General features: G+C 44.9%; 7 protein-coding genes across 26 annotated transcripts; 5 read left to right on the top strand and 2 right to left on the bottom strand.

The window, feature by feature from the left end:
* The first annotated feature begins 6,107 nt into the window (after positions 1-6,107).
* On the top strand, positions 6,108-9,112 carry LOC148165116 (uncharacterized). Its single transcript, XM_088023300.1, is given in 5 exon segments — positions 6,108-6,233; positions 6,235-6,373; positions 6,376-6,629; positions 7,350-7,353; positions 8,994-9,112. Coding segments are annotated over 5 exon segments (642 nt in total).
* Positions 9,113-17,635: 8,523 nt separating this feature from the next.
* DNASE1L3 (deoxyribonuclease 1L3) lies at positions 17,636-39,034 on the bottom strand. The gene is made up of 8 exons (XM_028110474.2): positions 38,756-39,034; positions 31,636-31,724; positions 28,329-28,418; positions 27,444-27,556; positions 24,777-24,889; positions 21,658-21,815; positions 18,393-18,489; positions 17,636-18,089 (listed from the first exon to the last, which is right to left on the bottom strand). Exons 1-8 carry the CDS (start codon positions 38,894-38,896, stop codon positions 17,976-17,978), a joined length of 915 nt encoding a protein of 304 aa, XP_027966275.1. The 5' UTR covers positions 38,897-39,034; the 3' UTR covers positions 17,636-17,975.
* A 15,947-nt stretch (positions 39,035-54,981) lies between these two features.
* On the top strand, positions 54,982-104,512 carry ABHD6 (abhydrolase domain containing 6, acylglycerol lipase). 4 transcript variants are annotated; one of them, XM_028110443.2, is made up of 10 exons: positions 54,982-55,025; positions 65,630-65,694; positions 72,636-72,787; positions 84,628-84,784; positions 87,167-87,280; positions 88,486-88,618; positions 91,817-91,974; positions 95,093-95,147; positions 95,366-95,466; positions 103,396-104,512. In XM_028110443.2, exons 3-10 carry the CDS (start codon positions 72,669-72,671, stop codon positions 103,570-103,572), a joined length of 1,014 nt encoding a protein of 337 aa, XP_027966244.1. In that variant the 5' UTR covers positions 54,982-55,025; positions 65,630-65,694; positions 72,636-72,668; the 3' UTR covers positions 103,573-104,512. The 4 variants fall into 4 exon arrangements, with proteins under 4 accessions (XP_027966244.1, XP_027966246.1, XP_027966243.1 ...); XM_028110445.2 differs by having other exon boundaries at positions 54,990-55,396; positions 72,644-72,787; XM_028110442.2 differs by having other exon boundaries at positions 54,990-55,396.
* Positions 104,513-113,467: 8,955 nt separating this feature from the next.
* RPP14 (ribonuclease P/MRP subunit p14) lies at positions 113,468-122,150 on the top strand. 3 transcript variants are annotated; one of them, XM_028110480.2, is made up of 6 exons: positions 113,468-113,504; positions 117,126-117,223; positions 117,317-117,401; positions 120,757-120,833; positions 121,309-121,387; positions 122,065-122,150. In XM_028110480.2, exons 2-6 carry the CDS (start codon positions 117,126-117,128, stop codon positions 122,119-122,121), a joined length of 396 nt encoding a protein of 131 aa, XP_027966281.1. In that variant the 5' UTR covers positions 113,468-113,504; the 3' UTR covers positions 122,122-122,150. The 3 variants fall into 3 exon arrangements, with proteins under 3 accessions (XP_027966281.1, XP_027966282.1, XP_027966280.1); XM_028110481.2 differs by lacking the exon at positions 113,468-113,504 and adding an exon at positions 113,540-113,606; XM_028110479.2 differs by lacking the exon at positions 113,468-113,504 and adding an exon at positions 113,740-113,914.
* A 71-nt stretch (positions 122,151-122,221) lies between these two features.
* On the top strand, positions 122,222-123,659 carry HTD2 (hydroxyacyl-thioester dehydratase type 2). The gene has a single exon (XM_088027864.1). The coding sequence runs from the start codon at positions 122,222-122,224 to the stop codon at positions 122,726-122,728; it is 507 nt and encodes a 168-aa protein (XP_087883990.1). The 3' UTR covers positions 122,729-123,659.
* Positions 123,660-130,929: 7,270 nt separating this feature from the next.
* On the top strand, positions 130,930-206,436 carry PXK (PX domain containing serine/threonine kinase like). 15 transcript variants are annotated; one of them, XM_028110359.2, is made up of 19 exons: positions 130,930-131,148; positions 155,435-155,485; positions 158,018-158,065; positions 166,752-166,938; positions 173,662-173,739; positions 174,276-174,349; positions 175,081-175,155; positions 177,786-177,890; positions 178,454-178,555; positions 179,907-180,068; positions 180,506-180,623; positions 181,883-181,961; positions 184,884-184,932; positions 190,705-190,782; positions 191,536-191,622; positions 192,272-192,341; positions 195,020-195,079; positions 203,843-203,879; positions 205,150-206,436. In XM_028110359.2, exons 1-19 carry the CDS (start codon positions 131,047-131,049, stop codon positions 205,340-205,342), a joined length of 1,755 nt encoding a protein of 584 aa, XP_027966160.1. In that variant the 5' UTR covers positions 130,930-131,046; the 3' UTR covers positions 205,343-206,436. The 15 variants fall into 15 exon arrangements, with proteins under 15 accessions (XP_027966160.1, XP_027966159.1, XP_027966153.1 ...); XM_028110358.2 differs by having other exon boundaries at positions 195,017-195,079; XM_028110352.2 differs by lacking the exon at positions 203,843-203,879 and adding an exon at positions 201,270-201,304 and having other exon boundaries at positions 195,017-195,079; positions 205,150-205,229.
* A 666-nt stretch (positions 206,437-207,102) lies between these two features.
* On the bottom strand, positions 207,103-212,248 carry PDHB (pyruvate dehydrogenase E1 subunit beta). Its single transcript, XM_028110464.2, has 10 exons — positions 212,173-212,248; positions 212,040-212,093; positions 210,622-210,729; positions 210,468-210,530; positions 210,330-210,365; positions 209,908-210,193; positions 209,385-209,495; positions 208,781-208,872; positions 207,928-208,069; positions 207,103-207,643 (listed from the first exon to the last, which is right to left on the bottom strand). The coding sequence occupies exons 1-10, from the start codon at positions 212,212-212,214 to the stop codon at positions 207,498-207,500; spliced, it is 1,080 nt and encodes a 359-aa protein (XP_027966265.1). The 5' UTR covers positions 212,215-212,248; the 3' UTR covers positions 207,103-207,497.
* Positions 212,249-233,987: the final 21,739 nt, after the last annotated feature.

Genomic DNA, 233,987 nt, shown 5'->3' with positions numbered 1-233,987 from the left:
TCCCTGCTCCTTCCTTCTGGGAAGAGCTTGTGCCTGACGTGTGCTTCGGATACCTCCCCCCGCCCACCACTCACCCTCACGGTGCCCGTGACCCCACTTCGCAGTGTTGATACCAACTCAGGTGCTGAACGACATGGCGCTCGGGGCAGGCCCTAGGCCTTGGCCTTTCTGTCCCCAGAATGGAGGCTCTACCTCCCTGGTTATACCCCTGTGGGAGCAGGCAGGGCACCAGGAGCCCCCAGATGAGCCCCCGGAAGTCCTTGCTGGGCCCCTAGCCCTCCACTGGGGGTGAGGGGTGGAGGGAACGTCAGGGAAGGAAGACGGGCTCCTGTTGTGTGTCTCTTCCTGTCACCTCCTTGATCGGGATGGAGGCTTGTTTACCTCTGAGAGGCGGGAGGAAGGCGGGAGGAAAGGAGGTTTTCCCTTGCCTCTCCTGGAGGGAGCTCCCTTATCTGCGGGCCTGGGACGGGGGTGACTGTTCCTGGACTCCCTGAGGGGTTTGTGGCTTGGGGGGCTGCCCAGGCTCTGCCTGGTGATGCTAACCTTGCCCAGAGAGGAGCCCAGGGGCACAGGTCCTGGTTTCAGTCCTGGGAAGTCTGGCTGGTTTCCGCTGGGGAGGCAGCACGGCTCTGTTCCCAGCTGGACCTGGCCATCAGGTAGAGTTGGAACGTGGGCTTGGCTGCTCGGTGGCGGAACGGGCCTCGAGGAGGTGGCCTCCCCTCTGAGACCGGGCCTCCCTCAGGGTGGTGGTGAGGAGCGCACGAAATCTCCCTGGGAGCTGTGAGTCCTGGTTACTACTGTCTGTGACCGACCCCTGCCAGGGGGTGCCATTCCCCATTCAAGGCCGCACCTGGGGCTGCCCTGGCGGGCCCCTGCCTGTGACATCACCCACGACCCAGGGGAGTCAGGGCACCTCCCAGGTGGCCAATGGCTAGAGCCCCAGGGCAGCTCTTCTCTGCATCTGGACTCACTGCCAAGGGAATGGGACGCTGTTTGTGCAAACACCTCCATGACTTGAAACTCGACCCTGAACAGGTACCAGGCCCTTTCTGACTTTACCAGTTGACTTGGCCCCCTTCCTACCAGGGGCTGACTGAGCCACCACTCTTTGGGGGCCGACAGAGGTTAAAGCAGACGGTGTTGGCAGCTGACCCGCAGCGATCCTCGACCCAGAGAGGCCCGGTTTCCTTGCAAGCGCTGATGCGTGCCCCTCCCTCGGCCGGCTTCCCTCTGCAGCCCGCGGAAGCCCTCCGCGGTGCCGCCCAGAAGGAAACAGATTAACGTGTCTGTTTCAATGCACTTGGAGGCGTGTGGGCCCTTGGCCACATGTCTGGTCTTCAGACTTCAAAGGGGCCTTGAAAGCCACATCTTGATGAGTTTGGTGTAAAATGAGTCAGGCACTAGGGATTTCATTTCCCCTAAAAATGGCACCGCCTTAAAAAAGTAGCAGAATAAACGTAAATGGCAAAGTGAGTGGTTGATCCTTGTCACCACCACCCCCAAGTTTGTATTTTCAGATGGGGAACAAGCTCATTAATTTAAGTGCTCTTTGGGCTTAAAGCTCCGTGTGATGGAAGCAGGGTCTAGGAAAGGAATGGAATCTTTTCAAATCCCCATTAACTTGGAGAGGGAGGGGCTTTGTAATTATTCCACTAATGAAAACTCTCGCCCAGAAACACATCTTGTTTAGCTAATTTTTTTTTCTCCTCACAATGGCAAATCATAACTCGAAGAGGGAGTAAAAATGTCACATGGCTCAAGGCAAACCTGAATTCAAATTTTTCCCCTCTGGCTTTGTCCTAAGGATGCTGACCAAGCACAAGGGTGGGAGGAAATGTGAAACAAAGGGATCCTTTTTGCTTTGTGATAAGGCTTTTGTCTGGGTCCCTGAGCCCACAGGGGACCAACTCATGCAAGGAATTTAGGGTGGCCCACCCCACACCCCTTCTCTCTTCCTCAAGAGCTCTCCAAAGCAGGCAGGCAGGAGGTGGGGAATTGACGAGCCTGACTTACGGCTTGTGTCCAAGGGTGTTTTGGACTTGCTTATCTCCCCAGGACAAAGCTCAAAGATGAAAGAATATTCGAGCCTTGTATTGCCCACATTATTCCCTCTGCCATAACCACCGCCTTCCCAAGGCATCAGGATGCCTCTCCCAGTGCAAAGCTAATGCTGAACCCTGGAGGCGGCGGGGGGGTGGGGGGTGGGGGTGTGGTGTCTCTGAGAAAGAGGAAATCTTGGCAGAGGCACCACACCCCAGAAATGCCAGCCTCGGGCCCAGCTCCAAGCATTTGGCACCGGTAGCTGCAGAGTAGCCTGGTGTGTGAGAAAAGCCCAGAAAGCAGCTAACTCCAAGTTCAAGTCTAGATTCAGTCCCAGCTCTGCGGCTTACCGGCTCAGAGAGCCTCTGGCTCTTCATCTCCCCAAATGTCCCAAACTTCTTCATAGCGCTCATTTTACAGCAGGGAAGACTGAGGCACAGCAGGCAAGTCTAGACAGCCTTACCCTTTCTTGCCTTGCAGACTGGGAGTCCCAGTATGGAACATTCTTCCTCAACTCTGCCTGGCTAACTCATGTTAATAGTACAGGGCTCAAAGGGCACCTCCTCCAGGAAGCCTTCTCTGTGCCTCAGTGCCCTCATCCATAAAATGGGAAAGTGGGAAACTTCCATTCTAAGATTAACCTCTAGAAAGATCTCCCAATGCATCCATCCTCCAACTGGCTGGCCAAGTCCTTCCCCACCCAGATCTGCTAGAAGAGGGGCTGCCTGTATGTTGGGGAGACTCAGTTCCCCAAGGCAGAGTGGAAGGGGTACCTCAATGAGGGGAAGGGAGCCTGTGGAGAATCTATTAAGCATGGTGGTTCAAAACATGGGCCAGCGGGTTCAAATCCTGCCCAGCCATGAACTCCAACAGATCATTTACCCTCCAGAGACTCTCACAGCCTCTGTTTTCTCTCCAATGAAGTGGGGTACCAGAACCTACCCTAAATATAGTGTTTGGGGTTAACTGACAAAATGAATGTAAAGAACATACCACAGTGTCTAGTACCTGATAAGCCTTCATAGAATTACTACTGCTGAGAGGTGCTTAAGAGGATTCTTCTATACGGAGAGCTTAAATTCAGGGGGGGCTACTTTAAGGACACAACCATAAATAGGAGAGGCACTTGGGCTGGAGACAGAGCCCGGGACTGGAAACTGGCGTGGGAGTCATCAGTGGGAGTGGATGGGGTGGCCAATGGCAGTACTAGGAGCAGGGTGGATCCCTGGTGGCCCGGGGGCGTGGCCAGAAAGGTGGGAGGAGAGCTAGGTGAGTCAGGTGCTCCGGGGAGAGCCCTAGCTCACCTCCCAGCCTCCCCTGGTTTCGCCTTCAGTGACCCCTTTCCCTTAGCAGAAGCTTAGGCCAGAGGCAGGCCTGGGGCTGCCCCCACACCTTCCCAGGGGTTGCGGGATGGGTTTGAAGTGAATAAATCTGGAGAAAACAAAGTGTAGTAAGTAACACTAATGCTAGGCTCTGAGTCTTAACAATTACCCCCATTTTTTTTACAGGGGCATTTCCCAGGGCACAGAGAGGTTAAGTGACCCGTGCAAATGTAATGGTCAAGGCTGCGTTAAAAGCCAGAAAGCCTGAATTTAGGGAGGAGGCCATGAAGCCGTGCCCTGCACGCAATAGCCTCGCCCAGGTGGGCGCTTGGAATCCAAAGGCGACTCTCCTTGTGAGCCAACCTCTGTCTCTGAGCCCGTTGGAAGGCAGTACTTTTGGGGCGCCTTTCTTCACCCTTCCACCCCACTCCCTCTTTGGGGAGCTTGTCCACCCCTCAGTGCAGCCCCCATCTGGCCAGCTGCCAGAGCCTGTTGTCAGGAGGACTGGCGTTCCGACTGTCGTTGCCGTAGTGGCCGCCAGGGGTCGCCGTGGGCGCGCGAACTGCGGCACCGAAGAAAACCCTGCGGTCGGGAGGGCACCGGGTCTTCCAAGGCCCAAAGGAGCACACCCACCTCTGCGCTCCAGCTCGAGGCCCCGGGCCTTACCTGCCTGGAGCTGGGGCGGTCTGGGTCAGGGAGGCTTTCTTGAGTTCCGGGGTCAGACCCCGCCCCACACGCGTCTGAGACCAGGTTCCTGCCACCCCCAGCCCTCGCAACTCCGACTTACCTCCATCCGTCCTTCCTTCCCTAACACTCCCGGAGGCAACAGAACGGACGTGCAGTCCGCCAACTCATCCTTTCCTTGAGCGCTTTTTTGAGCACCAACTGTATGCCAGACAATACCCCCGGAGGTACTGGAGACGCGAGGTTGAGCAGGACAGGATCCAGAACGCGAGCTCTGTGAGGGAGGGAGGGTTTGTCAGCGCTGTTCACTTGCAGCTCCCGGCACACAGAAGCCCTCAGTACCCAAAGCATGTTTGGTGCTTACAGCCTGCTCAGAGAGCCTGGATTAAAAAGGTGATTGCACAATTAACCGATGACCACTGTGAGTGCTCCAGACGAGCTATACCAGGCCCAGGCTGTTTTACTTAACGGGCTGGCTCTTAATCTTCCCCGATGACCCAAACTTCATAGCCCTCATTTTACAGCTGGGAAAACTGAGGCACAGGCGTCAGTCTAGACAGCCTTACCCTTTCTTGCCTTGGGAGTCCCAGTTTACAATATTCTCCTGCTACTCTTTGCCTGGCTAACTCACGTTCATAGTTCAGGGCTCACTCAAAGGGCACCTCCTCCCGGAAGCCTTCCCTGATCATCTCCCCAGTTCCGTGCTCCCCATCCACCTGATTATGGGTCTGTCTCCCCTTCTGGACTGTGAAACCCGAGGGTGGGAGGCATGTAGACTCCGTTCCTCCTCATCTACCTTTAGTACCCAGCTCAGTGCCTGGCAACAGAGTCAAGAGCGAATGAATGTTTGTTGAATGAAGAAAGGAGAGCGAACGGAGCAGAGGGTGGAAAGGTGAGTGGCCCCAGGAGGTTATGGGTAACCTCCTCACTGGTACTTACGCTGGTCACCCCTGCAGGGCCCCGGTGGGAGAGGCACAGGGTGTGAGGGTCCTGGGGGCTGATGTTATGGTGCTGCTGGGTGACCGGTGGGTCCTCCTCTGCCCGCCCCCACCCCCTGCCGGGCCTCCCACAAGATGCTGTCGCGTTCGATGGGAGAGTTCTGTGTCTGTAACGCAGGGGTGCGGGGATTGGCATCCATCCCCGTGTGACCAAATGAACATTGCTGAGCCTCAGTCTCCTCGTCTGGGAAAGCGATGGCAGAGAGCTTGTAAGTGAGTCACCGTGAGGAGTCCACTGGGTGGAATCACTCAGGAAAGCCTCCAGCGCAGGGCCTGGCACGAGTAGCCCGGGTGTGCCTGGGGCTGGCACCGAGTTCCTGCAAGCCTCCCTTTTCCCACCCGGAGACGAGGCTTATGGGAGCCCCAGCAGCTGAGGAGGGTGGTTTCAGGCAGACGGAGCTCAGCACAACAGCCGGCACCGGGCGGGTCCCCGCGAAACGGCGGCTGACGTTTATGGAAGGCCTCCTCCATGCCAGGAGCTATTCTGAGTTCTTCTACCCTGGCCTAACGGCATTCTCTATCCCAGCAGTAATCCCCACTGTCATTCTGACGTTCAAAGGACACCAGGAAGCTATCAAGTGTCGGAGCTGTGTTGGAGGAGTCGGAGTCCAGAGTTTCCATGGCAATCCCCCAGCCACGTGTCCAGAGCTTCCTGAGGGTGGACACCAGGCCTCCCTTTGGACCTCCCTGGGTGCCTGGTGCACAGTAGGTGCGCCTCAGGGTTTGCTGAATGCGCTAGAGGCTACGGCACCCCTTGCCTCTCCCCGGGACCCTCTGAGAGTTGGGGGGGAGCCTTGGGCCCCGAGTCCCTCTGGGGCAGAATACAGCCTCCTGCCAGGCACCGTGGGCGGGTTGCGGCCAGTCTTTGCTCCCTTTTCCAGCCCCGTCTGTCCTGTTGCCTGCGAGTGGCCCGGCCCCCTGAGCAGCCCAGGCCCCCCCTTCCCCCAAGCAGGGCCCTGGCAACCCAGCCCTCATTGGCTGCATGTATCCTTGGACACAGGCACCAGCAGAACAAACGGGCCACAAGCCTCCCTCCCTCCCCGCCCCTCCCCCCCCCACCGCCATGAGGGATCTGAGCACCACCCAGAGCCAAGCCTGCTGGCAAGAGCACATCCAGAAGGAGACGACAGCCCGGGTCGCCTAGAAGATCAACTAGGGCCGCAAGTACCTGAAGGAGGGGCCCATGCCCACCCAGGAAGCGGCTCCAGCGGGCTCCCCTCAGGTTAGCCTTGGGAGCAGGGCCCTTGGCTGTCACCAGCTCCCCTGAGAGCAAGGAGGTACAGGATGGACGGCCAGAGACCAAGGGGGTCCGGCATCAGCTGTCCAGGGGAGTGGCGTCTAGGGCCCCCCGCCCAAGGGAGACAAGGTCTGGGAGGCCCAAAGAGGCCCTCGGGGGCCAGCAGTCCAGACCAGGCCAGAGGGCTTAGAAATGCGGCAGGTCCCCCCCAGCACCCTGCAGCTGCTCTTCCAAGGCATCTCCCACGACGGCCAAGGCCGGGCCTCATACCCCCGCGAGCGGCATCGGCAGAAGCCGGAGGAGAAGTTTCAGTACCCGATCTTGTCATGCTGGGAGTACGGCTGGCACGTACGGCTGGCCACCACTGTCTTGCCACTCCAGGCCTCTGCGGGCAGGCCCGGCCTTCCCTGCCCCAGCCCTGTCCTTAAATCACCCTGCAGGCACCAGCCTATCCCTCAGGTGCACCCTTCTCCGAGCAGGCCCCATGCCTTCAACACCTTCAGGCCTTCGCACATTTTCAACCTGGAATGTACCTCCTGCCTCTTCCTCTGCTCGCTAACTTTCACATGTCACCTCCTCTGGGAAGTCCTCCGAAAGTCCTCCAGGCAGATTTGAGTCCACCCTTGTGCTTATGCAGCTTTTTTCGTCTACAAAAGCACTGGGCCCACTGTGTCACCATTCCTTGAGTATCCATCTGGCCTAATGAGCCCGTTGGGTTCCAGAACTCCTTAGTTAATTTTATTAAGGCCCTCCCAGCCCCCAGCTTGGGACTGGTACTCTGTGACCGTGGAATGAACGAACAAATGAATGAAGGCAGACCTAGAGAATGAGGCTTTGGTCTGGAATCAGGAAGTGCAAGTTCAAATCCTGGCTCCTCCCCTTGGGAGCTGTGTGAGCTCAAGCAAGAGGCTTAACTTCACTGGGCCTGTTTCCACATCTGAGAAATGGGACAATACTAATACCTGCCTTCCTATGTCACAGAGTTTTGGGGAAATCACATGGGAAAGCAACTTGAACAGAAATTTTCAGCACCTTGAACAGAAATTTTCCTCACAAAAGCCTCACAAGGTGGGTGGGACAGACATTCATTCATTCGACATGTGATGCTTTCACTCAGGACAGCCCAGGGAGGGAGATCTGGAGTCACCAAATCCCAGCTCCGCCCCAACATGAGTTAGCGAATGAACAAGCACGGAAGAGGGACTCAGTTTGAAATTAGGGGGCCTGGGTTTGGATTCTGGTCTGTTCATTCGCTCATTCAACAAGGGTTTAGTGAGCACCTGATACATGTCAGGCCCTTTGTGTCCCTGGGGATACGACAGGGAATGTGAGTGTTGAGGCTGTAGAAGGAGATCAGTCAGGAAAAGGAGAGGAAGACCCAGGGGCTCCTGGGGTAGACAGGTGGTCAGGGAGGCCTGCTGGGAGGGGATGCTTGAGCAGAGGCCTGAGGTGTTTCCACGCCATCAGATTCTCCTGAGGAGGGCCTGACTCCCTGGGCCCACAGAGCGAGTCTCAGTTCAGGCGCTACGCCCTGCTCCCTGCCCCCTCCCCTCCTCCAGCCTACAGGTCTGCGCCGCCTGCTGGGGAATCCACTGCAGGGCAAGGGCCGCCACCAGACGCAGCAAATTAAACTACGGGATGCCCGTCCCATTTGAGTTTCGGGTAAACAATAATCGTTTAGTCTAAGTATGTCCTAGATATGGCATGGAACATTTTTAGACGGAGAAATTATTCATCATTTATCTGAAATTCAAATGTAACTGGGCATCCTGTACTTTATCCAGCAACCCAAACACTGGAGCCAGGGGAGCTGCTTCTGGATGCCTCCTGTGTGCTAGGGCAGTGCTAGGTTCAGGGCAAAGACTGGAAGACTGTTTTCCTCCATAGTGGTTCTGCTTAAGGTCCCAGATGCCCCTAGAATCTCCGGAACATTCTGTAAGCTTCTGGCCTCATGCCCCTAACCCGACCAGTTCAGGGGCTAGATGAGGAACAGTTGAGAGAACTTCTCTCTCTGTGGACCATCTCTCCCCGTTCCCTGACCCGGTTACAGACAGGAGCTGCATCATCCCCGGGGGTGCAAACAGCCATGGGGAAGTGGGGTTGAAGGCATTGTCTGGGCCCCAGCTGGATCATTCCCAAATTCCCCTTTACACACAGAAAGTACCGGTCTAGCGCCTGGCACATAGTAAGTGCTCAACAAATAATAATTATTACTATTGTTATTATTATTATTAGTTCAGCAGACGGGACTTGCAGCCTGTGAGCATTTGGGAGCTAGTTCAGCCTTGGCCAGGACCCCGGAGGTTCTTACTATGAAGCACTGGGATGGAAGGGCTCTCACTAGACAAAAGGGAGAAATGTGATGAGGTTACCCCTCGTAGGCGTGGCATAGGGATGGGGTCAAAAGAGTCAACCATTGGAGTGACTTGAGTGCCTATCACCCATCGGGGCAGATCGTGGGCCCAGAGCCAATGCAGGGTCTTGAGGTCCCCATGCTACACCAGGTGTACCGTCTGGTTGCTGGATGCTAAGAAGGAGTTGGGGGAGTCAGGTAGAGATCAAGAGGCACAGGGGCAACCGCTGCTCCTAACTGTACTTCTAACCAGAGTGGTTGCAGCAGGTGTCCCCACTGACCCTCAGCCCTTCCGGCTGGGCCAGGGCTGGCGGGAGGAACGGCGGGCCTGGCTCAACCAGGCCTTTGCTGTGTTACAGGGGACACCATGAAGGACGCCAGGGCTCCAATGTATGCCAGGTGCTGGCCCATCTCAAAGACCTTTTACATCAAAAGTAGTGTCTTCCATTTTCCACAGCGAAGAGACCAGCTAAGCTGAGCTCACTGGGGGTTCAGAGGTGGCTCCTGTCTTTTTCTGTAGTCTGTCTGGACCCCCCACCTGCTCCCCCACCTTGGTCCCATCCAGCCCTGCTCCTCTGCGAAGTGTGGGAGGACATGAACGCTTTTCTCTACCTCTGGGACTCAGGGTGGCCCCCCTGCTGCCTCTTGGATGTCCTCAGGGACCTCAGCTCCTTGCAGAGCCCTGGCCTCCACCATCACCAGCAAGGTGCAAGATCCTAGCTGCTCTCCTGGGGGAAACGGTGGAGTATCCAAGTGCTCCAAGAGCGGAGCTGGGGTGGCGGGGGCCGGGGCGCAGGGCTCGCTAAGATCTTACTGTACTAAGTGGAGGAGGGGAGCATCTCCCTGTGTTGACTGTCTCTACATTTTAGTGAAGGGAACCACAGCAGAATTGCTTGGTCCCGGTGTATCTCACAGTTTAAGGAGGAAGCAGTTTCCATGTTTACTTACTCTTTATCTCACTGTACCCCCACGCCCTCCCCCAAGAACCTGCATAAGTCAGGTTTGCCTCGCTGTTGTAACAAACAGCCACTACATCCCAGTTGCTTTAACCAATAAAGATGTATTTCTTGCAGCACAGTGCACTCTGATGGTCAGCAGGCCACCTCCCACACACTGACCTAGGGAGCCGGGCCTCTCCTATCTGGTGGCTCTGCCATCTCCTAGGGCCTCAAGGTCCTTCCCTGAGCCCTTCTACATCCAACTGGGGACAAGGGAAGAGACAGAGAGTCTGCAGAGAACACACCCACTCTTAACCGCCTTGGCCTGAAACTGACAAATGTCGCTTCCTGTCATGTTCTGTTGGTGAGAACACATCCCATGACTTGTAGGTGTGTGAAGGTTGGGAGAGCTGTGTCTCTTCTGGTCTGCCTGCAACTTCACCGAAGAGCTAGGCCACCTAGGGCTGCAATTTGAGCTCATTTGTCTGGCTTTCCCTCATCAACTTTGGGAAAGTTCTTGAGTGGGAAAAAGCATGAGGCAGAGAGTGTAAGCGAGGGCCAATGGGTGCGTGTGATTCTAATGGAATTCACACTACAGCCTTGCACACCAGAGGTGCTTGGCCAGAACCTGCTGAAGGTAATCAAATACCAAATAACCCCCTGGATTCCTCTAGGGCCATGTGATTGACTCTAACAACCGTGGATCTGACAGCTCCTGGGGGGTCAGGCCTCCCTGGGCTCCTGCGGAATAAGGGACCACATCTTCTTGGAGCTCATAGCACAGACTGAGAAGGGCTGGGGTGGGGGAGGGTGGGCGCTTTGGGAGCACAGAGGAGACACTGAAGTCCGCATGGGATCTCGGGGCAGGCTTACTGAGGGAGGTCCCTGTTATTTCTGGCATTAAAGGAAATAACGCTCAGAAAATGCCTAGCAAGTGCCTGTCTATATTGAATTATATTAATGAGGATGACAGTGATCTCTGTCAGCAGCAAGTCTGCAAGCTGCTTACAAGAGGACGGACTGCCGCCAGGGCAGGCTTTCTCAGTTGGGATTTTGCAAATAGATCAAGCCCTACTGAAAATGATTTAAGTGACGATTTTCTCAGTTCTCTCAAGGAGGGGACTCCATAGCTAGCATCGTTCTAGAGGCATGGGAAAGAGATTCGTGACAAACAGAGGATGTCCCAGGATGTTAGGGCTTACTTCTCCCGGGGAGTTTATTTATGTACGTATTTAACAAATTCCAATGTGGTATTTGCTATGTACAGGCATTTTTCTAAGGCTGCCCTGTGGCATTCGGTACGCATAAGCCACACGTGTCCACTGAGCACCTGAAATGTGTTGTAAGTATGAAAGATGCATGAAATTTTGAAGATTTAATATGATTAAAAATGTAAAATATCTCATTAATAATTGTTATATTGAGTTACATGCTGAAACAACCAACTTTGTACATGCTAGGTTAAACCAGTGATTGGCAGGCTTTCTCTGTAAAGGACTAGTTGTATTTTCCACTTGCGGGCCATCCAGTCTCAACTCCGCAGCTACTCAACGTAAAAGCAGCCATAAATAATACATAAACAAACGGGCATGGCTGTGTGCCCATAAAACTTTATTTAAAAAAAATAGGCAGTAGGTTCGATTCGACCTACAGGCTGTCATTTGCTGACCCCTGGGTTAAATAAAATATATTATTAAAATTATATTTACTTGTTTGTTTGTGTTTTTTTTGCTTTTTTTAATGTGGCTATTAGAAGATTTCAAATTACATTTGGCTCACATGCTCTTCCTCCTGAACAGGGCTGATCTAAGCACTTTATGAATATTTACTTGAGGGATAACTGTTAGTCTGACGTGGGAGAGGGGGGCGGGGAATGTGTGAATTCTGCTGACAACCTAAAGAAAGTGCATAAATTGGCTCTTTGGCCTGGCTCCCCCACTGCTGAGTGTGGAGCCCAAGAGCAGATTGGCTTGCGGCTGCTTCCTTGGGGGATATCTGAGTCTGTACCCTCTCTTCTAGGTTCATCCTTTGACTAAAGGGAAGTCCCCAGAAAGACCACCAGGTGGTGCTGTCGGACCACAGAGCATGGCGGTCGGTGCGCTAGAGACCTACCTGCCTTCTATGCTGGGGGCTGCCACACATTCATTTGCTGTGTGGTCTTGGACCTCAATTTTCTCACCTGTAAAATGGGGGTCAGACTGGCCTAGTGAAAACATGAACTTTTAAGACAGACTGACCTGATTTGAGCTTTGACTCCACCAGAGCCATGTGATGATTTTCATAGTCCCCAGGCATTTTGCCTTCACGCAATCCTTCTTCCATAAAAAAAGATATTAAAAGTTATATTTTACAACTCTGTTGGTATAAACACAAATATCTTAATAACATTATATACTAAAATTTTTTCTTCAACCTAAAACTTCATCTTATTCCTTCTTATTCTGAAAGAAAACATTTCTATGGCCCTTAAAAGTATCATGAGCCCTAAGCCCCTTGCCTCCTGGGCCTCATGGAAGAGTCACGCGGGGCTCCACTACTCACCAGCTGTGTGATCATGGGCAGGTTATTTAACTTCTCTGGGCCTCATTTTCCTCACTTATAAAATGGAGATGACAACAGACCCCTCCTTTTTAGTGCCGTGGTTGGAATTTAGTGAGAGAACCTATGCCATGACTTCTTAGAGCAAGTCCTACAAATGGCTTTATTTCTTCTTATTATTATTTATCATCTTTAAGGATATTTTTAGCTCTAACCTCTATGAAACTATTAAAATATTTCAAACAAGTAAGAATCTCAAAATACGTAAAAAAATAAATTGAAATTTCCAGGCGCCTTGATGGGGGAAGTAGAAGAGTTTTCTGGAGAAGAGTATATCAGCAGGAGTTTTTGCAAATGGCAAACACAGATTTTTTTTCTCCTGCCATCAGGGAACTCATGAGGTAGGAACATGGACTTGCACCCATCAGCTGGAGCCTGGGCCAGCTGGACAATATGCATCAGGTGGGCAGGTACTTGGGAAAGATGTGTGAGAGCGTGTGTGTGTGTGTGTGTGTGTGTGTCTGTCTGAAGGTCTGTAGCATTCATCTTAGAGAAACGGAGATGTTCATGGAGTTTTGAAGCCTATGGAAGCCTCAAGCCTATGGGGACAGGGACATCATGTCTGCAGGGAAGGGGGCAAAGAGGGGAGGGGCGCATTAGGCTGAGGGAACAGTATGTGCAAAAGTTGGAGGCAAGTTCAAGGTGAGGTTTACCTTTCTTTAGCTGAATTTTAGTTCTTGTATCCCTGGTGCCATCCAAATATTCTTTGATAAACTTGAATACACTAGAAAGCCCTGTCAATTTTTTGTTGCTGTTGTTTTGGTTTGGTTTTTTTTGTGTGTGCGTTTTTTAAAATTTTATTTATTTATTTGACAGAGAGCGAGAGCATGAGCAGGGGTGCGGCAGGCAGAGGGAGAAGCAAGCTCCCGGCCGAGCAGGGAGCCCTTGATCCCAGGACCCTGGGATCATGACCTGAGCCGAAGGCAGACGCTTAACAGACTGAGCCCCCCAGGAGCCCCTCAGTTTTTTTTAAGGAGGCGCCATGCCCAATGTGGAGCACAGCACGGGGCTTGAACTCACGACGCTGAGATCGAGCCCTGAGCTCAGATCAAGAGTTGAATGCTTAACCGACTGAGCCACCCAGGTGCCCCAGCACTGCAGTTTTTTTTTTCATTGCAACTTTTTAATCTCCAATTTGTACCAGCTGAAATCACTCCCTAACTCTATAAGTTAGGTGTTTCCATCTGGAAGTCATTCTTTTTTTTTATTTGACAGAGAGAGAAAGAGTGAGCACAAGCAGGGGGAGAGGGAGAAGCAGACTCCCCGTGGACCAAGGAGCCCAGTGGGGGGCTCGATCCCAGGACCCTGAGATCATGACCTGAGCTGAAGGCAGACACTTAACCAACTGAGCCACCCAGGCGCCCCTGGAAGCATTTCTAAAAGAAAAATTATAATAATTCTATCACCCGATGTCTACTACTTTTGGCTCCAAAAATATTTTTTTAAAGGATAACTTATGTAAAGGCTTTTGCCTTCGCCAAGATGGCACAGTAGTGCCCCCTGAGTTTCATTAACTCCACAAAAACTTTGTGAGCAGTGACTAAGAAGACACAGCTTTGCCGTCATAGAGGCTGTAGGTTGGGGGTGTGGGGCAGACCTTGAACGACTAGCTACACAGGTGACGAGGGTTAGGAAAGGGACGTGGAGAGCATCGTGGGAAGATGTAGCGGAGGGTCCAGAAAGACTGGGGGAAGCTAGTCAGAAAAGGCCTCCCTGACTGAGATTTAAGCTGAGTTTTGAGGAATGAGAAGAAGTTAGCTCAGCAGATGGGGGAGAAGAGTGATGGGCCTGTGCAAAAGCCCGAAGCTGGGGAGAGCATGAAGCACTGAGGAACTAAACGTGGCTAGAAGGTATGGATGGTTGAAAATGAAGTTGGAGAGGTAAGTGAAGGCCAAGAAATACAGGGCTTTGTAGGTCATGATAAGGACTGGGGTATTTACCCAGAGAGAAATGAGGAGACATAGAGGGTTTTAGCAGGGGGGCAATAGCAGGAGATTTGCATTTTAGGAAGTATATCCTGGTTGTTGGGAGGAGACCGGATCGTAGCGGGGCTAGGGTAGGAGTGGTGGGACCCGGGAGGGGGCTGCTGATGCCATCCAAGGAGGGGTGATGGCTTGGACTACGGCAGCCCCCTTCGCCCCTGGCCCCATGAGGCCTGGTGTTTGTCTGCAGCTCAGTCTCAGCTACGTGGAGACTTTGGGAACCAAGCGATCGTTCGGCTAGAAAATGTTCCGTTGTTCCAGCGTTCCGTTCAGGGCGAGCACTGTTTCCCAGCCCATTTTCTCAGAAGAGCCGTGCGTGTGTGTGCACGTGCATGTGCACGCGTGTGTGTATATGTGCACAAAGCTACATGCACACGTCCTTATGTCCTCGAGGACACATGAATTAGTTTTATCGAATTCGGTAGCTTTCCTGAATCCTAAAGCTTGGAACCACTGGTGCCAGAATCCAGGGAGCATGGTTACCCCTTCCTCCTCCAAGCTGTGAGCTGCAGGTAAGTGACAGGGGAATGCGGGCTCCTCCTTGTGCCTCCGCCCGCAGCACCCTTGGGGTGGATGCCTTGATGGGGAGACTCGACAGCTGATGCAGGTGGAAACGTCTCTCACCTGCACACCTGCCTTGGCCAGGTCCCTTTGCTCCCTCCAGGAGGGAAGAGGCATGTGGCCTCTAGTCTGTCACCTTTTCCTTTCTTGGTTTGGCACTGTCCTTTATACTTGCCTCCTCCAACCCAAGGGAAAGATAGGAGCCAGGGCTGCTGAATTAGAGAAGCTCCCTGTACCCCCCAGCCCCCACCCACAGGGACAGGATGAGGAACAGTAAACACTAACACAGAACCCTAAGGAGGTGTTTGTGTTTGAGGCAGGAAAAGGGTGTTGAATAGAAAGAGATAATAACAGGGCCTGGACAGAGGGGCATCTCCATGTCTCAAGACTCACTTGCCGAACTGCTTTTCGTGGTCAAAGATAAAGAAATGGAACCTTGATTTGATTCCTCATATGGCAACAATTCAAAGCAGTTAAATGAGAGACCTATGTACCCGAAGACTGAAGGTGGGCCATTCTTTGAAGGAGCAAGTCCTATTAAAAATATAGCCTCCATTTGTGGAGGGCTTACTAAGTGTGAGGCACATATTCGGTGTTTTACATTCATTACCTACTTAAACTTCACCTCTGAGGTTCATTCTCTTATTATCCTCACTTTACACAAAAGGGGACTGAAGGCAATTGGGCTGCTCAGCATCCCAGGGCTCAGAGGTGGTGAAGAGTTTGGCTCCAAAGTGAGCCTGAGTCCTGCATCACACTAAGCAGAGCTGGGAGAGTGAGTTCAAGATCTGGTCCCTCAATAAATAACGAAGAAAAGCCTCATCCTCAGGTCACCTGAGAGCTTGTTAAAAATGCAGGCTCCTGGGGCACCTGGGTGGCTCAGTCAGTTAAGCGTCTGCCTTCCACTCTGGTCATGATCCCAGGGTCTTGGGATTGAGTCCCATGTTGGGCTCCCTGCTGGGTGGGGAGTCTGCTTGTCCCTTTCCGTCTGCCCCCCACCTGCTCACGTGCATGTTTTCTCTCTCTAATAAAATCTTTTTAAAAAATGCTGGCTCCTGGGCCCCGTCCCCCCAAGCTTCTGAGACAGACTCTGGGAGCCCTGGGGCCTGGGCATCAGCATAGTAACAGGTCCCTTGGGATTCTGGTGCACACAAGTTTCAAACCCTCTGGACAAAGCCAAGGCTGAAAGGGTGTGTACAACCAGGGTGTACCCTCCTTCCCCAAAAGGCACAAGACCTGCTTGCCCCTGGCAGACCAGTTGACCCAGAGGGATGGGAGCATGTCTGTGGCTCTGTTAGGTTGTGACCAGAAAGAAGCAGCCTCACTCTGTGTCTTCTTGCCTGGCAGAGTTTGCCGGGAATGAGAGCTGGCCGGTGCTCTGCTCCAGCACAGGGACAGAAGGATGTCTTGTCACCAAGGAGGCCACAGGGTGGCCAAGACCAGCTCAGAGCCATTGACAAGCTCACTTAGTGTCTGGTCCACTTGCCTCCCCCACCGAGCACAGAGCTCTTGTCTCCACCATGCTGCTGGCCTTTAGGGCAAAAGGACGATCCTTTCCTCTAGAATAAGCTCATTTGGGAATTGCCTGCTTGACCATTTTGGACCTTGGAAACTGGACATTTTCCTGGGCCAGTGAGCCCTGCTCAGAAGAAGGGGGACAGAAGCTTTACAGCCTTGCCACCTCCCCTACCAATTCCAACAAGACCTCTGAGGTTCATTGGCTATTTGGAGGGAAATGGCTTCCCCATTTAAGCAGGGCCCTTTTGATCTTATTCCCTTGGTCAGATGTAACCAAATTTCAAAAATCAAGCTTTTGGTCTCTTATATCAAAAGTCACATCTTCCTTGATATATGAAGGAAAATAAGTAAGGAGTGGGACCCTGCATAGAGGATGCTACTACTCTGTGTTTCAGGGTTACGTATGGTGCTGATTCATCCATAGACTCTCTTGGAAGAATTCATAGCTGGTAAGAGGTGTTGCTTCTGACACAGGAAACTAGGGGGTGGGTCCCAGGGCAGCATTCCTTATCAGTGCTTATTCTTTGGAACACCTGCATATTTCGCCATGTACAGGTACTATTTGAACGAAAGAAACAGTGTAAGAGAAAGCAAAGCCAAACAAACAAAAATGGTCTCCATGGATACAGGTAAAATGGTGCCTCTCGACAGAACTCTTCTGCAACACTTTGGTTGCAGAATGATAACAAAATCCTCGAGTCTCTGCCAGCCAACTGGCCTCCCCAAAGCCCAGGAGGAGGGACGCTTGGAACATGCAGGGAAGGGGCAGTCCTGCGGAGCACAGAGAGAAGGTGGGGCAAAGACGAGGCTGACATGATACCCCAGAAAATACAGACCTTTGTAGGCATCCAAAACCTCTGGGCTCTCCCCAGGTGGATGACAGGAGCCCCTGAAGGATTTAGAGGCAGGAATCCCCTGAAGGATTTAGAAGCCCACCAGAAGTGGGCTGAGGTCAGAATGGACTTTCCAAGGATGACACTGGTAGGTCCTGGGCTGGCTGAGTGGGAGGACAGTGTGGAGGCAGGGAGACCAGGAAGGATAGCCTTCCTTCTTCATCCCCGTGAGACACGATCACCATCCTGACCTCAGACAAAGAGGGGCAGATTCCTCAGAGAGTGAAGCGCCCAGATCATGGGGTGCAGTGGAGGCCTTGGCCTTTCTGGTCATTTCCTGTGGACTCGGATCCCCTCTGTGAAGACTGAAGGCTGACGTTCTTCCTCCTCCTGCAGCCTCTTTCATGGCAGGGCTGAGCAGGGCCTGTGACAGCTGATGGGGCTCTAGCTTGGGATATGAAGACGATCCTTTAGGACTGCAAAAGCCCCCAGTTTCCTTTTAGGTAATTCAGGGGAAGTATGAGCCCAAGTAGGATAGTAGAAGACTCTCCTCCCAATTTGACTCAGGACAGAATTTTTTAAAGATTTTATTTATTTATTTATTTGCGAGACAGAGAGAGAGAACACAAGCAAGGGGAGGGGCAAAGGGAGAGGGAGAAGCAGGCTCCCCAATGAGCATGGAACCTGACGCGGGACTCGATCCCAGGACCCTGGGATCATGACCTGAGCCAAAGGCAGACACTTAACCAACTAAGCCACCCAGGCTCCCCCGACTCAAGACAGATTAAATTCAAGTTGAAAATGAAAGCAGTTGGATCAGTCTTGTTTCCTGAGTGCAGGCAGCAGCTCATACCTCTTAGAGCTGTTTTATTTAGAGGCAAGAAACAGTTAATATAATGGTGCCCTTTTATCTAGGAGCGACGGACCTTTTTCTTCTTTGGAGAGAGAGATTTCTTGCTCTTGGTGAAGACCCTTGAAGATTGTAGTTTAAACTCAACTGGAAAGTGGTCGCTGACATCCAAGGCCTATCAAGAGAAAAGGGAAATGAATTTGGGAGTTAGGAGACTGTCATTTTAGTGATGAACAAATTCAGGCTCAAGGTGGGAAGATAAAACCCCTAAAGTCATGCAACAGAACACACACTAGTGAGCATCATCCTTGGACCAGCTCAATCAGAAATTTAGATAGGTCTTCAAGCCACAGAGTCATTGACTTTGAGACTCAGGGACCAATGGCCCGATGTTGTATCTCCAGTGGTGGCCTCAAAGGATGACACCTGCCCATCTTCCCAGGACAGTGGCACAGAAAGACAAAGATGGCAGCCGTACCTCCTTTTCGGTCAATTCGTAAACTTTCTGAAAGTTAAAGGTGCTGTTTGATTTGGGAACAACAGAGCTGATGATCTCTTGTCCTCTAAGCACGATCCTAGAGAAAGGGAGAGAAGACCATCCCATTAATCCACCTTGTTGATTTCTGAAACAAATCAAGTTTCCTGTTTGACATCTGGAATTGACTGAGGAGCCTGGCCGTTTCGTGTGATGTTCAAAGCCCAGGCCTGGTTCTGTGATCCTTAGGACAGTATCTAAGACTGGGGAAATTAGATCATCCCCTGTTGGGGCCCTGTGGGCCCCTGCACAGCGTTTCCCTGTGTGGGCAGTAGCCCTGAAGGTGGAAGAGAAGATTTTATATGAAACATGGACACCACACTGTGGAGCAATGACTTACGTACTGAGAATGTTGTTCCCTTTGCAATTATTTTTCACTCTTATTATAGAGAAAGGTGCTGGCTTATCTCTTTTTTTTAAGGTTTTATTTATTTATTAGAGAGAGAGATTGGGAGTGTGCATGGGGTGGGGTGGGTGGAGGGCAGAGGGAGAGGGAGAAGCAGACTCACTGCTGAGCAGGGAGCCCGATGTAGGGCACGATCCCAGGACCCCGGGATCATGACCTGAGCTGAAGGCAGACACTTAACCCACTGAGCCACCCAGGTACCCCTGGCTTATCTTTAATAACCCCCTAAGCTCCCATTTTGACCAAGACAGAGTATGCTACAATCACCAAGCACTCTGCAAGCAAGATAATTAAGGTAGAATTTAACATTGTTCGGTTTTCACTGGGCTTATTTTTTTTAGTTATTTTCGATTTATGACTAATGATGCTATTTTCTTACCTTAGCATGAAATTTCCTTTAAAAATTAATTTACTTCATTAGAAATGAATGAATTTAAAGACAAATACAAGGAAAAACCATAGTACAGTGCTTTGTAGCGACAGCAAAGATTGGGAACATGGTAATTAAATGAGTTTTGGAACCATGGACTCTAACCTATCCCAAGTGGAGTGACACATTTGGGATCTGCATGGCCCCAACGGACTGAGTGAGGAAGGACAAGGGGAGTCAAACTGCCAGGTCATGACTATCCATTGAGCTTTTCCTGATTCCAACTGGGCTGATTTGCTTTCCTGTGTTTGCTACCAATCCCACTGTGGTTAACTCTGAACTCAGTCCACAAGTAAACTCTTCACATTTGCTTGGAGATTTCTTCAAGCCATCCTTCAGACCCAGAGACTCAAGAGCAACATAGTTAAGGCTCCCCCGTTTCTGACTCCTAGGGACGTGTGTGGGCAGCTCAGCTGATGGTTGAAGGCTTTCCTGAGGCTGCTCCACGCACAGGCCAGTTCTTGCCATCTTTTGTGTCCAACAGCGAACAGCTCATGGGAGGTAAATAAATATTTGAACACAGAACAAAGACTGGAATTGAGACCACTTCATCTTACTCCCCTTACTAGAAATGTATATCCCTTTTATTAAAAAAAAAATTTTTTTTAAGTGGGCTCCATGCTCGAACTCACACCCTGCGATCAAGAGTCGCATGTTCTACCAACTGAGCCAGCCTGGCGCCCCAGAAATTTATATCCCCTTTAAAAAAACATAAAAGAGGGATGCTTGTGTGGCTCAGTCAGTTAAGCATCTGCGTTTGGCTCAGGTCATGATCCTGGGGTCCTGGGATGGGGCCCTGTGTCAGGCTCCTTGCTCAGAGGGGAGCCTGCTTCTCCCTCTGCTTGCCGCTCCCACTGCTTGTGCTCTCTCTTTCTCTGTCTCTGACAAATAAATAAATATATATCTTTTAAAAAAAACGTAAAAGATATGTGCTGGTCTGGAAAACAGAAAATCCAGAGCAACAAGTGAGAAATTAATCTTTGAAAAAATCACAGGTAATCCTGCCACCCTTTGGCATATGCGTCTAAACCCGAGGTTCTTTTAGTAAATATCTTTTAATCTGTTCCCCCACCCCACCTAATCTACTGTGAGCATCCTTCCCGGTGATGCACTGTTCTTCTGCTTCATTATTTTCAATCGCCTCTCCCTTGCTGGCCAGGGGAGAATGGGGCCGCAGAAGGGACTTGACCTGCCCAAGGCCACACACACAGCATGTGCGAGCAGGCTAGTGGGTGAGTGGCTGGCTGTCTCCGACCCGCTCTGCTGGCAAGCCCTCAAAGTCAGAGGGAGAGCGCAGGCACCGGGGAGCCCAGGCTCCTGCCTTCCTGCCTCCTTCTGCTTTCCCCAATGCTAGGGCACTTTTCACTCTCGGGAGCCAGAGCAGAGACTTCTGCAAAGAATACATCAGCCCTGAAAGCTCCAAGAGGAACAAAGGAGGTCATGGGATGGAAGTGAAAGCCTGACCTCAAAACTAGAGAAGTGAGAACAACTGTCTTCTGGCAGAAGCCATCTGGTGCTTCCTTGGAGGAAGGCCGAGCTCTGGGAACCGCGGCTGCCGCAGGTTCTGCTATGGATGGGAAGATCAGGAACATTCACATGCTTTGAGTGCCTCCCACACCTCCTGGTTTAAGAAGCAAAAGTGAAAGCTGACTGAAAATCCCCAGGGAGATTTTACAATACTGTTTTTTTTTTTTTTTTAATGTAAGCTCTACAGCCGACGTAGGGCTTGAACTCACACTCTGAGATCAAGAGCCGCGTGCTCTGCTGACTGAGCCAGCCCGGTGCCCCGAGAATGCTGTTATTTAAAGGTATGTATTTGCATTTAGGAATGTATAGCAAAAGCTTTAAAAGTATAAATACTCCTCTACTGGTCTCATATGGAATGTCCATTTCAGCAGTGTTTATGCTCGCAAACTCTTGGCAATAACCTAAGCTCAGTGACAGGGGGCTTGAGTGACTAAATTCTGGTATGTCTTCATGATGAAATAATTGACAGCCGGTGAATGTGCGGAACACTTATCATCTGCCAGGCATTGTGTGAGAAGACATATACTACTTCATCTCCTCCTCCTCATGGTTCCATGAACGAGGCTCGACTACAATCTCCGTTTTACAGGCCAAGAAGCAAAGACACACAGAGCTTAAGTCTCTCGGTCACAGACCTGAGGTGGTAGAGGCAGGATTTGAAGCCAGGCCTACACTAGCCACTGCTAAGCTACAATGCTCAGGGCTCCCAGTCCTGGTCATGCAGGTTGCACACTGCACAAGTACCCGATGCAACTGGGTTCTTCCTCCTCCCTGAGGGGGGGCGCCTTTTCTGAGGCATGTCAAGCACCACACGGGCTAGCCTGAGTTGGGCAGATGCCCCTTACCTGTCATATGCGCAGCTGGTGCTCCCCTTGACCGTGGTGTCCTCTTGGTCTCCTATCAGCCAAACAAACCTGGGGTCAGTCCTCAAGCGGATGTTCTTCCAGGCCTTCTTGGGGACATAGCTACAGCCAGCGTTGAAGTCACCCATGAAAATGAAATTCTGAAAGAGTTATTTAGAATCGTCACCTTCTGGGTATTATTGTCAAATGCTTTTCCTTAGAACTGCTAGGGATGACTCCACCTCCCATGCCCAGTAAACTGTGGGTTCTGTTATGGGCTAAATTGTGTCCTCCCCACCCCCCCCAAATTCACATACTGAAGTCCTAACGCACAATACCTTATGTGACTGTATTTGGAGAGAGGGCTTTTAAAGAGGTGGCCAAAGTAAAATGAGGTTATATGGGTGGCCCCTAATCCAATATGACTGGTGTCCTCATAAAAAGAGATTAGGACACAGAGAGACACAGAGGGAAGACCAAGGACTGAGGCTTCAGGAGAAACCAACCCTGCTGACACCTTAACATTGGACATCCAGCTTCCAGAGCTGTGAAGAATACATTTCTGTTGTTTAAATGACCCAGTCTTTGGCAGCCCTGGCGAATTAATACAAGATCTTTCTTCATTTCTTTTTTTTTTTTAAGATTTTATTTATTTATTTGAGAGAGAGAGAGCGCAGGCCAGCACAAACAGGGGGAAGGGCAGAGGGAAAGCAAGCACCCCGGGGTCATGACCTGTGCCAAATGCAGAGGCTTCATCAACTGAGCCACCCAGCTACCCTGATTTCTTTTTGGTTTTTAAAGTTGAAAATGGAGTCACAGTTTGGATAAGTATTTGACAGGCGAGGACGTACAAGGGAAGGTGTCGCCACTGGGCAGGAGGACGTTTGCTGTAACCATTCCAACCTGTTCTTAGTCACCATGTCCGTATCATTCAGCACGCTAAGTTAGGTGGGGATAAAATAATCCAGCTCATTTATTCCCTCAAATCTTTCTGGCTCAAACTACTGTAGGGTATAAATATATGAATGAATCAACGCCTTTTGTTTCCAAGCAGGAAAGATGAATTTGGGTGGTATGACAGCTTTGGCACCATGCTTTCTCTTCTATTGTTTGGAGGTTGGGAACTTATTCCTGTGGAAATTCTGTCTACTGAGGAAGTGGGAAGAGCCTGAAAGGGAGGGGGTGATAGAGTGAGTTGTCCACCCCTGCCCTGAGGCCACCAACAGAACCTTCTATCTTAAAAGTGTTTTTCCCTACAGAGCTTTTGGAGCAAAATTTTAATATTCCTCAACCCAGAGGAAGTGTCAGATTTCCTTGTTGGTGCTATTGTTTGGGGCTCTTGCTGACTTTGGAGTTTTCTTCAAAAACATTTTATTTTGACCTCAGAGATCATGGTTTTCCCTGAGATTGATGGGTGCGGCTGAGGACAGAATGTCATCCTTAACCCGAGTGGCCACCAGCTCCTATTGTTATAGCCACGATTTACTGAGCATGCACTATGTGTCAGGCTAAGCATTAAATGTTTCATAAAGTTGAGGCGCCTGGGTGGCTCAGTCAGTTACACATCCAACTCTTGATTTCAGCTCAAGTCATGATTTTGGGGTCCAGGGATGGAGCCCCACGTCTGGCTCTGTGCTCACCATGGAGTCTGCTTGTCCCCCCTCACTCTGCTCCTCCCCTCCCCCATGCTCCCTCTTTCTCTCAAATAAATAAATAAATCTTAAAAAAATGTTTCATAAAGTTTAAGTTAAATCTCACAATAAACACTAGGAGGTAGAATGGACGTTTAATCCCCGCGGAAACAGGATAGAGGGATAAAATGACCTGCTCTAGACCACTCCACTTATTGGCTCAAGTGGTAAAGTCAAGAATTCAATCCTGATCTGCCTCACTGAAGGCCCTCAGCACAAGAGTAGTCCCCCTTATTCACTCTTGTGCCAGCAATGCCTCCCTAGTGCCTGACATTTAAGAAATGCTCAATAAATTCTTGTTAAATGACAATTCAAAATTTTAGGAATGAATGAGTCTTTCTCTTGCCTGGCTTTTTACAAATAAGCAATGAATTACACACCTTGTGCTCTCCATGTCCTAGCTCTGTGTCCCCACTTTACTTGACTCATGTCACACTCTGAACGGTGGAACTGAAGGGGGGTGGTGTCACTGGAGTCACATCCCAAAAGGAGGAAAGAGGAGGTAGAGCCCTCAGGAACACTTCCTTATTTGCCAAGAGCTTTCACAGACCCTCAGAGCCGTGGAGGGGTGGCATCGCTGTTTTCCAGATGAGGAAATAATTGAGGTCAAGAAGGACGGTGGATATAGTCCCCTAGAGAGCACCTCTAGATTCTTGGGGAAACCACTTCCCTCCTTCACCTCAGTCTGTAAGGTTGGGCTGAAGCTCACACAGATTTAACCAATCAGAGTTTCTCAACCCCCTTGATCACAGAGGTTGGTTCAGGGATGGACATATGACCCAATCAGGGCCAATGGGACTCCACTCTGGGGCACTTGTTGCATTATGTGGGTGGGCTGGAAGCTGCTGGTGGCCATCTTGCCATCCCAAAGGTGGAGGCCGCCCAGAGGAAACAAGGGCTAAGAGATGGAAAGAAAGAGACAAGCCAAGCCCTGATTACCTTGCCTAAGCCCTGCATCCAGCTATGCCTGACCTCCTCCTGGACATTTTAGTTACAGGAACCAATAAATTGCACCTCCCTTTTCAGGAACCAATTTGAGAGTCTGTCCCTTGCCATGAAGGACTCCTGACCTCTGTGGGTCTCACTGTTCTCATTGCAAAGAGAGAATGATACAGGTAGTTAGTCGTGGGGTTATTGGGAGCATTAAACGAACTTGTCCATGTTCAGCCTCAGCATAGGGCCTCGCACCAGCTACCCACTCAGTGATTCGGAGCAGTGTATGAATTGCCGAGACCCATGTGGGCGGTACCCAGGCAGATTTAGCAAGAGGGATATTTAAGGCTGAGGTAAGGCCTAAAATGAGGCTCTAACAGGGTGGTGGGCTGCACATGTCCTGCCCCCACTCGCCCTCCCGGGGAGTTGCTCATCCCTTCCCAGAACCGGATTCTGCCTCTGCTAGATGGGAGTTCAACAGACAGAGAAGATCATCACCTCTGCCTTCCAACGGCGTTTCACGTCCCAGTAGACATCAGCCAGCTCATCAATCTCTTTCACGGAGTTCTCAGGGGTGGTGTGCAGGGGGACAACCACGAAGTCCTTGACAACTGAGGAACAGGAAAGAGGCGGAGGTCACACGCACACTTCCCTGAACAGGGGCAGGTTCCATGAACACTGCTCCTGGGAAACGGGCTGTCCCCCCAGCCCAGACTTCACTGTCTGGGTCTCCTCATTTCTAGAGGGTCCAGCCGGTGGCTGAGATGTGAATGTTCTTGGGACTGTCAGGCCGCTCTTCTCAGCACATGAAAGCTTCTTTTCGCCCACTCAACTGCCTGGCTAAGAGAAAGCTGGTAGACAGGTCTCCTTGCTGACATTGTGGGTGTTTTTCTCGTTTTTTGAAAAATGATATTTTCTACTTTTTTAAAAAATAAGAAGCCTCTTCGGCTTTTGTACTAAAGAAATATGTTTTTTCTGATTAAAAAAAATATCGAGGCTTGTCAGTTTATGCTTCTTGAATAATCTGGAAAAAAAGCCCTTCTAAAATTATGGTTGTTTTTTTTTTAAAGCAGCTTTTTGTGAAATATCTGAAAACCTCCCCCCACCAGGAGGGACTGAGAAAGCCTGCATCAGGGAATGTGGGTGAGCCTGGGAACCGTGCCTTGCCCACCTGCCAGGGGCAGCTGACGTGTTCTGAACGCCTCTTCCCTGGGCTTTCCCTCGCCCAGTGCCTGGGTCCCTGCTCCTACTTAGGAGCTGAAGGCTGGTGGGGGATCACTGCTCAAGTCACACAGTGGGGAGTCAGGACTCAGATCAGGAAGCCTGTCTCCAGGACTCCACACTTACGCACCAGACTTATCTCCCCCCGCTCCTCCTCAGGCCTCCACTCCACTCCCCATCCTCTCTTTGGTCCCCCCCAAACACCCCCACCCCTTCCCCACCTGTGAGCTTGTGTGTGCTCACTGGGATCTCCCCCTGGAATGTCCCTTCGCCCAACTCTCTGTGACTGGCTTCTTCAGGTCACAGCCCAATGTCACCCTGAAGAGGCCATCTGTGGCCTAGCCCATCAAAGGCAGGCTCCTCACCCCACCATGGAATGCACCCTGCTTTTACTTCCTTTGTGCTCTGAAATTACTTGCCGTGCTTCTTAGTTTGGCCCACTGGAACCAGAGCTCTGTCTTGCTCACCCTCTTGGCTCTAGCACTTAGCATAGCACCTGGCCCATGGGAGGGACTCAAAAATGTTTGTTGATTGAATACATGATTGAATGAATGAATGAATAAAGGAAAGAAATGACAAATGAATGGCTAACTCAAATAGAGGGGACATAAGGATGTTTCCTTGCACAAGAGAGAAAATTCCAAACAGGGCATGGCTGTGGTGCCATCCTCGGGGAGGAGGGGAGAAGGGTGAAAAGGTGGATGCTCAAGACAAACAGGTTTGTTTAGCAATGTTTGGCTATGCGTAGCTGAAGACTCTCTTCAAGAAGGTGTGGGGTGCTCTCCAAATACGGTCTGGTCAGCCAAGTGAGAATCGTGTGCACGACAAAGGTGATTATTACACATGCTCTTTGAAGTGCATTTCTGCCCTAAACAGCCCCCACCTCCTTCTCTTTTTCTCCTGGAAATTTCCTCCGCCATTCCTCCGTGTTTTGTTTTCCTGAAGTACTAATTAGGCCAGGGCAGAAATAGTTACCTTCCTCGTGCAGGCTGTTTATATCTGTGTAATATATATGTGGGTGTGCATACATACCGCTCTGCGGGTATTTATTTGGGCAGTATCTGTCTTGCCCACTACAACATAACTTCCCTAGGACAGGGACCTTGTCTGTCTTGTCCAGTGCCTGGAACAGAGCCTGGCATGTGGTAGGTACTGAAAAAAATATTTGATTCCATATAGCTCCAATCTGTAAACCAAATTAATTCTTGACTTTCCATTTAGAGACGCACAGTGGTTAAGAGTGTGGACGCCCAAGATAGTGGCTTGGGTTACAATCCTGCTCATTCATTTCAAGAGCTACTGAGTGACCTTGGGCAAGTTACTCCACTTGTTTGAACCTTGGCTTCCTCAAATGTAAAGTGAGGATAATCCTAGGTCCTCCCCTGCAGGATGTCGCAAGGATTACAGGAACTTAACACTAATCAGGGATCAATAATTATTGGTGGCTTATGCAAGTGTAGTTGTCTAAGTTCAAAGGTGCAATCATTTGGATTTCCTCTCTAGACCCAGTCTGTGGAGATTGGAGGGGGAGGGACAGATGGAGGGACAGGGAGGCTCTAGGTTGGGGAGGGAGAGGGAGACTCCAGGTTGGGGGTTCATCTCTGCTAGCCATCACTGGGATTTTTTTTTAATGACGTTGTATTTGATTGGGACTGAAGAATTGTGGTAAATAATTTCCATCAGCCTAAATGCTCCAAAGAGAGTGGAGTTATCACCGATTTCAGAAGGTGGGTTCCAGGTTGAGGAGGTCTTGATTCATGGCATTTTGAGAAGCCAGGCTACATTCTCAGCATTCAACTATTAGACGTTCTTAATGGTCATCTCCAGTCTAATGCCTCCCTAACGATGCTGTGCAAACCCTGGGACCCCAGCTCACACTCGGGGCTACTGTCCATTCGTGCAATCACAGGAAGATCATGCTCAAGAGGGGCTTGTGGGTCTCACCGGTGTGGGGTGACTGGAACCAGACCACAAAGGGTTCCCTGGAAAACACATCTGCATCTCCAGCCTGATAGTCATGGTAGAGGTAACGTTTCTTCACAGAAACTAGCTTTTCCCTAGAAATAAAAAAAGGGAAGCCCTTCCAGTTGAGTCAGTTGTCTTCTTACTTCATTCAAGAAGCAGAGACATAGCCCATGGTTTTATTAGCCCCCCAGGCAGGTTCTTGCCCTGCAAGGGATCTTTCGCTCGACAACAAGTTTCTGTCAATTCTTCTCAATGGCCAGAGCCCTTTGAAAGCTGGCGATCTGAACAGTGCCAGTTATCTGGGGCACCCACAAGTTAATGTTCAGACTTAGAACAAATTACTGTAGGAAGAAGATAAGACAATGAAGTTTCAGAGTCAGCCACGCTGGGCAACTCAGGTCTCTATCCCTCGGCTAGGACTTGACTGTGAAGGATAAAGAACTGACCCTGCAGACCAGACAGGCCCTGAGTTTCCAGTACTGTAATTACACACTTAGAACAAATTACTGGTAGGAAGAAGATAAGACAATGAAGTTTCAGAGTCAGCCACGCTGGGCAACTCAGGTCTCTATCCCTCGGCTAGGACTTGACTGTGAAGGATAAAGAACTGACCCTGCAGACCAGACAGGCCCTGAGTCAACCAACACATTTGGTGTCAGGAAGCTGCTTGCACTTTTTAGTTTGAGGAGATAATGCTTTGCTTTGGCCTCAATTTGACGGCAATTATTTTGATCAATGTTGAGAACTGGTTAGAGATCATTAGAGATCCAAATTTGGTTTTGAAGAAAAGAGATGCATTTTGATTCAATTCACAGTCATCATTTATAAGTGAATCATGTCCCAGGAAACAGAGATTATACTTACTTGTAGAGAAAGGCATACTGTTCTTTATATGTGTTTCTTCCAAGCCGAGAGCTAATCACATAGTTGTACATTATGCTTCTTCTTGAGTTTCTAGAAAACATAAAGATTTTACATTGCATCTTAAAAAAATAAGCATTCCCCTGCTGCATGCTCCCCTCTCTTCAATCTGTGTCCATATCGCCAATGGCATCATGAAAAAAGGCTGCCATTCATCACAACCTTAGAGTCTAATGAGAAGGGCCACCATCGACCATGAATGTGACATCTCTCAGGATCTTTACAGCCATTATCTCTTGCCCTTAGGAGGTGGGTAGTATTGTTACCCATTTTTTATAGTTTGCAGGTGCAAAGCTGGGATTTGAGCTCAGATCCTACATACCCCAAATCCACATGCTTTGGCCTGCACCTGTGGGACATTATTGAGACCATAAAAGATTCAGTCAGAATCAGCCCCAAATCCCACTCTGGCTCATGGCTGGGGCTGACCTCATACTCAGGTTACCCTGTCCCTGCACCACCCCTGAACATTTCTCATAGGCAGGATTCCTAGTACCATTTTCATTGGACATTCACTCCTGCTCTGAAAACCCCCAAACAATTTTCTCACGAGTCCTGCAACTATGATTTCAAATCAGCTATTGTTTATGTCCTGGGGGCTAGAGATACAGCTGTGAAGTCCCATTAACTCTATCCCTCATTTATACCAGGGTAATGGACTCTCCGTGTGTTTGCCAAGCCTGCTGATAACTCCACCCTGGGCAGAGCCTGACATGGTTTTACTCCATTCACACACAAAGATCTAGGGCATATCCAAGCTGTGGCATGTTCTCAGGTTCGGTTGAAAAATAGCAGAAGGGGTCTTTAGGAGCCAAGTGAGGCCCTACCGAAATTCCTGGGAGTGCAGATACATCTTCTAAGGCAGATCTGGCCACTGGGGCCTGAGAAGTATGGACAGTGGATTCTACTAGGCTTCCAGTTTGGGAAGGCTGGCCTTGTTCCGAATCTCGCCTGCCAAATTTTGGGTTGGCAAACTGCTTGCAATGACTCAGCTGTGAGGCAACTAAGGCCCCTCCTGTCTCACGGGGGTTAAGGGGACAAACAGGCCTGCATCTGCCTGGAGTCCTTGGCACAGTCTAGGGAGGTTGGGGAGAACTGAGAGCAGGGAGGGTGGGAAGACCCAATCCAGGCTGGCTGTGGGGAGGGGCTTGGAGCTCCCTGCTCTCCCATACTTCTGAAAACTGACCAGAGCCCCTCTGTGGAAGACTGAGGAGGGTCAAATAGAGCAACAGCTTTAAAGTCAGACAGGACCCAGGTCCAAAGGTAAGCTCCACCATTTATTGGCTGGGGGAACTTGGGCGGGTCCCTCCTCTCTGTGCCTCAGTTCCCTCAGCTATAAGGGAAGCATTAATAGTACCGACCCTACAAAGTTGTTGTGGGAGTAAATGAAATAGCACACATAAATTGATTAACAGGATTCCTGGCATGTAGTTAGGGTATCGATGGTAGCTGTTACACGTGGCCCTCTGGACCACCATCTGCCATCATAATTTTCCTCCTTTTACTCGTAATAGACACCACCAGCACTTACTGATCCCTACTATGTGCCAGGCATAATCCAACCAGTTATATGCAGGATTTAATCACTGCCACATCCCAGGAAGATGGGTTCCATTATTAGCCAGGGAAAATGAGGTACAAAGAGGTTGAGTAACTTGCTCAAGAGCAGAGCAGAGCCAAGATCCAAACACAAGTGGTGTGAGACAAGTGTAGGTGCCTAGCCCTTGTGCTAAACTCCCTTTTCTATTGTCAAAGATCAGATCTAGAACCACTGAGGCTAAAACAGATTTTTAGAGGAGAAACTGAGGCCCAGAGAGGGGTGAGGCCAGCCCAAGAGGCCTCTGTGTAAATGAGAGTGTCCAAGGCTGGACACTAATGAGGCTGGATTGACCATTCATTTATTTTTTTTTAAAAATGCGAGTTTTCTTAATTATAAAAGTATAATGATGACCAGGTATACTGGATGGTAGATTACATGGTTGTTTGTTAACATTTTCTCTGTGCTTTTAAGGATGTTTAAAATGTTTCATAAGAAAAAGGAAAGGAGGTATAACATTCTCATTGTAGAACACCTGGAAAATATAGAAAATATATAGAAGACGTCACATTTAAATTCCTTGTAATTTTTACTCTGAGATAGCCTTGGTCAACTGTTTGGTTCACTGCTTTGGAATCTTTTAAATTTTGTTTTGTTTTGTTTTTCTTTTGACATAATTGAGTTACTTGGTACATATTATTGTAACTCTAGTTTGTGGTGTAATCTTACCGCACATGTACAAAAGAAACATTATATTAGAAGTTTTTAAAAACTGGAGTGCATCAGAATCACCTGGGAAGGTTATTTAGATGAAGCTTATTCTCAGGGATCCCACAGACATTCTCATTCAATAGACTGGCGGTTCTTGGATGTGCCTTTTTAACTCACTTTGGGGTGATTTACAGGTGGGTGGCTCTGCGGATTATTCTTTGAGAACGAATATAAATCATAAATATAATCCAGTGTAATCAAAGATTATTTGAGGACATTATCTTTTGGGGTTTTTTGAAGTTATAAAATCAATTCAGACTTTTTGTGAAATATTCAAGTCATATAGAAATATATAAAGTAAAAAGTAAATGTTCCCCATTTCTTCACTGACCCTGTCCACAGTGGTCTTACAGTCACACCCACCCCCTGGCCCAGAAGTAACCACTGTTAACAGTGTGGAGTGCATCCTCCCATGCTTTCCTCTATGCCCATGCAAACTCCAACACACTCTTATTCATGCATAGTGTAATGCGAGCACTAAAATGGGCTACTCTACCTACAGTTCTGAACCTGCTTTTTTCAATATACTGCAGCTGTCTTTCCATGCTGGAATATTTAGCTCGAACCTATTCTGTAGTGAACATGGTTTTTAATGGCTACATAATATTCCAGCCTATGGACATAGCATAACTTCATATCTGTACTCAATATTTTCCTTGTGACAGTAATTCTCATTTCAGCCTCTTGTCTCTTTCATTTCTCTCTCTGTCCTGGCTCCTCATCTGTTGCCTCTATTTTGCTTTATCATATTAAAACTAGCCAGTCAAAAGTTCTCAGGACTGCAGCTAGTTGGAGCTGGGAGCCTGGGCAGTGTTGGCCATGTGACCTGGTGGTCAGGGCGACTGCTGGCTTTCACACTAGTTTCAGTTCCCCGGGCTTTTCAGGTGCCCTTGCACTTGAGCCTGCAGGGGGTCCAGCCCCCCGGCCCCGCCCCATCTTTACCCATTTAGTCTCTCCTTCAGTGTGGGACAGATCATGTTGTTGCTGTCCTTGATTTCCATCAGGAGTATGATATCACAGCGTTTGATGACCTGCAGAGACAGAATTCCCAGATGTTTCGGGCAAATAATCTACAGATAATAAAATCTTTTATTGGGCACTGTGTTTTAAGTATAGGATTGGTGTTTTGTTAAAGTCATTAACTTCATTGCTGAAACAAGTGAGGAACTTCCTGAAGTAGGTAATATCGTTATGTCCTTTTTATTTTATTTTATTAAAGATTTTATTTTTAACTAACCTCTACGCTCAACGTAGAGATTGAACTCACAATAGTAAGATCAAGAGTTGAAAGCTCCGCCAACTGAGCCAGCCAGGCGCCCCAGTTATGTCTATTGTAAAGATGAGGAGCCTGGGGCTCCAGGGAAGTCGAGTAAACTACCCAAAGTCACTCAGCTAGAAAGTGGCTGAGACAATGCAAATCCAGGCAATCCGAATCCAGAGCCTATGATCACATGACCACACATCCTATACCTTGGCTTTGGCTTGAATAATCACAATCAATAATAAATATTTATTAAGCTCTTAGTGAGAGGTATATGGCTGGATATGGGTCTCCCCAGTTCACCTGGCAACAAAATTATAATAATCAAAATTATAAGGGCTAACATGAGCCTACTCTGAGCCTCACCAACTCTGTGACATGACTATGATTATTAGCTCGCTAAACATAGGAGGAAACCAGGCTCAGAGTGATTGAGTGAAAAGTTTGAAGTCACACAGCCAGTATATAGATAGCAGAGTCAGGATTTAAATTCAGGTTCATGTGACTACAAAGCCCACCACGCTGTTAAAATACCAGGGAGAGCTGGGTCTGGCCACCAAGCCAGCCTGCTGATTTAGTCACTTGTCACCGTCAGACCTTTCTGGAAGGCACCTTAAAGTATATACCTAGGGGTGCCTGGCTGGCTCGCTTGGTGGAGCACGTGACTCTTGATCTCAGAGTTGTGAGTTTGAGCCCCACGCTGGGTATAGAGAGTACTTAAAAATAAGTAAAATCTTTTAAAAAAATACTCTTTAAAGTATCTATCAAAAGCCTTAGAGAATGTACTTACCCTTTGGCCTATTTTCCCACCTCGCGGAAGGTCTTCTATTGTAATGAAATATCTACTATTTCTCGGCATCTCAGTGTCCTCATCTATAGATTGGAATGATGATAGTTATTCCCTCACAGGGTTGCTGGGTTACTAAGAGCAGTGCCAGCCATATAAGAGGCACACAATAAATTATTATTGCTATTATTATTACTTGTACAGATCAAAGAGGAAGATGTATTTTAACAACAACAACAACAACAAAATTGGAAACAATCTAAGTATCCCCAAATAGGAAAGCATTAAATGAAAGATAGCATAGGGCATTATATAGCATTAAAAGTCATGTTTATGGGCGCCTCAGCGGCTCAGTCTGTTAAGCGTCTGTCTCTTGATTTCAGCTCAAGTGATGATCTCAGGGATGTGGTTTCAAGCCCCATGTCAGGCTCTGCGCTGGGCGTGGAGCCTGCTTAAGATTCTCTCTCTCCTTCTGCCCCTCCCCCCTTTAAAAAAAGTCATGTTTTAAAAGAATAGTAACAAAATAAATAAAAGAATATTAACAACATTTGAAACGCTTCTGATATAAAAGCAGGCTATAAAACTGATGATATAGGGTAGTCTCCATGCTGAAAAACAGATGCAAATTTATGTATTTATTTTTGCATAGAAAAATGCCCATAATGCCCCAAATGCCAATAGCTTTTATCTTCCAGTGATGGGATAATGCTTCTTTATATGTTTCTATATTTTCAAAATAATCCCTGATGACTATTTTTTACTTAATAAAATTAATTTAGAAATTATAAATTTATAATTTTTAAAAATTATACCTTTCTAATTAAAAAATATTAAAGTGTTATTTAAAAAAGAAGACTGTAGGGCGCCTGCGTGGCTCAGTCAAACAACTGCGTTCAGCTCAGGTCATGATCCCGGGTCCTGGGATTGAGCCCCACATCGGGCTCCCTCTCCCTCTGCTCCTCTCTCTTGCTCTCTCTTTCATGTAAATAAATAAGTAAAGAAGAATATAAAATTCCTGGCCTAGAGCAGGTGCTCAGACACGAGGCCCTGTAAATATTACTGCCCTGAATGTCTGGGTTTGGGTTTCACTGCCTGCTGCTCCCCCTGGCTGTGCTCTCTGTGTCAAATAAATAAATAAAATCTTAAAAAAAAAAGTTAGCTTTTATCATCAACTTATTGAATTTTTATAATAAACCTTCGATGCAGGTTCTGTTATTATCCCCATTGTGTAGCTGGGGACTCAGGCTCAGCGTGGCTAAGTAATCTGAACATCATGTGAATATGAATAATGGGATCCTTTACTACAGAGCCCCTCTTGACCACTATGCTCAACAATCAAGGAAATCACCATATTCCTGCAATTGTTCCATCTCCCTTTTCAATGAAATCCCTAGGTGCAGGGCAAAAATGGACAAGGGTTCAGACTCCCTTTCCTGAGCTGAAGGGTTAAGCTTTTAGGTTCCCTGCTTACAACCCTTTTGCCCACACAATGAACACTCCAGAGCCCCACATCTCCAGCAGTTACTCTAGCAGATTTCCACTTCCCTTGGGTACTTGCCTCTGAACCTCTGGGAACATTTCCTGTAGATTGGAATCTACACCGTGGTGAGCGATGGCTCAAGATCTCATCATCAGAATTCTCCTGGGGATGAAACCTATAACTTTAACTGGTTGGCCCTTAACTATCCGTCCAGCCTCCCACCCGTCTATCCATTCATTTGCTTATCCATCCAACAAAATTTTATCAGGGGCGTGCTGTGTACCAGACAACGTGCTAGACCTTGCTTTACTCCCAACTGTACAGCATCTGGCATGAGTGAAGGAGTGAGGGGAGGGAGGGGGAGGGAGGGAGGGACAGGGAGCCATACTGGAACCAGTTGAGCCAAGTTTATAAAGCACAAATACCTTCCTGTATTTAACTCTTCTTTATGGCATTGTAAAGAAAAATGGGAATAAATTTCCTAGCCAGTCCTTTAAAAAATAATTTTGTTACAGTTTTCTTTCTTTTTTTTTTTTTCAAGATTTTATTTATTTATTTGACAGAGAGATAGCAAGAGCAGGAACACAAGCAGGGGGAGTGGGAGAGGGAGAAGCAGGCTTCCCGCAGAGCAGGGAACCAGATGCAGGGCTTGATCCCAGGACCCTGGGACCATGACCTGAGCCGAAGGCAGACGCTTAATGACTGAGCCACCCAGGCACCCCTACAGTTTTCTAATTATAAAAATAATGTTGCTTATTATAGAAAATTTGAAAAATACAGAAAAGACTATAAAAAACCACCTGACGACCTGTAAACCCACCACTCAGACCCTTTTCACATGATTTCTCTACTTATACATATTTACAAAATGACATCAAAATAACTAGGCTGTTAACTGAATCAAATGGCCTTAGATTCATATCTTGACTCTATTGCTCACCAGCTGTGTGACCCTGAGCAAGTCACTTAAGCTCCCCGAACCTGCCAGACTCCTTATCTGTAAACTGGGGCAATATCCTCCTCATGGGGTTGTCATGGGCATTAAAGGATATGATGTATGTAAAACATTCAGTTCAGTTCCTGGCACGGAAAAGATGCTCCACCAACAGTGGCAATGTTTATGACACAGTTTGGGTCTTGTTGTTTTGTTTGTTTGTTTGTTTGTTTCCAGCCTCATGTGATGTTGTGAGCGTTTTCCCCACAGTGATTAAATACTCACTTTTCAGATCTATAACTGATACATCTTTTCCCTGACCCAGTATCAGGCCAGGAAAAATATATCTCCCCTGACTCTATCTCTGCAGAATGAGGCTCCAAAGATGGGAGGCCCCCAGAAGGCCCTCCCAGACCTGAAACTCAAGATTTTCCTGACTCTGTTCACAGAGGGAGGGAGTAGAGGCTGAGCACAGCCAACAGTGAGGGGTTCCCGGCAAGCGGCGTTGTGTTGTGTGTGGGCCTGGGGAGAGCAGAAGGGACAGTCTAGAGAAGTCTTATGAAGACTCTGGGGCCAAGAGCGGCCTATAAAACCCTCTTTTGTGCCTCTAAACAGGGGGCAGCACAGCATGGGAGGGGAAAGAGCCCAGATAGGGTCAGTTAGGCCTGGGTCCCCATCCTTACTCTCACACTTACTGGCTCCATGACCCGGGACTATGTCCTCCTCTCTGAACTCCACTTGCCCATTTGCAAAAGGTAATCCGAGGGGTTATGAGGCTGAACTTGGATGCTGCACGTTAAAGGCTTGGCCCACAGTAAGCACTCCTGAAATTATAAGTACAATGTGCTGTGGGAGACAATGCTTATCACGTCCACCCTCATCTCCGGTGCCTCGGGGCATCTGGCACATGACCTACCTTCAATGAGTATCTGTGGGATGAACGAATTTTGTACTTTAAGGACACAAACTGAGGGAGGGGACAGAAGCAGCCTTGCCCAGGCAGGGTTTGGCATCTGGAGAACTGCTCGTGGTGCCAGCCAGCAAACCCAAGATGGAGAAGACAGACCTCCCTCACTCTCCAACCTCCCCAATGAAGGTCATAATGACAACAGCGTGATGAAGCTGGGCTCGTCTCTGGAGTGATCAAGCCAGTATGGAAGGGTGGACAAGGCATCTTCTCTAATAGGGTTGGGTTGTATGGCTGGATTCGATCCTGGCTCTTCCGCTTACCCACTAGGGAATCCTGGGTAAGGCACTTCACCATTCTGAGTCTGCCTTCTTGGTTACAAAGTGGGGGCAATGCCACCTATGCCATAACATTAAATAAGTATTAAATAAGAACATAGGGGCTCCTGGGTGGCTCAGTCAGTTAAGCGTCTGCCTTCAGCTCAGGTCATGATCCCAGGGTCCTGGGACTGAGCCCCACATCAGGCTCACTGCTCAGCATGGAGCCTGCTTCTCCCTCTGCTCCTCTCTCTTGCTCTCTCTCTCACATAAATAAATAAGTAAAGAAGAATATAAAATTCCTGGCCTAGAGCAGGTGCTCAGACACGAGGCCCTGTGAATATTACTGCCCTGAATGTCTGGGTTTGGGTTTCACTGTAAGTGCCCTCAGTGGCTCTGGCAGTGTTTGGGGATGGTCTCTGTTTATGGGATGGTTTTGCAGCAATGGGATTCGGTAAGGAGTCCTTGACGGAGACTTCCCACACACTTGGTGTTTGGTGTGATGGGCCGTCCATCAGTCCGCCCTCTAGGATGCGGCAGCTCAGGGGACGTGTGAGTGTAGGGCCCCAATGATGGAATCTCCAAGAACCAAAAGACAGCCTCTTAAGACTGTGATGACTTTTCCTGGGTAGAATAAGTGAGGAAGGTGATGGGCACTTGGGAATTCAGAGGTACCCAGGCTCCATGCGCCCTTGTGCGTGGAAGCAGGAAAAATAATTTCCTGGTGCGTCAGAGCTCCCTGTTGAGCCAGGGAGTCTCGGCTCCCACAGGTTGGGCATGGCTGTTTTGGTTAAACGACCAGTGCTGGAAAGCCTTGGGTACCATCCAAAGGGCAGGGCCAGCCAGGGGGAGGGCAGTCTGAATGAGAACAGAGCATGTAGTCCTTGCTCTAATCCATTTCGTGTATTAATACCAACAGTGGTGGTTCTGTAATCACCTGCCCGGTCCCAGGCTCTCCTGGGGCCCCTCCACACCTTGAGTTCTCTCTGCCAACTGGTGCTACAGGTTGTGTAAGCCCCACTTTCTGAAAGGCTCAGGGAGGAGAAGGGACTTCCTGGGCTCACTCACACAGCTGCTGGGCAGGATCTGAACCCAGGGCTCCTGGGGTTCCCACCATACCACGGTGCCCCCAGGGTTTTCTAAGGTGATAATACCCAGACAGAGCCCCGGGAAAGGTTTCAGCTCCCAGCATCATCAAAGATAAATTAACCTGTCGGGTAAAGAGAGTCAACTGACTCCAGAGAAATGTGAGCAGTGACTCCAGACCTTGGTCATATTACCCAAGGGAAGTTTTATCTAAGTGGAGAGAAAGATTAGAATTGGTAGTTGGGAAAAGGTTGATGGGGTGGAAGGTGGAGAAGGAGGGAGAGAGGGGGCGGAGGGAGAGAGAGAGAGGAAGGAAGGAAGGAAGGGAAGGAAGGAAGGAAGGGAAAGAAGGGGAAGAAGAAAGGAAGGAAGGAAAGAAGGGAAGGAAGGGAAGGAAGGGAAGGAAGGGGAAGAAGGAAGGAAGGAAGGAAGGGAAGGAAGGGGAAGAAGGAAGGAAGGGGAAGAAGGAAGGAAGGAAGAAAAGAAGAAAGAAAGAAAGAAAGAAAGAAAGAAAGAAAGAAAGAAAGAAAGAAAGAAAGAAAGAAAGAAAGAAGGAAGGAAGGAAGGAAGGAAAGAAAGAAAGAAAGAAAGAAAGAAAGAAAGAAAGAAAGAAAGAAAGAAAGAAAGAAAGAAAGAAGGAAAGAAAAAGAAAAGGAAGGAAGGAAGAGAGAGAGAGAGAAAGAAAGAAAGAAAATGAAGGCGGGAAAGAAAAGAAGAGAAGAAAAAGAAAAGAGAAAGAAAGAAGAGAAAGCGAAAAAGTCTGTGCTGTATTGATGGATAAAAAGACCAGGCTGGGCTCCCCTCCACCCACCCACCCACCACCTACGTGAGGTCACTACACCTTTTGTTGTTCATCTCTTCGTGGGGGATAATAACCCTCCTTCTCAAGGGTGATGACATGAAATCGTGTATTTGTAGTGCCTGGCAGGGGCATTCAGTAAATGGTGATAAACATTATAGTAGCAGCCAGCCCTTCCCTGGAGCTTACTAGAAGCCAGATACTGTTTTAGGAGCTTTACATTTACCAGCTCACATATTCCCCCCAAACGGTCCCACAGGGGGATACCGTCATAGCTCCTGAGCACCCCTCATGTTCAGAGGATGACATGAAGCCCAGAGAGGGGATGTGGCTGTTGGTGTTATTGCTGTCAGGGTTGTGACCGAATGCCAAGTCAGCTGCTACCTAGAGACTAACTTCGGTGACATTTCTCCCAAGTCTCTTCAAGTCTGAAAGCAGAGAGTGGGCGTGAGGGGTGCCCAGCGCTCTTTCTGACAGGAAGGGGGTCTCACCTTCATGATGACATCCATGGCATTCTTGTTTTCCTTCTTGGCTTCCCCAAAGGACTTCACGTTAAAGGAGCAGAGCCTCAGGGCCAGGGCACTGGTGATGGAAAGGAAGAGAAGCAGAAGGAAGGCCGGCAGCCGAGGCATCCTGGCTCAGCTCAGGCTTCACGAGAGGACAGCGGTGTCTGGCGTGCGCGGGCTCCGGGCCACCTCCTCGGGCTCAGCTGACTTATAAAGCCTGCAGATAACAGGAATGACTGGATTCCGTGTTGCTACTTTCACTTCTCTGAGGAACTGAAGATCGTGGGTTTCATTCCCCAAGGAAATGCAGAAAAGGGAGCCCCTTTTAGAAGCCCCTGTTTTTGTCACTCTGGTGAGGAAATCGGCCTGTGTAATTGAGGGACCATCCCCTGCGAAGTCTCTCAGATCCCAACCGGGAACCAGCTGTGACATCTGGTCATCAACCCTGAGGTGGCATGCCATGTGCATTTTCCTGAGAATGGATAACTCGGAAGTGGTCCACCCCGGAGGGCAGCTGGGCTGAGGGCACCTTCTCAGCAGGGGTGGGGCGGGGATGGGGAGGCAGGGGTCAGTGGGAAATCCTGCCAGGTTTTCTGTCCTCACTGGGATTTAGCAACCAGCTGTCCGCTGGACACACCCAGGTTCCGACCCTCTAATCGCACTGGTGGGCGTAATTAAGGTCAACTCTGGTTTGAGTTACATAATGTTTTAAGCAATTTTACCATTTACAGTTTAACACTCCAAACGCTAGCGGTGTGTTGCCAGGGAGAGCAATTTCTAGTCTGCTGGAACAGGTTGGTAAAATGTCCTTGGACTCAATGGACAAAGAGCCAATGAAAGCCCCTGGAGAAATCCACGGTTCAACCAGATATTATCTTAATGTTTGTGAGAAATAAATGACCCCAAGAAAGGAAGGTTTTTCAAGAACCGTAGGGTTTCAACCCAAGTGAAATGAGTTTTAGAGAGGTGAGCATGGAGATGGGATGATCTGAAATACAAAATCCAGTCAAGTCATAAGCCCTTGGTGAGATTTGCAGACTTTCGCAAGGAAAATTCTTCTGTGAAGTAGGTGGGTAATGAGAATAACTGGAAGCCAGCATCGGGATCTCTGGGCCACCCCCTCTTGAAAAGATGGGCGGGAAAAGGGAAAAGCACACATATATCATTAACACAGGCAGCATCCTGGCCAAAATCTCTGGTCAAACACACTCAGGCATCCTAAGGAGATAACCCCAAATAGCACAGGGAAGGAAATAATGGTTTCCTGAGTTCCTATGAGATGCAGCTCCCTGGTGCCGACGACAGGCCTTTCTGAATCTCCGGGGAAAAGGGTGATGATCGTCTTCCTTGGCAAATCGGCATCTCCCAACCAGAGGATGATTTAGAATTGAGCGTGGTACATGCTTTTCGTGCCCTTTAAGAAGGAATTTGTACATATGCGCATTTTATGAACTTGTAATATACGAGAGATTTTAGCCTATTTAACTGACAATCTTGTAACTCCAACATCAACTGTGTAGTTAGGGAGATTGATTTAGATTTGTGACTCTACGTTGAAACCTTTCTAAATTCATGCACAGTTCTGGAACATTTAAAGAATTTTGGGTTAACAGTGTTTTAGAAGTTTAATTTATTGGGGCACCTGGGTGGCTCAGTTGGTTAAGCATCTGCCTTCGGCTCAGGTCGTGATCCCAGGGTCGTGGGATCGAGCCCCACATCGGGCTCCCTGCTCAGCGGGGAGCCTGCTTCTCCCTCTCCCTCTGCCTGTTGCTTGTGTTCCCTCTCTCGCTGTGTCTCTCTCTCTCAAATAAATAAATAAAATCTTAAAAAAAAGAAGTTTAATTTATTAAAATTACTTAGTATTTAGGCCTGACAGACTCAGTCAGTAGAACATGGGACTCTTGATCTCAGGGTTGTGGGTTTGAGCCCCACGTTGGGTGTACAGACTACTTAAAAACAAAAAATTATTTTAAAAAAAGGAATTACTTAGTATTTTATTTTATTTTTTTAAGATTTTTTATTTATTTATTTGACAGAGAGAGAGAGAGAACAAGTAGGCAGAGAGGCAGGCAGAGGGAGAGGGAGAAGCAGGCTCCCCACGGAGCAGGGAGCCCGATGCGGGGCTCGATCCCAGGACCCTGGGATCATGACCTGAGCCGAAGGCAGCCGCTTAACCAGCTGAGCCACCCAGGCGCCCCAGGAATTACTTAGTATTTTAAAAGGTGGCTTTTTTATTAGTTCAGATAACTAAAGACATTTCCAAGGAGATGGGGTATATTAAAATTATAAAAGTAGTTTAAGATGTTTGTAAATGGGTCTATAACCCCTTAAAAGTAATTATTTAAGTTTGCTGAATGTAGGGTTGGTTAGATTTAGCAAATAAAAATACAGAGCACTAGGTAAATTTGACTTTTTAAAAAAATATTCATTTTTTAATTTTAGAGATAGACAGAGAGCAAGCAGGGGGAGGGAGATAGAGAATCTGAAGCAGACTCCCTACAGAGCCCCATGGGGGGCTCAATCCCAGGACCCTGAGATCATGACCTGAGCCAAAATCAGGAGTCAGATGCTTAATTGACTGAGCCACCCAGGCACCCCTAGGTAAATTTGACTTTAGATAATTCAAATTTAATTGGGCATCCTATCCTGTGTTTTATCTGGCAATCCTACCTGGATTTATAAAAAGAATAAACACTTTTATAAGCTGAATTTAGAAGCATGACATTTTCTAAGGCAGTAATAATCCTGTCAGGGTCCTGGAATAGGGTTTAGTTCCCAGCATCAAAAGTAAGCTAATCTGGGGACACCTGGCTGGCTCAGTTGGCAGAACATGAGACCCTTGACCTCAGAGTTGTGGGTTCAAGCCCCACGTTGGGTGTAGAGATGACTTAAAAATAAAATCTTAAAAAAAAAGCTAACCTCCTACATTGGGGAAAAAGCAAAACCCCTTTGTTAGAATTACTGCACACGTTTATGAGAAAAATATTTTTTAAAGACTAGCATGGTACAAGTGAGCAAAAGAAGTTGGTCAGCTTGACTATGGAGTGGTGGCAATACTCTCTGAAACTTTCCAAAAGACTATGAGCTGAACCTAAGCTCCCTTGGCATCTGAACAGACATAGGAACATGGAATTGCCATTTGAAAACTGTGACCAGATAGTCTGGACCTCAGAGGCATCAGCCAGTGGTCCTAAAGCCATTTCAAGTACAAAAACTGTATTGGGACTACAGTTATATAAATTTGAAAATTAAGTGTAACTTTTCCTCTTTTTCTTTTTTAAAGCATATTTGTAAACTCAAAGCTGAGCAGAAGTGACTTTACTTTCTCAAGTTCGATACTGATTTGACTGTGTCCCTTCCTTTACCACCTTGTTGTTCCCCTTACCTTCCATAAGGCAAAAGTGAACAACTTAAGTTATTTTTGCTTCAGAAATGTGAAAGAGGGCGCTTGGGTGGCTCAGTCAGTTAAGCATTTGCCCTCAGCTCAGGTCATGATCTCAGGGTCCTGGGACTGAGTCCCACATTAGGCTCTCTGCTCTGCCGGGAGTCTGCTTCTCCCTCTGCCTCTCTCCCCGTCTCTCATGAATAAATAAATAAAATCTTTAAAAATTTTTTTTAAATGTGAAAGAACTTCATGCTGTGAATTTTTTTGCTTTTGCAAGACAGCTGTTATCCACCTTGTTCAAATGTAAATGTTCCCTTATGCTTTTGAAATAAATTTCCTTTTGTAATTTTGAAAAAAAAAAAGCTAACCTGTAGGATGAGAGAGTCGACTACTCTGTTTTTTAATTTTTAACTTTGATCATTTGAACATTAATTTGAAAAATAAAGTAAACCTCTGTATAGTGGTTTCTGCATATAGAAACTGCCCTTGAGGACTTAAAAAAAAAAAAATCACATAAACAGTCTGAAGAGACTGACCCCATTCTGTAATTAGCACATTCAACTGCATGGAATTGGACTTAGGAAAAAAAAAAGTATCTGGATTCCAGAAAGAAAATGCTACGCCTCAAATTTAACTCAAGTCAGCTAGGTGCAGGGGCTTTGCTGAGTGCTTTCTGTGTTTAATATCACTCAGTACTCCCCTAGGTCCTTCCTATGCTTCCTCCATTTTATGGATGAGCAAACTGAGGTTTGCACCCAAGGATACACAGCTAACCCGTCTCAGCTGGGGCCTGAACCCAGTCCCTCGGACCCCAGACCAGCCTTCTTGCCTGCCAAACCAGGCATAGCAAAACCTTAATAAGGAAGAAACACTGTAGGTGGGGGATGGGAAGGAGACCAAAGGAGACTTTGACTTTTTACTGTTAAACATTTGGGTATTGTTGGATTTTTTCATTTGTTTGTTTTTACAAAAATATGTACTTGTTTAGTAATTGAAAAGGAAGATAAAAGTACTAAAAAGCTTTTTATTTTTTAAAGCAGATTAAACAATACCCCTGCCAACATGCTTTCTTCGACTGAGCCAAGCGCAGCTTTCAACCAGCTCCAGGAGTCACTGATAACACAGAGGGGGTCAGGGACATGAGGCTATACTGCAGGCTCAAGGAGAGCAGAAAGCCCACACTCATCCATCCTGTGCTGGGAACTGGGGGTTTGAGACAGTTCCTTCCAGGAGCCCAGAGTCCAGGCTGGGAAGGAAGGGCAGACACTGGCCTGACCCACACTGATCACTTTGAAGTGTCCTTCCTTCTGCCACTTAGTGGCTTTGGATGATGTTTCCTGGGGCATGTACTTCTGAACACTAGTCTGTAAGATGTTCCTAGAAAAAAGGACAGATTTATGTCACTCCCTGGAGATTTATAAAGCACATTAGCACGTTAAATGCTCTGAAAAGTCCTGCAATAAAGAAAGCTGCTTCAGTGTGTTGAAATAGGGTGTCCGGACTTTATCGTCCATAGAACCCTTTCTTCCTATAAGTCCTTTCAATATCTTGAGCAACAGCCACCTTGAGAAATACTGTCCCATTTGGGCAGGGACAGTCAGGTCCCTCAAAGCCTCACTAAACCCCCACGGAAGAACTCTTGGAATGTCATAGGAATGGGCAGAAATGAGGAGCAGGCGTTCAGACACATGGTCCCAAACATCACTATGAGCCACAGCCAGCCACCATGGGCCCTGGGGGGACAGGGGTCAGTGGGGGCAATACACTGGGGCAAAGGATGCCTCAGAATTGGAGAAAGCCACAATGGGGATTTCAGGGGGAGTGAAAGTGCACAGGCTGAGTAGCAAAAAGAAAGGAGCAAAAGGAAACAAAGGGCTTGTGGGAAAATCCCCACTACTGACGGGGGAGGGGGGGCGGGGGGGGCACAAGCCGCCTGACCCAAACAGGTGTTTCCAGTGACCGATGTCACTCTTTGTCTAGTAACAAATAGAGCCATAGCAATAATCATATAATATATGAAAATCGCTCTGGTTGTCACGGTTCAGAGCTAGCCTCCCTCACCCCAGCCATGAGATGAGTTGCCTTACCTAAGGTTGCTTAGTTGAGATCAACCTCACCGTTGTGTGATGGTTTCCGGGTGATGAAGCAGGCTCTGGGTTTTGGCCTCACACAGCATCTTCCACGCAGGACCTCAAGCAGGTTGCGTTCTGAAGGACTGGCCTCGGCGCGTCACTGCTCTGATCAGAACTCTTCAGAGCCCTTCATTTGACATAAAGACCGAGCTCCTTCCTGTGGCCTCTACCTACCTGCCTCTTCAAAGGAACATTGCTCCTTTCCCTTCTTCTTCCCCCACTGGCCTCTCCTCACACTGAGTGGCTTTCAGTGCCTACCTCAGGGCCTTAGCACAGCTGTCCCTCCACCTCCACCTGCAGTGCCCTTCCTCCCTCCCACCTCCAGGTCTCAGCTTAAATGTCACTTTCTCAGGAAAGCCTTGCTGCACACCCCAGCCCATCAGTGTCTTCCCTTTTATTCTCTTCCATGGGGCCTATGTCTTTTGCTTCATGGCATGTAGCACAATGTATAACTATGTATGAGCCGTATGTTGTCTGATGTCTGTTCCCCCCTAGACACCTCTGTGGGGACAGGGACACCTATGTGTGTCCGCACGGCCTGGGATAAGGCCAGCACATAGCAGGTAAATCATTGTTGAAAGCATGATATGGTGCTCTGACTGACCCCAGAGCCCATCTCCTCAACCATCGTGTGAGGGGGCTGAGCCAGGGGAACTCAGGTCCCTGAATTATCAAGAGAATCCAGGTCACTTAGACAAAAGAACTACAGCAACCACCTCCACATAGCATCTGCCTTTCAGGGAGCCCCAAGTGCTAAGTCCTCATATAGTTCCCCAATCTCAGCAGGAGAGCAGGGAGCGGGCTTCTCCACCTCAGCACTGCTGACATTTTGGTGCAGATAATTCTGTGCTATAGGGGCTGCCCCATGTATTGCATGATGGCTAGCAGCATTCTTGGCCTTCACCCACTGGATGCTAATAGTACCCCCCGTCGTCATGACAACGAAAAGTATCTCCAGACATTGCCAACTGTCTCCACGGGGATGAAGATTGCCCCCTCCCTGTTGAGAATGCTGCTGTGGAGGTTAAAGCATATGCACTTCTACTTACAGGCTGTTCAACCTTGGATAAGCCCCTAAAGCTCTCTGTGCTCATTTCCTCATCCTCAAAAATGGGGATAATAATAGCTCTTATATGGTAAAGCTGTGACCATTTTATGAGTTTATAAATAAAGGGCAGACTCAGCACAGTGTCTGGCCCTCAGGAAGTACTCAGTTGAGTGATAGTCTGCCTGAAGAATGAACGGTGCAAAGGGATTGTGATCTCCATTTTACAGATGAGAAAATTCAGACTTAGAGATAATAACGTCAGGCTCCAGCCACTGACTGTAAAATGACATTAAAGGCAGGAGTTCAGGTTTTTAGGATTAATTCTCTTAGCCAGCCCTTTCTTTATGGTACAAAAGGGCCCATCAACTCCAGACCTCATCTGACCAATTGCAAACTGAGCTGCTGATGTTGCAGTTAATGGGTTTGGGACTAGGAGGCACTGGCCTCGGGTGCAACATTTAAGGGGGTGACAAACAACTCACTAATCAAAATCAGTAATATTTTATTGCAATATTTTCAATAATTAATCTTGAGTAATTAATCAAAATTAATGCAGAACATCCACAATGAACAAACTATCACATCTTAAATGAAGACAGAAGCCAACCCTCACTTTCAGGCTGCCGCCTAATTCACCTGACCCTAATCCTGCCGTGGGATCTGCAGATCTGTGAAAGCACACCCAGAGTGGAAGTCTGTTGGCTCCCAGCGTGATGCGGGAGAAGAGCGCGCCCTCTTCTGGCTAATAGTGGGCACTGCTCCTCTCCTGGGGAGCCAAATTCACCTTCTTGCGGGGATCAAGCAGCATCTCAGTGCTAGAACAGTCTCTTCTAGCATCAATCACAGTGCTTCACTCTGCCCTTCCTGAAACACCTAGGTTAAAAAGCTGCAGCCAGGCCAACTGAGGTCATTGGAGGCCCCCTCGCTCCACCCCTTCCCACTGGCCACTGCACTGTGCTGGATCCATCGCCTTTCTCTCCTTACCGCGGGTGCAAACAAGCCCGGCACTTGTCCCTGCCACTACGGCGGATTCTAAAGCTGCCTGTTAGTATACAGCTGGCCTTTCCAGGCTGACCATGAGAGGGGACGGTGAGGAAACAGGACCAGGAGGTGGAAGGCTTCTGACAGCTGCTGACTGTTTGCCTAACTGCAATGTTTCTTCTTCTTCTAAAGGTTTGGTGGTGTATTTTATTTTATTTGTTTTAATTTTTATTTTTAAATAATTTCAAACGTGCATAAAAGTTGCAAAAACAGTTTGAAAACTCATATATACCCTTCACCCAGATTCACCAATGAACATTTAGGCACATTTGCTTTTTCATTAGTTTTCATACACACAGATTTTTTTTTTTCCCCCTGAACTGCTCAAGAGTAAGTTGGAGGCATTCGGACCCTTAACCCTAAATACTTCCAAGTGATTTCTCAAGGACAAGTAATTTGCCTATATAACCACAGGACAATTATCAAAACCAGAAGGTTTAGCAACGATAAAATATTATTACCTAATCTACAGACCTTATTCAAATTTTTACCAATTACTCTAATAATGTCCTTTACAGCAGTTTTTTTTTTCTTCTGGTGCAGGATCCAATCCAAGCTTACGCATTGTCCTTAGTGGTCCTGTGTCCTCGACTCCCTCTAATCCGAGCGCTCCCTCAGCCTTTGTCTCCCATACCCTTGACATTTTTGAAGTGTACAGGCTAGTTATTTTGCTGAATTTCCCTCAGTTCGGGTTTGTCTGGGACTTCCTCATGATTAGATTCAGGTGATGCATTTTGAGTGGGAATACTACTTACGTGTTTCACAAAAGTTCTTAAATAAGCTTCTCCTGGTATTCACAGAGAAGCTGGGTGACTCAGACACAGGAAGTAGATGATGATTTAAAAGCTCTTAATAACAGTTGCTAACATTTATTGAGTGTTGCTGTTTGACACTCCCTTCTGTATTTGTTGATTTGAGCACTATTCTCTCTCATATAGGGCACTGATGTTGGAGAACAGTAATAAAACAACAATAGCAGCTGTGGGTATTGAGCTGTATTCAGCCCCATATCACACATCTTCTTTTCACAGACGAGGTCAGAGAGGGGGTTTCTTGCACCAGGTCTCACAGCTACCTAGAGGCTAGGGCTGCTTGACACTGGAGTATGAATACCTGGTTAGTCCCCCATACCACTTCTTCTCTGGCACGTAGCAGTGACAAAAGCCCTGTCAGTATTCCAGCTCAGGACATTGAGAACAATCCATGTCCCACCCCCTAGACTCCCAGCAAGTGGGGATGTTTTCTCCCCATAATCTGAACTCCCCTGCTTACTCCACACGTAAAGAGCATGAGAACTTTGGGAGATACCCCATGCTGTGAGTAGGGGACCTCAGTAGGTTGTGTGGTGTTCTCCAGGGGCCGATATCCCTCCATTGAAAACGCTATCAGTCCCAAAGTCAGGGCGAGGAGCGCAGCTCCGAGTGGGTGTCAAGCCTTAACCAAACAGTGACTCGTGAATGATTCTTGAGGCAGGAATCCCACTGTAGGATAAGATTTTCCCTCCACAGGCCGAGCCTGCTCCAAAGTCATCCCAGAACCAGATTTAGTTGCAGGCTGGTGTCATTCATAATATACGACCTTAAGAAGTCAGCCCTGGAGATTTGTTGGCACAAGGAGCTCCCAGCCTGGGACTGGGGATCATTTTACATCGTGAGTGTTTTAGGGGATTTGTTATTCACTCATTTAACAGTTAACCTACTAAATGTGGAGAGAGATACAGAGATGAATAAGGCAGCTCCTGCCCATGGAGACTCAAAATTAGATTAATAGGACTTGCCTTTGGTTTCTGTCAGCCTTTTGGTTTTCTGTGCCTCTGAGCCTTCATTTGATATCCAACAGCCTGAAAACTGTTAGGAATATGAATGACCAATGTAAATCTTGGACTCAAACCTTCTTGAGCCCCATTGGCCACCATTTTATCGGGCCCATTATGACTTCTTTGACTGAGGCGTTGGGAAGGGCGACCAACCATCCCAGTTCGCCCAAAACTGAGATGGGCTTTCAATGCAAAGACAAAGAAAGCAAACTGGGATGAATTGGTTATCCTAGTTTAGTTGGGAACAGGGGCAGCAGGAAGGGAATGGGTTAGTGGGCAAGGAATAATAACAGTCAATACCTATTTTGTTTGAGAATTTAGTAATGGCTAGAACAAATTCATGCAGTAAGTATACTATATTGCCCCTATTTTATAGAGGTGTAAACTGGGACCCAGAGAAAGTAAGCAACTTGTCAGCAATGTACACTTGGTAAATGGATGAGTCAGGCCTGTCAGGGAGCAGCAAATCCTGTGTTCCCAAGCATTACTCTGCACTGCCTCAGAGCCACATGTGTAAACGTGGTGCAGATAGTCTTGAAACTATATTTGAGATGAGTTCTCAGAGATTGGAAGCATTCTCCTCTGGAAGCTGTAGCCAGTGGAAGTTATGTTTCCATGGAGACCTACTTATAGGCAGCCAGGCTGCGTTCATAGGTAGCCATAACAGTGGAGAGCTGCCATCACTCAAATGTTGTGGATTTCTTAAGAAAAGACCCTCCATAGCAATTTCCTGAGCTTCCCCCAACGCCCATTCTATCATCCAAGACTTGCGATGGAGTTTCCCTGGCAGCCTGCAAAATATAAGTCTTACGCAAGTCCTAGGAGGTATTTATTGAGGACAGTGGTTCAGAGCACAGATCCAGGAGACATGTCTGTCTCTGCTCCATCACTTGTTGGCTACATGAGCTCCGTCAGGTTACCTAATCTCAAGCCCGGTTTCCTTGTCTGTTAAATGGTGGAGGTCATAACCTCCATACTCCAGAGCTGTTGTGAAGATGAAAACAGATGGTATAATGCACGAAAAGCACAACTCCTTGTACAATGTAGGCAATGATGAATTAATTAACATCTGCTCACCCTATATCTTTAAATGAGAACAATCCACTTGAGAACTGACACAAAGGAGCAGGAGTCTATTCCGCACAACTGCCTTCTCCCCCTAGCTTCCTTCATCTGCCCCAGCCACTTGTGTGCTAATGGAAAGGGATGACCAAACTTGGTACCTCCTACTCCTGGCCCATTGGGTACCTAGTATCTCCAGTCCCCAGAACCCCAACTGGGGCATCAGGACCACTGCCTGAAGGAGGACCAGACTATAATCCACCCACATAGATGTGTGATCTGTCTCCCCCACATGACCTCAGGAGCTCACAGAAGAGACACGATAAGAACAAACGAAGAAGCATTATCTTTTTGACAAATCAGACTGATAAGGGAGCATCATGATTTAGATGGCATAACGTGATGCACATCTTTGAAAGTTTCGTTAAAATGTTCATGTCGAAGTGGCTACCCAGTGGGATGCTTAAAGGCCCCAGGGGAGACACCAGGGACAGCTAAGAGGGAGAGGTCTCAGTACAGTACAGGTATGGATGTTGAAATGAAGCCTGTGAGGACCTTGGAGAAAATGTGTGTTTTCTTAGCAAGAAGAACTATGCACTATACACACGCACGCACGCACACACACACACGTGCTGGTAAACTTCACCCATCGATTCCTAGTTCACACTGAGGTCTTCATAATCTCAGTTCCCTGACTGACCTTCGACTGTTCAAAGACAGTTTTTAGGCCCCTCTAAGAATGGGGCGAGCCCAGTGAATGTTTGGTGTGTGAACAGCGATGATGCTGATAGCTGATATTACACACACTTCTTTGGTGCCAGGTGCAGGGTGAATCTGTAAACACATTATTCAGCTTGATCCTGTCTGCAGCCCGATGAGGTTGGTCCCATCATCAGTTGCTCATCATCCCCTCCTACTTAGAGATGAAGAAACTCGGGTTTACATGGGCAGATAGCTAGTAAGTGGCCGAGCTGGACACACCATCATCGCCTGAGAGGTGCTCCAGTGACTCACACACTTGGAGCTTGTGTTGGCTCATCTGTCCTGCTGGCTGTGGTTCTTGCCAGCCCACCCATGAGTCCCAGTTTGGCACCTGCATCCCCAGTGTTCTTGGGGTGCCAGCTCTCCGCTAATCTCAATCAATGTGGTTTAGGTGAGGTAGGAAAGGATTTCTTAAACAGGACATAAAAGCACTAAACACAGAGGATAATTCAACTAAATCAAAGTTAATGTTTGTCCAGAAGCACTAAATAAAGTGAAATGATAAGCCACAAACTGGAAGACCTTAGCCACACATATAACCACAAACCATTAAGACACAGACAATTAGTTGGGAAAATGACACAAACAGGTATTTCACAGACACGGAAACATGATGGCAACTAACTATATGCACAATTGCTCAAGCCCATTCATGACAGACGTGAAGATTAAGATCACAATGAAATACTCTTTTATACCTACTATATTCAAAGCAGTCTGATGGAACCAAGTGTTGGCAAGACCCTGGAGATATTCTCCTATGTTGTCCTTCTAAAAGTTTAGTTTTGCCTCTTATATTAAAGTCCTCAATCTATCTTGAATTAATTTGGAGGGGGGTGGGTTGTTAAATTCCATGTTTTTCTATATGAATAATCGATTGTCCTAGCACTTTTTACTGAATTGTCCCTTCTTTCCCCAGTGATCTGAAATGTCACTTCCCTCATAAACCATGTTTCCCTATGTGCATTTGTCTGTTTCTGTGATTTTTATTGTTTTATTAGTGTTTTTATCTGTCCCTACATGAATACACACTGTCCAAATAACTATACTTTTTTAACAAATCTCAATAACTTCTTTTTCTTCTTCACTAGGAATATTTTTACTTTTCTTGGACCTTTGCTCTTCCATATAAAATTTTAGTTTTTTTAAAGATTTATTCATTTATTTTAGTGAGAGAGAAAATGAGCAAGTGGTGGGGAGGGGCAGAGGGAGAGAGACAGTCCTGAAGCAGGCGCCCCCCACTCAGCCCATGTCGAGACCACTGAACATGGGCTCCATCCCAGGACCCTGAGATCATGACCTGAGCCGAAATCAAGAGTCAGCCACTCAACCCACTGAGCCACTCTGGTGCCCCTTCCATATAAATCTTAGAATCAGCTCATCATCTTCCTTGAAAAGCCCTGTTGGGATTTTGATTTGAACTGTTTTTGATTCTTTTTTTTGGAGATTGTATTTATTTGACAGAGAGAGAGAGCACAACCGGGGAGAGTGGCAGAGGGAGAGGGAGAAGAAGGCTCCCCGCTGAGCGAGGAGCCCAATGACATGGGGCTGGATCCCAGGACCCTGGGATCATGACTGGAGCCGAAGGCAGTGGCTTAACCCACTGAGCCACCCAGGCACCCCTCAATTTTTATTCTGAAGGCAGCATTTCTAACTTTTCATTATTGAGAATATTTGCCATAAGTTTTTGGTAGTTGCCTTTTAACTATATATATATATATATTCCCCAAGAATATATTTCCTAATGTTAAACTATCCTGGCATTCCTGGGATAAACCTATCTTGGGAAAGATGCATCATCCTTTTTATGTATTGCTGGACTTAATGTACTAATATTTTATTTAGGATTTTTACTTCCATGTTTCTGAGCGATTTAGGAGTAATATTTATCTGATCTTGCTTGGTATGGGATTTAGACTGGCATCATAGAGTGAGTTGGGATCTGCTCTCTCTTTTTCTATTTTCCGGAAGGGCTTACGAGAGAATAGTATGATCTATTCCTTGAAAGTTTAGACTTGCTTCTAGAACCATCAGGCTTAATGTTTCCTTTGACTAAAAATTTTAACAATTTCTCTGATATTTATAAAATTTACGTTTTTTTAAAGATTTTTTATTTTTTTATTTGACAGAGAGAGAGAGAGACAGTGAGAGAAGGAACACAAGCAGGGGGAGTGGGAGACGGAGAAGCAGGCTTCCCGCTGAGCAGGGAGCCCGATGCGGCGATCGATCCCAGGACCCTGGGATCATGACCTGAGCCGAAGGCAGATGCTTAACGACTAAGCCACCCAGGCGCCCCCATTTGAAAATTTCTGATATTTAACTGATGAGTTTAGTTAAATTACTATGATTATTAGTATATCAGGACTTTTTTTTCCTATCTTTTTTAGGGGGAGGAGTCTCACTTTTTCTACATGTCTTTGGGTTGATTAGCATTTGGGTTTTTTATTGACTTACGTCATTTCCCCCGTTCTACTGGTTTGAAAGTTATACGTTATTTGTATTATTTTAACGAATACCATTGACACTGTGCCATGCATAATTATAAAGGCCAAAGTTAATATCTTATTTTCCCTTCCCACCCCAAATGCAAAGGCATTGGAACCCTTTAATTTTGACCATCTCGTTCCTAATTTACTGTTGTCCCCTATTTTTGTTCTGACCTTGTTTAAACCTATAAATTATGATTATTCTTGTCATCGTTATTGTTTTGTACTGACAATTTTGTTGAGATTCACTCTATTTGCCCATTTCTTCACTCATTATTCCTCCTTTCACTGCTGTTCTTAATTGGGTTGTTTTTCTTCTTTCTGAGGTATATCTTAGAAGTTCAGTTAGTCAAATTTTCCAGTTGTAAATTCACTTATGTCACCCTCATTCCTGAAAGGCTGGGGATCTAATTCTCAGGTCTTTGGAGATACTCTTCAAATCTTTTAGCTTCCTATGTTGCCATTCAGAAATTTGCTGGCAATCTAATTCCTTCCTTTGGGAATGAGCTGTCTTTTTTTTTTTTTTTTTTTTAATCTCTAGATGCTTTTAAGATCTTTTCTTTGTTTTTAGTATTCTGCAGTTTCACTGCAATATTTCTTGGTATGGATTTCCTATTGTTTTTCCTGCTTGGGATATATTATGCTTCTTAAATCTGCAGAATTATATCTTTTTTCTGCTCTGGAAATTCTCACCCATTACTACCTCAAATATGGCCTCTCCTTTCTTCTCTCCTTCTTTGATGCTGCTTAAATGGATTTTAGATCTTCTCAGTCTATTCTACACATTTGTAAGGTCTTTCTTTTCATATTTTTCATGTCGTATCACTCTTTGTTGCATTCTGATTAATTTCTTCAGATTGGTCTTTCAAATCACTCTATTTGGTTAATTATGATCTATGAGAATCCTGAACAACTTTCTCTTTGACCCTGAAGCTCTGAGAACAATTTGATGAAACATGTCAAATGCAACTCTTGTAATCTGAATGATGAGGTAGTCAACATCTTAGAGAAAGATGCTCCAGTCCAAGCCAGGGAGATTGTCCTTAACTCTGAATGGATTCCAGCAGCCCTGACAGAGGCTGGTTTTACAAGGTGGCCTCAAAGATGTTCCTTTGCCACGTCTCTGAGGCTTCTTGTCCATGACCCATTCTTAAAATTCAGGCCCCGCCCAACTCAGCCAGGTTCTGCCAGTCTGGAGGGTTTGGCAGGCAGTAGGCTGCCTACCAGTTCTGCCAGGCTGGAGGGGTGGATTTAAATACCAAGAGAGTCCTGCTGGGCACTGGTCCCACCTAGGTGTAGAATAAGAGGCAGAAAAGGAAGCCATGGGTTCAGGTTAGCAGAAGATATCAAGCCCCAACACCCCACCCCACATACTGTGCTCACCACATAGTAAGTGCTCTGTAAATATTTGTTAAATGAATGAATAAACACTTTGATGGAAGAAGTCCATAGAGCACTGTGGGCCCAAAAGGGACTTAAGGAAGGTTTCCTAGAGGAAGTGACATTTATTATTTTTTTATTTTTTATTTTTTTTAAGATTTTATTTATTTGACAGAGAGAGAGACAGCAAGAGAGGGAACACAAGCAGGGGAAGTGGGAGTGGGAGAAGGAGAAGCAGGCTTCCCACCAAGCAGGGAGCCCAATGCGGGGCTCGATCCCACGACCCTGGGATCATGACCCGAGCGAAAGGCAGACGCTTAACCGATTGAGCCACCCAGGCGCCCCAGGAAGTGACATTTAAATTGAGGCATGGAAAAGAGGAAGTAGTCAGGCCAAGCAGAAAAGGAAGAGTTCCTGGTGGAGATGGAACAGCTCATGCAAAGGCCAAAGTGGTGTAATTCAGCCTCGGTGCCCTGAACACTAGATGAGGCTGGAGTGGGAAACTGAGGCTAGATGCTCAAAAATCCGGGCTTTGTGACAGATAAGCTAGTCAAACAACACCGTTTGAATTCAATGGGTGATAACTTTTATGCTCCGCTCCTGATTTTTTTGCCTAATGAGGTTTAACTGTCCTTAAAAAGAAGAAATGACCATAGTGGGGATTTAACCAGTGGTGGCTTAAAGTCTTTCAACACTGCCATTTTGCCCCCAGAGTTGGAGCCAGGTGCAGGGTCTAAATCCCCAATTCTGTCCTTTATAGGCTGAACCCATGGGCAAGCTCCTCACCTTTCTTCTGAGAAAGGAAGCCCATCCCAATGCCCACCTCATAGGATTAAGAGACAACATGTGTAAGACAGCGTTGCTAAGCTTTCCTGTGAACCTGGGCCTGTCCCTCTGAGCCCTTTGAGAGCAGAGATCCAGCCAGAGTCACTTTGACGGCGCCGGCCCCACAGCACCAGGCACATAGTAGGTGCTCAGTAAACAATGAACCAATGCCTCGACGAACTCTGGCATCGAGTGGTGGAACTGTGGCTCCTTGGGTCCCCATCTCTTCCCCTCGCCGAGATTGCTCTTTAGGGGCGGGGCGGGGGGCGGGGCGGAGCGGCCGGTTCCGTCCTCTGCACTTGGCGCTGCGCGAATGCAGTAAGTGTTGGCCCTCTGGCCTGGGCTCTTGGATGCTTGGAGACAGGTTGCCGAGGTCTGGGTGTGCGAGGCGCTAATCTGCCCCTCCGGGTTTAACGCTGTGAGCGGCGGAGCCGAGGAGCTGAGGGTTCTCGTGCGGGATCAGCGGTAGACCCGACCAGGCAGCGGCGGAGCGGTGCGACGGACCGGGGCGGGCGGAGCCGGCTTTTCTGTCGGCTGACGCAGGCCGGCGCGCCGCGCCTTTAAGGCGTCCAGCGGAGCCCGGCTCCGGGAACTGAGCGGCGCGGGCACGAGCGCTGCTGCCGGACGCGAGCGGGGCTGGGGCCCGAAGACGGGCGTCCGGATCCGGTGGCGCGACCCAAGCGCCTGAGGTCAGATGGAGTGTGCGCCGGCGGGGCGGGCCGGGGCGGGGGATGCGCACCTGAAAGGGGGGCTGGTGTCCGGGGTCTCTCCCTTATGGCCCCGTGACCCATCCTCCACTTCTCGAGTCAGGGCTGCCTGGCCTCCCCGCAAGCGGCACGCGGGGCGAAATGGGTCGGGGACCTGCATCTCTCTTTCTACTCGGTTCCCTCGCTCCGGCATCAGCCCTTGCGCGCGCCCCTGCAGTGCCTGGACAGGTTTGACATTCCCGAATCCCAGGTGACCTCACTCCCCGGGCTGCCTACCGCCCTAAGCCCAGGGACAAGGTGAAGATGGGTCAGGGACCTGCACCCTCTTTCTACTCCGCCTCACGCCGCTGGCTCCGGCACCAGCCCCTGTGCGCCCCTCCTGGTGCCTGGATGGTTTGGAGGCTCCTGTACCCCCGTTCTAACCACTTACTGAGTTCGACCACCCAGCTAATGGCACCTACCCCCGTCCCGCCCCAGATATCTTCGCCCCTCGGGGCCTCCCCCAGCCAGTACCAACCCCCAGCAGCCTTTTAGCTCACCTGGGCCCCAATTACCTCAGCCTCATGCCCTCTCCTCCCGGCAACCCTGAGTTAGGATGCTGGTCCAACCACCCTGACAGCCCGGTGCTGCCCCACAACCGCCAGCATCCCCCGCCTACACCTTCGCTGCCTTCCTGGCAGCCTCGGAAATTGGGATTGTGTAACGCAGGCTGCAGGGCAGAGCACATGCAAGATTTGCACCCCTGTCCCCGCATTCGAGTGGAGGAGGCCAAGTTGACAGAGTGAATGAAATAGGGAAGGAGGAAGAGGTTGAGGGGAGGGTCTAGAGGCTGTGCAATCCGGGATATGTACCTGGAGACCTTCTTATACCTCAGAGTCTGATTGATTAAGAAGAGGTCTCAACTTGGACTGGAGGTCAGCATTTGCCTCACCTCTCCCTCATGGCTAGTCTACCTGGCTGGAAGCTAAGATTTTATTATAAGTAATAGCTGACATAGAATAAGCAAGGACTGGCTGCCAGATCCTGTCCTGGCACCTTTAGATTACCTGCTTTACTTCTCCCAACAGCTCTATGCGTGAGGTAGGTACTGATGTTATGCCCATTGCTCAGAGGAAGAATGTGTCCCCTTCCCAGGACGCACGGGGAATCTGACATCAAAGCCCCCGATTCTGAATCACTAGACTTAATCTTTACCCAATTGTAACTAATAAATTCTTATCAATATTTTTATAATATAGGAAGTTAGAAATAAGATAAATCAATAACCTATGTTCGTAGCACCAATTTTTCTAAAAGTAGGTTCTCAGACCAACAGAGGGTCCTGGGTGTCCCCCTGAAGGAGACTGATGCCCAAAGAGAAGGGATGTGCTGGAGGCCACACAGCTAAGAAGTACCAGGGTTGGTATGCTAAACATGTCCTGGGTTGCTCAGTCGTTACTTCCTGGGCTCCCAGTTCTGCCCCAACCCATCAGCCTAGGCCCCTGGAGATTCTCTTCCAACCCCCCTCCCTGTTTGCCTCCTGATTTTCCCCTTCCCCCTCTGCTTCCTTTGCTATAACCCAGGCAGGTGAGCTGCTGCCTTTGCTTAGGCTGTCCTCTCCTTTAGGAATGCCCTACCTGGAATCTCTGATGTCTCAACTTTACCTACCCTTTAGCTCCAGCTCAGCGGTCCCCTCCAGGAATGCCCCTCTGATTCTTCCCTGCCCCCAACTGAAAGCAATTCCTTTCTCCCCTGGGATCCTTACCTTCCACCCACATGATGGCATTTGGAAAGTTCTATCTGCATGTATCTGCTTATGCTTTCTGGTGCATCTGTGCTGGCAGGATCAGAAGCACTCCCCAAGACCCCTCTAACCATCTGCCTGGTGAAGCCCCAGGACAAAGAGAGAGAGATAGAGGTCCATGGGGGTACGGTGTGGTTTCTGAAGTAAGGATAGGTTCAGAATTTCTGAATGCCGCAACACCAGACTCCCTTCATTGAGCTACGGCCTGGTCATGGGAGAATGGCTCAGCGTGGTACCTAACATTATAATTACATGTTTGTTTTTGCTCATAACCCAGAGGATTCCCACCAGAAAATCAGAGAGGCTTGGGTCCTAATCCTACTGCTGCCACTGCTAGCTGTGTGGCCATGGGCCTGTTACCTAAGCTCTCTGAGCCTTAACTTCTGGTAATGGCACCTGGCAGTGATAAGATTCAGATAAAATAAAGTACAAGGCCCAGCAGGTGGTGAGCACTCAGTAAGCACCGGCTATTATGAAGAGTCAAGGTTGACCCCTACTTTGAATTACTGGAGACATATTAAAATCACTACTAAATGACTCACACTGACTCTGCTTAGAGGTGGGCCAAAGGAATCCCAGCCAAGGAGAGGAAAACATTTTTTAAAAAAGATTTTAAGTAGTCTCTACATCCAGCGTGGGGATTGAACCCACAACCCCTCGATCAAGAGTCGCACACTCCACCAGCTGAGCCACGTAGGAGCCCTGAGGTAAGCATTTTGTGTGTGTACTCAGAAAGGCCTGTGATGCTTTCTTAGACTCTAAACCATCCATTGCCTTGGCAAAAAGAATCGCCTTTCTGTTTTTTAGCTTTAAAAAAAATCTATGAGCTTTGAGTTCTGTGAGGCTCCACACACCTAGAATGAGTGTGTGAATGCAGTTCATGAAATTGTAAGTAATTGTGAAACTTACTGATACGAGAAAAAAAAAAGCTTGTTCTTAGAGGTGACCTTGGTTTGCCCTGTGTGTTGGTTCAGGCTTGTCTTGGGAGCGAGAGGTTTGAATCAAAGGTTTACTTTGGATTTGGAGGGAAGGAAAGCTGGGGTGAGTGTTTTTCCCTAGTATGCTAGTAAGCAGCTCAGAGTAGAAATCAACTTCCTATGTCATATTCTTTACCAACTCCTGGTTATTTTGGTGATTAGATCACTTTTTACAGTGATGAGTGCTTCAAAAGTAAAGGGCCAGGAATGTCTCCCTCAAAGCTAAGTGTTTGGAATATGTGGGGAAGCCAGCTCTGCAGGTTGAAAAAATATATATTTTGAAATTCTAATTTGATCATTAGGGTAAGTTAGGTTTCCATTTGATCATTTTAAGACTGTTGAATTTAGATATTCTAAGACATATATTTTTGTAAATTTTCATGGTTCTGTGGCATTTAGCAGGCTACGGGACTTTATTTTTGTGACCCCGCAGGGACACAAATATTTTTCATGCTATTAATATGGTGGCCATCAAATTCAAATTAAATAATTTGAAATTCTCTTTTTAAGTCACACTGGCCATATTTCAAGTGGTCGATAGCCATGGGTGGCCAGTGGCTACTGTATTAGGGAGAGCAGATAGAGAACATTTCCATCTTCCCAGAAAGTTTTATGGGAAGGCACTGTTTAGATCAATAAAGCCATGGGCAAACTGCATGATTATGGGGTTAAGTTCCATTCTTTCTAGCAAGTCATCTGCAGGCCAAGAAATGGAGTGTGCCGAGGATGTTTCATTGTCAAGAATGAGGTTGTTACTTAAATCCCCTTAGCTTCATTTTGGTTTTCTGGTTCACTGGCTTTTAACACTGCCAGATTCAAAGGATGGGGGAGATGGAAGCACATGGAATGTCTTCCGGCAATGCTTCTCCATCCTGGCTGCATGTTAGAACTGCCTAGGGAATTTTTAAAAAATATCCATGTCCTGCCTCTGCCCCAAGCCCAGTGAATCTGAATCTCTGGGGGTGGTGTCCCGGAATCTGTATTTTTAAACTGCTCCCTGGGAGATTCTGCGTGGCCAGGGTTGAGAACAACTGCCTTCAAGACCGTGCAGTTAGAAAAAAAAAAAATCCCTGAGCACTGGAAGACGTCGTTTTAAGGCAGATACGGTGAGTGGCTAAGAATGTTCCTCATTGATTTACTGCAGCCATAAATCCAGGGTTGGAGTTGAGTGGGCTCACTTCCTCCAGAAGGGCTCTCAACTGAGGGCAGCTTTGCCCCCCGGGTGCATTTGGCAACGTCTAGAGACATTTTTGCTTGTCACAACTTAGGGGTGGCATCGAGTGGGTAGGGGCCCCCGGATGCTGCTAAATATCCTACAGTGTATAGGACAGCCCCCCACAACAAAGAACTAGGGAGCCCAGAATGTCTGTTGTGCCACAGTTGAGAAACCCTGATCTAGATGCAATTTTTGCAAACCCAAGTCCTCTCTGACCTTGGATGTAGTTGTCTCTTCAAAGAAGATCAGGATATTCTCCTACACTGGGCCCTCGGAAACCCTGTTGATCATCTTCCACGGTTTCCAAACCCAGAAGCCACGGAGGGGGTCGCTGCCTGTATTTGGATGCATTTGGGGCTGCAACAAGGAAACTGCTGATTCAGGGGGACAGGGCAGCCTGCGAAGGTGTGGGCAGAGGTTCTTACACTGCTGCAGGTTGGGATCCTATTCTTTTTGTTAATTATCTAAAGTAACAGCAGCCTTTGCCTTAGGCTGTTTTCCCGAGGCTATGGCTCTGTGGCTCTTGGCATTGGGTGTTTGCCTTGTGATATACTCAGAACAAGAATTTTAAGCCTTGTATGTGATAAAATTTGGCAACAGAGCTAGGGGGGCCAGCCTCTGGGAGTATAAAGATAGCAACACAGACATGTCCATAGCCTCAAGCGTCTGAGAGCCCCAGGCACGGTGGCACTGCAGGGGAGGGAGGGGTGGAGGTGTGGCAGGGCTCCCTCCCTGGGCCTGCAAGGGCTGGTGAGATCTTCCCAGCTGTCCAGAGTGAGCACTTGGTATGCACCAGGCACTGCGTTGAGCAGTCTCCATGCACCCTCTCATTTCGTCCTTTTACCAAGGCCCTAAGAGGTAAAGTGACTTTGCCAAGGTCACACAGCAGGTCAGTAGCAGAGCAGAGATTTGAACCCGGGTTACAGACCTGCAAAACTGAATCCTCAGAGGAGCATTTACGGACTGGGGCTGTGCTTCATGGCCAAGACTTGTGGAATGAGCTGGAGCTCACCAGGCAGGAGGGAGAAAAGGCATGCGAGGGAGAATACCATGTGTGCCAAAGGCTTGGAGGTGTGAAAGAGTATGACATATCAGGGATTGTGGCTCACTGAAGGAAAGAGATGGGTGATAGAAGAGGATAATGCTTGAGAGACAGGTGGGTATTAAATCCTACCCTCCGTAGCCTTGTAAGTCATGCTGAAGGCCACTGTGAGCCACTGGTGGACTGGAGGCAGAGAAGAGCTGTGTGACATTGGACAACTTGCTCAACTTCTCTGGGTCCCAACTGCCCATCTGGAGAAGGCCTCTAAGACTCCGCGCTCTGATGAATGTTCATTTTGTTGGTGACCATCATGAACAAAGTGAAGGAACGGCCTGCGGTGGCCCTAGTGGGCAGCCCTGTTGATTCCTGACCTCCTAGCTTATCATTTGGTATTGACTAAGTGCCCTCCGAGGGTAAGGCACGGTGTGTCCTCAAGTGATGTGGCAGATGCAGAGATGTAGTTAAGACTTGTCTTGGAGATTTGCAGCCTAGTGGAGGGTACAGCTGGTGTTCTCACGGGTCCCGTGCTTAAAGGCACAAATCACCAGCGCCATGAGAGAGAAGCATCCCTACAAAATATCTGAGGCACGGAGGTTACAAATGGGGGGTGGGGCTGCTGAGGGAAGGTACACTGAAGGAGATAACTCCTAGCTCTGCCAGAAAGACTTGTAAGGGAGAATATAGGGGTAGGTCAAGGGTATCCTCCGGGGAGAGAGAGCAGGGGAAATGGAGAGAAATAAAAAGCCAGTTCAGGTACAGTCCCCAGAGGGTCAGACTATCAGCATCTCTGGTGTCTGATTCCCCACAGTTTCCAGGTCACAGAGGGGAAGCAGAAGTCATCATTGCAGGAAGATACTCAGTAATGGTCTTGCCACTTAGAAACTGAGGTCTGACGCCATCCTCCCTCCCTCTGTTTTCAACCCTGTTGTCTAGCCGGGCTCCAGGAGCATCCATGTCTTGGTCATCTGTCTCTCCCAGCTCCTAGGACGTTTTGCAAATAGGTACAGGACAAAGAGTGGAAAATGAAATTGTAACTCTTGTGGGAGAGGCAGGATTTCATGAAATCAAAGCAAGCGATATTGGAGACTGCTTAAATGACATGTCAAGGCAGTAATAGATGAGGATCTGGCAACGTGAGACCCGATGAAGAGAAGGGGGAAAAATGAATTCAAAAATCAATTCTTTGAAAATCAAAGAATTAAGCCCTTGAGAGATCAATAAGGTATGTTTGTAAAAATAGCACTGTGATAACCAAATGCTAACCAGAAGGATTCATCATACTCTAAGACAGTCCACGTGAGACTTAATTCTTTGTTCTAAGACTTAGCACAGGATTGCTGTTATGACCTCATTTTCATTTTGTTCAATATTTACTCTTGCTTTTTAAAATACATTTGATTTTTTGGGTTTTTTTTATTTGGATTAAGTTCTAAACCAAACTGTGTTTTTTTTCTCAACTGTGAACTTGCCCATGTGGCTTCACCGCAGGTCCCTTTTTCGGATGCTAATTCTCCGGGGTCACAGAGATCTCCTCTGGGAGGAGACTCTGCTAGATAGAAGGTGGGGACCAGCTCACAAAGGGCCCTGAATGCTGAGCCTCTGCTGGGAGCCAGAAATCTTGTCCTGATAAAAAACCTCCGGGCTCTTACTAACAGAGCTCCCTTCTGTCTAAGGCTGACTTTGTTCCTGCAGTTAGAAAATGCTACCGACCAACTTCACTTCCTTTAGAAATGACAAAACCCTCTTTAATCTCCTTGCTTTTCCTTTTATTGGTGAAGCACAGATTCAGCAATGGGAGACTGTGTTTTGGGTGCTGAGGTTCTATTTTAGGCCCTGTGCCATTGCGTACCCATATAGAGGGCTATTTTAATTCCTTTCAGTCATGTGGAAAATAATCACTTAAGTGATGCTCTTTCTAGCACTTTACCTCTGAGAGGTGACCTCGGCTGATGACAGTGCATGCATCCGCACTAATCCGCAGGCCAAATGCTGGAATCAAAGCCACGTCTGGGCTCCCTGAGAGCCTGAAGACGTTGGGGTCTTCGGAAGTGAAAGGTCAAGTGACTTTGGCGCTTTTTTGATCCAGCAGGAAGACTGGCTTGTATTTCTGGAGGGTTTTCTTGTTTTCAACATGATTTCAAGCAGGCAGTTAGGTCAGACTGTCATCAGCCTAGATCTTGACACCCCCCCACCCCGACCCAGGCTGATATTTTGAAGGTGCTCATCTAGGTCAGGTCACGTGCTATGTATTTTATTGCCTTGTTTCTTGGCCAATACAATTTTTTAGAAGATATGCTGCCAGATACATAAGCCACTTACCTTCCAGCTGAGCCCCTGATTCAGCTGCCTGCCCCCCCACCCCACCCCGTGTCCTTTCTCCAGGGAATTGGGTAGGAGGATTATCTGGTTATCTGGTTCTCTAATTCTCTGCCTACAGGACCAGCCTGGCTAAGCTGAGTTTCCTTGCCCACAGAGCTGCCCCAGGTGGTAGAAGCAAAGGAAAGGGGCTATGGGCTTGGCTGGTTCTTAAGCAAGAATCCCCAGGGGGAACCAGTTGCTAGCACTTTGGCACCAAGTGGGACCAAGGGACCTTGGTCTTATCAGTACCTCTCCCAGATTATGCATTTCCAGTTTGTGCACACGTATGGTTGCAGAATGGAAATCCTTATCTTCTTAGAGTGCTGGACTTTGACCTTAGAGGACTGAAGTTCAGATCAAACTGACTTAACCTTTGGGTAGTCACACAGGGCAGGAACCTTCCCCGGTCTTTGTTATCTTAGTAGGCGGCCTGGCCTTTTAGCTTGTGTAGAGGAAGAGGGATTTGTAGGCTAACAGCCTTCACATTTGTAGTTCTTCGCTTATCATGCGAAACAATTAAGGTTTGGTTTTTGCTTGCTCACATGAGCCATTTTAACTAACATAGAGTCCAGGACTGCCAGTTGAACTCTTTGTGATGATGAAAATGAGCTCTATGTCTGCTGCCCAGTCTGGTAGCCACTAGCTACCTGTGGCTCTTGAGCACGTGAAATGTGGCTGGTGCAGCCGAGGTACTGAATTTTACATTTTATTTAATTTCAATCGATTTAAACAGTCACATGTGGCTAGCGGCTACTGTCTTGGACAATGGGGATAGACCATTCTATGTGAGGATTTTATATTTTGTCATTAAATAGAGAAAACCTTATACATGCACATAGTAGCAATGCAAAAGATACAAAAGGGTATCAAGTGACAAGTCTCATTTCTGTCTCTGGTCCCCCTGTTTCCCTTCCCAATGGCAGCCCTGATAACCAGTTTCTTGTGGTTATCTTATGGTCCAGAAACATTTCATACATATAGAACCATATTTCTTTCTCTTTCTCCGTTCCTCCTCTCTTTCTCTCCTCTATTCCTTTAATGCAAGAGGTGTTATTCTACCACTCTCTATTGTTTCTGGGGTTTTGTTTGTTTGTTTGTTTGTTATAGAGGCAGGGAGGGGTAGAGGGAGAGAATCTTAAGCAGCTTGTCTCCACACCAGCACCGAGCTCAGAGCCGAAAATCAGAAAGAGTTGGACGCTCAACCGACTGAGCCACCCAAGTGGCCCCGTTCCTTGTTTTTTGAGTTAACAACGATCCTTGGAGGTCATTATTTTATGGCTTACATTTAATTTTATTTGTATTTAATGGCTATACATAATAGTCCTTTATAAAGTTATACCATCATTTACTTAACAGGCCCCCTTAGAAGTGAGCATATGAGTTAATTCCAGTCTTTTGATAAATACTACTGTAACAAATAACTTGCGCAAGCATGATTTCACATGTTAGGTATAAACACACACTCTTAGAAGTGAGACGATCAAGTTGAAGGAATGTATGCTTTACATTGCCTCAGATTTTTACCAGATTGCCATCCATAGATAGAGCTTGTTGATGGGACTAGAAGTTGGTGCCTGTTCCAGCCTCAGCGACAGTCTGTTAGTGAACTTTTTGTTCTTTGCCAGTACAATAAATCACGATTGCCATTACCTTGTAGATTTAATCTGCGTTTCTCTTATTATAAATGAGATTGAGGGTCTTTTTATATATTCAGGAGTCATTTCCTTTCTAGTAAATTGGCTACTCAGATCATTTGCCCATTTTTCTATTGGATTTCGTTGTGGTTTTAATTGATTTGTAGGAACCTTTTATACATTCGGGAAATTAGTCTGTTTCCTCTGATTTATATTGACAAATCTTAATCTTGTTCATGGTCTCTCTTTCCCTGTGGACATTTGAAAATATTTTATGCGGTGAATGTATTAATCTTTTTGTTATGGCCTCTGCGTCTTGTATCTGACTTAGACCTTCCCCATGGAGGTATTTTCAAACAGGTCTCATGTTTTCTTCTAGAACCTCCATGGTCCCATGGTTCCTCACTGACTCCTCTGAAATAGTTCAGGGGTTTTGTGGATTTTACCTTCCCTTGCCTGGCTCCTCATTCTCCCACCGTGGTGCCTTTGCCAGTGGCTTTCTGTCCAGCCCTGGTCTTGAGCTGTGGGGTGCCCTCTCACTAGCCACTCGGGGAGAAACATGATCCTCATTTGTCCACTGGTTGCCACCTTCTTCTCATTCCCTTATCTCTTTTTAAAATTTTTTAAAAAAACTTTTAAGTAATCTCTACACCCAACATGGGGCTCAAACTCACAACCCTGAGATCAAGAGTTGTGTGCTCTACCGACTGAGCCAGCCAGGCGCCCCTTCTCATTCCTTTCTGAGTACAACTTTGAGGTAAACCCTAATCCCAAATGGAGAGGGTGAGATTCAATCTTTATTTGGGGGTCTTAGTTACATTTGTAGGTCCCAGAGTCCCCTTTTGCCTCAGTATGCCTGATAACCCCTACCCCCCTGGTTGCCTTTCACCCCACTGCAGCCCAGGAATCACCAGGTCACTCCCTGTTTTGTCCTCTCACTGCAGAGCTCTTCTATGACCTTCTGCATGCCTTCCTAGGCCCGGCTCATTACCTTACATACCCTTTCCTTTGTGCGGGTTGCTTAATTGGGATGGGTGACTTGAACAAGAGGTGGCTATAAAGCCGCAGGATATTTGTACTCTGCCTGTGCCAAGGAGGAGAGCGCTCCGCCTCCAGCGAAGGCAGCAGTTTTGTGGCTGTTAGCACTTCATTCATATTCTCTAATATGATTTAATGCTTTGTCATTTTCTTTCTTGTGATTCCAGAATCTCATTTTCAGCTTCTGCCAGAGCCAGTAGCAGTTGGGAAAGAAGGCTGTGTTCTTTGAAGAGTGAGTATGGATTTTTAACACTGTTGATTACAAAAAAAAAAAAAGCAGCCCTCAATGAGCTTGGGGCTCCTCTGTAAGCTTCCCCCAAACCCCTCTCCGGGCCAACTTGTGGTGGGTGATTTCTCTGGTTCAGTTGGTTTGGTGGGAAAGGGTGTGGGCACCTGAAAGTCACCTACACGCCCCAAAGCCCCCTATGGACAGTTCTCAAAGCCTGTGCCAGGAGAAAGGCTCTGAGTTTGAAGGGAGTCTTTCGGAAGATCTGAGCCTCTGGGAAGGAAACAGGATGCTTTCCTGGTGAGTGTGGTGCTTGAATTAGCCCCAAAGGCGGAGAGGAGTTCATCTAGCAGCCAGGTTGTGTTCCACACGAAGGGAACAGCCTGAGGAAAGACAGAGCGTGAGGCTGTGCAGGGCGGCATGGGGACGGGAGTTGGTCATTCGGGGTGCAGGCAGCGATGTGGGAGTTGGTCCAGGAAGCTGGGTTGGGATTGTATTGAATGGTTCGAGTTCACATTCGACCAGGGCAGCGTAATGTATGGGTGGGAGTTGTGAAGATTCCCCTGGCAACTAGTGTTAGGGCTGAGACAGAATGGGAGCAAGAAGAAATGAGGACCTGGACCCAGTGTGGTGGCTGAGGTAGCTGTGGTCTGACTCACACTTCCTGGGAATTTGTCTTCCTTCCCAACAGTCCTAGGATGTGTTGGACATCAGCCTCAGGAATTGGTGGCAAGAGGCTTTCAGGGGTATAAACCCCCTAAAACTATGCTCCTCTTCCTGTGTGGCCCTACCATGCACTTAAAATGTGACAGATGTGACTGAAGCACTGAACTCTGAATTTTATTTAATTAAATTTAAATAGTCATGTATTGAACAGCCTCGTTTGTCTAGACTCACATAAGTTGGCTCCAGTGCTGGTGCCTCTCCTGCATAACAGGAGTGGGAAGAGTGAAAGGTATATCGGCCTCTGGGAGGCTAGACTGATGGGGAGACTGTCGGCAGAAATGAATGAGAAGGGGGAGAGATGTGTCTGGGACATGGTAAGACTGTTGAGTCATGCAGGTGGTCAGGCAGGCTTTTTAGAAAAATCTGGAAGGGGGTTCTGGCCAGGCATGTTGAGTTCTGAATTTCCTGAAGGAGGGAATGGTGGAGGATGTAGGGATGGAGAGCTTTCCAAGGAAGACTGTGAGGAGAGCATGCTAGGAAGATCAGGAGAGAGAGGAGAGCATCATGGGAGTATCGAGGGGGAGAGAGTGAGGAGAGCATGATGGGAATATCAATGAGGAGAGAGAGGATAGCATCTCAGGATCCAGGTCAGGTGTGCTCATTTCAACAGCAGGGCTGTCAGGGGCACTTGGCTGGCTCAGTCAGTAGAGTGTGTAATTCTTGATCTCAGGGTCATAGTTGAAGCCCCACATTGGACATGGAGCCTACTTTAAAAAAAAAATTAATTAATCACCAACAGGGCTGTCAGAGCTGCAAAGCACAGAGGAGGAAAGGGCTCAACCAGACTGAGGTGAGGACAGTAAGACAAGAGTTGGGCACCTCGCAGCAGTAATCCTTGGGGCCATGCCACACTTTCAGTGATGACTGAGCAAGCTTAACTGCTTATTTGGAAATTTCAGTGTGATTTTCTTCCATGATGGAGATGATAAGAAGTTAGAACTGCACATTTCTTGAGGTGCCTGGCTGACTCAGTCAGAAGAGCATTTGACTGTTGATTGTGTGGTCGTGAGTTCGAGCCCCACGTTGGGTGTAGAGATTACGAATTAAAAAAAAAAAGAACTTCCCATTTCTTGAATTATTATCTCATCAAGTCCTGGGGCTTCCACATACGAGAATCTTACCATCTTTGTATTTTTTCCAGCTGTTAATCATTAGTGATAGTTTTGAGGGATTGGTTTATCTTGACAAGAACCTAGTTTCAAAAAGCAGTGTTGGGTGGGTGCAACAATATTTATAATATTTAAGGGCTTGGATATTATACTCAGATTTTAGGAACCTAGCGTTTTCCTTGTGGAAAACACTGTAGGAAGAATTTTCGGCATCCAGTAGTTACTCCATAGATGGAGGTTGTGACTCTTACATCTTTGGCTGTGGTGGTGGTGGTCCTGGTTATTATCGTTGCTACCATTGTTATAGTAATCATTATCTTGAAGAGACCAGGACTTAAGTCTGTCAGATATGATGGTATATGGGTAAGATATCTAGGGAAAGGCAAGATTCTTTGAAAATGTTTCACATTCTATTTTTTCTTAGAATTTTGAATTATACCCTAAGATGAAGGTACTGGAACTCAGGATTCCCAGTTTTCCAAAATCAGTGAGTACATGGAAAGACCATCGTGATGCATTATGCCTTATTCCCCCCCCCCCCAGACTAGGGACTTGGAGATGCCATGTGTATGTGGATCCACTGGTGTATCCTCTATCCAATTAGTCTTCACCCCTGTATTCAGAGATAATGGCCCCAAATGCACAGCTTGGACACTAACGGGAGGAGGCTGGGTGGCAGGCTCCAATCTGGGATGTGAGAGTGTGTTACTCTCCCTGGTGTCCCAACAGCCAGCTCTCTTCTTCCTAAAGTAGCTTCTCTTCACATTGTGCCATGAGGCCACGGAGATCATTGTCCTTAACCCTGGGATGCCTCGCTTTTACTCAGCAGATACGTAAAACGAGTGCATTTTTTCCCCCTCTTTTTCAATCTTCTTCAATAATTCGGGCAATATGCCTTATCAAGCCACAGATATTTGCCTGGTACTGTTTTAGGTTCTGGGAACATGCAACAAGGAATAAGATTCTTGAGGGGGGCAAACCAGATCCTCCTCTTTAATTGCCTGGCATCATTTCAGAAACATTTTAAGTCTTCAGAGTAGGAAAAGACCAAAGAGGTGATTTGGATGAATGTTCTTATTTAATGGGTTGAGGAAACCAAGCCCTTGCAGCTGGTGTGTGGAAGAGCCTGGTAGGAGAGAACCAGCTGGAATGTTCCACCTTCAGCCGGGTTGGGGCCCGGCCCTCACTCATGTGGATCCACCCCAGGGGCAGCCGTTGGTGTTTCACAATTATGATTGTTGCAAGACCAATATTTCGCCTAGTTTGCATTGTTCTTGAAATTGACTCCTTTAACTTAATTTTAAAAATTAATTTGCATCCCTACTATAAATTGGAAATCTCTCTCTACTTGCTAGACGGGATGCTGCTCCATTCATGAATGGCTTAATAAAGACAATTAGATCTTCAAAAAAGAAAGGAAGGAAGGAAGAAACTGTAAAATCAACACAAAGAAACCATGTTATTAAGTAGCTAGGGACTGTTGCTCGCGGGAGGGGAAGGCTTAGAGAGGTATCTGATAACACCGTACTGAGAGTTCCGTTGACCGAGGCAGAGCGGACAAAGAATGGGAAGCCGACTTCTCAGTATGGGTGTCAGTGTGATGTTACCCGGTTAGTGCTGTGGAGCCCTGAGCATTATTTAGTATCCTCCGGCTCCCTAATGTCATCTTGCAGGGCATCAGCTCTTTGGGCCCCATCCTTTGGCCAACTCCTTTTTCCACCCTAGAGTTGATTTTCCATCGTTGGTGGCTCCAGGTTCACAAGGGTTCCATTTTCCTGTCTCCAACCTCTCCTCTGGGTACATAGAGTATCTATAAACAGACCTCAGCAGGGTAGGAGAGCTGCCTTTTTAAAGGAAAGCTGGGGCAACTCCTTTTTCACATGAAGGATTATGGGACGCCTGGGTGGCTTAGTCGGTTAAGCGTCTGCCTTCGGCTCGGGTCATGATCCCACGGTCCTGGGATCGAGTCCTGCATTGGGCTCCCTGCTCAGCGGGGAGCCTGCTTCTTCCTCTACCTGCTGCTTCCCCTGTTTGTGCTCTCTCTCTCTCTGACAAATAAATAAATAAATAAATAAATAAATAAATAAATAAATAAATAAATAAATAAAATCTTTAAATAAATAAAATGAAGGATGATGCAGAGGTAGGGATAGTCACCTACTGCTTATGCATACAGAAAACTCGGGGCACCTGGCTGGCTCAGTGAATAGACCATGCACCTCTTGATCTCGAGGTTCTGAGTTTGAGCCCCACGTTGGATGTAGAGAATACTTAAAAATAAAATCTTTTAAGCATTTCTTTTTAAGATTTTATTTATTTTTTGACAGAGAGAGAGAAAGAGCAAGAGAGGGAACACAAGCAGGGGGAGTGGGAGAGGGAGAAGCAGGCTTCCCGCCGAGCAGGGAGCCCGATGCGGGGCTCGATCCCAGGACCCTGGGATCATGACCTGAGCTGAAGGCAGATGCTTAACGACTGAGCCACCCAGGCGCCCCTTAAAAATAAAATCTTAAAGAAGACAAGGGAAAACTCAGAAAGCGTTAGTTTCTTCGTCCAGGGCCGGTCTTCATTTGACCCGGTCAGGGAAAGTATGCAGGCTTCTCTGTCATACGTCCCAGCCTTGCTAAATCAATCATGCTGTGCGAAAGCTCTCATTGAAGACTTCATCCTGCAATGAAACGGAGGGTGGCTCCAGATGAAACCTTCCCCCAGACTGATTGGGACATCCATAGCAGGTGTTGACAAAGCCGTTAAATCTCTTTTTGATGATCATACCTTCACCTTGGGGCCACCGTCTCCAGTGTCAGGGCCTGTGATGTCATGGCCTGTGGTGTCCTGGCCTTAGATATAAAATGCTCTAGTTCCTCATCCAAAGGAGCATCATGTAATTAACTTCCTGCAGCTCAGACATCGGAATTTATGGTAACCCTCAGCAGTTTTTAAGGACTTTGTGTAATGTGGGACAGTCCTCTTGAAGCTGACAGGTCCTGTTCTTGTCGACTCTTTTGTGACCCACAGTGTTCAAACAGATTTGTAAAGTTCTCTTCACTCCAAAAGTAATTTGCTTACCCCTTGACCCTGCGGCCGGTGACTCCTCCAGGGAGTTTTGTAATTACTGAAAGAAAAAGCCCTCTTACAACATCATTGGGAATAGTCGGCGTTGTCCCTAAACAAAGAAGATTGAGCCCATTTTGTAACTTTGCTTTTTGTCCTGGGCTCTTCTTGGCACTGAGAAAGAACACAGACTACTGGCCGTACCAGCAAGGAGCTTTCTAGAAGGTGAAATAGGCCAGTGACTTAAGTGCGCCGGAACATGTTTATGGTGACTGAGATATTGAGAGGACAGTTAAATCAGAAGCACACACAGTGCTTCTGCCCCTGAGAAGACTTTCATTCCTACAGATTCAACACTGTTCCCAGATAGAGTGTGTGTGACCCACCTATACGTGCATCTGTATCCCCCTGCCCCCCACCAAGGCTGTGAGGGGCTTGTTCACCAACCCCTTTGTAGGGGACAAAACATGTAAATGTGAGAAACTGATATTGCAATATATGTTAACTAACAAAATTTAAATTTAAAAAATTGTAAATGCAAATGTCCTATCTTCATGGAGAAATTAGGAATGACAACGAGTGTGATTATTTAACAGCAAAGAGCTTACAAAGATTGAAAAAAGGCCATTTGGGAAAAAAAAATTTAGAGAAAGTAGAGCTTGGTGCAAAGGGAGTGGGTCTAAGCAGAAACCTGTTTTGTAATCACGACTCTTCCGACTGAGTAACCTTGGGCAAGTTACTTAACCTCTTTGTGCCTTAGTTTTCTCAGCCTGTGGGACAGCATAAAACACCCACCTTGTCTGTTGGACAGGACTCTGATGTGCTATACCAAGCATTGATCACTTACAGCCTGCTGGCCAAATTCAGCCTGCAGCCTGTTTCTAATAAAGTCTTATTGGAATATGGTCACTTCCATCTATTACATGCTGGGTGTGACTGCTTTCTCAGTACAGTGACAGATCAAGTAGTTGTGACAGACCCTATAGGGCGCCCAATGCCAAAATATTTATCTGGCCGCTGTGTTCAGTGACATCAGTGAGGTCATACTGTCACCATCATGAATTCATTATGAAATTGAAGTATGTATCAGTTGACAGAGGTATTATGGGAGAGATCTCTTCATTTCACAAGAAATATAAGGAAGGGCAGCATTTGCTGGATATTAATGCATTTTCTGGAAGAAGTCTTTGTTTTGTTTGGTGAAATGTTGGTTTGTTCTTAGGCATCTGGGAATCTTCAGGTTGCAAAGCTCCCCACCCCCACCCCCCGCTGCACAGGTCCTTGCAGGACTTATTTTGTTGATTAGAGAGGATGATGGGACTTGGAATATTTCTCATTCCATGAGAAAATGAACCGTGTTGTGAACGCCTATGACAGGACAGAGTGGAGGCTATACTGATTCAACTGAGATCATGACCTGAGCCGAAATCAAGAGTCAGATGCCCAACCAACTGAGCCACCCAGGCGCCTCTGTCCTCTCTAACTTTTAATTTTTAAAAATTGCAAACTTACAAAAAAATTGGAAGAATACTTACTACTACCTTGGAACCTTCACCTGGATTCACCAGTGGTTAACGTTAATCATACTCGTTTTAATGTTCTCTCTTCTCCCCTCCTTGCCACATTTTTTTCCCTCAATTTTTAAAAGTGAGTGGCAGAAACAAACACTGAGTAGCAGATATCACTATTCTTCACTCCTTAATGCTTCAGCAGACATCTCCTGGGAGGAAAGATATCCTCCTACATACAAATGTAACCACAATTTCATCACCCCCCCGCCCCCGCTCAAGAATTGTGTCTCTGATACAGTAATATCATCTCATATCTGGTCCTTCCTCAGATTTCCCCACTGGCTTTAACAGTGTCCTTTATAGCTCAAAAAAATTCCAGGATCCTCTCAGGGATTCTTTGTTGTAGTTAGTTGTGCCAATTTAGATTTTTTAAGCACTTGTCCACCTTTATTCCCTCCTGACCTTTACTCTCATTCTGGGTCCTTCTGTCTCCCACTTTGCTTCTCCGCCTCTTCTCTTGAGACAGAGTTTCAGTGTTTACTCTCTTCAGCCCTGCAGGTGTCGGCCAGTCTTAAAGAGCAGGATGGATCTTGACGTGGTTAACATGTTTGTGATCGCGGGCGGGACACTGGCCATCCCAATCCTGGCATTTGTAGCCTCGTTTCTCCTGTGGCCTTCAGCGCTGATAAAAATCTATTACTGGTAAGTTAATTTTATACTGGAAGTATTCAGGAGTATCATAATAGCAGTGTTGTCTTCTCTGCTTGTCCTTTTGGTGGCGGTTTTTCAACATTTTATCGTGAAATATTTCAAACATACAGAAAAGTTGAAAGACATCCTGTCTTGAGTCTGGGGAGTGTTCTTGAAGAATTGGTGGTCGCTCCTCACTGGGTAAATTTCTTTCTGGTTTCTGATCGCATCTTTGCCTGGGAGGCCACCCTCACTCCCAGAGTCACTGGTTCTGTCTTCAGGCAAGGATTGTGCATGGTTACGGGAGCTCCTTTGGTATTTTCTTGGTGGTTGAATTCTGACCCGGTGATGTCCTGACAGGAGCGGTGATGTGCACTGAAAAATGAACTGGAAAGACCAGGGCCAAGGAGATGGCATGGGTGGGACAGAATGGGTGTTAGATTTGTTCTAAACGTGTTCATTAGTAAAGTGACAGAAAGAAAAAGAAGTTTCCAAAATTGTTATTCTTGTACCATCTTTATGAGTCTTGCTGTATCTGTAGAATAACTCTACTTTCCTTTTGTATTTTCTTTAGAGTAAGTCACTCTTTTTACCTTAAATCGATTTAAGAGTGATATAAATATTACTACCTTAAGCAGAAAATTTGTTTGCTGTACTTGCCGTAAATAGTAAATTAATACTAAAAAGTAAAAATGAGCACAATGCCATTCAGCGGTGTTCTTAAATTCTAGCTTACCAAAGACTCTGTGTCTCCTTTCTCTTTGTTACAAAGTCCAGAGAGGTGTGAAAGAGGTAGCAGCCCCGAACAGAGCCTTCCTCATGTGTGGAATCAGAAGATTAACAGTTGAAAGGAGATTAGCTTTCTCACGATGTGCTTCAGTGACTTCATGCCATGGTCCATTTCCCAAATAAAATCACCCCTCCTGCCCCACGGGGTGTGTCCCCTGGTGAAGGCAATCCCAAAATAGCCCTGGTTCCTCTCTGTGCCCCAGGGAGAAGGGAAGCACGTTGAGATTTAACCGGGACTCTGGCAGTTAGAACCGCCTTCTCTGCACGGAGGAAAGAACGCAGAGAGGTTGCATTCAGCTCGTGCCCTTTATCTGCTCTCCTTTCTGGCTCCCTTTTGTTTCATTAGAGTGTGGAATTTTCCACCTGCCAGCCAGGCTCTGCTCCTTGAAAAGAAGCTAATTGAACAGAAGGGAGCTTTTCATCCTCGCTCTCCCGCTCCCTCTTAGAGGGGGGTGGCGGTGGTGACCCTTTCAGAGGGTCACCCAGGACCCACCTCTGCGTCGACCACCTGAAATTCTGGCTGCGTCACTGGCAGCACTGGAAGCTGGAGAGCTTGGGGGCTAAGGCCCCCGTGTGGCCCCTGCCATGGAGAGCCCAGAGTCGTGGGACCCTCGTGGCTCGGCAGAGGCACCATGGCTCTCCACACACGAAAGCCATCTTTCTTAACTCCAGTCAAGGCAGAGAATGCAGTTCGGTGATGGGGCCTGTCACCATGGATATGGCTGCAGACAGAGGTGTGATTATATAAAGGCCGATTCCACCCACCACATGCGGAAACCGACCTCCATGCTGCGTAATCCCTTCTACCCCCAGCTTCCTTGGGCTGTCAAGGAGAAGGCTTTCAGGGTCTAGAGTGTCAGAATAATTTTGACATTTGAGCTTTGAAAAGAAAAATAACCTCATAGCAAATAATTCACCTTTTTATTGAGTTAAAATTCACCGTTTTAAAGTGTGTACTTCAGTAGTTTTAGTATATTCATGGTGTTGGAGCGCCTGGCTGGCTCAGTCAGAAGAACATGTGACTCTTGATCTCGGGATTGTGAGTTCAAGCCCCAAGTTGAGTGTAGAGATTACTAAAAATGAAAACAATGAATTGTGGATCACTACACCAAAAACTAATGATGTATTGTATGGTGACTAACAACGTAATAAAATAAAATTAAAAAAAAGATTACTAAAAAAAAGTAAAAATAAAAACTTAAAAAAAATACACACACACGCACACGCACATGCACACACACGAGTGTTGTGCAGCCATTCCCACTATCTAATTCCAAAACATTTCCATCTTCCCAAAAGGAACCCCCGTACCCGTTTGCAGTTACTCACGGTTTCCCTGTCCCTTCATCACCTGGCAACTTTAACTACATCTTCTTTCTCTTTGGATTTGCCTATTTTGGCCATTTCATATAAATGAGATCATACAATCCGTGGCATTTGATGTGTGATTTCTTTGACTTAGCATGTTTTCAAGGTGCATCCATGCTGTAGCGCGTGTCAGTATTTCATTATTATGGCTGAATTCTAGTCCATTGTGTGGTTATACAACATACTATGTATGTATGTATTTATTTTTCTAAAGATTGTATTTATTTATTTGACAGAGAGAGACAGAGCGAGAGCGGGAACACGAGCAGGGGGAGTGGCAGAGGGAGAAGCAGGCTTCCCCGCCGAGCAGGGAGCCCCATGCGGGGCTCAATCCCAGGACCACCTGAGCCAAAGGCAGACGCTTAACCGACTGAGCCACCCAGGCGTCCCCATACTATGTATTTAAAAGGACATTTGTATTGTTTCCACTTTTTGCCTGTTGTGAATAATGCCACATAGCAAATAATTCACTTTTATTAACAAATAATACCACTAAAACCCTGTGAGGTCCCACAGAGCAGAGCATTCAGTCCCTTATTTAAATGACAGTATAGGGATGCCTGGGTGGCTCAGTGGGTTGAGCATCTGTCTTCGGCTCAGGTCATGATCTCAAGATGCTGGGATCCAGCCCCGCGTCGGGCTCCCTGCTCAATGGGGAGTCTGCTTCTCCCTCTTACTCTCCCTATGTGCACTCTCGCTCACTCTCCCTCTTATTCTTTATAAATAAATAAAATCTTTAAAAAAAATAAATGACCATATAGATGCATGTGATCTTAAAGCCTGCTCATGCCTGTCACTCTGCTCAGAGCTGTAGCCAGAGGACAAACACAGTGTTCTTGATTTTATGAACTCAGGCACACAAGCCAAGAAGAAACCCAGCTGGTTGGAGAGAATGTAAATCCTAGAAAACCTTTTGGTTCATGCCAGGTCGAATTGAGGTCTGAGGGGTTGTGATTATGGTACTAGAACCCATGATGCCATTGCAGAGGGCTGTCGGAAATCCTGTGATTTCCTCCTCCTCCCGCCCCCTTCAAAAGGCACAGCCTGTTTCCCTCATGTCCCTCACTGCAAGTGACATTTACCCAGTGAGGGTCCTGGGATGAGTCACTTATGTCCCTTAACCACAGCTATTCCTCTAAACACCTTTATTTACTCAACTACCCATAATGATCACCATTGGGTTCACTCTGCAGAGCTAGGTGGGGCAGGTTAATTTTCAGGGTTGCTGTGTGAACAGCAATAGACAGTAGAGCTAGCTGGGCTGGGCATTGCGAACACCCCAAGCTGCTCGCCGCATGCCCAGAAGGGTGTGCTATAATCATCACAGCAGGCTCTCTCCTGGACATCTCTCTGGGATCTTCTGAGCCTGTTCTGAGGGAAGAGGAACAGGTGTCCCCAGTAGACCAAGGCTCAGGGTCCCTGGAACATGGCCAGCCTCTCTCCACAGGAATGGGGACCATGGTTGCCCCTATAGGAGGCACCAAACACTTTGCTGTGAGTCAACAGAGAACCACAATTGGAGGTGCTGGGGCCACTGTGGGTGACATCAAAGGCAGCTCACAGGATGAAAGAGACTGGGGTTTTTAAAGATTTTTATTTTCCCTGAAGAAACTCAGTTGTGACCTAAAGGTAAGAAATCATAAATATAAGAGAAAAAAATGGACAAGAATTGAAAAAGAAAACTAGCATTGTTTGCAGATGATTATGTTCATAGAAAGTCCAAAGGAATCTATAGAAAATTTTTTGGAATTAATAAGTGACTTTGGCAAGATTGCTAAATACAAGATAAGTAAACAAAAATCAGTTATATTCTTACATGACAGCGACAAAAAATAGAAAATGAAAAAAATTAATGATACTGTTTACTGTTGTATCAACAAATACAGAATACCTAAGAATAAATCTAAAGAACAGTATGGAAGTCCTCTGGACAGAAAACTATGAAGTGTTAGAGAAATTCTGAAAGACCTAAAGTAGTGGAGTTACAGACAATATTTGTGAGTTGGAAGACTTTCTTATCACTGGGATGTCAGATTTCCCTAAAATGATACATAGTTCAATGTACACTCATTTAAAATCCCAGCAGGTTTGTTTTTTTTAAAGATTTTATTCATTTATTTGAGAGAGAGAGAGAGAGAACGTGCCCAAGTGGGGGGGATGGGCAGAGGGAAAGAGAGAAGCAGGCTCCCCGCTGAGCAGGGAGCCCCATGCGGGGCTCGATCCCAGGACCCTGGGATCATGACCTGAGCCAAAGGCAGATGCTTAACCCACTGAGCCACCCAGGCGCCCCCCCCCAGCCAGTTTTTTTTTAATGGAATTTAATAAACTGCTTTTTAAATTTATAAAGAAAAGCAAAGAGCCAGTTAAGCAAGACAGTTTTGAAGAGGAACAATGCGAGATGATTTACATGACCAGCTGTCAAACCTGATTATAAAGCAGCAGTAAATCAAGGCAGTATAAAATTGGCACAAAGAAGGGCAAACCAACGGGACAGGAGAGCCCAGGAACAGACGTACATAGATACAGTCCCTTGAATTATGCTTTGCAGTGGGGGAAGGGGGCTGTGTCAACTAGATATCCATGTGGGAAAAAGTTCATCATGACCTGTTTGGTAGGCAGAATTACTAAAACACTCCCACAAAGATCTACCTCTGTGATCCCAAGAACCTGTGAGTATGGCAACAAATCACTCCCACAGTCGTTACGTTACATACAGTGGACCTGAAGACAGGATTACCCCAGGAGGCCTGATCTAGTCATATTAGCTCTTAAAGGTGGAGGGGTTGGAAGGACGAGAAAGACTCAGTGCTGTGCCTAGTTTGAAGTCAGAGAGGACCCCGTGAGAGGGAATGCTAGTGGGCTCTAGGAGCGGATGGCCCGTGGCCTGACAGCCAGCAAGACAGCAGGGATCTCAGTCCTAGACCCCAAGAACCTGAATGCTGCTAATAACCTAAAAAGCTCAGAAGTTGATTCCTTCCCAGAGCTTCCAGATCAGAGCCGGCAGGTGCCTTGATTTCAGCTTTGTGATACCTTCAGAAGAGAACTCGGCTAAGCTCACTCCTGACCTACAGAATCTTGAGTTAATAAATGAGTGTTGTTTGAAGCTGCTCAGCTTGGTAATTTGTAACGCAGCCATAAAAAAGAATACGGCCTCATCTACAACCTTGTACCATGCACAAAAATCAAATCCAGGTGGATTATAGATCTAAATGAAACAATAAAGCTTTTGTAAGAAAACATAGAAAAACCTCACAACAAGAGGTTATCCAAATGACCAGTAAACATATGTAGTGGCGGTCAACCTTGTTGGCCATACAGGACGTTTAATAAATGAAAACCACAATGAGAGGCCATTTCCCACCCACCAGGATGGCTTACGTGAAACAGACCAGCAATTCCAAGTATGGGAAAGGATGTTGTATTCATATCCTAGAGCTGCTGTGATAAATGACCACAATGTGGGTGACTTAAAACAACAGATATTTATTCTCTCATAGTTCTGGAGGTTGGAAATACCAAATCAAGGTTTTGGCAAGGTCGGTTCCTTCTGGCAGCTCTGAGGGACAATCTGTTCAGTGGCTCTTCCCTAGCTTCTGGTGACTGTGAGCTATCCTGGGCATTCTTTGAGTTGCAGATATGTCCTTCATATGTAGATGTGGCGCTTCACTGTCTGCCTCTATATGTCACATGGTGGTGTTCCTTTGGTGTGTTTCTGGGTCCACATTTCCCTTTTTTTATAATGGCACTGGCCATATTGGATTTAGGGCCAACCCTAAGCCAGTATGACCTCAACTCAACTCGATTATATCTGGAAAGACGCTGTTTTGTTTTGTTTTGTTTTTTTGGACGCTGTTTCCAAATAAGGTCATATCTCCAGGTTCCAGATAGACATGAATTTGGGGGAATACTATTCAACCCACTATGGATGTGGAGCAACTAGAATCTGGCGTATTGTTGATAAAGTGTAAATTGGTTTGGAAAACTTTTTGTCAATATGACCCCCTCATTTCACGCAATAGAAGTATTTCTGTAGTGTGTGTATATATGTATATATATACACATATATGGATATATATACACACACATATATATGGGAAGAGAGAGATCAAAAGACGTATGAAAGAATGTTCCATAGCAGCTTCATTTATAGTACCTCTGAACTGGAAACACCAGTGTCTGTTAATACCTAATAGATACATAAAGGTGTAGTTGTGCCACTATTCATATAGTATTCAATGGAAAGGAAAGAACTTGTTCTACAACACAAACGTAATATTGAGTGAAGGAAGTCAGAGACAAACAAATACTTACCATATGATAAAGTTCTGAAACAGCAGAACTGTCCTGGAGACGTAAAGGGAGGCAGGGGTTACCTTTGGCGGGTAGTGATGGGGAAAGACACAAGATAGGCACCTGGGATGCTGGTCATTTTCTAGATCCTAATCTGGGTGGCAGATGCTGGATTCATTCGTTTTGTACAAATTCATCAGGCTGTACGCTTAAAATTCATGCCCTTTTTAAAAAAAAGCTACCGTATGATCCAGCAATTTCACTCCTAGGTGAGCTGAGAACACGAAGAGAACTGAAAACATGTCCACAGAAAAAGTTGTACATGAATGTTCATAGTGGCATTATTCCTAAGAGCTAAAAAGGAAAAACAATCCAAATGTCCATGAACTGATGACTGGATAAACAAGTGTGTGTATCCATATGATGGAATATGATTTAGCCTTAAAAAGGAATGGAGTATTGGGCACCTGAGTGGCTCATTTGGTTAAGCGACTGCCTTCGGCTCAGGTCACGATCCTGGAGTCCCAGGATCGAGTCCAGCATCGGGCTCCCTGCTCAGCAGGGAGTCTGCTTCTCCCTTTGACCCTCCCCCCTCTCATGCTGTCTCTCTCTCTCTCAAATAAATAAAATCTTTAAAAAATTAAAAAAAAAAAAGGAATGGAGTACTAATACATCCTATAACATAGACTAACTTGAAAAGCATTATGCTAGGTGAAATAAGCCAGACACAAAAAGCCACATACCAAATGTGACCCCATTTATATGAGATATCCAGAATAAGCAAATCCATAAAGTAAACACAAAGAGACATGAAGGAAATTAGTGGTTGCCAGGATCTATAGGGAGAGGGTGATGGAGAGTGAGTGCTAATCAGTGTGGATTTCTTCTTCTTTTTTTTTTTTTAGGATTTTATTTGTTTATTTGACAGAGAGAGAACACAAGCAGGGGGAGCAGCAGAGGGAAAGGGAGAAGCAGGCTCTCCACCAAGCAGGAAGCCCGATGCAGGGCTTGATCCCAGGACCCTGGGATCATGACCTGAGCCGAAGGCAGATGCTTAACGACTGAGCCACCCAGGCGCTCCCCCCTTTTTTTAATTATGGTAAAACATATGTAACATAAAATTTACCATTCTACCTATTTTAAAGTATACAGTTCAGTCTTGTTTCTTTTTGATGAAAATATTCCAGATATAGATAGTGGATGGTTGCATTACTTTGTGAATATACTTAAAAAAAAAAATCCTCAATTGTATTTAAAAGGGTGACTTTTATGGTATATCAATTATATCTCAATAAAAAGAAAGCTATACTCAACAGCCTAGTCATTAGGGAAATGCAAATCAAAACCACAGTGAGATACTACACAAATTAGGGTGGCTATTATTACATAATTTTTTAGGGTACCTATTTAAAAAAAAACAAAATAACAAGTGTTGGTGAGGATATAGAGAAATCCTTGTGCATCGCTGGTAGAAATGTAAAATAGTACAACTGCTGTGGACAAATTTAGTGGTTCCTCAAAAAAAAAAAAGTTACACTTAGAATTACCTTATGATCCAACGATCCTACTTCTGTGTATAAACCCCAAAGACTTGAAAGTAGGAACTCAAACCGGCATTTATATACTGATGTTCGTAGCAGCATTACTTACAATAGCCAAAAAAAATGAAACTTCCCAAATATTCATTAATAGATGAATGAAAGGTCACCTGGGTGGCTGTGTTGGTTAAGCAACTGCCTTCAGCTCAGGTCATGAACCCAGGGCCCTGCTTCTCCCTCTCCCTCTGCCACTCCCCCTGCTTGTGCTCTTCTGCTCTCTCTGTGTCAAATAAATAAATAAAATCTTTAAAAAAAAAAGATGAATGGTAAACAAAATGTGGCACCTATATACAATGGAATGGTATTCAATTTGTTTTTTTCTTTTTAAAGATTTTATTTATTTATTTGACAGAGACACAGCGAGAGAGGGAACACAAGCAGGGGGAGTGGGAGAGGGAGAAGCAGGCTTCCCGCGGAGCAGGGAGCCCGACGTGGGGCTCGATCCCAGGACCCAGGGATCCTGACCTGAGCCAAAGGTAGATGCTTAATGACATAAAAACTGAATACCGGGCACCCCTGGTATTCAGTTTTTAAAAGGAATGAAATTCTGGGTGCCTGGGTGGCTCAGTCATTAAGCATCTACCTTTGGCTCAGGTCAGGATCCCTGGGTCCTGGGATCGAGCCCCACGTCGGGCTCCCTGAGCAGGGAGCCTGCTTCTCCCTCTCCCACTCCCTGTGCTTGTGTTCCCTTTCTCACTGTCTCTCTCTCTGTCAAATAAATAAATAAAATCTTTAAAAAAATAAATAAATAAAAATAAAAGGAATGAAATTCTGACACCTGCTATAACATGGATGAACCTTGACATCATTATGGAATGTGGAATAAGCCAGACACAAAAGAACAATGTTGTATGAATCTGTTTATATGAGGTGCCTATGATAGGCAGACTCATAGAGATAGAAAGTAGAATAGAGGTTATCAGGGGCTGAAGGGAGGAGGGGAATGGGGGGGTTATTATTTAAGGGTGATAGAATTTCTGTTTGGGATGATGAAAAAGTTCTAGAAATGGATGGTAGTGATGGTTATGTACAACATTGTGAATGTACTTAATGCCACTTAATTGTGTGGTTAAAATGGTGAATCTTCTGATGCATATTTTACCACAAAGAAAGAAAGAAAGAAAGAAAGAAACAGAAGTGTTAAAGTACTTTTCTGCCAGAGGTTCTTGTAACCTAGTAATGCTGAGACTTCTAGGATGAAGGGTCTGGACCCTGGAGGAGTGTAAATGTATGCAGTGGAGTACCCCATCACTCAGCCATAAAAAAGGAAGATCTTACCATGTGTGACAACATGGATGTACCTAGAGGGTATTATGCTAAGTGATATTTCAGTCAGAGAAATACCGTGTGACTTGACTTATGTGAGGAATCTAAAAAACAAGACAAATGAACAAACAAAAAACAGAAAGAGAATCATAAATGCAGAAAACAAACTTGGTGGTTGCCAAAGGGGAAGTGGGTGGGGGGATGTACAAGGTTCCAGTTATACAATAAATGAGTCGTGGAGATGAAAATTAGAGCAGAGGGAATATAGTCCAGAGTCTGTAAAAACAGCATGCTGTTACCTGGTGATGTATCCTGGCAGATGGCAGCTACACTTAACGTGGGGAGCACTGACTCATGTGTAGAATCGCCCAAGCACTGTATTGCATACCCGAAGCTCATAAAACATTGTATGTCAACTATACTTTAATTTTTAAAAAAGATCACATAGTCAATAAATGAATGACCTGGGATATGAATGAATGCATGAGCTCGTGTTAGTAGTGCTATGATGTAGAATTTTGAAATATGCTTGCTTCATCATAAGAGCTTTTAAGCTAGCCAGTGTTGTTTTTACTGTGTTGAACAGGGAATGCATTTCATTGAAAAAGGAAAGCAGTAAAAGTCTCCTTCCTCCCCTGTTCCCTTTCCACCTGCTTCTCACTAGAATCCCCGCCTCCACTCCACATAGTCATCTTAATAGTGTCTGGTATATGCTCTCATGCTTTTTGTTTGCAGATGCAAGTAAATATGAATAAATAGCCTCATTCCCTTCTCCCTTTATTTACACCAAGGGTTAACACTGGTCCGTTTAGGCAATTTGCTTTTTGTAGGACTTGGCTACCTCTCTGGTGCAAAGTGTACTCCAGAGTGAATCTCTGATTGAATTAATTATCTTTCGTCTTAGAGAGATTCTTCATGCAGAGAGTTCAATTTGTTTGGTGGTAATTCTATATTGAAATTGAATTCGGGCCAAACTCCAGCACTGCCAAGTCTTACGTAACCGACAGAAGCTGAACTTTCAACCAGCTGCCGTATGTTGTGAGGAATAAAGCCAGAAGACTGATGCAGATAGTTCCTAAGAGTCAAGTTCTCAGGTGCCTGGTGGCTCAGTTGCTTAAGCATCTGCCTGTGGCTCAGGTCATGATCCCAGGGTCTTGAGGAGCCCTGCTCAGTGGGGAGCCTGCTTCTCTCTCTCCCTCTGCCCCTCCCCACCCCCAACTCGTGCTCTCTCTCACTATCTCCCTCTCTCTCTCAAATCAATAAATAAAGTCTTAAAAAAAAGTCAAGTTCTCACTCTCAAAATCTCTAGGGGAAGAAACCAGCATATATGAATATATATGTAATTAATATATATTTTTAAATACATACATATGTATATGTGTTTGGGAGGTGGCATATGGCCCTTAATTGAGCTTATCCACCAGAGTGGAAATAATGTCTGTATAAAAACAAATGTTTGTTACTATGACTTCTACATCACAATTAAAACCCACCATTGAGTCCACTCAATCAAAATCCACTAGTTCAAAATCAATAGCTTCTTTGAAGCCACAGTAACTCTTAGATAAGGTTAAGACTCAAAAGCAGAAATTTGGTTGGCTGGAAAGCGAATTAAACTTCCCAGTTGCTCAAATAGAATTACAAAAGGACAAAATTGTGTTTTTCGCAGAGATAAGAGTCCGCTGGACTCACCAACACTGGACAGCTGTCTCCGAGGATTTCGTCCTGAGATCGTCAGGAATCCAGGCACCCTTTAGACAGTCATGTGTTGTCCTTTCTCCCCATTCAGAGATTTGTGGTTGTGTGGAGTGACACCACCAGCAGCAATTGTAGCCTTGATGAGAGAGGCTGGTTCTTCCTCTCCACAGAGAGCAGGTTGCTTTACCTGAAGTCTTGGGATGCATTTCCTGCCTGTCAGGGTCCCTCTGCAGTGAGGTACTTACTTTGGGATGGTGCTACACGAATGGCATTCATGGCCCGTCGTCCTAGATTTCAGGTGTCCGTGAATATGGCCCGCCAGGAAACGCAAGCCAGCTCTCTGCAAGGGGAAACTGCCTTCGTCTTGGCCTTTCTGGAGTTCCTCCCATCCTTACCACCAGCCACTTTGAATTCAGCTGCAGCTCAAGCAAGCGAGGCAGAGAAAGGCCAGTCAGACAGCTGGAGAGATCCCACCGCCTACTCCTTCATCACACCACCATTCAAACTGCTAAAAATAGAGATACAAATATATAGATTAACAAAAGGCTATGACATGTCATGCTCCTTCAGAAACTACTCTTTTTTTCTCCTCCTAGTTAGAAGTATTAGAAAAGTACATACCAGAATATTTATTTAAGGTGCTTCCTGGAATGGTTTCACTTAGTGTGCCCTGAGGGTGAAGCTCAGGGGGACTCCAGAGACCTCTGGGAAGAAGGAGGAGGGGAGCTGGAAGAAGGGTTTGTCTTCCCATGCAGTAGGACTGTGAACAGGGCACATGCCCCTCCCAAAGCCACTTCTCTGGAGCTTGCTGATTTTGTCTCGCCTCTATTTTTTCCTCCCCAGGTACTGGCGGAGAACGTTGGGTATGCAGGTCCACTACGTTTACCACGAAGACTATCAGTTCTGTTATTCCTTCCGGGGCAGGCCTGGGCACAAACCGTCCATCCTCATGCTGCATGGGTTCTCTGCACATAAGGATATGTGGCTCAGCGTGGTCAAGGTGCGGTTCTAGGTTCTTCTCTCTCCATAGGGTGGCACTCAGTAAAGAAAAGGGTGTCCACTTGCATGTGATGTCGTCAGCAATGATGGAAAGCCAAGGGAACCCAGAACTGTGGTTCAAATCATCTTAAAACTAATTCAGTAGAGGGGCGCCTGGCTGGCTTAGTCGGTAGAGCATGCAACTCTAGATCTCAGGGGTTGTGAGTTCAAGCCCCGTGTTGGGCATGGAACCTATTTTTAAAACCCCCCCACAAAAAAAACTAATTCAGTATACAGTTAACCCTTGAACAGCATGGGAATTAAGGGAGCCCACCCATGATGCAGTCAAAAACTCACGTATAGCTTTTTTGCTCTCCCCAAATTTGACTACGAATAATCTGTTAACTGGAAGGCTTACCAATAACATAAATGGTCAGTTAACACATATTTTGTATGTCATATGTATTATAGATTGTATTCTTAAAATAAGCTAGAGAAAAGAAAATGTTATTAAGAAAATCATAAGGAAGGGCGCCTGGGTGGCTCAGTGGTTAAGCGACTGCCTTTGGCTCAGGTCATGATCCTGGAGTCCCGGGATCGAGTCCCGCAGAGCCCGCTTCTCCCTCTGACCCTCTCCCCTCTCATGCTGTTTCTCTCTCTCTCTGTCTCTCAAATAAATAAATAAATAAAATCTTTTAAAAAAAAAAAGAAAATCATAAGGAAGAGAAAATACATGTACTGCATTGTATCGAAAAAATCCACCTCTAAGTGGACCTGCACAGTTCAAACCCATGTTGTTTGAGGGTCAGCTGTGTTACTCAAATCCTTTTGTCAGACAAAAGTTACTCAGTTCAGTATTATTTGTAAAACCTGCACCTTAGAAATCATTTCACCATATGAATATATGAATATTCACCATATGAATATTCTTAGGGAAGGTTTCTGACACTCTGCTTCCTCGCAGAACTTGTCATGACTGGGGCACCTGCGTGGCTCAGTCGGTTAAGTGACTGCCTTTGGCTCAGGTCATGATCCTGGAGTCCCGGGATCGAGTTCCACATCGGGCTCCCTGCTCAGCAGGGAGTCTGCTTCTCCCTCTGACCCTCTTCCCTCTCATGCTCTCTATCTCTCATTCTCTCTCTCTCAAATAAATAAATAAATAAAATCTTAAAAAAAAAAAGAACTTGTCATGACTGTCAAGATCAGGTTGAACAAAATCATTTATTCTTTTTTTTAATTTATTTATTTATTTTAAAGATTTTATTTATTTATTTGAGAGGGAGAGAATGAGAGATAGCACAAGACGGAAGAGGGTCAAAGGGAGAAGCAGACTCCCCGCTGAGCAGGGAGCCCAATGTGGGACTCGATCCCGGGACTGCAGGATCATGACCTGAGCTGAAGGCAGTCGCTTAACCAACTGAGCCACCCAGGCACCCTAGAGAAACTGTCTTGATCTGACAGCTTTCTGAGATAGTTTTCCAAATCACTCACTTTCTGTCCTGGTTTCCTTGGGTGTGGCAACGTGCTCTACTTGGTAAGAGTGACCAGGTGGTGCAGGTTGGGCCTGGGAGAGGTCTTGGGAGGGACGTGCTCCAGACTCCCACCTCAAGCAGAACCATGCCTGAATGATTCCAAGTAGGATCTACACCAGGGGGAAAAGGCTCACACATCCTATAGTCACTCCTGTTCTCATTCCCAAATTCCACTGTAAGGACAGTCATCCTCATGCCATAACGAACCTCTCACTTCCTGACCCTCCTCAGATATTTTTGGTATAACTGGTATTTTGTGTATTGATAGCTGATGTTTCTCAGCTTCTGGTTAAAAGTGGCACAAATATAAATGGAAGGTGTTTTTGGATAATAATCATCCCAGGAATTAGACCTTAATGCAAAAAAAAAAGGGGGGGGGTGTTGAAACCAGAATCAGAGTGATCAGACATGGTTCTGAGCTTTGCTCCTGTTGGCTCCGGAGCCTCCCAGGGTTCTGGGAGAACAGAGTCTTCTTTCCTAGCTCCAAGTCTCCCCAAGTCAGTGGCTGCATGACTGGAGTAAGTGTGGAGGGGGTGAAAGGAAAGGAGAGAGTACTTACCAACTGGTATCGAGAAAGAGCGAGACTCAAGCCTGCTACCCCGACCTTTATCCCCCCCTCCCCCCCGCTTTCCACACATCTCCTGAGTCCCCTCCCATCTTTGTATTGGTCTTTGAGGGTCTCTGCTCCCTAGGAGGCTACTAGCAGTACTCACATCATATGTAACTAGGACAAGACCCTGGGTGGCCTAGGCCCAGACATCCTCAGGGATGGCTGTCCAGGTCACTTGGTAAGTGGGAGTGACCTCCCTAGAAGAGTGAGCAGACATGTCCTGCACACCACATCCTGACTCTCTGCACCTGTGTGTCCCTAGTTCCTTCCAAAGAACCTGCACTTGGTCTGCGTGGACATGCCAGGACATGAGGGCACCACCCGATCCTCCCTGGATGATCTGTCCATAGATGGGCAAGTAAAGAGGATACACCAGGTAAGCAGGAGGCTCCGCCAAAAATTGCTCAGACTGTGTCTTACCCACCTTACGTGCCCAAGTCTGGAGAGCACGAAAGACAGTTCCATGCTGACTTGTAACCAGTATCCAGTGCATTCTGTCTGCAAATATTTGCAAACAAAAATGGCATCCTAGTGGTATCATTGGTCAGCTGTGGAGGACCAGGACCTATTGCAGACAGTGCTCCTTTAAGCCTACTTTATTTAGTTATTTCTCAAGAAATATGATACGGACCTTTTTTTTTAGCTCTTTAAAAAAGGAGTTTAGAATTCTCAAGACCATTTCCCTAGAGTCTATTTTTTTTGCTTACCACCTACATGACACAACATAATGATGGCCCCTCTGCCTAGTTGTGGAGGATGGGGAGGGTGCTCTTTGCATTTTGTTCTTTTTTAGCATCTAGCCTCAGCCTCTCTCTCGCAGGGCTTTCAAGGTCATGGGGCTCTTGAATCACTTCAGAATTTAGTAATCTGTAAGTTACAGATTGACATTATGAATTTTCCCCAGATGAGGTTGTTTATTTAATGTCTGTACCCAGCCTAACCCTTACCTTTGAAGTGTGTATTCTGATGAGGTCAGGAACCTTGTCTTTTGGGGTCTTTGCTGTATCCTCAGGAGCTGACCATAGTTCCTTATACATAATAGATATCCAATAAATACATTTTTTTAAATGGGTGGATGGTTGGTGGAACGGTTGGATGAATGGTTAGATGGTTGAATAGACAGGTAGGTGAATCATTATATGAAATGAATGGATGGATGGGAAGGGCTTTTAATGTAGGGTAAGAGTCAGCAAGCCATTGTTGGCTTTCTGTAAGCGAGGTTTTCTTGGAATATAACCATGCTTATTCATTTACATATTAGCTCTGGCCACTTTTGTGCTACAACAGCAGGGTTGAGTAGTTGCAGCAGAGAACATGTGACCCACAAAGCAAGAAATATATTTCTCTTGGGACCTTTGTAAAAAAAAAAAAAAGTTTGCTGGCTCATGAGTTAGGGGAATCCTTGTCGGTTTTATACTTATAAATGACCCTTCAATCACCATGCCAGGTAAAGAGGATTATATGCCACAGGGTTTGTCTGGATAATGGATCCAGTAGATTTCAGAGGTTTTCTGCTGTGTAATCAGTCTTGTTATTGTCTACAGCTATATAACCAAACCTCCTTCTCATTTCCCTCCCTAGTTTGTAGAATGCCTCAAGCTGAACAAAAAACCCTTCCACCTCATAGGCACCTCCATGGGTGGCCACGTGGCTGGGGTATATGCTGCTTACTACCCATCAGATGTCTGCAGTCTTTGTCTTGTGTGCCCTGCTGGTAAGTTACAAGGCTAAAATAAGCCCTGTGTGTGACTTGAACAAATGGCAGTGTCTGCGCTGTCTTGTAGAATCATTTTTTCAATATCTACTTTAGAGATACGCAAGGCTTCAGTGATAACAAACCAACAATAATTGAATAACCGTAATCATAACCATACTAACTGAAAATCTAGAGCCAGCCTTGTTCCACAAAGGATTCGAGGTGGTTAATTTAAGTGTGTCCTAGTACATTACAGCATATAAATACTTTGAAATATAATGATAATATTAAGAGCCAGCATTTTTTTTTTTAAGATTTTATTTATTTATTTGAGAGAGAGAGTGAGCAGGGGGAGGAGCCTAGGGAGAGGAACATGCAAACTCCGAGATCAGCACGGAGCCCAGTGCGGGGTCCAGTCCCATGACTCTGAGGTCATGACCTGTGCTGAAACCTAGTCAGATGCTCAGCTGACTAAGCCACCCAGGCGCCCCTAACATCCAACATTTATTGAGCTCTTACGAGCTAAGGTCTTTATATGGATTTAGTTCTTGCCATATCCTTCTAAGGTGAAAGTACTATTATTATGCCTCTCTCCTTTTTTACTGAAAACTCAGAAATCTTGATACATGACAAGATCTTTTTTTAAAAAAATCAACATACTTTAGTTTCTGTGTTTTTATGTGTATACGTGTCAACTTGAACTGTAATACATCCCCAGAAATTACAATTTGAAGTCAGATTTTTTTTTAAGGATTTTATTGGGAAAAAAAGATTTTATTTTTTTAAGTAATTTCTACATCCAATGTGGGGCTCAAACTTAACCCCAAGATCAAGAGTCACATACTTCACTAACTGAGCAAGCCAGGCACCCCTGAAGTTGGATTTTTAGAATTCATTTTCTTCTATAAGTCTTCAAATTAGGATATATAATGTGTTAGAGAGAAAATCTTAATTTTTCTTTTTCCTTCTCCTGCTCCCTCTCTCTCTCATACTTGACTGGATTATGATTTACATGTAGTAAATTGCCCAAATTTTAAGTATACATCTCAATGATTTTTTACATGGGTAATTACTCTCCAGATCGAGATAGTACACCCATTTTATAGGTGGGAACATTGAGGCACAAAGAAATTACGTTACTGCTGGAGCTACAATAGGAACGGATCCTAGGTTGTCTGACTCTAGAACCCAAACTGTGGTTTTTTGGAAATCCTTTGATGTCCGCTACCTCTTATATGTCACTCTTACCCACTACCTCCTTTATCTGCTAGAACCTGCCGTGAGTCAAACCTTCTACTGAAACCTAACTAAAGTGACCTTTTAAAATCTTTTAGTCACCAAAATCGCTTTCAGGTCTGTTAAGGACATTGCAATTGAAACTCCCAAAGGATTTTCTTTTCTCCTTTTTCCAGGCACTATGTCTGAATTCATTTGGTCTTTTGGTAATAAAGTTTGAGAATCGGAGAAACAGCTCCAATGGAAGTTATTAGATTTTTAATTGTTTATGGAAGGTCAAATCTAACTGACTTTTTTGAACGTATGTTCATTTGCACACCTAAGTTTCAATTGGGAATTTAAAATTGAGATTATTTGGGGGCAGCTGGGTGGCTCAGTCAGTTAAGCATCCGACTCTATTTCGGCTTGGGTCATGATCTCAGGGTCTCTGGCTCTGCACTGAGTGTGGAGCCTGCTTATGATTCTCTTTCTCCCTCTCCTCTTGCCCCTCCTCCCCACTCATGCTCTTACTTAACTGATTGATTGAGTGATTAAAAATAAATAAAATTAAGATGATTTGTGTGTGGAAATGAAAAGATAAGCTTTTTTACTTTGAAATAATTTTAAATTTACAGAAATGTTGCAGAGGTAGTACAGAGAGTCCCACATAACCCTTCACCCAGCTTCTCCCATTGTTAATGGCTCACCTTACCACAGTAAATTTGTCACAGCTAAGAAACCAACACTGGTGGGCGCCTGGGTGGCTCAGATGGTTAAGCGTCTGCCTTTGGCTCAGGTCATGATCCCAGGGTCCTGGGATCGAGTCCCGCATCGGGCTCCCTGCTCCTTGGGAGCCAGCTTCTCCCTCTGCCTCTCTCTCTCTCTCTCTCTCTCTCTCTCTCTGTCTTTCATGAATAAATAAATAGAATCTTTAAAAAAAAAGAAAGAAAGAAAGAAACCAACACTGGTAACAGCACTAATAACTGAACTCTGGGATGAATTTGGATTTCATTTGTTTTTCCACGAATGTCCTTTTTCTGTTCCAGGATCCAATCCAGGATACCACATGACATTTAATCTAGGATTATTTTTAAAGTAAAAGGAAATAGATCATGTAACCTGCCCCATGACATCACAAAAGCCACACGATGCTTGTGCTAGCTTTAAAGGAACTGCTGAATATAGGAAATCTATAAAGTGTGGGTTTCTGCAGCACAGTATGATGTCACTGCCTTTCTTCTGAAACGTAGCTCGTCAGCTAAGTTAAACACCTAGACCTTTGCTCCGTGTTGGAAGTGAAAATTACTTCTACCCTCCCGTGCACATCAGCTCATGTGAATGAATTCTCTCATGTCTTGCTCCAGGGAGATAGGAAATGATGGTCAGTCTCAAAGGCGTCTGGTCTCAGTGAGCACCTAATGCTCTCCTGGAGGAAGAGGGGCTGTGTGGAGGGCAGCTACTCTCTCTCTCCCTGTGGTTATGTATTGACCCCAAAAAAGAGACTACTAAGTGGCTCCAGGCCAAGGGAAGGAGGCGTCAGTCACTCCAGTCCTATGTTCTCTTCCCATCATGTATTTTATCAGCTCTCCTCTCAATGATAACGGATATGAAGGGGCTCAGGCAAGTTGTCTTCTAGACTGATGCTTCTTAAACTCTTTCATACACATGCCTCCCCGGCAGCTTGTTCAAGTGCAGATTCAGAGTCAAGAGACTTAGGAGAGGGACTGAGATTCTGCATTTCCTATGGGCTTCCAATGCTGCTGGTCCATGGACCACAGTTTGAATAACCAGTCCCTAAACCATCCTGAAGGAGTCTTTTTCTGTTTCTCAGAGTGGGGTTTTGACTTTGAGCCCGGATGGTAGTACCAATGAAAAAGAAATCTGGTGAAAAACACCTGAAATATCCTAGCCTCTGGGCTGATATTGGAAGTTTCCTATATAAAATGAGACTTGGTAAGAAGGTAGGTACATTGCCAAGCTGTTCTGGTTTGAATCCCGCAGGCTTGCAGTACTCAACTGATAATCAATTTGTGCAGCGGCTCAAAGAACTGCAGAACTCGGCCACCATGGAGAAGATCCCCTTGATCCCATCCACCCCAGAAGAGATGAGTGAAATGCTCCAGCTCTGCTCCTATGTCCGCTTCAAGGTGCCCCAGCAGGTATTGTGCTTTCAGCAGCAATATGCCTGCCCTCTGCCAAAGGTTCAGCCAGCCTCCTCACGCACCCCTTCCCTCTTGTGCTCCTCTATGTAGTCATTCAACGGCTGTCTGTCCTGGGTCTGTGACGGGTCAGGCATGGTGTTTAGACACAGTGGTGAAGAAAGAAGACAGGGTACCTGGGCAGACACAGGCCAGTTCGGGAAGCAGACAGTTAACAAGTAAATATGTACGCATGGTGATAAGTCCTATGGCGGAAATGAAGATGGTATAGTGATTGACAGGAGGGAGGCGGGGGAGTCTTTGATAAGCCTCTCTGAGGAAATAATGTGGGCAGAGGTGGGGAAAACATAGATAAGTTCAAGACACTGGAAGGAGGCTGGGGCCCAGGCCTGGCATCTATCTAGAGGGAAAGCGGGGGAGGGAGGCAAGGGCTGCAGCAGAGACTTGCTTCTTTTCTTTTCTCTTCTTTCTTTCTTTCTTTTTAAATTTCAGGACTGCTTTACATGCTTAAAAATTGCTAAGAACCCTAAAGAGCTTTTGTTTGTGGAGGTTCTGCCTATTGATATTTACCATATCAGAAAGTAAAACTCAGAAAGGTAAAACACAAGAACATACAGGCACTCATTCCATTAGCTGTCAGCGTGATGACGCTGCCCCTCCACAAGCAGGCTTTGAGACACAGAATGCTTCTGAGAGCATGGAAGTGAAGCAGGCAAGTAACATTTAGCATTACGGGGGAAATCGTTTGGCCTCACGAGCTCCCAGGAGCCACTTGGAGAACCACGGGGCTAGATCACATAGGACTCTACAGGTTATGAGAAGGAGCCTGCATTTCCCCTAAGAGGACTGGGTGGGGGGCACAAACAGAAGCAGAGAACCAGGGGGGTGCTCCTGTGGCCTGGCAGTGACAGTGGTGTAGACGAGGGCAGTGGCAGTGGAGACTAGAGATCCGAGCTGCTTTGGGAGGAGGGATGGGCAGGATTTATTGGCAAATTGGCAGTGGAGGATGAGGGACAGTGAGGACTCACAGGTGGCTTCTGGTACTTAAGTTGGACGAAGGCAGCAGTTTCTGAGTGAGGGAAGGAGAGAGGGAGAAGAGGTCTTGGGGACGAGCGAAGGGCTCCATTTCAGACATGTTCAGGTTCTGTGAGGCCTCCAGGTGCAGACGTCAAGCAGCCGGTTGCATATGCAGGTGGAGCTGAGGGACATCTGGCCCGGAGCTGTGCAGTTAGAGCCGTCCGCCAGGACGCTGTTACTGGTCACGGTCTGAATGAAGCCGTGAATCTGGGGAGGCACTGTGGAAACCAAGAGAGGAGAATGCATGGCTAAGTCTCATAACTGCAACTAATCTCTTCCTAGGGTAGGAACTGGACCCTGCCTCGCCGTGGGGTGGGTCCTCCTAGAAATTGAGGGAATGGGCTGTATGCAGAAGGTGTGAACATGACTCAGTTAAGGGGTATAGAAGCTCCCAGAATCTGATTCTGTGGTACATTCTATCCCTGAAATCCTCTCTTTAGTTGTGAGGTTGCACTGATCCCCTCCCAGCCATGCTCTCTGCCCAGAAGAGAGTGGCCAAACCGTGCTTTAGGAAATTCCATGCTTTGAGTCGTCAGGGATATGAAAACACGGGGAGAGAGTAAGTGGCAACTCTAGAAGTCTTCCCTCCTGGGAGGCAAGGAGCACCCGAGCACTCTGTGTCATGTTATGTTTGTCTGTTAACTTGTCTGCATCTTCCACTCTAACCTCAGTAAGACCAAGGATTTTGTCTTAACTGCCTGCTCTATCCGCAGCCTTTACTAACACGGTGCTTGCGTGAAGTAGGTCCTCAGTATAGATTGGGTGGGTCAGAGGGAGGGAGGATAATGCAGAGATGGAGAATGGATGTGTGAGTAGGTGCAGAGTAGATGGGCACATGAATTGTTGCAGGTACATGCGTAGGTTAGGGATGCAGGAGAGATGAATGGCTGAATACTTGGTTGGATGAGGCTGCCTGGAGAATGCAGGGATGGAAGATGGATGGATTGGTGGATGCAGGATAGAGGGATACATCAGTAGACATGCATGTATGATTCAGAGATGTAGTGTGGATGGATGTCTGCATGAAGGAGGGTTGGAGGATGGATGGATGGATGGGTAGGTACAGGGTAGGTGGATGCACAGATATATGCACACGAGTCAGAGATGCAAGCAAGATGGGTGGCTGGGTGGGAGAGCAGAGGTCGAGGATGCAAGATGGATAGATGTGCACGTGCAAGATCATAGTAGAGGAAACAAAAGGGCTGATGCCGAGCACAGTGTGTTGGACAACTTGCCATTGGCGTCACCTCTAGGCTTTCACTTCCAGAATGGTCAGATTCTAGTCATGCTCCAGAGGGTTGGTTCAGAGCAGTTCTGGCTACATTTTCGCCCTCAGAGTGCATCTGAGGGGCGCAAACCACTCCCAGGGAGATGAGAGGCGTGCCAGTGCTAATGTGAACGCTGTACCCTACTTCAGGGATCCCGTGGCAGGAGGAAGAGGAGGGCTGTGTTCCTTCTTCCCACAGCCAGTCTCTGGATCAGGATCCCAGGTCCAGTAGATCTGGCGTACCCACATTGGCTGCAGCCTTCACCAGCCCTCCACAAGGAAAGCAAAGATAACACTGAATAATAAACAAAGAACTATGGAACCCATCCCAGAATTTTTTAAATAGTTCATCTCTTTATTGTTCAAGAGGCCCATCATCCCCACTAGTTTGATTTTTTTTTTTAGTAGACCTTATTCTGCATTTGGATATTACTAAACAATTCCTTGATATTATTTCTAGCCTTGATTGTATCTTAGGCTAAGCAGAGAATATCTCAAGATAAAGTGGCTGTGAACCATGTCAGGTGTTTTTACATGCTTTGGCTTCCCAGCATTACTCGGGTTCCTTCCTAATTACAAAGGAAAAAGCGTCAGATGACCCTAAGTCCCAATTACAATGCATACTCCGTGGTGGGAATTTGGAGCCCTGGGCCCTAAAACCTTGACACTGCCATACATTGCCAGACTTTATTTCCTTCGTTGTCCCGGAGCCACGGGGGGGCCTGAGGAAACAGCCCGTCTCTTGCCTTCTAACCGTGGCTCACTTCTCCGTAGATCCTGCAAGGCCTTGTTGACGTCCGTATTCCTCATAACAACTTCTACAGAAAGCGTAAGTAGCCGTGGTTAGGCTTGGTGCTTGTGACGAGTGAAGCTCTAAGGGTGGTTGGCTTTTATATTTTACATTTCTGAGATTTTGATCGTTTTCTGGGGCCCCTAAAGACAGAAAGTGGCGGCCCTGAGTCCATGACCGTCCCTGAACTCTGTAGAGTTCTGGTGCCCACAGGCACAGCCCGGCACGCACTCACTTTGTTTTCCTTTTCTGAAAAGTGTTTTTGGAAATCGTCAGTGAGAAGTCAAGATACTCCCTCCATCAGAACATGGACAAGATCAAGGTCCCAACGCAGATCATTTGGGGGAAACAAGACCAGGTATGTAGCTCATCCCTGGGTACCCTTTGCCAGTGTCACCGGCCTCTGAGGAAAAGCAAGAGGTCATTTATCAAGTGAGCCTCACTGGCTGGTTTCTGATACCAGGAGGAGGTAGAACACACCTGGGTCAAGTGCTGAGATTTATGGGGGGCATCATTCTCTTGAGTTGAGAGCAAAGATGTTGATCTTTTAAAATGAAAGGAAATCGGGGCGCCTGGGTGGCTCAGTCGGTTAAGCGTCTGCCTTTGGCTCAGGTCATGATCCTGGGGTCCTGGGATCCAGCCCCATGTCAGGCTCCCTGCTCAGTGGGGAGCCTGCTTCTCCCTCTCCCCCTCATGCTTGCTCTCTCTCTCTCTCTCTCTCTCAAATAAATAAGTAAAAATCCTAAGGGCGCCTGGGTGGCTCAGTCAGTTAAGCATCTTCCCTCAGCTCACATCATGATCCCGGAGTCCCAGGATGGAGTCCGCATCGGGCTCCCTGCCCAGCGGAGAGTCTGCTTCTCCCTCTGACCCTCCCCACTCTCATGCTCTCTCTCTCTCTGTCTCCCTCAAATAAATAAATAAAATCTTGAAAAAAAAAGTTTTAAAAACCTTAAAAAATAAAATAAATAAAATGAAAGGCAATCTTAAATCATTTTTACAAATTACTTTTATCAAAGCCATGTAGTCTCATAGTACAAAAAACTTTAAAGAGGGGCACCTGGGTGGCTCAGTCATTAAACGTCTACCTTCAGCTCAGGTCATGATCCCAGGGTCCTGGGCTCGAGCCCCACGTTGAGCTCCCTGCTCAGTAGGAAGCCTGCCTCTCCCTCTCCCTCCACCCCTCCCTCTGCTCATGCTCGCTTTCTCTGTCTCTCCCGCTCTCTAAATAAACAAAATCATAAAAAAAAAAACCAACTTTAAAGAGTACAAAAAGGGTTGTAACAAAAATTTGATCTTTTTTCCATCCCAGGGTAGCTCTCACTGTCTTGCATGTTTCTTCCATTTCCTAAGGCAGGGATTGACATGTTTTCTGTGAAGGGCCGGATAGCAGATATTTCTCCAACTTTGTGAGTCCTACTACTTCTGTCGCAGTTCCCGAGCTCTGCTGTTGTGCAAAGCAGCAGCAGACAGTAGTACGCAGAAAGTGGCTAGGCAGAGTGCCAGGGAACCTTCATTCCCACAGACAGGCAGTGGGCCGTTGTCTGCTTACTGCCCTTCTGAGCGTACGTGTATCTGCAGAGGTAGTCACATCTGTAAGTTTTTCAAACGTGCGTAACGACACTGTTCACAGTACTTCATATATGTAGGAATGTCTGTATCTTGGAAATCATTTCATACCAGCCCATGTAGATTTATTTACTCCATCTATTTTATATATATATATTTTTAATTTTACTGACTTTTATTAATATGTTTGGGTAAGCTTTTATAGTCATACACAAAAATGACATGACCAGTGGTTAAATCCTGCTTTTTTAAAAGATTTTAAAAAATTTTTACTTTCTCTCTCTTTTTTTTAATTAGAGAAAGAGAAGGAGGGGCAGAGGGAGAGGGAGAGGGAGAGAGAATCTTAAGCAGGCTCCACACCCAGCACAGAGCCTGATGCGGGGCTCGATCTCACGACCCTGAGATCATGATGTGAAATGTGAACCGAAATCAAGAGTTGGACGCTAAACTGACTGAGCCACCCAGGTGCCCCAAGATTTTTTTAAATTTTAATTCCAGTAAGTTAATATACGGTGTTACATGAGTTTCAGGTGAACAGTGCAGTGATTCAACACTTCCATACATCACCCGGTGCTCATCAGGACACGTGCGCTCCTTGATCCCCATCGCCTGTTTAACCCATCCCCCCCTTCCCTCTGGTAACCATCAGTTTGTTCTCTATAGTTTAGGGTCTGTTTTTTTGGCTTGTCTTTTTTCCTTTGTTCATTTGTTTTGTTTCTTAAATTCCGTATGAGTGAAATCATATGGTGTTTGTCTTTTTCCGACTGACTTATTTCACTTAGCGTGGTACTCTCTAGCTCCATCCACGTCATTGCCAATGGCAAGATTTCATTCTTCTTAATGACTGAGTAATATTGTATATATCTGCCACATCTTCTTTATCCATTCATCAGTCAATGGACACTTGGGCTGTTTCCATAATTTGACTATTGTAGATAATGCTGCTATAAACATATGGGTGCATGTATTCCTTGGAATTAGTATTTTTGCATTCTCTGGGTAAATATCCAGTAGTGCCATTACTAGATCATAGTGTAGTTCTATTTTTAACTGTTCAAGGAATCTCCAGACTGTTTTCCACAGTGGTTGTACCAGTTTGAATTCCCACCCACAGTGTAAGAGGGTTCCCCTTTCTCCACATCCTCACCAACACTTGTCATTCCTTGTGTTTTCTATTTTAGTCATTCTGACAGGTGTGAGGTGATACCTCATTGTGGTTTTGGTTTGCATTTCCCTGATGATAAGTGATGTTGAGCATCTTTTCATGTGTCTGTATGTCTTCTTTGGAGAATGTCTGTTCATGTCTTCCGCCCATTTTTTAATTGGATTTTTTTTTTTAAGTAGGCTCCATGCCCAGTGTGGAGCCCAGTGCAGGCCTCAAACTGAGCCACCCAGGCGCCCCGCTGCATTGGCTTTTTTAAACATTCTCACATATCTATCCATTTTCTGAACTATTGAAGTAGGTTGCTTACATTATGCCCTTTTACCCCCAATACTTCAGGGTTTATTTACTGATAGCAAGAATATTCTCTCACTTAACCACAGTGCGTTGTCATATTCAGGAAGTTTAACGCTGGTGCAATGTTTTTGTCTAATCTGACGCCCATATTCCAAATTCATGGGCGGGGGACCTGGGTGGCTCAATCGGTTGAGTGTCTGACTCTTGATCTCAGCTCAGGTCTTAACCTCAAGGCTGTGAGTTTAAACCCCACGTTGGACTCCACACTAGGCATGGAGACTACTTTAAAAAAATAAAATAAAATAAAATAAAATAAATTAAAATTCCTCGGTTATTTCAGTAAGGAGCTACATAGAATGTTCCTGCTTCCCTGAAGCAGGATCTAATCCGGGGTCCCATATTACATGTCACGGCCCTGTAGTCTCCTTTACTGTGGACTGAGACCCCAGTCTGCTTTGTCATTCATGATGTTGAGATATTTGAAGAGTACAGGTCAGTCATTTTATGAAATGTTACGAATTTGACTTTATCAGCTGTTTCCTCATGATTAAACTCAGATTATAGACCAGCACCAGAATAGCTCATAAGTGATAAGATAGCACATCCTGGGACACACGGTGTCCTTCTGCCCCTCCCTGATGAGGTTCATGTTGATTGCCTGGTCAGGGTGTTGTCTCACTCTTCATTGTAGAGGTATTATGTCTCCCTTTGTGACTGATAAGCAGTCTGTGGGAGACACTTTGAAAGATCCTGCTCCTTACCAAACATTCCCCCCTCAATTGACCCATCTGTGAATGATTCTTGCTCCAGAGTTTACATTATCCTCTATAATAGCCGCGTAGTAGTCCATTATGTGGCTCTGCCACAGTGTATTTCATTAGTGTCCTACTGATGGTCATTTAGGTCATTTCCAGTTTTTTGCCATTAAACGATACCTCAGTGAACACCAGCATAGATGTGTGTTTGGGGAGTGTGAGAGCGTACCTGAAGAGTAAATTCTTCATTGTGGACTCACTGGGTCAAAGAGCAGGTGCATTTTAAAACTGTAATAGGTTTTGGGGACACCTGGCTGGCTCGGTTGGTAGAGTATGCAACTCTTGATCTCAGGGTCATGAGTTCAAGCCCCACGTTGGGTATAGAGCTCACTTAGAAAAAAAAATTTTTTTAAATAATAAAATTTTAATAGGTTTTATTAGGTGGCTCTGTATTAGTTTGCTGGGGCGGTCATAGCAAAGTACCACAAACTGGGTGGCCTACACAACAGAAATTGATCATCTTAAAGTTCTAGAGGTTAGAAGTCCAAGACCGAGTTGTCCGCAATTTAGTTCCTCCTGGGGGCTGTCGGAGAATCTGTACCATGCCTCTTCCCCAGCTTCTGGCGGTTTACTGACAATCTTTGTGTTCCTTGGCTAATAGATGTGTCACGCTGCCGTCTGCCTTCATCCTCACACAGCGTTCTCCCTGTACCCGTGTGTCTCCGTGTTTGAATTTTTTTTTTCTGTGTTTAAATTTTTGTAAGGGTGGCAGTCATATTGAGTGTGGGGCCCACCCTGCACCAGTATGACCTCATCTAAACTAATTACACTTGCAGCTACCCTACTTCCAAATAAAGTCACCTTTTAAGGTATTGGAGGTTAGAACTTCAAAATATGAATTTTAGAGGGGGGACACAGCAATAACAGACCCTCCAAAGAGAGTCTGATTTGTATCCCAGAAGCTCCTTTCTTGCCTGCAGTTGTTCTTTAGAAGTCATCTTACTCTCAAAGTTCTTCTTCTTCTTTTTTAAAGACTTTATTTATTTGAGAGAGAGAAGGAGAGTACAGAGGGAGAGGGAGAGGGAGAGGCAGACTCCCTGCTGAGCAGGGAGCCCAACGTGGGACTCGATCCCAAGACCCTGGGATCATGACCTGAGCCGAAGGCACCCCAAAGTTCTTCTGAAGTTTAAAGCAAGAAGAGGGGCGCCTGGGTGGCTCAGTCGTTAGGTGTCTGCCTTCGGCTCAGGTCCTGATCCCTGGGTCCTGAGATCGAGTCCCATATTGGGCTCCTTGCTCAGCGGGGAGCCTGCCTCTGCCTCTCCCTCTGCCTCCTCCCCCCTGCTCATGCTCTCTGTCTCTCTCTCTCTCAAATAAGTAAAAATAAAAATAAAATAAAATAAAATAAAAAAGCAAGAAGAGGCAATGAGAAATGGAGCCTTTATAAGGCCCAGGATGACCCGTGTGGAGAAGCAGGCAGGACTGTGCCCCCAGTGCGCGTGGGGTGGGGGTGGATGATCGCGTCAGTGTACAACTCTCCCCAACTGACCAGGTACAGCTGAGGATGTACAGTGCAGGGATGTGGGCATGGAGAGGAGGGAGGGCTCTTTGCTCCCCTCTGCAGCAGCCAAGGGACTAAAAGGAGCTTTGTGTGCACCTGAGTGGAGAAGCGGACATGGAGTAGGCCAGCAGGGGGTTATTTGATCAGAAATCAAGTTAGAACAATGAAGGCCTTTCTCTAGTCTAAAAATCCCAAAGGTGATTTGGGGCTCTCAGGGACCAGCAAGGAGAGGCAAGGACCCATCACCCTGCCCTGCAGAGACAATGCAGAAGCAAGATCTCTGGGCTTGGACTCTGAAAGTCTGGGTTCCAGCCCTGCCTTTGCCCTCTATCAGGCCATGACCCTGAGCAAGCCACTCAGCTGCTCCAAATCCTGGGTGTTTCTTCTACTACTGGGGTGATGTGAGATTCACGTGAAGTAACACACATGAGGGTGATCTTTCTCCAGTGAGAAGAAAATAAGTTATTTATTATTTATTACTCGTGTCCTTTGCCTCGGAAAGTTGGCCTCTGCCTATGATCCAGAATTTTTCCAGGACTCTGAAGTCCATTTTGTTCTGAAAAAAGAGCCTAACATTCCATGGGCCTACTATAAATATGATCAGATATTCTCTGTGTTCTATGGACCATCTCCAGTGCAGAATCCAAATAGCAAAGGCTTTGGGGGCCCTTTATTTTATGGCCTTTTGCTTCCCAAACATCTGGCTCTTTTTCTGCTCTGTTGTCAGCATTTGATGTCACCAACCCCATGCCTTCCAGGCTGAATTCAGCCTCCCTCTTCTTTGGACCCCTGTAGGTCAGCCACTGTGCTGTACAGCTGCAGGATAGCAGTGCACATTGTTGTCTACATGAATCATGCCCACTGAATTTGGGCAGTGTACAGCCCGCACAACTGAACTTGGCAGCCTTTCCTGAGATTTCTGCACATCAGTTCAAGTATTTCCCCTCTGTGTTTAGTCCACCAGAATGGGGGGGCCTTGTGCAGATATACAAGGTCCCTTCATCCTGCCCCCATAGTGCCTAGGATGCAGGAGACCCAGAGTATGAGTGAGTGAGCAAGCAAGCAAGAAAGTAAATACACTAGCAAAGGGACAAACCAACTTATGGCCTATACATTTAAGTCAGCTAACAGATTTATATTGAGCACCTGGTATGTGCCTGACGCCGTGTTAAGCCCTGGGGATACAGCAGGCACCGAGACAGACAGGATTCCTGAGCTCCAGCAACTTCTAGTCTGCCTGCCATTATAACGCCTGGCAGAGCTTGAACTAGTGTGAGGTCGATCATGTGAGTGCAGGGTTGGATTCTGTCTTTATAATTTTTATATTTTGTTCATGGTGGATCTTTTTGCATTAATGTCTATTTTTTTAAATACTGCATTAAAATCTTCATCTTAATTCGTGAGTTTTTTGGAGGCTGCTTAAGTTTTGTGCCCAAGGCAAGTGCCTCACTTCCGTCACCCTAGTCTTGGCCCTGGCCCGAAATGGGATGGAAGAAAATCGTTTGACCATCTACATGAATGTCCTGCCCAAGAAATAGCTGATTTGGTTCCCATAGATGTGCGTACCTCATGAGGGTCCATCTGGCTATTTCCCATATGTCTGAGTGACCATGGGGAGTGCTGGATTTGACCAGCGTAACAGTGTCAGAGCTAGAGGCTCATGTGGGTATTCTTGAGCTATGGGTTCTGACGTCTCTGCAGGATAGACATTCAGTGTTCATGCTGTGACCTGTTGACTCCACCTGCATTTCCTCCGGGGATTTTTCTACAGAAGCTGGGCTTTATTTCTGCCCAGTTGCCGCAGCAGCCTTCCCTGTGAGTGCGGGGCAGGCAGAGGTGTCTGATTCCTTCACGGGGTGCCCCTCTCACCAAGCTCCCCCCATCAGCTGCTCCTATTTGTGGCCCCGGGAGGTGCTTTGCTATGCTCCGTGCTCCATGCCTTGGCTGAGGCATGCTGCCCCCGACCCCCAACTTCCCAGGTGGAAAATCTTGGTTTTTAATGGTCTGGATTGACCAGAATGGAACTCAAACACAGACAGCACATGAGTTTGTTGGGGGTCTTGCTTTTGCATTGAGGATGAGAGGAGGGGTCCTCTTGTGCAGGATGAGTTGAAGGTAAAAGCGATGACAAACGGGGAACAGATGCAAATCTGACGCTATAGGATGGTGTTGGGGAGGAAACCTTGGATGGGTGTAAATAGCAAGGTAACCCAGGTGACAGATTAAGTGCGTTGTTCGGAAAGGGTCAGCCCTCGAGAGTGGTGCCTTTCTTATCGGAAGAGCATTCTTCATTATTCACAAACTCCAGGGCCCGTGGTCACACAGCTCTGGGGACCCCCAGAAGACCCTCAAGGAGACACTCCCACCTCCCCCAGCTTGGGATAATTCGCCTTCACCTCCTGTGTCTTCCATGTGTGCCCTTCCCAGAGCTGGCCTTCTCTAGTCCAGCCTGATCATGTCCGTCCCTAACACAGCCCCGTGGCTCCCCACTGCCCTCAGTTGGAGGCCTGAGCCCCCATCTCTCCACCACGCCATCCTCGCTCCCTGCGTACTGTCTCAGCATCAGGTTAACTGCCACCCCCTGCCCTTGCCGTGACCTGCCCCCCTCTTCACGAATCCTCCTCCCCTGTGCACTCTCAGCTCCCAGGATGCTCCCCACCCTCAGAGCCCTCATCTGCTGACCAGTCTGGCTTCCCTACCAGACCGAAAAACTTCCTCCTGGGCAGGGACTGTGTGTTTCCACTTCAGTAATGCTGGCAACCACACAAGTTTGGGCACCAAATTGCAGAATAAGGCATGCAGTCACTCCTGTCAGCGAGCCACGTGCCCTGACACTGAAGTAACTTGGTCCTAAAAATCACCTCTGCCAGGCCTGGTCCGGCGTCTGGTCCCCTGAACACACACGGGCTTCGGAGGCTTTTCTACCTAGCATCCTCTCTTGTCCTGCAGGTGCTCGACGTGTCTGGCGCCGACATGTTGGCCAAGTCAATCGCCAACTGCCAGGTGGAACTTCTGGAAAACTGTGGGCACTCAGTGGTGATGGAGAGGCCCAGGAAGACGGCCAAGCTCATCGTCGACTTCTTAGCTGCTGTGCACAGCACAGGCAACACCAAGAAGCTGGACTGAGACCCCACCTGCAGCCTGCACTCACACACAGCATCCACCCCCATCTCCAGAATCAGACACGGCCACCATTTCTCAGGGATCCTGCCCCAGACGTGGTCGGAGTGCCGGCGTCCCTGAGGAGGCCAGTCCCCTGTCCCCGGTCCCGACAGATCCACAGAGCTTTGGGGGCCACAAGGAAATCTCCAAGATATTTTTCACAATATAGAAACTCACATGAGACAAAGTTAAGAAAACCTAGCCAGAGATCTACCCAGAAGTCTTCAAGTCGTGTTGCAAAGCGGCTGCCTTGGGACCGTAATCACCGAGGCCATTTTCTTTAAAACATCCTTCACAGACTGAGACTCGAGGTTTTTCTGCTGCTTCGATGTTCTCCCCTGCATGGTCAGTGGCTGTTTTAGGAGCATTAGTCTCCATCTGCTGAGCCCTTCTTGTTTATGTCTAGTTTAAGTTTTATGTAGAGGCCCCTATGAATGCAAGTCTGTCAGCTGCAAGACCAGGGAGCAAGATGCAAACTATAAACGATATTAGCCCGCGAGGAGGGGTGCGGTCCCACATCTGTGGCCCCCTAGCTGCCGGAGCAGTGGAGAGCACGGGTCGGGGCGCTGATGGGCCCCTACACGTCAGCCCTGTCATGAGGGAGCCCGCAACGGTCGCCGTACGAAGAACAGGGTGGGTTTCCTGGGAATCAGCGATTATTTTTTAAAATAGGACTAATGAAGCAATAATGTTCTGTAATCAGACCTGGATTCCACACACAAGCACCTCGTGGGCATCTTTTCTATCTTGCTGCGCTACTGAAGACCCTTGGGTGTAAAAATACTAGTTTGTTAATGAATTCTGTGAATTCTGTGAACAGTCATGTGATTGAAAATAAGTCTAAACAGCTGTAAAAGTGACCACAATGACATGAAATAAATTTAATAAATCTAGATCAGCAACATGCAGATGGTTTCTGTTCCTAAGCTCCTATTTAAGTACAACGTTGGCAGATTTCCTGTTAGCTTTAAGAAGCGTTTTTTCACGTAAGGCTTCTTCTAAGGCACTGGAAGACCTTATTTGGATGAGTTATTAGTTTTCTTTTAAGAAAATCATGTTTGTCATTTTTATTCAGCTGAAATTGTATATCAGAAACAAAAGGCAGGTCATCAGACTGTTCCTTTTGACCCTTGTCTGTTGTACTGAGGAGCCCTTAAAATTCCCAGAGCTTCAGGGCACCTGGGTGACTCGGTTAAGCATCCGACTCTTGATCTCAGCTCAGGTCTTGATCTCGGGGTTGTGAATTTGAGCCGTGTGCTGGGCTTCATGCTGGGCATGGAGCCTACTTAAAAAAAAAAAAAAAAAAAATCCTCAGAGCTTGAATCCACCAAGTCTTTTTACAGAATCTGCAGCCAAGTAGTTCTGGAAATAAAATGAGATAAATTTTATAGTTTAAATTAAAAACTATAGTTATAGCTTAAACTTTATATTTTAATTTATCAGAGAAGAACAGAACACAGATCTTAAAAACAAGAAGATAGGAAAATGTGATGTCTTGGACAGGCGGGCTGCAGCTAACACAGTGTTCAGAGGGAATGTTAGAGCCCTCGGTACACATATTAGCAAAGAGGAGGGGTGGCTGGCTGGCTCAGTCGGTGGAGTGTGCAACTCTTGATCTCAGGGTTGTGAATTTGAGCCCCACGTTGGGTGTAAAGATTACTTAAAAATAAAATCTTTTTTAAAGAGTCTATCTATTAGAGAAAGAGCACACAAGCAAGGGGAGGGGGAGAGGGAGAAGCAGACTCCCCGCTTCCTGTGAGCAGGGAGACCGATGTGGGGCTCGATCCCAGGACCCCAGGATCATGACCTGAGCTAAAGGCAGATGCTTAACCAACTGAGCCACCCAGGTGCCCCTTAAAAATAAAAAATTTTTAAAAAATCATAAATCAGAAACCTAGAAAAAAATAGAAGGAAATAATACAGGTGAGAGCAAAAATCAATGGCATGGAAAAAAGAGTAGATACTAAACACACTGCTTGTTCCAGTCTTTCATGTTCATTAGGAATTCTGAGTTTAATGCGGTCCTGGGGACAGGGGTCAGTCTGGGTGGGTTTGGGTGATGAGGGACGGTGCCCAGGGTAGCTGAAGACGCCTCCAGCCTGGGGTAAGTCCTGCAAATTGGAAAGCATACTAGGTGCAGGAATTGTTACGCCCTGGGTGAACGGCAGCTGAGGATCACATCCACAGTCGCCGCTGCATTGCACCCACACTGGGCCCATCCAGGCCGCGGTGTGGGCTGCCCGTCCCACCAGGAGGACAGTGGGCAGGGTCTGCAGTGGCAGGATGCAGACCCCGCCTCCTCTGCTGTCACGCGAACGCATCAACGGGAAGTCATGAGCAGAGCATATGAAAGAGTCCTTCGGACAGACCTAAAAACTGGGTTGTTGTGGTTCTCCCTTGGGCCTGCACTTCTGGCCCCACCGTGTTAGGAAGACTTGAAAGCAGACACGCACAGCTCCCCTTTGGCACCCCACGTTTTGCCTTTGTGATTACGAAGAGCTTGCCGGTGACCGCCAGCTGGCTGCCCCCCAGAACAAGGCCCACTGGACCATGTGGTGGCGCCTTTAACAGCAGTCTTGGAGAGAAGAAAAGGGTCATTCAGCACAGCCTTGCCTGAAAGACTGCCAGAAGTTTCTGCAGTCAGATGCTCTACCACTGAGCTATACCCCTGCCAGAAGTTTCTGAAGTGACAGTGGAAAGCCCCGAGAATCACAAGCAGACTCACTACCCCATTTCCTGGAATGGGGCCGTCAGGGCTGCTGAGGATGGACCCTGCTGGGCAGGCACTGAGGGAGCTGAGGCCCAGGCCCTGGTTAGCTCTCAATTTGCCATCAGTCTGGGCTTCTTGTCCAGCACAGACGCAGCACCAGGAGTGACTGAGGCAAGGAACACAAGAGTTTGATGGTGCTGCCTGTGCGTTTAAGTCTGCCTTCCGTTTGAGGCCACATGAGTATTCCCCATCCCAGGGAACCTTCCTTGTTGTTTTTTCCAAAGGAAGTTCCCAGAAGGTACTGGGAGATTATAAGGTGGGTCAGGCCAGCTGATGCTCTTCCAAGTATGTTTCGTGCATCATCGTAACAAGTTCTCACACACCCCTAAAAGGTACATACAACCTGTGCCCGTTTTATTTTTATTTTTTTAAGCTGTGCCCATTTTACAGCCAGACAGCTGAGGCAGGGAGAAGTGAACTATCTTGCCCAAGGTCACACAAATAACAAGTAGAGAGAGGCGCCTGGCTGGCTCAGTGGGTGGAGCATGCAACTCTTGATCTCAGGGGTGTAGGTTCGAACCCCACGTTGGGTGTAGAGATGACTTGAAAATAAAAAAATAAAAAATCTTTTAAAAAAGATTAAAAATAAAAAAAACATAGAGGGGTGCCTGGGTGGCTCAGTTGGTTAAGCGTCTGCCTTTAGCTCAGGTCATGATCCCAGGGTCCTGGGATCGAGCCCTGCATCGGGCTCCCTGCTTGGCGGGGGGCCTGCCTCTCCCTCTCCCACTCCCCCTGCTTGTGTTCCCTCTCTCGTCTCTCTCTCTCTCTCTGTCAAAATAAATAAAATCTTTAAAAAAAAAAAAAAGAGACAGCTTATGATTGAAGGTGACTTTGCAAAAACAATGTTTTCACCGGTTCAGGCAGGAGCTCTCTGGCCCAACTTCCAGTGGAGCCTGGGGCCCTGTTGACTCACCTGCACCAGGCCAGTGTGGGGCAGCTCCAGCCACCATCACTGAGGTCACACGCCCCAGGCCCCTGCTGAAGACGGTGACCCAGTTGTTCACTCAGCAAATAGTTAAGGCTATCCCAGTGCCCAGCCTCCTGCTAGGTAGGAAACAAGCTTACCTACATTCCAGCATCTCAGGGGCCTCAAGGGACAGCCTGCTCATCTTCCAGTCTCTTTAGTAACCAGGACTTGTGTCATGCCCTCCCTGGAAGGGCTCATTCACCTTGTTGATAACCCTCATCTCTCTACCACACTCAGGTGAGCCAACGGGGCCCCAGATCATCAGTGTTCCTTGCCCAAAGGAGTTTTCTGGAGGGGAGGTCTCCTCTGCTTCTTGCCCCTTGGGGTCAGGCTTGGAAAAGCGGTCAGTTGATTTGGCTCTGCTCCTGGCTGCCATTCCAGAAGTGGCCCGAGGCTCTGCCTGGGATCAAGTTCAGGCTCCCTTTGAAGGGGGTCAACTCCCCGGACTTTATACCAGCCAGGGCTTTCCCACTGCCTTCAGAAAAATTTTTAGGTTTTAATTAAGTATAAATGCTGACTTTAGCTCCCTCATTTACTTCCCAAGCCCTGGATATATCGATCTCAGGACAATCATTAGTTGGTTCATGAAATAAACATTGTTCTAAAATGATGGATGCAAATTTTAACATCTGCATGTACCAGCCTTCTGCTTTGGGGACTTCCTGTCTTAGATTGAGAAGTCTTTTATTAAAAGTGGCAATTCACTGGGTCTGTTCCAAAAATGTTTGCTGAAATACTCTTTGGCCAGGTTTGGGATTTTTTTTTGCTTTTGTTTTTGTTTTAACTCTTAGTCTGTCTCTGTCTCTCCTCTACTCCTCCCTCACCCCATCTGTTTCATCACTTTATCTGTCTCCTATCCATCTGTCTGTCTCTTTTACCCATGCACACAGGCACACAGAGACACACACTCCCCTGACAGGTGGGAGCCTGGCTCTTCTGATCCTTCATTTTGTATGTCTTCGACACCACTCCTTGAACCATACAGACTGGGCTTTCTCACCAGCCCCTTCTCTCTCCCCCCGCCATAGTTGGATGATGTTCGTACAACCCCTCCATCCCTGAAAGGAGGCAAAAAAGTAGAGACGGGGTGGAAGTGGTCACAGATGGGGCAGTGGAGATGTGCTCACATTACCTGCTGAAGTCGGGACCAGCTACCCTGGGGCTCTGGAGTGGAGGTCACCAACAAGCGGGCCTGTGGTTGCCTGTGATGGGATGAAGTCTTGCATGACCATCACTAGCCTAGTCAGGGACAGGATATCAGATGGCTCCTTTTAGCAACAGGAAGGCCCTTCTCCCTTGGCTCCTAGAGGAACCTTTCCTTCATGGCTTGCTGGATCTTTGGTCTCTCTATCCTCCAGGCAATGACCAGGAACCTTAGGGCACACCTAGGGGGTGTCCAAGCTCCAGCAGGGGATGGGAAGAGAAGGAAGGATTCTTAGGGGCAAGAAAGAGGCAACTATTGACATGAGTATAGGTCTACAATCCCTTACCAAACCTCCAAGAGCCAGATGTGATTCCAAATTCAGAAAGTTTCCCATTTTAGAAAGGTATTAGGGGGTGTACACCACAGATTATGTAACATCCCCAGTGGGGGCTGGGGCTGCCTTATATGATCAAATGCATTGACATTTCTGCTGTGCAATGTATGAATATCCACAGTAAATGGGACAAAATCTATAAAAATCTTCATCTCTGTTCAGATTAAGCGTTGGGTGCCACACGAAGAAAGATTTGGTTTCCATGTTTTTCTTGGATTTCAGAATTGCGGATAAGGGATAGCAGGCCTCCACTCCCTGTTTCCTCTCTCCTGCCTTGGGGTTGGGCGTTGGGGGAAGAGTTGGGGGGCAGGAGGGGGCACCTTGAGGAAGAGTTGGTTCTTCCAAGTGGGAAGAGAGGCATACAAATGGGTGTGGTCCATGGCTCCCTCTTGTGACTATTAGGAGCAAGTCTTGATTTTTATTTCACAATTTTTTACTTGACAATTATTAAATTATACAAATAATGCCCTGTCACTTTAAAATAAATAAAACAAAATGAATGTTTAAAAATTATGCTTATACATACATATGCATCAACAGAGAGGCCCCTACGGCTGGTTTATTGGTGTGTGTGTGTTTGTGTGTGTTTTACATAAATGGGGTCATGCTGGGCATTACTGTTGCCCACCCCTCACCCCTTGCTTGTTCTTTTCACTTACCTCTATGTCTTGGGCCTCTTATAGGTCAGAACCCACAGATCCCCCAGGTTCCCATAGTGGAGATGCAGAGGCCTCCAGAGGAAGGGGGGGGTACAGTGAGGGTGGACTTCTTTGTAGGAACCTGCTGAATCCCTCAGAAAGGATCTCTGAATTTTGAGAAAACTTCTTGGGCCCCTCCAGAAACAGGCTGCTTAATTACAGGGTGGTTATCCCTTCCTCAAATTCTCCCTTCCTAGGGTCCTAGAGCCTTTTTTTAGGGGAGAAGTTTCTAAGGTCACTTGTAAGGAAAGCTTCCTCCATCATTTAAATACATTTCAGAAATGCTGGATGAAACAAAGTTAAATAGCCTGGCTCCCACTCCAGCCCCCAACACAAGCAGGGACTGACTGGGAAGAAGCAAAAACATCCTCAGAAGGCAGCCAGGGATGGGGCCGGGCAGGGGCTGAGGCAGGGACCAGGCCAATGTGCTACTCCCCTGGATCATTTTGGGCAGGAGCTTCTGGTCTTTTTTACCATTGACTGGTGAGCTGCCTCCCCAGAGTCCTTGCTGCAGCACGTGCTGCTAATGTCCCCTTCCCAGATCCCCGTTACTGACTGCTGCCCCCCGCCACACCTGCTGTGAGGACTGGCTGCTGAGGAAACACACCTGCCCTTCTCCCAGAGAACCACGCTCCGACGACAGGAGATGCCTGAGAGGTGGTGCCCCATTCTCTTCCTCTCACCTCCTGGGGTTACCAGACAAAACACAGGATGCCCAGCTAAATTTAATTTCAGACAATGAACACTTTCTTAGCATGAGGATATCCTATTCACTGTTTATCTGAAACTCAAATTGAACTGGGCAACTGTATTTGCTAAATCTGGCAACCCTACAGCTGGCAGTCAATGACTGGGGGTGGGGGGAGGCAGGTATGATGAAGGCTTGGCCCCCTTGCCTCCAAGGCTGGAAGCTTGCTGGTGTCATTTATGTTCCAGGGCTCCTTGTGGGATCAGCCTGAGGCTGGGCTTCAGCTGAACCCACATCTTTGCTTAGCTCCTTCCCCGGCCCATCCTGCTTTCCTCCTCCCTTGCAGGTTTCCCCTGAGAGCTGCCCCCAATCAATTACTTCCACGAGGATCCCTGTCTGAGGCTTGGCCTCCGGGGACTCAAAAACATGCCTACTTTTCAATTTCCTGTTTGGAGAGGATGCTCAGGGTTGCCTCAAAGAGCAACTTCCGGCCTTGTCATCCATCCCATGGGTTCTGAGGCTTCTCGCCACCTTAGACAAAGAATTTTACCCTCTCTAAACTCCTTTCTTTTTTTCATCTGTGAAAGGCAATAATGTGACATTGCAGGGTAGCTGGGATAACGTGAGCAAGTGCTCTGGCACTTGGCAAGTCTCCCTAAATGGAAACAACAGCTGTCGTTCCACAGCTTTTTAGCTTCTGGTCATTTTCACTCCCTTTGTCCTACCTTCCCAATCTTCTTACATGAGTGGATATGATTCCCATGAGTCTGATGGAGATTTGTGGCTGTAATCCTACTTGGGCCTCTCTCTTGCCTTTTCTTCCCAAGGTTGCGAAAGCACCTCAGTTTTAGCAAAAGTCATTTGGCACCAGTTCACAAGACGGGGGGTGGGGGGAATAAAAGCTCAACACAGCAGTGGGGAGGAAGTGTGGACTCAACTCTTTCTTGGCTGCCATAGCTTCCAGGACCATAAAATACTCGCCGATCTGCCCCAACAACTTTGCTCTGAAATGTCAGAAACACAGTGTCTGGAATGGCCATCTTGAGCCAAATGACTCCACCAATGCAATGCTGGGCAACTTTTATAAAAACTGAGGCAGGTTCGTGTGTTATGTTTTAGAGTGATGTTAAGATACATTGTTAAGAGGGGCGGCTGGGTGGCTCAGTCCTTCAGCATCTGCCTTCAGCTCAGGTTGTGATCCCAGGGTCCAGGGATCAAGCCCTGCATCGAGCCCCGCATGGGGCTCCCCGCTCAGCGGGGAGTCTGCTTCTCCCTCTCCCTCTGCCTGCTGCTTCCCCCCCCCACACACACACTTCTGCTCACTCTCTCTGTCAAATAAATAAATAAAATCTTAAAAAAAAATAAATATTGTTAAGAAGGGAAAGCGCCCCTACCGTATCTCTGGAAGGACACTTAAGAAACTCCTACCCGTGGATGCCCCTGGGGAGAAAGGCTGGCTGGGTAAGGGGTGGGAGGGAGACTTGCTTTACATTGTTTATCCCTTTACACTATCTGAAATGTAGGCCACATGCCAACAGTATCTATTAAGAAAATAGATACCCTTTAACTAAAAAACGGTAGTTATCATTCAAAGGTATCTCTTTTATTCTAAACTGAATTAATGAGGCAACACAGAAAATTCAGGCAGCTTGGAAGGCACTTCATTTTCAGGGTTTGGTACAGAAAAGTGAAAATTATCCAAGTTCTTTGAAGTCTAAAATACATGAGCTGCTCTGTTTTTTCTGGGCTGCAGCCTGGCAGGATGGGTTTGCCAGGTGGCTGGTTTTGGGGACCCTCTTCCATTACTAAGTGTTTCCTGAGCCAGATACCTTACACCAACTATTTTTTCCTCACAACTCTGAGGTAGATGCTACTAATCTCTCCAGGTGACAGATGAGGGGGATGAATAAGTGGCAGAGGATGTATTTGGAGTGAGTTTTGGCAGTTTCTGAAATCCAACCTCTTTTAAGAAAGAAAATGCCACTGTCTGTGGGGTCTGTGTTGATTTCCTCTACATCTCCCCCAATCTGGAACAAGTCCTGTCTCCTCTGAGAAGAGAAGGAAGGGAAGCAGAGCTGCAGAACCGGAGAACATGACTATAGCCAAGGACTGAAGTTGCAGGAAACAGCAGAAAGTGGAATTTTGAGAAAAGACACAAGAGAGAAGGTCCCAGCTGACTCCGGCTCCCGCATGCCTGTGCAGGGTAACCTCTGCCCCCAACCCAGGCAGAATCAGCACACCCATCTATGAACTACTGCATTCACTAAGTGTGTGTTGAGTGCCAGGCACTGGAATGCAATGGTGAGCCAACACAGACAAGGCCCCCATGCTCATGGGGCTTACACTCAAGTTTTGGCAGCCCCAGCCCCTCTCCCATACACACCCCTGATGGATGCCACACAACTAACTGGTGGTAGTATGGTGCAGTATGGAGAGCATGATCTAGAGTCAGACCGCCTGCTCCAGCACTTACAACTGTGTGATCTTGGGCAGGTAACAGCCTCTTGGGCCTCAGTCTTCACCCCTGTAAGATGGGGATGATCATAGTAATAGCTACCTTAGGATTGTGTGAGAGTTCCAGGAGATAACATATGAAAAATTTTTTTCATGGCGCCTGGCCCAAAGAAAGTACTTGATAAATATTAGCTGCTATTACTACTGCTGCTGCTGCTGCTGCTGCTGCTGCTATTACTACTATTATTATTATTATATACAAACACTACCTGTTTCACGAATACAGGGCCATATCTTCTTGTTCTCCGCTGAGTTCCCAGTACCTAGCACATAATTGGGACTTAGCATGAATAAACGCATAGATGAAACCTGGCTTACATTTGAAGATACGACATTCTGGATCTTATGTCAACCCAGATAGATAACCTACTATGTGCTGGGAGCCACAAGGGACATTAAGAGTGGTTCCCGTCCTTGGGGTGCTTGACAGAAGATGCTCAGCAGAAGAGATGCTAGATATAAAGTTGAATGAATGCATGGATAAATGAATGACTATGAAAGCGAGCTCCTGTGCCGAATAAACACGTCCGGAGTCCCGTACCCCATACACACATTCGCTCACAGAGCTTTCTCTGGAGTGGGCACCAGGGGGCACTGAGCTCGGCCAGTCTCAGCTCCTGATCAGGATTCACGCCCAGGTTCTCAGGTGGACGCCGCGCGGTGACGTCATATCCGCGCCTAGACGTCACGCTTCCGGGGGGGGGCGAAACAAGAGCCAAACGTAAGTATCCCCGGAGTTTTCTGGGCCCAGGGTCTGGCCTTTGCGGGGGGACGCCAAGCTTTGGCGGATTCTTGCAGTGAACAGGAGTCAGGGAGGCACCAGGTTAGTGCGACCGAAAGCAGGTAAGCGGAAGCCCATAGCAGAGCGGCTTTTGCCGGGAGTGAGCTCTGTCGGCCGCGCTGGTGACGCACGGCCTGCGCGCCAGGTGCGCATGCGCAAGGTGGGAGTTACGGCGGGCGGCGCTCGGCCATCTGAAGTACCAAACCTCTCTGGCCCAAGACGCCGCGGGCTGCCGGCGAGATCCGGCAGCGCACCTCCCGGGGCCCCTGTATTACGGGGTCTCGGTAGCACATGGTGGCTGCGAGGAGTGAGCGGGACCACGTGTGCAGAGCGCATGCGCCCGGCGCCAGGTGGGCGCTAAGTAAATGGGGGACGTTAGTCAAAAAAAGTTGAAAACAACTGAAGTGTCCAACAGTAGGGGACTGGGCTTTTTTTTTTTTTTAATGATTGGTTTGGCCCCAAACTTATATATTGAATGTATACTGTGTGCACTTTTAGATTCCTAGGAAACAGTAGTGAACAAGATAGAACCCCGTTTCTTGCAGAGTGTACATTCTGTTGTGGGGGAGGGAAGTACAAGTAGAGAATAAATGAATTACGTAGTTGTGTTAGAAGGTGGTAAGTGCTATGGGGAAAAAACTAGAACAGGGGCATGGAGGGGCTGCCGTATTAGATAGAACAGCCACCGGAGCAAATCGAGGGGTGAGATTTGGTCAAAGCCATGAAGGAAGCGAGGGAGCGAGGCATCTGGCTACCTGGAGGAAGAATATGCCCAGCATGTGGAAAAGCTAGGAGCGGAGAGGCGCAGAGACGGGAGGGAAACGGTGTGTGAGGAAGAGCTAGGAGGAGTCTGGTGGAGGGAGTTGAGCAAGGGAGCATGGTCAGGGCTGTTGGAGGCAGCGGTACAATTCAGGTAAGGCCTTGCAGGGCTTGTAAGTCCTTTGTGTTTACTCTGAGTAAAACGGGAACCATTGCATTGTTTTGAGCAGAGGAATGGCAGGGCCTTGAATAGGTTTTAACTGGCTTGCTCTGGCTGCTGTAGAGACTAGATTGGGGGGTGGGGAGCAGGTGAAAGCAGGGACACCTATTACTAATAGGTCACTTAATGAGCATCCCTGCAGCCATTACAAAGGCTGGCTTCAAAGATGATAACAAGAGCTATGGAAGTGCTTTCATTGTTGTGGTGAGCCTGGCAGATTTGCCAGGCTGTATGAAGAGTACCCAGGCATCCTCTCCTTTAATCTCGGGACAGCCTGCAGAGGGCAATACTGTCACTGCCTCTGAGGCTGAGGCCTATGTGGAGGTGACTGCTCACTAAACACTTGTTCCTAAGTCTTTTTTGGTAAAATATACCTAACATAAAATTTACCATTTTTAAGGGTACAGCCTGTTGATGTAAAGTATATTAACACTGTTATGAAACCATTATCACTATCCATTTCCAGAATACTCCTTAAGTCTTCATTGTTATTGGCATCCTGAGCCCCAGGCACAATCTCATTCCCCTAGCTCAGGCAGCCAACTCCCATCAAGGCTGTTGGTAACTCTTAAAAAACACCTATCATGTGCCAGACAATGAATGAAGTGATTGAGGGTCCTATTCTCCCTGCCCTTCTAGTCAGGGATGACTCTAATGATTGGGAAAGAATCATCAGCTGATTATTTCTGCAGTCTTGAACATACAGGCCTAATACTTCTCACCATTCAGTAAGTGTTTATTGATTCCCTACTCTGTGCCAGACACAGTAACTATTCATGTTTTTAAGTGGATGCTTGGATGTAGCTCCTTGACCCTAACTTCTCATTTTCTCTGAGGGCATCATCTAGGAGTGCTTGAAACTGGACCTGACGCAGAGGTTTTTGTAAATGCCGGTTTATAGCTATATGACCTTGGCTAATTCCCTTTCCTTGGTTGGACCTCAGTTTTCTGGTTCCTTTAGTGGGGAACCAGATATTGAACAAAGAGTATTAAGAGATTGCATAACAAGTAAATCTAATTTAGAACAAGGTGTCCAAAAGGCTTTCTTGAAGAGGTGAAATTCCTAGGAGAGGTGACCTTTAAGCTAAAATTCAAAGGATGAATAGGGGCTATCCAGGGGAAGAGTGAGGTAGGAGTGGACCCGATGACAGATTCTCCCCAGGGGGGTCAGCATGTTGTGAATTCTTGAAGGATCCAGGTCTATTAGAAATGACATGAGTGCCCATTCCAGGAATTCCTCTTCTCAAACCCCTTGCTGTCTAAGCTCGATCTTTGGCGGGGCGGGGCGGTGGGGGGGGCGTTTACTATCAAATAGCTCTGTATAGACCTGGCCTTCAGAGAACAGGCAGGTCCAGCATGGGATGGGACAGCAGAACTACCACTCCTCATTCTGTTCATGTTCTGTGTTGACTGAGAGTAAACAAGAAGATCCTGCATTATTTTCCTGTATGCTATTTTTTTAAAAGATTTTATTTATTTAGCTGTCAGAGAGAGCACAAGCAGGGGGAGCGGCAGGCAGGGGGAGAAGCAGCTCCCGGCTGAGCAAGGAGCCCAATGCAGGGCTCAGTCTCAGGGCCTTGGGATCATGATGTGAGCCTAAGGCAGATGCTTAACTGACTGAGCCATCCAGGTGCCCCCCCCCTTTTTTTTAAATTAGGAGGCATCATACCAGAGTGGTCTTGAGGGGCTCAGGAGTGGTTGGAATCTGTGCCCTTGGGCAAGTGTTACCTCTCTGCCAAGCCTCAATGTCGTCTTCTTAAAAATGGAGGGGGAAAAGTGAGAATAGCTTTTACTTCATGGGATCATTTTGAAGACTTATGACCTAAGGCATGTGGGGCATTTAGCACAGAGCCAGGTACTTAGGGAAAAATGTCCATTGGGATTATGTTATTAGAATTTAAGAGTACAACAGTCTGGCATATATAAAATCTAGAAACTTTCTTTGTGTCTGTATGGGTAAATTTGGTTTGACCAGAAATAAAAGAATTACTATACTAGGAGTTCTTTTAGAAATCAAATGGGTCAAAAAAAAAAAAAGAAAAGAAAAAAGGGGTACCTGGCTGGTTCAGTCAGAGGAGCACGTGACTTGATCTCAGGGTCATGAGCTCAAGCCCCACGTTGGGTGTAGAGATTACTTAAATAAATAAGTAAACTTGAGGGGCACCTGGGTGGCTCAGTCAGTTAAGCGTCTGCCTTTGGCTCAGGTCATGATCCCAGGGTCCTGGGATCGAGCCCCGCATTGGGCTCCCTGCTCAGCGGGAAGCCTACTTCTCCCTCTCCCACTCCCCCTGCTTGTGTTCCCTCTCTCACTGTGTCTCTGTCAAATAAATAAATAAAATCTTAAAAATAAATACATAAATACACTTGAGAAACATCAAATGGGTTCAGGGTGCCTGTCTGGTTCAGTTGGTAGAGCATGAGACTCTTGATCTCAGGGTTGTGAGTTCAAGCCACACGGTGTAGAGCTTACTTTTAAAAAAAAATCAAAATGGGTTAAATTCTCATTTAAAAAATGGGGGGAAAAAAGTGAAAAATAGGTTGTACCTTGCTAATTTGTAGCCCTCTTGATTTTTCATTTCTAGATGTGGTCAGCTTTGGAAAAGATGCCAGCTCCAGCCACCACATATGAAAGAATAGTTTACAAAAATCCCTCTGAGCACCATTATATGAAAGTCCGCCTGTGAGTTCTCCTAAGTTCTATTTGTGATTACATTTTTATGAATCTGAATAGTATGAAACTTGATACATTTTTTTCTTTTTTATGTTTTTATAGAGAATTTCAAGATCGTGGGGTTGGACTGAATGCTGCACAGTTCAAACAGCTGCTTATTTCAGCCTTGAAGGACCTCTTTGGGGAGGTATGAATCACTTGGGAGATTGAACACTCCTAAGATCTTTGTAAGAAATACTAAAACAATGCTTTTCCAAATAATTATTTTGAAACTTTAAAAACATATTTGAAATTGCAGAAACAGACTTTCAAAAATGATGAATTTTGGGTAGGTTTGTTCTAATATGCCTTCTATTTGACAAGGAACTTGTTAGACAAATGTTTTAGTGCCATGCTACTCCCCAGTATGGTCCAGACCGGCAACCTGCAAAGTTTTTTGGGTTTTTTGTTTTGTCTTGTTTTGTTTTAAGATTTTATTTATTTAGAGAGTGTGTGTGAGCAGGGAGAGGGGCAGAGGGAGAGGGAAGGAGAACCCCAAGCAGACCCCACACTGAGCGCAGAGCCCAACCAGGGCTCAGCCTCAGGACCCGAGATCACAACTCGACCCAAAATCAAGAGTCGGACGCATAACTGCCTGAGCCACCCAGGTGCCCCGAGCAAACAGTTTTTTTGCCCATTGTGAAGATTTATACCAGAATCAGCACACTACTTCCTTTACTGAAAAAGTCTCCATAAACAAAAATTGAGGTGAACTATCAGAAGAGCTTGGTTAGAGCCCCACGTTGGTGTAGAGATTACTAAAAGTAAATAAATAAATAAACTTTAAAAAAAACTGAGCTGAACTAAACAATGTACTTAGTGATATTGTTGATTTGCATTGTGTTACAGCCTCTTATTTTATCACAGACCAGCACGTTGAGTAGGCCTATTTTAGCATTTACTTGAAAATAAGTAGAATTTTGAGAGAGAACAAAGACAGACGATTCAGGAAATTATTTCCTGATTCATATGTTTTATCAAGTCATAATCTGGTAAGCATCTCATTAAAATTAAAAACGTACACACCACAGCAGACTCAGTTAAGAGGATGAAAAGACAAATTACAGACTGGGGGAACTCAGGCGCCTGGGTAGCTCAGTCGGTTAGGCATCTGCCTTGGGTTCAGGTCATGATCCCAGGGTCCTGGGATTGAGTCCCGCATTGGGCTCCCTGCTCAGCGGGGAGTCTGCTTCTCCCTCTGTTTCCCCGTGTGCATACTCGCACGCTCTCACTCTCTCTCTCAAAAATAAATAAATAATCTTTTAAAAAATAAAAAGAACTCTAAAAACTCAATAATGAAGAAAACCAAACATTTCAACTTGAAAATGTGTAAAAGACACAAATAGACATTTCACTAAAAATGAGGTACTGTTGACAAAGAAGCACATGAATGAAGAGATGTTCAACATTATTAGCCATTGGGGAAATGCACATTAAAAACACACTAAGCTCCAGAAAACAACAACAACAACAAAACACAATGGGTGCGGGTGCCTGGCTGGCTCAGTTGGTGGAGCATGCGACTCTTGATCTTTTGACTCTTGACTCTTGGTTGTGAGCTCGAGCCCCATGTTGGGTGTCAAGATTATTTAAAAATAAAATCTTTAAAAAATAAGTAAATAAAACACAGTGAGCTATCACTACACACGTAACAGAAAAATCGAAAATAAAAAAAAATAGTGATAATACTAAGTGCTGGTGAGGATGTGGAGAAACTGGATCACTCATTCATTCATTCATTGCTAATGGAAATGCAAAATGGCACAGCCACGGGCGCCTGGGTGACTCATTCATTGGGTGTCTGCCTTCAGCTCAGGCATGATCACAGGGTCCTGGGGTCGAGCCCCGTGTTGGGCTCCCTGCTCAGTGGGAAGCCTGCTTCTCCCACTCCCCCTGGTTGTGTTCCCTCTCTCTCTGTGTCTCTGTGTCTCAAATAAATAAACGAAATCTTAAAAAAAAAATGGCACAGCCACTTTGGAATACCATTTGACAGTTTCTAAAAACAACTAAACATGCATCTACTATACTACCCAGCAGTTAACACACCTAGGCATTTGTCCCAGGAAGTAAAAACTTAACGTTCATATAAAACTTGTATGTGAGTGTTCATAGCAGCTTTATTTGTAAGAGCCCAAAAACAGAAATCAACCAGATGTCCTTCAATGAGTGAGTACTTAAACATTCATGATATATTGATAACATAGAATATAGTGAATAATAAAAAGGAACAAACTATAGATACACATAAAAACTTAACTGAATCTCCAGAGAACTATGCTAAGTGAAAAAGCTAATTCCAAAAGGTGACATTCTGGGTAATCCCATTTGTATCATGCTCCTGAAATAATGTAATTATATAATCTGGAGAAAGGTTCGTGGTTAGGGATTGGGAGGAGGAGTGGGTGTGACTAAAACAAGGTAGAAGAGGAAGAGCGCCCTGTGGCGATGGTGTAATTCTATCTTGCTGATGGTAGTGGTTGCATAAAACTATCTATGTGGTAAGATTGCATGGAAGTATGCACACACGCACACATACACGCACACACACGCACGGACAAATAGGAGTATGTGTATAACTGGTAAAATCTGAATAAACTGGTTTATCAATTTTAGGTTTTTGGTTTTGATATTGTTTGATATTACTGGGGGAGGCTTCATGAAGGGCGCGTAGAACCTTCCTGTAAATTTCATTGTAACCTCCTGTGATTCTAATTTTTCAAAATAAAAAGTTTAAGAAAAAAGTGTGTACCTTCTCTGTTGGGTATAAAACCTGGTTCCAGAATGATGAGTATTATGAGAGAGGAAGTGTATGCTTTCTATGTGTGAAACAGCATAGAAAGCAATTGAGCTTAATCTTGGGGATCAGGGATGGAACTTTTTTAACCCTGAGATCAAAAGTCTCCAGCTCTACTAACTGAGCCAGCCAGGCACCCCCAGGGATGGAACAATTTAAACAAAGACTTGAAGGGTGAAGAGTCATTAGCAATATGAAGAGTTACAGGAAGAACATTCTAGACAGGGGCAATTGTAAACAGTCCCAGTACTACAGCACAACTAAATAAAATACTGCTTTTTTGGAGGAGAAAAGCAGTTGGCAGGATTAGTTATTAGACTTTAAGAATAGTGATGATAGGGGCACCTGGGTGGCTCAGTTGGTTAAGCGTCTGCCTTCAGCTTGGGTCATGATCCCAGAATCTGGGGATGGAGCCCTGTGTTGGGCTTCCTGCTCAGCAGGGAGTCTGCTTCTCCCTCTGCCCCTCCCCCTGCTTGTGCTTACTCTCATTCTTTCTCTCTTTCTAGCTTGCTCTCTCTCAAATAAATAAAATCTTTAAAAAAAAAAGGATAGCCCTAATAGGGGCACCCTGCTGCCTCAATCATTGGAGCATGCAATTCTTGATCTCAGGGTTGTGAGTTCGGGCACCACATTGGGTGTAGAGATTACTTTAAAAAAATAAAAGAATAGTGATAATTATAGTCTGCTAATAGTATTTTTCCATACCTAGGTTGATGCAGCCTTACCCTTGGACATCCTAACTTATGAAGAGAAGACCCTGTCAGCCATCTTGAGGATATGTAGCAGGTATGACAGAGGCACCTTTGTAGTATAACAGAGCAGAGAGATGGATGGAGAAATAGAGCAAAAATGCTCTTCTCTAAGAGGAGGCTTGTCATTGTGAGCTCTGAGTAGTTTTTGGAAGTTTAAACTGGGAAGGATATGAACGTTTATCCACCAGGAGCTTAGACTATACAGAGCAAAACTCATGATTTGCTTACAACTGTAGTGTTTCCCAGTTGGTGGCCATGGTTGCAAACTCAAAAATGTGTATTTTAGAAACATTCCTAATTGAGGTTCATTTTATTCTCCGCTATGACATAATGTGCTTTTACTTTTAAACTTTTCTCATTTAGTGCTCTCTTTGGCAGCACATCTACTCAAGTTTTCTCATTTAAATTAGGTTTTCTGGACCTAATTTAACTATCTGGCCCATCACAAAAGTACTAGGGAGATGTCACAGAGACAAATCTTCATGCATTCATTCTTGATCTCTCTACAGTGGTCTTGTCAAATTGTGGAGCTCTTTGACTCTGTTAGGATCCTATAAAGGCAAGAAATGTGCCTTCAGAGTGATTCAGGTAAAGACTGTTCCTTCACATATTCCAAACAAGGCTGAGTAGGGGTCAAGCAGCTTTTTCTTTTTCTTTTTTTTTTTTAAGATTTATTTATGAGAGAGAGAGTGAGCGAGTGTTCCGGGGGGGAGGGGCTGAGGGAGAGGAGAGGGAAAGAATCTCAAGCAGACTCCATGCTGAGCAAGGAGCCCGACACAGGGCTCAATCCCATAACCCCAAGATTATGACCTGAGCCAAAATCAAGAGTCAGACACCCAACCGACTGAGCTACCCAGGTACCCCTCAAACTGCTTTTTAGTACATGTCCCATTTTTTGCTTGCATAAATCTAGTGTGGGTAACATTATCCAGTGGCAGCAGTGGGGAGGAATAAGGACTACATTGCTTCTGGAAATGTGAGAGAAAGCACTTAGATTTTAGATTGTATGGGAGATGTTTGGGGATGAAACTTGGAACTCTTGTGGAAAAGTCTTAACTTTTCATTTGTTGCTTAATGCCTGGTGCCTTAAATATTAGGACATGCTTTCTAAACCTACTGTGATCACTTGTGTATCTGAGGATGCTCTTTAAGATGCCACTGCATCAGCTTCGCTTACCCTAGAAAACTAGGCATGTTTCCACACACCCTGTGTTTCAGTGCAGTCTTCTCCCCAGATTTCCTTAACTGTTTTCTTTCTCTTACAGGTTTCTCCATTTCTCCTTGCCTTATCTGGGAATAGCAGGGAACTAGTATTGGATTGAATAGTCTTCAATTGCAGAAACATCCTTCTCTCAAAAGCATGTTTTGGTGACAATATGCTGTCTGAAGACTGAAGCAGTCTAAAAGCTCCGATTGCTGAAGATGTTCCCCGTAATTTCCCGCCATCATCTGTGGTGGGGTGGGCTTCAAAGGAGAATCTGCCTGAGCCAGCCAGTGGTGAGCAGGCATCACGTTGAGCAGATGCACACCAGAGTTGGAGACCGCGCTGAACTCAGCAGGGCCTTCACACAGAGGGACGTGGCTGCCTTCTCAGAATTAACGGGAGATGTCAATCCTTTGCATTTAAATGAAGATTTTGCAAAATATACCAAGTTTGGAAAGACAATTGTACACGGAGTTTTGGTCAATGGACTTATTTCGGCTCTCCTGGGAACTAAAATGCCAGGGCCAGGCTGTGTATTACTTTCACAGGAAATTAGCTTTCCAGCCCCTTTATATGTTGGAGAAGTTGTTGTAGCTTCCGCAGAGGTAAAAAGGCTAAAGCGGTTCATTGCTGTTATTGCGGTGTCATGTTTTGTAAGAGAAAGTAAAAAGACTGTTATGGAAGGCTGGGTTAAAGTTATGGTCCCAGAAACTCCCCAGTCCTGAAATGTGTTTAAAGATGGACATTCAAGTGCCAATGGTACTGTTCTTGAAGAGCCTCTGAGGAAAAGGGAATGCTGCTCTTCACCAAGGGATGGCCCATAGACCTAGAAGCCCATGTTGGGGGAGGGGAGCAGGTAGAGGGGTTTTCAAAGGTCCGTTGTCCAATTTGGCTTTATGCTTCACACAGACTTGAGTATATTCCTCCTCTGTCTAGGTTTTTAAAATTGAAGAAATATCGGGAAAGTTATTTAGCTAAAGGTTCTTTTAGGATTTCACATCTATTAGATTTGTATTTGAATAACACAAACCTGCCTCTATCTGTGCAGAGTAAGTTTGTCACTGAATTTATAACTAGCATTTATTTAATTACTGAAGGCAACAACAGAATTCAGGTCATCTTTGAACACCTACCTTCTACCTGTCAGGGTACTTAGATCCTGTCCTTCAGCAGTTTCTGAGTCAGAGTTTATTGTAATTTGTTACTGTTTATACCACAGTGGCACCTTGTTCTATCTTCAGTGGCATTTGCTTTTCAGATGGCTTTCCTGTGATTGGAGAAGGGCTTACGTGCACCTTTGGACTCATTTATGTAAACTCTCTCCATCTCATGGGATAACAACACCTACCACACAGGACTGTTGGAGATGCTAGATACAAATAGCTAAGCACAAAGTCCAACCGGTCATCCATTCTCCCCTGTGAATGAAGTTAGAGGTTTTCCCAAGTTTAAAGCAAACTAGCCCACAATTAAACAGGTAACAGACTTCATTTTTCAGAATGTCAATCAATTTAAACCTGGAATAGAATTGGAATGCAAAATTTCTATTTTAGTAATCCAGATTATTTTCTCCCTCCCTTGAAAACACTGTGGATTCTCCCCTTTACAAATAATATATGCTTATTGTAAAGATTTATAAATAAAAAGTATAAGGAACCCTGTGGAGGCCAAGTTCTTAAGAGTTGAGGGATATTGAAAATTTAATCAGTATTAAAAAAAAAAAGTTGGGTACTGAAGAGGAAATGCGCCTAATGCGTTTGTACTGAGTGGTCATCCCAACACAGCCAACACTTTTAAGAATCTATAACAGAACATCCATCTCTGCTCTGTGGCTTTAGATGGTGGTTCTGATTACAACTAGATGCTTTGATCAGGAAGATCAAGTGTCACTGGTGGGATCAACCCCCATTTTCCGGGAAAAGGTTTTTCCTCCTGGTAGATCAGTAACTAGTTTTTTTTTTTTTTTTTTTTACATCAAAGGGATAAATTAAGCAGATTACTAGAAAAAAGTCATTCTGGGCACTAGAGGGCAATGATGTGTATAAATAATATTTTTAAACTGTTGAATATTGTACCACCACATCCTAGTCGGTGGATGGTGAGATGAAAATACTAAAATCAACATGAGAAGCAATGATGCCCTCATGAGTTTCAGAAGGGGCTGTTGTGGGGGCTCAGATACACACGAAGACTTATTCATAGGGAAGGCTACACAAGCTAAAACTTTGATACGACATTGAAAAAAAAATGAGAACTTGGAGCACAAAATACAGACTCAGAGCTAAGACTGTCTGTTCCTGTAGAACTCATTCTCTGGGACTAGTAGCACTCTTGAAGCATAGGTCCATAAATGGAGTGTAATTTGATTATTAATACTAGTAGCTACCATTTTTGCAGTATGAGCCAATCCCCACCCCCCCTTTTTAAAAGATTTTATTTTTGAGAGAGAGTGCCAGTGGGGGAGGGGCAGAGGGAGAGAGAATCTCTGTAAACAGGCTGTGTACTGAGCACGGAGCCTGACGGCAGGGCTTGATCTCATAATCCTGAGATCATGACCTGAGGTGAAGCTGAAACCAAGAGGCAGACACTTAGCCAACTGAGCCATCTAGGCACCCCATTTTCTTTTTTTTAATTGAAAATTTTATTTTATTTTTTTAAATTTTATTTATTTGACAGCACAAGTAGGCAGAGTGGCAGGAAGAGGGAGAAGCAGGCTTCCCGCTGCGCAGAGAGCCCAATGCAGGGCTGGATCCCCAGGACCCTCATGGGTCCTCATGACTGAACCACCCCAGTGATCCTGAGATTTTATTTGTAAGTACTCTCTACACCCAGTGTGGGGCTCAAACTTACAACCCCAAGATCAAGAGTCACATGCTCCACCAACTGAGCCAGCCAGGTGCCCCAATGAGCCAGTTTTCTACATTAACTCCAATCTTTGAGAACTTTGTGAATTAAAGTTAATGTCCCATTTTAAAGGCAAGGAAATAGACTGATGCTGTGTGACTTGCCCAAGGCTGTACAGAAAATAGACTGATGCTGTGTGACTTGCCCAAGGCTGTAGAGCCTGGGATGCAAATGGGGACCTGCCTGGCTCCAAAGTATTTCTTTTCTCCATCTCCCTGTGGGTCTTACAATGTTCCCATTACTGGAGCCCTGTCAGTTTCTGTAATAGTATCCCGTTATGTGGCATTAAAGTATTCAGAACCACCATTTTATAGAATTCTTTTTATATTCAGAATGTGCTAGATCTTACTTCCTGCTACAGTTGCAGCATTTTCCTATACATTATTAGGTGATGGCTTTCACCCGTAACCATCACCTACCCTTTTTCTCAGTTGACATTCAGTGATTACTTGTCTTTAGAGCAGAATTACCAAAAAGGTTATTCTAAAGGTGAAAAGTTATGTGTAGGCCACGTATGGTGGAGATGGGGATGCCAGGCGTGGCTGGTCACTGATACTGTGTAATTCAAAAGTAGCTTATCAATATGAGCATTTTCATTTTTTAAATGGTCCCTGAGTGCCATGGTCTTCTTTGATCTCCGTAAATCAATAAAAGGTTGGACTAGAGAAGTAGGCAAGAAGGGATACTTCTCTGTCAATGATGACTTCTTATTTTTACTCAGAGATGCTCCAGCCACTCTTGCTTTGTGAAAGCTGGCTCTCAGGGAAACTGGCTGATGATTGTTTTCATATTGAGCCTTGTAGGAAATGCCAAAAGAATGTGGTTCTTCTGATGAAAGCAGGGGTGACCCTCAAATTAGGAACTTCTCTCCAAGATAGTTGAGAGGGGGCCTTGATTGTACTAGGTCACAGGTGGAAGTGAGTACAAAAGTACTGACTAAAATAGCGGGCCAAATTGTACTAGCACTTTCCGCATAGGGGCATCGTAAGACTGCAATTTATGTCATGTTTGATTGCTACAGAAAGATAGACTCATCTTAAGCAATTTCAGCCTAATGTACTGGAAAATTGCTTAACAGATTTTTATATTCTATTAGAAACATTTCCATATTGGTGAGATGCCACTCATTTCTTATTCTGGGCAGCAAATCTTGAGTAACAGCAGGAAGAAAGCCTCACCACAGCCTCCGTTCATCTTGTGGACCTGATTTGCGTATTCATCTAGAAAAAGAAGAAATTGCTAAATGCACAGTGGTACCTCTTAGGTAACCACAGGTCTTCATTTGGTGCTGAATTATTAGCCAATTTTCTTTTATTTTCTTTGAGTATGATTCCGAGACCAATTTACTCCCAAAGAAAATTGCTATTAAATTATATCTATTAAGTTTTTATATTAAAACATACTCTAGCAAGGGTTGACTGTCACTCTGAGCAGCTGTGCCCCTCTGAATGCCTCATGTGTTGGCATAATTTATTAACTGGCTCTATCTGAGCAGAATGGGAGTGCTGTGAAATTACTTTTGGGTTGCACTTCAGTATCTCCGGGGTCCCAGATGTTTCACTTTCTTTGTTCTTGGCTTGCCTTCATTTGGATTACAAACAGCAGAAATAAGAATTCTCAACATCTTCAGAGAAATGTTGGGTTGGAGCAAAATCAACTACAAGAAACCATTTAAATTCAAAATCCTAAAAGAACCCAAGAATGATGTTAACACTATATAAATAGAACAGGATTAATAGGAGGCCCCACAAACAGTCAATTTCTCGGCCACAATCAATTTCTAGGGTGGCTTTTAGCTGTATATGACCTTTTTTTTTTAAGATTTTATTTATTTGTCAGAGAGAGAGAGAGAAAGACTGAGCACAAGCAGGGGGAGCTGCAGGCAGAGGGAGTAACAGGCTCGCCACTGAGCAAGGAGCCCAACACGGGACTCGATCCCAGGACCCTGGGATCGTGACCTGAGCCGAAGGCAGACGCTTAACCGACTGAGCCACCCAGGCGCCCGTGTATATGACCTTCTTATAAATCCTGGGCAAAATTCCTCTGTGACATGATAGCAAATCCCAGGGTCTTGGGATTGAGCCCCGAATTGGGCTCCCTGCTCTGCGGGAAGCCTGCTTCTCCCTCTCATACTCCCCCTGCTTGTGTTCCCTCTTTCGCTGTGTCTGTCTCTGCCAAATAAATAAATAAAATCTTAAAAAAAAAAAGAAAGAAAAAATGAAATTATAAGGCTCACCGTAGCATTTATTCTGAAGGGCTTACTTCAGGCAAGAATTTTCAGAGAAAGGGAAAGTCTGATTGAGAGTTAGTCTCTGGCTTCATCCCATCATATATCTGATGTCTTGCTTTCAGTTTCTTTTCCCCAGTGAGGAAAACCTAGATAAGGTTGTTATTTTACAAACTTTGCAGCTCGATTGTATGTTATTTTTTTCATAATCATACAAGTAAAATATCTTCATTAGAGACATTTTGGAAAATACAGAAAAGCATAAAAATGGAAGGCAGTCCTTCCTAGAGACCCTCAATTAATATTTTGGTGTTTTCCCTGGTTTTTCTATATAAACATTTTTTAAAACTTGGGATCATACAGGGCGCCTGGGTGGCTCAGTTGGTTAGCCGACTGCCTTTGGCTCAGGTGATGATCCCGTAGTCCCAGGATCAAGCCCCACATTAGGCTCCCGCTCAGCAGGGAGTCTGCTTCTCCCTCTGACCCTCCCCCCGTCATGTGCTCTCTCTCTCTCTCTCTCACTCTCTCTCTCAAATAAATAAATAAAATCTTTAAAAAAAATAAAACTTGGGATCGTAGAAATGCATATATTGTTTTTTTTCACTCACTATTACATCAGAGCATTTCCCAACATCATTAAATGTCCTTTGATAAGGATCACCCTTGATAATGGGTGAGAACATTTTTAAAGCCCTTGATATGTATTGTCAAATCTCAGCTCCTAGCACCAGGTAAAGTACCTATTACACGGTAAGTATTCTGTAAATTATTGTTGATGAATAAATGCCTTTCAGAAAGGTGGACCAATTTATACTCCCACCAGCAGCAGTATTTAAGAAGAGCCTTATCGTGGTCAGTCCACATCATGACAGGAATAATGATTAAAGCAGAATTTTGGTTTCTGTGATTCTGGCAATGAAATAATCCATTTACTTTAAAGAAATGGAAGTAAAAAGTTGAGGGGCCCCTGGGTGGCTCGGTTGGTTGAGCATCTGACTCTTGATTTTGGCTCAGATCATGATCTCAAGGTTGTTAGACTGGGCCCCATGGCAGCCCTTGCGCTGGGCGTGGTGCCTGCTTAAGATTCTCTTTCTTCTTCTACCTCTGTTCCTGCCCCTCCCCCTCAAAAAAATGAAAATTAAAAATAAAAAAAGAAGTAAAAAGTTGAATCATCCCTAAATGATATATGGTTGCATTTTAATAGGCTGCTGCTTTTAAACATGTGGAGACAAAAATGGAATGCAGGAAGAATTCTGATTATGTTAGGACTGAATCATGAAGTTCCTTGTTTCCCTTTTCACATGTCAGTCTGTCGTGTCTACTTGCCCAACAATTGCTATAAGCTCAAGATTTGGAGAGGGTATTCTTTTTCTTTTTTTTTTTTTGTAAAGATTTTATTGGGGCGCCTGGGTGGCTCAGTCGGTAAGCGTCTGCCTCCGGCTCAGGTCATGATCCCGGGGTCTTGCGATCGAGGCCCGCATCGGGCTCCCCGCTCTGCGGGAAGCCGGCCTCTCCCTCTCCCACTCCCCCTGCTTGTGTTCCTTCTCTGTCAAATAAGTAAAAAAAAAAAAAAATTTTTTAAGATTTTATTTATTTGACAGAGAGAGAGCGTGACGGCAGGAACACAAGCAGGGGGAGTGGGAGAGGGAGAGGCCGGCTTCCCGCAGAGCGGGGAGCCCGATGCGGGCCTCGATCGCAAGACCCCGGGATCATGACCTGAGCCGGAGGCAGACGCTTACCGACTGAGCCACCCAGGCGCCCCAAGAGTGGATATTCTTTAGATACTGTCTAGGCCTTTGCGTCATGTCTAATAGTGGTGGTGGCGTGGGGTGGGGGTGGGGGTGGGGTATGTTCCCAAGAAACTTTACTCTCTTGTCTGAAATCTGTAGAAATTTAGGGGAGACAAATTTAAGAGTTAGAAACTCTCCATTCTATGAACTGTAGGGGAAGGAAGTTAACTAATATTGCTGAGCCAAAATGTACCAAGCCCCTTCCTGTCCTACTGCATTCCACATCCTAACCTTTCCAAACAGGTAGTAGTATCTTCATTTTGCAGATAGGGAGCCGGGGCTCAGAGAGGTTGGGTAACTCACTCAAGGTCATACAGCTGATAAATACCAGAGCCCCAGAGATCCTGGTCATCTGATTCCAAGTCTAACTCCACTGTCTTGGGATGCAGCCCTTGGAAAGAGCAGTGTGGGTGGGATTGCAGGGGTGTGGTGGGGGGCGGGAGAGGACTGGGTGGCAGGGGGAGTGCCAGAATTGTGACCTTGGTTTCAGAAAGACTGGGGGGGGGGGGGTGGCAAATGTGCACCTGGGAAGTTGATCTCAAACCTCTGGGTTTGAGGTTCTTGGAGCCAGTACAGTGGGACTGAAGACCCCAAGTCTGCAGGATCTTGGCTGAGGGTTCTCAGGGGTGAAGGTTGTTAAAAGAATGCAGCCAAGTAAATTTGCAGATCTAATAGGCATTATTAAGTGACTCGTAATTCAGGCAGCAACACATCTAGCAAGTAGAAAGGCGCTCTAAGGAGCTGTACAAAAAAGGAGGATTTTATAGGAAGGAGTGTGGGGCAAGGAAGTTATTAGCAAAAGATAGGATTATTTCAGGCAAGGTCACTTTCCCTTAGGGGAAAGAGCAGGGGGTCTTACCATGCAAATTACCTCATCTTCCTTTGGCGGGGGAGGGGGGGGATGGATAGTCTGCTTGTCAGATTGGCTCACTGGTGCTGGCCTTTATTCCTGACGGTTAAAACTACATTTCTGGGGGAAGTTGAAACCACAGTTAGGTTGGTTATAAGCCCTGGTTTGGCGATGTAGCCTAGGATAAGTGACTCCATTTTGGGTCTATGATTTTTCTTTTCTTTTTTTTTAAATTTATTTTATTTTTTAAAGATTTTATTTATTTGACACAGACAGACACAGCGAGAGAGGGAACACAAGCAGGGGGAGCGGGAGAAGGAGAAGCAGGCTTCCCGCGGAGTAGGGAGCCCGATGCGGTGCTCGATCCCGCATCGGGACCTGAGCCGAAGGCAGTTGATCAACGACTGAGCCACCCAGGCACCCCAGTGGTTTTCTTTTCGACAAGGCCTTGTGGCTGGGGCCAAGGGTGGAGGTTGGAGTCCTGGACTGAGGCCCAGTTTTTAGGATCTCCAGTTCCAAGAGCTTGAGTCTGAGGGTCCTGGAGTCCAAAGGCTCCCACTGTGGGGTTCAATTCTGAGGACCCAGCTCTTAGATTCTTGGGTCTGAAAAGCCAGGATCAAGGGTTCAGTAAAACCTGAATCTTACGGGGTGGTTTTAGAAAGTTTCTGGGTCTGCAGGGGTTCGACTGAGGGTCTCATCTTGAAGGTCCCTTTTCTGGGTCTTAGGGTCCTTGGGCCCGGGAGGCCTGGGTGGGAAAGGTCCAGCTGTAAAAGTCTCAAGTCTGGCAGTCCCGGCCGAAAGTGAAAAGCCCAACATTGCAAACCTTGGTTTGGCAATCTTTGGGCCTGAGGGTTCCTGGATTTCAGGGCTCAGGACGCCCTGTCTTCGGATCTGAGGCTCTCTGGACGTGGTGGCTTAGGGTGGAATGTCCCGGGTCTGAGGCTGGATGCTGAGGGTAGCGGGTCTGCGGGCGGCTGCGAGGAGGTTGGAAACGCTGGTCGGGGGCAGCGGCGAACGGGGTAGTGTGGCGCTAGGACCCCGCGGGAGGCGGCGGCGGGAAGGGCGGCCAGTGTTGACAGCGACGGCGGCGGGGAAGTCGGCGCTAGGACCCTGCGGGCGCGGCGGGTGGCGGCAGCGCGTGGGGCGGCGCGTGTTGACAGCGGCGGCGGTAGCGGCGGCGGTGGCGGCGGCGGCGGAGCCGGGCGGCGGCGGGAGTCGGCGCCCCTGGTTCCTGCCCCTGGTGTCGAGGTGGTGGCGGACGGGTGTCCGGGGATGGCCTTCATGGAGAAGCCGCCGGCCGGCAAGGTGCTGCTGGACGACACGGTGCCGCTGACAGCAGCCATAGAGGCGAGCCAGAGCCTGCAGTCCCACACGGTGCGCGGCCCGCCGGTCGGGTGGGCGGCGCGGGGCGGCCCCGGGCCGCGAGAGGGCTTCGGGCGGCCCGGCGCTGGCCGGGCAGGGTCGCCGGGGCGGGGAGCGGGGCCGGGGGTCGGCGGCCCAGGCCGGGAGGGTAGTGCCGTGGTTGTGGCTCTGGGACAGGGGCCCCGGGGCCCAGGTGAACTCAGGTCTGCAGGGGCCGGGGGTGGGGATCGCAGTCCCGTGGGCCAAGCTGGAGGTGGGGCTCGGCGGTGCCGCTCCAGTTGTAGGAGGTGTTGGATTCCCGGGCCCACCTTGACCAGGCGGAGTAAAGGGAACATTCGGGACCCTCTCCTCCACTTCTGCCCGCCTCCAGCCTTCTCTTTGGGGCCGCTGAGTTTTACTCCCTTCAGCTGGGGATCTGAGTGGCGGCGATGTGGATGTGCCGGGCCAAAAGGAAGTATGACTTTAGAGCCTACTTGTTGAGATAGCAGAGTGTAAGCGGCTGGGGTCTGCAGCCCCCGTGGCTGGGCAGCTGCTTGGCCTAGGCGCAGGGAAATGGTGAGGGAGGCAGTCTGGGGTCCTGCTGAGGCAGGTGTATGAGTGTGCTCCTTCCCTCCTCTAACCTGTTCTTTAGTGCGCAGTGGTACCATTCATTTGAGTTTAAAATACACTGGAGTAGCATAAAGGAGTAATAGGTCCTCATAGTAAACACAGGCAGAGTTCATTTCTGTTACCTATACTGTCTTTTATGGGTCTTTAAAACCAGGATTGTTTTCATTTGCCTGTACCTTTTTTTTTTTTTTTTTTGAAAAGCACACTGTGCATTATAATTTACAAGCAATAAACCTAGGAACCAGCAGAAAAACAGGAGCTGCCAGCCAGGGGGACTTTGTTTGGGAAATAATGAATGAGGGGAGAGAGAGATTCCTTAAATTGTAATATTTTGTCAGGTCACCAAATCAGATTCGGGCTCAGAGGCTTGTTTGTTTACCATTGCAGTGTGTTTAGGATTCATCATCTGGAGGCTAAAGCCCCACAATAGCCTTCTGTTTCTCTTTTTGTTCAAGCTGTTCTGGTGACTTCAAAGAGATCTTTTATTCTGTTGTATTAAAGTGGGACTTTTTTGAACCTCAGTTTCCTCTTCCGACAGCCGTGCTTTGTAGGGTTTGGATTGTTCAAAGTGTTCATTTTCAGTTAGGAAAATGATTATATTTTTAAAAAATGTATTTTATTTTTTAGTTTATCTTTAATCCTGTTTTATAGACTTGGGAGAAGGCACTGTGTTGGACAGAATTTTTACCTTCTGTAATGTATACCTATGGGAGTATGGGTTAAAGGTTGAAATTTAGGGCAGGTGTTCAAGAATAAATTCTGCTATTAAATTAGATTTTTGACTTGACTTTTGGCAAATTTTCGGGGAGAGGGGTTGAGTCTTTTAGGTTTATTTTTTGCTGAAAGTAGAGAGATGCTTATAAATGCGCACAGATCACTTCTTCCAGGAAGCATTCCATGATGGCCGCTGCCCCAAGCCCTGTGCTCACTTGCACCTTAACCTAGATCAGTTGATGAAGGAAGCATTTCATGATGGCCACTGCCCCAAGTCCATGCTCACTTCCACCTTAACCTAGATCAGTTTATTCTGAAATTATTTCTTTAGTTTTCCTCTCCCCCAGGTTATGAGAGGAGGACAGGTGCTTAATTTTGGGTCCCAGTCCCTGGTGTCTGATAGGATTTCATATGTGTTTGTTGAATGAATAAACAAATTGCAACCTTACTTTGCCTCTTTTTTGTTTGTGTGAAACAGTAGTGGTGAGAATTGGAACAATGTGGCATCTGAAGTGCTAAGTTAAGGGGGTCAGTGCTTCAGCAAGGTAGTGAAAGATGTAATAGGATTCCATTTTTACTGCAGAGCTTTTCTTTAAGAAATAACATAATTTAGAGTAGAGAATGGGAGTCCCCATAATGATAACTGATCACAAAAGACAGTGACTCACAGGAGACCCATAGAGGCAGATGTGAATGAGTAAAAAACACTGTAGCATTGTCTTGCGCAATTTTTGACTGTTCTGTGTTCTTGTCATTTTAGCTGTAGAATTGGAGACTGGGAAATGTTGCATCAGCCCTGAACTTTATTGAGAAAATCATATGCTGATGCAGACTTTCTGGATTATTAGCCCCTTATGAGTAAGTCCCTTTAAAACAGGAACTGTTGGAAATTATTTTGGAAAGAAGTAGTTGTTAATGGTGGCAAATGGAAGAAAAGAGCATTGTTTTCTATTGGGAAAACTGAAGGTGGCTTTCCTACTTGTTAGCTGAAGGGAGGTGGTGTCCCAAAAGTCAGAGGGCAGTCCTCCCTCTGAAATGCTGAAAAATGGAAGTTGCTCCTTGTCTGTAGGATAGAAACATACAGAGAGAGTATATAGTAGACAGCCTTTGAGTTGGAAGGAGCAAGACTTTAATATAGTTTTGGGCGGACACTTGCTAGTCTGTGACATTGGTTGGGCAAGTCACAAAAAGGTTAACTTTTTGATGTGTAGTTTGATGTTGTAAAGAGGGTAATAAGAGCCTGCTCTGCCTGCCTTCCAAGGTTGTTACAAAGATCAAATGAACTAGTCTTTATGAAGTATTCGTAAAGGGCATTTCTTTCTTCTTCCATCTACTCACTCCCTGGTGAAATAACATCCAAAGCGTTAAACCGGGTAAAGTGTTCTTATTGAAAATAGCTAATTTCTATCCAGAGTTCCTTCCCTTATCAAGGTTGTTTACCTTTGGGAAACAGAATTTACAGCAGAAAATTTTAGGTTACATAGGATTTAAAATTTAGGGACTTGGAGGGGGGGAACTTCTGTGGCTTGGAAAACACAGATGCCAGGATGAAGGGGGCACAAGGTCACCACCAGAAAGGCATCAGCTAAATGATGAGAAACTGGAAGAGAGGGCACGGATTGGTAGATGATTCTGTTCCTGACTGTGGTCTGAATGATTTTATTTTCACTTTTATGGAGCACAATGAATTTGGCTTCAGGAAATACACCAGGCCTCTGCTGCAAGGAAATGAAACTTCCATAAAATCAGAAGGGACCATAGTTAGGGAGGATGCTTTCAGCCTGGGCTGGGAGGAAAGGGAAGGATTTTCCAAACAAAAGGAATTTGACTAAGAAGCCGTACAGGTGAATTGTGGGAAAGTTTGGGGGGACGAAGAGAAAACAAGGGAAATATGGATGTTCTTGGCGATGTGAAAGGGAAAACTTCTAAAAATCGATAGACTGAAAAAATGCTTACCTAGCTGAAATAGAGACCAGAGGAAACCAACAGTTTGGGAGAGGGTTGTTATCAAATATGCGTATCAGATTTTTGCTGGTCAATGTGCTATAGTGTGCTAGTGCTTCATCTCGGTTTTCTCCTTTTAAAATACTCTTCTGTGAGGTTCATCTGAATCAAGGCCCATTTACTCTGCATTTGGTGCATTTTGTTCTTGAGAAACAAAAGATAATTTTAGTGATATTTGAGGCGTAACAACATTTTTTAAATCTGGGAAAGATAATATTACATGTTGAGATCTTTACTGAAAATGCGTCTGTCTTTGACCTTTGATTTTTGGAAACTGTATTCCTGCACAGTTTATTTATTCAACAGTACTCATTAATTCGAGAAAAATGTGTTGTGTACCTACTGTGTGCCAGACACATGCTGGAGATCTGGTGGTCTGCTAGATAGCGCCTGCTTTCATTGAGCTTTTGTTCTATGGGATTCTGAGGTCTTCCATTTCCCAAGGTGTTGACAAGTCAGAGTCTTTACCTGTCATAACACAGGTGGTTTTGAAGTTCCTTTTGTGGCTTGGATTTTTGAGCCTCAGCTTTTTTAATCAGTGGCCTTTTTTATATAGTCTTTTAAACTCTATTCATATATCATCAGAATACCTATTCAAACGTGATGCCAAATTAGCAGACCTCATTGCCTTCAGAGCCTGACAGTTTAGGCAACCCAGTGCTCAATATCAGGATCTATCTGGGCTTCCTTTTGGGATGCTATTTGGAAGTTTCTTTAGAATTCCAAGTTATACTGACTACTTTAAAAAATTCCTTGAAGATATTTGCATAGGCAAATGCAGACCAAATGATAGTTCCTCATTTTATAATAAGATAATTAGTTTTCTTGAAATCTGCTTTTTTTTTTAAAGATTTTATTTATTTATTTGAGAGAGAGATGAGAGCACACACAGAGGGAGAAGTAGGCTCCTCACTGATCAGGGAGCCCAATGCAGGGCTGGGATCAGACCTCAGCTGAAGGCAGATGCTTAACCAACTGAGCCACCTAGCACCCCAAGTTTTCTTGAAATCTTATCACTTGTCTTCTACTTATATTTTTCCCCACTTGTTTTTGAAACCTGTAATGGATGGAGTTACAAAAGTCCGAGTTGGAATCTTTTAGATAATGGTAATTAGTTAATTTATTTTTATTTTTTTTTAAAGATTTTATTTATTTATTTGAGAGAGAGAGAATGAGAGATAGAGAGCACATGAGACGGGGGAAGGCAGAGGGAGAAGCAGACTCCCTGCCGAGCAGGGAGCCTGATGTGGGACTCGATCCCGGGACTCCAGGATCATGACCTGAGCTGAAGGCAGTCGCTTAACCAACTGAGCCACCCAGGCACCCTGGTAATTAGTTAATTTAGAGATTGTAAGTAAACTGTACCTATTGAAGTCAATTTTTTTGCAGCCTGATTTAGGGGCTGGTGTTTTTTTTTTTTGTTTTTTTTTTGAGAGAGAGCATGCAAGTGGGGAGGGGTAGAGGCAGAGAGAGAGAGAACCTTAAGCAGGCTTCACGCCCAGCACAGAGCCTGATCTCACAACCCCGAGATTATGACTTGAGCCGAAATCAAGAATTAGATGCTCAACTGACTGAGCCACCCAGGTGCCCCTAGGGGCTGGTGATTCTTAATCCTCATTTATCACCTCTTTTGAGGATTATCCCACTAGGAAGATTTCTTGTAGTAGGAATACAAATAAGAAGCTGGCTGTAGTTACTTGGAAGAAACATAGGATTCTGGGGCTGAAGTTTATTTTAGGAGAAAAGATCTTACGTGTTTTGCTCCTTAGGGGAATATTGTAAATATTCACCTGTGTGTATACAGCTTCCATGTATTTGTGATCTTAATGAGATTGTTCAAAATATAGATTGTTGATTGATGGTCTAAGTGGGTTCATTTGGGCCAACCAGAAGAAACCTGTTTTCTACTGAGGCAGATAGTGGTTCCTTTTCAAGCTGCTGGAGGTTTCTAAGCAGCTTCACATGAAATGAGGCTCCTTTATGTCCCAGCTTTTGGCATCCTGAAAACAGGAGAGCTGAACTTGAATATTGTTTTAGAACTCAGAAGTGCTCGAGTGCTTGCGGGTGTTGTAGAAGAGAGAGTAATAGTTTTTTTTCCATTGTTTTTCCCCTGATATTGGAAGTCATCCTTGTCAGTGACTTCTTTTACAAGTCAGGTGCACATCGTAGGGGAAATTAAGGTATGACTGTCATCAGAGGAGATGACAGAGCCCTTCATTTTCACTTTGAAAATTTTGACTAAGGACTAAAGGACAAGCACTTTATCTGGGGTAAATATGTGGACCTCTGGAGGGGAAGAGTGTGTAGATTGACCATTTAGTCTCCAGCTGATCTTGTTGACTACCAAATTTGGGGTGAGTCTGGCCATTTCCAGCTGAAGATCAAACTGTCAAGTACTTTCTCCTGCTTACTAAGAGTACATTTTTACTATTGTCTTCAGATAATTGAGTAGTTATTTTTTGGTTAAGAAGGTATTCCTATTAGTATAATATTAGTTTGGGGAACCCATTGCAAGAGGAGTCTTCGAGAAATTTTTTTTTTTAAAGATTTTATTTATTTATTCATGAGAGACAGAGAGAGAGAGGGAGACAGAGAGAGAAGCAGAGGGAGAAGCAGGCTCCCAAGGAGCAGGGAGCCCGATGTGGGACTCGATCCCAGGACCCTGGGATCATGACCTGAGCCGAAGGCAGACGCTTAACCATCTGAGCCACCCAGGCGCCCTAGAAATTTTTTTTTTTTAGTAACAGCTTTATATATAACTCACATACTGTACAATTTACCCATTGACTAAACAAGTCAATATAAATATATTCACAGAGTTGTGTACTTATCTCCATAATCAGTTTTAAAATTTTATGTATTTATTTTAGAGAGAGAGAGAGAAAGAGCAGTGGGGGGAAGGGCAGCAGGAGAGGGAGAGAGAATCCTCAAGCAGACTCCCCGCTCAGCCCAGAGCCTAACCCGGGGCTCAATCCCAGGACCCTGAGATCATGATCTGAGCCTGAATCAGGAGCTGGCTGCTTAACTGACTGAGGCACCCAGCCCCCCCCCCTTTTTAAAGAATAATTTATTTATCATAATCAATTTTGGAACATTTTCATTACCCTGAAAGGAAGCCCCATACCGTTTAGCCATCACCCTGGGAAGTTTATAACATTGCAATATGCTAAACTCAGGACAGATTCTTAGCACAAGTTCTTTACCTCTCTGGGTTTACCTCCTTTCACAATCTTATCAGAGAGACAAATTCTCCATAAATGCTCATACACATGTTTCGATAACCTCCTAGAACCTCCCCGGCCTGAAGCCTGCTCTTAGGCAGTGAATCTTAGGGTAAGAATCACTGCTGAAGGGTTTTCGAACTGCGAACTTGGAGAAGAAGCATGCATCTAAACAGTTCACCTTGCTGCCATATGAACCCTGCTTTCAGGAAGCTGTGGATTTGGAACAATAGATGAATTTTGTCCTGTTGGTGTGAAAGAGTTATTCTGGGTTGCACCTTGCTGAGTGCATTGAGCTGTAGGTGCCCAGATGACTTATTAGAGGAGCCCAGCGGGAGGGCAGAGGGCTCTGTGCTGGAGAACAGGGTGTTTGCGCCCTGGCCAGCTCTCTGTTTATGACATCTCAACAAGGTTGCCCGCATTTCTTTGGTGTGGCTCCTCAGAAACTGGTCGTTTCTCCTCAGTTCAGTTGAGGCTGTTTTGGGGTGATGGCAGGAGGCAGTGAATAGAGTGTTGGTATGGGACAAACCTGGGTCTAAAATGCTGGAACTGTTTCGGAGGTGGAAAGGGAAAGCAGGGTTGTTCCGCAGGCCTTCCTTAGAGGCTGCCCTTTGCCCAGGTGACAGGTGACTGGTGGGCGGACACGTGGTGCACTTTAGTCCTGCAGAGGGAAATGGAGCCTGAAGCAGGCCTATTCACACCACACCGCTAGCCTGGCCGGCACGACTGCTCTCACTGTCCCACCAGAGCATAGGGAAGGGCTGGCTGACACATTGCCGTGCTCTAGGCATCTCTGCGTGTGACCCTGTAGATACCACACTCTCTAACAGCCTTCCTCCGTTCTTCACTCCATGCTGCTTCTCGAGCTCCGACGGGCACTGTGGTCGGTGCTGGGGATGCGGTGGTAAGCAGGCCCGACTCCAGGAGCTCTGAGGCTACTGAGCATCTGAGCAAGCAGGACACACCTCTGTCCCTTCCTATTCCTTAAATGGTAAGGGGCATATGGGCAGCTTGTTCTGCCTCTGTCCCTGTCTTGCTCTTTGAAGTACCCCCCCCAAATCCAGCCCTTGCTGTCTATATATTATTACTTTGATTCCATTTCAAACTAGCTCATTCCCTAGCTTATAGATAGTAAGCATTCAATAAATGTTTGTTGAGTAAGTGGATTTGTTGTATGATTACAGTTGTCTGAGCTGCAACTTGGGGAATCCTTCCTGTGGACAGCTACTTTACCAAGCTGGATATGCTTTTCTTTATTTAAAAACATTTTTTTTAAAGGATTTTATTTATTCATTTGAGAGAGACAGAGCACAAGCAAGGGGAGTGGCAGGCAGAGGGAAAAGCAGACTCCCCGCTGGGCAGGGAACCCAAAGTGGGGCTCGATCCCAGGACCTGGAGATCATGACCTGAGCTGGAGGCAGACGCTTAACTGACTGAGCCACCCAGGCGCCCCATGAAGCTGGATATGCTTTTCCTTCCTCTGAAATTCCCATTCAGCTTTATTGGTTCCAGATGTGCAAGAATTTTACATACCTGTTCTTTCTTCTTCTTCTTCTTTTTTTTTAAAGATTTATTTATTTATTTTAGAGAGAGAGAGTGTGCACATGCCGGGGGGGAGGGGCAGAGGGAGAGAGAATCTCAAGCAGAGCCAGTGCTGAGCGTGGAGCCTGACGCAGGGCTCAATCTCACAACCCTGAGATCATGACCTGAGCCGAAACCAAGAGTCGATGCTTAACCAACTGTGCCACCCAGGTGCCCCCATACCTGTTGTTTCTTACTACTTTGTTTTCTATTTAATAATCTCTCCCTCCCACACATGTGAAAGTGTAAGGCGGAAACAGAGGGACAATACCTTAGTGACGTTGGACAAATGGTTTAATCTCTCCAGCCGGTTTCTTTGTAAAGTGTGGATGGTAAGATTAGTGCTGCTATGAGGGTTAACCGAGCTCACACAGGAACATTCTAACCAGAGCTCAACACGTAAGTATCAGCTGTTTTGATGTAGTGTATTACCTCTGTATTTGCCAGAACGCTAGTAACTTTTTAGGTACTAGTACTTGCTGGGCACTCAGGTATGCTCAACGGAAAAAGGAGAATTGTTTATTTAAAAGTTTGTCTCACTGTCAGCCATGACTGCTTTGCTAACAAATGGCAAAAAAGAGACCAGTGACATGTCAAAGAGCAACTCCCCTGCCGCCTTTTTCTCTTTCATTCTGAAGGAATCTGTTTTGATCCCCCGAGCTCCGGGGGATGCAGCACGGGGTCCCCTTCTGGGGCCGGCCACTGAACTGGCAGATGGGTTCCCAGAGGCCAGGCCTGAAGGGAGGCGGGCCCCTGGCAAATGCCCGTTTCAGCTCTTCACATCCCAGGTTTTGTTTGTCACCAAAATCGGTGTATGCACATTTGACCTCCAGCAGCGGGGTGAGAAAGTAAAATAGAAAGCCCTCTGCTTTGTTCTTTCCCCTGCCAAGTAGACCATGCCAACTGACATTTGTAAGGGGGTGGGCTGGGGGGCAGCTGACATCTTCAGAACGCCGCTTCTTGAGAAACGCTCTTCTATTCCGGAGAGCCCCGCTGAGTTCCTTTCCCCTAAGTGCCGCGCACCAGTAGGCAGCCTGTGGGCACAGACACCAGGTTTGGGTGCCTTTCACTCTGAAGCACAGAGCTTCTTCCTTATCTGAAATCCTCTATGGTGTTGGGAACCTTAGCAAGCACCCGAGGAGTCTCCTGTGAGCTGGGCACTGGGCCGTGTATTAAGATAAAAAGACGAATGAAGCAGGGAACTTATATCCCGGTAGAGGTGGCAGACGTATAAACCAAGGGTGAAGTAAGGTGTTGAAAGTGCCAGCCCACCTGGGAGCCAAGAGGGGGCAGTGGGAGTGGCTCCAGCCACCCAGGTCCTTCCTGGGGCTTTGGGCTGAACAGCCTCTCAGAGAACAGCTTCTAGATCAGTACTCCCCAGGCTTTTGAACTTGCAAACTCCTTTCATAGTACTTCTGAATGGTAAAAAAAAAAAAAAAAAAAAACCTTCTGGAAGTGATTTTGAATTAAAAAAATATTTTATTCAGATCAGTACATTATTAAAAATTATATTAATGTTTGGGATCTGAATTACACTGTTTTTTGAAATATGAGAGGCAGTGAGAATTGTGATAAGGTGAATACAGCTTACAGCACTGATAATGAGTGTCTTCAATTTGCAGAATTACCAATTTTATGATGGTTCTCACTTCTCATATTTCTCATGAACTCACTTAACTCATATTTTACCATTGGCATTCCTAATAAAGCCTATCTTTAGTCATGGTACATTAATGGATGTAAATGAAACCATGTATGACTCAGAGCAAAATCAATTAAAAAGCTACGTAGTGGCCAAAACCATGATAAACCAAATAAACCATGAACACACTCATCTGATTTTTATGACTGGTCCCATGTTTCTTGTGTGTTCACTTGGAGGCTCTTAGTCTGTTCTGGGTTAAAGGGAGAAAATTTATATATATATTTTTAAAGATTTTATTTAGTTGTCAGAGCACGCACAAACAGAGGGAATGGCAGGAAGAGGGAGAAGCAGGCTTCCCGCTGAGCAGGGAGCCCGATGCGGGACTCGACCCTAGGACCCTGGGATCATGACCTGAGCTGAAGGCAAATGCTTAACCAGTTGAGCCACCCAGGGGTCCCAAAGGGAGAAAATATTTAAATAATTGTTTTATTGATGTATTTTTTAAAAAGTAGAAACATACAAGCCTTGTAGCCTTTAACACGTAAAGCCTTCCAGAGACTCTAGTTGTTCATCCTATTCTAAACCATTACTAACTCACCATAAGGATCTCAGTTTAAAATACTAATGAATGACTAGCTATGTTCTCTGAGGCTAGGTTGCATTTGCAGACTTCAGTTCATTCAGCAGATACTGCTGTGAGCATGCCCCTTGTTCTTGGCACTGTGCTAGGCACTTGGGGTGCACATCGGAGCAAGACAGATGTGGTCCCTGCCTTTGTTTGTCTGTTCATTCCAAAAGGATCTGTCATGGAGGATTCTGGCGTGGGGTAAAAGATGGGGAAGGGAGATTGGGGCCAGCCGTGGGGCCCCTTAGAGGCCAGGCTCAAGTTTCTGAATAGCAGTGAGGGACTTGAGTGGATATGTAGCATGTGGAAGTGGTATTTTAGAAAACTTAATTTGCTGGCGGTGTGTAGGGGTCCGTGAAAATCGTGAAGGGAGGGAAAAAGAGAGTCCAGAGTGGTAGTGAAGCAGTGGGCTTAGAAAGGCCACATCAGGGGTGCCTGGGTGGCTTAGTCGGTTAAGTGTCTGCCTTCGGCTCAGGTCATGATCCCAGGGTCCTGGGATTGAGCCCTGCATCGGGCTCCCTGCTCAGCAGAGAGCCTGCTTCTTCCTCTCCCTCTCCCTGCCACTCTGCCTTCTTGTGATCTCTATCTCTCTGTCAAGTAAATTAAAAAAAAAAAAGAAAGGCCACATGAGGTCAGTGGCACAGGGGAGAGAAGGACTGGAGAGAGGGAGGAATGCAACAGAGAAGTCTGCTAAGTAGAGGCCGTAAGGGAAACAAAGGCACCAGAAATGATTAGAGAAACAGTCCTGGTCTTCCCAGGAAGATCGTGAGTCTGAGTTTGGTTCTAGAAAGTTCGGGCAATACTGAAGAGGCAGTGGCACTTGCCATGATAACAGCTGGCATTGTTTAAGCACTTAGTACGGGTGGGGCCCAGCCCTGTGGTAAGTTCTCTATGTTACTTATCTCATTTCCTAAGTTGGACAAATGCCGGCCCCCCTTGTAACCACTGTAACATTTTCATCTCCAGATACTTCCTTGAGGCCTCTTTGCAGTCAGTATCCTTCCTCTGATCCCTGGCAGCTGCTGGTCTGCTTTCCGTTACTGTCATTTCACCTTTTCTAAAGTGTTATATATAAATGGCATCTTATAGGGTATAATGGTTTGCGTCTGGCTTCTTTCACTTAGCGTAAAGCTTTGAGAGTCTTTCACGTTGTCGCATGTTTCTTTTTATTGCCCAGTAGTATTTCACTGTTTGTTACGCATTCATTAGCTGGTTGACATTTGGGTTGTTTCCACTTAGGGGCTGTTGTGAATAGAGCTTCTATGAGCACTGGGTACCAGTCTTTGTGTGGACGTACTTTCATTTCTCCTGGGCAAATACCTAGGAATGGAATTGCTTAGTGATATGGTAAGCGTATATTTAACTTTAAAAACGAAATTGGCCGAACTCTTCTAGATTCTTACCTGATTCTTGTGGCAACTCTGGATTGAGTTCACTGTTATCTCCATTTTTCAGTTGGAAGAAAATGAGGTGCTGAGAGGGTAAGTAACTTGCTCCAGGCCATAGAGCTGGGGGCAGCAGAATGGCTTGTAGGCCAGTGGACATTGAGCCATCGCTGGCCTGATCTATTATTAGGGCCTGCAGAGCAGTGGACCTGTTTGATGGCCCCACGAAGCCCAGGCCTGGACGAGGGTGAGTTAGGGGCCCTCCCCTGAGCCATAGAACCAGACACTAATTTGGGTTGCCATTTTCTCAGTTCTCCCATCCTGGCTGCAGAGGGGTGGACTTATGTGCAGTGGAGGCTTTAGGGCAATGCTGTCTAACGGAAATATAATGCAAACCACGTATGTAATTTTAAGTTTTCTCATAGCCACATTAGAAAAGTAAAAAGGAACAGGTGAAATGAATTTAAATAATCTGTTCCTAACCCAATATATCCAGAATATTATTTCAGTAGATAATCACTATAAAAACTATTACTGTGTTTTATGTTCTTTATGTCATACAAAGTTTTTGAAATCTGGTGTGCATTTTACAATTACAGCATACCTCGGTTGGGACTAGGCACATTTCAGGTGCATGATAGCTCCATCCTGCTTGTGCCTACTGTACTGGGCAGCCCAGATACAGACATTAAAAATAATATCCAGATGTGCGGTTGCTAATATGGAGATTCATCTTATTTTAAGTGAGGGGAGAAAAGCAAGTCATAACATACTGTGTTTAGTGTGCTCATGTTTTCATAAATATCTAATGTTTATATCTGCAAACAACCTATAACTCTACTGGCCAGTGGCTACAGTTAGCCACTTAGACTACTTACATTTAGTAAAATTAAATAAAACTTAAACTTCAGTCTCTCAGTCTGTGGCCACTGTGTTGGACGTCACAGCCTTAGGTCAGTGCTCTCTCCAGACTGCTGAGCCGCGTGAGAAGAGCTGAGCGGGACCTGCCCGTCCTGCAGCCAGTTGGGCTTTGTGACCGTTGAGACCCAGAGCCTTCATGGTTTCTGACAGAGTAAAGCCCAGGACAGAGGTGCAGCTGTTGTTGGAGTTTTAACAGGAGCATAGTGTGGAAACAGAACGGCCTAGTCAAAGACTCTGTTCCCTTCTGGGACAACTGAAGTTAACCACCATTCACATTGCTGGGTGCTCACTCCAGAAGCCTGATGTCCACTTGAGGCACGTTCATCTAAAAATGTTCCCCTCTGCTGCTTTAGAGCCTGCCTCATGTTCATGGGGGGGCTTATTTAACCTTGGGAAGAGAAAAGAATTTTCCCACTTGTACACAGCTTCTGTGCGGTGCCTGATGACATTCAGCCCGAAGTTTGTGAGCGTGCAAGAGGGGGCAGTTTGCTGAGCGCCAAGGTCTCCCAGTCAGGAGACTGGGCCGGGAGGTGTGTCAAGAGCTCTGCGACTGTTTCTTACTCCTCTTACCCAGGCCTGAGTCCCCGTGGTCCGCAGTCTGCCCCTCACTCTCTCTGGGCTCTTCCTCACTTGAGGAACTGGTTCTGCCTGTTTAGCTGACCTCTCCAGCAAAATGAGGGGTGTCTGATGTGTAAGCATTCTGCCTCAGGCCGCATAGGGTAGGAAGTGCTGTGCCCTGGGTCAGACAGGCCTTGGGTAGAGTCCATTCTCCTGACTTCCTAGCTGAGTGCCCTTGTTTAAAGCACCTGCCCTCTCTGAAAAGTGGGGTTCTTGTGAAAGAGATATAGTGACATGTACCTCCAAGCACTGTGGGGAGTTGGGATAAGCTGAGGAACAGGAGTTAAGTGCTCCACGAACGTAGCGGTTACTACCTTCAGCTCTGAAGAGGTCGACGGCAGTGTGGTGTGTAGAGTCATTGACATGGTTATGATTGAAACTAGCATCTCAGGAGGACACAGGGATTCTATTAGGAGAGGCAGAGTAAATTTATGTGCAGTCAGCCCTCCCTCATTCTTCGTGATGCTGAGCAGTTCTACCCCGTTGAAACCACCAGGGACTTCCCTAGCTTGACTTCCCCATAGTTTCAAGCTCCTTTCCCACCAAATATTTTACCACCCCGGATACTAATAGAAGAGTTAGTTATTTTGACTTTCATCTTCTGTTTTTCCAATCTCTCCACAGTAAAAGTGCTGGTGAGTCATAAAATGACTAAAAGTTCCCTCGCCAAAGGAAAAAAGATGAGAGCTTGCATTTGTCGTTGATAATGTAGTGTGCTCTTATCCGAGCTCAGATCATCTCAGTGCTTATCACTCAAGATTCTTTGTTTGAAAGTAGCATGTTTTAAATTACATGTATAGCAAACCAAGGAACTTTTGGAAAAATTGTTTTTCCTGATTAGGAAAGTAAAATATGCTCATTGAGGATAACCTAAAAAATATGAAAAAAATAGCTAAGAGAATTTAAACCACCCATAATCTCACCCCAGAGATAGCTGCTGTTAACATTTGTTGTGGTTCCCTCTTCTTATCAATGTTATCACTGTTTTTTATCCTTTTAGAATATTTGACATTATAGCATACACATTGTCCTGTGTAATGAAAAATAATTTTAATACACCATTCTAAAGGCTTGCATATTCTTCCACTACATGATTATACCATAAACAACATAACCATTCTCTTGTTGTTGATATCCGGGGTTTTTTAGGGTGAGGTTTTTTACTTAGCTTCCTTAAAAGTGGATATAGAAGGGGTTCCTGGCTGGCTCAGTTGGTGGAGCATTGACTCTTTTTTTTTTTTTTTTTTTTTTAAAGATTTTATTTATTTATTTGACAGAGAGAGACACAGCGAGAGCAGGAACGCAAGCAGGGGGAGTGGGAGAGGGAGAAGCAGGCTTCCCGCAAAGCGGGGAGCCCGATGTGGGACTCGATCCCAGGACCCTGGGACCATGACCCGAGCCGAAGGCAGACGCCCAACGACTCTTGATCTCGGGGTTGTGGGTTTGAGTCCCACGTTGGGTGTAGAGATTACTTAAAAATAAAATCTTTCTTTTTTTTCAGAGATTTTATGTATTTATTTTGACAGAGAGAGAACACAAGCAGGGGGAGCACCAGGCAGAGGGAGAGGGAGAAGCAGGCTCTAAGCTGAGTAGGGAGCCCGACACAGGGCTCGATCCTAGGACCCTGGGATCATGACCTGAGCCGAAGGAAGGTGCTTAACTGACTGAGCCACTCAGGCGCCCCTTAAGAATAAAATCTTAAAAACAAATAAATAGGTAAATAAATAAATGTGGGCATAGAAGCTGGGACAAGAGCTGGAGTAATGGTGCTTGCTGTCAGAAATCAGAGACTGATACAATTATTTCCTGTGTTCAAAGGGAATGGCTGCTTTTTGTTGTTCCCTTGGTGCTCCTGACAGTGCTGTGGCCATCTCCTGGGCTTGCTGATTAGGGTCCGTACACACCTTGTGTTTCCTATTTCTTAGCAGAAAAGAAAACTAAGTTCCAAAGCTGGCCTCTGTGCTGGGTGCTGTAAGTATACGATCTCATCTAATACTTACTGCCATCCTGTTGGAAAGGTATGATTTTGCAGATAATAAACTGAAGCTCAGAGGCTCAGCAGAGTTAGGTCACAAAACTAGTAAGTGGCGGCTGGGCTTTGAATTGGGTCTCTGTGACTGGAAAGCAAGGCCCTCTCCCCCTGGGGACTTGCGGTGGTGGCATGGGGGAGGGGCGCACAGTGTGGCTGATCAGCACATCAGCCTCCAGAAGGCTTTGGGGCCCTGGCACAGGGTGGTAGGCAGAGAAGTGGTCCCAGGAGGAGGAACACTTCCTTCCTAGCTGGTACTCAGGTTGGTACCAGCTGAGGGCGGGAGCGTTGAGGAGTTGGCCACCCTCAGATACCAGAGTCCCCACAAACATCATTATTTCCAACCAGATCGGAGTTTGTGTGTTTACTGTCTTTTCTAGCCAGCCAGCTAAATAGTGGTTCTCGGAGGTTATGTTCACTGCGTCTGTTTCTACACTTTTAGGGCATCGGCCCAAGAAATTTGAGGATTATTGGAGGTTATATTTATTACTATTTGAGCCCGAGATTTTTGAGGGTTTTCTCCCCTTTGCTTTGATGTAAGATGGATTCCCATCTTAGCAAATTATATAATTTGCTTTGGCGTCATTTAAGGGTCCTTGTACTACAGAATGCCATAGGAACTGCTGTTTAAAATGCCACGTTTGGGGCGCCTGGGTGGCTCAGTTGTTAAGTGTCTGCCTTTGGCTCAGGTCATGATCCCAGGGTCCTGGGATTGAGCCCCACCTCGGGCTCCCTGCTCAGTGGGAAGCCTGCTTCTCCCTCTCCCGCCTCCCCTGCTTATGTTCCCTCTCTCACTGGATCTCTGTCTGTCAATAAATAAATAAAATCTTTAAAAAAAAATAAATAAAATGCCACGTTCATTCTCTAGTCATGTCTGCGGCTGAAAGGATTTTTGAGCCCTGCTTTGCAGTGTTTCTCCTAGCTGAAACATCGGCTGGCTATCTTTGAAGTTGGCGTGGAGACCAGCTCCCGCAGCAGGGCAGGAGACTGTCTGGCAGAGGAGAGCTTGGACTTCAAAAGGCCTGGAGAAGGAAGAAGCATGCTCAATAAGGCGGTGGCACCTCACTGCAGGCATCAAAGCACGTTTATGATGTGTTCCTTGCCCCTTCTGGGAACACAGAGTAGAAACTGGAGAACTTTGCATAAAGGTGAAGCACACAGTTCTAGGATTCAGTTTAGATTCAATTGGCTTCACTCACCTGCCCGAATTTAGGATGAGATAGTGGTGATTCTTCATATGCCTTTTTTTTTTTTAAAGATTTTATTTATTTATTAGAGAGAGAGCGTGCTGGTGCAAACAAATGGTGGGTGGGTGAGGGAGAGGGAGAAGCCAGTGGAGCGGGGAGCCCGATGCAAGGCTTGATCCCAGGACCTAGAGATCATGACCCCAGCTGAAGGCAGACACTTAACCGACTGAGCCACCCAGGCTCCCCCCTTCAAATGCCTTTTAAAACCCTAATGCTTTCATTGCTTTGGTGGCAGGTTTTGCACATTATTGGAGTGCACAGCAATGAGAATATAACATAGGTACATTTCAGCACTGAAAATCTGCAAATGAAACAATAAGTAATGAATATTTAGCAGAGTAAGGAGTAATCATTAATTCTAGGTGAAATATTAAGACTTATAAGCAGACAGGCAGGTTGCTGATGAGCTAAGCAGAAGTCCTGCAACTGAGAATTTCCTCGGAGACCTTGTTGTCCTTCCGGATGATGTTGCCCACAACCCGTGAGGTGTGGCTCTTGTGCTGTGTGATACCAGGGGTTTGAATATTGAGTTTATAAACGGATGATAAATCAGGGCTAGGAAGATCCATGGAGCCTTTCTTTTTTTTTTAATTATTTTTTATTATTTAAGTAGAGTTGACATAGAACTCAGAGCATGAGAGGGGGGTGGAGGAGCAGAGATAGAGAGAGAAGCAGAATCCCTGCTGAGCAGGGAGCCTGATGCAGGGCTCGATCTCAGGACCCTGGGATCATGACCTGAGCCGAAGGCAGATGCTTAACTGACTGAGCCACCCAGGCACCCTGTGACCTATTTATTTCATAACTGGAAGTTTGTACATCTTTTTTTTTCTTTAAAGATAAGTGTACTCTTTTTTTTTTTTTAAGATTTTATTTATTTATTTGACAGAGAGAGAGACACAGCGAGAGAGGGAACACAAGCAGGGGCAGTGGGAGAGGGAGAAGCAGGCTTCCCCCTGAGCAGGGAGCCCAATGTGGGGCTTGATCCCAAGACCCTGGGATCATGACCTGAGCCGAAGGCAGTCGCTTAACAGCTGAGCCACCCAGGTGCCCCAAATTTGTACATCTTAATCCCCTTCACCTATTTCACCCATGCCCCCACCCCCCATGGAGATTTTCTTGAGCATGCTGTTTGACTTTTCCTAGATGTAGGTACACATGAAAAAGCAACATGCTTCCTCCTTCCCAAAGGAGCAATACAAAGAAATATGTGATTCTAGCCCTTGAAGAACTTAATTCAGTTGGAAAGAGTCCCTCCTCTCCCCAGACATAGGTAGACATAGGACAGAAATAGCAGTAACATGATTAAACAGCTGACATTCCCAGGTGTTGACTCTAGAACAGAGAAAGAGGGGAGGCAGTAAGGGATGTTTAGGATACACAGAGTCTGACTGAGGAGAGGAGGGTTTGAGGAGAAGGAAGGGTTAGAACACTTTGGTTGGGTGATAGCAGAACATGGAAGCTAGGCTAAGGAGTTGGGTTTTATTCTGTGGCCAGTGGGAGCCCTGGAAGGTTCCTGAGTAGGGAAATAGGATGATGTTGGATGTCCAGCAAGTTCACGCATGCTCAGCGTTCTTTGCAGGCCTTACTATGAAGGGAAAGTGCCAGGAGGAAGTGGGTTTGGGAATGAACCCAAGAGAGTGGTGTGGCTAGCCGGAGACCGGGCCTCCTACCCCAGAGCTACCACTTTCTAGTAAGGCATTTGCCCTTTCAGAGACTCCTTGTCCCCAGCTGCAAAATGAGGGTAATGGTTCCCATCGGCAAGGAGGGGTGAGGGTGGGGATGGAGGAGGCTGTGAGGTTTGGTGGGTGCTTGGGTCATTTGTTTCCTTCCTCTCTTGAGAGGGTTTTTATTTTTACAGTGTAAAGCTGTTTCCTCTTTAAGAGGTTTAGAACCGTGGTTCTCACCCCTGGCTGCACATTAGAATCACCTGGGGAGCTTTTAGGACCTACTAATGCCTGTGTTTCAGCCAGACAAGTTAAATCAGAATCTCTAGGCGGGAGGGTCGAACCATTAGTATCCTTTTTTTTTTTTTTTTTTTTTTAAGTTTTCTAGGTGATTATAGAATGCAGCAGGGTTGGGACCCTCTGCTTTAGAGGTGATGATGTGGGAACACGGACAGGTAAAATATCTCCAAACAGTTGCTCTCATCTCTCTGTACTTTGAGTCTCTGAGTAAATCTGATCTCTCTGCCAAAAGGGAAGGATGAAGAATTATGTGGGTTAATCTAGTTTGAAGGTTTGCTTAAGTTTTGGTTTTAGCTCCTTTAACACGTTTTTCCCCCCAAAGTGATCTGTGTTTGTAGCCTCATTAATGTCATTTGGGGCCAGACAGATTCAAAATAAGTTTTCCTCCTTAGTTTTTCCTACAATTTCATCAAACCAAGGCATCTTTGAATATCAGCTGTTGTGCAGGGAAATCTTAAATACCTCTCTGAAAACTCAGGAAACAAAATGCCAGTGAGGATGCTTACTTGGAAAATGGCCTGTGTTGGAAGCATTAAGGAACAGTTGTGGAAATGACAACCCCAACCCTGCCCCCCTTCCCCCAGGATTGGAGTCAGTAGGTCAACATCATTAGAAATGAACCACCTGAGTTCCACCATCTAGTGAGGACTCTCATCTTTCAGGACTGCAGAAAGAGCTCAGAGCGCCCCAGGTCCCCGAGGGTTGCCAGTCATACCTGGCAGGTGGGAAGGTCTGGGGAATCAGGTACTTGGGTTGCACTTCCCACTCAGCTGCTTCCTAGTCGTGCCACCTTGGACAGCTCACTCAGTTTAGCTGAGCTGAGATCTACCCTCTAGGTTAATGTGAGCATTGAAAGAGAAGCATTGAGTAAAGGGCTTAGCAAAATTCCTGGCACAGGATCGGTGCTCACTTCTCTTTAACCTCACTTAAGTCAGAAATTCTGTGGTCCTGGGGCCTTTCCAGTTGGAAGAACTTCTGCACCAGACCATACTGACTAGCCAAAACGCTAGGGCTTGACAGGGTGGCCACCCTGCCCCATCAAGATAAAGGGTGTGGTGGTGTGAGGAGGGGCAAGAAGAAGGCCCTTTGAGGAAGTGGCGGCAGATAGTGGGTTTTGGGGGCAGGTGTAGATCCGTGTGACTCAGGCTGCGCTACAGAGTTCTTAGCTTTCCCTTTTTGCCTGACAGGCCTTGCTGGTTTGTCGTCTCTCTGATACACACTGCAGTTTCCATTGCACATCAGAGATGGTGGGGCAGATGGGAATGGTTCCCTGGAGGATTCTGGGCTGCTGACTGCAGCTCAGGAGGAAGAGGCCTGACTTCAAATGTTGGGTTTCTGCTAGTCCCTGGGGCTTTAACAAGAGCTACCACCGGTTGCCAGCAATGGACAGCTGTGCTGTGTTTACTGTACAAACTGGAGATTTGAGGTAAACTATTTCCTTTTGGTCAAGTGGAAGGTGGTATTAAGCAAACTAAAAAAAATTCAAATGTTTTATAGTTAGGGACCAACTTGTGTTATTGAACTGGAATAAAAATATTTCTGAGCAGGCGTGCCTGTCTGGCTCAGTCGGTAGAGCAACTCTTGATCTTGGGGTTGTGAGTCTGAGCCCCATGTTGGGGGTAGAGTTTACTTAAAATATTTTTGAATGACGTCACCTTATATTCCCCAGTGTCTTTCTGTATCTGTTGCCAGATGGCAGATGGGACTTGGGGACCACAGGGAAGCCTTAATGGGTCCTAATGTGTTTTTACACAATGGGTGATGCTTTCAGGCACCCACTTAGTTACCCACTGGTAACTAAGCAAAGTCTAGGTGGACACAAGTGTGTTACAAGTGGTGTTGTATATGAGGTACCAGTGGGCTACAGCCAAGGGCAGATGATGACAGAGGTAACCCCCAACACCACCCTGTAACCCAGGCCTCCATGGACTGGGATGACTGGTTTATTGATGCACCTGAACCTGGGTTTCTCAACCTTGGCACTAATGACATTCGGTGCCAGGTAGTTCTTTGTTGGGGGGTGGGGGTGGGCTGTGCTGTGCATTGTAGGTGTTTAGCATCGTCCCTGACCTCTATCTACTGGATGCCAGTAGCACTCCCCCGCCCCTTGTGACAACCAAAGATGTCTCCAGACATTGCTAAATGTCATTTGGGTCAGAATCACCCTCTTTGGAAATCACTGGCCTAAATTTAAAGAATGTCTTGGCACAAACTTTAATGAGGATGTCATTTTGGCTATCACAGTCTGACATCATGACCCAGGTATTATCTTGCAGTTACTGCTTCCCTCTGCCAAATGCTTTTCCCAGTCATTATTGTGTGCCATTTTATAGACAAGGTTTTTTTTTTTAAGACAATATAATAATCATAATCAATAATAACCAACTTTATAGGGTATCAGTGAAGGGACTTCAGGAATACCTTAGCAAGACTGTTAGCCTGATAGTGCTGGGATCCTGGAGTAGAGACAACTCTAGAGGCATATGGAAGACTAGAACACATAATGATTACTGTCAGTTGTGGGGAGGGGAGAAGAATAAAGGGTGAAGAGCATATATAAAGGAATACAATGAGAAGATGTTTGCCAATTGAATAGTGTAGACATAACCTATTCTGGCACAAATATACATTCAGGAAGTTCTGAATTTTATTAAGTAAACTCTACCCTCAGTGTGGGTCTAAACTCACGACCCTGAGATCAAGAGTCACATGTTTATAGACAAGTTTTTAAAAAAAATCTAAATTGGGTGTCTACAGAAGGAAGGAATGAAGTCAGACTGTACTTTTCTTGTTCAAACTTACACCGCAGCATGAAAGAAGTACAGGGATTGGAACGTTATGGGTGCTTTAGTGGATGTTTACTACTGGCAGCAACGTCTTCAGAAAGCACAGTCCTGAACTTTAAACTCAACGTATGTAAAGCGAGACAGCCGTGTTTATTCAGTACCTACCAAGTGCCCAACACTGAACCGGAATTTTTGAAATTAATGTTATTCTTCTTATAAATCATAGTGAAATAATAGATGCTAGAAGTGATTTTTGAGAATTAACATTTTCCCCCAATTTTAGGCATCAAAAAAGCTTGTCGATGTGTAGTTGTTTGAAGTACTCAATTATATGTGCTAATTTCAGCTTGCCTCTAAGAATGTAACAGCCCAGAAAATTTGCCAGTAAGACAACCCTGGAAAAAAGAAAATTTCCAACCTAAAGGATTGATCCCCCAAATTTAAGAATGTCAGAGGTTTTTAGCATTTTATCTGTATGTATTCAGAAATAATTGCATTAGCATATTGCTTAAGAGATTTACCATACTACACAAATCAGTCTTAAAATATTTATTTTATAACCCCATATGAACCCAACTAAGCATAGCGCCAGGTACTCAGTTGATTCACTCATAATTGAGTGGATATTGTTGAATTACCATCCTTAACATATTCCTAAGGAGGCGGGAACTCCTGCTATGAGAACTTTATCAACTTTTCTTAAATAAACAGAATGGAAATGAATGATAGTGCACTAAGATCTATTTTAAAATCCAGTCTCCAGGTTAACAATGCTTATTTGGCTTTGTTTTCTAAATCCCCTATTTAAATGAGAATTCAGTAGAAAGGATTTGTTGAATACTGTGTTGGTAAGCATTTGTTGAGTAGTGACTGTTGGCAATGCCTAAATCATACCACCCAAAGATACTAAAACAGTTCTGAGCATTTGAGGAAAGAATGTCAACATTCTTATATGATTTAATCTATACCTTCATCATGACTCCCTGTATATATAGACAGAAGGCTGGACTAGGTCTGGGTTTCCTGCTTACCTGTTAGTAAGAATTACCTGGGGAGGCTGTTAACACATCTAATTCCTAGGGTTCTATCCTAGAGATTCTGATTCAGCGTTTCTGGTACAAAGCCTGAGAATGTGTATTTTTAATACCCTCTCCTCTCCCTCCTCCTTAGGAACAGAGAGATGTTAATGATCAGGCAGGTGGGGGGGGAGTCTCTGGATTTGGTTTCTCTGGAAAATGCCATCACTGCCTCTCTATTCTACCCTTTCACTTGCTTTCTTAATCATGGCCTTCTCTAGCTGATGATGCATATAGAATGCAAACTTTGAACACTGAAAATCGTGGATCTTAAATCTTCTGATTGCTACCACACCTTGTTTTGAATGCCTAAGTTCAGATTTTTTATTTTAGGTAATTATAGATTTACATGCAGTTGTAGGAAATAATGCAGAGAGATCCCATATGTCCATTCCCCAGTTTGTTTCAATGGTACTGTCTTGTAAAACTGTAGTTCAGTAGCACAACCAGTACATTGACATTGATACAGTCAAGATACAGAACATTCCCATCAATCCAAGCATCCCTCAGGCTGGGGTGGATGGCTGATGCACTACAGAAATTTATTTTTCACAGTTCCAGATGATGAGAGTCTGAGATCAGGGTGCCAGCATGGTTGCCTTCTGGGGAGGGTCCTCTTCCTGGTTCATAGCTGGTACCTTCTCAGAGTATCTTCGTGGTGGAAGGGGCAAGGGATCCTTCTGGGGCCTCCTTTATTTGGCAGTAATTCCATTCATGAGAGTTCATTCCCATGACCTAAGAACTTCCCACAGGCCCTACTTCCTAATACCATCATCTTTGGGTGTTAGTATTCAACATGAATTTTGGGGGGACACAAACATTCAAAGCATAGCACCTCACTTTGCCATTCTATAGCCACACCTGCTTCCCCCCACACCCTCCTAATCCAGCCTTAACTCTTACAACCACTAATTTGTTCTCCATAGCTATCATTTTGTCATTTCATGAATGTCAATATAAATGGAGTCAAATAGTTTATAATCTTTTGGGATTGGCTTTTTCACTCAGCATAACTCTGGAGATTCATCCTAGTTGTTGTGTGAACCAGTAGTTTATTCCTTTTTGTTTCTGAGTGTTGTTCCATGATATGGATGTAGCAAAGTTTAACCATTCACCTGTTTATGGACATCTGGCTTGTTTCTATTTTTGGACTGTTACTAATAAAGCTGCTATGAGTTCGTGTACAAGTTTTGTGTGAACATAAATGCTCATTTCTCTGGGGTAATGCCCAGGAGTACAATTGCTGGGTCATATGATAGCTGCATGTTTAATCTCTTAAGAAACTGTTAAGTTGTATTCCAGAGTGACTGTACCATTTTACATTCCCACTGGCAATATATGTGTGATCCAGTTTCTCTGTATCCTAGCCAGCATTTGGTATTATTTTTTGTTTGTTTTAGTCATTGTGGTAGGTGTATAGTACTCTCTCATTGTGGTCGTCTTTTTTTTATATAAAGATTTTATTTATTTGTTTGAGAGAGAGAGATTGAGAGCACAAGATGGGGGAGGGTCAGAGGGAGAAGCAAACTCCCCACTGAGCAGGGAGCCCGATGCGGGACTCGATCCAGAGACTCCAGGATCATGACCTGAGCCGAAGGCAGTTGCTTAGAAATGGGTTTGCCCATTTCTTCTTTCAGTTCCATCAGTTTTTGCCTCTCATATTTTACAGCTCTGGTGTTTGGTATATACACATTTAAGATTGCTTTGTCTTGCTGGTAGATTACTGTTTTATCTCGATGTAATATCCTCTGTCTCTAGTACTTTTCTTTGCTCTGAAGTCTACTTTATCTGATATTTTCACTTAGTTTTGATTCTCTGATTTGGGTGTCTTATAACTGAGGCTCTCCCTCCCCCCCCCCCCCGTCTTTTTTAGGAGTACATCATTCGGGTGCAAAGAGGAATTTCTGTAGAAAACAGTTGGCAGGTAAGCTTTTTTTTTTTTTTTTTGGTCCCTAGAAAAATGTTTAAGTGTTTATAAATAAAAGTCTGACTCGGGGCAGCCAAAAATGTGGAAAAACCAAAACATGCATAAATATGAATCCTGTTTCTTTTAGAGATAAACTTTCAGCCTTAAGATATTTATTTCCAGGGGCGCCTGGGTGGCTCAGTCGTTAGGCTTCTGCCTTCCGCTCGGGTCATGATCCCAGGGTGCTGGGATCAAGCCCCACATTGGGCTCCCTGCTCCGTGGAAAGCCTGCTTCTCCCTCTCTCACTCCCCCTGCTTGTGTTCCCTCTCTCGCTGTGTCTCTGTCAAATAAATAAATAAAATCTTTAAAAAAAATTTAAGAAAAAAAAGATATTTATTTCCAAAGGCTTTTCTGTTCCCATTTGTTTGGTTTAATTTGTGTATGATGTTACCACAGAGAGTATCTAGGAATTTGTTCTCTAGTTTGACCCAGAGTAGGATAGATAGATAGTAGGCAGATTACTTGTTTTGTTCTTAGCAATTCACACCTCCTCCCCTGAAGCCATGGTGTAGGTGGGGCCGGTTAGAGTTAAGTCCATAGGGAGGAAAGACTAGACAGGACCCTGGACATTGCACAGCTCACACCTGATGCATTTCATGGACTCCCAGTCCACTCTTGGGCAAAACGCTACTGCCAGGTCCCCCGCTGACTGTAGGTGAGGGTCACCTCATGACCCTAGGGTCTGCACTCCTCGGAGAGAAAAAACTTCCTACTTGGATCCAGAGGTCCTTCCTCTGTCAGTTGACTTTGCAGAGGGTGGCTGACTTCTCTCTAGGGGCCATTTCTTTTTCTTTCTTTTGACTTTGCAGAGGGTGGCTGACTTCTCTCTAGGGGCCATTTCTTTTTCTTTCTTTTGACTTTGCAGAGGGTGGCTGACTTCTCTCTAGGGGCCATTTCTTTTTCTTTCTTTCTTTCTTTCTTTCTTTCTTTCTTTCTTTCTTTCTTCTCTTCTCTTCTCTTCTCTTCTCTTCTCTTTCTTTTCTTTCTTGATTTTATTTATTTATTTGACAGAGAGAGACACAGCGAGAGAGGGAACACAAGCAGGGGGAGTGGGAGAGGGAGAAGCAGGCTTCCCGTGGAGCAGGGAGCCCGACGCGGGGCTCGATCCCAGGACCCTGGGACCATGATCTGAGCTGAAGGCAGACGCTTAACAACTGAGCCGCCCAGGGCCATTTCTCTCTTGCTTTCGTAATTATAATTACCCTCCCCGTCTCCACTACAAAACATCTCACCTTGTCCTTCAGGCCTGAATCTTACCTCTCACCCTAAGCAGTCTTGGACCACAGTGGTCCACACTTGGTCTTTTCTTTGCCCCAAATTTCAAACTGTTTTTTGTGTGAATGGTTACACTATTTAACATCTATTGAGCATTTGTTGTCAGGCGCTGGTTCAGGCACATTAATTAATTCACTTAACCCTTTAAAAACAGTTCTGCGTGATTGCAGCTCCCCATTTTACATTCAAGGGGTTAGTAACGAGGCCATGGTCACACTGAAATCAGTGACAGAACAGGGTTGGAATCTGTGTATTCTCTGTGATTAGCCGCTGTGCTGCCTTTTGCTCCTTTGCACTTAGGAGGGATGGCCTTCTGTTTAACTCTTGCATGTGTAGTTGACAAGCAGGGCGATAGCATTGTCCTACCAGAGAAATCAATCCTTGGTTTAGGATTTTCCAGATACAGTGCATTAGAATCCCCGGGATACTTCACAAAAAAGTAGACTCTTGGGCCCCACTGTGTGCCTATTGTAGGAGATCCTCTGAGGGCAGAGTCCTAGAAGATTGGTAGGTAATTCTGCTCACTAACATTTGAGAGTCATCAAAAAAGGTTCAAGTCAACCAGTCCAAATCAAAATAATTTCCTTGCCCAGAGCCTGAAGAGCTAGTGGAATTTGACTCTGGCCTAATCAGTAGCATCAACCTAACTAAGAAAGGATGTATAGACAATGGGAAGTGGACTGTCTGCCAAGAGGGGAAACATGGGGTATCCAGGAGAGGTGTGGCCTCTTTGCCTGCAGGTACAGTCCTGTCTCTATAATGGTGGGCTCTCAACCAAGGGAAATTTTATCCAGGACAAGGATGAAAGGGCCTCAAAGTGCTTTGTCCACTTTTTTTACTTTGATTTCATGTTCAGTAAAACTTTTTTTTTTTTTGAGGGGGTAAATCATTAATTCATCTTTCCAGGTGCCTGGTTAATGAGAAAGATATTTAAAGGGCTATTCATCCTAAAAACAAATACATCATCATTCTCTCTTTCCTATTGGTATCTTGTGTATTTGACTGGCGTTAACCAGTTTCCCATGGCCCAGCCAACTCTGAGCACTGCTAGGTCTGTTTTCTGGGCCTGTCCAGTTAAGCAAGTTAAGCACCAGATAAAAGCCCTACTACCCTTAGTTCAAGTGCCTCGGCCCTAGAATGCCAATATATATTAAATAAGGAAATGAAAAGAGATGGTCTTTGCCGAATGAAAACACCACTGTCTTGTCTTACAGATCGTTAGGAGATACAGTGACTTTGATTTGCTGAACAACAGCTTGCAGGTAAATATTCGAAAACACTAATGACACATGGTCATTGCGTGGGGTGTCCTAGAAACTGGTTGGAAATGGCAATATCAGGAACGAAAAATTAGCAAATTTTCCTGGTGGAGGAGATAGACTTATATGTTATACAGATAATGTGTGGCTCTAAAAATAAACTTTTGGGAACAAACATGTAATTTATAATAATCACCTGGCAAGTGAGTACCTGTGTGCGAGACTGCATCCTAACCACAGTCCCTTGCACAGATGAGGAATGACTAGCTGGATTGCTGGAGTCATTCACTTAGAGCTGGGACTGTCTCAGACTCTCACCACTGCATAGTCAGCATTGCAGATCAATACTCAGCAGTAACTAGAGACAGCTTTTTTCACTGTAACTTTTTTCTCTTAAATACCTATTTCTAAATCCCTTTGATTTAAATGTTCCTAACTTGGTAGCCATTATGGAAAGAGGGATGAGCTGCAGTCTGTTTTTGGAAAGAGCTGTGCTGGTCATGATGGAAGGGTCCTAGAGGGGCTTTAGCACCATAGTAAGTACTGGCAGTAGCACCCATGTATCCATTTAGCAGATTGGTTACTGCAGACCATTGGGCTTGGGTCACATCTCAGACTTGAATGGTAACATAAACCCTGAGCCGCAGCGCTTGGTTTATGACCAGTCCAGCCGGGAGGTGAAGCACTGCTCCCCATTCATTGGTGAGCTAGCCATCACTGATTACCTATTCTGAGTGACCTCTGGTCCTGTCCCCAAAGGTCAGGAGGACTGCTGGCTGAGAGCGAGCAACATGCTGCCTTTCCTTCAGAAGACCACAGTTATTGATCAGGCTTTGGAAAACAGCAAATGTAGAGTCCAAACTGTAACATTATTTACAACCCTGCGGAAAACATGAATGCCTAACTTGTTCTCTGATAGAATTGGCCTGAGTGTCTGCAGACCTTTATGTAACTGACAGATGGTCGTGCATTTGACAAATGTTGTCTTTTTAAATTTTAATTATAGTATGACCGATTTAAATCTCCAGATAAAATATTGGCAGAGATCAAATTCTCCTCATTGATGAGTTTAATTGGTTTCATGTATGGATTTTTATGGTATATTCTTTCCACTTAGACAAAAGCCGGCTCTGTGATGACATTGTGGATAAGGCACCAATGTATAGTTTATTCCAGCAGGGGCTTTTCTCCACAAGTCTCTCCCAGCATTCCCAGGCAGCATTTCCACAATGGCATGAGCATTTGGGAGTTAACATTGAGCCTACTATGTGTTTTCATGTTGATGCACAAGTGAACCTTTGCTCAGTGGTCTTCGTACAGTGTCATTCAGCCAGGACTGAGTAAGACTCATGGGAGGAAGGTTTCTGAAATTGGAATTGTCTAGGCCCAGACCCCAAGAATGGGTGGGGGATAGTGGAGAGGGTTTTATCTCTTGTTTGTTCTTTTTTTTTTTTTTTTAAGGTTTTGTTTATTTATTTGACAGAGAGACAAAGTGAGAGAGGGAACACAAGCAGGGGCAGTGGGAGAGGGAGAAGCAGGCTTCCCGCGGAGCAGGGAGCCCTATGTGGGGCTCGATCCCAGGACCCTGGAACCATGACCTGAGCCGAAGGCAGACGCTTAACAACTGAGCCACCCAGGCGCCCTATCTCTTGTTTGTTCTTGCTTAGGGGATGTAAGGTTGAATCTCTATGACTATTCAATTATGGCCTTTTTAATATAATAGAATTTTATTTTTGCTTCAGTGTAATTTTCCCTTTTAAAATAGGCACTTTCAGTGTGCATTTTATTTCAAATGCAAATATCCACGTGTATTGATGTTGGCTTATGCTGGGCAGGATATGGCCAGACATCATTTCAGTGGGAGGTTTTTCTAGATCCAAGTAAACAAACAGAAGAAAGTACATACAGCTTTTTGGCAAGAAAATAATTTCAAAACAACCTCCATAAAACAGACCAAAAAGACTCTAAAAACCACAGAATAAAACTGTGACCATGATTTTTAGTGTCTGATTACCCTTTCTGATGGATAGATGAGTTCCTACTGAAGAAAGAGAAACATAATACATATGCAGAGTTGTCTGACTCCAATAGGAAAGATGCCAAACTGAGAGAAAAAAAAAAGCAGGATGTAAAATTATACATGCAGTATAATATAATTACATGAAATGTTTAGAAAAAAAGATTGGAGGGAAATACGCCAAGCTGTTAACAATGGTGATCCCCAGGTGGCAGGATCATGGGTTTTATGTTTTTTTTTTTCTGGCTCTTTATACTGTTTTGTACTTTCCAAGTTCTCTATAAACAAGCAGATATAAGCTAAATAAGCAAAGAAATAGAAAAAGAAAGGTGCATTTTCATAACTTTCTATAATGAGCATATTTTGTGGTAAAGAAGAATCACTATCTTATTTTAAAGATTTATTTATTTATTTTAGAGAGAGGGTGCATGTGAACGGGGGGAGGGGTAGAGAGAGGGGGACAGGCAGACTCCCTACTGAGTGGGGACCCCTCAGGCAGGGCTTGGTCCCACCACCCTGAGATCATGATCTGAGCAGAAACTAAGAGTCAGCTCCCCAGCCGACTGAGCCACCCAGGTGTCCCGAATCACTACCTTATTTTAAAGGCAACATCAAATCAGTAACCATCTCGGGAGACCACATACAACAAAACAAAAGAAAGGCATAGGAACTGAAATGGTGGGGACTGAGCCAGGAACGCTCAGATTGGGAAGGAGCCCAGACTCTGCCCCTTACAGCAGGGAGAACTTGGGTCATTTCTTTTCCCTCTCCATCCCCCCTTTCCCCATCTGAAACAAGGGGTTGAACTAGATGACTTCTCAGGTCTGTTGTAGCATGGATGCTTTGTGATTTGAATTTTATTGCCCACTGTTGACCTAGGAGAGACTCTACTGTTACGTAGAGATTGGCACAAATTGAGGGTCTGTTGAGAGCTCAGAAATCCCTAGAATACTCACTGGAATATGGTTGAAGGCCATTTGCAGACCACTGAGATCTGATCATGAAAATGAAAGATGGAACAGATTCAGAGTTTGTTGGTTCCTCCTCCAGACAGAACTAGTTTTCTTGAAATTACGATATAGTTTATCATATAATTTAATTTAGAGGCCGCTATAGCAGCTCGGATTATGGGCTCTAGACCTCACTTTGGAGATTATTTCCCCTTCACCTTCTCATTCTGCAGGTGTTATGAATGGGTCTTTGGGGCTTCTCCACTGGCTTTCTTGTTCTCTTCCTCATATACAAGGAACTCAAGGGAATCCGTAGGGTGTGTTAAAGAGGAAAGCTCTTGAAAATGGGATGGTGAGGTGCCATGGCTTGAAGCCATCGATGTGTAGGTGTCTAGGAAATCATTGTGGAGAGACTTGATTGCTCTGTGCTAATATTCTCTTTCCCTCCCTCTTAATGAGTCATTGGACTTCTAAATTTTATATTCTATAATTGGCAAACATTTTAGAAATTCTGGGAGAAAGCTGAAAGAGAAAGTGTCTCTTGAATGCTAATCTTTTTTTTATTTTTTAAGATTTTATTTATTTATTTGACAGAGAGAGAGACAGCAAGAGAGGGAACACAAGCAGGGGGAGTGGGAGAGGGAGAAGCAGGCTTCCCGCCGAGCAAGGAGCCTGATGTGGGACTTGATCCCAGGACCCTGGGATCATGACCTGAGCCAAAGGCAGATGCTTAACGACTGAGCCACCCAGGTGCCTGAATGCTAATCTTTTTTAAAAGGCAAGATTTTTTAAAATAACACACATATTACATACTAGTAATACTTGGAGAAGTATTTACTGTGAGATCTTAAGGCAGAGCAGTAAACAACCTCCAGTCTGTCTAGTGGACTGGCATAGCAAAGAATCTATAATTGCAGCTGTTGGTAAAGAACACTTTGTTTCACCTGATGATTTGGAAGAGCTGCTGGGATGTCTGGCAGATCAATACATTTTCCTAAAATGAAATGAAGCTTGAACAAATAGATTGGTGGAAGCTTGGAGGCCACAAAGTTCAAAACAAATACCTTATCAAACTCATTTTCATATCCTCACCATGAATGAAAATAGCTCTGTTGGGGTTTGAATCCGATGATGTAGATGTGACTCCATTCTGAGTCATGGGGGATTCATCTGGGTCAGGTGTCAGGCAGGTAGTGCAGGCAAACGGGCTGATATTGGTACATGGTAATTTTACATATATATTTTTAATATTTTATTTATTTTAGAGAGAAAGATAGCTTGGGGAGGAGAGACAAAGAGAGAGGGAAAGAGAATCTCAAGCAGACTCTGCACTGAGCAGAGTCTGATGCAGAGCTCGATCACAGGACCCTGAGATCACGACCTGAGCCAATACCAAGAATTGGACCCTTTTATTTAAGATTTTATTTATTTATATGAGAGAGATTGAGCACAAGGGGAGGGGAAGGGAAAGAGGCAGAGGAAGAGGGACAAGCAGATTCCCTGCTAAACAGGGAGCCCGATTCAGGGCCTGATCCCAGACCCTGAGATCATGACCTGAGCTGAAGTCAGATGCTTAACTGACTGAGCCATCCAGGCACTCCAATAAAATAATTTTTTTAAAAGAAATATCAGTTGTGGGGGCGCCTGGGTGGCTCAGTCGTTTGGCGTCTGCCTTCGGCTCAGGTCATGATCCCAGAGTCCTGGGATCGAGCCCCGCATCGGGCTCCCTGCTCAGCCAGGAGCCTGCTTCTCCCTCTCCCACTCCCCCTGCTTGTGCTCCCTCTCTAACTGTCTCTCTCTCTCTGTCAAATAAATAAATAAAATATTAAAAAAAAAAAAGAAATATCAGTTGTGTTTTTAGTAGTACCTTTGATTACTCTATATTACTCAATGCTCTGGAACAAAAATAATAATAATAATAAAGTGATTCACTTGGATGTGTATTAGCTAAGTGATGTGCTTTCTTCCTAAGTATGCTTTTTATTTAAATAAAGAAACTGCTATTAGGTAAAGCCTAATTGTGTAAATGAGGAAAATGACCTGCAATTTATGTGTCTTATCTAGCAGTGAATTCTGCCATGATAGAAAATTCATTCTAAGTATGCTCCCACACATTTTCATAATTATGTTGGAGAAATAGGCAATTTAGGATTGTAAGCCAACCTTTTCATCTTGTCCAATGTTGAGTTCAAGTTCTTCACTGTTGTTTGAAAAATACAGAGTGGAACAGGCTAAGTTAGGTTTGCCCACATGGGTGGTTTAGATTACATCCTTTCCTGAATTAAAGATGCCCTTCTCTTAAGACCTTCCCCTCCATCAATATGCATGTCACTTGGGCTGTTCTAATCTAAGCACAAGTGTAGAATACAACTGCTCTTTGAAAGTGATTTTTCTCATTAAATTAAGATACCAATCTGATGCTTTTTTTTAAAAGATTTTATTTATTTATTTGACAGAGAGAGACACAGTGAGAGAGGGAACACAAGCAGGGAGAGTGGGGGAGGGAGAAGCAGGCTCCCCGCTGAGCAGGGAGCCCGATGTGGGGCTCCATCCCAGGACCCTGGGATCGTGACCTGAGCCGAAGGCAGACGCTCAACCGACTGAGCCACCCAGGCGCCCCTGATGCTTTTTTTTTTTACGATTTTGTCAGAGAGCGAGCGAGCGCACACAAGCAGGGGGAGCAGCAGGTAGAGGGAGAAGCAGGTTCCCCCCTGAGCAAGGAGCCCGATGTGGGACTCGATCCCAGGACCCTGGGATCATGACCTGAGCTGAAGGCAGACACTTAATGACTGAGCCACCCAGGTGTCCCTGATGCTTTGTTTTCTAAGTTTAAAAAATAGACTCACAAAGTTTTAAGTGATCTGGAAAATGATAGGTTGAGCACCTACATTTACTTTTCCTTTCTCCTGAAGCCACTCTAAAACAACAGTAAGTTGATCTTACACACACACACACACACACACACACACACACACACACACCCTCACCCTCAAGGGTAAGTAGAATAGGAAAAGATAAAATCACAACAAAACATTTGAAGCTGCAAATCCAGTGGATGAGAGTTAACCAATTAAGGAGATATAGGAAGGCAGAATTCTGAGCTGGGAGGGGGGGTGGATAACCCCACTGGGTCCCATTTTATACCATAGAACCTCCAAAAGGTTTAGCTCAAGGTGCTGCCTCCAGTGTGGGGCAAGGTTGAGCTGAAATCAGGAGTTGAGAGTACGTTTAAGAAGCAGTCAGATCCCCAGATCTTCCCCCATCTAGCAAGTTATGCCTGCCCTTCTCCCTCTAGCAGAGAATTGGAAGTTTATTCTCTGGAGAGGGGAGAATAGTCTTTGGATTGGGGAATGCAGGAATCACATAATTCATGTGAGCACTGCCTCTCGCCCCCACCTTTGCCCCCTTCTGCAAACCTTCTTTCTTTCAGCTCCCAGAGTATTGGTAGTCAGACCTATACCCTCCAGGTAGGGTATTGGAAGATTTGCGGGAAGGGGAATCTGCCCAGCCTAAGAAGAAAGAGCTAAAGATACTGAGATCACAGGTTTTCCCAGTGAAACAGTTGAGTCAAGTCCTGTGCTAAAACCCATAACAGATAAGCCTCAGCCACTCACCGAGTGCTTCTAAGTCAGCTTTTGTTGTCATGCTCTTTAGTATGAGCAGACAGCCCAGGATCACCAGATTCCTAAGGAACACTTTTTTTTTTTTTTAAGATTTATTTATTTATTATTTGAGAGAGAGAGAGAGCAAGCACGAGTGGGCAGAGGGAGAGGGAGAGGGACAGGCAGACTCCCCGCTGAGCAGGGAACCCAACTCGGGACTGGATCCCAGGACCCTGAGATCATGACCTGAGCCAAAGGCAGATGCTAACGAACTGAGCCACTCAGGCGCCCCCCCTTCCCAAGGAACACTTTTAACATAAAAGATAACAATGAAAACAAACAGGAAAAAAATAAAAATAAAAAGAACCTTCAGGAAGCAGAATATATGCAGTAAGAGGAACATTTCAGGCTCTTCAGAAAGATTATCTTTTATGATCTCAGAGAGATAAGAAATTGTGTTACATTCAGGATGCTATTAAAGAAAAGAAAAAATAGTAGTAGAAATGAGAACTCTTTAGAAGAGCTGAATGATAAAGGAACTATCCCAGAAAATTTTTTCGGTAGGAAAAAATATTGTTTAACAAAGGTGGAAAGTAGGAGAGAAAAGATGAGAATAGAGGACCAGTCCAGAAGGCCCAACACTGGAATAAGAGGAAAGAAAGCAAAGGGCGCAGAGGGGAAGAAATAACGACCTAATACAAGAAAATACCAAAGAACATAAGGATGTTCATCTCCAGATAGAAAGGGCTGGGTACTCTGCACAGAGGGTAAAAATAGACCTGCAGAGAGGCACATGGATTTCACAAACTGGGGTCAAGGAGAAGATCCTAGAAGCTTCCAGGGAGGGAAACAAAACAAAAACGGAAGCAAGAATCTGCTAACAGCAGCACCGGAAGCTAGAAGACAATAAAGTAGTTCTTAAAAATTGTGAAGAACAAATATTTCCAACTTAGAATTCCACATCAAGGGGCGCCTGGATGGCTCAGTCGTTAAGCGTCTGCTTTCGGCTCAGGTCATGATCCTGGGGTCCCGGGATGGAGCCCCGCATCGGGCTCCCTGCTCTGCGGGAAGCCTGCTTCTCCCACTCCCCCTGCTTGTGTTCCCTCTCTTGCTGTCTCTCTCTCTGTCAAATAAATAAATAAAAAAATTCCACATCAAGATTCTCTATCACTTAAGTGTGAGGATAGAATAAAGACATTTACACATGCACCTTTTCAAAAAACTGACGTCCCTCCCTGGCTCCCTTTTTAGGAAGCTGACGGAGGGTATCCCCACCAAAAATCAGGGATTCTTCTACAAAAAAGGAAGGTATGGATCTAGAAATGGGGTTCACAGGAGAAAGGAAAAAGCGTCCCTAGTGTGATGTCCCAGAATGCCAGCCCAGCAAGTGTAGGGACCACCCGTGCTGCTTGGAGCAGGCACTCCTCAAGAAGACGAAATTGATGCGTCTTTCTATCTGAATATGTTGAGAAAATGCTTAGATGGAAAGTTTGGAGTTGAATAGAAAACTAAAACAAACAAACCAAAAGGACCAGCTGATAAAAAAAGGAATTGTAAGCATGGCTTTCTGGCTCAGTGGTGCAGATCACCTAATGTAAACAGGAATATTGTTGCACTAAATAAAATTATAGCTATATTTGAGGGATTAGGAATAAGTTGCATGTGGGCTGAGATCAGGATTGTGAAAGAAAACTTAATCCATAACGGGAAATTAATAGATTAATACCTAAAAATGAAAATCAGTTCATAATGAACCCTGTGCCAAAAAGATCGACTGAGAAGATTTGATGTGGCTGTCTCTGGGGAGTGGATAATGGCTAGGTCACCTGTTGGCAGGGGTGGTTGCGGGGGAGTGTCATGGGACTGCTAATAATGAAAATACTGCTTGACTCGCAGTTATGTTCATATATGAGTTTGATGGAAAAACTTAAAAAAAATTAAGTTTTAAAGTTGCTATGCTTAATACAGCATTTTACCGATTCTCAGTTGCAGTTTTTCACATTTTTATCCTAGCACTGAAATCAGGGTGCATCTTAATGAAATGTGGTGGCTCAGGATTCTGATACTACATCTTATGTGGAGATGACAGGAGTGTAATACTTTTTCTCTTTTAATTAAAGATTGCAGGCCTCAGTCTACCTCTTCCTCCCAAAAAATTGATTGGTAACATGGATCGTGAATTCATAGCTGAGAGGCAGAAAGGTCTTCAGAACTATCTCAACGTTATCACCACAAATCATATCTTGTCTAATTGTGAGCTGGTTAAGAAGTTTTTAGACCCAAACAACTATTCTGCAAACTACACTGGTAAGCAAAGGGGTCTCTGAGCCACGGTTGCATGACCATAGAGGCACTGTTCTTTGCTGGAGACAACATGTAGGAGGAATTATTTCCAGACGGGGCCATATGTACATTTGTTATAGGGCATTACTTGCTTATTAGTACTATACCCGATTGTAATTTACTGTAGGAGTATAAGAAAAAAATAATTACTTCTAAAATGTGATGTTTGCACAGAAGAATATGAAAGAGAAGTTATTGGGTCTTGTACTTAACAGTCTTGTCTTTATTATCGTCCCTGACAGAAAAGAAAGTAAATAATCCACAATAATCTGTACCATAATCTCAATTTGATTTTTATATGGATCTCTTTTTGTATTTACAACATATAGTATGTCTGGTTTTTCGGGGAATTACTTTATACTGAGAGTGTTTCAAAAGGGTCCTTTCTGTGTCTTCCCAGTTGCTCCCAGAGACCCACTCAAGGCAAAGCCTGAGGAGGAGCTAGTTGTCTTCCAAACATTCCCTGGATCAGTCAGGGGACCGAGGTGGAAAGGGTGCCAGTTACACACAAAGCTGTCGTCAATAACCTAAGCCTGTTGTCTGCAGAATGAGTGATTAACTATTCAGTATTCTGGGGTGGCTTTCAGGAGACCAATGGAAACCATTGTAGAACTGAACCAGTGACTAGAATTCGACTGATTTGTTAAAGCTGAGCCATGCTTAGAGTCTTAGTGGAACTCTGGGTATTTTTAATAAGCTGATTTCCTTGCTAAGAGAATAGATTGTATACATGTTACATTTCAGGTCCTCAAAACACTGCTTTTGAAGTAATTAGAGGGAGGCACTTTTATTCCTGTTTCAGAGAGAGGGAAATACGGGACTGCTTGTCAGGTACCAAATTTTTCTGCATAATAGACTCACCCAGGGAGCTTTAAAAAATCCTGATGCCCAGGTACTCATGCCAATTAAATGAAAATCTCTACGGGAGGGGGGGGTGGGGGAGGCTCCTAGTTTGTAAAGCTCCCCGAGAGATTGCAGTATGCAGCCAGAGTTTGAAAACCACAGCCCTTGGACCTTGCTCCTCACATCACAGTGTGGTCCTCTGACCCATAGCATTCGCATCACTGGGAGCTTGTCAAAAATGCCGAATTCAGGCCCCATCCCAAACCTATGGATCAGGATCTGAGTTTAATAAAGTCCCCAGGTGATTTGCATGTGCATTACAGTCTGAGAAGCCTTGCAATAGAATGTACCTCCCATCTTCTAGTGGAAGTACCTGTAGAGGTAAGAAAAATGGCTTTCTAGAATGCAACCAAGTGAAGGAAAGTTTAGTTCAAACACATTTACTCTAAGTGATGAAATCGAGTGTTAAGTTATTACAAGGCTTTCATTCTTCCACCAGTTGGTTTTTGGTTCATCTAGGAGAAAAGGCATCACAGGACAGGGGCTCCCAGGACAGCTTAACTTCTTCCAGAGTAATCTCTCTCATGGCTTTCAGTCACTGTGCTTCACCTACATTGTTCCCCACATTGTCAGATGGTGAGCCATCTATACTGACTGTTATCAAATCAGCCCTAACCTAGCCCTGTTCATTGGTTTGTCTCTGTATTTCCCAAGAGTGTGTGCGAATGTGTTCCCGAGGGCAAGCCTCAAGGTGTAGTGCACACAGGATGATGCTGTTCGTTCTGTAGACCTTCACTGTCAGCTATGCCTATGCCACCCAGCTATGCTGGGTGCAGGCCTGGTGGTGGGGGTGCAGGGGCAAGGAAGGTGTGCTCCCTGCTTGTAGGGAACTTGTGCCATGAGTACATTGAGTTATGTGGGGTCAGAGCTAGAAGAGATTTTGGAGCAGGCATATCCAGACTAGCCCTTTCATTTTATAGATGAGACATCGCCTGAGAAGAAAGACCTTACCTAGGGTTGCACATTTGTTAGACTGTAGAAGTGTACAACATCTGCGTGTTTTCCAATTAAAATGCTGCTTTGCCCCTGAAAGATTATCTGATTCCTATATTTCCTTCTACTGTACCCCCTCACATGCTGCTATTGTTCTTGATCTTTCTCCTCCCCCCCCACCCCCGCACGGCAGAGAGTCAGGAATCCAAAGCAAATGTGGGCAGAGATCTAAGAAGGCTGCCGAGACTCCCACCGGGACCCAAATGCTCATGAAGCCGCTGCTATTTAGAGGACACAGTCCTGTAATGAAACAATAGGGGATGGATGCTGTTTTCAGAGAGATGCTGATTTATTGCCCCCTTTGAATGAAACGTCAGAACTTGTCTTGCCTCTAGGCTGACTCACTAGCAGCTTCAGGAAAGGGAAGCCCAGGCAGTCTTCTCTGCACCAGCTTGACTGAGCCAATCCCCGGAAAACTGGGTGACCGGACGAACTTGTCCGGCTTCCTGAAACTCAAAGCATGGCCTCGGGTTCCTGAGGGCACTCTGCATACTGCCGACCTGTGGCTCTTCTCTAAGCAGGGTCACTCCCCCCTTTCATGTGGATAAGGTCTCCACCTCTTATCCGCTTCCAAATGGTCTGTGGTCACCACCCCGCTCCACTTTAGCAGGATCTGAGTTCTGTGCTCATGTGGCCAAAGTCACCAAGGCTACTCTTCCTGCCTCTTGCTCTGAGGTTAAAGATGCCTGGTCAGAGGCGGACTGTGATGCCATCCTGGTCCCCAGTGGTTGGGTAACTAGGAGCTTCAGGGCATCAGCGGCTGCCTCCTCTCTCCATGACTCTCCAGCTTGGGATTTCTGATCTTTTCTTTCTTTTCCTGGGGTGCTCCAGATGACCAAGGAAATAGAGGTCCTTGGTGCTCTGTGGAGGAGTTATGAGGTGTCCATTTGTATTACCAAGTCTAATTGAGGGCCGGCTTTTGTTACAGGGAGAACAGGTGTCTCCAGTCATGAGGGGCTTATATGGGAAGACACACATGCACACATACTCCACCCCACACACACCTCACCTTGTTCATCTTATTAACGAGGTGCTGCTATCATTCAAAAGCCCCAGTGCACTGTAGCCATCTTCTCACCTCAAAACCTCAAACCCCCTCAGAATAAGGGGATTTTTTTTTTTTTTAAGATTTTATTTATTTATTTGACAGAGACACAGCAAGAGAGGGAACACAAGCAGGGGGAGCGGGAGAGGGAGAAGCAGGCTTCCCGTGGAGGAGGGAGCCCGACGCGAGGCTTGATCCCAGGACCCTGGGACCATGACTTGAGCCAAAGGCAGACCCTTAATGACTAAGCCACCCAGGCGCCCCAGAATAAGGGGATTTTTTAATGTCCATGCAGAAGTCACTTGGACCACAAATATGGAGGCTTGGATCCTGGGTCCCAGCTTTGTCATCAGCAACATTTCCCCTCTGTGAGCCTCAGGTCCTCTTCTAGTCCTGAAACCCCAGGAACCCTATGAGTGGGTCAGGTAGTAGTGGGCTCAAGGAAGAAGGAGGCAGGGAGAGATGGGGCGGGGGATTATATTCAGAACCAGGGCAGGGTGCTTTGGAGAGGTCATAGGCCCGAGTCCGCTGTGCAGGCCTCTGTGGCACCACCTGCTGTAGCAGATCGGGGATCTGGAACCCATTTGCCGCGCTGGAGTCCGCTTCTCTGTAATGATCATGGGGCTGGGACCTAGGAGCTCAAAGGCTGCACACAATGGGGGCAGCTGGTACATTCTGAGCTGAGAAGTCAGAGCTCTGTGGGAAGCACAGGATGGGCCTGAAGGCCTCGCTCTGCATTTCCTGTCTGGGGCTTGTTTCTCAGCATTTCCTGAGCATGCAGTTTTTCCCCATGTGTCTTGTCAGTATTAAGGAAATAGAGGGCAGATGCCTTTCTTTTCATGGATTTCATGTTCTTTTTTTTTTTTTTTTTAAGATTTTATTTATTTGACAGAGAGAGGGAACACAAGCAGGGGGAGTGGGGGAGGGAGAAGAAGGCTTCCTGCCGAGCTGGGAGCCCGATGTGGGACTCTGGGACCATGACCTGTGTGGGACCATGACCTGAGCCAAAAGCAGACACTTAATGACTGAGCCACCCAGGTGCCCTGGATTTCATGTTCTGATGGGAGAGAGTGTCCACGTCCATCGAACATGTATTGAACCCTTAGTTCTTGCTTTATCAGTATTTATTGAGTGCTTACTCTGTGTCAGGTGCTGCAAATACAGCATTAAGGAAAGCATAGTCCCCTTCCCCCACCCCAAGACACTTCTGCAAGGGGATTGACAGGTGGAGGTTATGGCAGAGTAGACATGGCCCAGTACCTTGAAGGTGGGAGTAGGGGTGCAGATGATCCAGTTTTGAAGGTGTTATAGGAAGGCTTCCAGAAGAGTTGATGCCTATATGGAGATTTAAGGATAAGTAGAAGTTAGCCAGGCCAAGAGGCAAGAGCCAGTGCTCCAGGAGAGAAAAAAATATTTCCATGTGGCTGTGGGCTTTTACCCAGATTAAGACGTAGCCTTCACAGCCAGAGTTCACAGTCTAGTGGAAGAGAGTAGCCCTAACACAGGACAGACCTTGGGTGAGTCCCACAGGAGAAGTTCACACGGGGCTCTGGGAGTGTAGAGAAGATGGAAGGTGGGGGGAGACCTGGCTCGGGGAGTGGCAGCTTGGGCTGAGCCTTGCGGGATAGGTGGACAGGAACGGAAAATGTGGAGGGGTGGGGTCGGGCCTGTCTTCAGGGGTCACGGCAGGTAAATCTAGGCACCGTACCACTTGTGTGGAGGGGTAAAGACAGAAAGTCAAGGTAAAGCCAGAGCTGGGTTAACACTAGTTTTAAAAGCTTGGCCTTGATTTTATAAGGAAATGAGGTGCTGGTAAATGCTTTTAAGCAGGGAGCAGATGCTTAGGATTGAGGTGTGTTACCTGAAGCTGGGGAGGGAGGGGATTCATATTGGATACAGTATAGGTAGTCATGTGATTTACTTGACAATAAACCATAGTTCAAGGGAAAGAAAATGTCCTTTCTACAATTTCCTGATTCCCTAAGGTAAAAAAAAAAAATAAAAAAGGCTATTTCCTTGTCCTCAATTTATTAGTAACAAATCCAGCATGTTCCATTTGTTGACAGGTATGTCCCCCATTCCTAGGGCAATGTATGGTACATAGTAGCATACAGTAAATGCTGTTGAATAATGATTTTGTGGGGAATTATGAGTCACAGTTATGAACCAACTGTCCTTTACACTCTCTTAGAATGACATTGTACTGTATTTAGAAAATTATTTTGCATGATCCTTCCCAAAGTTGATATGATCTTAACTGAAAATGATGCCTTTTTAGGTTGTTTATTTTCAAGTTTTTTTTAGATTGTTTCTGTTCAAGTTGTTTTGGAAAATGCTAAAAACATTTTATATCAACATTAACTCGAGTTCCCAGCGTTGATTATGAAAATTTTATATGCTCCTGCCACACCTGATCCCTCCAAATGGTTTGTCACTTTGGGTAGTTGAACTTTGGGACATTGAACAAATGTCAGTGGAGTCAGTTTTGTATCTGGTTATCTCATGTTTTCTTCTGTGTGGACAGCATCAACAATTTACATATCGAGTCAGTAAACCAATAGTTAGTAGATTGTTTTCTTCCCTGAATGTGTCTTAACTCACAATGTACTGTAAAATACATCAAAATCACATTGTTTGCCAAGCACCAGGCATGGTAATTCCAGACGAGGTCATTCTGACATATGGAGAGCATTTCTGCTGAATCTCTCTTTCCTCACCAGTTGGCCTGGAATGCCACGGATGCTAGCGGAGGTGAAATTCCACAGTGATTTTGCAGTATTGCTGTTTGCTTTCAGGGATCTAGAGCGGCTTCCTTTTCTCATTGTGTTGAGGGAAAATAGCAAATTACAGATGTTTCTTTTTGCAGGAACTGTAAAAGCACAGTTATTCTGATAATTTCTTAATACAGTGAACTTTAAAGAACTTTCTCTTCTCATTGTCTTCTTAAAAAAGGGGAAACGTTCTTATGATAAATGAACACAAAAAAGGAGGTGGATTTTTTCCAGTAAACAGGGGTATGGTAACGTCCCACAATAGAACTGTGTTGTTGCTGTACATAGATGTTTTTCTAAAACACTGGCTTTTATTTCCAATATATATTTAAGGCTAATCGCTTCTTTGTTGGTGAAAGCTGTAATTCCATGAGGAATGAAGACAGGATAAATATCACTTAGAGCAACATAAATACTGTTCTGAGCTGACCTCAGAACACATTTTGAGTTTTGTGCTTGGGTTGTATCCTGATGCATATATTGAATTCTTGGCTTATGCTCCCTAGTTTACATATTTTAGATCTTTCAGTTTAAAAAATATATATGTATTTTTTTTCACATCATTAGTAATTACTCTTATTAATAAACTTTTTGCTTTGGAATAATTTTAGACTTACAGTGATAGTACAAAGAGGTTCCATATACCACCCCTCACTAAATTTCCCCTAATGTTAACATCTTACATGACTGTGACACATTTTTCAAAACTAAGAAATCAACATTGGTGCATTACTATTAACTACAGATTTTATTCAGATTTCACTTGTTTTTCCACTATTGTCCTTTTTCTGTTCCAGGATCCAGTCTAGAATCCTACATTGCATTTACTCTCTGGCTTTTTTTTTTTTTTTTTTGTAATCAAGTTTTTTAAGAAGGTCATAGACTTATTAAGATTTCATTTGCAAGAGTAACATCTTAAGCATGTGGTACTTTCCTGATAGGTTGGACTGATGAGTTTCTAAAATGTCTTTGCAGAGATTGCCTTACAGCAAGTTTCCATGTTCTTCCGGTCAGAACCAAAGTGGGAGGTGGTAGAACCATTGAAAGACATAGGTGAGAAACTGGCACATGCCTGGTCTGTTCAAACAGATCACAGAACTGGACTCTTTGTCACGCTTTCCTATCTGTATCCCAAGAAAGCTCTTCAATGCAGGTGATTTCTTTTTCTTTTTGCCTTCCTACTGCTTGAAGACGCAGTCCGTAACTTGTATGCTTAATGAATCTTGGGTAAAGTGCCACCTGGAGATTCAGGGGGTAGTAATGTGTACTCTCAGAGCCATCTGTCATTCTTCATCTCTCTCACGACACCTCAACTGAAGTGCCCATTTTCCTGTTCTTGTGAAGAATTTCTTTGTTTGCAGTTGTTTTGGTGTTTTCTGTGGGTTTTTTTGGTCTGGGGTTCTGTTTTGTTTTGTTTTGATTAAGTACAGTCTTTCCCATGTCAACATTACCAAGTAGTTGTTTCACTGGTGCCTGTATTGCTATGGATAAGATTGCCAACCTTAATTTTTTGAATTACTTAGTTAATGAAACTTCTCTCTATTGATGTAAAAATTATTTGCTATGACTACATCTCTGCTTAATGGCAGGTTGGAGGATAAGGAAGAAATATTTCTTGATGAAAATTAAAAATCAGCCAAAGGAACGGCTAGTGTTAAGCTGGGTAAGCTGGTTTTTTGCTTCAGTCTCCTTTCATGGACTTGAGATGGGTTTATGAAAGCAGATATTGAAAAAGGATAATTAAGAAATTGTACTGTGCTTCTGAGTGATGTTGTAAAGGCCTCTTCAGTCCCACATCAAAGGAGAGTCATTTTAAGTCACTTTGCTTATTCATTTGGTTATATCCATGTGATTGTATTTGATCAACTAGTAAACATCTGGAAAGAAACAGGAACAGCTTAAAACAGTTCTGGAACCTCTTTAGGATTGGCAATTTTGCAATTTATTTTAAAGAAGAAATACTTAGGCATTGCTTTATGTTATCTCTCACTTCGGGAGTTCTAGTGGTTTGGCTAATGGAATTTGATAAAAAGCATAGTTTTTGGGGTTTTTTTAAATCGTTTTGTTTTTTTAATTTTAGGTAGTTAACATACAGTGCAATATTGGTTTCTGGAGTAGCATTCAGTGATTCATCACTTATACACAACACCCAGTGCTCAGGATAACAAGTGCCCTCCTTAATACCCATCACCCAAGAGTGTCGTTAAGTCCTGGTATTTTTATGTTTGCATTCTACCTCTCCAGAAAAGCCTTGAGGCAGCAAGACTTTGTGTGGCTTTCATCTTTGGTTTACAGTCATATATTTGGACAAATGAAAAAAAGGGAAAGGTTTACAAGGAATTTTTCTTTTGATAACTTAAGACAACACCCTGATATTTTTCCCCATGTTTTCAGGCTGACCTTGGTCCCGACAAGTATCTGTCAGATAAAGATTTTCAGTGTCTAATCAAACTTCTGCCTTCCTGTTTGGTGAGTACAAGCCCTTCTATTCTTTTTCTTTTTTTACTCTTTTATTTTTAAGTAATCTCTACACCCGACATGGGGCTCAAATGAGCACAACCCTGACATCGAGAGTCACATGCTCTACTGACTGAGCCAGCCAGGTGCCCCAAGCCCTTCTGTTATTCTAGGTGCTGACGACAGATTCAGAGCGTTTTCTTGTAGGTGACCATGGACAGAAGAGCTGGAAATGCTCTGTAGGCTCAACAGAATGGAGAGGTACAGTGGATTTCCGTTTACACTGAAATCGGTCAGGGCTACTCCCATAGTTCAGAGGCCATTTAAATGGTATTCGTGACATTGGCACAACCCATGAAACTTGATAATTTAAATGCTTACGTGTGTTTTAAGCAAATATCCGAGTAGGAAAGCACCTACTTTGTTCTCGGTGAGGATGTTTCTATCAATGGAATTGAAAGATCTGTTTCTAGCCTGAGAAAACAGAACTAATGTGGATTTAGATAAGCTGGGTGAGGGAAGGCACAAAGAGCCCTTTTGCTGTCCGAGTCACTATTTTCACAGGCCAACTAGTTGGCCTTTGGGAGTGTCTGGCATTATGTATGCTAATGTACAGTTCTGATCTCAGGCCTTTAGTGGAAAGAACCACATCAGTATATTTCAGAATATGTGCAGAATGTCTTCCGGAAAAGACTAATCTGGCCAGAAAAGTGAGTTAGTATTGATGTTCTTTATCTGTGGTCTGCATGAGGATGTAGGACCCTAGAATGAGTCATTCATGAGCACAATGATGCTGACCTTTCCAATTGGGTTGGCAGGTTCATTTTTGAAGATAGAGTGTCTTGTCAAGCTAGCAAAGCCCAGCTTATAATGAGGTGTGCAGCACAGCTGAGAAAAATGCTGTGGTCTTTGTGTGCGATTAGTTGTGTGACACAGGCTCTCAGCATTCAATTCCAAATTTCTTTTAATGGCTGTGCTTTTTAAAGAAGAAGGGGATGCAGATAAGTGGTGCATATTAATTATGGAAAAGTCAGAAAACATGGGTAAGCAAAAATTAGAACATAAAACTCACCTGTAATCCCAAACAACCAGGAGTATGAACCAAAATGTTTAGTTGTTGCTTTTCTAGAACTTTATATGGTTATTTTTGAAAAATTATACATGTATTGTTTTAAAGTCTGATTTTTTGGTTAATGGTATGCCACGCACATCTTTTATGTTGAATAAATATAGTATAACATCATTATTACTGGGTGCATATAATTATCTTTATCTCAGTTTATTCAACTAATCTTCTACAAGACATTTGGACCACTTCCAGTTTTTTGTTCTTATTTAAAAAGAAAAAAAGCCACAGTGAACAATTCAGGCTAAATATTTGTACCCATCCTTAATTATTTCATCAAATAAATAACAAGAATTAATAAGGGAGATATTTTGAGACTGTATAAATATCCTGTTCTTATCAAAGCCCCACTAGTTTTAGCTTCACTGAGATTTTCCAACTCCATCATTCCTCTTATGTTTATCAGTTGGCATTGTACTGTAAGGAAGAGCTTCCCATTCTCTCCTCTTTGTCTATTTATAGCAGTATGGGCTCAAGGATTTTTATTTTATTCATTGGGTTCCTTTTTGGGGCAATGAAAGTGTTCTAAAATTAGATTGTGTGGTAGTTTGTACAGCTCTGAATAGACTGAAAACCATTGAATTGTACACAACAAATAGGTGAATTATAATGGTATGTGAACTATATTTCAATAAAGCTGTTACAATATCAACAGCAATCATTTTGATGGGATGGTCAGAAGAAACTTCATGATCAAGGACTATATTTTCCTGGGCACACCCTTCCATCCCCCAACCTACTCAACCCCTGCCCTCCCAAACCTTTGCACAGCTCAGCTACTATGGGTTTAAATTCTAATGGTGCTCGTTTGAGCGAATGGACATTGTAATACCTGTCTGAAGCCAGTTGGTTCATGTAACCAAAATTCCAGGTCATACAAGGACTTTCAGTCATTGATTTTGTCTTACTCTCCACCCCCACTTGCTTGACGTCAGTGGCCCCACCTCAGGAAGACACTGTGAATCATCATACTGCACCCTGCAAAAGAAGGATAGGAAGATTCATGCTAGCTGCTTTGGATAAGGGCCAAGATGCCAAAAGATGCTGCTTTTTCGCTTGTTTTCTGGCTTTTACGCTTGCTGGCTCGGCACCACACAGCAGTGTGAAATGTTAGGCAACACTGTGAATGAAGACACATTTATCCTGGTCCTCACTTGGCTGTGATAGGGTTTGGCTGTATTCTCTACCAGTGTACAGAGGCAGAATATTAAAACCATTATCCCCCAGACTTCTGCCTGAGCTAGGAGCATGTGCATCCCCAGGTAGATATGGAGAGCTCACCGTGCCACTTCTCCATGTCCCTTGGTCAGTATAATTTATGTTCCTTCTCTCATCTAAAGAACGATGTGCTAGTTGATCATCTGATAAGAAAATGCCACATGTTCAGGGAACATCCCCACATTTATGTGCAACTAAACTGCTGAGATGGAACTTAACTCTACGTAACTAGATTCTTGATCTCAAAGGACCCAGATGCTGATGCAAGTAAATGTGAATTTCTTTTTTGTTTTGGCAGCACCCTTATATCTATCGGGTCACCTTTGCCACAGCTAATGAATCCTCTGCATTGCTTATTAGGATGTTTAATGACAAAGGAACTTTGAAGGACCTGATCTACAAGGTACTTGTGGTGCAAGTTCATGGTCATAAAGAAGTTCTCAAGTCCCTTCAGAACCTGTTACAGATACTTGATCCCTAAAGTTCCGGAAGTTAGGCCCTGAGGGTTTTATTTTAAGTTTTATTTGATTTGGAATTTATTTTGATTTTAGCAGTAAAACTACCCAGTCTGGTTAAAGAGCATTCCTTTCCCTAAATGAAATAAGGTTGAACAGGTAATGATTATGTCCATTACATTGTAGGCTGCTCATTTAGGTCAGTTTTAAAGTTTGTGTCTTTCACTTAACAAAGCAATACTGAACTATCTCAGTAGAGTTGGAAAACAAAACTTGGGGGTCTGCTAAGGCCAAGACCAGGCCCAGCTACACTGGACCAGAGAAGGGATGGAACTCAGGGCAGCCTCTTTCTATCAACTGTACAGACTCTTGTACTTTAAAAACCTATGTCCTGTGAGCTGCCCTCATCTGGCACCGCCAGCTGCTTAGAGTCCTGCCTGGTCCAGGAGGCTACGTGTGGGACTCAGACCCTCTGCTGCTCGCCTTATATGCTCTTTGTGCTTTTCCAAAGGCAAAACCAAAAGACCCATTCCTAAAGAAGTACTGCAACCCTAAGAAGATTCAGGGCCTTGAACTCCAGCAAATAAAAACATACGGGCGGCAAATATTGGAGGTAAGAGGTATTTAAAATTTGCTTAGGTTGCATTGGAATTTCATCCAGATTACAGTATTCTTTTGGGAAAGTTCTTAGGCAATATTCAAAATAATTTAAGTTGTCTGATCGCTTATAAACTGACAGCATTGTCCTATTTTATCCCAAAAAACAAATACTTGAGACTAAGGCAGCCAATTCAGATCTACAGAATTCCAAAATCTTAGCTACTGGCATTTAGTGTCTGATTTTTAAGAAGTTCACTGTGTAGATACCAACTTTTGTATTATGTTTGGTTGATCTTTATCTTTGTGCCAATTTTATCAATACATAACCATATGGCTCTCTTGCAGAAGTGTAACTAGCATGAAAAGCCTTTCCTGTATCACTCTCTAGAGCAGTGTTCTCCAGGCTTCTTGGATTGTGTGACCCTATCAGTGAAAACAATTTAAACAAAACTCCCCCCAATATTACACATATATAACTATTATATGCATGCACTACTACTAATATATGTTGTATATTATAAGTTAAGTGAGGAAAGAAGGAGTGTTTTTTTTTTTTTTTTTTTTTCAAGTAGGCTCCACACCCAGTGCGGAGCCCAACACGGGGCTTGAACTCATGACCCTGAGATCAAGACCTGAGCTAAAATCAAGAGCTGGACACTTAACTGACTGAGCCACCCAGGCACCCTGGAAAGAAGGAGATTAAAAACAAACAAATAAAGAAGTTGTCATATTTTCTTCCAGTCCTCAGTAGATTGTCCTGGGCACCCCCTTTGGCTAGCACTGCTCTAGTTCATAAGGTCATTATGGGTGTATCTCCAGGCATCTCTTTTGCTGGGTGAGCCACTGTTTATGAAATGGCAGCTGAAAAGTTTGCTTCTTTCTGTGGGAGCCTGTCATGTGTTCCTATTAATAAATAGCATAATATATTCTGAGAAGAGATTGGTCTAGGGATGTTTTTAGGTCAACCCCTTTTTCTGGACAACTGGCCGATGCCCTGACATGATAGCTTTACTCATCTGTGCGGGAGGGTCAAGACTTTGGCCCAAAAACTGCTGGCCTGTTGAGATCAGAAAGTGCTTGAAGTCAAGCCTTTTGGTATCAAAGCTGTTAAGCCCAAGCGGATTCAGGCTGCTCCTTTGTTCTTTGGAAATGAGGGAGGTTGGCCTTGCATCTCACAGCTGGAAAGCATTCAGCATCACCCCCTTTTCCAAAGAAATGGATGGAGGTGGCATTTGTCTTTAGGAATCTCCTCAGTGACCTGTTCGGTTTTGTTTCAAAATACATTGACTTAAAAACAAAGTTTAGCCTATCTCATAGCTGAATGAGTTGGAGGGAAAATGTAACCTATACGTATTTTTTAATAGGTACTAAAGTTTCTACATGACAAGGGATTCCCTTACGGGCATCTTCATGCCTCCAATGTGATGCTAGATGGTGACACTTGCCGGCTGCTAGACCTTGAGAATTCCTTATTGGGCCTTCCTTCCTTCTACAGATCCTATTTCTCACAATTCAGGAAAATCAACGTAAGTTGCTAGAAGTAATGAAAATAGCAATTTCATTTTTAGGTATAAATGTTCTCCATGGCAGGACCCATGACCTGCCCATGTAAGAAATATGCAGGGTATGTGTAAGGTACAGGCAGGGTAGGCCATGCCTTTTGGCTGTGTTCTCTCACAGAGCACCACTCTATCTTTAAGAGCTTTGTTGAAATGGTAGATGGGACAACGAGGGATATAGAATCACTGACTGGAAAACAATGGAGAGTAGAACCAAGACCTTGGGTCAGAGCAGTGCCTTTGGAGCTTTTGCACAAGGCCTTGGAGTTGTGTTTTCACTACCAATTATGAGTGGGGTTGCCCCTGGGCCATGTTTTTCTCAGTGTAAGCCTAGGGAAGGAGCATTGGGATTCACAAAGCCAAACTGAAGGATAACCGTGCTGCTGCTCTCTTGTCTTCCACAGACATTGGAAAGCGTGGACGTCCACTGCTTTGGCCACTTACTGTATGAAATGACTTATGGACGACCGCCAGACTCAGTGCCTGTAGATTCCTTCCCTCCAGCACCGTCTATGGCTGTGGGTCAGTATGGGGTTTGGAGGAGTCTTCTGGGCCCTGGTAGTCTGCAGAGCTACTTTACCCCCTTTCCAAAGTCCAGGAAGGACCCAGAGGAAGTTGCCATGCTCTATAGCCAGCCAAATCCCATTTAAAAGTAAACCAGGTCTGAGTGATTTATTTAAATTCATTTCACTAAAAATTCAGATGGCTTGTCCAATTGTCAGGCTATCTGAAACCTCAGGAGACATATTGTAACTGCGTTCGAATTTTGGAAGCAGGAGGTTGTAAAGAGAAGTCTGGCCAGACTGAGTCTGATATAGAAGCAGAAGCTAGGAACAGGCAAATTGAAGCCAGCCTTTCAACACAGGCAGGTGTCAAGGGCCAGACCAAGGCTGGAGTGGGACCTGCAAGGAACAAGAGAGCCATGGGCCGGACATCTGGTAGATAAAAGTTTGGCAGGCCGAGAACGGGGAAAGGTAGGCAGGAATACAGACACCTGGCAAATTGGATCCAGGCGTTCTTCCAGCCTTACTTAGGGGGCTGAGGAGGGGCAGAGGACAGGCTGGAGACACCTTTGGGAGAGAGACGTAGGGACTGATGCAGACTCATCCAGGGACCCTTTCATCCTGTCCACAGCCCACTTAGAACTCACTGTTAGAGCACTAAGAGGGGAGGGGAGGGTAGCTCTTGGACCACCGAGCCTTCGAGGTGTGCAAGCTAACCCTCCACCAAGTGCTAGTTTTGTGTCAAATGAGGTGGTTCAAGAGTACAGGCCCTGAGACTACTTTGTGTTGAGTTCGAACAGCTGAAACTGAACAGTGACCTGTGAGTAGAAAAATCTGGCTGCTTTTGTTTATATCATCCAAGGTGTTGGATGATGAGATATCAACAATTGGCATCTTGTGTGCTGGTTTTGATTAAAAAGCAAACAAGCAGCAAAACGTCTTTCGAGTTCAGAATTTTCTGTGTAGTGTTTACTTCTCTTCTAAGAGAGCAAACACTTTTATGAATGATATCTGGAATCCTTCCTCCAATTATCTTTGAAATATATTTAGCTTTCTGTCAGCATGTGGTTTCTGCACCATTTATTCTGAGTCATTGGTAACATGGTATTGCCAACATTCCCCTTCCCGATGTATGCCATCTGTCTGTGCGTGAAGAGTTTTGACACCGTCCTGCTCAGTCTGCAGACAGTTGTTGCAAAGTGGTGTCAAACTTTTCGTCACCAAGTGGATTTGCCAGCATGTTCTGTGGAACTAAAATGTGTATCTGTTCATTTCAAGTGGCCGTGTTGGAGTCTACGCTGTCTTGTGAAGCCTGTAAAAATGGCATGCCTACCGTCTCCCGGCTCTTACAGATGCCGTAAGTCAATCACACGCCTTGGTTGTCACCTTCCTAACTGTGTAGAATGCTGGACCGCTAAGCCAGGTGCCTGGTGCCATGGTCAAGACTCAGGTGTGGTCCTTGCAGAGTTGAAGTGACGTGCTTGCTGTCGGTCACGCGCAGCATGATATCATGACCTCTCCTCATGACCTCTCCACTACTGTGGTCTGATTGCTCTCCCTTCATGTCCACATCTTCACACGTGTCTCTTGCTGTCGATGTTAGTTAGCGTCCTGTGTGTGTACATGTGCCCCCCGCCGCTGCTTAGGACATTCTGATGGAGGGCCTGCTTGTGCGCTGTCCATGGTCCTGTTTCCACGCACCAGCTGGCCCTCCCCGTGGCTGGTTCTGCCCTCTCAGAGGAGAGCAGTGTGTTTCTGACCCCCACCCCCCCCACCCCATGCACTCATTTGTTCCTTTGCTCTCTGGGTAACATCGATTACACATCTAACAGGTACCAGGCATTGTGCAAGGGGCTTGGAGAGCAGAAGACATTCTCCCTTAAACCGGGTTATGACTAGTTCATCAGGACCATGGAAATAGTGCTGCAGGGCCTTGCCTCCAGCTATGTTCTCTGTCCCTTCTTGGAGAGGGCAGCAGCGTGGTTAAGAAGGGTGTGTCTGAGGTTAGACAGCCCGGGGGTGGACCCAGCCTCACCACTTCGACCTGAGTGACCTTGGGCAGGTTTCCTGCATCTGAAAGCGGAGGCTCCTTATCTGGGAAATGGGGATGGGAATAGGCCCCACCGGAGAGGGTTGTGGGCAGGATTGAATGAGACAATTCCTAGTGAAGCACCAGTTACTTAACAAGTGCCTATTGAGTGTTACTTGTGATGAGTATTGATTCAGCCTGTATTTTGTGAGCATCACGTGCCGTGCGGTGCGGTGCACCCAGTGCGTTGTCTCTACCAGCTTGTTGTATAACAGATGTACTCAGGAAATAGTGATGTGGGGAAACAGGGCAGGGCTTAGCTTGAATGCATATGGCCAGAGCTCAGAGGAGGTCCATGTGTTTAGAGAGGGTCTGCTGTAGCCCAGGCGCTGTCCTAGGCCCTGTGGAAGCCGTGCCGAGCTGCCGCAGCCCCCGCCCCAGCCCCTGCCTGTGGATGTGACATATTTAAAGTTCGACTGACACTGGCATGTCCCTCTCCCAAGCAGCCACCATTAACAGCAATGTGAATATGGAAGAATAGACCCAATTAGGGAAATGAAATAATTTTCATACAAACTGTTAAAAGAACATGCATTTGTAGTTAGGGAACAGCCTGGATTCCTGTTGATTTACTTGGGTTTGCATTTGCAGCCCCCACGTTCCAGAGCTCTTCCATTCTCCTCCCAGCCTTCCAAGTCTAAAGGGAATCCACACTGTTTTTTCCTCACTGAGGTCTTTCTACCCTGTGGCCTTCACCCTTGAGAATACTTGAAGAGGCGTGAACTATGTTCAATTAAAACGTGTTTTCTGGAAGTAAATAGGCCTGTGCCCTTGACGGAGAGTTCTGTCTCCACCTCCAGAGCTGCCCAGGGAACACTGTGGGGAAAAGTTAACTGTTTCGTTTCTACTTGTGAAGTATTTCCTGTTTTTTAAAAAGGGGAACTCCTCAAGGCAAGACTCCCATATATCCATGTGGGCACTGCCCAAGCAACCATTTAAATTCTCCATACTGTCTTAGCCAAAGTAGTTCAGAATTCCTCATGCTGTTGTTTTTAGTCACATAATTTTTGAAGAGAGAATTGACATGCTCTAAAAGCTGCCTTTTTTTTTTAAGGGAATACAAGAAACACTTCTTAGAAGAAAATATTTTCTTGTTAGATTCCAATCAGAACAGTTTCTACTTACACATTTTTATTTTACTGAGCTCTAGAATAAATTTTTTAAAGATTTATTTATTTTAGAGAGAGAGTGAGAGCAGGGGGAGGGGCAGAGGGCGAAGGAGAGAGAAAGAATCTTAAGCAGGCTTCGCGCTGAGCACGGAGCCCAATACAAGGCTTAATCTCACCACCCTGAGATCATGACCTGAGCTGAAACCAAGAGTCAGACACTTAACTGACTGTGCCACCCGTAGAATAAATTTTATCCTTTTCTGGGATTTAATAAAAAAGGGGGGAATTGGGTAGGGTATGTGCTATGGTGAGCGCTGTGAATTGTGCAAGACTGTTGAATCACAGATCTGTACTTCTGAAACAAATAATGCAACATATGTAAAGAAAAAAGAAAAAGAAGAAAATAGCAGGAGGGGAAGAATGAAGGGGAGTAAGTCAGAGGGGAAGATGAACCATGAGAGATGATGGACCCTGAAAAACAAACTGAGGGTTCTACAGGGGAGGGGGGTGGGGGGGATGGGTTAGCCTGGTGATGGGTATTAAAGAGGGCAAGTTCTGCATGGAGCACTGGGTTTTATGCACAAACAATGAATCATGGAACACTACATCAAAAACTAATGATGTAATATATGATGATTAACATAACAATAAAAAAATTAAAAAGGGAAATTAGTTATTCTGTTTATAAATACCTACTGCATAAATTATTTGCAGTATAATAAATATAACAATATAATAAAATAATGATTTGCAAAACTAATTTTTTAAAGTGTGTATTACGTTACTATATAGCATGAGAGGACTGTTGCCCTGCAGTGTGGGGAAATAACCTTCAGTACAGGGCTGACCCAGCCTCTCCCTGGTAGCACCTCTGATACTGGGGGGGCAGGGGTATGTGCTGAGGTTTTTCTGCAGTCACATCGGGTGGCCTCTAAACTTGGAGTTTGTCGATAAGCATGAAATGGTGGACTGGGCCAGGGCTGGGGCATGTGGGAACCTCATGGGCTAAAGATGTCTCATTCTGTTTTGATCCTGTTCTGAGAGGACAGCTGGCTTAAGATTTTGTTTCTTTTCTTAACAGATTATTCAGTGATGTTTTACTAACCACTTCTGAAAAGCCACAGTTTAAGGTAAAGCAAATCATATCTTCTTTTGGTTTGTGACATATATAAGTTGATTTTGAAACTTAGTGCTTTTAAAAAAATGACTGAAGTAGAACTGACATACGACATTATATTAGTTTCAGGTGTAAAACAACATTATAACTACAATGTGGTAATCACCACAGTAAGTCTAGTTCACGTCTATCACTATGTATGTTATAATTCTTTTCTTGTGGTGAGAACTTTTACGATTTACTTTCTTAGCAACTTTAAAGTATATAATACAGTATATTAATAATAGTCACCATGCTGTACATTATATCCCTGTGACTTACTATTTTGGAACTGGAAGTTTGTACCTTTTGCCCCCTTCACCCGTTTCATCTGTACCCCCACCCCGACCCTTGCAACCACCATTCTGTTTTCTGTGAGCAATCTTTTCTCTATGAGTTCAGGTTTTGTTTTGTTTTTAGATCCCACATGTAAAGGAGATCATATGGTATTTGTCTTTCTCTGTCTGACTTATTTCACTTAGCATAATGACCCTAAGGTCCATTCATGTTGTTGCAAATGGAAGGATTTCCTTTTTTTTAAGTGGCTGAGTAACATTCCATCGTATATACCCACATTTTCTTTATCCATTCATCCGTTGATAGACACTTAGGTTGTTTCCGTGTCTTGGTGTAAATAATGCTGCAATGAACATGGGAGTGCATATCTTTTTGATTTAGTGTTTTCATTTCCTTTAGATACATACCCAGAAGTGGAATTGCTGGCTCGTATGGTATTTTTAATTTTTTGAGGAACCTCCATACTGTTTTCCCAATTTACATTCCACTAATCGTGTAAAGGTTTTTTTCTCCACATCCTCACCAACAGTTGTTATGTTGTCATTTTGATACTAGCCACTGTAGCAGATGTTAGGCGATATCTCTTGTGGTTTTGATTTGCATTTCCGTGATTAGTGATGTTGAGCACCTTCTCATTACTTGTTGGCCATCTGTGTGTCAAGTTAGTGCTTTTTTTAATCAAACAGAAGGTACAGTAATTTTTTTATTGACGTATAGTTAACATACAATATCCTCTTAGTTTACGTACATCAAAGTGATTTAATATTTTTTATACATTATGAAATGATCCCCACAATAAGTTTAGTTAACATCTATCATCACACAAAGTCCTTAAAATATTGACTGTATTCTCTATGCTGCAATGAACATGGCTTATGTATTTTATAACTGGAAGTTTAGGTACAGTATTTATGATAGCGAAAATTTGAAAACAATCTAAATGTTCTACAATTAGGGACTAGCTTAATAATTTATGGTACATCTGTTTGATAAAATGTTTTTTATCTAATAAAAGTAAAATTTATAAAGACATTGTAGTAGCATGGAAAGTGATTATTTGGGCTAAGGGGAAGAAGAAGCAGAATATAAAATACAATGTATAAAAATGTATTCACCTGTGTCTAGCAGAAAGGCAGGAAGGAAGCATCCTGGTAAGTAGCAGCTTTGTGTGGTATCGTGGGAAGTACAGGAGCTTTGGAACCCAGAAAACCCAGGATGATGCCTTACTTTGCTTTTTTAATACCAGCCATTTATCTATGGATGCTTTTCTCAGACACAACATTTTTTTTTAAAAGATTTTATTTATTTATTTGTCAGAGCGAGAGAGAGAGAGAGAGAGAGAGAGCATGAGCAGGGGGAGTGGCAGGGAGAGTGAGAAGCAGACTCCCCACTGAGCAGGGAGCCCGATGCAGGGCTCGATCCCAGGACCCTGGGATCATGACCTGAGCTGAAGGCAGCCACTTAACTGACTGAGCCACCCAGGCGCCCCATCAGACATGACATTTGACATTTTGGATCAGATGGTTGTTTGTTGTGGGGACTGTCCTGTGTGTTGTTGGAGGTTAAGTGACATCCCTGGCCTGTCCCCACTAGATGTGAGCAGTGCTTCCCTTCTGCCCCACACATTGTGATGATAAAAAATGTCTCCCCGGGAGGGATGGGGTGGCTGGGTGATAGACATTGGGTAGGGTATGTGCTATGGTGAGCGCTGTGAATTGTGCAAGACTGTTGAATCACAGATCTATACTTCTGAAACAAATAATGCAACATATGTTAAGAAAAAAGAAAAAGAAGAAGATAGCAGGAGGGGAAGAATGAAGGGGAGTAAGTCAGAGGGGGAGACGAACCATGAGAGACAATGGACTCTGAAAAACAAACTGAGGGTTCTAGAGGGGAGGGGGGTGGGGGGGATGGGTTAGCCTGGTGATGGGTATTAAAGAGGGCACGTACTGAATGGAGCACTGGGTGTTATGCACAAACAATGAATCATGGAACACTACATCAAAAACTAATGATGTAATGTATGGTGATTAACATAACAATAAAAAAATAAAAAGTCTCCCCAAATTGCCAAATGTCCCCTAGAGAGAGAAGGGGGCAAGACCACCCCTATCTGAGAACCACTCATCTGTGGGCCTGATCTTTGAGTTGATGTTTATTCAGTGTGTACAATTGGTGAGTAATGCCTGTTTATTGTCCTTGGTCAACTGAGATGGTCCACATGAGCACCTGGCTGGGGCGGGGTGGCTCTCCTCAGGGCTCGCAGTTAGTTTTGGTCTGGGCAGTAGAATGAAGGGTGATTCTTCCTCCTTTCCATATTCCAAAAAAACATGTAATACTATTATGATGAAATTCCGTTTAGGAAAAACAAAAACAAGGTGGGGTCAGAAGATTGTACAGGAGAGGAAGACATTTTCCTCTGTCCTGTTTTGCCAGTCAGAGGAGTTCTGACAAAAATAGCTTGTTTGGATCTGAAGTAGGAAAGAAAAACATTTAAATCCATCTCTTCTTCATTGAAAGTCCCCAGGAAATATATTCAGTCTTGTAAATAAATATGCTCTTCCCAACCCTGAAAGTCCAGCCCAGGAATTATTATTAGACCTTGTTCTTTCTCTGAATCAGAGAGTCTATGCAACAATGACAACATGATTTTAAAAACCAAGGTTAATTTCTTGTGTATGTACTTTCTTTCGGGAAAGATAGACAAGAAACTGGTGACATTTGTTGCCTCCATGGAAGAGAACTAGTTGGCAGACTTTTTACTGTGTCTCTACCCTTTCATATCTTTGAATTTTGAACCATATTACCTACTCAAAGGTTTTTAAATTTAAATTTTTAAAAGAATAATAGAGACAGTTCAACATGATCCAGGCGTCTGTTTCCCAGGCCTGAGCTCCTTGTGGCTTGAGCAACTAATAAATTAAGAAATGACAGGCACAGCATACCAGGTACCAGGCTGTTGTTAAGTGGACCTTCTGGCAGGCTCAGTCGGTAGCTCAGGTCATGATCTCAGGTTGTGGGATTGAGCCCTCCTTCCGTTGGGCTCTGTGCTGGAGACTGCTTAAGATTCTCTCTCTCCCTCTGCTCCACAACCCCCCCCCTCCCCGCCGCCACACTCTCTCTCTCAAAAAAAAAAAGAGTGTCTTCTGGCAGGAAAAAGCTTAAGCTTGTGAAATTCAGAAAGTTAATTTTTCACAGAGAAAATTCTTCTGAAGTTGTAAAATATTACAGTTACTTGAATTTGTGTGTGTGTTCCAATATATTTTTATTTTAATTATGATAAAAAACATAAATTATCCTCTTAACCATTTTTAAGTGTACACTTCAGTAATGTTAACTGTGTTCACATTTGTTGTGTAACATATCCCTAGAACTTTTTTTTTTTAAGAATTTATTTATTTATTTGACAGAGAGAGACACAGCGAGAGGGAACACAAGCAGGGGGAGTGGGAGAGGGAGAAGCAGGCTTCCCGCGGAGCAGGGAGCCCGATGCGGGGCTCGATCCCAGGACCCTGGGATCATGACCTGAGCCAAAGGTAGACACTTAACAACTGAGCCACCCAGGCGCCGCCCCCAGAACATTTTTATCTTGGTAACTGAAACTAGAGGCCCATCGAACAACTCCCCGTTAACCCATTCCCAGCCCTTGGCAAATACAGTTCTACTTTCTGCTTCTATGACTTTGACTAGTTCAGGTGTCTCATACAAATGGAAGCATACAGTATTTGTTCTTTCGTGACTGGCTTATTTCACTCAGCGTAGTATCCTCTGTGTTCATTGGTGTTACAGCGTGTGACAGGATTTCCTTTTTTTTTTCTAAGATTTTATTTATTTATTTGAGAAAGAGAGAGAGCATGAGTGAGGGGAAAGGAACAGAGAGAGAGGGAGAAGCAGGCTCCCCGCTGAGCAAGGAGCCCAATACAGGACTCGATCCCAGGACCTCTGGATCATGACCTGAGCCGAAGGCAGATGCCTAACGACTGAGCCACCCAGGCGCCCCAGGATTTCTTTCTTTTTTGTTTTTGAAGGCTGAAAACTATTCTACTGTATGCATATACCACATTTTGTTTATCCTTTCCTCTGTGGATGGACATTTGAGCTGTTTTCACCTCTTGGCTATTGTGAATAATGCTGCAGTGGGTGCACATATCTTTTCAGGACCCTGCTTTCAATTCTTCTGGATGTGTACCCAGAAGTGGGATTGCTGGATCATGTGGTATTTCTGTTTTTAGCCTTTTGAGGAACTCTGTGCTGTCTTCCACCACAGCTGCACCATTTCATGTTCCCACCGTCAGTGCACGAGGGCTCCAATTTCTCCACATCCTCACCAACACTTGTTATTTTTTGCTTTTTCAGTAGTGACGATCCTAATGTGTGTGAGGTGCTATCTCAGCATGGTTTGATTTACATTCCTCTAATGATGAGAGATGTTGATTAATCTTTTCATACACTTGTTGTCCATTTGTCAATCTTCTTTGGAGAAATGTCTCTTCAGGTCCTTTGCCCATTTTTTTTCCCTCTTAGATTTTCTGATTTTTTTTTTTTTTCCATTTTTATTCTGGTATAATCTATTTTTTGTGACACATCCGTTTTTTCATCAGGTTACTTATTTTTTTTTGTTGGGTTATAAGAGTTCTTTATATATTTTGGCTATTAATCCCTTATTAAATATATGATTTCCAGTTATTTTCTCCCATTCCATAGGTTCCTTTTTACTCTCTTGTTTCCTTTGATACACAGAAGTTTCTCAAAAGTTCCATCTGTCTCTTGTTGCTTTCCTTGCCTGTGCTCTTGGCGTCTTATCCAAAATCATTGTCAGATCCAATATCTTAAAGCTTTTGTTTTGTTCTAGGAGTTTTATAGTTTTGGGTCTTCAGTCCAATTTTGAGTTAATTTTTGCATAGAGTATAAGGTGAGGGTCCAGCTTCATTTTCTCACATGTAGATACTCAATTTTCCCAGCACCATTTATCGAAGACACTGTCCTTTCTCTATACTTTTTGGCACCCTATTCAAATGTCGTTTCACCATATATGTGAGGTTTATTTCTAGGCTCTCTATGCTGTCCGGTTGTTCTGTGTGTCTGTCTGTATGCCAATATGACATTATTTTGATTACTGTAGTTTTGTAATATATTTTGAAATCAGGAAGTGTGATGCTTCCAATTTTGATCTTTTTCAAGATTATTTTGGCATTTTGGGGCCCCTTGAGTATTACTTGAATTACATGAAACATACCATGTTTATTTATGTGTTTTATATATTCATTACTAAAAAATGGTAATGAGGTGAGCATGTTGGGGATGGATAGTATTCAAGTGGTTATCTTGTAACTGATTCTATTGCAGATTCCCTCCTTCATGATAACCAACTGCTCCTTTATTAAAACCAGGACTTAAGAGAATCTCTGGCCATTTTACTCAATGGGTTATGTACTTTCTCTTCTTTCAGATCCCCACAAAGTTAAAAGAGGCATTGAGAATTGCCAAAGAATGTATAGAAAAAAGACTAATTGAAGAACAGAAACAGGTAAATTGCTAGTAGCTCCTTATTGCCTTTTTTTTTTTTAAGATTTTATTTATTTATTTGACAGAGGGAGAGAGTACAAGCAGGGGGGAACAGTAGAGGGAGAGGGAGTGGGAGAGGGAGAAGCAGGCTCCCCGCCAAGCAGGGAGCCCAAGGCGGGGCTCGATCCCAGGACCCTGGGATCATGACCTAAGCCAAAGGCAGACGCTTAACCATCTGAGCCACCCAGGCGCCCCCTCCTTATTACCTTTTGATCTTTTAGCATTTGGATCCTTTGCCGTGGTATTCACAGTGACTTACTTTTGGCTGGTTGTTATTCCATAAACATTTCTTGCATCCTTGCTCTGAACCGGCCTCCATGCTCAGTGTTGTGAGATAGCCTGTTACTTCACAGTCCTGCCCTCAAGGTGCTCAGCCTGTGGGGGAAACAAGCACATTCATAACGTGTGGTCTTCCTTTATGATTGGGGCAGGTGGGGTAGTAGTGGCGGGCACATGTGGTCCTTGCTCTGAAGGTGCTGGGAGCCACACATGTCTTCCATAGAAGAGAGAAGGGCAGGAAGGAACAGGGGGAAACGAGAAAGGTCTTCATCTTCTGGCAGACTCTTCTCCCAGACATCCAGACCCAAGCTTGGAGGCAGACAGGCTGAGCAAGGACAGAATTTTCATCCAGAATAATTTGATTTGGCAAAACATGTTAGAGATTTTCATTAACATAAGATACACTTAATTTGTGGTGAATTGTGGTCTCTCAAAGATTTACCAGCATCGAAGACTGACAAGAGCTCAGTCTCACCATGGATCTGAAGAAGAAAGGAAAAAGAGAAAGATTTTAGCTCGAAAGGTAAGCCTGGTGTCTCTGAATTCTCTGTGAATTATTTTTTTTTTATTTTTTTTAAGATTTTATTCATTTATGAGAGAGAGACAAAGCATGAGTAGGGGGAGAGGAAGAAGCAGGCTCCCCACTGAGCGGGGAGCCGGACGCCAGGCTCCATCCCAGGACCCTGAGATCATGACCTGAGCCAAAGGCAGACGCTTAACAACTGAGCCACCCAGGCGCCCCCTCTCTGTGAATTCTTGGCTACATGTGAAGAAAGCTGTAGGTTAATAGTGCACATTTAGTTAATGGCAAGATTTTGTGCTATATCTCCTTGAAAGCTAAAACTATTTCCAGATGACTGTTTTGCAGCTTTTAAAAAAGTCACATAATATCAGCAGAGAAATGGACCATATAGTTTCCTGGCTTGCTGGGATGATTACAGCCCAATGTAATTGGGGAGAATGACTGGCCTGAGATAGTAAACTCAGCATTCTTGGTTTTATTCGCCTTTCTGGTTGTGGCTTGTGGCTTCTTAACTGTATTAAGTTATGGGACCAAATATGACCTTGTATGTAGCTAGTTTAACTGTGTGCCTGGAAAATACTTGTATTCTAACTCTCAGCTTCAGTGTGTTTATTCTTTGCTGTTCCCCATCTCTCTTTTATTTTTAAAGAAGTCAAAACGATCTGCTGTTGAAAATAGTGAAGAGCATTCAGCAAAATACAGCAACTCCAATAATTCAGGTAACTGGTTATAGATTGTAGTGGGGCCTCTGGGCCCAAAGGTCAGGACTAGGAGTCAAGAGTTTTTGGCTTCTGGTGGCCAAAGACTGAGCAGTATAGGGAACAAAAGGACCCTGCCGCTAGTAAAGAATTGTGACAGCATTCACGGGCTCACAGGACTCAAGTGCTAGAAGAATCCTCAGAGGTTATGGGGTAACCCAGCCTCTGCACTGATTGCGAGACTTGGTCAGCCAAAAATGAGCATTAGGCATGGATGGAAAACCAACCCAACTTAAAACATGAGGCCTCCTGTTTGTTAGTAAAACCTGTTCGAACAGAAACGACCCTGAATCCTGCCCTCTACTCCAGTCCCCACGTGGTGGGAGCAAGTGCCCTCATACGCGGGTTAAGGAAAGCACTCAATGGTGTGTGTGTGGCGGGGGCATGGGGGTGCAGAGAGCATCATTCCAGAAGGGCTGGGCTGGCACAGAGCACCATCCTGAGTTGGCAGTCCTCGCTGTCACTCCTGGTTGCCCCTTGCCCAGCCCCACTGGCTTTGGACCTTAATATCTCCATCTTTAGAAATCAGGGCCAGATTGAACGATCCTTGGGGACTTCCAGTTCTTCCACCTTATGCACCTCATGAATCTTTTTTTTTTTCTTGCACCTTCTGAATCTGTGAGGTAGAGTTCCACATAGAGAAGGGGCAGCTTCACCCGACTGCGGGCAGCTTCGACTGAGCCCAGAGGGCCAAGGAAAGGGGAGGTTTTGTTGGGTTGAGGGATAGCTGCGTGTACTTTCAGGCAGCAGAAGGGCTGAGCAGAGAGGGAGAAGCTGAAGATGTACAAGAGAGAGTGACTGGGAGGCCAGAAGACCAAGAGGTTAGCTTCAGGAGCCCAGCTGAGTCTCTTCGTGGAGGAAGCCCATTCATCTCTTCCCGGAGCCAGGAGCCAGGAGAGCTCTGGGAAGAGGCAGAGGCATTTAAAAGTGGAAGGAAGGGAAGCCCCGGAGGGTGTTCATGGCTCACGCCTTCTCAGGTCTTCTCCGCGCAGTGAGGAGATGCCCGCCAGGGCTCACAGGACATGTGGCCTGGACCAGCCACGGCCAGAGATTGTGGGCGGGGTGGGTGGGGCTGGAAGGCAGAAGAGGGGCTGTGGGGGAAGGTTGTGGACTCTAGGAAGAGCGGGGAGTGTGCTGACACCACTGCCTGCAGACTTCAGCCACAGAAGGGAAGAGAGGCAGGGAGGCCCCAGGCCCTGGAGGCCCCAGTGAGGACCCAGGCCGGCTCCTCAGGCACAGAGGCTGCTATGGCCAGCAGGTGATTCGAGCTGGAGGTCTCTCTTCTCCACGGTTGATGCAATGGAAGTGGGCCAGTCATCATCATCGTTAGGCTGAGACTCGTGTCTCCAGCCAGCATGTCTGACAGGTACTCTGTCCCGCAGCTAATTCTCTATAAAGCAGAGAAAGCCTGGCTCAGTGTTCTCCACCCTCCCGAGGCCCTGCCTGCTTGCAAGGCTCAGGGCCCCAAGCAGCCAGATGAGATTCCACGGACTCCCAAGACCCCACCACGCCCTCAAGAAGTTCAGGAAAGCCACGTAGCCATTGGGGGAAATGGACAGAACATCTCCAGACCCCATTGGAATCACAAGTACAATCTTCTCCCCTTTAAAAACCCACATTAGCACTGCGAAGCACTGGGAAGACAGGATGCGTTCGGTTTTACCTCCTTTTTCAGTAAAACGCCTCTCCTATTTTATAGGAGGGGAGAGAATGTTGCGAATAGTGAAAAGCTCCTCCGTTTGAGGGAGGTGTGGTTTCATTGGGACGTTTCTCCTCACGCCCAGTGTCCATGCTGTGCCCAAGCTGTCCTGCGGGTGGTAGGTGAGGTGATGGTTGGAGGCTTCTCAGGGGCATGATTGTGGCTCTCCCTGGAGCTTCTGTCACCGCCTCCATAGGACCTCTGTGGCAGGGAGGGGGCTTCCTGTTGCCACAGAAGGGCTTATGTAGGAACCTCTATCTGCTCATTGGGCTGCCTTCCTGTCAGGCCGGGAGGATGTTCTCTGGAACTCCTAAGCAAAGGGGAGATGCTGAGAACTTGAGACTATGGGAATATGCACGTTGTTTTAATGGAAATAAAAGTACTTACTGGATTTCTTCTAAGAGGCCCGGGAGAGCCACAAACCAAACAGGCTGACCCTGTCTAATTGAACGTAGCTGCTGATAAAATGGAACTTCTGCAGAGAGCACTATTAGTTGGACGTTGTAGGGAACTCTTGCTTCCTTTGGAGAGGACTGCACTGGACAGCTCTTGTCCCTCTCTGTCCCCTGTACTGCTTGTGGCCACTGTCATTTGTCATTCATTATGCAAGGACAGAGGCTGGGTCAGGAAGAGATACCGTAGCCAACTGCACAAGTGTTGACAGCTCAGGGTTGGTTTCAAACCAGGCAGGGGGTGGGGAGCGGCAGGCGGCCCGGAGCCCTTAGTGGCCTGGGGACAAAGCGTACCCTGCACTCTGGGGGAAGCCTGTGGTCACAGGGTCCAGGCTCTGCATTCTCTGTCCCTCCCCACCTTTTATCACAAGGCCCACCCACTCAGCCAAGTGCAGATTCTCAGACAACGGCAGGTCCTCTGCTCAGGCCAGATTCCAAATGTCCGTCTTTGGTCCCCAGGAGGGTTTCTCTATGTTTTCTCTTAGCAGGATCTGGGGCCAGCTCACCTCTCACATCCCCGTCGTCACCAACTCCACCCTCTACGGCAGGTGAGTCATGGAGGCAGGCTCTAGATGTCCCAAGTCAGACTTCATGGGGAGCAGTAGTTGGTTTCAGAGGCAGCGCCACCCTCTACCTCCAGCCTGCTCTCTTGCTGAGAAGCCTCAGGCAGGGCTCCTCCGATCAGATCCTGCCTTGGTACCTGCTGAGCTGAACAAGACAGTTGCTCTGCTGCCCAGGCGCCTTGTCCTGCCAGAGCTCTCTCCTCGGGGAGCCCAGCCACAGTGTCTGTTTGGTCAGCGAGCAACACTGGTATGGGAGCGACGGAACCACCGATCTTCTGCTTTCCTCCTAGCAGTCCGTGCTCTCTTCTGCTCTGTGACCCCTGTACTCGTCAGAAGAGTTCTCTGTGGCTAGCCTTTGTTTTGCCTTTGCGAATTATCTCAGATTACTTACTATGAGTTTTGTTTGAAAAAACGTAGAAGGAATTGATCTTGGGGAATATTTATGAGAACAACCTCTAACTGTGGGATGGCCTCATCATGCTTGTTCCCTCTCCTTCTTGTACTAGTATCTCTTTTGTGACCATTCTGCAAGCCTCGTAAAATCACATTGGGGAACCAGTATTTCTTTTCACGTCTTAAGGGAACCAGATGTTCTAGACGTCAGAGGAGCTGGTTCTGCCATTCAGAGCTTGTCAGCTGTGCTTGGAAGAGTTGCTTCAATGACCCTCTGAAGGGAGGGTCATTGCCTGGGGTTGATTTAGGAGTTGACAATCCATATTCATCAAGGCTTAAGGCAGCACCCAGGAGCTACCAAGAACCTTACCCACCTGCTCTCAAATCTTCTAACTGACCTTCCTGACAAAATGACAAGCAAGTGTAAAGGGAATAGTTTGCACAGCTTACTTCTGGCTGGTGGTGTCTCCTCTTACTGATGGCGTGCTGCCGAGTGTTCTGGGCCAGGACCCGTTTTGAGAAACAAAGTACCTGGTTCATGGGAATGGTATTCTTTTCCCTGCCTGACTTTGTGAGCAGCTTTTACAAGAAAGCCCTCAAATATTGTTCAAGAGAGAATATAGTCTTCTCTCTCTTGTGTAGGGGTGACTTGTTTATAGGCTGGTCAGAAATTTCTGGAACTCCACTGCCCAGATCATGTTTCAGCCATTTTCTGGAAGAAAGGATATTAATTTCACACCACTTAGACATTTGAAGGAAATTGAGAGAATGACTAGTGAGAATCCATAAACCCTTCTTTAATACACGAGGTGTGTCTTTAGTCATACAGAGCACCTACTGTGTGCATTAGATGTGGTCCTGGGAAGTTAACTGCCAGTCCTCATTTTTAAATGCCTTGGGGAATTCTCAATCTATTTGGAGTTTTTCGTGAATCCTCTGATTTACCTGTGTTTTGAATGGGAGCTATGTCTACTATAGCAGGTTTGCATGAGATGAGAAAATTTTTAGAATGAGAGAAGAAAAAGGGAATATTTTGTTAATTAGAGGCAATGTTGGAAAAACGTTGAGGTGGGTGGGAGCAGTAGGGGGCTTTACTGTGAATTTGGTCGTACCTCTTCTGAAAGGGAGTTGAGAGGGAAAACATGTGAAGCCCCAAGCACAAAGCCTGGCAGAGGTGGTAGGTTCCCAGCAAATATTAGCGCCTTTCCTTTATCTCCTCTAACGATTTGTTGATGAAATTAGTGTCTCAGCCCTGAAGACTCTAGTCTGACCTCTGCTGGGCACTTACTGTAATGCATCTCTTAAAAATGATACCTAGCATTTGCCTGTCGACCCAGCATTTCAGGCCCTAAATGGTCATTCAGTTATTCAAGATGCGTCTAGTGAGAGCCTGCAGTGTGCTGGGCACTGTGGTTGGTCCTGGGTTACAGGGATGAATAGACAGACAGGGCCCTAGCTCGTGTGGAGTCACATTGCCAGTGCCTCTCAAGACCTCCAAAATGGTAGACATAATTAAGCAAATGCTTTCCTTGGGGTCCAACCATGGTAATTTTTTTTCCTCCCAATATTTCCCCTCTTTCAGTAGAGAATCTCCACCTGAAAAACTAGTCCACCAGCTTCGGTTCTGTGCAAGGCATGATGGAGCCACAAAGAGGTAGTAGCTTCATGCTACTGTGCCCGTGGTTGCTGCTTGGTGAATCCTTGTTGCTGGTTTGCTTGGGCTTGCTCTGCCTTCAAGGCCTCTGCTGGGTGAGAGCAGACTCCCAGCCTAGCGGTGGCATCTTCTGGCTGGTCGGCCCCTGCTTAGACTGGTCCCTCCTTCTAGGACAGGAGGCCAGGCTTCTCAATGGGCTCATCTTTCTCACTGCTTCACTGCACGCTGCCCATCTTGTTGCTGGAATCACATTCACTCCAATTTATGTCTTTATTTCTAGGCCAAGTTTATAATTAAAAAAAAAAAAGGTGTGCTTATCTGGGAATCAAGTCAAGAATAGTGTCTTACAGCTTCATGATGAAAGCAGTTTTCTCAAGAAAGGAAGGAAAAGTCTTCACTTTCAAGGACTAGGATTCAAAAAACAATTCCTGCTCAATGTAGCATCTCAAACGCAACTCAGTCTGGGAGCTCTTGGGAACTACGCCTTGAGCCGGGGAACCTAAACTTGAGGACAAACACTTGCTAGTTCTGGGACCTTGGACAAGACTGTTGCTACCGGTTTCCCGTTTGTCAGTGAGGATAATAACAGTGCCTGCCTATGGGCATTATTAGAGGATCCAGCACATTCCGTGTGTATGGGGTTAGAACAGCACCTGGCGTACAGTAAGCCCTCGCTACACTGTTCCTTATCGGGAGAGCTTGGATGAGTCACTTTACGTGTCCGGGTGTTGACTACCTCCTCTGTCAAAGGCAAAAAGGTCGGAATTAAGGGGAGACCATCTCACAGTCTCTTCTAATCAAGCATACTGTAAATCCACTGGGGACCCTGTTTGCTCAGCAACAGATCAACTTAGGCAAGTTCAGTTGGACCGCATTGTCTTCCTTCCCGAAAGCATCAGCTTTAAGCACATTCGTGATGGGTGACAGTGGTCTTAGGCTCTGCGACTCTTAGTATGGGGCAGAAGTGACAGATGTTTCTAAGGGAAGGGGTCTCACTTTCATGAGCTCTTTCCAGCAATTGGGTAAGAGGCTGGGGTCTCTCCCATTTCTTACCTCCTGCCATGGCACCTCTTCTTGAAGTCCTTACCAGATAGATGGGGGAAATATCATTTCCCTAAGTCCACTGGTGATTCCTTTGGGAGGGGTGGGATTCTCTAAAACTTTTGCTGCAATCCTATTTTCAGTGAGAACGTTCTTTTCTGCTAAAGGTTATGCTTCCTACTTCTGGAAGGTCACTCTTTCAAGAGCTTTAAAATTCTTTATCCTGACTTATTTCATGGTAAATATCACTAGCTCATGTTTACATTTGTAGTCCTAGAACTGAATGGTTTATAAGGTCCCAGTTTACACACACACACACACACACACACACACACACACACACGTACACCCTTCCACTCTCTCTTTCGGAGCAGACAGGCCTGTTGTCTTGCAATTGTGTGTGTGTGTGTGTGTGTGTGTGTGTGTGTGTGTGTGTGTGTGTGTGTGTGGTTTCTTTTTAAAACAGGTTTGCAAAAGAGTTTTGGGAAAGCTAAGTAAGAGGAGACCCTAAATTATTATTGTTCTTAATAATTAGATAACATAGGGCGCCTGGGTGGCTCAGTCGTTAGGCGTCTGCCTTTGGCTCCGGTCATGATCCCAGGATCCTGGGATCGAGTCCCGAGTCGGGCTCCCTGTTCGGCGGGAAGCCTGTTACTCCCTCTCCCACTCCCCGTGCTTGTGTTCCTGCTCTCACTGTCTCTCTCTGTCAAATAAATAAATAAAATCTTTAAAAAAAATAATTAGATAACATAACAAGGTACTTATTTTGTGCGAGGCACTGTTCTATGTGATTTATAGGCATGGTTTGATTTAATCCTCATGAATTCCTTCCTACTCAATGAGAGTAGTTTCTAATAAAGCTCCATTTTAAAGGCAAAGAAATGGAGGCTCTAGTGAGGTTAAAGGACTTTGACCAAGGTCACACAAGTGGGGGATGCTAGAGCCAGCATCTGAACTTGGTTCTGACCTTGCCCATTTACCCCACCGGTTTTGATCGAGTGCCTGTTCTCGCAGGTACACTGCAGGGTGTGTGCTGTTAAGTATTGCTCAGTGGCCTGAAAAGAACCCTGAAAGTAGAGTTGGAACACCCTGGGCGTGGGTCCTAGCCCTGCCACTTTGCAGCTAAGACCTTGGACAAGTAATTTCCATCCTTTGAAGCTGTCTTCTAAAAGAATTCCTGGTCTTTATTAGGTAATATACATCACAAAGCTTTATAAGCAGTAATGTGCTATTAAGTATAAGCTATGAATGCCCTGCAAGAGAATTCTAGCCCTTTTACTTGCAGCTTATAATTTAAAGATTTATTTATTTATTTATTTGACAGAGGAAGACACAGAGAGAGAGGGAACACAAGCAGGGGGAGTGGGAGAGGGAGAAGCAGGCTTCCCGCCGAACAGGGAGCCCGATGTGGGGCTCGATTCCAGGACCCTGGGATCACGACCTGAGCCGAAGGCAGACGCTTAACGACTGAGCCACCCAGGCGCCCTGCAGCTTATAATTTAAATCAGTCATTTTGGAGAAAGCGAGCTGGCAATTTATAGAAAACTCAGTGTGTAGGGGCGCCTGGGTGGCTCAGATGGTTGAGCGTCTGCTTTTGGTTCAGGTCATGATCCTGGGGTCCTGGGATCGAGTCCCGCATCGGGCTCCTGGCTCAGCAGGGGGCCTGCTTCTCCCTCTCCCTCTGCCTCTCCCCCTGCTCATGCTCTCTCTCTATCTCTGTGTCTCAAATGAATAAATAAAATCTTAAAAAAAAAGTTATAAGAAAACTCTGTGTAAGGATGAGTGGAGAGAGAGGGACGTTTGAGATCTAGAGAGATGGAGGAGGGAAAACAGAACCTTATGGGAACAGAGTGACTGAAAGCTTGAATAATAGGAAGGATGGTTAAGAATAAATAAAGCACAAAAAAGAGAGATATTTAGAATGTTGGGAGTTTCCAGAATCTGTCTGGCCAGGTCAAAGTCTGAAACCCATTCTTGGCTCAAAATCCATGTCTCTGGCCATAAGAATTGCCTCTTTTTCTTGAAACCCCCACACACAAACCAGTTGCCATCTTTGGGACGAACAGGTTTGCCTTCAGTGCTTCTCTGAAGAGTATGTTGGCTCTGCTCTCCTGCCCTCTTTCAGCCCTCCTTCCCCACATCCAAGCCCAAGGGGGTAAGGCTGGTGTGGGTGGAGGTGGCTCAGGGCAGTGTTCTCAGCATCCTTCCAGATCTATCCCCTGTGAGTGGTCAGCCTGCCCAGCACCTCGTGGGCCTCATTTCTCAGACCCTCCCCAGACGAAGTGATTCTCTTCATTCATCAGGAGCTCTGGGATTCACTGTCAGGGAAAGCATTATCCATCACATTTAACCTGGAATCTAGTCAGTTAAAAGGAAGACAAGAACAATGTTTGCCTTGCTTGTTTTCTTTTTAATGGTTTTATAGCCACAAGTAAGCAAATGTCACTCACTGCGGAAATTCAGCCTGTAGATCCCAGTGGCCTTCAGGGAGGGGCCGCTTGCCGCTGTTTCACCTTAGACTTACCCTGTGCTCTTGCTCTTCCCAGCTTTAAAAAGACCCTTCTCCATTGTACATTATAGAAGACTCGATTGGGAAAAGTGATGAGTTCTAATTTTTCTCCCTTCTTGATAAACTGTCCTTATTTAGCAATAGAACTAATTATATTTCCTGTACCCATTCCACTTTTGGGGGGCTGGGGGGGGACTAAAATCCTCACTGGTCTTCTGAAATGAGTATTGTGCTTGTAAACAAATAAAAACCCTACCCAAATGGCAGGGTGCGGGTGGAGGGGGGACAGAAAAAAATATGAAGAGGAAAGTGACTCTCTGGCAACTCTATTAGCATATTGACTCTCTGATTACTGTATTAACATATTTGCCCTGTTCTAAAAGGGTCACTGGTTGTGTTTACAAACTAATGCGTTTTGCGGTGAAATAGATCCTAGTTTGGCAGTGAGAATAATCAGCATGTGATTCAGACTAATATTTTGCTCTCTCTTACTATTTGATTAAATGACACTAAAATCGAATAATGACTTATGTCCCCTCTCTCTCTCTCTCTCTCTCTCTCTTTGCTGTTTTCAGTAGAGCATGCACCATTTTGAACGTGAATTTTCGGTAAAGTAAGCTATACTGATTTCTCTAACTTTAAAGATGCTCTGTTTCTGGATGTGAAATGGGCCCCAGTGCATCTAGATCACTGAAGTGATGAACAAATGGGAAAGCAGATTTGGGACAATTTCCTTATCTGAACATTTAAATGAAATACAGCATCTTTAAAAAGCACCCAAGTGACTTCATTTACATTCATTTCATTTTCACCGTGACCTTCAAAATCTTCATTTCCACTCTGATTGTAGTTTTAAAATACAGCTCTAAAACTGCAAATTAACCACATGGCATTTTGGTATATTTCAGTTTTGGAAAGCAAGATCCCAGAGTCTTAGTGTAGCAAACATATTGGTTCCCTATCACTCTGATGAAGGGAAAGAGCATTAGCCGATTGAGTTCTTGGTTTCAGGAAGACAACTCACTGGCTTTTATAACTGTCGGGGAAAACAGTTTTCTTTAAAGCATCCCTAATAATTCCTGAGTTGGGACATGAGTGCAGCCTCCTCATCTACCTGAGGCAAAATACAAAGGCAGTTGCCAAGAGCTGGGGGGGCTGCCTGCTTCCAGGGGCCACTGCTATCTGTTCCCTCTCGAGGGTGGCTAGCAGGTCCTGGTGTTGGTCTGGCGGCCCCGTGGTCTCCCCACTTGCATTCGCGGACCACAAAGGAACTCAGACCTACAGGGACTGGTAGATGGCCCACTGCTAAAACTGGCCCCAAAGAAAGGGCACCCCCCCCCCCGCCAGGTGTCCTTTTGCTGAGGCTGGTGAGGATGTTTCTAGCAAGGCATTCCATCCTAGATCGAACCTTTGCTCTTCCTGCAGTGGTCTGTGGTCCATTCCAGGGCCTCTGCTGAATTGCCAGGTTCTCATTAGTTTGGTGGATGGGATTCTGGGGAGGGTAAAGTAGTTGGCTTTTGGGATTTTTGTCTGACAGTAGGTAGGATGGGAGAGAACTGTTTTGGAGCATCCCTCATCCTGGGTTTGCAGGCCAATATTTCTCAGAGCAGGGAGAATTCAGTTAGTGACCAACCTTTTTTTTTTTTTCCTTCAAACTTTTATTTAAATTATAGTTAGTTAGCAACCAGTGTAACATGGAATCTGTCTGGTCTTATCTGGGGCCTGGAGATAAGGGCTGTTGGGTACCTGCTGGCAGGGACGAGTCGGTGGCACTCATGCTGGCCTCAGACACAATAGCCAACTCTGCATTGGGCCCCTATCAATATTGCCAACTGTTAGAACGTGTTGTAGCTTAAGTCCCAACAAATCTTTAAAGGAAGCTTGTGGACTATAGAGAATGTAAAATGAAAAGGCCAAAAAACCCTGATGAGGCCTATAGTCAGAGGCTGAGTCCCTGGGTCTGTGTTCTTGCTTCCTCCACTCCTGACCATCCTGTGGGGACTGTGGGGACTTCCTCCCTACTTCCAGAGTGTTCTGAGCTGGCAAGATGAGGTCTTGTCTTGCCCTGGTAGTACACATGAAGATCTGCCCTAACTGTCACAGGCCCAGTGAGGAAATTGGGCCTCATGGGACAGATAGGCCCTTTGGGTCTGGTCCGGCCCTCTGGGGGCAGACATCAGGGTGACCTTGCTCCTTACCGTTGGATGAGCAGCGTCTCCTTTTGCACAGATCTCCACTTCTCATTTGCTTCATATGCATGGGTTACTCGGTGACACCTGGGACCTTGTATTTATTTATGCTACCTACGTATTCAAGGAGATTCATTTTTAAAGCCGTAACAATCTCAGCCTTTACTCGGAAAAATAAAGATCCATGTACTGAGCACCACACCCACCTCCCAAACTCTGAGATCATCAATTTGCACTTTTAATTTTTGAGTGGCTGGTAACGCAGCCAAAGTCGAGGGTCGGCTCCTTGTGAGAACCAAGCAGATTCATTCTCTATTCAGGTCCAGCAGCTGACACCCACACCTCTAGCCACCCAGAATCCCGGGCTGGAGGGGTAACGGGTCTCTGGATGGCTTGCTCTGTGCCTTTAGCACTTGCAGCCCAGAGCCTGTTTTCTTTCTTGTAACCTGCAGTGACTTTTCTCCAGGGTCAAAGCACAAAGCTGGCAGGCAGAAACTGAAGCCCCTTTGGTACGCAATGTCAAACCCAGATGCTGGCCATTGGGTGGCGCTGCGGGGTATCGGCACCTGCGGCTCCTCTGGGAGCTCTTGGTGCTGTTGAGTCCCAAGAACCTTCAGAGACACCCCCCTCCTCCTGGGATTTCACTGGCCACTCTCCAAAACCCCCTTCTGGCATGCTTATTCTCCCTGCTCTTCTCACCTCAGCAGTCATTGTGGGTTTAAAGTCCTTTTTATCTTTGTAACCCTGTAACATAAAGCTGGGAACATTTTTCCATAAGCCACCCTGGCAGAAAACGCAATAGAACTTCATTCATTAGTTGTTACTGTATAGACCCAGTGAGAATTACATTTTGTTCATTTGTCTGTATTTAATGTTTATTCATATTGCTATATTTTCATCATTTGAGAATTCTGAGATTGCAGAGTATGAATGTGTGTATCTATGTGATTCTTTAATTTCAGCTGCCTTAGGTTTGAGTAAAAGATGTAAGGAAGGTAAGTGGTTTTCTATGAAATACAAGACTTTGAACTGTTATGTGTCACACTCGGTAAAAAGGATGCTCTTACCTAAGTATTTAATTGGTGACCCTGAACCACTCATCCACAGAAACTCAAGTGGTGATTGGTATGTTTACTTGTTACCTCCACAGCTCAGTAGCAGGTTAGAGGGGAAGAATGCCTAACAGAATGTCTCGCTATGTAGCTCCAGGAGGGGCCGAGGCTAAGGCTAGAAACAGACACAGGAGTCACTGAGAACTGCAAGGTTCATAGGTAATGGGGCAGGTAACTCTGTGGCACCAGCAAGTTCTTTAAAACAGGTCTTTGGCTGTACTCAGTTTTTATTTTGTCCTAGGAGAGTCATTCATTCATCGATTCAAAATTATAACATTCAACTGCCACATGTTCATGTGCCTGGAAGCTAAGGGAAGTTTTGGACACTTGTCTAGTTTCCTTCTCCTTGCCCACTAGGGTAGAGTCTCTCCTGATGCTTCAGCAAAGATGTAGGGTTATTGCAGCTCGATTCTGTTCCTGGGTTAGGCCCCAGTGGAAAGAAGGTGCTGAGGAAGACTCCTCCTCCTCCTGAGGATACCATTGCCAGGGAGAGAGCCCTCTGCCCCCCGTCTTGTACTGTTAACAGTTATTAGCATCTTATATTTCTCTAATGCAGCCTAATAGAAAATGATTATTCGAGACATGCGCCCCTGGGGAACCCTTAACCCAGCGGGCACTGGTTCCTTGCCTAGAATCCTGAGTGCTTTGTCATTTTCTATTAGATCACATCCTTCAAATATTGTGGGTATTGGGGCAGCTAAAGAAATGTTCATCCTTTATCAGTAATTGATATTCAGGTAGTCCAACTCTGTGCATACAAATGTCTGTCTTTACTTGCTAGCTCAGTACGTGCCCTGGACCTGCCTAAAGTAGCTGATGGAACTTTTCTTTTGGGACTGTTGCTAAGATTTGGAAATGGAGTTAGAGCCTCATCTACGTAGGGAGAAGGTCACTGTGTATGGTTTCATGTAATCTGTGATACTCAGTCTTAAGATGACTTAGGGGAAAATGGCAACCTTGAATTAATTCCCCTTTGATGCTTCTAGCTTTCTTGTTCAGCATTTTAAAAAACCGTACAGTATGGGTAGCTTGGTCCCTCTGGGGGAACACATTTGCAGTCTCATCCAAGTCCCTTCTACCCAGGACTGAGCAGTAGCATGTGTGTGGGGTGTTGGGAGAGATGATACTCACTGTCCCTTCTCCCCCCGACCCCCCAGGGACGGCCGCTTTACCTCCTCCACCTCCGCCTCCGCCTCCACCTCCACCACCAGCAGCTCCCTTGCTTCCTGCGAGCCCAGAGGTGCCTACACAGCTCCCGCCCCAGGCTGTGAACGGTGTGAGCCGCGGGGCCTTACTCAGCTCCATCCAGAATTTCCAAAAGGGAACCTTGAGGAAAGCCGAAACCTGTGATCATAGTGCTCCTAAGATCGGCTAAAGCTTCGTGTTTACACTTGGAGGGAAAAGTTCTTTGTTTTTTCCTCCCACCTCCAATCCCTGAAGTACTCTCTTTCCAGATGAATGATTGCTGAGCCAGGACAGCCGCAGACTCTTTTGCAGATGCTCAGGCAAGAGGCTTCTCAAGACGGAAATAGTCAATTAGAATAAGGTCAGGCTGGCATTTCTGCCTTAAGAAATATTTATTTTGCTCCTTTATTACCATTTTAAAGGAGTCTGGTTCATCCTCTAAGGGGCTTCTTTTGGGGACAGCAGCATATTGGAGTCAACCTTGTCACCAACTGAAGGAAACGCACAGAAAAACAGTGACAATGTTCAGTCACAGCAGCGAATGACCTTTGGGTTGCAATCCCGCCTATCCTGTCAGACAGCTCCCAGAAATGTTCCTCTCATTTCTCTATAAAGCATTTTCTGGTTATTCGATAACTCCCATTTTTGCTACCTAATTTTGTCTTGGACATTATTAACACTGTAGTCCAAAGCATAGTTATGTCGCGGAGTGAGAGAAGTAACTGAGTTCTTCCTTTTCCATTCAGATAGACAGGGGCAAGTCAAGTCCGGAACCTTCTCTAGGTTCTAACAGGAATACCATTGTGGTTATAGAACTCAGGGCTGTGAAAGCAACCACTCTAGACTCCTAGTTCCTTTTAGTTAGTGTATTGGACAGACATAAAATGTAAACATCAGGAAAAGCTCTTGCCGATCAGAGGATCTCCTTAATCCTCAGCAATAAAGTCAAGTTTGTGGTTTGTGGGGAGTTATTACAACACAAGTAAATCTGGCATCCATAGAAATCAATTCTGATTTTTGAAAGATTTATCCAAATATATCTTTTTAATGTTACTCATTTATTAGATCCTTTATCCTATGATTTGCTTAAACCTTAAATAAATTGCACTTTAAAGGATTATCAGTAATCCATTTAAAAATTCAAGTACACACATCAGTGTTGGTTACTATGCAGAGAGAATGTCATTGTGTATAGTTTCATTTAATCTGTGATAAATGTTCAGCTGTATTTTTTATTAAAATAAACCATGTCAAGAAAATGTGTTGTCTGTAGCTTGGCTAGGCCTTTGAAGTGGGAATTTTTTGTGGGAACTTTTATAAAGAATAGATCCACAGAGTATTTCTTTTGTGTCTTTTCTCTCTTAATTACTAAAAGCAACAATCCTGTCTTGCTATTTAAATTAGGCACCCCTTGTTTGCTTCTATAACTAATTTAAACCTGTCTTTTCTGTCTCAACCTCTAAAGAAGGCGGCATATAGCAGAATGTCTATTTTTCGGCAATGGGAAAAATACCTGACATGAATTTTGGTTTAATTTGGAAGGGAACCCTATTACAATTGGGCATTTGAAAAGTCTGTGGACAAGTTCCTCTTACAAGTGTGATGGCAGTTTAGGTGATTTAGTGTCACTAATTTCTTAACAGAAATTCTTAGCAGAATTTTAAGACCTCCATCCATCCCACGTTTATTACCTCAAGAATATAAAAATATAGTTAGGGGCGCCTGGGTGGCTCAGTCGTTTAGCGTCTGCCTTCGGCTCAGGTCATGATCCCAGGGTCCTGGGATTGAGCCCCGCATTGGGCTCCCTGCTCAGCGGGACGCCTGCTTCTCCCTCTCCCACTCCCCCTGCTTGTGTTCCCTCTCTTGCTGTGTCTCTGTCAAATAAATAAACATCTTTAAAAAAATAAAAATAAAAATACAATTAGTTATAATTAGGAACTCCTTTATTCCTTATCAAAACAATCTAACAGCAAATGTAGATAATAGGTTTCATCTTTACATACAAGTTGTCATTTTTGGATACATCTTTCTGTAGAACTCTGCCACATTCATACCTTGTCCTTGTGAGAGGGTAAAATTTTACATTAGCCTTATTCAAAGAACATGGTAATTGTAAGAGACCAAAAAAAACCCCATGGAGTCTAGGACAGGAGAGAAGTTTTCCACATACAAACACATTTAAACTTCTTCCAAGTACAAAAACATTTGTCTTGTTGCTTTAAGGATAACTTGATGAATCGTAAGGTCTTACAGTACAATCCAGGTGAAGTGACAGCAAGTATTTTACATAAATCCCAATGACTTGAAATTCAAGTCCAAACTAAATATTTAATGTTTTCTTTATTGCAAATATGATGTCTTTAACCTGAGGTATAGAGTTGTCTTCCAGAATCTTCGCATAAGGCATAGGGACGTCAGCACCAGTGACACGAACTGCAGGAGCATCCAGGAAATTGAATGCAGGGCCTAGAAGAGAAGGAGGCTCAACTGAGAGAGGCAAGAAAAGACCCTTAGCACCACCACCTTCCCACAGGGAGTATGGCTCTCCAAAGGAGAGAAAATCTAAAGGAATACTAATTACCGGGACTGCTTCTGGCTTTTTAAAAATATTTACCCAAAGGAAAAATGCCCAGGTGACAAGTTGAAAGTTAAGACTGTTGGCCACCCCTAGCTTTTGATCTCTATCCAGTATCCAGGTACACACTGTTTATTACAGCTTGAGTATTCTAGAACCATTTTCTCTGAAATACCTTCCATGATCCTGGCACAAACTTCAGCTCCTACTCCAAACTGTGGCCAGCCTCCTTCCACAGTTATGAGATGATTGGTCTTCATGACACTGGCTTCTATTGTTTCAATGTCCATTGGTCTGATGGTTCGCATATTTATCACCTAAACAGACAATACAGATATGCTTTATAGAGTCACTGCACCACAAATACAGCCTCATCCCCATAATACCACTCCCTCTTTGTTTCCTGTTAATCTCTGGGTCTAGGAAAATCAAATCTGCCTATTCAAGAACAAAATGTAAAATGGGAAATTGTAATTAAAACAAAAATCTTTATCTCTACCACAAGTGGTTCTGTTAAGAATGCACTTACCCTCTTGGGCTTTAACTTCCTTCTCGTCAAAACAACTAGTAACTACCAACGGACTGCTCCCCGTGCACCAGGTGCTACACTACGTGTAATTTTCCCACAACCACCCTGATGGGACAGTAAATGTATTCTCCTTGGTTTACAGCTGATGGGGCTGAGATTCACAGTACGGATCTTGCCCAAGTGTAACCAGCGAGCGGTAGGTGCTGGACATAAAAGAGTGAGACCCTGATTTCTAGTTTGCCCCTCTCCCGACCTCCAGCTCCAAGGTTGGATCCCAACTTGAGAAAGCAGGTACTATTCTAACAGAGCTAGAACCTACATGGTAAAAAGCTAGGTATTTGAAAAGCAAGAAGGTTCCCAGCTTCATGCAGAAGCAGAACTGAGTGACAAAGCAAGATTTTACACTTAGTTAACCTGTTACAGAATTCAAACTCCTATTTCTGGGTTTTAGATTTAAAAGGAAACTTTCTGATTCTTTAAGAAATCAATGTCCACATACCTCACATTCAATTCCCTCTTTAGATAGCACTGTTGCAGCTTCTAAGCAGTGGCCCACAGGTCTTGAATGGGCAACTACGGTTATGTGTGTCCCTGAAACAAAGTGGTCACAGATCAGAGGCCAGGTTGAAACTAAAGATGTTGTACTGCTCTGCAGCCACTGTGGCTCTTGTTCATTTGTAAAATCTTCAACTCAACTCCGTTCCAGGGAGGTGAGGAATGCGGTAGCCTCCCTGGAGATGAAATTCAAATCTACCAGACTGCGAATTAGGAAAGCACAAGTGTAGGAGCAAAGCATGACACATTTCTTTACTTGAACTCCTCCTCTAATTTCCTAATCAAAGTAAAGGGCAGTAACCTCAAGAATGAATTTGACCAGGGGTGCCTAGGTTGCTCAGTTGGTTAAGTTTCCGACTCTTGATTTCAGTTCAGGTCACGATCTCAGAGTCGGGAGACCGAGCCCGAGTTGGGCTTAGAGCCTCTCCCTCTCCCTCCGACCCTCCCCAACCTCTTAAAAAAAAAAAAAAAAAAGGAATGAATTTGACCAACATAAATACAGGGGCTAGATTACAAATAATATTTGAGCATGTACTAAGTGCTCTTACCTTGCCTTTCTATTTTGGCTTTTCCAATGGGAATCAGAAAATCTTTTGACTGAGCTTCTGAGGGAAATTCGAAAGGAACTCCATACATCAGTTCATTCTCTAGCACTACCACTGCAAAATACAAATATTTAACAGAAGTAACTACATGACCAAATGGATATACAACACTATCATTCATTTTGTGAAAAGTTTCACCGTGCCGATTAGGAAGCCTCCCATCTAGTGTGTCCAGTAGCCTTGAGAGGATGATTTAGGTGCTGGCATTTATTGTCTGCTCAGTCCTCATTTCATCTATTGTAGTTAAACCAGCGTTGTAGATACCTAACAGGCCTCTTTGTACTCAGAAAAGCAAAAACAAAAACACCTTTTTTAAAACGGTCTCTACTGTATCTGTAAATCATTAATTAACATTTCATATGATATGTCTAAGCCTAACTAGAAGCCTTTAACGGCTTCCTTCCAGGCAAAGATTTCAACTTAGTTCTTTAAGGTTCAAAAGAGACCTAAGGGTCACTCCACTGACCTGGATTATCATCCCGAATGGCTGATTTAATAAGTCCTTTTGCATCCTCTGAATTCCAGGGGCTGACCACCTTTAAGCCTGGGCAGTGCCCATACCAGGCAGCAAAGCACTGTGAGTGTTGGGCAGCCACACCTGCTGAGGCACCATTGGGCCCCCTGAAGACTATGGGCACAGGCTGATGGCCCCCCGACATGTAGTAGGTCTTGGCAGCTGAGTTTATAACCTGGTCAATGGCTTGCATAGAGAAATTGAAGGTCATAAATTCACAAATGGGCCTCAACCCAGCCTGTCAAATCAAAAACAAAGATCTTTAAAAAACTAAAAAGCAATAAAAAGCGGCAACCATTCCAAAATTTAATGTTTTTAAAAAGTCATGTTAAAAGAAATCTCTTTGGATGAGATTCATAAAGAGGATTACATACCATAGCTGCACCCACAGCAATTCCAGCAAAGCCCATCTATAAGTAAAACATAAACACAAGTGAAAATCCATAAAAATCAGAACAGTGTGTACACTTTAACATGCCCCTGAAAGGTATGCTTCCTGATGGAAGGCTTACCTCAGATATGGGAGTGTCTATGATCCTCTTATCTCCATATTTCTTCCACAGGCCTCGACTAACCTAAAATTACACAATGATCTCCTTACTTTTAAATGTATATGGGGGCTAATAGCCACCTCAATTTATATTGCTTTTACGTATCCTGGGTTACCTTATATGCCCCATCATACTGGGCAACTTCTTCCCCAAGCAGAAATACCTTCTCATCTCTTTCCAGCTCCTCATCCATACCTTGGTTTATAGCCTCACGAACTGTCACCTGTCACAGGTATGGAGAAAACGATCAACAAAGATTACTACAGGATTATTTCAGATACTACTGAGATTCTCTCCTTTTATAATTACCTAGGCTGCCTACAGCATACAAGATAAAAACTATCGCTAGAACAGGCTTCTCTTTAAAAGTTAAAAGAATTCCAAAAGTAAGTAACATTTTTATCATACAGCCTGACTGGATTTGTTAATGAGAAGTTTACTGAACACTTTTCTTGATGTGCATCTAAGCTTAACAAAATCTGTTTGCTGAGCAGACCAGCTCATAAGTAGTTTCCTAAATAGAAATTATACCGGGTTGTTTTATTTCCACACTTGGTTTAGTGTGGGACAGAGAACTGTTAAGGAAGACTATGTTTGGAGCACTCACTAGGTACCAGGCACTTCCAAACACTACCTTCAGAATCTACAAGTTATTTTACTAGACAGACTGGTAGAATCCTCTAGTAAAATAAAAGGGGTGGGAAATTCCTCAAAGGGTTGAACATAGAATTACCATATGACCCAACAATCCCACTTCTAGATAGATGCTCAAAAGAAATAAAAGCAGGGACTCAGCTATTTGCAAACCAATGTTCTTAGCAACATTATTCACAAATCCAAAAGATGAAAACATCGAAATATCCATCAACAGATGAATGGATGAACAAGATGTGGTATATGCATAAGATGGAATATTAGCCTTAAAAAAAGAAATGAAATTCTGACACATGCTACAACATGAGTGAACCTTGAGATCATCATGCTAAGTGAAATAAGCCAGACCTAAAAGGACAAACATTGTAGGATTCCATTTATAGGATGTACCTAGAATAGACAAATTAACAGGCGCAGAAAGTGCAATAGAGGTTACCAGGAGCTAGGGGGAAATGGGAAGTTCCCGTTTAAGGCGTAGAGTTTCTGATTGTGATGGTGATAAAAGTTCTGAAGACGGATGGTGGTGATGGTCTCACAACATAGTAATGGACTTAGTGCCGCTAAATATACACTTTAAAAATGGTAAATTTGGTTATGTATATTTTAGTACAGTAAAAAATTTAAAAGGGGATGAGGGAAGAAGCGTCAAGTCTAGGGTACTCAGACCGCCCACAGATCCCAATGAGCCTGGCGGGGGTGATCTGGTAGTGTGTCCGGCACTGGGTCGCAACAGAGGCACGGCGAATTCCAGCAGGACGTGGGAATCCGTCCACTCCAGGGCCCGCGGCCGTCCCCCTCCCCACGGCGCAGGCGCGCCCCCAGCCTCCGCCCCGGGATCGACGGCCCCTCCCTGCCCCGGCTAGGGTCCCGGCCACCTACCTGCAGCGCCGCCGGCGCCGTCCGGTGGAGGCGCCTCCTCAGCAGCCCGGAGACCTTGCGGGGAGAGAGAGGACACTGAGAGGGGACGCAAGGTGGGCAGGGATCGCGCGGAGGCACGCGTGCCGCTGCCTACCTGTTCAAGGGGTCTCCGCATCAGGCCAGACACTGCCGCCATCTTGACTGTGTCCTCTAGCCGTCGCCGAATGACAACACGGTAGGACCGCAGTCGAATTAGGCCCCACCTCCGCCGCCAGTTCGGGCCAATGGCAGGGCGCGATGCCTGCGTGCCCCGCCCATTCCCTCAGGGGTGAGGGGCCGAGGGGCGGGGCTGAGGAGGCGTGTTGGGTGGTTCTACCGCTGTCTCTCCTCCGGAGCGGGCGGCTGCTGCAGTGCGCGCTGCGCGCCGGGGACACGTCCGTAAGTGGTGGTGTTTGAAGCATGGGGACCGAAAGGCAGACTCTGAGGAACATAACTTGAGGCTGCAGGGACCTTAAGAGTTAGATCAGCCTTTTGAGGGCACTGAAACCCTAAGGGCACCAGGTGTCGCTTGCGCACACTCTAATGATAGGAACTTAACCACCTTATGAATGAGCCCGGTCTTCCCGGGACCGCGCACCGTCCGTTGCTTAGAATGCGAACCGGAGCTTTCACTGATGGATTAAGCGCGTGCTGTGTGCCGGGCACTGTGATAAGTGCTTTACAGCTCATTTAATTCTCACAGGAACCCTCTCAGGTGATTACAGTTACAATCTCCAGTTGTCCTCAAGTCACTTTGGGTTGTCAGTTGTCAGAAAGTCCTTCATCCAAAATTTTCAGCGTCTATGGGCTTTTTTTTTTTTTTTTTTTGGCTTGGTCATTTCAAACGAGATTTATTAAGAGGGCTTTTCACTCCCCCTACCTTTTTAGGTGTAATTTAGACACAGTAAAATGCACATTCCCATCGCCTCAGAAAGTTCCCTCAATGTTTCCTCCCAATCATTCCCCACACATCACCACCCCAAGCAACCACAGATCTGATTTCCATCACTGTAACTTAATTTGCCTGTTTTAGAACTTGAAATAAAGGGGATTATATGATGTGTACTCTTGTGTCTGGCTCAGCAAAATGTTTTGGATATTCATCCATGTTGTTGAGCATAGCAATAGTTTACTCTTTCTTTTCTTTTTTAAATTTTATGTTTTTAATAATCTTTACACCCAACATGGGGCTGGAACTCATGACCCGGGGATCAAGAGCCACAAGCTCTTCTGACTGAGCCAGCCAGACGCCCCTCCTCTTTCTTTTAGTTTTTTCTTTTGAAAGACTTTGTCACAAGAACTTGTGAAACTAGTACAAAGAGTTTCCAGGTACCCTTCACCTATCTTTGCCCACTGTATTGTATAACCATAGTACCTTGTCAAATCCCCTAAATCGATACTGATACAATGCTGTTAACTCATTTAGAGACTTTATCCAGCTTTCATATGCATTCTTGTGGGGGCGTATAATACTACAGAAGTGTATTACATGTACAGATCGCGTAACTACTCCCGCCATCAGAGTACAGAATTGTATTGTTCCATCACCACAAAGTACCTCCCTCATGTTACCTCATAGTCACACCCTCCCCAGCCCCTAACTCCTGGCAACCACTAATCTGTTCTCAGTCACTATAATTTACTATTTCAAGAATGTTTTATACATGGAATCATACAACATGTAACTCTTTGGGATCCAGCTTTTGTCACTCAGCCTAATGCTCTTGAGATCCATTCAAGTTGTTGCATGTATCAACATTTCATTATTTTTTATTGCAAAGTAGTTGTATGTTTATCCATTCATCCCTTGAAGGACATTGGGTTGTATCCAGTTTTAGATCATCGGCTCATAGGTTTTTGTGTAAACATTACTTTTCATTTCTTCAGGTAAATACTGAGCAGTGTGATTATATCGAAGTGTTTTTCCAGAGTGGATATACCATTTTACATTACCTCCAGCCATGTATGAGACATCCAGTTGCTCTGAATCCTTGCCAGCATGTGATATTACCAGTATTTTCTATTTTAGCCATTGTAATAGATGTGTAGCAGTGTCCCTCATGACTTTTAATTTGCATTTCTCTAATGGTTAATGATTATTGAACATCTTTTCACATGCTTACTTGCTATCCATCCTTGGCGAAGTGTCCAAGTCTTTTGCTCATATTCTAATCAGATTATTTGTTTTTTTATTTTAGTAAAACATGCATGAAATTTACCATCTTAAGCATATAGTTCATTGGCATTTTTAATATGTTCATATTGTTGTTCAGTTACCACCATCATCCATCTCCAGAACTTTTTCTTTTTCTTTCTTTTTTTAATTTTTAAGTAATCTCTACACCCAACGTGGGGCTTGCACTTACAACCCTGAGATCAAGAGTCGCATGCTCTACCCACTGAGCCAGCCAGACACCCCTCCAGAACTTTTTCATTTTCCCAAAAGGAGACTCTGTAGTCATTAAGCAGTAACTCTCCATTCCCCTCTTCCCTAGCCACTGGCAACCACCATTCCATCTCTATGAATTGGACTACTCTACCTCATATAAGGGAAATTATACTGTGTGTGTGTGTGTGTGTGTGTGAGAGACTAGCTCGTTTCAGTTAGCGTAATGTCTTCAAAGTTCATCAATATTGTAGCATGTATCAGAATTTCATTCCTTTCTAAGGTTAAGTAATATCCCATTGTATGCATATATCACATTTTGTTTATCCATTCTTCTGTTGATGGACATTTTGGTTGTTTTCAGCGTTTAGATTTGTGAATAATGCTGCTATGAACATTAGTGTACAAATATCTATTTGAATCCCTGCTTTTAGTTCTTTGGGGTATATACCTAGAAGTGGTGTTGCTGGATCATATGTTAATAGTATGATTAATTTTTTTGAGGAATGACCATTCTGTTTTCCATTGTAAATTAACCAGTGTATATTCCCACCAGCAATGCACAAAGGGTTCCAATTTCTTTACATTCTCACCAAGATTTATTATTTTCTACTTAATTGTTAATAGCCATCCTAATGTGTATGAAGTAGTATCTCATCGTGGTTTTTATTTGCATTTCCCTAATGATTAGTGATACTGATCATCTTTTCATGTGCTTATGGGCCATCTGTGTGTCTTGGAGAAATGGCTATCCAAGTCTTTTGCCTATTTCTCAACTGAGTTGTTTTGTTGTTGTTGAGTTACAGTTCTCTATATAACCTGGATATTAATCCCTTATCAGATATATGATTTGCAAATATTTTCTTCCATCCCTTGGGTTGCTTTTCACTCTGGTGATAGTGTCCCTTGTTACACAAAAGTGTTTAATTTTTATAAAGTCCAACTTATTTTTTCTCTTATTGCCTATGCTTTTGGTATTATATCTGTCAAAGATTCAAAATAGCCCAAGTAAAACCAATGAATCACTGAAGTAGTAATTAGTAAAAACTTACTGTGCACACACCAAAAAGACAGTTTGTAAACTGGGAGCCCTCAAACTAAAACATGACATGAGTCTTAGGAGTATATGTTATAAAGCAGTTTATATAGTGAGAAAGCAGTGAGTTTACTCTTCACGGTGATTGGTTATAATATCACAATTTTCAGCGATATTTCAGTTACTATTTTCATATTAACCTTGGGAAACAGTTCAAGTTTTGCTTTTCATTTATAGGGACGCAAGCAAGAAATTATCCAGATCAAGTTAGCCTTGCAGAATAAGCTAAATGAAGCTTTGTTTGTATGATAAGCTGGTTTTGTCAGTTCAGGGAATTTTCAAGATTGGTCTCTGTTTGCTTCTGATTTAACATATCTAAAAAAATCATTGCTAAATTCAATATCATGAAGCATTTCTCCCATATTTTCTTCTAAGAGTTTTGTAGTATTAGCTCTTATGTTTAGGTCTTTGGTCTATTTTGAGTTAATTTTTATATATGATGTAACGGTGGGTCCAATTTCATTCTTTTGCACGTGAATATCCAGTTTTCCCAATACCATTTGTTGAAAACACTGTCCTTTCCTTGTTGACTGTCATGGCACCCTTGTTGAAAATCATTTGACCATATATGGGAGAGTTTACTTTTGAGCTTTCCAGTCTATTTCTTGGTCTCCATGTCTATATTTATGTCGGTACCACACTTTTTTTTTTTTTTAAGATTTTATCTATTTGAGAGAGAGAGAGAGAGAGAGGAGGAGGAGCAGAGGGAAAGGGACAAGCAGATTCCCTGCTGAGTGGGGAGCCCAATGCAGGGCTCAGTCCCAGGACCCTGAGATCACAACCGGAGCCAAAACCAAGAGTCGGATGCCCAACTGATCCACCCAGGCGCCCCAGTACCACACTGTTTTGATTAGTGTAGCTTGGTAGTAAGTTTGAAATCAGAAGTTGAGTCCTCCAGCTTTGTTATTCTTTTTCAAGGTTGTTTTGGCTACTTGGAGTTCCTTGAGATTCCATATGAACTTTAGGATGGATTTTTACTACTTCTGCAAACACTGTCATTGGGATTTTGATAGGGACTGCCCTGGATCTGTAAATTGCTTCAGGTGGTATTGACATCTTAACAATATTAAACCTTCCAATCTATGAACACGGGCTATCTTTCATTTATTTGTATCTTCTTTATTTTTTTTAAAGATTTTATTTATTTGCTAGAGAGAGGGAGAGTACAAGCAGGGGGAGTGGTAGGCAGAGGGAGAAGCAGGCTCCCTGCTAAGCAAGGAGCCCGTTGCGGGACTCAGTCCCAGGACCCTGAGATCACGCCCCGAGCCAGAGGCCAGACGCCCAACCATCTGAGCCACCCAGGCGCCCTATTTGTATCTTCTTTAATTTCCTTTAGCAATGTCTTGTGGTTTTCAGTGTTTAAATCTTTAGCCTCCTTGGTTAAATTAATTCCTAATTATTTTTTTCTTTTGGAGGCTATTATGAGTGGAATGGTTTTCTTAATCTCATTTTCATATTATTGTCCATTGTCAGTGTATAGAAATGCAACTGTGACTTTTGTGTGCCGATTTCATATCCTGCAAATTTGCTAAATTTGTTTATTCTAACAGGTGTGTGTGTGTGTGTGTGTGTCTGTGTGTGTGTGTGTGTGTGTGTAATCTTTAGGATTTCCTATGCATAAGATCATGCCATCTGTAAAAAGAAATGATTTTATGTCTTCCTTTCCAATTTGGGTGCCTTTTTGTTTCCTTGTCTAATTGCTCTGGCTAGAGCTTCTAATACTATGTTGAGTAGAAGTGGCAAAAGCAGTCATCCTTGTCTTCTTCCTGATCTTAGAGGGAAAATTTTCAGTTTTTCACCATTGAGTTAGCTGATGCTAGCTGTAGGTTTTTCATACATGGCCTTTATTATGTTGAAGTGGTTTCCTTCTATTCCTAGTTTGTCAAATGTTTTTAACATGAAAGGGTGTTGAATTTTGGCATATACTTTTTCTGTATCCACACAGTTTACCCCCTTCATTCTGTTTATGTGGTCTATTTCATTGATTGATTTTTGCATATTGAGATTATTTTCTTACTGTTGTGTTCAGAGCACTGTTTATGGATTCTGTATGCAAGTCTTTTGTCAGATACGTGATATGCAGATATGTTCTTCAGTTTATGGGTTGTCTTTTCATCCTGTAAGGTTACTTCACAGGGCAAAAGTTTTTAATTTTAATGAAGTCCAATTTTTCAACTTTTTCCTTTTATGGATTATGCTTTTTGGTATCATATATGAGAAATTTTTACCTAACAACAGCATACAAAGATTTTCTCTTTTTTTATAAAAGTGTTATGGTTTTGTGTTTTCCACTTAGATCTATGATCTATTTTGAGTTAAAATTTGTATAAGATTTAGGTTTGGATTGAGATCTTTGTTTTTTTTCCTTAAGTATGTCCAATTATTCCAATACCATTTGTTGAGAGAACTATTTTCTCCATTGCATTGTTTTTGCATGTTTGTAAAAAAATCATTTGGCCAAATTTGTGTAGGTGTATTTCTGGAGTCCATCCTGTTCCATTGATCTATATCTCTGTCCCTCCTCCTCCTCCAACACCATACTGTCTTGATAACTAGCTATATTGTAATTCTTAAAATCAGGTAGTGTGATTCCTATAACATTCTTCTTTTTTTTTTTTTTAATTTGACAGAGAGAGACACAGCGAGAGAGGGAACACAAGCAGGGGAGTGGGAGAGGGAGAAGCAGGCTTCCCACGGAGCAGGGAGCCCGATGCGGGACTCGATCCCGGGACTCCAGGATCATGACCAGAGCCAAAGGCAGCCTCTTAACCAACTAAGTTACTCCAAATCTTTACCAACATTTGATGATACCAGTTTTTAAGATTTTGCTATCCTGTTGGGTGTGGGTTTATATATCATGTGGTTTTAATTTTTATTTCCTTGATTACCAACAATGTTATACACCTTTCCATGTGCTTATCATCTGTCACCCTCTTTTAAGAAAGTGATCACAGCGGAATTCAAACTTCACATGTGAAGTCTCAGTGAATGAAAGTCTCCTTCTGTTCCCTCAGGACGAAGCAGAGAAGACATGCTTTGTCTCCAGGGACAGGTGGCATATTAATGATTATTACTATTTTATCAACAACAATGCCTCCAGTTTCTGTGATATCTTATAAATACGTTTTTATGAAACTGATCTTATCTTTCCTCACAGGTTACAAAGACTGGGAAACCCTGTACCAAAATATAATATACAAATGAATATTGGATAAAGAAATTTTTAAAAAGCAGAAATAGTGAAAAACTAGAAGCATTCACATATCCATCAGTTGGGAACTAGTTTAATGAAGCATGTTACATCTCCTTCATGGAATATCATTCTTCTGTTAAAAGAAAAAGAACAGGAGAATGAGGCAGACCTACATGTACGGATCCATACATATATACCATATGTTCTTATTGGAAACAATCTCCAAGCAAGGTTAGATATGAACTAAGAAAATGGAATCCCATTTGTGTGAATAAAATACAGGAATAAATATGTATACTATACTCATAAAAGAAGTGTTTTGAAAGAATTCATGAGAAATTGTGAAGAGAGGTTAAATGGTAGAAGGGTAGAATTTGACTAATAGAGATCAAGGAATGTTTTACTTTTTATACCTTTTACGTAGTATGATTTTTTTTTTATAATGAGAATATATTTCTTTAGTTGATTGTTAATTAACATACATAGTTCATAAAATTACAAGCCAAATAATATACTGGGAAAATCTTTGTCACAGACATGGCATAAATTTATATAAATATTTAATACATGAAGAATTCCTAAGAAATAAGGAGAAAACACTAAAATCCCAATGGAAAATGGGCAAAAAGCATGAAGAGACACTTCACAAAGTAGTAGAAATGACTAGCAAACATGAATTATGTCAAAAAAATAAAACAAAACCATGAATTATGTCTGACTTCACTCATACCCAAAGGAGTGGAAATCAAAGCATCAATGAGACCTCATTTCTTGGCCCTTCAAATTGCTAAAGATTTAACAAAGTTTACCTAATACTTGTAAGGGTTCAAGGAAATGGACGCTCATATACAGTGTTAATTGTTCCAGTGTTTCTGGAAAGCAGTTTGTTACTGATCTCAAGAACCTTCAAATAAATATGTTCATACATACAAATAAAGGTGTTTACATATTATAATATATCCATATTCTTTGGCCTAGTTATTCTATTTGTAAGGATTTATCCTCTTAAATCTTGTTTGCTTTTGATTAATTTATGTGAAAATATTCATATAGTAGGACAATTTTTCAACTATTTAAATATCTGGGAAAATACTTAGATAAATTACGATATATCCAGATGTTGAAATATTACATAATACCTGAAATTCTATCTTTAAAGAATTAAATAGTATGCAAAAGTATTTATGAAATAATATTAAATGAAAAAAGCAGAATAAAAACAGTTTGAAATATAATCCCAATTTTATCTAAAAGTATGTATGCGTAGAAAAACGCCTGGAAAGGAGAATGTGTAGTAGTTTAACATGAGATTTAAAAATAAAAGGAAGATTTATAATAAATCTCAATTGTGATCAAAATACTATTTATTACTTTTACATATTTCTTTCCCATATATCCATATGCCTTTATGTTCTGTATTTTATTTTGAATTCCAAAAATATTTTTGAGTAGGAAATTTATTTCATTATAGGAAAAAAAATTCAAGTACAGGAAGGTATAAAGTAATTGCCCTCCCTTCCCCCACCTTGGATACCTTGCTTCCTTTCCCTGCCTCAACAGCCACTATGACTCATTTCTTCTGTGTATTTACAGGAAGGACCACTTGTGTATAAGCATGTAAGACTGTATCTCCCTTTGCTTACACGAAGATTAGCTTTTTAAAAATATATTTTTAAGTGAGCATATAGCAAAATTGTGTGTGTGTGTGTCCAGCTTTATGAGTTTTGAAGCTGACAACCACAATGAGGATACTGAACAGTCCTATGACCCCCCAAAACTCCCTCCTCCTGTCCTCACAAAGCCCACTCCTTCCTCCCATCCCTGATAACCACTAATCTGTGTTTGTTGTCATACTATTCCCTTTTCCAGAATGTTATATAAATGAAATCATACAGTATATAACTTTTTGAGACTGACTTCTTTCACTCACATAATACCTTTGAGATTCATCCAAGTTGTCATGTGTATTAATAGTTCATTCTTTGTTCTTACTGAGTAGTATTCTGTTGTATGCATGTACCACAGCTGGTTTATCCATTTACTTGTTGAGGGACATTTGAGTTGTTCCCAGTTTTTGGCAATACTGAATAGAGCTAATACAAAATTTTAACAGAGTTTTGTGTAAACATATGTTGGTATTTCTCTATGGTGTGGGATTGGGATTACTGGGTCATACGGTGTGTGTATTTAACTTTTAAGAAACTGTCAAACTGCTTTCCGGAGTGGCTGTACCATTTTGTATTCTCACTACCAGTGTATGAGAGTTCCAGCCACTCCATATCCTCACCAACACTTGGTAGTATCATTTGTTTGTTCTTTTTGCTTTTTTGCCTTTCTGTTAGGTATGTAGTGATATCATCATGGTTTTAATTTGCATTCCCTAATGGCTAATGATGTTGAACATCTCTTCAAAGACTTATTGGCCATTTGTATATCATCTTTGGTGAAATACCTGTTTAAATCCTTTGCCCATTTTTTATTAGGTCATTTGAAATTTTCTTACAGTTGAGTTACATATATATTCTGGATACAAGTTCTTTGTTGGATAACTAACTTGCAAATATTTTCTCACAGTCTGTGGCATATCTCCTCATTTTCTTAGTGTCTTTTGTAGAGAAAAAGGTTTAAATTTTGATGAAATTCAATTTACCAAATTTTTCTTTTATGGGTCACATTTTGGTATCTTATCTAAGAACTCTGCCTAACACCAGATTGCAAAGGTTTTCTCTGATATTTCCTTCTAAAGTTTTATAGTTTTAGGGGTGCCTGGGTGGCTCAGTCCATTAAGTGGCTGCCTTCAGCTCAGGTCATGATCCCAGGATCCTGGGATTGAGCCCCATGTCAGGCTCCCTGCTCAGCGGGGAGCCTGCTTCTCCCTCTCCCTCTGCCTACTTGTGCTCTCTATCTCTCTGTCAAAAAAAAAATAAATAAAATCTTTAAAAAACTTTAAAGTTTTATAGTTTTACATTTAGATCAATGACCCATTTTGAGTTAATTTTTGTTTAAGGTGTGAGGTTTAGGTCCCAAGTTTTCTTTCTTTGCAGATGGTGTCCATTTGTTTCAACATCATTTAGTAAAAAGACCATCTTTTCTCCATTGAGTTGACTTTGCACCTTTGTACATAAATCAATTGACTGTTTTGTGTGGGTCTATAGTTGGACTATCTATTCTGTTCCATTGATCTCTATGTTTATCCCTTCAATATTATAGTCTTAATTACTGAAGCTGTGTAATAGTTTTTAAAATCGAATAGTATAAGTCCTCCAACGTTACTCTTCTTTTTCAAAATTGTTTTACAATCAGCTTATCTGCATCTACAAAAAAATTTTTGATAGAATTTTGATTGAAATAGTGATGAATGGGGCACCTGGGTGGTTCAGATGGTTAAAGCATCTGCCTTCGGCTTGGGTCATGATCCTGCGGTCCTGGGATAGAGCCCCACATCGGGCTCCCTGCTGAGCAGGGAGCCTGCTTCTCCCTCTCCCTCTGACTGCAGCTCCCCCTGCTTGTACTCGCTCGCTCTCTCTCTGTCAAAAAAAGAAAAAAATAGAGATGAATCTATAGAACATTTTGGGAAGAACTGATATCCTAACTATACTGAGTCTTCACAACCAAATTCATAGCATGTCTCTCCGTTTACTTCGTTTTCTTTTATTTCTTTCACTGGAGTTTTGTAGTTTTCAGCATTCTGATCTTGCACATATTTTATTAGATTTATGTCTGAGTATTTCTGTCCTTTTTAGGCTATTGTAAATGTTATTTTAAAATTTTCAGTTTCCGATTGTTTACTGCTAGTATATCTAAATACAGTGGATTTCAGGGGTTGACATTATGTCTGCAACCTTGCTAAACTCATTTATTATTTCTAGAAGCTTTTTTTGTAGGTTCCATGGGATTGTCCACATAGACAATTATGTTGTCTGTGAAAGAGACAATTTTTCATGTGGGTCTTTAATTATATATTTCAGGCAAATAAATATAGAGCTAAAGCAAATATGACGAGTGACAACAGCTGTGGCATCTAGGTAGTGAGTACGTGGAAATTCATTGCAGTATTCTTTCAACTGTTCTGTATGTTTGAAAGTTTTTCATAATAAATTTGGGGGGAAAGGGAAAGTGAGTGTCCTTGTCTCCCTTGTGACATTCCCCTCCCTGGAGGCAAGCACCCTTACTAGTTTCCTGCCTTCTCCTGGCAATGGGCAATATTTATCCTGGCAATGGGTCTAATTACAGTCTTAACTTATCATTATGAATTTATAAAATTGTAGCAAAAGCAAAACTGGAATATCTGGATTAGTGATCAGCAAGGGAAAGAAACAAAGGGTGATTTAAATATTTCTTTTTTAAAAAATTGATGTTTCCAGTTTCTCCATGACAAACAATGCTGTAATGAACCTTGTTTGAATGGGACAAACTTTTAGGGGTCTTAAAGGGGGATATTATGGGTGTGTCCGCGTGCACGCACTCGTACGCACACGCATTGGTCTACTGGGTTATTTCTGGTACCGCACTGATAGAATTTAGTTTCTGGAAGCTTTAGAAGCGTAGCTGTTGAGGAAAAGCCATCCAGGTGAATTCCCCCAGTCCCTTTCCCAGGTGGCGGTGACTGTTTTATTCCCGAGGCTCAGCCCTAGAGGGCGCCCGCTCCACTTGGCTGGCGGCCGCAAGCTGCAGGAGGCGCAGAAGCAGGTGTCAGGGCAGCCACGTGACTCGTGAAAAGTGGGACCTCCGAAAGTATAAATACGTCTGTTCTCTGGCCTTAGCCACATTTTCTGTGGGTTGCAAAACTCAGCCTAAGAGCCCAGATTTTGGCTTCGCATCAGCAAAGGCTGAAAGAGGGAAAGGTTGCCCAGAAAGCTTCACCCACACGCTGTACCGTGAACTTTCAAAGGATGGATACAACGCCCCATTTCCAGGCGCGGCATAGCATCCCAAACATTTTGATGCTGATTACTTGACTAGATTAAAAAAATGTGTTTTTTTAGCTGAAGGAAAACCATTTTGTTTAATATATTAGAACCTATTTATAATGCTGGGTTCGAAGATGTCTCTGAATTAATAACACCAGTCTTATTGTATGTGTAGTAGTTATATTTAGGTACATTTTCTCTGGATCTGTGTAAAAATGAACCGTATTATAATAGTGGGTGTATAACTTTAAAAATGCATTTAATTTGGGGCACCTGACTGGCTCAGTCCCTAGAGCATGGGACTCTTGATCTGGGGGTTGTTGGTTCAAGCCCCACATTGGTGTAGAGATTACTTAAAAGAAAATCTTTAAAAATATGTATTTAAGGGGCGGCTGGGTGGCTCAGTTGGTTAAGTGACTGCCTTCCTCTCAGGTCATGATCTCAGAGGTCCTGGTCTAGAGCCCCATGTGGGGCTCCCTACTCAACTGGGAGTCTGCTTCTCCCTCTCCTTCTGCCACTCCCCCTGCATGTGCTCTCTCTCTCTCTCTTGCTCTCACTCTATCTCTCAAATAAATAAATAAATAAAATCTTTTTAAAAAAATGTATTAAGGGGCACCTGGGTGGCTCAGGCAGTTAAGTGGCTGCCTTCGGCTCAGGTTGTGATCCCGGGGTCCTGGGATCTGGCTCTTCCAGGCACGGGGGGCTCCCTGCTCAGCGGAGAGCCTGCTTCGCCTTCTCCCTCTGCCCTTCCCCCTACTTGTGCTCTCTCTCTCTCTCCCTAATAAATGAATATTTTAAAAAATTAAATGTATTTAAATCAACACCAATAGATAAATGACTAGCTTAAGTTAAATAGAAATGTTTTATTAATGTTGAATATGTATAACTTGAAGTAGACTAAAAATTTTGCCATTAAGAATGTGTGCATAAATATCTATTTTCAGAAATGAGGCTCCTTGGAAAAAGTTTATATGTTGCTTAAAATATAGAATAAATATAGCAATACAGCATAGTTGTTAAGAAAACAAGTTTTGCCACTTCAAAGAATTTGTACTGCAAACATAGTCATAGAAGAAACGGGTGAAATTTATGCATAAGGTGTTCGTGGTAGCTATTTATAATAATATAAGGACTTTGCAATAGCAAAAGATGGAAATAAACATTCAGGGTTTAGATGAAAAAATATATACGATACAGACATGAAACAGAATATTATGAAGCTGTAAAAGGAATAAAGAAGACTTCTCTATATGAGAGGCATGAGCATCCTTCCACTTGACTAGAATTTCTTCAGAATGGTGTAGAAGGGAAATTTGAGAAATCAGGTGATGCTTTCCACCACAATTTTCCTTTCTTTTTTTAAAACTTCCTATTTTGAAATAATTATATATTCACAGGAAGTTGCAAATATAGTACAGAGAGGTCCTTGAACCCTCCATCTAGTTTCGTCCAATGGTTATGGCTCTGGGAACTATAGTACAATATCAAAACCAGGACACTGGCATTGGTATGATGTGTTTGTATGCTATTTTATCACCTGTGTAGAATTGAGTAGCCACTGGAACTGTTGTGTCACTACAAAGATCTCCCTAGTGCTACCCTTTTATAGTCACACCCATCCTTCCCTACCCCTGGTAACTACTAATCAGGTCTCTTTTTCTCATTTTGAGAATTTTATATAAATGGAATCATACAGCAGGAGATCAGAGAGTTGGTTTTTTTTTTTCCACTTAGCACAATGTCCTTGAGATCCATCCAAGTTGTTGCCTATATCAGTAGTTTGTTCTTTTTATAGTTAAATATCATTCCATGCAGTATGGGTGTACCACAGTTGGTTTAATCATTCACCTATTGTAGGGTATTTTGGCTCTTTCCAGTTTGGGGTTATTATAAATAAAGCTACTATGTACAATCATGTACAGGTTTTTATGTGAACATAAGTTTTCATTCCTCTGGGATAAATGCCCAGGACTGCAACTGCTGGGTTGTAGGATAAGTGTATGCTTAGTTTTCTAGAAACTGCCAAATCATTTTCCAGAGTGCTGTACCATTTTACATTCCCAACTACAGTTTTCTTGTTATACAAAATGTTATTGACTACTGTTAGCACATGGCACTAGGCCAAAGGCACAGGAGAATCTGAGACACTTTTAATTTCTAGAGAAAATAAATTTAATATCTATTAGATGAAGAAAAGAAGAGAGGTGAAAACTAATCTCTTTGCTGGCCCATAAAGTCCCATGTTTATTGTGTCAGGTTTTCAGGATGACTCTCCCTTTGCCATCAAGCTAACCTTGTTTTGGAAGGCTACAACACTTTGCACAGGCCACCTGGGTATACCCCTCACCTCTGACCCCTGCTTGTATTCCGTCCCAAGGCTCCCCAGGAACCTTGGGCTTATTCTGGAATGTTCTTACCCCCAGTAACATTCCCGTAGAGACTTTAGAGAGTCATGTCAGAACCATACCCTCCCAGGGACCTCTGTACCTGTTACACCCTGTCCCCAGTTCCCCAGCACTAAAGAGCATTAAAACTTTTGAGTCGTCTATCCACGCTCACCCTAACCTTCAGGCTTTCGTTGTTTAGAGTATGCGGGTGAGATCACATTCCTTTGTGTAAGGAGTCCACGCTTCAGGATCATGCTGCCCTTCCTGACGTCCTTGGACAAATAACAACTCTTGAGCTTGAATTTACTCACCTTTACATTTGAGATGATAAATAATAAGCAGTAGCAGCCAACAGGGCCATTGGGTGTCTGCTCTGGGCTGGCTGAGGAGATAGTAGTGAACAAAGAGGAAGCCCTGCCCTGAGAGAGCACGATTCAAAGAGAAAACATAAGTACAATGTTCAGGTATCAGTTAGGAAGGACGTTGGGTTTGAGGCTGGTGTTGAGGAGAATGACCACTATAACTTCCAGTGTTTTGACAAAACCTCCAATGCAAGGCTTTCTGGCCAAGCGTCTGGGGGTTGCAGCTTTCTATTAAGTCTGCTGTGGCCGAACCAAGAAAGAAGGCATATGCAGATTTCTACAGAAATTATGATTCCATGAAAGATCTTGAAGAGATGAAGGTCGGTATCTTTCAGAGTACGAAGTGATTTTGGAATGTAAAGAATTTCTTTCGGTTGGATTCCATGGAAGTTTGTCACTGACCTGTGTTCCTGAACTATGAAACATGAATACTGGGTTATGGAATAGTTTCTCTTGATAAAAAAAAAACCCAAGTAATAAATACTGTGGACAGTAAAAAAAAAAAAAAATAGTACAGTGTTCAGCCTGGCCTTTGGCGTGTAGTTGGCCTTTGAGAAATGTTAGTTGTTTTATTATTATAGTCAAACTCAATACTTGTTTATGGACTTGAGTGGAATATGAACCCAGTATTATGCATTTGCTCTAGTATTTTCTTATTTATTGCAGCCAGACATTAGTTATCATTAATTGTTAGGAGCTGTGCTGTTCTCATCTCATTGCTGAAGTCAAATCAAGTGCTGACCAAGGGCACTCCATTTTGTGCTTAAAACTTAGGATTATTCTGAATTTAATACCTTGAATATCAGATTCAGTAAGGGTCTCTTGCTGTGAGCACACAACTTTGAAGAAAGAGTCTATACAAACTTGTAAAAAAAGTCCCTTACAGTGTGTTGGAGGGTTCATATACTATTAAAAGACTCCCACAACAGTAAACAATTTTATTGTTTATAAAAGGTGACACATTTCATAAATACTTAATCAGAAATACAAGATTTATGGGGCACCTGGCTGGCTCAGTCGGTAGACTATGTGACTCTTGATCTTGGGGTCATGAGCTCAAGACCCACATTGGGTGTAGAGCTCACACAGACACCCCCCCCACACACACACACACAGATACAAAATTTAGCAGAGGAAAAAAAACCCTTAGAGGAAATTAAATTTTTAAATCCATAAAAATGCCCGAAAATGTGGCAAAAACAAAAACATGGCAGCCAGATGAATGCAAAAATACCCAAAAGAGGCTTGAATTTTAGATAAACTGTTCATAATGCAAATTGGTCAATGAGTGAACTGATCACCAGGTAAATTTATCATTAGGACATATGGCTCTGCTCAGAGTAGTCTGTTCCTAGGGCAGAACCAATATGGTGGCCACAGGCAGGTTGGACGTTATCATAGGGCTAGGTGAGAGTGTCCTGGTGGCTGAGCTTAGGTTATCTCCCTGCTTCCAGGAAGTGGGGGAGGGATTTGGGGCCTCTCTGACTTCCATAGGGGAAGCTGAAGCCTGTTCCCCCTGTGAGTCACACAACTACAGAGGTCTTCATATACAGTTGACCCTTGAACAACATGGGCATGAACTGCATGTGTAGGTTCAATTTCACTTATAAGTGGACTTTTTTTCTATAAATACAGCACAATACTATAAATGTATCTTCTCTTATGATTTTCTTAACATTTTCTGTACTTACTTTATTGTAAGAATGCAGTGTACATATGTTATATATATATATATTTATATAACATAATGTGTTGATTGACTTTATGTTACCAGTAAGGCTTCTGTCAATTTTTTAATTCAATTTAACACCTAGGCTATTAGGAGTTAAATTTTGGGGGGAGTCAAAAGTTATACTCAGATTTTCAACTGCACGGGGGTAGTGCCCCTAATGCATTGCTCAAGGGTCAAGTGTAGTAACCAACAGATGTTCATTATAGTGAACGGTCAGGTAACACAATTTCCAGTCACAGTTCATTGACTATCCAGTAATGTGACTGCAGAAAGTTCTGTAACCGCCCCCACCTCCTCAGCTTGAGTTTACTCATGCATAAAGTGCTAGAGTGGACTTTAGATGGTCATTACAGTCCCCATAAGCTCTAAGATTTCCTGAGATTTCATTGCTGTCTGGGCTCCTCCCATGTTTTGACCTTTCCAGGAGACTCGAGGCTAGAATGGTTGTAAGGAGTAGCATTTTTTTGTTGGAGGTTTAAAGACAGCCAAGACTTTGCTATAGCAAAGGTTAATGTTCTGTCTCAAAGAGCTGTTTCCCCAGGCTCTCCGAATGTAAATGTTAAGGTGATGAAAACAGTGAAATCTAGGCTCTGGTTCATTCGAGTCAGAGACACTCACCCCACATGGTGCAGCCCTGGAGCCGAGGGCCTCCTCTGTGGCCTGCAGCTTCATAAACTCGGGGTTAGGCTGTCAGCACTGATTTAAAGAGATTTGGTGGTTCAATTTGCTTCTGGGAAAGAACTGACATTCATAGTAGGGCTTGGGATAATAGTGGAACCAGAGCTAGCCCCCCCACACCCCCCTCCTTGGAGGGGCAGAGTGAGTCCCCTGTTTGCACAGAAGGCTGTGGTATCAAATCCACAAATTCCCAGGCCTTATGCCTTCACCTCTTCAAACTGGAAAGGTGTTGCAACATCTCGGCTTTAATTGCTAAACCCTAGCTGCAAACCCCAATCTTGGGACTTAGTAAGAACCGGGTGGGAAAGGTATGTTTATATGTTCCTCTCCTACCTCATTTGCTTCCTTGTTTGTGCTCAAACCCAGACCAAAGGCCTCTGGACAGCTGCCGCCACCATGCTGGCCAACAGATGATGGGCTCGTAGGCGCGATTACAGGTTTGCCTTCTTTTCTATTCCTTGCTGGAATCTGTGGACCTTGTATCCACCCCAAAGTCCTAGAAACAAGCAACTCTGAATTCTTCTTGCTGTAGCTTGTATGACTCTCAGTCTCCGGCTCAGGTGGACAAGGAGTAAGGCTTTCTTTCCTAGAACTCCCCTCAGTGCAGGCCTCCCCCTTTCTTAGTTGCAGTCTTCCCTGGGCATGTACTCCCCACTCCTCAGCCACACATACTGAGTATCACACCATGCTGAGGGTTTAAGGAAGGCCAGGGTGAGGGACAGGGATGACTCTGGCTCTGGGTCATCAGTCACATGGTGGGCCGAGGGTGGGCCTGTCCACCTGGCCCCCGTGTCTCCAGGGTCCTCTGCTCTCTTCTCGACATTATTGGGCCCCAGGAATCTTTCTGAGGTTATCCCTGTGGCTGGCTGCACCACCTTCCACAGGCTTCCAGACTCCAGTCAGTATTCCTAGAATCAGCTCCCTTCTTGAATAGGAGGAAGGGAGAAAGGAAGATACAGGAAGAACCAACAAGTGTGGATTAACACCCTCCTGCATAATCCAGGCTGCCAGCCAGCTCTCCCTTTGCTCCAGCTCTGTGTTGGTACACGAGAGATTATAGGCATTTATTTTTTCAAGAGGAATAGTAAAATGACAAAAAGTAATATTCTCTAACCTCTATTAAGTTCTGAACCCAGCATTATCTGATCTAATCAGCATACTTGCCTTTTGAACTAAGTACTGTTTTTTTTATAAGATTTTATTTTTTATCTGACAGAGAGAGACACAGCAAGAGAGGGAACACAAGCAGGGGGAGTGGGAGAGGGAGAAGCAGGCTTCCCGCTGAGCAGGGAGCCCGATGCAGGGCTCTATCCCAGGACCCCGGGATCGTGACCTGAGCCGAAGGCAGACACTTAACCGACTGAGCCACACAGGCGCCCCTGAACAAAGTACTATTTTAAAAATTTATTTATTTAGAAGAGAGAGTGCACATGAGTGAGGAGGGGGAGGGGCAAAGGAAGAGGGAGAAGCTGAGCGGGGAGCCACATGTGGGGCTCCATCCCAGGACCCTGAGAGCATGACCTGAGTCCAAGGCGGATGCTTAACCGACTGAGCCACCCAGGAGCCCCTGAACTAAGTACTATTATTATTTTCATTTTAAAGATCAGAAAACCGAGGCTCAGCGAGATAAGGAACCTGCTCAAGGTCACATGGCAAGTAGTAGGAGAGCTGGGATTTGAATCTTGGTCTTCTGACACTAGAGTCCAAATCCTTACTTCTAAGCAGCGCATCTTAGATGCTTTTGAAAAAAAATGTCAGACCTGTAAGTTCAGTGTGGCATTTGAAAATTCTGTTTTCATAGAGTTTGTACCATAGTCCAGCTCTTCTCTCAGTGGGACTATAAAACAGCACCTGCAGTTACTCCAGCTCAATAAATACTTGTTGGGATTGTACATCTCATAAGCAGTTTCACATTTTCAAATACTTTTGTGTCTGGTTCAGATGTGGCAGAAAAAGTGAGAGGTTGCTGGCAGCATTGTCTTATCTAAAAAGTAAGAAAAACCTTTCAGGGGCCTCTGGCTGGCTCAGTTGGTAGAGCATGTTACTCCTGATCTTGGGATTGTGAATTCGAGCCCCATGTTGGGGGTAGAGTTTACTTAAAAAGAAAGAGAAAAATCCCTTCTAGTACTGCTTCAATTTCTGTTTGTTTGCCTACTGAGACTCCTTCAACTCTTCCTTTGTTTTGACTTCCCAGCTCCCATCCAAATTCACTCAGGGGCGCCTGGGTGGCTCAGTTGGTTGAGTGACTGCCTTCGGCTCGGGTCACGAACCTGGAGTCCCAGAATCGAGTCCTGCCTCGGGCTCCCTGCTCAGCAGTGAGTCTGCTTCTCCCTCGGACCCTCCCCCATCTTATGCTCTCTCTCTCTATCTCATTCTCTCTCTCAAATAAATAAATAAAATCTTTAAGAAAAAAAAATTCACTCCGGATGAGATGCCCTGTAGGGTTTTGGCAAGTCAGACCTGACTTTTAAATCAGACCTGGCTTTTAAATCCTGGCTGGGACACTTGCTATTTGTGTGACCTGAGCTGGTCTGCATACCTCTCTGAATCTCCACAAAATGTCCATAAAAAGAGAGCAATAATAAAAGCCACCTCTGGGTTACTGAGAGTGTATATAATTGTAGGCACTCAAATTCTAGTTCCCATCTTTGCTAATTAAATCAACCACAGCAGAGTATTCTAGTCAATTTAAACTTAAACTTAAGATCCTTCTGAAAACTCTTTTAAGGATGCCATCCCTTTATTTGATTTACTTATTGTTATTTACAAAGTAAGCTCTACACCTAACACAGGGCTTGAACTCATGACCCTGAGATCCAGAGTTAACATGCTTTACTGACTGAGCCAGTCAGGCACCCCAATCTTTTTTGGTGGATTTAGGAATTCATGTTTACAATGCAGCTTAATGACAATGTATCAATAGGATATTTTCAGTTGCAAGGAAAATGTTGACCCAAACTGGCACAAATAGTAAGAAAATGTATCCAAAGTTGATTCAGTGGTTCGCTGGTGGTGGTAAGGATGCAGGTTTTCCAGTCGTTTCTTGGCCTTTGCTTTGCTTCTGCTTTTGCTAGAACCATCCTCCCATCTTCTCTGCCTATCTAAATTCCCCCCCTCATGTGGCCAAATCCCTCATCATCCAATCATGCCTTCTCTCCCTTTTCTGAATTCTGGTTCTTGTCAGCCCAGAACCTTAGGGACAACTCCTGTGTGCGAGTGCATAACCATACTCTCCTGTGTGTTACTGTGTTTAAATCATCAGATTCCTTTAAAAAATATTTATGATGTAAATACAAAAAGCAGCTTGACTAGACTCTCTAAATGAACATTTATCTAGCATCTGGCATATAGAAGGCATGCAATAAAAAGTGTTAGGATAGGTGTTGCTGGCTGGCTCAGTCCGTAGAACATGTGACTTTTGGTCTCTGGGTCATAGGTTCAAGCCCCATGCTGGGTGTAGAGATTTCTTTAAAAAAAATGTTGGAATGGTCAATAAAACACCTGAATGGTCTTAAAATCCTGAATAATATTTTTAAAAAGCTATATATTGATTAACATGCAGAGAATTTCAGGGCTCACAGAAATGATTTCTCTTTCTTAATCTAGGTCACTATTTTACTGGTTTCCATCATTTGCATATACCTTTACAATTTCTGTGTTATCTGTTTACTATCTGTGTTATTACTAATATGATTCCTTAAGTTGATTAGTTTTTAAATCTGTTCTAGATCTAAGGAATGGTGTCTGTGACACCAGTGGTTTGATGTGCTAGTTATTTTCATATATCTTAGAAAACATACACAGTTAAGATATCAGATAGTTGTCTGTGCGCTGCCTAAAGTTATTTCATGGGGCACACTTGGGAAACACTAATCTTGCCAGATTTACATCTATATATTTTAGGATAAAGAAAAAACAGTCATAACACACAAAACTACTCTGGTATGTTTACTATTGTGTTCTTCTCCTTACATGAACATTTAAGAAAGGCAAAACTGGAGAAGGGAAGCAGATCAGTGGTTGCCTGGGGCTCAGGACTGAAGTGGGGACTGACCTTGAACAGGAACCAGGGAAGTTTTGGGAATGCTGGAAGAATTCTGAGACTGGATGGTGGTAATGGTTGTACATCTGTATGAATATAAACAAATCCATCAACCTGTATATTTCAAATGGATACATCCTATGGTGTGTAAATTATATCTCAAAGAAGGAGGAGGAGGAGAAAAAGAAAAGAAATGTTCAACCAGGAGGGGGTCTGAGGGGGGCTTCTGGAGTCCTGGTGATGATTTGTTTCTTGGTCTGGGTGTTGGTCGCAAGTGTATGTTCGCTTTGTGAAAATTCATCAAGCCATTCATTTATGCTTTGTGTGCATTCCTGTATGAACATTATACCCCAGTAACAAAATTTACTAAAGAGAGAGAGAGAAGAAAAGAAAAGAAAAAAAAAATCAGCCAAGATTGGGGGGGGCACCATAACTTCCCAATAAAGAGTTACTTTCTTGTTTATTATTTTGTATAATGACATCATCCTGCCAACGTAGTTTTATGATGTGAGGGGTTTAGGTTTTATGTGTCTTAGGACAAAGAAAAGGTTATAAAAAGATATTTAGCTAATCACACAAGTGCTATAAGAATGTCAGCAGAAGCTTTTGTTTCTTAATTATTCATAGCAATTATCAGTGTGGACAATATTCAACTTGCAACCAAAATAAATGGATGTTTGAAGAGGCCTTAGTGGAACAATCAAATCATCAGTCTCAAAATGTCCCCTCTCTCAGCCTGGTCCTGCTGCCTGCTAGAGTTTCAATTCTATATTTATCTTTCCAGATCAGCAGTATAGCAATTAGTTATTATAATAGGAGCTACCAATTTATTGTGTGCTGACTTCACACCAGGCACTGTGTTATCAGATCTTTTCATCCTTTAATTTCATTGTCTCAACAACCCTGCCAAGAAGTTGTCTTACACAATTCTACAGTTGAGGAAACTGAGGCTGGGGGCTCCTGAGTCCAAGCCCATGCTGCTGGGGAGTGACAACCGGAGAGCAAGCTGGGGTCCCACCCCATGTGCTTTGCTAGGTCTCAGGACCTGACGTCAGTGACAGGAGATGAGTGACATGTGTAACAGAATTCTGAAACCCGAATCACGGCTCTTCACGCTGTTACTATAGTTACTTCTCTACACGAT

The sequence above is a fragment of the Eumetopias jubatus genome, unplaced genomic scaffold (assembly GCF_037043125.1).
Source record: "Eumetopias jubatus isolate StellerSeaLion01/CBP00866 unplaced genomic scaffold, mEumJub1_p1.0 scaffold_1, whole genome shotgun sequence".
NCBI lineage: Eukaryota > Metazoa > Chordata > Mammalia > Carnivora > Otariidae > Eumetopias > Eumetopias jubatus.
This window is presented reverse-complemented; position numbering and strand designations above follow the sequence as displayed.

Bases quoted from the DNA above. Each gene is read 5' to 3' on its own strand.
- RPP14 (XM_028110480.2), top strand. From the start codon at position 117,126: ATGTGGTCAGCTTTGGAAAAGATGCCAGCTCCAGCCACCACATATGAA. The intron at 117,402-120,756 runs GTATGAATCACT...TTCCATACCTAG, and splicing joins TGAAGGACCTCTTTGGGGAG to GTTGATGCAGCCTTACCCTT. The intron at 120,834-121,308 runs GTATGACAGAGG...ATCTCTCTACAG, and splicing joins ATCTTGAGGATATGTAGCAG to TGGTCTTGTCAAATTGTGGA.
- ABHD6 (XM_028110443.2), top strand. From the start codon at position 72,669: ATGGATCTTGACGTGGTTAACATGTTTGTGATCGCGGGCGGGACACTG. The intron at 91,975-95,092 runs GTATTGTGCTTT...ACTTCTCCGTAG, and splicing joins GCTTCAAGGTGCCCCAGCAG to ATCCTGCAAGGCCTTGTTGA. The intron at 95,148-95,365 runs GTAAGTAGCCGT...TTTTCTGAAAAG, and splicing joins TAACAACTTCTACAGAAAGC to TGTTTTTGGAAATCGTCAGT.
- DNASE1L3 (XM_028110474.2), bottom strand. From the start codon at position 38,896: ATGCCTCGGCTGCCGGCCTTCCTTCTGCTTCTCTTCCTTTCCATCACC. The intron at 31,725-38,755 runs GTGAGACCCCCT...CTGTCTCTGCAG, and splicing joins CCATGGATGTCATCATGAAG to GTCATCAAACGCTGTGATAT. The intron at 27,557-28,328 runs GTAAGTATAATC...TTTTATTTCTAG, and splicing joins CAGTATGCCTTTCTCTACAA to GGAAAAGCTAGTTTCTGTGA.
- PDHB (XM_028110464.2), bottom strand. From the start codon at position 212,214: ATGGCGGCAGTGTCTGGCCTGATGCGGAGACCCCTTGAACAG. The intron at 209,496-209,907 runs GTCAGTGGAGTG...TGTATTTTGCAG, and splicing joins CATTCGGGATGATAATCCAG to TGGTAGTGCTAGAGAATGAA. The intron at 208,070-208,780 runs GTATGTGGACAT...TTGTCTGTTTAG, and splicing joins AAGAGGGAATTGAATGTGAG to GTGATAAATATGCGAACCAT.
- PXK (XM_028110358.2), top strand. From the start codon at position 131,047: ATGGCCTTCATGGAGAAGCCGCCGGCCGGCAAGGTGCTGCTGGACGAC. The intron at 184,933-190,704 runs GTAAAGCAAATC...CTCTTCTTTCAG, and splicing joins CTGAAAAGCCACAGTTTAAG to ATCCCCACAAAGTTAAAAGA. The intron at 190,783-191,535 runs GTAAATTGCTAG...GGTCTCTCAAAG, and splicing joins TAATTGAAGAACAGAAACAG to ATTTACCAGCATCGAAGACT.
- HTD2 (XM_088027864.1), top strand. From the start codon at position 122,222: ATGTTCCCCGTAATTTCCCGCCATCATCTGTGGTGGGGTGGGCTTCAA.